Source organism: Cervus canadensis, chromosome 22 (assembly GCF_019320065.1).
Source record: "Cervus canadensis isolate Bull #8, Minnesota chromosome 22, ASM1932006v1, whole genome shotgun sequence".
NCBI classification, from domain to species: Eukaryota; Metazoa; Chordata; class Mammalia; order Artiodactyla; family Cervidae; genus Cervus; species Cervus canadensis.
In genome coordinates this window covers 9,727,609-10,010,428 of record NC_057407.1, presented here as the reverse complement: position 1 = coordinate 10,010,428, position 282,820 = coordinate 9,727,609, and the positions used below count along the sequence as shown (strand labels likewise).

The window sequence follows — 282,820 nt, the reverse complement described above, 5'->3', positions numbered from 1 at the left end:
CACTCTCAGAAGGGGACACACCCAGCTATGTGCAAGGCAGCAAAAGTGGGGTTCACATGGATGAACCAGGTGGGGCGGAGTGGGGTGAGGGGAGGAGCCGGGGCAGCCTCCCAGCCCAGGCTCACCCTGCGCTGCCAGGGTAGCTCCATGGGGCACCTTCAGAGCCTCCCAGGATGGGCTCCAAGCTTCACGAGAATACCAAGCCTCCTGCCCGCTTTCACCCTACTCTGCACAGAGCCAGCGCCCTCCAGTGGAGGAGGGACTGCAGAGAGATGGGCCCCAACCCCAGCACTTCCCTCAGACTTCCCTCTGGGTAAAAAGAGCATCTCTGAGCATCTCCACGAATAGCTCCATGGACAGCCAGACCCTGCCAAGAAGAATTTGTGGACCAAAGCCTATGGCATTAACAAGTAGACATTAACACCCATGACCTCAGAAGAGGGGATGAAGGGAGGACATTGCCTGGCTGGGCTGCCCTGCTGTGAGGAAGCCTTCTGCCCGGCCCTGGGCATGGGGCACAGCCCACTGCCTAACTGCCCTTCAACCCCTGTGAGGATCACAGAGGTGGGCAAGGTGGGACCTCAGGCCCTTCTTGCATGCACAGGGGTGATTGGAATCTTCCATCAGGGCCATGCCCATGATAGCTGGGAATGGGGAGGCCAGTGCAGAGCCTCCTAAGCCTGGTTACCTTTGGGACCAGCCTCAGGCACTAGTCAGCTGGTCAGAGGCAGTGGGCACCAGGACTCCATTCACTGCACCAGTTAACTCCCGGAGTGGAAGGAAAGGCTGGGGCCAGGACCAGATAAGGGAGCGGAGCCCTGCTGCTGCTATAGGGGCAGCCCCATGACTGCTCCAGACTCAGCTTTCTGCTGCCCTTTCTGACTGATGCCCTCCATCACCCTAGGCTCGGCCCCTCACCAAGGCCCAAGGGAACCTGCTTGGTCCAGCTCTTACCTCCACCAGGTGGGGCGTCGGGTTGAAGCCACACAGGTTGCACACCTGGAGTTTGCAGGTGGTGCAGGTGTTATAGTTGGCGGGGCCCTTGCTGCCCACGTTGAGCTCGGCTTGGCACAGTGGGCAGGTGGCCCTTTCCTTCGGCGTGGTCTTTGGCTTGGCAACAGCCTTCGATGCTGCCTGGTGTTCTGTTCTGCCATGCTTTGGGCTGGTGGTTCCCCCAGTTCTCGCCTGGGCTCTGGGCCCTGATCCAGGCTCAGTTTTGGCTCCAGTTGCGGGCCCGGGCCCAGGCCCTGAGCCTGGGGGTCTTGGGCCAGCCTCCTTGCTGGCATCACTGAAGACGATCTTGGGCGGCCCCTTGCTGGGAGCAGGCTGGCCCTGGGAGTCCGCTTCAGGCTGCGCAGACATGAGGGTGCTCGCCTGGGTCAGCAGCGATGCACCAAGGCCAAAGAGCTTCCCAGTGAGGCCCTCCTGGGTTGGCTCAGCAGCACCAGGCCCGGAGGGCACTGCAGTGGCACTCTTGGCCGGAGCCTCTCCTGCCAGGGGCCTGGGCTCGGCTGTGGAAGGCTTGATGGGGAGAGAGGGCTGGGGAGACACCCTCCCCACCTCTGGAGGAGCGGCAGCTGGGGCAGGCCCCGGCACTGAGGTGGCCCTGGCTGTCTCGGCCTGGCGGGGGCCAGGCTGTGGTCCCCCTGGGCCCCGAGCTCTCTCTTGCTCCGGCTTCCCCAGGGGCTGTTTGGCTGGGGAGTGGGCAGGAGACAGGCCCGGGGAGTGTAGCTGCTGCTGGCTCTTGGAGCGAGGCGCCGTGGTCATGTCCATCCCCAGAGCCCTCTGCATCTGGCAGTTCAGACACAGCCACTCCTTCACCTGAGGAGGAAGCAGCAGGGTCACCAGGACAGTCAGGACTGGGGCGCCCATGGTCCAGGTCATTGCAGCCCCCAGCAGCCCGGGCCAGCTCCTAGCACAGGCAGGAGCACAAGCCGGGTGCAGGTGTTTCTGGGCTGCCAGGAGGCGGGCTGAGGGGCAGATGACACCACCCTGCCCTCTAGGAGCTGCCAGGTGCACGGATATGAACGGAGGCAGTCACACACTCCCCAGCCCCAAACTGCCAATCCACTGCCTGCCAGGGTCCTCCCCACACCCACTGGCTGTACCTGGGTACATCATGCATCTCCACATCCCACCTCAACAACCCATGCTCCCATCCTCCTGGTTGGATGACCCCACGTTGTGCATGCTAAGTCGCTTCAGGCGTGTCTGACTCTTTGAGACCCCATGGACTGTAGCCTGCCAGGTTCCTCTATCCATGGGATTCTCCAGGCAAGAATACTGGAATGGGTTGCCATTTCCTTCTCCAAACGATCTTTCCGACCCAGGAATCGAGCCCGCGTCTCCTGTGTCTCCTGCATTGGCAGGCGGATTCTTTACCACTAGAGCCACCTAAGAATAGCCGCAAACTGCTCATTCTCTTTCCCCTGCTGCCCCCTTCAGGTCACTTCCATAGGGCAGCAGAGTGATCTTTTAAAGCATATATCAGGACAGACCGCATGGCCCTAGAACAAGTGCCTGGTATGCAACAGGCAGTCAATAAAAACTTGCAGGATGAATAAGGAAGTGAAGAGTAGTAGGTGGGAAAGGGAGGAAAAGAAAACAAAAAGAAACCATGAGCCCTGTCCTCGAGGAGCTCAGTGTCTTGCTGAGGAGAAAAGATATAAATGAAACATCTTGAGAGCGAAATAAATGAGGGCAAAGTGATGCGACGTGAGTGACGTAAGCCGAATGAAAAAATCTTTTGCTTTCTTAAGGAAGACAAATTTTCTTTTAAAGAAAATGGGATAATTTGTGCCTCCAGACTAAACAAGGCATGTGTCTGTCCACATGAAGGATGTGTCATTTCTCTCTGTCATTAACTCCTTCCTAAGGAGAGGGGCTCACATTTGGGTTGGGCCAATCACTGGTTTCAGCCAGGCTTGCAGGGATGGGCACATGACCTTGCAAACAGGGCCAATCAGAGCCCTTCCATGTTTCAGGGTGAATGAACAGTAGGAGATAGGGTCACTCATCAAAAGGATGTAGCGGTGGAGTGGGCAGGAGCCTTCCTGCCCAGCGTGCAGAGAGGCGCTAAGAATGAAGTTAAGAGACAGTCAGAAATGGAGCCAAGACAGGAGAAACAAGCAGACCCCATGGCTTCATTTAATTCCCTGGATACAGCTCTGCCTTAAATCTACCCTCAGACTCCCAGTTACACGAGCCAATATTATCTTCCTCTCAAAATCCAAATATAAATCAGAGCATGTCACTTACAGGCTCAAAGCCCTCTAGGGGACTCCCCCCTCACTTACCATGGGAACTCTTTACTGTGATCTGGGAGGCCCCCGATCTACTCCAGCCTACGCCTCTCTCTGTCCCCCTTTCCTGCCCTCTCACCTCAGGCACGTTGGCCTCCTCTTCTACCAAGTGATCCTTTGAGCCCTCTTCCATAACCAGGCCTTTCACTCACTCTTTCCTCAGCCCTGGAGCCAGCTATCTGCACATGTCTCAGCCAGGATCACTTCCCCATCAGGGCCCTTCCTGGCCATACCATTGAAAATCCCTCCGAAGCACTCTGTAGCTAACCACCCAGTTTGTCTTCATGGTACTTGTTCTTTCCCAAAGCTTATGCTACTTTATTCCTTTGGGTGTCTCCTTGCCCTGCCCACAAGCTCTTACTGAGGTGGTCCAGGGACAGTGCACAGTGCCTGGGCTTACTCCACAGAGTCTTGCTGGGGAATGAAGCCTGATAACCTATTAATAGGGGCATGGCTCTTACAAAGTTACAGCCATGAGACTGGAGATTCAGCATCCCATGGTGTAGAAGGAGTTCCTCCTTCTCAACCTGAGCCAAGGCAGAGGACAAGTCTGCTCATCCATCATTGCAACGAGAGTCTTTGAAAGCACCACAGTAGCCTAGTTGCCAGGGAAAGGTCCAGTCTGGTCCCTGGGGCAGAAAGCCCTTCTGCCCATCCTCAGTAGCTACCTCTAGCCCTGCTCTCTGTCTTGAGGTCACAGGGCTGTATGGCCACCACTGTGGCTGACTTGGGGTTTGGGAGCCTGGGCTTGGCTGTCTTGCCATGAAACCAAGAGTAGCATCTGAGACAGGGGAGAAGCATGCACTTTGGTGAGTGCATGGCGCCCTGCATCATGCAGGCAATGTTTGCAGGCATTCTTTCATTTTGTCTTCACAGTAGAGAAAAACCAAGGTCTAATATGATTTAGCCTCTGGCTCTTGCGGTCACCCAGCTAGGAAGTGGGGCTGCTGGGGAGACTGGCCCTGCCAGCCCTGCTCAGCTCCTGAGCTGCAGCCTGGAGCCCAGTGCCTTTCACATGTCTACCCCTTTTGCAGGCCACTGAGCCTCATGCAAGTCAAGTCAGAGGTCTAGAAGCTGCCCTCGAGAAACTCAAAGATCAAGCCCAGGTCTGGAAACCATAAGATCAGGGATGCTATAGCACTGGGCTGTGAACTGCCCCGCCCCAAGCTGGGAACTGTGAATGCACCTAGGCGCTTTGAAGACCCAAGGCAGCTCTGTACACTTTTGGACAGAGAAAGCCACAGAGAAGACAATGCGTGTCTTTGGGACTCAGCCCCAAGACTCCTTTAAAGAAGTCGTATGTCTCTGAGCCTGGGATCCGCTGCCCGCGCGGGCGCCGCCCAAGACCGTGGGGCCCCAGTTGCCGCCCCCTCAGGAGCCACCATGTTGGTGATACCCCCCCGGACTGAGTGAGGAGGAAAAAAAAAGAAGTCGTATGTGGCAGGGGTGACAGGGTTCACTTTTATCCAAAGTAGGAGCTTCCAGAGGCGAGCTGTTTGGGCTAACCCTCAAAGAGACCCCAGGAGATGATCACCCTCCTGAGCGGGGTGCCAAGGCCCTGGCCCAGTTCCTAAGGTGAGTACACTGCACACACCCAAGGTCCCGTCTCTGCAGCACACCCTGAGGTGGGACTTCCAGAGAAGAGGAATCTGGGAGGTGAGACCCTTTGATTCTGAGACTTCAGGGAGACCCTGTTTTGGGTCCTGGATCAACAAGGGGTCAACAAGGGCTTGTGCTAAAACTCCGCACTTACCACCAGAAGCTTCCCTTATCTAGCCCCCCGCACCCAGGCTGTCACAGGCGTCTCACCTAAAATAGAACCTCGCCAAGAAACGGCTAAAACGCCCCTCAGTGAGTCATCTCCCAGATGGGCGCAGCTATTTCTATCCAGCATCTTCCAGACAGCGAGGAGCTGGCACTGTGCCCTCCCCCAGCCCCTCCCAGGCCCAGCACACAGGCCTCCTGGGCAGGATGCTGGCTGGGGAAATCTCTGAATCCATAAGATTCCCCTCTCTGGCTCCCCCATGGACCCCCGGGAGCCTGTTGGGAGGGGGTCATCCCCAGCCTCTTCCTCCCTACTCCAAGGTCCTTATCCCACGTTAGAGACATGGGAGTGGCCCACTGGTTGGGCAGGGAGATGGCTGTGCATCACCAGCCCACCTAGGCTATGGATCCATGACCAGGCCTGGGGCAGGTCCCCAGACTCTGGGACCAACTACAGTGAGAGTCTTCCTTGGCTGGACCATGTCTATGGCTCCTGGGCACCCTCCTAGCTGACTGCCCACTAGAATCAGAAGGCAGGCCTTCCACCAATGTGACAGGAGGCCTCTTTTAGAGCCTTGTTATCAGAGATCTCCATAAGCCTAACTTGGCACTTGGCTGGGAGATGTGCCAGTCACAGACCTCCTGTCCCAAGACCCAGAGGTGGAGCTAAGGGGACCTCCCAGGGCTCCAGCTACCAGGTAGATAGCTCTACCAGGCAGTGGCTAATCCTTCTCGCCAGCGAGGGGCCCATCCTGCCATCTCAGAGGCGCAGAGGCCCCTGCACCCCACCCCGTGGGGGCCTGAGCAGCAGTGGGGGTGGGGAGGCTCAGGGTGGTGTGCTGGTCGGGAGGCGGGGAAGCAGAGGCTCCAGGAAAGTGGCTTCTGGTCCGGAGGCAGTGCCTGCGCTGCAGGAGCCGGCTTAGGGTGAGCACAGCAAGCCCCGTGGGCTCTGAAGTGACGCCTTCCCCTGGAGAGCCTGCGCAGCTGCCCCCTCGCGCTGTTCAGTGCCCAGCAGGGCAACGGAGGTGATGCCACCCTCCAGGAGCCGGAGGCTGGGGGCTCTGGGAACCGCACGTCTGCGTGGCCTCTCCCTCCGTGGGGCTCCGGGGCAGGGAGGGGAGTGGGGACACCTTTTGGGAGGGGTTTCTCTTTCCCACAGGGACGCTGGTGGCGCTGCACCTGCCACCCTGTGTCTTAGCCCCGGAGGGGAGAATCCAGCCTTGCATGTGGTTATTTGGCCCCAAAGAAGGCTGCCCAGGGCGGGGCCTGCCACGCTGTCACCTCCAGGGCTGCCGGGAAGCTCTGGGCCCCCAGCAGTAATGGGTGCTCCTGCAGCATCCCCTTCCACATCGCCACCAGCAGGGAGGAAGGAGGGTGGCACACGTCACGTGGACCGCCTTCCTGCGGAGAGCAGCGGCTTGCCTCGGAGCCCAGCCCTCCCAGGGAGAGCAGGCAGGCAGTGTGTCGGATCGCTGCACTGACATCATGCCTGATGCTGCATTCACGCTTTTTTCCATTTTGGTACAAGCTGAAACATCACAGAAGCAGGTTATAAACGAGCCCTCCCTGCTGGTGCCAAGTCCAGAGGTTTCTGGGAAGGCCCCGCTGGACAGTATGATGCCATGCTCTTCCGGGCTGTGAGTCACAGGCCAGGCCACGACTGGGGGCACGTAGCCCACTGTGGGCCAGGGACCGGGGGACCTGTGCCCTCACACTGCCCAGGGCATTGGATACGCCACCTGCCTCATCCAGCATCCAACTGTCCCAAGTCTGCCACTAACCTGCTTCACCTGCCAACTGGTTGATCTCAGGCCTAGTGGTGGGCACCACAGAGTCCCACAGGGCAGGGAACATTGATCCAGAGCCTGTTCAGCCAGGCCTGGCCCACAGAGGAGATCCGTGCCAATGTCATCGGGTCAGGACCCTGGGAAAGGCCCTCGGAACCTGCCTAGCATCTGAGGCCAGGATTTGGGTAGTGGAGGCTGAACCCAATTGCTGCTTGGGGTTGGAAGTCTTCACTGAAGCTCCATGAAAGGGAGAGAATTTATCCCTTGCTGGTCCTTCCCCACCTCCCAAGAGCCCTCAACTCCCCCCGTCCTACCCCAGATGGCCCCCTCCCCCTCAGGCCTATCTTCTCTGCACTATATATTCATTCTCAGATAATTTTACAGCCCCCTCTCATAGCTAAAGTCAGGTCTGCCATGCCTGATGGTTGCAGCAGTGAAAAACCCCCTCTCCCACACAGCAGCCTCATCCATCTTCCCCCAGTGACTCTGGCCTCTACCTCGCAGTGATCTAAGCAAGACGGCCAAGAGGCCTAGCTCCTGGGAGCAGGGGCTGGTAGGACTAGCTGCCCAGGGCTGGCTGAGGCTTCAGGGCCTTTCCCCACTGACTCAGAGATTGTTTGGGTCAAAGTGGCTACTGCCAAACAAACTGCCCAGAAGGGACAAAGGCCACCTAGAGGTCCTTTCACATCCCCTCTGTTTGGAGGTGGAAAGGGGAGGGCTGGGCCCAGGAAGAGAGGAAGACACCTTAGCTGCTCCTCAGCCCAGCGCTGATCCATATCCTTCTAACACCTGCTCCTCTTTCCTCATGGCCTGGGCGAGTAGTAAGGCGACCAGGAGGGAGCGGAGGGAAAGGGGCAAGGCTGGAGGCTGCGGCAGAGGGATCCGGGCTGCACTCACAGCACCACCCCCGGGCCATCTGGTGGCCCGGCCCTCGCTGCCGGAAAGAGTGGGATGCAGGCAGGAGAGGAAGAGGCTTGTGGCCACTGCATCTCTCCCCCCCTTTTCCACACCACCCACCCTAGGCACGTGCCTAAGCCCAAGGTTTGCCAGAGGTTGGGGGTGGGGTGATGGCACAGTAGCTTGGTCTCAACAAAGTCCAGACCTTGGAACAGGTGAAGAAAGACCGTGATCATGTTTCTGTAGTTCTCTTAGAGGGGGCTTCTGAGTGATTCTGACTAGAGCAAGGAAGGTGGAAGGCACACGGGCTCCTGGACCTGGAAGACTGGGGAGGAGGTGGCAACCCTGCTGTACCCACAGGGGCAGAGGGTGGGCACCCCTGGGTGCAGGCTGCTGCCTCATTTTGGGTGGTGCTCCAGGAGGATTCTGCTGATCTGAGTGAGAAGCACAGGCGTGCAGTCAACCCTGCCTCCACACAGCACTCATTCCCGTGGTGCTGTTCCTAGGGTGAGGACAGACTCCTCTGGAGGAGTTCCAAGCCAGGATGCGCTGCTGGGGCAGCTCCGAAGGGGCAAGGAGGCCCCGGATGGGGCTGACAGATAGGGCACGGCTCGCCCTCTCCAGGAGGGATTCCCACCTTGACCTCACCATTCTCCTCCACTTGCTGGCCCACGGCCACACCTGTCTGCTTCGCCCACTATCAGAACAGGTGTCTCTGTCCTGGAGGAGAAAGGGGTGGCAGGCCTGAATGCTGAGTCACTGAAGAGCAGAGAGGCAGGCTTGGGGTGTTGGCAAAGCCACTGAGGCTGGCACCCACACCCTGCTTCTCCCTGAGAGAAATGCGACGTTCGGGAGGTTAAGGAGCTTGTGTAAGAACCCACATCCAGGGAGAGAACAGCCTTCCTGTTTTGTCCCCGTCACTGGGCACTGGATATGCTTACACGTGAACACCTCTGGGCTCCTGGTCAGTGCATCCTCACTGAGAGGGCCTCCTGGGGCTGGTGAGACACGTTCGGACCCTATCAGGTGAGCATCTGGAGAATGGTCAGCATTTCCCAAACTGGATGCCATAACCGCAGCCCCTAACATTCCATGAAAGCAGGTCTGGGGGAGGCGGCCAGTGGCAGCCCCGTCTTGGAGCTCCTGCCTGTACGTGCCTTGAAGGACCTGGCCCAGAGGCCTGCTCTTCCTCTGCGGTAAGTTGAGGGCCCCTTTCCTCCTGGCCCTGAGCCGCGGCTCCTCCCAGCACAACGAGGCAGATGAGTGTAGCCAGGTCCTCCCACTCTGCTGTTTTTCCAGGAGCAGCCCAAGGCTGGCTTCCCTCCCTGCTCACCAAAGGTCCTCAGTGTGGGAAAGACTGGGAGGCCCACCGGGAAACTGGTGCTGCCATGTGTGGCTCTCGCTTGATCTCCACCCACCCCACCCAGTGTCATTCAGGTCCTGCTGCTCTATGAGCGGGAGGCTGGATCCCAGGGGGGCAGGGCCAGCATAAGGAGGCGGGAATTCCCACAGTGGCCTCTCATCCCTGCCTGCCAAACCCCCTTGCCCCTGTGAGGCTGGGTGCTTCTGGCTTCTCGGTGGCAGGAACACAGGTGAGTTTCCCTGGCCTTCATCATAGTGCTCTAGATACTATGGAGCAACACTTACCTAACTGATCAGCGCAGGGATGGGCAGTTTCTAATCACAGATGTAATAATCACGAGTGTGCACGCCTCCGCAGGAAGCCCCCACACTCCAGGAGCGACTCCAAACGCACTGAGTCATCTCCCCACACCGGCAGCTCCTTCCTCGGAATCTCACACTTACCTCTCGCAAACCACACGTCCCACACCCACAGCACCTCATGTCACAAATAGACCCCGACCTGTGAACGATTCTCACTCAGCCCTCCCCCACCCATGTGGTCCAAACAGCTCCTGCTGCTGCTAATCCCAGCTGCAGCCACGGCCGTGCAGTCACCACGCTCCAACCAGCCCAAGAGCAGAGCTCTGGGGGGACAACTGGAGACTTCCAGGGGTTACCGCAGAGGGGAGAGAGGGACTCACTCGTTTCAGAGGCATGGGCCCCAGCCCAGCCAGTGTACTGGAGCACCTGGCCTCCCAGGGCACCTAAGAGAGGCTCCTGGGCTTGGCTGAGCACTCCGCAGCAATTCAAAGCATCCTGACACAGCCAAGGTGGGGCCGGGGACCCTGGGTCCCCTAGGGCAGAAAGGGTGCCAATCTCATGGAAATGGCCTTCCAGTGGCCTCGTGCTGAGGGTAGGACACTGTCACCATGTGAATCCTGGCTCCTCCCCCAGGAAGGGGAGCTGCTCCTCCCCCTCAGGCCCCAGCTAGCTGGAATGGGAACATAGAAGCTCTTCCGAAGCCCAGTCTCCTGCCTCCCTTAACACCTGCTCCCCTCTCCAGGCCCCACTGTCAGGAGGGTCAGGGAGATTTGCCTTTCTTCAGGCCCTGAGGCTGTTCATGACCCTTTCCAAGTGTGCACCCATGGGAAAAGCTGTTCGTAAGTCTCTCTTTGGCCTCCCTAGGGCATTTTTCCAGGTCGGACTTGAAGCAGGTAGGACAGCACCTTCTACACAGGTCTGAGCCGAAGCTTTCAGAAGGCACAGTAATCAGCCCCTCTGGAGATCTGGGGCCAGGATTTGCTCTCTGCTTCCACACCTGGGAGCCAGAAACGCAGCCCTGGGAAGACGCAGAGGCTAGAAGCCAAGGGAAACGACCAGGAAGAGAGAGTGGGTGGGAAAGGGAACCAGGGGAGGCCTGGGAAGGCAGGTGGGGTGGGGGGAAGCCGGCGCAGAGGTGATTACCTGGGTGAGGTGAGGGTTGGGGTTGAACCCACACTGGTTGCAGACCTTGTTGTGACACTGGGTGCAGGTGTTGAAGTTTGGCTGGCTGGGGGTCGACGTGAGGTCCGAGGTCTTACATATGGGACACAGCGTGCTGCTGGGAAGGGGGGCGATCTGGGGGACGGAGTAGGGTGATGTGGGGGTGCTGCCTCTGTCTGGTGACACAGAGGGGGACCGCCCTGATCTCTGCGTCCTGCTGTCTACCTGCAGCGTCCTGCGGGGGCCGTCAGCCTCCTGGCCTGCAGGGCCCTGCGCCCTCGTCTCCCGGGGGCTCTCGCGGCTGGGAGTGGTAGCAGAAGGCTGCTTCGGGGTTGGGGAAGCTGCTCTCTGGCTACCCAGGGGCTCCTTGGGGTCCAGTCTCCGGGGAACACTGAAATGACATTGAAAATGACAAGGTTAGAGAAGTCGCCTGCAGAGGTCTCCACCAACCCAGGTGACAGCCAGGTGCCCTCACCACCCCCCTCTGCCAGCCGGTGCCATTAGCACAGCCCTCCATGAGCCCAGTGCTAACCGTGCCCCACGCTGAGCCCTGACAAGTGTCCCCACCTGAGCCATCAGCACCAGGCCATGTGGTCGGCTTGGGAATGTCCCCTTTTACATCCTCTGAAATGCAGAGTCTGATTCAGTAGGTCTGCGGTATAGTCTGCATTTTCACAATCTCTAAGGTGATGCCTTTACTACGGTCTGAAGACCACACTTTGAGAACCAAGGGTCTAAACTATATATGAGTAACACCTGGACTGATTTTAACATTTCTGACTCTTAGACTGCACACCAGACAAGTTACATCAGTATCTGTGAGGGCAGAACCCTGGCATTAGTACTTTTTTTCCTCCCTAGGTGATTTCCACATGCAGCTGCTGCTGCTGCTGCTAAGTCGCTTCAGTCGTGTCTGACTCTGTGTGACCCCATAGACAGCAGCCCACCAGGCTCCCCCGTCCCTGGGATTCTCCAGGCAAGAACACTGGAGTGGGTTGCCATTTCCTTCTCCAATGCATGAAAGTGAAAAGTGAAAGTGAAGTTGCTCAGTAGGGTCCGACTCCCAGTGACCCCATGGACTGCAGCCCACCAGGCTCCTCCATCCATGGGATTTTCCAGGCAAGAGTATTGGAGTGGGGTGCCATTGCCTTCTCCGCAACATGCAGCTAGTTTAGATCAGCTGCTCTGGCAGATCTGTTACGTTTTGGCTTGTCTGCTTCAGAGGCCAATATCGGGCAGCTGGAGGTAAGCAGGGGAGGCCCTTGAAGGCCCAGCTAATGCCACCTCCAGCAGCGACAATGGAGCCTTCCTTCTCTTCTGGTGGTCTTCCAGCAGGTCTAATGCCAGACCAAGTCCATCAAGATGAGTGATGTGTTTGTTACTTTTCTGCTACTGTAAGATAGGACAGGGCCGGAGCTCTAGGATCCAGGCCTTGAGGAACCATCGAGGGGAGTTCAATGTGCCTGACCCCCGCCTCCATCCGACATGGCCTGGCCGCAGCAGAGCCATCAGAGCTGAGTAGAAGGCAAACCATGACGCTGAACTCAACGCCCCACATTCCTTCTTGTTTGACCCCCCCCGCCCAGTTTTCCCGTTTGAAGAAAGCCACATACAAAAAGCCGAAGGCAAGGCTTCACACTGCTTCCATGACATTTTATACTTGCTTCAGTGTGTATTCATTTGGGTGGATGCTGGCACCCAGGCAACAGGGCAGCCTGGCTGAAAGTCACTGCGGAGGCCCGGCCACAGCCACTTGTGAGGCATCCTGGCCTGGCCCCTTCAGCCCCAGTGCTCCTGGTCCTTGTAGGGTCTGACTAACAGGAGGAGACTCTAAGTCTGCAGCCCTTATGTGAACGCCATCTGTTTGCCAAAAAGATTCAGGAGCCCACTGGTAGGCTGGCTCAGGAAAAGCCATTTTAGAGGGGAGACACAGAGCCCGCTGGGAGACCCACCCCAAGACACTCTGCGGTCCTTCCTCCCTTCCAAGGAACTGCCAGGGAGGAGACACACCCTCAGTCTAATAAAGACTCTTCCAGGAAAAAGAAAAAGGACACTGTTAACTGTCCGTCAGCCAACACAGCACACACCCATCCATCCAGCCTCACAGACTGGACACTCCACATGACCAGAGCCTGAGTCTAGCCCTCTGGAAGTCACCTTTGCCAGCAGCAGTGAGGCTCAGTGCAATGTGGTGGTTGGTGGTGGGTGCAGCCATCTCTAGGCCCAAAGGAGTTCAGGGCCTTTCAGTAGACTAATTTCTAGGTATCGTAAAGAAATAATCCCACTTGGTTAAATTCATCATTTCATTTCTTACTTAAATTACTTGGGGCTGGAATTTAAAGAGCAGCCCCTGAGAGCTCATCAGAAGCTATGGAGAGCCCTTTATAACACGCGAAGGGACCAGAACCCTGTTTCCAGGCTGGGCAAGGTCCGTGGTTTCTTCTGAGAAAGGAAGCAGTTTCTACCGTGTGTGTTTTACACGGTATGTGACACAGTGACTTTTTAACTCAATGCTGCGTCACAATGTAGTCTTTCTGGGGACACTGTATGTGACAATCAGGGATCCAAATTCAGGTTAACTTTCAACTCAGCTGTGGTGACGGTGAACAAACAAGCAGCGCCCTCTGCACCCAGCAGAGCCTGCGTGGCAAGGCCAGCGCCCCCAGCACACAGGCTTGGTGTGTATCCGCACACCACCCGGTAGCTGCAGCTGACACCCGGCGATCGCGATACACACCTGCGAACCCTTGACTCTCCGGTCTCCTGGACAACTCCTCACACCTCCTCCTTGATCTCCAGGCCGCCAGCCGCCTCCCTCTCCTCACTGACAGCCTGTATACCATCTTGCTGGGAAAGTGGGAGCAGCTGGAGGGGAACTTGTACAACTAAGGCCTCTCGACGACTGTCCCTGTGTTTGCCAGACTCCTGCTCCCAAGGCCCACTTCCCGCCTTCATAAATTCTCCCCTTTCCTTCATCGTCCTTGTTTACCTCTCTATTCAGATGATTTCAATGCCCATACAAAGATGCTTCTCCCATCTTGAAAAAGAAAAAAGAAATTTGGTCCACTTTCCCCTTCAGCGACTGCCTCATCTCTCTGCTGCACTTACAGCAAAACTCCTTGAAAGAGAGGCCTCCACTCACGGCCTCCAGCCCCACTCCTCCCTTCCTCTCAAACAGGCCACCTGGCTTCACCCATCCTTCCACAGAAGTCTCTCAGGTCATAGGCACCGATGACCTCCACAGCATCAAATCCAAAAGTCACTTCTAGGTTCCTCCTCTCACCTGATAATCCCCTGACCCGACAGCGCTGGGCCCTCCCTCTTTCCTGAAAGAAACCCTCAGCTTCCTCCGGGAACACCACCCTCTGCCAAGCGGCCTCCTCCCTCCTGGTCACACTATTCTGAGCTCTTCTGCGGGTGCTTCCTCATCTCCCAAACCCAGAATCCCACTTCCTACATCGCAAGGACTCAACCTTTGTGCACACGAGGCTTCCAAGCCCACAGCTCCCTGAAGATCAAGCCTTTATCTCCTACTCCCCACTGGCAGCTACAAATGTGTGTCTGGCCCAGACCCCTCCCCTGAACTCCCCCCTCCTCCCACTGTCACCCCATGTCTTCACCGAGATGTCTTAGAGACACCTCGAACGTGACGTGACCAAGCTGAGTCCCTGATCGTCCCACACATGTGCTCCTCCCTGTCTTCCCCTTGGAGACTCTGACCCTTCTCCTCTCAGGCCTTATCAGTCATCAGGAAATCTTGTGCTTCAGTGTCTGGAAGCCCCACTGCCTCCTCACTCCTCCTTGTTGAAGTCACGGTGCCCTCTGGTTTCCAGTTTTGCACAAGCTGGGCTGCCCTCTCTTGCCCATCTACAGTCTCCTCTGTGCAGCAGCTGGGATAATCCTTTATACACATGAATCAAACCGCTTCCCTTGTCTGCTTAAACCCTCCTTTCCCTCCCACAGGAAGAGCCAAAGGCTTTATAACGGCCCGTGAGATCCCGCAAGGTTCGGGCCCTTTCCCTCCAGCCTCCTGCTCTCTCTCTCGCCCTGGGTCTGCTCCCCTTCCGCCAGGCCCGCTCCTGTCTCTGGATGTTGGCACCTGCTGGCGCTTGCACGCAGACTCAAGAGAGCGCACGTAGATACAAACACCCAGAGACAGGAGTGGGACCGGCAGAAGGAGAGCTGATACAGGGAGAGTCTTGGCTCTGGTGGCATCGTTTGGGGATACTTTTGTGGACCAACCTATTAAGAATGCAGCTTCCGGATTTCCCTGGCCATCCAGGGGTTAAGACTCCACCTTCCAGTGCCAGGGGTGTGGGTTCAATCCCTGGTGGGGGAGGCCAAAAAACCAAAATATAAAACAGAAGCAATATTGTAACAAATTCAAGCCCATTCTTTACCTTCTGAGCCACCAGGGAAGCCCAAGAATACTGGATTGGGTAGCCTTTCCCTTCTCCAGGGGATCTTTTCGACCCAGGAATCAAACTGGGGTCTCCTGCATTGCAGGTGGATTCTTTACCAGCTGAGCTACCAGGGAGGCCCTAACAAATTCAATAAAGACTTTAAAACTGGTCCATATAAAAAAAATCTAAAAAAAATGCAGCTTCCGTCCCTCCAGCCTCTGTGTGCTCCACGCCACTGAGGCCTCCCGACTCATCCCTGCTGGACATGCTGCACCTGTGCACGCTCTGTGGTCCCAGCAGCAGCCTGCCGGCGCTGTGCCGGCACGACCTCTGGGCTTCCTCCACGGCTGTGCCCCAGAGCCCAGCACTCACTGGCTGCTCATACATGTCTCCTGGGTGGATGGACTAAACTCATATCACGACTCAGAACAGTAAAACGTGGCCCCTAAATGTGTCTGAGCTGAGGAAACATGGCACATGATGGATGTGCACTCGGCCCGCCCTGGATTTGGCCTCATGGAGGGTAGAATGGCAGCAGTGACACCTTGAGCCCTCTCCGGCCACTTGCTGTATACCCCCAGTCCCACCACACAGAACACTCCACTGACCACAGAAGTGCTCATGCCAACCGCGCCTTCACCCTGAACACCACCATGTGCCAGGCACCTGTCACATGTCAACTCCTCTAAGCCTCACAGCAAATCCATGCGTTAGGATGCAATTTGCCTATATTACAGATAAGAAAACTGCCACATGTAGAAGTTAAGGATTGCAAAGCCATAATGACCTGTAAGAGGTGGTGCTATGACTCCAATACCAAGGCCACCAGTTCAGACTTTTCTGGCAGCCCAGTTGTTAAGACTGTGATTCCACTGCAAGCAGCATGGGTTCGATCTCTGGTTGTGGAACTAAGATCCCACATGCCCATAGTGTGGTCAAAAAAAAAAAAGGCCACCAGTCCATGTCTTAAAACACATTTCGCATTGCCACACATTCCGTATTGCCTCTGGGTGAGCACAGTGAGGCTGTAGAGGGGTGGGAAGCACTGCAATGTGATTCACAGAGAAAACCACACTCAAGTCACTTGCTCATTCGAGCATTCAGTCATTCACAAACATTCACTGACCCCTGGAGTGATAGCTCCAGGCTGTGTGACCGGTGCTGATGGTATGACCGGATTGCAACTCACAAATGGAAGGTGGGTCCACGGGTGCTCATTGTATTGCTATTCTTTACATCTTATACATGTTTTATAAGTATTCTTAGATTCTGTATAAACACTTATTCAATATTTAATTAAAATAAAATTTTTTAAAGTGGATCAGACAGGGATCCAGTCTTCTGGGAGCCTCCAGTCCAGAGAGGAGACCAGATGTGCAAACAAATCACTGCAAGACACATCCACACAGTCTGGGGGCAGAGTTTGAGAAGGCTTTGAGAACTCAGAGGCGTCTAAACCAAGTCTTCATGGATGGGCTGCCTGCCACCCCCCTCCCAGGTAAAGGGCAATTGAGGCAGAACGGAAAACACGTGCAAAGACCCAGATGCATGTCAGGGTGTTGCTGTTGTTGAGTCGCTAAGTCAAGTCCAACTCCTTGCAACTGCATGAACTGTAGCCTGCCAGGCTCCTCTGTCCATTGGATTTCCCAGGCAAGAATACTGCAGTGGATTGCCATCTCCTCCTCCAGGGGATCTTTCTGACCCAGGGATCCAACCCGTATCTCCTGCATTGGCAGGTGGGTTCTTTATCACTAAGTCACCGGGGTAGCTCCATGACAGGGTTAAGCCAGTGCTATTCTCAGCACTTAGATCAGCTCCTGGAGACAGCGTGCAGCAAACAACCTGAATTCAGAGGCAAGATGGGAAGGGCCAGGAGAGCAGGGCCTTTAAGCTTTTCAAACAAGGAAGTATTCCACTCTGTGACAAAGAGATGGTAGAGGTAGGGAGACAGAGAGAATAAGTGAAAGTGAAAGTCACTCAGTTGTGTCCGACTCTTTGCGACCCCATGGACTATACAGTCCACGAAATTCTCTGGGCCAGAATACTGGAGAGGGTAGCCTTTCCCTTCTCTGGGGATCTTCCCAACCAAGGATTGAACCCAGGTCTGCCGCATTGCAGGAGGATTCTTTACCAGCTGAGCCACCAAGGAAGCCCAAGAATACTGGAGTGAGTAGCCAATCGCTTCTCCAGCAGATCTTCCTGACCCAGGAATCAAACTGGGGTCTCCTGCATTGCAGGCTGATTCTTTTCTAGCCGAGCTACCAGGGAAGTCCTACCAGGAAGATAGAATAACGTGACAGCACAGAGGACAGTCCAGGGGCTGAGAGAGAAGAAAGGCTCAGAAGGCTATCCCCTGGGGTCTGGGGAGGAGGGTCCTTTTGACTGAGCCAGAGGATTCAGGGGGAGAAGCCAATTGGTGGGTGGAGACTGGGGAGTGAAATGGCAAAATCATAAATAAGGTTGAACTGGTTTTGTCGAATTGTTGATCTCCGTGGGGGCATCCAAGAGACATCAGGAGATGGATTGGAGCTTGGATTCAATTCAGACAAGTCTAGATATTTTTACCTGGGAGAGCTAAGGCTTCAGTTCATAGGCAAATCTCAGGGGATAGAGATCTCATGGAGAGCAGTGGTCCAGAAAAGATTGCTGGGGAGTACCAACATTAATAAAAGCAGAGGGATGTCAGAAATGGAGGCATCAGAGAGGAGAATGGGAAGACACAACCCCCAGGGTTAGAAAAGTTCCCGCAAGGAGGAGTATTCAACAACTCGCTCCTGAGTCCGCGTTCTTGCGGGCTGAGACGCCTCAGGAGTGCTGAAGGAAAGGCTACACCCATGAGGGCCACGAGCTCTCTCCCACTCTGTCCGGTTGAGGGAGCCAGTTCCCTAGCTTGCTGGACACAAGGGCCCACCCAGGGCCGGAGATCCAGCTCTGTCTGTGACACATTCCCATACACAAGTCCCAAGGGGGCCAGGACTGGAGTGGCCTAGGGCCTCTTGGGGGTGAACATAGGTGCACCCTCCAGGAGACCCTCCTTAAGAAAGATCTCCACTGGGCGCAAGAGGAGGGAGGGAGGGAGGGAGGTGTCCACAGGCGGGGCCCAGCCCAGCCTCGGGAAGCCCTGGTTTCACGGATGTGGCTCATCAGCAGTGAGAGCCCTGGGGGCCAGTGCACCTCCCTCAGCCTCTGGGAGCCCTGCTCCCTAGGGAGGGCTGGGAGGAGGACAGGTGAGCAGGAGAGGGAGAGGAAACTGCCATAAAGTGGGAAAGACACAGGAGGACAGGCAGGCGGAGGAGGGAGAGGGCAGAAGCATGCAGGAGTGGCTGGAAGACAAGGAGGGGAAGACTAAAAATGCCTTATCCAGGCTAGATATTTTTAAAAGATGGCCACGAAAGGTGGAGGATGTAAAAATAGCTGTATTTCCACCAGCTCTCCTCCCTTTCAGCATTTAAGGCTACTGACTGATCAGAGACAAGTCTTAAAGCAAGGCAGGAAGGAGCCTCCTCCACAAGGCCCATCCCATCGGCCTCCCCCGCAACTCTCCTCAGTAACCTGAGGACTGCTCTCCCATTCCATGACCACTGCCAGGAGGAATAATCCAGATTGCGCTGGTCAGAAACTGGGCTCTGCTCTGTTAGAAACCTCCAAGAAAGGCAGGAGGCCAACAAGCTCCAGTGGCCAAAGATGCTCTGACCCCAGGTACGTCCGTAAGGGCAGAGCCGGGGCTACACCGGCAGGTGCACCCAGGGGGGCCTGCTCAGGCTGGGCAGACTGGCCGGAAAAGCGGGGAGAGACTGTGTGGGGTCCCCAGGGAAAACTAGGTTGGGTTCCACATGGCAGCCTTCTAGAGCATCATCTCCCCGCCGCCCCCTGCCGCCTCCAGTTGAGTATTTGAAAGAAAAATACTTCACACAAATAAATAGCTGTCTTTGCTCACCAGGAGGGGAGTGAACTTAAGGACACTGTTTTTTCTAAGTCAGAGCAGCCGGAAGAGCTCTGCAGGCTTCAAACAAGGTTTTGATAAATCCCTGGCTGACCTTTCTGTAACGGGCAATTACGGCCAAGGACATGCAGGGGGGAGGACTTCTTTCAGGCCCAGGCTAGGAAGGACCACTAGGACGGCCCAGTGGCCCCCGTGTGTCCAGGCAGAGAAGCAGGGGCTGCCCAATAGTGGGCACTAGGATCTAGTTCTGGGCCCCGGAGCAACTCTCTCAAGAAGGGATGGAAGAATTGAGAAAGTTTGAGTTAAAAAAAAAGGCCGGTATTCACACAAGAAAACATTTCTTGATTTGCCCACTTTCAGGCCAGTGGCCTCCTGCCTTTTTGATCACCAGTCCCTATCAATAAAACATGTTCACATATCCCCGACAGATGACTATTTATTTACCAATTAAGTGCATATATATTACTGCTAAAACACACCTCCCCAACTGGCAATGTTTGAAAGGAGGAGATAGGACACAAATGTAAATAGGAGTTTTCACGTTTTTCACCCATGCCTCACTTGACTGTCCTGTCTCCCTCCCCTCCCAGCGCGTGTGCCCCAGTTCAGAGGGAATTCTCACTCTCCCAGTCTTTAAAGGGGTCTCTGCTGGTGGCCAAGACCAGATTCTCTCCTGCTGTCAGCCCTGCTCCATCGCAGGTGTACTGAGGTCAGGGTCAGGGAGGCCTGAGTCTATCGGGGGGCCCTCCCAGCCTTTCTGACCACTGATGAACCAAAAAGGAATTGTCTTGCTAAGAGCAGCAGCACAGAGGTGAGGTCTCCGCAACACTCAGCCACAGGCCTCAGGAGCCTGTGACTGGACACAAAGCCAGCACCAGGGGCTCAGAGTGCATCTCTAGAAGTTTTTATTCGTTCATTCATGTTTTTAAAAGTTCATAGGAACCTTGTTCCCTAGTCTGGGTCTCAAGCCACAGGCCCCTACCTACCACACCATCCTGTCTCTCAAGCATTGCCCACACATCCCCTAATGCAAGCCCTGCCTGAGGCCTGGGGGCTCCCCAAGGGGCCAGAGGCTTTCTTGCATCCATGTCTACAGGCTCCCCAGAGGGCTGGCTGAACAGCACCATTCCAATGTGATTTCTGGTGTGGAGCCTCCCGGGGTCCCCCCTCCCACGTGTCCCCCACCAGTCCGGTCGCAGTGCTGCCCCACTGCAAGGCATTCTTCACTCTGTCTCTTTGGTCAGACTGGGCACCCCAGGAGGGCAGGGGCTCCCAGAATCTAATCTGGTTGCAATCCCTGTTTGCCAGTCGAAGGAAGCAGAACTTCACACAGGTAGTTACAATCAACTGATGAAAAATAACTTGCAATTAGGCAAGATTTGTAGGAAATGAGTCTGGTAGGGCTTGAAAGCAACTTCGTATTTTAGGTGAATTAAACAGTCATATTTACATCATTTACCTTTTACAAATGTCTGGTTCAGTCAATTACCACAAATTCCAAGGGGAAGGGATCCAAAGATTGGTTTTACTACAGCATATGAAGGAACTGGCTTCCTTAGGTAGAACTCAGTAGGAGGGGAGTGTTACTGCTTTTAGTGCTCTCATGTCTTATTCCCACTTATTCATCAGTCTTGGGTAACAGCTCACCAGTAGGAGATTCCTGAGGGAGCCAGGAGCAGGCGGGCCCCACACTGGAAGCAGAGGGCCAGAGGAGGGAAGAAGCAGCAGGTGGCCAGACCAGAGTCACCGCCCAGAGCTGAGACCCGGGTCAGCAGCTCCTCAAAGGCTCTCCCCAACCCCTCCCAAGTGTTCCAGGTGGCCTGACCTGGGACACCACAGGAAACAAGGGCCCCAAGGACCTTAGGGACCCTTCCCTTTGGGCACCATAAGGACTGGACCCAGGATGCTGACATTCGTGTGGACTAATCCCTGCGCATTCCTGTCCTAAGGCCTATGGCATCGACAGCATTTGAACTTTAAAGAACTCCCTGGCCTTTCTAGCCTGTGGTGACTGGGGTACCCTTCAACAGTGCATCCAGGCCAGTCACATGCCCCCGTGGACTCCCTCCCAGGCTCAGCTTTCTGAGGGCACACATGGCAGATAGGCAAATTCTTCACCCCTCCTACAGCCTTCTCAAGAGCTCTGGCCCCAGTCCAGCCCTTGGTTTTCATTTACCAACGCTGTCTCCCAGGAGTACCGTGGCTTTCAGGCGTGGCCCAGGAGCTCTAACCCAGCGCAAGCCCCTGAGGCACCTGCCCCCAGCCAGCTCTGGGTTTGCAGACATCTGCACCGGGACCCCACATGAGGACCACTTGGAGCTGCGAAGCGTCCCAGTTTTCTGGCTCAGGGGGAAGATTCCTGAGCTAGGAAGCTCTAATCAGGAGTCAGGCATCATTACATAAAGCTGAGCCAGCCCTTCCCTGCTTCTCGCTCCAGCAAATTCTACAACTGTAGCCTTTTACCAAGGGGACAGTGTTATGCTTGTCAGCTCGCCTCCAGATTCTGCTGAAACCAGGAGATAAGTTAAGAGGAGACACTAACTCTTTGTGACAATGGAGGCGGCAGGCCTCACCCCTTGCTCCAATCAGAAGCCAGGACTCTGGCTCACAAAGCTTGGCAAGCTTCGGCCCTGTCTTCAGACCCAGCGCGGCAGGCTGAGCCCTCAGCCTGCCCTAGGGGACAGGGACACATCCTGTGCCACAAATAAGGCTTCACGTCCGGCCCTGATCCAAGACAGGCCAGAACAATGCGGTAAGTAAGATAAGCCAGTGCCTGCATCATTAATACATGAACCAACTGAACACCTGCCGAGCGTGGGGTACCAGGTGGGACCTGAACACACCTCAAGTGTCTGAGGCTTCCCACTGCCTGCTCTTCCAAGACCAGCACGAAAACCCCACCGAGCCTGAGGAACCATTAGCTCCCTTCTCCTGGGAAGCCAGTGGGATCCAAAAACTACATCTATTGTGTATTTTGGGAGAGAAAGAAACACCAAAGTACTATCTCCATGTTAAAAACCTCTCTATCCAGAAATAAGGCCTGCTGTTTTCCATTTTTTTCCCCCTAGTTTAACATTTTTTAAACTAGTAAGAGCTTGCCTGCTCTTTATGTTTCTATACCATAAGGAAAAACTTACCTGTGACCCAAAAATGGCAAAAGAAAATTGTGACTGAGGATCATCTCTGGCCCTTAGTTTCAGCTCTAAATGAAACAACAGAAGGGAGGTCCCCGCCTGCTCATCTCCCAGAGCCACCCTGCCTGAACCTGCCCTTCTGTCACTTGCTCACACAGCCCAGGGCACAGAGCTAGTCTTTGGGCAGGGCTATTCCAACCACTAAAGAGCCCTGCCTTCCGACCTGTAGCACTGGAAACGGCAGGCCCTGAAAAGAGAAGAGAAGCCTCTGAACAATACCTTTGCCGGGCGATTTCAAATTTATTACCATCAAGGTTCTGAGAAGTGTTTAGCTAGTGAATGCAATTCTTTACAGGGCTTGTGAAAAAAATCAGAATGACAAAAAGCTGACATCTCAAGATGGGAAACGAGACTCAAGATTCCAGCAGTAAAAAGCATGCTGTCTTCATTAAACGACACTGCAAAAGCAAGGGGTACCCACCACCCTTCCAGCCTTCAGCATCACCGTGCCCATTGATCTACCTGCCCCATCAGCCTAGTTGCAGAAAAATGCACATGGCTGGGGGCTCAGTTTCTTTGTTTGCCAACCTCATGGTCTTCCCTCTGTGGCTCCCTTATCTTTCACTTCTGAGGGCTCTAACTCAGAGGGAGAAATCTAACATCTACTTGTGGCACTTGGGTTCCTGAACCTCCTTCTCCCTTAGACTGGGAGGGCCCAGAAGGTGCTGGGGGTTCCTTTCTAGATCCCTTGTGCTGGGGGTTTATCTACCAGCCCCTCAGGGAGCTTGCCTGCCACTGGGAAAGATTTCCCAGTAACATGAGAGGCCAGGGAGGCTTCCTGTAGGAGGCGCTCCCCTCGCCCCACCCTTCCTCACTCACCCCATTCTTCCTCCTGCTTCAAGGGGCTGATTCTCATGCTCCCACAGCTCAGCCTGCTGTAGGGCAGCTCTCTTGCAAGGCCCCTTGGGCCTGACCTAAGGCCAGAACTTCCTATCCAAGAAGCCTAAGTCCTTTTCAGGTGGGGGCCCTTGGCCAGGAAAAGCCCTCGACCAGGAGCTCCCTTCCCTACTCTCCTCCCTTTCCCAGGGCTCAGCCTCTAACCAGCATAGGCTTGGGGATGCCCGTGTTCCTACCTGACACGTGTTCACATGTCGAGAACATTAAACTCAGCCACTTGGGCTTAAAAAAATCCATTAGGACAGATGTACTCATAAGGAAAATGTGGGTCTGAGAGTGATGATTAAGACAGAGACGATGAGATGCTCTGTGAATGCACATGCACATGTGTGAGTGGGGGGTACGTGTGAGTGCTCACATGTGTGTGCAAGGTGTGTGTGCATGTGGGCACTAGTGTGGGCGCTGGTGTGTGCGTGGGCAGTTCACTGCACACACACGTGTGTGAGCACATGTGTGACCACGTTTTTCATGGTACATGGAGTTACAGCTCTGAGTAATAAGTAAAATCCAGGAAGTCTGCTCCCAAAGGGAAGGGCAAATGTCCTGAGGGACTAACCCAGCCCTGCATCCCCACACAGCGTGCCCGGCCAGCCTGAGCCAACAGAGAGAACAGGGCCACCCCAGCCTGAAGAAGAGCAACGCCAGGTGCGCAGTGGGCGCCGAGAAAAACATGCCCTCTTTCCTTCCTCCCTTCCTTCCTTCCCTGGCTTACAGCAAGGGGAGTGGGCAGGAAGCCTGGGATTCTGATGCCAAAGTCTTTAGGGAAGTGGCAGGTAATGAGAGGTGCAGGCAGCGATGCCGAGGGACAGAAAGGAGTAGAACCATATGGCCAGTGGCTGACGGGAGAGGAAGGATCAGGCTCTGAGGGCCGGGCTCATGCCGCCCCAAAGGCCCCCTGGCCAGGAAGGACAAGTGAGTGAGTGGGGGTCTGGATCGCCCTGCTGAGGGGGTGAGGGGAACGCTGCGTCCTCACGCAGAGCCAGGCGCTCAGCTGGCAGAAGTGGAGGGAATGTCTGGGGAAGGTGCTGGGGACTCAGGTGGTCAGGGGTTCCAGATAACGGGGTAATGCCTGGACAGAGGATGTGGCAGGTGCGATTCAAATGCATGATGGGGAGATAAAAGGGGCTAGGGCTCCGGCAGCAGCCACAGTGGCACAAGTATGAGGCATCACTGAACACCCATTTTCCCAAGAGTCCAGGCCTGGCACTGCGCTGCACTGCAGACCATGGTTACCTAGCAGTGAGCAAGCAAACAAGGCCTCTCTTCTCCTGGAACTTGCCATGTGGTGCAGAGACAGGCAAACCCCAAGAAGACAAATGGTAAGGCTGACTCGTTCAGAACAATCTAGACGAGAAAGGAGGGGGAGGGCCCTCGGAAGGGCCTTTGAGCAGAGCCACACAAAGGCCGTGGGACATGGGAGCAGACCCTGCTTCTGGACTCGTCCCCAAGCCTCAGGACCTCGTCCCGGGGCCGGGCTATGTGTCTGTGCTCTCCCTGTCCGCCAGGTTGCCGAGGTGCAAGATCCCTGCATTATTCACAATAGCCTAAAAGCGGGAACAACTCCAAAGCCCAGGGATGGCTAAATGGATACACAGAACGTGGCATATACACACTATGACATGTTGTTCAGACTTACAAAGGAATGGAGCGCTGAGACATGTCACAACATGGATGTTCATATTGAAGACATTATGTTAAATTAAGTCTGGGTAAATATTACATGATTCCACTTATATGAAGTACCTAGAACAGTTAAGTTCATAGAGGCCGAAAGTAGAGCAGTGGTTACCAGGGATTGGGGAGGGGGAATGGGGAGTTCTGTTGAATGGCCACAGTTTCAGTCTGGGATGATGAAAAAGTTCTGGAGATGGACAGAACTGTGGAGATGGCTCCACAACAATATGAATGTACCTAACGCTCACATACTATATGCTTAAAATTTATTAAAATGGTAAACTGTATGTCGTGTATAGTTTACCACAATAAAAAAAACAAAAGGAATGAAATACTGATTCATGCTATAGTGTAGATGAACCCTGAAAATATTACGCTCATTGAAAGAAGCCAGACACAAAAGGCTACGTATGTTACGGTTCCATTTACATGAAATATCTAGAATAAGTAAATCAATAGAGAGGGAAAGCAGACTATTGGGTGCCAGAGGCTGGGGGAAGAAACGGGGAGCAACGACTTCATGGGTATGGGGCTTTCTGTGGGGTGAAGAGAATGTCTTAGAACTAGATCGGTGTGGGGGCACTGCACTTGCTGGGAGCTGGCGAGGTCAGCTGGCCACTCCTTTGGGCTGAGCTGGGTCTGAAGCTTCAGCACAGAGTGACAACGAGGCTCACCAAAACCTGCCAGAAGAAAAGCCAACAGGAAAGCTATCTCCGTTGGCCTTCGGAGCTACCGGTATCACTGTAGGGAACAGCTTCTGGGCATCTCCAGCAATGGAGTGGGGTCCACTCAGGACTCCTCACACAAGGCTCACTCCTGAGAAAGGCTCTGGTCGTTTGCCAATTCTGTACTCATGATGCAACCTGATAGGCCTGTGTGGACTAGGGTGCCAACTGAGTGGTGCCAGTCAATCCTGTGACACACCCTGGGTAGCTGGGAAAGTGAAGAAGGAATCAGGTGAAGCTGATGGCATCTGCTTACAGTGGCCTCACAGTCACTCCAACCAGCCCCTAGGAGGAGGAGCCCACTGAGGTTATATGTTGGCCGGGCAGCACACCGCCAACCGGCAGAGGTGAGGGGCATGGGCACTTCCAGTGAAGAGCTCCACTTCGACCTCCCAGCTCGAGCAGAAGAGGAAAGCAGCAGTGTAGCACGTGTGCCCCTCAGGAGTCCCCAGGCTTCTGGTCCTGGAGGAGTTGGTAGAAGCCAGGTATGGCTCTATGGGCCCAGCCCCTCTGATGGGTGTGGAAGGCCAGGCCCCCAGCTGCCCAGTAAGAGGCAGGTCTGTGAGCAGCAGAGTGAGGCGGGCCAATCTGCTGATGGCGACAAGGCGGGATCTGAGAGCAACTTGCTCCACCCACAGAGAGTAACTTGCTCTGCCCACAGAGCAGCCCCCCTTGCAGGGTGAAAGGGGACATGACCACGTCACGTGCTGTGCCCCTGACTCCCAGCACGCCTCTTCTTTCACTCGGCATGTGAGAGAGACCCGTCACTGATTAAGGAGCTGGCAGAGGTCAGTGGACAAGGAGCCCTTGGCTCCTGCCCGCACCCGCCTCACCCAAGTTCAGTGGACAAATTGCATGGATTGCAGGTTGAGAAGTTCTCAAGAAACAGGATCCTCTTCCCCACATCTTTGCTTGTGAGGCTTGGGCCTGACAGACAGGGCCAGTCATGGTGAGCTCCCGGAACACCAAGTTCTCCTGCCTCCTTTATAGCTTAGTCACAGAGAACAGAACTGGAGACCACGCAAAGGCAACAGATGGAGTCCTATCTATTTCAGCCAACTGCTGTGACTCATTTAAACAAACCCCAGATTTCCCAGAAATCTAATAATTACCTCCTATGGAGAAATAAAAGTATAAATTCTTCAGAAGCAAACAATGCTAGTGATAACACACAAAAACTTGGGAAGCTGTCTGGTGTCTGAGACTAGATAGCCTTCACCCTGAAGCATCATGGAGTGAATTCAGTGAGGAAAACCATATCCAGGGGAATCTGCCCTGGGGACTAGCACTAGAGTCTTGGCCTCTGTTTACCAGCTCTGGACTTAGCTTTGCCCTCAAATTTTTTGGCCAAGACACAGGGCCATAAGGTAGCACTGGAAGAGGTGTTACAATCAGAAGACCAACCTCAAAGAAACCATGTTCTTACTAAGGTCTTTCCAGGTTTCTGGCTACTCATATAGCTCTCTAGGCCTCAGAAAGGAAAGCAGAGTTAAGCTCACTGGACACTGGAGTGCAGGTGAGGACCTCCTGAACTTCTGCAGAACCTTTGGGGGAAGGTCTCATGTACGATGTTCAGGTAGCTCTGAAGGTTGCCACCTGTACTGAAGGCCACCTCCTCAGTCCCTCCAATTTTTCTTCCAGCCTACCGCACCCGCCATGGCTTCCCTTTTTTCTGGAGCCTAGGAACCTCCCTACTTTCTCTCTTCTCTGCTCCCCCAGAGGAGTTCCTCTGATACAGCATTGGTACCTGCCACTGGTCACTGACCATGTTACGGGGGCAAGGAAAATAAATGGGGGCTTCTTGTCTTGCCTTGGTCTAGTCTTGAAGATGGTTCCTCATCTACTTCCTCCTCACTTCCTGTGGGTCATTCTTCTATCTCAGGCTCATGTTCAGCAACCTCTGACACTGGCTCCAAGATGAGGCTCTAGGCTGTGACTATAACCTCCACTCATCCCCAGGGCTCCAGGCTCCCCTCCTTGATGAATGTCACAGACAGTGTCCAGAAGAATTTCCTTAACAAACTCAAGTCCAAATCTTGCTGGCCACTCCAAGCCCTCTGGCCTCTGGCCTCATTGCCCCCTTAAACCTGATACCCAGACATCCCTTGGCCCAGCACTCCCTCACCACTCTTAGTCAATGTAGTATTGCAAATTTGAACTGCTGTAATAAGGCAAGTAAAAGGAATAAAAGACATCCATATTGGAAAGGAAGAAGTAAAACTGAATATATTGCAGATGACATGATTATCTACATTAAAAATCCCAGAGTCTACAAAAAAAAAAAATAGTTATTAAATAAGTTCAACAAGGTTGAAAGATACAAAATAAATATATAAACCCAATTCTATTTCTAGATACTAACAATAAACATGAAGAAATCACAAGTAAAAACACAATGTCACTTATAATCATTCCAAAGAAAATAAAACTTAGGTAAACACTTAGTTTTTTTATAGAATCTGTAGCTAAAAATTACAAAATGCTGATGAAAGAAATCAAAGAAGACCTAAATAAATGGAAGAGCATACTATGCTCATGAACTAGAAGATTCAGCATAGAAAAGATGTCAATTCTCCCCAAATTGATCTATTAGGTTTAAGGCAATTCATATCGAAATTCCAGTAAAGTTTTTATAGACATAGACAAACTTATTCTAGAAGTTATATGGAAAAGCATGGAACCTAAAACACTAAAATAATCTTGTTAAAGGAGAGTAAAGAGGGAGGAATAACTCTATCCAGTATTAAGGCTTACTATATAACTATATTAAGAAAACAGTATTGTTAGGAGGATAAACATATAAATTAATGGAAAATATAAAAGGATTCAGAAATATATGCACACAAATATGCTCAGCTGACTTTTTACAAAGGTGCAAAACCAACCGAGGAAGGACAGCATTTTCAACAAACTGTATTGAAGCAACTGGACATCCAAAGACAGAGGGGGAAAAAAAAGAAACACAACTCCTTGGCCTAAGCCTCAGACTTAATACAAAAATTAATTCAAAATAAATAATAAACTTAAATGTCAGGAAAATATTCAAGATCTAGCTAGGCAAAGAGTTCCTAAATTTGATAATGTAAGTATGATCCATTACAGAAAAATTGATTAATGGACTTCACCAAATTTCACAAGTTTTGCTTTGTAAAAGCCTATGTAAGGAGACTGAAAAGAAAAGCTACAAAGTAAGAGAAAGTATCTGAAATCACATATTCAATAAAGGACTAGTATTCAGAACACATGAAGAAGTCTCAAAACTCGACAGAAAAAATGTCAATTAGAAAATGGGCAAAAGACATGCACAGACCAAAGAGCATATATAAATGGCAAATAAGCATATGAAAAGATGTTCAACATCATTAGCCATTAGGGAAATGCAAACTGAAACCAAAATGCATATCAGAATAACTAAACTAAAAAAGTAATGAATATACCATAGGCTGGAAAGGATGCAAAGAAACTGGATTGCTCACATACTGCTGATGAAAATGTAAATGGTACAGCCACTTTGGAAAACATTTTGGCAACTCCTTTAAAAACTAAGCATGCAACTGTCAAAAGACCCAGCCGTTGCATTCCTGACATTTATCCCAGAGAAATGAAAACTTATGTTCACATAAAAACTTGTGCATGAGTCTTCCTAAGAGCTTTATTTGTAAGAGACCAAAACTGAAGTCAGCCCAGATGTCCTTCAACAGTGACTGGTTGAACAAACTATGGCATATACATACCATGAATACTATTCAGCAATAAAAAGGAATGAACAATTGACAGACACATCAACTTAGACAAATCTTGATAGAATTATAGGTGAAAAATGGGAAAAGAGCCAATCCCAAAAGGTTATGTACTGTAGTGATTGGATGTGTGCAACAGTCTTGAAAGGACAAAATTTAAAAATGGAGGACAGACTGGTGTAGCCAGGGATTAGGGGTGGAGAGGAGGGCAGAGGAAGGAGGGAGGCTGGACGCAATTATACAAGGACAACACAAGAGAAATGTGCATTTGGAACTATTCAGAATCTTGACTATGGTAGTGGGTACCCAAATCTATGCAGGTGATAAAACTGTATACCTTAGTAATTAATAAGCACACATACAAATGAGTACAAGTAAAACTAGGGAAACCTGAATAAGATGTATGAATGTCAGTATCTTGGCTATGATATTATACTGTAGTTTTACAAAATGTCACCACTGGGAGAAACTGGGCAAAATATAGAAGGAAAGTCTCTGCATTGTTTCTGAAACCACGTGAATCTACAATAATTTAAATTTAAAAATATGTCTCAAATTGTCCCTTTTTTAATAAAGCCAATTGTCCATTGGCTTGCCACTAAAATTTTTTTGAACATTTTTAATAGTTTTTAAAAACTGTGAATAAGAAATGTGTTGATATTTCATCATTTCATAACATTACTCTGTCCTTTTGGTTCTCAACCTTATCAGAGCCAACAATCTTTTTAATAACAAACATAAAGTGAGTTTAAAAATCTCTGGAAAAACTGATATTTTTAAATGAAGGCAAAATAAAGCATTCTCAGATAAACAAAAGCAGAAAAAAAACTGTTGATATCAAATTGCCTCATAAGAAACAATAAAAGTTGATAATACCTCAATAAAGCTAAGAAAATAAAGAAAGAAATAATAGAGGAAATTCTTTAGACAGATTACAAGTGATACCATATAGTAATTCAAATCCACACACACAAAGACAGACAGTGCTGGTGAAGATAATTATGAAACCAAGCACAAAAGAATGTATAATTGCATATTTTTCTCTTAACTGATAAGAAGGCAATTGCATAAAACCATGTGTGTTGTTGAGCTTATAATGTATAGAAACATAATATGTTTGACAAAAAGAGCACAAAAGAGGTGCGTGGGGACAAAGCTATATTGAGGTAGGGAAATGACATCAGCTAGTAACTTAGTCTCAGGAAAAAATGAGGAGACTCAGAAATAGTAAATAAGAAAGTCAGTATAACCAATTCTGCAAATATATACTTTCTCCCTTTTTTCTCTCAATTTCTGTAAAAGGTCTTATAAGATTGTATATAACATTACACAATATTATAAAAAGTGCTGGGGAAGATTAAGGGCAAGAGGAGAAGGGGGCGATGGAAGATGAGATGGCTGGATGGCATCACTGACTCAATGGACATGAGTTTGAACAAACTCTGGGAGATAACAAGGCATAGGGAAGGCTGGCATGCTGCAGCTCATGAGAGGCAGAGTCGGGCATGACTTAGCAACTGAGCAACAACAATAATTATAATGATGTACTCGTTCAGTCCAGTTCAGTCACTCATTCGTGTCCGACTCTTTGTGACCCCATGAACCGCAGCACGCCAGGCCTCCCTGTCCATCACTAACTCCCGGAGTTTACCCAAACTCATGTCCATTGAGTTGGTGATGCCATCCACCATCTCATCTTCTGTCATCCCCTTCTCCCTGGGCCCTTAATCTTTCCCAGCATCAGGGTCTTTCCATGAGTCAGCTCTTCGCATCAGGTGGCCAAAGTATTGGAGCTTCAGCTTCAACATCAGTCCTTCCAATGAATACCCAGGACTGATCTCCTTTAGGATGGACTGGTTGGATCTCCTTGCAGTCCAAAGGGTAAAAGATACAGTATGTGTAACAATAATCACATTAAAAAGGGGGGGGGGGAAAGTAATAGAATTGTAAAGGAGTGACATTTCTATATTTCAATGAAATTAAGTTAGCATAAATCTGAAGTAGATTCTGACAAACCAAGATGTGTACTGTGTAAGTCGTAAAGCAACCACCAGGCAGATAATCTAAACATATGTAATTTAAAAATCATCAGAGGAACTAAAATGTTATGCCAAAAAGTGTCCACTTTATACAGAACATGGCAGTAAACAGGAAAAAATGAATTAAGAGCAATGAGAACATAAAAAGCATATTGGCAAATTTAAATCCCACTACATCAATAACATCACTTAAATAAAAATCAAACAATCTAGTCAAAAGGCAGAAATTCGTAGGCTTGATTTTAAAAATTCAACTGTATAAGCTCTATAAGAGACATATTTTAGAGTCAAAGGTATGGTTTGAAATTTTTTAAGTGGGAAAAGATTACCACACAAACAGCAACCATAAGAGAGCTAGAGTGGCTATACTAATATCAGACAAAATAGACTGTAGAAGAAAAGTGTACTGAAGATAAAGACTGATTTCAAGAAATCAATTCATTATAAAGATTTAAATTATATATAATTATAACTATATACAATCAGTATACAATATCTAACTATATATAATTATAAACACATATATACCGAGAAACAGGGTGCCAAAATACATGAAGCAAACACTGACAGAATTAAAGGGAAAAACAGAAAATTCAACAACAATAATTGGAGACTTCAATACCTTTTTTTTTTAAATTGTTTGGTTGCACTGAGTGGCTTGCAGGATTTTAGTTCCTCAACCCGGGACTGAATATAGGCCCTTGGTAGTGAAAGTGCAAGTCCTAACCACTGGACAACCAGGATATTTCCTTCAATACCCTATTAACCATGGATAGAATAACCAGGCAGAAAACCAACAAGAAAACAGAAGACTTAAGCAACACTATAAACCAACTAGAACTAACAGGCATCTATGAAACACTCTGCCCAATAATGCAGAATGCACATTCTTCTCAAGTGCACATGGAACATACTACAGGTCAGATCATAGGCTAGGCCATAAAAAAAGCCTCAATAAATTTAAAAGACATGAAATCATAAAAAGGATGTTCTCTGAAAACAACATACAAATAATTAAATTAGCAATCAATAGCAGAAAGAAATATAGGGAATCCATAAGTAACTGTAACTTATACAACATACTCCTAAACAGCCAATGGGTCAAAGAAGAAATCACAAGGGAAATTAGAAAATCAATCAGAAAGAAAGACAATGACACACATGGGCAAGGATGCAGAAAAAAGGAACCATCATTTACTGCTTGTTGGAATGTAAAATGGTGCAGTTACTTTCGAAAAGAGTCCAGTAGTTCTCCAAATGTTACACGTAAAGCTATCAAATGACCCAGCAATTTTACTCCTAGGAATTCATCCAAAATAATTTAAAACATATGTCTACAGAAAAACTTGTACTCAGACATTCATAACAGAATTATTCATAATAGCCAAAGCCAAAAAGTGGAAACAACCCACATGTCCATGAGCCGATGAAGGAATAAAATTTGGTAGATCCGTACAATGGCATATTGTTGGGCAGCAAAATGGAATAAACCAATGACACAGGCAACATCATGGATGAACCCTGAGCACACGCTAAGTGAAAGAAGTCTGACACAGAAAACCACAACTGCATGATTCTATTTAATCATGACATGTCCAAAGTAGGCAAATCTATAGACACAAACAGTATGATAGATTATTGGCTGCCTGACCCTAGGGGTGGGAAAGAATAACAAGTGACTGTTAATGGATGTGAGATTTCTTTTGGGGGTGATGAAAATGTTTTAAACTTAGATTATAGCTTTTGTGATACAACTCTGTTCTAAAAACCATTGAATGGTACACTTAAAATTGGGTGAATTTTATGGTATGTGAATTATAACTCAAAAAAGGATTTCAAAATACTACCCTCAAATATGCAACATTCATTTCAAAATTATAAGCATGTGCTATTGTGCTAACGTATTAAGCATTCACAAAATCAGAAAATAAAAAGTAATATTTAAAGAAAAATCTTGGCTGATGGAATACATAATGGCTTCAATGCCTTTCGTTCACTGGGAGTCAGACCACAAACACCATCACCCCCAGCACCATCACGCTCTCAGCTCCCTCAGTGTGACAGACTGGCCCTTTACGTAATTGACCTCTTAACAACCACACAGGGTGGGTATTCTTATCATTTCCATTTTTTTCCAATGAGAAGACTGAAGATTAAAGAAACAAAGCAGTTGGGATCTCCCTGGTGGTCCAGTTGTTAAGACTCCATGCTTCCAATGCAGAGGGCACGGGTCCAATCCCTGGTTGGGGAACTAGGATCCCATAGTCTGCATGGCCAAGAAATAAAATAAACAATTAAAGAAACAAAGCAGCTTAAGGGCATCAGAAAAACAGTCAGCAAGGCTGGGTCCTAGCCTAAGAACTTCTGCCCCCTCAAGCCCCACTCTCAAACTCCCAATCCTTAAAACTAAGTGCCTGGGCTTCCCTGGTGGCTCAGTGGGAACAATCACCTGCCAATGCAGGAGACACAGATTCCAACCCTGATCCGGGAAGATCCCACATGCCGTGGAGCAACTAAGCCCATTCACCACAACTGCTGAGCTGGTGCTCTAGACCCGGGAGCCACAACGACTGAGCCCCATGTGCCGCAGCTACTGAAGCCTAAGCGCCCTAGAACCTGTGCTCTGCAACAAGAGAAGCTACTGCAATGAGAAGTCCGTACACTGCAACTAGAGAGTAGCTCCTGCTCATCACACTGGAGAAAGCCCACACAGCGACAAACACCTAGCACAGCCAAAAATAAAATAAATAAAATTAAAAAAAAAAACACAGAGCCGCATTAAAAAAATAAATGTCTCATCAGAAATATACCAAGGCTAGTTTCTAGGAAACATGCCTCCTGTTTGTTTGGCATTTCATAAGAGATTAAAATTTTAGTTCCTGGTAGGATAGAATTTGAGTAAAAACTTAGGGAAAAAATTCCTGTGATTTATTTAGCTGGACATTTAAGTTTCATGTTCCTGAGGCAAGAGCCTCTGCAAGCAGTGAGGAAACCAGCAAAGCAAAGAAGAAATTTGGGAGGAGGACATGATTAATAGGCAACAGTAAGGACTGCCTAGAACAGTACTTAGCATGTAGTATGTGCTCAATAAATATTTAGTGAATGAATAAATGACCTCAAGTACTATTCTGTCCTGGAGTGGAGGTCTGACCCAACATGGAGCTGGGCTGCACTAAAAATCCTTCAAATTTCAAACATCCAAACTCTTAGTGGGAAGAGGTTAGAGAGTTGGGGTCCACCCTCCATCAGATTCGGGGTTGGGTCTCTGCAGGGGCATAGGCAGTGTGTACTAAAACAGGCCACCAGGGGGACCAGGAAGAAACACAAGACGCTGGCACAGGTGATTCCTCATGCTGTAGGTGGCCCTGCCCTGCAAGCAGTCTTCTACTCAGATGACTAAACAGTGCAACCTGCAAAAGGTATGAAGAGAGAAAGGGAATTCACACCACATGTCAGGAAAGAAAAAGGAACTTTGCGGGGACCTCTGCACCTAGGAGACAGCCCTAGCTGGCAAAACAGACTAGAAGCCTGAAACTCTCTGAAGCTCAGAGGCAGAGCCTCAGGGTCAAGGCCACTGTTGTACGCCTGCAGGGTGCTGCTCTAGCTCATGCTATCCTCAAAGGCTAAGCAGTTAGGTGTCCAGTTAGACAAAGCTCTGGTAGCTTGCCTGGAGATACGCCTGGGACACAGGGGTGACCAACAGACTCCAAAAGGCACAAGGATTACTCCCATTCAGGAAGGGACAAGGTGACAAAAGCTTATCTAGGGCCCCAACTGCTGATTCTTTGAAAAGCGGGAGGGTAGGAAGAAATGTTAACTCACACTGTTCTGTGCGGGGGAGAAAAAGCTGGCTGCAATGCAACATATTCAATGTGATCCCATTTCTTTAAAAAAAAAAAAAAAAAAAGGTATGTGTGCTGATCTTTTAGTGGCCAGTGGAGAGGGTGGGCGGATTCAAGATGGCAGATGGTGAAGGAGCCACAGGCACAGTGGAGGAAGGTGCCGGAGCCATGGCCAGTGCAGTGGATGCAGTCGGTAGCGCCGACGGCCAAGGCAGGCCAGGTGGTCCTGGAAGCCCCAGCAGCTCAGGTCCTGGCACCCTAGGGACTCTGGTTAATCCTAAGGCCCTGGCATCACAGGAGAAGAAGATGCCATAGCCTGTGGCACCCCCCAGATTAGAACAGGTACCCTATACACCAGAGCCTGGTGGCTCGAGGTCTATGTAATCCATAGGTCTATGTGCTCTAATTCAGCTTCACTGTTCCTTTGCTAGCACCCGTGGAGGTGGAGATCACCCACCAGTTTCTGACTCCAAATGCTTACCTCTGAGGGACAGTTCAGATGTAGCTCCACATGAATGGCTGAAGACCCTGGTCAATTCTGAATTTCCATCCCTTCCAGTTTTGACCAACTTTCTCTGGTGGTGCAGAGCTTTGTGCCCTATTTTTTGTGAAGCCTTAGCAGGGAAAAAGGGAGCTGAGTCTAACTCCATGCCCTTCCCAGACAGCACATCCTTCCCCAGGGCACTGATTTCTGGATTAGCTGCCACTTTATTGTTGCAGCCAAACATTGTGCCTGTCCAGAGGGGCCACAAGGTTTGTTTGGTGACTAAATGTTTGTTACTAGAGAAAATAACACTGAGCTATTTTTAAAAAGTCTGTGTGTACACAACAGATTCAAGAATATAAATGCTTGGAGAAAGATCTTAGAAGTATAGACAGAAAAGCAATAATGCTAGAAAGCGAAACAGAAGTGAAGTGACAGTGAAGTCGCTCAGTCATGTCCGACTCTTTGCAACCCCATGGACTATAGCCTACCAGGCTCCTCCCTCCAAGGGATTCTCCAGGCAAGAATACTGGAATGGGTTGTCATTTCCTTCTCCAGGGGATCTTCTCGACTCAGGGATCAAACCAGGGTCTCCTGCACTGCAGCCGCTTTAACTTCTGAGCCACCCATTAGATGGCTTGAAGGTTTACATCAAAAATATATTCAAGTCTTACTTACATAATTTTTAATTAATTCCAGAAGAGTCCCATCAACAAAGTTAAAACTCAGAATTACCTGGATATATCAGGAGGAGGGAGAGTAACATAAAAAAGGGAAGCCAAGAAAAAGCCCAAGAACACAGACAGAAAACAAGCCTCACTGGCAACAGGAGTCCTGCTCAGGCAAGATCTCTGAGAAGCAAGGGGGCAGCAGGATCCAAAGAGGACCCTCCCTGCAAGATTCCTTCCCAAAGTCCCTGCTGAGGGTCCATCCCATTCCTGGGGCCCCCACTATGTCTGGGATGAAAACGTAGTAAACTTGCTCTCCATGTCCCAGTCATGCTAAGCAACCACACAGTCAACACCTTGGTCAGTGGTATCACAGTCACCCTTTGGAAGCCACCCTAGGCAGGCTTTCCTGGCCCCCCTGCCACACGCTCCCCTCCCTGCCTCTCCCTCCTTAGTGAATGTATCCAGACCAGTGGGACAAGGGCATCAATCCTGGGGAGGGGAAGGGGGCAAGGAGGTGGCAGGGTCTCTGTTCCATCTGTCTGGAGGCCTGGCTTTGGCTTTCCAAAGGTGTGACTTACGCTGTGGGGGTTTTAAGAGGCTCACCTTGAAGCCAAAGTTGCAAGAAGGCCTCCCTGTGAGCACGGTCACAAGTTGATAAGGCTGATGAGAGTTAGTGGGCTTGCTCCAGAGAGCCCTTGCTGCACACCTGCTTAAAAAAGGGAAATTGGCAGCATCCTTAGGGGAGATTCCAACAGGACAGAGGAAGCGTTCAACTCCAGGAGAAACACCTGGGCCCACCCAGAAGCTTCTCCACAGGGAGGCTGTGATTCACCACCGCCTGCCCTGAGCCCCATCCCTCTCGTGTTTCTCACTCCTTTCTCTGAACTGGGTGGCTCTGGCTGAGTCCCTCATGCTCACTCAGACTGTGGGGTCCAAGTAGGCTGACTACTGCATTTCCTCTGTGAACCCAGAGCCTGCACAGACCCAGATACACTGCGGGATTAATAAAGGCTTGTTGAATGAACACTGAACAAAAATAAATAATGAACAGACATGTGGGACAAAGAAACAGCATTCTCGGGATGGGAATCGTTTGAGAGCAAAGCCTTCCCTGGGGATAAAGCAGGGCCTCTGGAGAAATCAATTTGTTGGGGGAGAGTGTTGGTGCTGCATAGATCCCAGGTGTCTACACCTACCTCCCAAGGCAGGTCGTGGGATAATAACTAGCATGCTTTATCAGAATCGCTTATGTGGCTATGGGTCTTAATCTGAAGGCTGTGCATGCCACAAGATCCTGGAGCTTGTGGGCTTGTTCACAAGGGCCTCCCTGCATCCACGCCAGCACATGAGATGACAACCGTCTCTGCGCTTGCTCCCGACTGCACCCTGAGGTCTGGCACCCTGAGCGAGTGCACTACAAGACCGAGCTGTTCGGAGGAGTCTGCGGCAGAGGCCTTGCCCCTCAACTCCATCTAGTGGGGGCTGGACTATTCTCTCTGGCCCTGGAGCTTTATACCCCCAGGCCACCCTGAGATTGTCACCGGCTCCCCACCCCGAGCCCACTCTACCCAGGGGCAGAGGCGGTACCCAGCAGGCCAGTCCTGCACCCTGGGTGTCTGATCCCTCTGCTGGACACACAAAAGTCTCCTTATCTGGAGTGGCCACGGAGATTCCCTGACCCTGTCCCACACCACAGTCCAGCCTTCCGGGAGTTTATGAACACGAGGGAGGGTCAAGAGGGAAAAGTGATACTCTCCCTGCAGCGAGGGTGTTCTCTGTGGTTCTGGTGGTCTGGGCTTCAGACCCAACCAGCAATGAATTCTGAAAGCCTGTGGTACGGGCCAGGACTTTCAAGTAAACTGTCAGGTCTGAGGCTCAAATTCTGTATCTGCTTTGGTAGCTTTTTGTGAACATGAGCAGGATGGACCACAGTCCTCTCTGCATCCTCTGAGCATCTCCCAGAGGGCAGAGACCATACCTTCAATCAATTTTAATTCAAAGATGCTCTGTAGCAGGAAACAGGGATGCTAATCTACCTGTTCATCTTTATATCCTCAGCCCTGGGCAGGAACCGGGCACCAGCTGGTATTTAATGCCAGGCCTCTTGTGAGTGCTTTCATTTCTAGCATTTCATTTGATAAAGTAAATGCTTGTAGAGCTAAATATACTTGACTTGCCCTCTTGGAACTCCAGTACTGCCTCAATTTATTCCTCTTCCTTATCTCTTACTCCGAGTGCTTGTAGGAACCAGGTGGCATTAATATTAAAGCATTTACAGGTGAAATGCTGCTTTATTTTTTTAGCCCAGACCAGACTTAACGACCCCACTGCCTACTTAACATCTCTCCTGGATGCCCCTAAAACACAAGCTGTACCGGAACAAAATCCTGATCTTAGACCCATCCTTGTTGCCACCAGTGTACACAGACACTCAGGCCAAAACTCAGGGGTCCTCCTGACTCCTCTCTTTTTCTAACTCTTCACAGTCAACTCTCCAGTCACCCAGCTGACTCTACGTCCAGAATCTATTTAGCAGTTGAGCACTTTTCAGCACTCTCAGCCCCCTCCCCACTCCCCATCACGCCCTCCTCATCCTCATCCAGTAACCATTCTCTCACACCTGAATACTGTCCAAACCCCTCACTCGCTCCCAGCTTCCGCCTTTGCCCCTCAGACTTGGCAACACAGAGAAAAACATGCATTTACCATTTTGTTTCCACATCCAACAGGAAACTATCCCATAGGTACACTGGAAAAAACACAATGTATCCCATAGATACACTGGTAAAGTATCCCATAGACACACTGGTAAAAATACAAATGACATATACACCAGGTTTCTCACTGTGGTGCTCTTTGTAAGAGCAAAAGAGTGGACACAGGCTGATGTTCATGGATTAACCATGGCATGACCGAATGCTAGAGCAGCGTACACATGGAAAAAGCAATCAGGAGGACTTCTGTATTCTGCTAGGAAATGATCTTCAGGATACATTAAGCAAAAAAAAAAAGGCAAAGTATAGCATAGTGTTTAGGGTTTGTTGACGCATATATAGAAAAGAAAAGTAAAGAAATGTATTTTTTCCTTACATTTTCAAAGAGAAACAATCTAATAAAAATGGTTTCTTATCAGGGCAGGCAGAGAAAAAGGTGGAAGGGAACAAGATGGAACTAGCCCTCTCTCAGTACACCTTGTTTTATTTGGAATCACATGAAAGTTGTACATAATTTTAAGAAAATTAAGTGAAAAAGAAAAAATAGGGTAGATGGCATTGTTCTTCAATCTTTACCTTCCCTGGATCTCTGTTCTTTACCATGTGACTCTGCAATTTTTCCCACTAGAGGTGCAGTGTATTTTTCCAGCTGCAGCAGACTCTATTTTTGAAAATAATCTCAGCAAGATTTCCAGTCTCATATGCTCTTTTTTTTTTTTTTTTTTGGCCAAGCCACATGGTATGCAGGATCTTAGTTCCTTTACCAGGGATGGAATTCATGTCCCCTGCAGTGGAAGCGCAGAGTCCTAACCGCTAGACCACCAGGGAATTCCCTCATATGCTCTTATAGAACCTGGACAGTCTCAATCAAGAGATGGAGTCTGTCTCCCCCTCTCAAATCTGGGCAGGACTTTGTGACTGCACCAATGAATGGAATGTGGCAGAAGTAACAACGTGTCTGTTGAGATTAGGTAATAAAGGAGGTGGGCTTCCCTGGCGGCTTTCCACCAGGGAAAGGCAGGAGCCTGCCAAGGAGAAAACAAACGGTGATCCCTGGGTTGGGAAGATCTCCTGGAGAATGAAATGGCAACCCACTCCAGCATTCTTGCCTACACAATTCCATGGACAGAGGAGCCTGGCAGGCTACAGTCTATGGAGTCACAAAAGAGATGGACATGACTTAGCAACTAAACAACAACAATAAAGGCAGCGCAGCCTCTACCTGCTTCCTTTCTCTGGACACCCTTGGAACCCAGGAACCATGTTGTGAGGAAGCTCAATCTAGTCCGCATGGGGAAGTACTGAGGGCCCCAGCTAACAGCCAGCCTAAGCTGTAAGACACATTAATGATGAAGACATGTCACATGATTCCAGTCCTCAGCCTTCAAGTCTTCCAGCTGAAGATCCAGACATTGTAGAACGGAAATAACCATCCCTCTGTGCTCTGCCTCAATTTCTGACCTACAGAATCTATGAGCAAAGTAATGATGTTTTATCCCACTAACTTTTGGGGTAATTTGTTATATTGCCATTGTAACTACAGTACCACACCTTGATGTTGGGCTTAACTATAAATTGCTTTGACTTAAGAAATATTAGTAGATATGTCATTTCAAGCAGTGGCTCGGAATGTGTGTGTGTGGTTAGGCATGCCCTCCTGTGCATCTGTCATGGGAAAACCACGCACTGGCCAGCCTGCTATCTGAGGAGGATGGGAGATACACGGAGCAGACCTGGACTCACCTGCAGCCTGGAGTCCAGCCTAGATCAGTGAATTCTAGCCAGCAGGCAAATGCATGAGTGAGAATTAAAAAAAAAAACACACACAAAAAACTGTTTTTGAAGCCACTGAGTTTGGTTGATTTATTGTGCAGTATGACAGTGGCAACAGATAAGTGATCAAAAAGCAATCTCTACAAGCCGAACACAAACTGGAAAAACAAACTTAATTGCATATCCTCTTAATAGCATAACTAGACAGAGAAGAATCATTTATAATAACTCTAGAACACAAACTTTGACTACAAATTCCTGAAAAGATATAAGCTAAGGACAAAAGAAACCACAAGGGAATCTTAAACTACACTCATTAGTATTACTGCTAGTAAAAATAGCTATCTTATTATTTTGAAACAAGCATATATATATATGTATATATATATATACATATCAGTCTATATACATGCAAGATGTGTTTGCATTCTGATGTGAAAGAACAAACTCTAAAATGTCATTTTTGGAAATCACATTTTTCTCTGAACTCCCCCAGACATACATAAATAAAAATCTATCTTTTCTCTTGCTAAAAAAAAGTTTAATTTAAAAAATTAAAAATAAAAAGTCATTTTTGAGATAATCAAGGAAAACTGAACATGGACTAGGTATTAGGTTATATTAAGAATTTACTAACTTTGTTGTCTGTGATGTCACTGGATGAAAATAAAAATATCTTTTAACTATTAGAGGTACATCCTAAAGTATTTATGACTCAAATTATATGTTAAGATTTTGATTGAAAATACTCCAGCCAAAAAAAAAAAAGTGGGAGGAATATATATGAAACAAGCTGGTGAAACATTGATCATTGCTGATGCTGGGTGATGGGTTCATAGGAGGGAGTTCACCCTGTTATCTTTTCTCCTTTTAGGTGTGTCTGAAACTCATCTTCAGAGCATCTGCTGTCCCAGGGACATCTAACCTATAGAGCCAAAGGCCAAGGCACCCTAAAGAGCGGCCAGCACGACCTGGCCACCAGGGAAGGACAAGCCTGCACCGGGTCTGCCATGGCAAAGGTGCCGGCAGTGGCTGCCTCGCCATTCGAGCCCTGACTCTGCCACCGTCCTCAGCTTGCACCGCTCCAAACCCAAGCCGGCAAGGCTGTGGCCTCTAGAACCCAACACTGGCCACTCAAGAGCAGACAAAGGGGTTTGGAAAGTGGACTCGAGGGGCCATAGGAAGGGGAGAAGTTCTCATTACATAATTACCAAAACAATGACTGCCTTAGTTATTACCCCAATTCAGAGCTAAGAATCAGGATCCAAAAGGGGTCTCACTAGGTTGGAAGGGATCTCTAAGTGCAACCAGAGAAGTCATGTCAGGGACCCCTGCAGAACCCCCAAAGATTCACACTCAGGTCGCACAAGCCCAGAAAGGAGGGAACCCAGCCTTCACAATGAGATGCCCAGAATGAGGCTGGACAACCGTGGGGTGCAGTGCCACGGAGCGCTCGGGAAGGTGGAGGGTGGTGTTTGCAGGCTGCATGAGCCAAGGCGCCTCATCCTCAGAGTGCGTCACTCACAGTCCACGTGACCTGCTGAGCCCTGTTCTCCGAGCCTCCCTGGCCTCAGGATCTGACAGCCCTAGGCGGATAGCCAAGGTCAGCAAGGGTCCCAGAGCCACTTCCCAGCCACGGGAGCTGGAGAAGTCGTCTCGAGAGAGGACTGGGGTTGAGGAGGTGAGAGCACCGTGCGATCCTGCCAAATCTGTAGCGGGTAAGTCAGTGGGGCCTGAGGGCGCAGCCAGGACCAAGAGACGGGAGGTGCAATCAGACCCACAAAGGGAGAAGAGAACTTCCCAACACGGGGGTCATCTGCCTGGGCGGGAGCAAAGGCCCATACCACTGGGGAAGTCACACCAAGGTAGAGCTCCTACCTCTGGGGAGTATGGAAGCCACCGTCCTGGCATCCCTTAGGGGTTTGATTAGATGCTCAGGATAACAGGAGGACAGAGCAAACATATCACGTGCTGAAGTTCAAACATGCTCCTGAAGGAACTGGCCTCACAGGCCAGACCTTGACATTGGAGGAGACCTGGCCTGAGCCACAGAACCCACGCAGCTGCAGGAGAAACTGCAGAGAGGACCACATCCATCTCCTCGCTCTACAAGTGGAGGAAGCCTCACAGCTGCCTGACTGGAGAGGGCAGAACTAGGGTCTCCTTCAGGCCAGCCCCTCCCATGCCCCACCTCCCCTGCCCTGAAGGGTTTGCCAACCCCCGCTCCCCTGGATGTCATGAGCACACAGGCTGCCGCCAGAGCTCCTGTGGGATGTGGAGGGGACAACACTCAGGGGGTGAGCCGTCAAGCACAGCTGGGGACGGGGCGCCAGCAGCGGGCTCTGCCGGCCCAGCTGGGCGCCTTGCTGGCCAGCCAGCCAAGCCAGTAGGAGGCCGTCAGCTTTTCAAGAGCCCCTGCTTACCAGGAGCGACCAAGTGGCAAGGCGGCAGCCAGTCCCCCTCCTGGCTCCCGGCTTGATTGTGAAGTCATTTTGTCCACTCCGGAAGATCTCCGGGCCACAATGGGAGAGCAAACCTCTTCATTTAAAGCTCTTCTAATTAACCTAAAGGCGGCCGGTTGGACTTGTTTTCTCTACTCTGCGAAGCTGAACAGCGGGAAGCTTCCCCTTTCCTTTTCAATCATCTCACAGAAATAAGCTGTCAGAGGTGGAGGGGACTTCGGAGATTAGTTAAATTTCTCAGTTTACAGATGGAAAAAAACCAAGGACCGAGCCCACAGGTACAGTCCATTTCAGGACTCAATGTCAGGGCCTGAGTTTCTGACCCCCCTTTCCTGCCGCCCAGGAAGTCTCCACTGTTCTTCATCCCCCACCCCACCCTACCCTCTCCTTTGCTCCAATGTCCTACTTCCAGATCTCTTCCCTGTCCTCAAAGCCCTCGCCAGCCATCCTCTTGCTAAATTTTCCATCTTCTGAGAGCAGGAGGCAGGGAAGTGACGTGGTTCTCCAGCTGTGCTCAGTGTATGGCATTTGGGTTTGCTAAAGTCAGCGAAGCTGGCTGTTCTTCTGAATCTCTCATGTTAGACCTTTGGAGCTCCCAACAGAGTAAGCCAGTGCTGTGAATGTGTTTTGTAAGCTGTAAAACATCATACAAATATGTGCTCTACTATTTTAGAAGATGAAATGATACAACCCCTTTTCATGGTGCGCTCTTTCCCCTTACCTCTGTGAGACAAAGGCAGGAGCGAACTCTAATTTAAGGAAGGCGAGGGTAAAGATCTGAACTGAAGTGTCTCTTTCTCTCCCACTGCACTGTGAGCCCCTTGAGGGCAGAGCCCACCTCCCGAGCTCTTCTTTGTTCCTCTCATTTCACCCAGGGATAGGCATCTGGTAGCTGTTGAGCAAAGATTTCCAGAATACATGGATGAACTTCACTTTAAAGTCCTACGTCTAAGTAGAATTTAACCGTAGACATCCCTCACATATATGACTCCTCATATCCACTCCCATATATGAAAAGTGTAGATGACCCCGATTACCTACCAGCACACACAAATGTATCCAGTGTATGGATGTGCCTACCAGCAAATTTCCTTACCTCCCCTTTCTTTCAAAGCACCCAATGTCTTACTGGTTCTTCCAGCATCCTTGGGGGGACAGCCCCCCTCCCTGAGCCTGGGGCAGTGGAGAGGTTGGGCTCCTCTGGGTACAAGGGGCGGTGCCAGACGGGACCAGGCCCAGTGACCCCTGTGTGAGCTCCTGGACAATCTGTGGAGGCTCCGTGATCCCCTCAGTGGTTGAGACCAAGCCCTTCTACAACTCCTTAGGGAAAATCTCATCCTCACCTTTGGCCCTGACAGTAGTCTCACCACTTCAGAAGTAGCCAGGTCGCTCCAAAGAAATCTGGATTTAACCCCAGGGGTGACCTACAATGCCCTGGAGACTTGCAATATGCTTCCAGGTGAGCCTCTTGTTAGAAAGAAGTGGGGATACCAGGTAAGAGATGTCTGCTAGAGCAAAGTTCTCTTAAGAACCCCAGATGCCCCTAACAGCAAAGTACAGGAAGGAGAGATCAGAGCCGCCCTGAGAGCAGCCTGGGTGCCCAAGGCACAGCACAGGGGAATCGGAACATGCACCTTGGCTCCGTCCCACAGGCCCAGCTGTCCCACAGGCTCAAGGATAAGAGCATGGGCTCAGAGAATACCAGAAGAGGACAGGCCCCAATCCTCAGTGGGTGGGTCACCAGAATTCCATCTCCCTGAACACAGGCCAGGGTCTCAAGTCATCCCCCAGCTTCCACCAGCTCCCACCACCGCACTGGTGAGTGGAGACGGCAGATGGCCCTGTTAGAAAGGAGCCTGAGCAAGTCCTCCAGAGTCAGGACCAATACCCGCATGACACTCAGGCATCAACTGAGATGGGAGTCCCCACAGCTGGAGTGTCCACTGAGGCCCGGCTAACCAGGAGGGCTTCCAGTCCTAGTGTGACACTCAGCGCTTGCTGCAGGCATGCAGGTCTCCACTCACCATTTCACCATTTTTGAAAAAGTGAACCCCTGGGCAGGAAGGGCAGGTAAGGCCAGGACAGACAGCCTGGGAGAGCTGCATGGCCAGGTGGGTGGAGTGAGGAATGTGTGCTCAGTAGCTCAGTAGTGTCTGACTCTGATCCCAGGGACTGTAGCCTGCCAGGCTCCTCTGTCCATGGGGATTCTGTCAGCAAGAATACTAGGATGGGTAGCCATTTCCTACTCAAGGGGATCTTCCTGACCCAGGGATCGAACCCGTGTCTGCTGCATTGGCAGGCAGATTCTTTATTGCTGAGCCACCTGGGAAGCCCGGAGTGAGGAATAAGTGTGTGTAAAACACCTAGAGGAATGACTGTGATGGAGCAGGCACCCAGCAGTGGTAGTTATAACTGTTACGACCACTTTGCCAGTCTACCTCCAGAGTCAGCCCCAACTCACTGCACACAGGCCACAGGCTCCAGGAACAGATTCTCCCCAAGTAACCCACACATAGCAAGGTCTGTCCCTCCCCGCCTCCATCACAGACAAGGGGAAAGGGGCCCATTCAAATGAGCAAGACCTAGGAGAAGAGGGAGGATTTACTGGAGCCCCAAATCTTGTCTCCTGGCAGCTACTAATACATATACAGTATATAAAATACACATACAGGGAAGGCTCCGCCTATGACGCTGGAGTGAAAAGGCATGACCCAGGGGATCCGAAAGCTTTGACTTCTTAAACTCAGAACCAAACCAACTCGGTGGAAGGAGAACTTTAGAAAAAGAATGGAAAAATGACCCATGGAATCGTTCTTTGTTCTCAAGCTAGTCCAAAGTCTGGATCTTCTTTCAACAAACTCCTAGCCCCTTCCAATCAGAAGTGCTCAGCAAACTCTTTCTTAAAAAGCTAGGATTTCATGGCCAAAAAACCCCTGATCTGATTCTGAATGCCTTCTGGATGTAATTCCCTGTTTTGAGAAAAAATATGGGACAGGGGAGCATCTTAAATGACACCACAGGGATATAATCAGCATAATCCAGAATATGAGTGTGTGTGTGTGTGTGTGTGTCTGTGTGTGTGTGTGAGAAACCACAGGAAAAACCACACAGCCAATCATAAACCACAAGGACTTATGGATTTAAAGAAACTGAAGAGATGTAGCAAACAAATGCTATGTGCAGACCTTGTTCAGATTACATTCAAACAAACCATTATAAAAATAAATTAATAAAATAATCCCAAAAAATTGAACCCTGATGGAATATTCACTGAAGTTAAGAAGAGATTGTTACCCTCTTTAGATGTAATCATGGTGCTGTGGTAATGTTTATACAAAGCCCTTATTTCCTTTCTTTTTCACCTCACCATGCAGCATGCTGGAGCTTAGTTTCCCGTGAGCGTGTGCTAACGTCGCTGGACACAAAGAGTTGTGTCCAGCTCTTTGTAACCCTATGGACTGTAACCCACCAGGCTCCTCTGTCCAGGGGATTCTCCAGGCAAGAATACTGCAGTGGGTTGTCATGCCCTCCTCCAGGGGATCTTCCCAACCCAGGAATCAAATCTGCATCTCTTACGTCTCCTGCATTAGCAGGCAGGTTCTTTACCACTAATGCCACTTGGGAAGCCCCCTAGATCCCCCACCAGGGATCACACCTGTGTCCCCTGCATTGGGAGCATGAAGTCTTAACCACTGGACTGCCAGGCAAGACCCCAAAGCCCTTATTTCCTAGGAATATACACTGAAACACTGATGTTGAAATGTTGGGAATATCTGGAAGATGCTTCCATTGAAGATGCTTTAAGTAAAAGAACGGAGATAGATAAACTTGGTCAGCTGTGAGTTGATGATGGCTGTGGCTGGGCAATGGGAACATGGAAGTTCTTTAACTTATTTTCTCTACCTTAATGTGTGTGTGTTTGAAATTTTCCATAATAAAAAAAAACTTTAAATAAAATAGACTTTCTTTCCCTAACACATCCATAGCTTTTTTTTTTTTGGACCTATGGCATCTTATCAGTCTTACTAACGCTGCTGCTGCTGCTGCTAAGTCGCTTCAGTCGTGTCCGACTCTGTGCAACCCCATAGACGGCAACCCACCAGGCTCCCCCGTCCCTGGGATTCTCCAGGCAAGAATACTGGAGTGGGTTGCCATTTCCTTCTCCAATGCATGAAAGTGAAAGTGAAAGTGAAGTCACTCAGTCGTGTCCGACTCTTAGCGACCCCATGGACTGCAGCCTACCAGGCTCCTCTGTCCATAGCATTTTCCAGGCAAGAGTACTGGAGTGGGGTGCCATTGCGTTCTCCACTTACCAATGCTACAAACAGCTACAATATCAGAACTGCCCCTCTCTCCCAGTCAAGAAATGTAAAAATGGCTTCCCTCTTAGGGTGAGTTTTTGACATCATCACCATCCAGATATTAGGGTCACTTTAGCACAAACTCCATGCCATGTCCTGCATGAGAATCTAGTGGCCTAACATAATCTCTAAATGATAAAGGCCCATTATTTCTAAACCTAATAACTGTATCCTTTCTTTCTGGCCTTACAAATTAATCCCAGATTTTTCTAGAGCCTGACTGTTAGCTGATATAGTATAACAAGTCTGGCTAATCTCAGACCAGAGATACTTTGCCTGACAAACCTGGTTATTCATTCATTAATTTATCTTTGAGATATAATTATGGCAAACCTATCTTGAGAAAGGAACTCTGGGTGTGATTCTCAGGGCAGCCTCGACTACCTTCCAACAAATACCCAGGCTCTCTGTGCCCAGCTGCATTGGGCTCAAGATGTCTTCCTGGCATATGGTCTGGAAGTGAGTGACAGCTCAGCACTGATCACTGATTTTGATGGGGTAACAAGGAGGCGCCTTATCTGGCTTGCTGCAGTTTTTCACACCCCTGCACACAGCCCCAGTCTCTGCCTGTGTAGACCACATGCCTCATGTCATTTCTTCCTCTCTCTACCTCTCAGGACCACCCCCCTTACTTTCCCAAGGAGACTTGGGATTCTCCTTCTTTTGAAGCCTGGCTCTGCCTCTCTACTCTTCTCACTTGACAACCCTTCTATAAGCATTACCTACTTGAATACTCCTCAGACACTGAGCTGCCTACAGTGTCCCTCCTAGGATCCTTCCATATTCTCCAAGAGCTCTTCAAGAGCTTTCTGACCAACCAGACTGTGAGATGCTAGAGGCCAGGGGAGCAATGTATATCCTTCCAGATCCTCCACAAAGCCCAGCACAGGGCTTGCTCTTGATACTGGTAAATATACCTTGCTTGATTGACTAAAGATCAGTTTGCAAATGTCAAAGCTCTGCAAGTCCACAGAGCTGGTGTTGATTAAACATGTCGCTACTGGTCTACATGGCTTCTTTGAGAAATTTTTTTAAGGTGCTTTCTGGAGAACTGATAAAGTTTCTCTTGAACTGGTTTGTGTACAGGTAAAAATCCCATCAACTCAGGACCTTCACTGAACATCAGGCATTCAGCCATAAAGTGAACTGAATGAATGAATAACTGAAAGGTGCCCCTTCCTGCAGGAAGATGCAGCCCACACCAAGGCATAGAACTTGGAGCCTGAGGCAGAGTTCAGCCTTCCCTGATCTGGCACTCCTCAGGGAAGGCACAACCTATGTAACTGTGCATGTGACCCTGGGACCAGAAGCAGAGAGCCCTGCCTTGAGAGACTCTCTGATGCCCAAAGTGCCTTATCATCCAAACAGGTTAAGAGGCAGCACTATGGGTGTGGCGGCACTGCTACTCACAGAAGCCGGCACCTAGCCGAGCTCTTCAGCCTCAAATGGTGAAGCAGGCCCCTCGCAGGGCCCAAGTCAGTTCAGTATGAGAAGGAAAAGACTAATTCAGCCTGAGGTGACAAAGGGTAATACAGCAACAGGAAAGAGCCAGGAGTCCAGTCCCCCAGAGCCTCAGTTCCATTCCCCTCTGGGGTCAGTAAAATGATCTTCCCCTTATCTGACCCTCCACCTACCTCTATTCACCATGTAATTCCCCCAAATTCACAAGCAGGCTTGAAACTATGCCAATGCTCTTTCCCGAATGCCCAGAAGCACATGCCACAGGGCTTTTTCTCCATCAATGGGCCAATCTGTTCAGCAGCATCTCAGAACAGAACATGCTAAATTTGGCATTAGGTACCTGAGACACTGGGTGAGAGGAAGCGAAGCTATTCGGATGCTGAAGGAGAGACATATCATGGAGGTGCGGCTCGGCTGAGGTGCCCAGACAAGTGAATATCAGCTGGAAGAGTAAACCCCATCTCCTAAGGGCCTCCAATCCCCAGCTTTGGTGACAAATAGCCATCTCACCCTCTGAGCTTGATAGCTGTAGGACCATAGCTAAACATGCCCATGTGTATCCACTGCCTACAGCCAAGAGCAAAATTATGTGACTGCTAAATCCAGCAGGAGCCCATGATTCCCTACCCCACAGAGGTTCATGGGTCTGCCCTGTAGTAGAACACGTAGACAGGGTACAAAAGAAATACTGAAAAGGAATATGGATAGACACTAGCTTCTTCCTGTCTCTTTGAGCTGTCCAAGTCTTTCCAAATTTTCATATGCTTGGCTCTGCAACATCAGGTAAATGATAAGCAGAGTAGCCTGCTTGGTTACCAGAAGGGAAACGTCGAGTTTCCCACATAGAGAACTCCCAGTAACAAGGTGTTTTTCCACACAGCTGTAGAGGTTTTCCCTTGGAGGGAGTGCTCTAAAGCCTGAGTGAGCCTCCCTCGAGCTAAAACTCAAAGAGCAGCTCAACACGCAGCAAAATGGACAGTATTTGCAGTGCTAAGAACTGTGTGCTCTACAACTGCATTACCGAAAAAGCAAATGTAAAATGGGCAAATCCCCCCTCTAATAGGGATGGTCACACACTGGCTTGTCTGCGGCAGGTTTCAGGCTACTGAGCGCTTTTCATTACCGTTAATTGTCTAAGAAATGACTTCTGAGAAAATAAGCCCATGAGAGGCACAGTTGGGCAGCTCAAGAAGCAAAAATTATGCTCCCTTACAGTTTGTGGGACACACAGAAAAACCAAGGCAACATTTATCAGCAGACTCACATGGATCCGAGGCACACCCCAGCTTCGCTACTCCCCGGGTCTATCTGCTGTGAAGATAACGCCTTCCATTTTATCTTGTTGTCTCTTAGCTTTCCTGAGTTTTCAGTCGACTGATTTATTATATATTGGCATTTCCTTCCACTGCACTTACTGCCACTTAATTGTTTATAGGACCGTCATATGCATTTTAAACAGCTGGTTTCATAGTATTTGATCAGATATGTTCTGTTTAAAACATGTCACTGATTTGAGGCGGGACTCTAGATCATGAGGCAACAGAACATATTGGTTCTAGATGATTCAACAGCATTTTTGCTTCACCCCAAAGTGTTTCACTAAACCATGGTGAAAGCACATGACCCTGTTAGTACTGTTGAGCCTAAATAAGTACCTTTTGGTGTCCAGTTCCCCTCCTCCAAAGATTTTAGCTACTAAATGCCTGAGGAAAGCTCATGACCAAGTTCATGGTTCAACTACTTCCACATCTTTCTGCTCCTCACAGTGACACTTATCTTCCCTGACAGCCACTCCCATTGTGCTCTTTCCTCGGCCCAACACAATGGACACGGCAGATACCAGCAGACAGGGAGGACGTTTTCCATCCCATTGCTCCCCAGTGCGGAGGGACCAGGCTGAGGTTACATAAGCCCCTCCTTAGCCCAGCATTGGGGGTGAAGAGAATTTGGGGTTCATGACGAAGTCACGGTCTGCAGGCCCGAACTGACCCTGCGCTCAGCATCATGCTTTAGACTAAGGCAGGGCGTCTGTAAAGGGAGGGCCGCGTCCCGCGACCACCCTCCCTCATGCCACCCCCTCAGACCAGCTGGGTTTAAAGTGTGGCCGGACGTCCGACCTCGCTGTCCAGACTAGACCGCAGGGTCGTGGGCCCCGGCACTGGCCTCCGCCTCAGGCTGCACACTCCCGTGTTCTCCTCCCCCCGCCCCCGGGAACTGTGCCGCGCGCTTACCTGCCCGGGCTAGCCGCAGGCCCGGGGCCTGGACCCGCTGGTCCGGCGGTCGCCCGCGCCCCGCCTGTGGCCGGGAGCTGTCCTCCGCCTGCCGGTGCTGAAGGCGGCTTCCCTGCACCGGGGCCCGGGCCGGGGCCGGAGCCTCCGGGCGGCAGAGGCCCGTCGCCAGCGCCGCCCTCCAGGCTGGTCTCGTTGCCCATGGCGGGCAGGCGGGCGGGCGGGGTCGGGGTCGCACAGGGCCCGGGCCGGCGGCTCCCGGGCGGCTCTCACACGCTCCGCTCCGCCGCCGCCGCCGCCGCCATCTCCCAGCTCGGCTAGCGCCGCCGCCTGCCGCTGCGCATGCGCGGCTCGCGTGCCCCTCTCTGCACACGCCCCCCCCCCACCTCCACGCGTGCGCGCGCTCCCGCCGGCCTGTGAGGACTTTAGTCCACGAGCCTGAGGCTGGATCGCGGGGATACAGGCGCCGGCGCATGCGCCCTTCGAGGCCGACGCGGCCGGCGAGTGCTACCAGGCGTGTGCGCGAGAGTTGGTAGGAGCGTCCCACCTAACCAGGATTGGAAGGACACGGACAAGACGGGTCCGTGGGGGCGTCACTCCGTGCCCTGCCCTGGAGTCAGTGGCGCTTTCTGACTCGGGGAACTTGGGCGTGGGAGCTCTCATTTGGGTAACTTCAGTGTCCCAGCTTTTGGCAGACTTCGTGGGAACTAGCTTCAGAGAGGGGACGCCGAGTGTGGTGTTAAAGGATATTTGAGTTGGAAACGCTAATGAACGAAGAGTGTTCAGAGGCGCAATGTCATGGAAGGACGGAGATTTTAAAGGATGCTGAGATATGGAGCTGGTTATGAGGTTCTCAAAGGCTGGCTGGGGATTGAAGACTATCCAGGTGGCACGGTGGCAACCATCTGGGATTCAGGCCCAGGCTTGGTCCCGGGAGATGGGAACCTCAGAAAGTGCCCCTGGGAAAGGTGGACGGTGTGTCAGGGTTGGCCTGAAGCCAGATGGAAAGCTGCTTCAGTATGCCCTGGGACAGTGACCTTGGGGATGGGGAGAGGGGAGAGTTGATACTTCTTGGAGGTTTTGAACTGTGGTTCCCAGGGACTGTCAGATGAGGGGCTGCAGGCTGCCTCTGCATGGACCTGAGAGCTTACCAGTTACTTTTCCCATACCTCACTTTTACAGACTTCAGTGTTTGCATCCTACTCTGACTCCTTGCTTCTCACACAAACCTGTGCTTTCCTGAGAGAGCTTATTTCTTAGAAGATATTCCAAACTACATAAATCACAGCTGTGTAGAGGAACTTAAGTAAACTTGGACCTATTTTACAAACTCATCTAATTCTAATGATGGAAGTGAAAAGTGAAAGTGTTAGTCGCTCAGTCTTGTCCAACTCTTTGTGATCCATGGACTGTAGCGTGCCAGGCTTCTCTGTGCATGGGATTCTCCAGGCAAGAATACTGGAGTGGGTTGCCTTGCCTTTCTCCAGGGGGGTCTTCCTGACCCAGGGATTGAACCCAGGTCTCCTGCATTGCAGGCAGATTCTTTACTGTCTGAACCACCAGGGAAACCTAATGATGGAGAATATATCAAATGGGATGTCAGCAGTTCTATCCTGACCTGGAATAATCCAGGGATCCCTATGAACTGATAACCAGATGGACAGACCTTAGCTGGGCCTTCCCATGCACACTGATCTGCTCCCTGTGACCTCTAGGATGGAGTTTCCATGAAGCCTGATTGCTGACCTAACTACCTGACTCTGACTGCCTGGAACAACGAGAGCCTCTCTGCCCGTTATGATGGTCTTCACTGTGTTTCCTCCTGTGTTTCGATCATCTTTGTGTCTGGTGAGTATGTGTATCTAGGCTCCTCAAGGATCCACACCTCAGCCCTGCCTCTTCCCAGATGGGACCTTGGCAACTGACTTAAACTCACCAAGCCTCCATGTCCTAGCCTGCAAAGTTATAATACTAGCCCCCTCTAACGTGGGGGATTGTGAGAGTGGAGTGGCTGAAACAAATAAAACACAAGAACAAGGGCCTGGTGTACACATGACCAAATTTATTACTAGTTGTCTCTCTGGTGGATGGTCTGGGATTCGGGAATTTTGTGCCACACCTTTTCTCCTGGGGAAGAACATGTACGCTGGCACAATGAGCAGGCCAGTGACCTGACCTTGGCCTGACCCAGGCCCTTCTGGCTTCATAGACACCAGTCAGTGTGGGCTGGACTGCTTGAAAGTGGGGGAGAAAAGGATGTTTGTTTTTGTAAAAGCCATATGAGCTATGGCTTCCCACAGATTTAAATCTGCGTGCCCCTGGTTCCAGTGGGGATAATTAGCCCTACCTGGGCAGCGGGCCTAGGGAGTTGCCCTCCTCAGAGTGGATTGTTGGCTGTTAGCAGACCTCCAGAGTCTCTGCTGCCTTGGCAACAAAGGGTACAGTGCAGTGGAGACCTGGAAGTGTGGGTTAGTGGTTCCCCTGTCCTCCTTTCCAACTGTCAATTTCACTTCCTTTGAGAAACATCCGCAGGAACACGCCTGCCGTGTCCACATCCACCCCTCACATTTGGCCCAGGGACTCCTGCTGACCACGGTATGGCGCTGGCCTCTAGTGGTCTGGGGCTCTGACTTAGTCTCTGGTTTTTATTTACTGTTCCAGGAGTTGTTCCCTTCCTTCTGATTGAAGAGTGGGGGCTCTTCAAGAGCAGGACATTGTCTGACTTGTCCTGTTCCCCGGGCTGGCCTTCAGCAGGGCTTCAGGGTGGCTGGTTGGGCTGAGTTCTCTAGGAAGCTCTGGGCATTTCTCTCACTGGCACTTCCAAGGGCTTCACCAACCACCAGGCTAAAAGGACCCCAGAGGGACCTTTGAATTTAGCTCCTGCATCACTGTGTATGGGTTATTCACTTCATGAATAACAGGGAGGGTGCTGAGGTTGTGCCTAAAGTATCTCCTGGTAGAGGGGTCATAGATGAGCTACCTATACTAACTAGGAGTATTCACTAGGCTTGACTTCATGATAAGTGAATGCACAAATCTCTAAATTTATACAAACCAGCAGTTGGGATGTCTGGTACCATTTCCTCCTGGGTCTCCAGCTGCTGACCAGCCAGGGACAGGATGGACCTGGAGCCCCTACAGAAGTTTCCAAGCCCCCTAAACTTCACTTGCCGAAGTTATTTTCTTCCCACTTCGATGTGACATATGACCCACAGCAGTCATTTTGGAGAAAGCCCAGATGGGAGGAGAATCAGTCTACATGCCAAAATAGAACTGATGGATGGATACTCGTCCACTGACTTCTCCAGCCTGTGCTCTCAAACACTCAAAGAAGACCAGAAGGGAAATGTAACTGGGGGGAAAAAACATCTCTCCAGGTAGAAAAAGGCCTGTTCAGAGCCCGCTTGCTGCTGGAGTTTGTGGAAATGATTAGTCACTGGGAGGCAAATCTTGAAAGCCTGAAGAGATGCAGGGCCTTGGGACCTGCACCCGGATGCCAGCTGGGCCATGGGTGAGGCGCCATGCAGGCGAGCCCAGGCACAGGACGGGCAGCATGCAAACTCTGAGGCTTTCCTGCTTCCCTACAGAGCCCAGTTCATCCCAGGCCACTACTTTCAGCATGGTGACCTCTGCAGGGAGGCTCAGGAGCCAAAGATGAAGATGCCGACAAGGGTAACAAAGAATGCCAAACCTTGCCAGCAAGAAGGGGAGGCAGAGAGCATGGAGGTGGGAGGGAATGCGATGGATGGCTGAGGACAGTTCTGGATGGCATGGTGCCACGGGCTGTGGACTGTTCCAGAGAGAAAGACTGGGAGATCAGCTTCCGGGGTCTCCTGACCTCTCTGCTCTCCTGTTTTGTTGTAGTGCTGCTGAGGCCTGTCTCACCTCCCAGGGAGAAGCCACTCAGGAAACTGGATCCCTGTCTGCATTCTTCCACTGGGATGGAAAAACAGAACTGAAGAGGAAGGAAGGAAGGAAGCGCGACGAAACAGGTTTCCCTCCTGGCTGAGGTTTATCAGCACCACCCACTAACACGAGCAATAAGGCAGCTCCCCCAAGCAAGCCGCAGGCTGGTATGAGGCTGGCTACAAATAAGAAACCCAATCGATCTGTGTCCTGCTCAGCAGCCCATCCGGGCTGGCCAGGACACTTTTGCTTGTGTACTGGTTTCTTCAGATGAGCCATGCATTTGGTAGAGTAGGAAAAGGGAGCAAAACTGAAAGGTGTAGAACTTGCTAGAGGCTTCGTCTGCCTAATTCCTTTCCTGTTGCACTGTGCGAATCTTTACTTGCATTCTGTGAAAAGAACCAGGGGAAAAAAAAATCATCAGAAATGTTTATCACCAACCTAGCCCCACCGCCCATGCAGTGCTCCCAAGAAAGCTCATTAAGCCCCACTGCTATTAGAGTTATGTACTTCCAAAGGCTTGTTGTGACAAGAAAAAAATAATGAAGACATGCTTTCTCCAAGTTGTAAGTGCCCAAGTCAAAATACACTGCTTTTCCTTGTCCCTCTGCCTTCCCTCAGACAAGCCTCCAGGCTGGCTTTGTGGATCTCATTCATGCATACCCGCATACTCATCCTCCTTCAGCCAGTGCCAAGCCAGTATGTACTCAGTACCAGGCCCAGTGAAGACTAAGGGACCTTCCCTCAAGGAGTTCAGTTTGCAGAATGGGAGAGACAAGCATATAAACGGTTTCCTGTAAACTATAGAAAATACTATCTCAATCCCCATTGCAATCCTTCCCACTAGAATTCTAGTTTCCATGGAGTTGCCTCCACCTACCTCTGTCCCACAGATGCAGAGGTAAGGGGTGGGGAACAGACCCAGGTGGCAAGTCATGTCTGTATGCCCTCTCCTGACGAGCCCATGTGTCCTACTCCAGGCAACAGAGGTTCAGACATGACTTGGACAGGTCACGGGAAAGGGACAGTTAGCTCAGCCCCTTCATCAGACTCAGTTCCACAGTCTTCAGGGAAGTCTTTTAAAGGGAACCCTACCTTGTGAGACTCTGTGGCTCTCCTACTGCAAATCCAAGCCCATTACTGAGATATACCCTTTACCGCCAGGGATTTCATGGGGCATAGCTATGCTCTGCACTGAGCTTTGTCTTTTCCTGGTCAGAGTGGATTAACATAGGGTTGATTTGTCCAGGAAGCTTCCAGGAGTCACTGGAACAGTTCCTGCCTTCCAGGAAAAATAGACAGAATAGCACAGGTCAGTGAAACAAAACCCTTTTGACAAGTAGGAAGGTCCACAGTCCCTTAGGCCTCTTCCGGGATGGATGATTTCAATTTCACTCAATTCAATGTAGTTAAACTTAAATTTCAGTTCAATTTGGCACTTTCGAGCCCTAGGACAAAGACAGCATCATGCTAGGCCCCAGGGATGCAGCAGAAACTAAGACCGTTGAGCCCACACTACCCTCACTGAAGCTGCAGTCTCCAAGTCTGGCCTTTGCCTGATGCTCAAACCAGGTCCTGATTCTGGAGACCCTGACTGCTGGCCCTCTGTGAAGGGACTGCAGGCATCCCCTGTAGCCCTGCGTGTGGGCAAAGCAGACTCGACCAGGCGAGGGCTGAAGTTACACGCAGGTCTCCCCGGATTCTGGGGTGGGTAGCAGCAGGTGTCCGTTGTACAGAAGCATCTGGGTTACCACCGCTAGTTATGTACTGATAACTCCCCCAGTTGGCAGACCCGGCATGGGCATCAGCTCTCCCAGGTGGTAGCCTTTCTGACCAGAAGCTATTAGTGCAGACTGAGGAATCCTAGTAAGGCTGAACAGGGGACAGCCTCCACTTGCCACTGAGCCTTCCCTCCCCCAGTCTTTGCTCATTTCAACCAAGCCCTCCCCCTCATCCCCGGATCTGCTCCAGAGATCCTCCTGGGGCTCACGGGGTAGCTGTGTCCCTCTCCTAGCCCTCCCTGGCCCAGGGTCTCTGGGGAGAGGCCTGGGACCCAGGGCTGGCCTCGGGAGGCACAGTGGCTGCCGAGTCAGAGCCACTGGGGTCATAGCGGACGCTCCTCCAGCTCTCATTTGCACTCTAGTCGCTGTAGTGGACACGGGGATGCAGAGCTGGCCTCCCCACTACACACATGTACACCTTGTGCTCCTCAAACAAGAGGACTCCAGCCACTTCCGCATCCCCCAAGCCCAGGCACGTGTTCCCTGAGGGCGGTGCATTCAGGACTAAGCTGGTCCTCTCCCCCAGGCACACCCAGGGACAAGCTGCTGCCACCTCCCACAGGACCTCCCCACCCCTGCCATTGTGGGCTGGAGCCAGCCCCTTTCTTCACCTTTCTTTCCCCTGACCTTGTGCAACAGAGGTGTCGAGGGAAATAGGGTGTGATCCCTGGAAAAGGAGCTGACTGACCCAGCCTCAATTCCCAGCCATTTTGGCAAATCCCAAACCTGCCCTAGGCGGGGTTCCACCCTCCCACAGCCAGCCTCTCCCAGCTCCCAGACTCCCCCGCAACCAGCTGTGACCTAACCCCGCCCACGGTCTGACTTGCCCAGTGCTGTCAGGCTTACTCCGGCCTATGGCGCCACCTCCTGGGAGCCAGTGGACACTGTCCCTCCTCTTTGGCCCAGAGGGCCTGGCAGTTGGCTCTCTGCAGGGCTCACACGGGACACACCTAAATCACTACCAAGGTCGAGAGCTGCCCCTCCGACCGCCCAGAAACCACCCCAGGGGCACCTCCTGGACACACGGAGTCTTCACAGGGACACAAACAGACCAACTTCGCCCCATCTCAGCTGTGATCCTAGGGTCACCACCACCGAAACTGAGGGCAGAGGGGCTAGAAAGGGCCCCGGAGGCCAGGTCTCCATGGTGCCTGCAGGTGCAGGAGCACCCCACTCCCAACGGATGGGAACCCTCACTTTGAATCTCTTGCCCTAACTTCTCTGGGTCTGCTAGCATCCTCACAAAGAAAAGGGTGCCCCTCTCTCCGGGGGTGAGGGGAGGGGGCTTCAAATAATTTGTTGCAGCTCTACCATAGGAACAAAATTTTACAATCTGGGGGGGGAAAAAAAAAAACCTACTTAGAATTGAATCTCTTTTGCACTGGGCACGGTACCTGAACCCTTGCCCTCAAGATGGTGGATTGAGAAGGGAAACATAGCACGAAGTGTTAGCTTAAAAACTTTAGCTGAAAAAAAAAACAAAAACTTTAGCCGATCTGTATTTTTAAGATACAGTAATGGAGAGGAGTGAAACGCACCTTTGAAAGGTGAGTGGGGCCTGAGTGGGGCCTTCCGTGCTTTAGAGGAGCCAGAGAAGGGTCTCTTGTAGGAGACTTTTCTGCCTGCAGGGAACAAGGTGAGTCACGGGGAGCCTCCAGTCCTCACCGGAGTGGTGATGTTCTAGACGAGGCTGGCCAGGAACTCTTAGACACCCTAGTATTCTGCAGCCAACGCCAGGACCCAGGCCTGGCCTGAGGCAGTGCCTTTACACCAGGAGAGATGGAAGAGTCTTCTAGCCTTGCTTGGATTCCCTGCCCTTTCTAGAGACAGATGCACTGGGGTGACTTGTTATCCCGACTCCACCCCACGGTTCCCAGGATTTCTCAGAATCCCTTGGAGACCAGCACTGTCCTATCTCACAGATGGGGAAGCCAGGCCCAACGGATCCTGGGAACTTGCCCTGGGTCAGAGGCAGAGGGGAAGGCAGATTTCTGTAGGTCAGACAGCTCCTTCTCCCTTACTGTATCCTTTTTTCCCCCGCCTCTGCCCTATACCACCCACTCTAGCTTGAAAAAAATGTGAGTAGATGGTCCCTGTCCTCACCAAGGTGAAGCCACAGAGATCTGGCAAGAGTGCGGTGGGGTAGGGGCCCACCAGGCCAAGATCAGGGCAGAAGCGGGAGAAACTTGTGGCTTCTCTGGCGCCCACCCCCCTGATCTTACTGTTCTTGGCTGAAACCAGAAATCCCTTTCCTTGAGTTCAAGAGAGGGAGTCCACTAAACCCACTGGCTTTAGGTTAAACATTAAGCAGAACTTCCTGAGGCCAAGAGAGCAAAGGGCAGGGTCACTTCCTAGGCCCCTGCTGCTGGGTCCTGGGGTGAGGTGTATGTGTCTCTGAACTCTTTCCTGGGGACAGCTTTTCCTGGAATTTATCAGTGTGGTATTTAGTACGAGGCACTGGTGGCTCAGAAGGTAAAGAATCCGCCTGCAGTGCAAGAGACCCGAGTTCAGTCCCTGAGTTGGGAAGATCCTCTGGAGAAGGAAATGGCAACCCACTGCAGTATTCTTGCCTGGAGAGTTCCATGGACGGAGGAGCCTGGCGGGCTATATTCCGTAGGGTCACAAAGAATCGGACACGACTGAGCAACTAACACTTCCACTTTCCTCCTACAAGTAGTTGTCTGACCCTCAACTCCCTGCTCTGGGACTGAGTTCTAGCTGCAACATAGGACCAGTCTCAGCACTGGATCTTGAAGGTTGTAAGCAGAGCAGCAGCCTGGGGGCTGTAGGTGGTGAGGGCCCTGTGGCAGTGGGAGTGAGCCCAGAAGAGGCACCAGTTGTTCCGTGACCAATGGCCCCTGATCCTGCCTCTGAAGACACAGCTGCTGTATCCCCTGCCTCCCACACCCTGAGCAGTGTCCTCAGGCAACCTGGCCCTTCCTGGGCACTAAGTCATACTAAGCCTACCCAGCTGGCCTGTCTATCCCCGGCAGGGCACTTATAAGGCAGGCCCCCAGAAACTATAACCATAGGCCCAAAGAGGGCAGAACAGCCTGAAAACCACCCTTCCCCTCTCCCCACTCCAAGGCCAAGACCAAACTGCCTGAAGATTCCCTGGGAGGTTTGGCCAGCCTCAACCCCACAAGGTGGTAGGCAAGGGGTCCAGCCTGAAGGACCCCTGCCTGGGACCCACTCTGGGGCACACCTCCTCTAGTAAGACCTCTTGCACCATCCTCCCCTCCCACCCAGTCTCACTGGGTTTTCCTGCCTATTCTTCCCCCCACCCCCCAACTACAGATGAGGAAACTGACGCACAAGCTATGTCTCAGCTGGTTTAGGCAGAGGAGGTGCTAGGGACCTGGTTCACTGGTTGCCAGAACTTCCGGTGCCAACCACCACCCCTCTCAGAGGCACAGAAATGCTAAGGATGTGAAGGCTATCGGAACAGCTGCTCAAAGGCCACCTCTGAGTGGGCCTAGCCAGGCCCCCTCTTTCCCTCTGTCACATGGACTCCAGTCCCACCCTACACTCAAGTGGTGTAGGGGCCAGGGAAATAGATGCTTGGAGGCAATGGCATTGTAATAAAGACACTGCTTTTATTTAGTTCGATATGTTTCTATACAGAATGCAGAAAACACATCTTAAAATCATATAGAAGGAAATAAAAACACATCAGTGGTTGGTGAACACTTGAATGTGAGATTGGCTCTCTGTCTCACAGAGTCCAAAGACCATTGCCAGCCAGGCGCTCAGGGGAGGAGGCTGCCTGCAAGGGCATTGTTGCTGTTGTTATTCTGTTCACTGCCCCACTGCCTCCTGTTGCTATGGCAACAGGCCATTCTGGGCCAGCCACGGCTCTGCATGGCAATGCCCAATGGTGGGGTTGCTAGGGGCAACGGAGCTTATTTGGAAGGCCTTTCAAAGCCCTCACCTGGAACACTGGAAATTGTTTATCTTTTTGGCGAGGTCATCAAAAAAAAATCATCCCACCAGGTCAGACCCAGCTTGCACTCCTGACTCTGGGGCACTGGGGGAACTCCAGCTTGGATCAAGACATGGAGGCACAAGGGCCAGTCACCACAGGTCCACAGAGCCCTCACTACAGGCTCCGCCCACCGGGGGGCACCGCTCACCCCACCGGCGGGCCAGGCAGGAGGGAAAGGCTGGGCCCTGTGGGAGGAGGTGCACAGGGGAATGCCCTCCAGAGAAGGGCAGAGTGAAGACCCCTCCACTCTGACCATCCCTCCCGTCCTGAGGCAGCACACGCGAATCCTCTGCAAAACGGTCAATATGGCTTAGAAGTGGCTGCTTGACGTGCACTGGGAGCCTGGGTCCACCCACCCGCCCTTGATCATAGAAGGGACACATTATTGCAAAAGGCATTCCTCCCTAAAAGGTACCCAAAATAACTCAGACATCAAGAAGTCCTGCTCAAAACAGTTTCTTCCAAAGGAGGAGAATCAAAACTGAGTGGGTGCCCCTGAGTCACAGGACAGAGATGCGGATGGATGGACGGACGTTCTGCTAAAAAAGGCAAAAGGAGCCCCAGTGTAATTCTGGAATTTAAACCATTAGGAAAAGAAGGGGTGGGGAAAAAATCAAAATGAGCAAAGCCGTCAGTCCCATGGAATCAACACTAAGAGCTTGTACAAACTGCTGTAAGCATCACCGTTTTTAATCTTTTTTTTTTAATAAAACAATTTGAGGCTGTATAAAAACTTTAGTAAAAAATTAGCTTCGAGAGCCCACAGATTTTTTACTATGAACTATTGCTGGCACTCCTTCCCAGCCATCAGACCTTGCCCAGCTGTTCAGGCCCGAGGCCTGGACTGGAGCGCCAGAGAAGGGGGTGATGTGGGTCAGGGTGGGGCTGTGGACTGCTGGGACAAAGTGGCCAAGGTCAAGTGAGGAAAGAGCATCACATGACATAAAAATATTGCATCTTCACCAAAATGTCCCCCACTGAGTGTTTCAAAAACCATGATATACCTTGGGGCAGGGGGGGCGGGGGGAGGAAAAAAACCACACACAGAAGAAGGATAAAAGAAAACAGATTGATGTGGTCGAGTTCCTCGACCTCCCCAGCCATCCCCACGAGCAGCTGGCCCACCCTGGAGCACCTAGGTTGGGGGCCACGGCCACCACCGCCTCTCGGAGTCCCCTTTCCATGGAAATGAAGACCCCTTGGTGGTGGGCCGCTAGCGTGCATGGGGTGGGGGGTGTGGATGTCCTTGGCCTAAGAGGCCCCCTCCAGCTTCCAGCCCCTGGCAACAGTGGGACAGCAAGCCCAGCACCAGGGCCCTGGCCCCTGAGCCAGGGCCAGGAGGCCCCCAGGCAGGCTCTCTGGGGTATCAGAGCAACCAAGTTTACGTAGTGTGAAAAAATAGGATTCCTTTGATAAAAAATACTGTCCCTTGGTCTTCTCTAAGTTTGAAACACCCTGGGAGCTTATTTTTAGCAAAGCAATTTCCCATACCCACCCCCAAATGATACATACAAGTTTAGGTAAACAGCAGATTAAATGTAAAAACTTAACCTTAACGTCTTAAAGTCCTTTGAATTTAATCTTTAGCTACTGTTTTCCATGTTACATCCTGCAGCTAGACACACGTGAATAGAAAAAAACAGTACAGTTAGTGTTAAAGGCAAAACGCAGAGAGCCGCTGGGAGGCCGCCCAGCACTGCCTGCGGGCTCGTTCACGGTTCCTCGCTCCCTCCATCTACCTCTACCCCAAACGGTGCTTTCAGAGCCAGCCAGCCTTCGACAAACGCAGCGAAGGATTTTCTATGAACAAACAAGAAGCTGTTAGGCAAAAAGTAAAAGGAAAAAAAAATGTCCCCAAAGTCTCTCCAGCGGCTTTGGGGTTTAGGAGGACCGGAGAGGGCGGGCTTGTCCAGGCCCCGTGTGTGTGTCAGTGTGTGCTAGGTCAGGTGTCGGCTCCCAGTGGGCGATGGTCTGCAGGCCACCGGTCTCCACAGACAACACCGTGTTTTCTCCAGGGCCCTGCCCTACCCCTACCTCCACCCAGGCGCTTGTGGGTTAAGGGGGCACGTAGGGAGGGGGCGACCGGTAGGGGGTCATGTTCTTGGGCCGGGAGCCCTTGCCCTCCATGGGGGCTGTGAAGGGCGGCGGGGGCTGGTAGGGCGGCGCGCTGGGATCCTCATCCCGCAGGGGCGCGTACTCTCCCACGGTGTCCTGGTTCAGGGGAGTGGTCTCGGGCACGCTCTGGTTGGGGTACTCGGGAGGGGGGAGGGGGGCTTTCTCCTCCTGCAGGATCAGCGGCATGCTGGAGGAGGGCGGGGGCTTGGAGTCATCCAGCTCGTCCGCAAAGATGATGGGCACCCCCTTCTTGATGAAGGTGGCTTGGTCCTCCAGGGTGAGCTTGCCCTTCCGCTTCTTGCGGTAGCAGATCATGGCAATGATGCCTGCGATGAGCAGGATGGCCGCCACCACCACGGCTGGGATGACCGTGTGCAAGTACACGTCGTCCTCGCTGCTCTTCTCAGGGTCCCGGTCTGGCACCTCCGTGGCTGGTGCCTCTGAGGGCACCCTCCTGGGTGGCGCCACTGGGACAAACTGGAGATGCCGGCAGCTGCCGGAACCCGTCACTGCGATGCTCATGGCCTGAAAGTCGGGCTCCAGTGCGTTGGCGAAGGCAGCTCGAGGCTTCCCGTCATCCTCGGCGATCCTCCGGCTCAGCGCCGTGATCTGCTCCTTGGGGCAGGGCTCCAGGGGCAGGGTATTGTTGGTCCACTCCACCACGATGGAGCCCCGGGTGATGTTCTGCAGGGTAATGGTGCTGCAGTTGCGGTCCCCAAAGGCAAAGGCCAGCTTCTTCACCAGGGCAATCTTCTTGTGAATGTCGTTCGTCACGGCTGCGGGGTCACCTGTCAACTTGGCCTTGAAGCGTGCAGGAGCCTTGTCCCCTTGCGGGCGCTTGTGGACATGGATCTCAAAGGCGTCCACCGCCGACAGGCCCCCCTTGTCCGTGGCGTGCATGAAGTACTCGTGCTTGCCCACGTGGCTGCTGTCTGGCAGGCCATACATGAGCTGGCTGTTGCTGTTGAACTGCACCCACGACTTCTCGCCTACCAGCTGCTGCTCCCGAAGCTTCAGGGTCAGCTTCAGCTTATCAGTGGTGGTGTCCTCATTGTCGTAGAAGGTGTCCGATGGGATCTTCACCTCAAAGTAGGTGCCGACCCAGGCGTCCACCCTGTCGATGTGGTTCTTGAGCTCCGGGCGCTGGTTGGGCTCCCCTCCGTGGGGCACCCCGCTGGTGGTGGTGCGGATGCGCGTCGGCGGGGAGGCGGTTTCCAGTCTGGTGATGGGCGCCTTGGTGGTGCCCCGGGGCACCGGTCGGGGTGTCCGCGGCTTCTTGGTCGGCCTTCGAGTGGTGGTGGTGGAGGAGTCAGTAGAAGGTGTGGCCGGTCTGGGTGTAGACACTCGTGGCTTCTTGGTGGTTGTCGTGGGAGGGGTGATGACTGCCGTGGGCTCCACGTAGCCAGGAATGGTCATTGTTGGGCGGATCTGGCCAGGAACTGTGGTGCCAGCTTCTGACACCCGAGTAGGCTGTATGGGGCCAAGGGTTGGGGTCTGAATAATGGCACCTCGAGTCCGAATGGTGACTGTGGGCCTCCCAGGAACAGGGTCCCTGACCGGAGGAGCCATGGTCTCAGTTGGAGGAGCAATGGCTGGAGACGTGGGGGTGGGCACAATTCTGGACGGTGGCTCTTGGATGGCCGTGGTGGGGGGCCCAATGGCCGTGACAGGCGTGGGTGTGGCATGGATCTGCCTCCGGATGCGTTTGGGGAGAGGGGGTTTCTTGTTGGCGATGTGCCAGCCCACCACGGGGTACCCGAGCTGGGCAGACATGGCACCCTCCCTGGCAGGGACCTCCACGCCACGAATGTCAGGCACACTATTCTGGTTCAGGGCGCAGCCCAGCTTCCAGGAGAGCAGGGCCCCGTTCTCCACCACCTTCTTTGCATTGCCTGGGCCTGCCATGAAAGCTGACATGTCAAACAGCCTGTTGTTCACCACGGGCACCAGCTTCATGTTGTGCAGCTCCACTTCGGAGAAGCCCCGCATCCGGTGCAGCAGGTCGATCCTTTGCTTTGGGGTCATCTTGGTGAGGTCAGCATCCAGAATGACTGTCAGGACGGTCACGGGCTCATCGGCAGCACAGACCGAGGACACCACCTCGCCGGGGTCCGGTGAGGCCGCCCTCACCGACTGCGGCTCGCTGTGGTCTTCAGGGTAGACCTCGATAGAGAACACGCTGGAAGTCTGGGGGACGTGGCTCCCGTTGGCCTCCAGTCGTGCAGCGCTGACTGAAATGTAATGCACCCCCTTATCGGTGTCGAGGGGGAGACCCTCCAGGGTGTGGCTCTGCGGGTCCCAGTGCAGCCAGGACGGTAAGGCCTCCTTCCCCGCGGCTGATACCTACGAGAGACATCGGTGTGAGTTAGTCGCTACGCTCACTGCATCACGTGATGACAACAGTTAACCAGGGGCCTAGCCTGCGGAGCAGGCCTGAGGTACAATTCAGAATTCCTGACGGAGGAACCACCTCCGCTTCACCTGTCACAAAAGACTGGGGCCGCCCGGTGGGCTAGCGTGGAAGGCCAATGACTCGCCCAAGATAGTCACACAGTGGGGGGATGGCAGCGTGGCATAGGACTGATGCCGCAGAGCTCAAGCGTGTTGCAGGCTTTTACAACAGTGACATGCCTGCCACCTGCTCACCCACTCTGCCTGCAGGATCCAGCCCAAGGGTCTCCTTCCTCAGCACTCCTTTCCACCCTCACCCCAGACTCCTCCCCTGGCCCTCCACAGACACCACAACTTTGCTGATGTCCTACGCTTGGCCTGGAGTGCCTTTCCTGCCCAGAAGCAGAAACACAGTGGGGTGCAGGGACAGCTCAGTGCCCCCAAGTGACTCATTTTACAAATGCCACGCTACATTCCTGTGCGGTGGGGCACATCTGGTTAGCTGTAGCTGATGTCCCCGTTAACCCTGCTTTTCAATCTCAAGCAAAACTGCAATGCCCAGAGAGGGGGAAATGGAAACAATGGCTCTAAGAAGAGTTTATCAAAGGCATCCCAAGGACCTCTGGTCTCTCTCAGAGAGAGTTCTGTAGTAGGCTTCGTTTGGGAAATACACGGAGCTCACCTCTGCCCTCAGAAAGCCGGAGCACAGAAGCAGGCCTCGGGAACTCATCCCCTTTTCCACCCAGCAGCACCTCCCAGACTTATTTCAGGGCTGAAGTCCTCTTCCACTGCGACGTGACTGGTACTACATAAAGCCCCCCAAGGGAATGCCACCATAAAAACTTCCACCGTCAGCTGACGAGAGGGAAACGAGACTCACCTCTTGTCCAGGCCCCACCTATGACTCCTCTCACCTTTGGGAAATACCTGCTCCTGCCCTCCGTGCAAGAAACGGGGGACCCACTCTGTGGTCTGCCTCAAGGCACTCAGCTCTACTGTCCTGTCTATCCAGTGCAGAGACACGCTGGCCAACAGACTGTATGTCTCACTGCCAGCCTCAGCCAAGGGACTGCCCTTCATGGTCACTGCTTCTCAGGAGAGGGACACCTTAACAGGCTTCCCTCGCTGTGGCAGGAAGGCCAGAGCTATGCCTGCTGGGTTCCCCAGGGGCCCTGGTTCCTGAGGCTTCCTCCTCTTTTTGGCTTCCTCCTTCTAATTAGCCAGGTGGCTATACGACTGGGGAGGAGACCCTGAACTTGTACCTACTCTTCCCAGCCAGGCCCCAGGTGGACGTCCACGTGGCACGCCATTCCATCAGCCTCATCAGAGACCCGAAGTTTACCCCGCTTATAAACAGATTTCCCACCTCCAGCAAACAAACCATGAGGAGACATGTAACATTATTAGGAGCTGCCCTTTACTGATTGCTCTCTGAACCACTGAGTTCACTGAGGGTCTGTGAACACATTCCATCTAATTACTGTACCCATCAAGAATCACCCATCTCATCACTCACCATGCACTGCAAATGCAGTCAATATCAGAAACATATTTTACTGTATACAGTTATATACAGTAAAATATATACTGTATTAACTGTATAGTTATTTTACTGTAAACACAGGTGTCTTCAAATCCATGGAAAATACTAAATATATTCTTCCCTTACAATCTTTTTAGCTACAAAAAAGCTACTTATTACAACAAAAAAGCTAGTAATTATTTATTACTTTTAGCTACTTATTACAACTGCTTTGACTGAAAAACCCATGCTTTAAATTTTTTCAGTTCATGTATGCTAAATACAAAAACTGCCACATCCACATATAAACATGTAAAGCAAAGGCTGAATGATCCAGATTTGCGAAAAATGTGAAGCAAAGGTGTAAGGCCAAATGGAGTAGTCAGGGGACCATGAGATGCTTCCCAGGGGTGAGGGGAGGGACTGCGGTGCTGAGAGGAAGACAGTGGCTGAGCCAGGGTGTATACCCAGCTCTGCGACCACCCACGGCCATTTCTCCTAACCCCACTCCATCCCGATGACCACCACTGGGATGACAGCACACCTGCAAGACAGAAAAAGGAGAAAGGGAAGGCCAGATGGAGCTCTGCGTGAAGTCAGCCAAGCAGGAGCCACCTGTAGAGAAGATGGAACAGGGGCAAGAGAGACCAGGAGAGGCTCCAGGTGGCTGCCAGGCGGCCAGCCTCAGTGGTCGGGCAGGTAGGCCTGCGCCCAGCCCTGCGTGTCCCAGCAGCACAGATGAGTGAGCAGTCCCAGTGCTTTCTCAAGTCAGTCTCGGTTATGTAAGGGCAGTCTATGACAGAGAAGGGCACCCACCTCCTCAAGCCACCCTGCCTGCTTGCTTCTCGTTCTGCTGACCCCAAGAGCCACAGTTCTGCTGTCAGACATTTCCAAGGAATAAACCCAGGTTGGCCAAGACTCTCCACACGGCCAGTCTTCTTTAGACTATGCCAAGTAACATTTTAACATGTTAATAATGTGTTAACATAAATAACAAACATGAAAGAAAACCCCAGGTTTTACCAAAAAGCAAGTTATAATGCTCAATCTCAAACCAGGAGATGGAAGAGCAGACTGTGTAGCTTTATTTTGGTTATGGAAATGAATTCTTTCACTACGGTCTACCCTCAGCTTTATAGATACATGGCGTAAGCCAAGTCAGAAAAACAGAGAAAAGTCACTCCAACCTGCACCTGCCTTCCCTTCTGCAAATTCTCACTCCTCGGAGTCCCAGAGCCCTGGCCAGAGGGCAGGTGCTCCCCCCGGATCTAGAGCCCTAAGGCAAACAGTCCCCAGTGTCGTGGGTCCTTCTCAGACAGGAAGGAGAGATACTAACGTGCACAGACTGAAGTCCATGCATCTCTGAGCGTCTTGGTGCTGCAATCAGATCCAGGCCGCACTTTGGCTGGCACTGATTCATTTTAATAGAGGGCCACAGGAAGCAAAACAAATCCAAGTTCCACAAGAAACCTAGCCAAGACACAGGTAAGCTGGCACCTCTGCGTTTAAGGCCATTTTAGGGAAAGTCCCTGAACTGGGAAGTCTGAACATGCCTGAAGGCCTGGCAGTGTCCACGTCCCCAGGGATTCCACCAGCTGCCCCTCCCTCTCAAGGGCCCTCAGTCGAGGAAACGCTCTGAGATGTAACACCTGCTCTACCTTGACAAAGCAGGAGACCCCCTCCGAGTCCACGGGAACTCCAGACATCCTCCCCAGCTTTCAAAACTTCCCAGTTCCAGACCACTTTTCCTCTTAGGGCCTGAGGGTGAAGCAGGATATGAAAGTTCCTTCTCAGAGACACAGCGCCCGTGACAAGCCAGGACTCATCTCTATAATAACACCCTACCCAAGGGGAAGCCCCATCTTCAGGAGCTCTTGGCTGACTCCCAGCTCCAGGTGGTCTGAAGCTTCATCCAGCTTCAGTTTTCTCATATCTAAAAACAGGGGGAAGATGCCAACCTTGTATGATCACAGGGCCAGGCACACGCTGGACTCTGCCAGTGCCGGTTCCCTGCCCACCCCTCTGGGCTGAGGGAGGACACAGCACACATTGTGAGGCTCACAGCCACAGGAATGGGTCCAGGGCGTGTCCAGGCTCCACTCCCCTATCGTCCTGCCCAACTGGCCTCGGACCCAGCAGACACTGAGGCCTTGTCTCCCTGTTCATAGCCCAAAGCAGAAACTCAAAGCATCAAAGGAGAGCGGAGAGGCCATAGGAAGAGGAAGCCAGGGCCCTCTAAGGGAAGCAGGCCAAGGCTGGGGACCCTCAGGGACTTGCTTACCTGTTAAGACCTGTTTGCTAAGAGTGGATGAAAACATCGAGGGGGCATGGGGGCAGGGAGAACCCACTGTCAGTGACAGCCCACAGCCAGCACTCACCTCCTCCAAGTCTAAAACAGGTGCGACTGATCCCGACCCATTTGCACATGAGATTCTGACTATCCTCGGAATCCTTCGTTTACGGGCACAGAAATTTCTGTGCTCACTGTACTGTAGCCAGTCACGACTAACCCCTGAGAGCTGCTAGGCTCTGCCATTCCTAGGCAGGCAAGAAGCAGGAATCAGAGCTCTGTGTGAAGTGCTCACAGCAGCAGCACCTGCATTTAGGGTGACAGGCTGTCCTGGACATGGAACTCCCCCAGGGTTTTGAGTCACCCAGCCCTCTCCCTCCACCCTACTAAATACCAGCACAGCCTGAGAGTTGTGGAATGCAAGGCCTGCTGACTTTCTAAAGCAGCCACCTTGGAAAGGAGACCTCAGGCAATGGGAACAGGAGGCAGAAACTGCAGGAGGAAGCCTGACTTGACACCACAGGCTCCAGATCACAGGTCACCCAGAAAGAGCCAGAAACGTGTCAGTTTCAGCAACCCTCAGAGAGACCAAGCTTCTGAGATGTAAGGTAAGCCCGGCACGGAGGAAAACAAGATTTTGAACAGCGATACACCCAGTTTTACAGGTCTTGATCAAAAACATTGGAATCAAATCACTGAATCAAAATCACAAAACCTGAGCAGACCCACAAGGAGTTCTAAAGACTATGTGCCCTGTGATGCCCGCAGTTAATCACCATGACCAAGAACTGGGGAACGACCAAATGGGAAGGTTTTGGTCATGCCTCAGCCTATACTAGCAAATGACTAGTAACTGACTTCCTGTTCAGTTCTCAGACATTCTCTCCAATTGCTTATCTGGTGCTTTCTCTTGCACAGTAAGCCTGTCAAGCACGCAGTATGAAAAAAGACCTGTGTTAAACACCATGCAACATACGTAGAGTCTCTCACCCCAAATCGGTATCCTTCCACACCTAGAAGAACAAATGGGCAGAGGAGCTTCTATTACTTCGCCCTTCATCAAAGAGCAAGTATCTGCCCACAGTCTGGGATGCAGAGCTAGACAGAAATGAAAGACAAAACTGAGGAGTTGGACTCTCACTAGGGCCTAATTAATTCTTATGATCACTGCCTCCTAAAACCAAGAAAACCTAAGTTTTATCATTCAGAACCCACTAAGTGGTATCTTATCCATGCAGGTATTACGGGACTTATAAACGGCAAGCAGAGACTCCAGAAAGATGGATGAGCACTTCCATACTCATGTCACTTGGAGGGGCTGATGACAGCCAGCAAAGAGGGATCTTAAGAATTAAGTATAATCAAGAAACTTCTCCTCATTTGGTGAGAAGTCCCTGACACTACAAACATTTTGCAGGGTCCTCTGGCACCTTCCAACCAACACCTTGAGCCAGGACAGTCCCAGGGGATCGGCCTGGGCCCTTCCCTGAGTACCTAACCGATGTTCCAGCAGAGGGCGTTCTCAGGGGCCCGTTTCACAGAGGCACAAACTGCTGCCCTGTGACACCACACTGCCTGGGCCTCTGAGCAGCCTGCCCTGGCTAAGCCCCTGCCTTCCCTCAGACCTGCTCACTGGTTCCTGGACCCTTCAGCCCTTCTCCCCTCAGAAAAGCTATAGGCCACCTGCCTATGGCTGGGAACCACAGGCAACACCCTGAAGGTACTGGCACGCGAAGCGACTGTGCGGTGGGCTCCTGTGCTGCTCGGGGTGAAGGAAACAGTCCTTCTGATGGACTCAGCTTCCAGTTTCCGGGCCCCCGCCCCCGCCATGGCACTGACTCAGATTCAGGGTGAGCCTGTATCTGGCCGTGGACTATGACAAAAAGACAAATCTGCTCTGCGGCCAAGCTCAACTTCTGCAAATGATGCACATGGGCAGTCACGTGGCTAGGCTGTGGGGAGATGGCACATGCCAACAGGAAGAGCCTCTGACTGGAGGTCAAAGGGCCAAGGCTTTGCCCCCACATAGGGGGAGGAACCAGGGTGGACACACTTTGCTTTGCTGAAACATGATCATTGGTCCCGCTGCATGACATTCAAAGCTCACACCAGAACACGTCCAATGCCACAAAGGCCAAGGCCACGGGATCACATGTTGAACACAACTTGTCCAGCCTAATCGGTGACCCTCTGGTCTGAACTACGAAGCATTTTACCTGATATTAACTGTTCTCATCTGAAAAAAAAAAAAAAAATTCATCATTTTCCTCCCAAAGTAAGGGACAGCTGAGCATAACTATAGCCACTAGTAAAATTCTCAGAATCACCCGTCAATCCCAAGCCCTGAGATCAACCATTTCACTCTGTCGTGTTCTTTCAGTCATCGTCAGTAACTTTTTTTCCCCCTAAAACATAGAAGCCTATATATTCAGTAAGTATTTGAGCTGATGTGTCTGGGCAAATGCCATTCTGACAACCCACCCCCAAGGATGCCTTCCTTCGCCAACCCGCATTTCCCGGTGTGCCCTGTTCACAAGGGAGCCATTCAGAGCCAGGGAACACCCACTTGAGGCAGGAAGAAACTGCAGTTCATCTCACGCAGGCGGGGTGGCCGCAAAGCTCTCAAGCATCCAAAGAAATGCTCCTTTCATGAGCTCCCCTTCCTGGCCAAAAAGAGTGGCCATTGTTCTGCGGGGAACAATTGGGGGCCGATGCCAGCAGCTGAGAGCACAGTCCCAGGAAGGGCTGCTCCCAGTCTGCCGACATCTTGGGCTGGGAGAAATTCCACATTGTCTCCAGACAAGGAGGCTGAAGGGAAGCAGCGATGAAAAGCCATCCTCGAGGGCACTACCAAAATGAGACATCTGAGGGGGGCCGCGGAGGGGCAGCCCAATCGTTCTGTGAGACGCAAAGACTTCTGACCGCCAAGGTCTTGCCATATAATCACCTTCCTCAGCCAGTCCTGCTTGCGTGCATGCTCAGTCACTTCAGTCGTGTCCGACTCTCTGCAACCCCACGGACTCTAGCCTGCCAGGGTCCTCTATCCATGGAATTCTCCAGGCCAGAATACTGGAGTGGGTTGCCATGCCCTCCTCTGATGGATCTTCCCGACCCAGGGTCTGAACCCACGTCTCACGTCTCCTGCATTTGGCAGGCAGGTTCTTTACCACTAGCGCCACCTGGGAAGCCCTCAGCCATTCGTACACTCACTCAAGTCAGAGGACAGGCGCCCTTAGGGAGCGGGCGCCAATCCTGAGGGAAGTCAGGAGGGTCACTTACACTATGGCCTACTTGGAACAGCTTCGGATCTGCTCAGCGAAGGCAAAGCTGGCTTCTGTGGGACCTCTCCCCATAGGACCTGAGAAATCTGCCTGCGTCAGGGTGGAGGAAAAGGGCTCCAATGCTGAAACTGAGCCTGAAAGAGGCGGCTGTACCCGTGCTGACAGAACAGAAAAAGAGCGAGCGGCCTGCGGTGGGTCCTGAGCTTGGCGTATCTGTGGGGCAGAAAGGGGCCGCTGTGCTGAGACATGGCATGCACAAGGCAAGAGGAGAGGGGAGGCCAGAAGCCAGATCAAACAGGGCTTAACCCTAAGTGCAGGGGGGTGGGGAGGCCTGTTCTGAGCCGATTCTAGCTTTACAAAGATGTCTCTTGCCTCCGTATGGAGAACAGACTGAGGGGTTAAGAACGGAGGCAGGGCGCCTGGGAAGAGGTGAGCGAGCGCTACTTTGGCTGATAGCCATGTTGATGGACATGACTTGGAGGTCACCCCAACAAGGCTCCTTGGGACCAAGATCTGAAATGTTCCTCACATACCCAAGAATATTGGGCAGCCATTAAAAGTTACACTCCCAAAGAATACTTAAATGACAAAGGAGAAAAACTCAAAAGTACAGTGAATGAAAAAAAGGTTAAAAAGTATGATTTCAGGTCTGTCTAAAATGTCTGTGTGCCTATGTGACATGGATACTTGTTGATGAATGCAGAAAATGATGTACAAGTATGTTACTGGTAGGAACCACCAGAGGTTTTTTTTCCTCCCTTTCCTATAGATTTATACATTGTTATTTTAACGGCATGAAAAAAACTCCCTTACTGTAAAGACTTTTCAATCCTGTTTTACACATAGGGAAACCAAAACTCCAAGAATGAAGTCAAGCTTTCTGAGTTTTTTTAAGATTTTTTTTAGACCACTTTTAAAGTCTTCATTGAATTTGTTACAATATTGCTTCTGTTTTCTGTTTTGGTTTTCTGGCAGCAAGGCATGTGGGAACTTAGCTCCCCAACCAGGGATCGAATCCACACCCCCTGCATTGGAAGGTGAAGTCTTAACCAATGGACCACCAAGGAAGTCCCTGAAGTCAGGCTTTCTGATCTGATTACCACCTCCACACAACCCTGATGTTAAGACTGTTTGGGACGAAGAGTCACACACTTTCATGTTTTTCTACAGGTTAATCAGCTACTAAATGGTCTGCTTTCCACAAATAAATACGCTCAGATAAAATCCTGTTTTCCTAATAAAATCTCTTTGCTCCCCTGGTGAGTAAGCCTGTTAAACCTCTCTCTGCCAGCTACGGCAAATAGCCAGCTCACTGTATCAACTCAAGGCAACTCTGGTCAAGACTAATCCATGTACAACATTCCAGTGGCCAACAGAACAAGGGTAATCGATCACTACAGGGTTTGGATATTCCGAAGATGAAATGTGATGCTGGGTAAGAAATGTACTTCCAAAAATGCCATTCTTCATCTAATAGTGAGACTAGAATCTGGCTTACTGGGCTATTATGAAGATTACATGGAAATCTTTTGCAGAGACTCAACAAGCCAGAAGGAGCCCAATGGAAGTGAGCTAGGATCTTCAGAAGTATGTCGACCTCTGAGAACACGAGGCCACCCTAGGAGCAAGCTGTGACCTAAAGAGAGGGGGCCAAAAGGGAAAGGAAGAGAGCACAAGGAGGGCCAGGTGAGGAGTGAACCTGCCCAGATTCAAGGGGCAGAGACACACTTCTCAGTGGGAAGAGTGGTACGGAATTTGTGACCATTTCTAATCTAGATGCCCGGGGTTTGCGGGTCAGAGAGGGGCAAGCTGGTGAAGACTCATCAGAGCCCCGCTCTGCTTTGACCAATGGAGTACAAAGGAAGTTCCAAGCCCAGGCCTTAAAAGATGGGCAGCTTTCACTTCCTGTATCTTGGAATACTCCGTCTTCCAAGGAATACCTGTACACAGGTACAACCCAGCTACTGTCCCTGTGAGGAAATCCAAGCACCGTGGAAAGGTCTACACGGGGAGAAAACGGAGACTCTGATGGGCAGCCCCAGCGAAGCTCCTCGTCAACAGGCAGCACCACCTTGCCAGCCATGAGCAAGCCATGCTGGAAATGGGTCCTCCAGGCCCAGGAGAGCCACTCTAACTAGTGTGGCAGAGATGAGATCCCCAGATGAGATCTAAAGCCCTGAATTCTTGGCCACGAAATTGTGAACAAAACAAACTGGCTGTTTCAGACCACTGTTTTTGATGCTATAAATATACCAATAAATCTCCAGAACACTATGTGTAAGTAGAAGTCTAAGTACAAAACCGATATAAAAACTACCATAACGAAGTATAGATCTTGGAATATTTTTAATTCATATTCAAGTCATGTCTCTGAGGAAAGTATGCTATAGGGCAAGGGTCAGAAAACTATGGCCATGAGTCAAATCTGGGCTGCCATCTGTTTCTGTACAACCCATGAGCTAGACATATTTTTTGCCATTTTTAAACAATTGGTGGGGGGATCAAAAGAAGATACAGCGTTACTTGACATGTGAAAATTATATGAAAGCATAATTTCAGTTTCAGTAAAGTTTTTAAAAGTACAGTTTTACTGGAACAGAGTTACGCGCATTCATGTGCAGTGTCTGTGACTACTTTCATACTGCACTGGCCAAGTTCAGGAGTTGCAACAGAAACCGTACAGCCAGCAAAGCCAAAAAAATACTTACTATCTGACTTTTTAAAAAGTGTGCTGACCTCTGCTCTAGGAGATGCTCAGAGCCTGAGGGGTATACCCCACCCACTCACACAGCCACCTTGCAAACTCACTCAGGAGCTAGGGGAAATTCCATAACCCTAAAGGGATGGTCCTTCTTCACACAGAAGCTTCCCGTTGCACCAAATTTCCATCCTTCATTGGCCATCACTCTTCTGTTACATAGATCTCAGGTTCCCTTGTTCTCTGGGTTGCTTGAGAACAAAGGAGATGAGGCGAGGCTGAAATTTATGTACTAATTTAATTTTGGGTCTTAAGGAACCGAATATATTAGTAAACACAGAACACCCAAGCACAGCAAAACTCTTGATATTTACTTATACCTTATATTTTAAAAAATATTTTCAAAGCATTTAAAAGTTCCATATTTCTTGGGTTTAATTCCATGGTTAATGAAAGGAGACTGCTTCCTTATACACAAGCCCTTCCACCAAATCCCTAACTTGATGACCAAAAAAATCTTCCAGAGAACAGATGTAAAAGCTTTTTAATAGTGACACTCTCAAAACGGGAGTAAGAATAAAGGTTTTGGATGCTACTCTGAGGAACATGGGGACCCTCTAGTGAATGTCAGCAGCTGTCCCTCTCTTAAGGAAGGAACACTTGACAGGGCCTGAAAGAACTGAGCTCAGAATTGCCAGAAAATTGAAAAACTAAACTTCAACTAAAATAACCTAAAACTAACACTAAAATCAAAACTAAACTGCAAGATGAGAATTCTTCCTCAGTTACAGCTTCTATCCAGTCTCACCTTGATGACTTCTCCATTGGAGGCAATTAAATCTGTTGGAATGGTCACTCGAAATGAGCGTCCAACGACGGCCGTGCCATCAGGAATGCCAACCACCGTGGGAACAGCCTCGTGGAGGTCTGAGAGCACTGAGTGCATGGACGCTTCGAGCTGGTTCTCCCAGTCCCTGACGGCCTCCGAAGGTTCACTGGGCCAGTGGGACTGAGTCACAGCCACAGACAACAGAAGGAGAAAGGTCCTCCCCCAGAGGGGAAGCAACAGCGCCGGGCCCACAGACATCCTCATCCCCAGCTCAAGTCTGTTCAGGCAGGTAAGTCTCTCCAAGAAGGGAAACAAGCGACGTGGTCCCAGAACTGGGTCCTCACCCTCTGCACGCCTGCTCCATCCCAGAGCACCCAGAGCCTGAAAAAGAAGAGGAGGAGACTCAGACTGCAGCAACTTTCATGGTTTCCAAGTCGAGCACAGGCAGTTAATACCCTCTAAGTGTTCCTGCCCAAAATATCTACCCTGAGTTGGATTAAGTCTCCCCCCGCATGGCCCAGGGTGAGAGCCACCAGCTACACGTGGCTCCTGAACACTGGAAATGTGGCTGGTCCATTGAATATAAAACACACAGCAGATTCTGAAAACTAAGTATAAAAAAGGAATGTAAAACATCTCATTAATACCTTAAAAATATTGATTACACATTGAAATATTTTGGATATAAAAATATCTAATATAGTTAAGTAACTATTAATAAATAGTACATAATAAAAATATTAAATACATGATTAAAATTAACTCCACCTGCTTATTTTTATTTTTTTCCATATGGCTACCAGAAAATATTAAATGACACAGTGGATCACATCATCATATTTTTGTTGGGTAGTGCTGCTCTATACCTAACGTCCAATTTATAGGAAACACGGGGCCGTGAAGACACAATCAGACAAATCTGGAAGGTATGACAGGACCTTCTACAAGATAACTGATCTGGTCTTTCCAAATGCTGACACCTCTAAATATAAGGGGACTATTCTAGATTTAAAGACTGCAACCAGTTGCAGTGTGTACATCTTGACTGGATCCTGGACTGACTTTGCTTTTATTTTTTACTGAAGTACAGTTAACTTAGTGTTAATTACTGTTGCACAGCAAAGTGGCTCCGTTATACGTGTATATACATTCTCTTTCATATTCTTCTCCATTATGGTTTACCACGAGATACTGAATACCATTCCCTGTGTTATTCAGTAGGGCCTTGTTTATTCATTCTATACACACCAGTTTGCATGTGCTAATTCCAAACTCCCAATCCAACCCTCTGCCACCCGCCGCCAGCCTGGTAACCACCACATCTTCTGTGTCCCTGATTCTATTTCTGGTTCACAGATAGGTTCATTTGTGTTGGAGTTACCTTTTTTTTTTTTTTTTGGAGTTACTTTAAAAAAAAAAAAAAACACACACAAGACCAGCTCCCAAAGGGATAACTGACCAATTCTGTATGTGGGCTGGAGATTAAATTTATTGTTAATTTTCTTAGGTGAAATGATGGCAGTGTGGCTTGACAACGTCATCCTCAATTCTGAAGTATTTAGAGATGAAGTGTTAAAAATCTCTGCAACTCATTTTGAAATGGTCCACTGGGGAAAAAAACATGTGCAGGTATACAAAGAGATAAGACAATATGGCAAATACCACATATACTTTTGGAAAAACTGAAATACCAAGTGTTTGCACAGAGGAGTGTGGCCAACTGCCCACTTCTTACACCCCCAATACTGCCTATGTTTGCACTCAGTGCTACTGAACAAAATTGACTTGAACTCTCTTACCCCCCACCCCCAATAGTGCCTAAAACCCTACACACTGTCTCCTGTCTGCCATACCAGCTTCAAGCAGCTCATGACCTCACTGTGGGGCTTTCTGGGTGCCCACAGATGTCCACAACCATCACAAGCAATTTCCCATTCTGAAAAAGGAAGAAACCCTGCCCTGAGCCAAGCTGTCTCGGGGCCACGTGATACTTTCTGACGTGGGTAATGAAAAGTAAATAAAAATGCTGAGGAAAACAAGGTCACTGAAACAGCCAGCATACTCTAAAGTCAGTGTAAGTCCAAGCCAAAGCCAAAAGGATTTTTTCAATGTTGATTTTGCTATTCCTGTTCTTATTTTTTGAACTAAAATTCATGAGACAAAAGCCAAGAAAGTATAACAATCCTGAGGGTTGGAAGTCCTATCCTACCAAACTAAGACTTATCACAAAGCTACTGTATCAGGTGGGGCAGAGGAGACAGCGGACTGCGGAACCAGTGAAAGTGGAAGTTGTTCAGTTGTGTCCGACTCTTTGCAAACTCATTGACTATAGAATCCATGGAATTCTCCAGGCCAGAATACTGGAGTGGGTAGCCTTTCCTTTCTCCAGGGGATCTTCCCAACCCAGGGATCAAACCCAGGTCTCCTGCATTGCAGGCGGATTCTTTACCAGCTGAGCCACCAGGGAAGCAGAGGGAGAACCAAAACCAGCTCGCAAAGATGTTCAAAGGCGCCAGGACAAGTGGCAGTCTGTGTAGGAAAAAAGTTAGGTTCTTCTGTCATTTCTCCATCGAAAACAAAACAAATCCCAGGTGGATTAGATACACAGATGTAAAAAGAACTCTGAAATTTTTAGAATATAGTGGAATATCAGCATAAGGAAGGATTTCATTTTTAAAAGATATCCAAAAACACAAAACTTAAAAGAAAAAGACAAACTGGACTTTCACTTCTAAGAAGATGAAGGAGGTGTATTTCTCCTTAGTTTCCCACTAAACACAAGGTAAAATTCTAGACACTATACATATAAAAATAAATGAGACTTTTTTTAAGATGAGACTCTTAAAAAAAGTCAAGAGAAGGCAGAGCAGCTAGGGACCCCAGGATTCAAGGAATGATAAAAATAGTGAGCTCCCTGCGTCTTCTTTTTGACTCATATATCCCAGAATTGGGAGCTGAAGAAGCTGGCAACCCAGAAATGCCAACAGATGAGGCAAAAAACATCCTAACAAAAGTCTGTTCTCTTTAGCCAAAGGAGCAGGAAGGGGGTAGGCTAGCAAGACAGAAAACATTTAGACAATAACAGCTCTATTCGAGCCAAACACCACAGAAAGAAACTGTGGCCCTACTCCTACCCATGCTGGCAAAGGCCAAGTGGGGAGCCTAGACTTCCACCCTCAGGAGGCTGTAATAAGACGCCCTAACATCTCCACTGGGGGGGGCACTGGGACTTTCATGCCCACTGGCCAGGAACAATGCACCGCCCTCTTCCTCCAGCCTCATGGTATCAGTGGAGACTACTTGGGAACCTAGACTTCTATATATTCCCACCCAAGTAATAAGCAGCAGCCTCTCTTTCCCTGCTGGATGGTGTCACGGGAGGACTTTGTAAGTCAGAACTTTATAATCACTGCTCAGCAGTGGCGAGGCCTACACAACTAGAACTCGAGATCTTTGCTGCAGTGTTCAGGCTTTTCTCTAGTTGTGGCAAACGGGCCCCAGGGTGCGTGGGCTTAGCAACTGCATTTCAAGGGCTTAGGTGCCCCACGGCCTGAGGGATCTTATTTCCCAGACCAGGGATCAAACCCAAGTTCCCTGCATTGGATTCTTAACCACTGGATCACCAGGGAAGTCCCCATTTATGTAACGTTCTTGAAGTGACAAAATTTTTTAGAGAACAGATTAGTGGTTGCCAGGAGTTAAAGAGGGAGTTAGGACAGGAAGGAAGTAGATGTGGATCTGAATGGTGATGAAAAGGTTCTGCATTTTGACTGTATAAACATCAATATCCCACTTATAATACTGTAATATTATTTAAGATGTTATCATGGGGGGAAATATGTATGGGTAAAGGGCATAGAGGATCTCTCAGTATTATTTTTAACAACTGCATATGAATCTACAATTATTTCCAAAAAAAAAAATGTTTTAACCTGCCCCCTAAAAAAAGAAATCAGAATTCGAATTTTAAATTTCTGTACAATAAAAGGATACCATAAAGAAAGTAAAAAGGACCAACCACAGCCTGGCAGAGAGCTTTTTCAGGGCGTACAGTAGCTGAAGGAGTCCTATCAAAATATATCAGGTGAAAAAAAAAAATATATCAGGTGCCCTAAAACAATAAAAATGGATTGAGGAGATAACAAGTACTTTACAGAAAACCTGAATAGCAACAAACATACAAAAAAGATGCTCAACCTCACTAGTCATCAAGGAAAAGGAAGTTAAAGCAACATGAAAAACATGTCTGCCCACCAGACTAGCCAGCAGTATTAAATGCCTTACTTCTCAAGGGGGACACCAAATAACCACGGATTTAGAAGCTGGGGTCCTACAGGCATCAGTGCCAAGAACGACTTAAATCCCAGTGAGGTCCTCTACCAGGAAAGGCAAGGTAGGAAACACCCAAACTCTCCAACAGCTGGTGTTTACTGCACCCTGGGTGGAGGTCTTCTCCTGAGACCCTTATAAACTGCCCCAAATTAAAAGAATTTCTTGAAGCTCTTTTCTGTGTTTTTATTTTTAAATATCTCCCAGTTTCTTAACTGTCTGTGCTTCTGTACCCCTTTTACAGTTTATCACTTAATTTTTTTAATTTTCTGGGTCTTCTGTTTTATACTATCTTAAATTGTAACTTTAGAGTTTCTTTTACTGTCCCATAGTGCTTTCTCCAATGGCCTCTTCCTTTCTTATACACAGTAATTACTATTTAGTAAATGGTGCAGCTTAATCAACACCCCCACAAGACTGTAAGCTGTAAAAGTCAAGGGCAGGAATGCATCCGTTGCAATCACTGATGTATGCCAAGCACAAACCTAATACATGAATGGAGTGGATACAAGAGGTGTTTTTTTTTTTTTAAATCTTGTTCCCAGGTCTTCACTCTTCTGTGCACTTGCTTTTCTATTTATTAGATCCAGACGACCTTTTACTTTTCCAATCAGATTCTCCATTTAAACATTCTCAGCTTATGTGAAAACAAGCCGACAGTATAAGACACACCCTTTCCTAGCAGGAACATAAGCTCAGTCTGCTATCTGTGGACACATGACGACACAGGGTATCTGGTTCATGAGCATGACTAAGTGTTCTGCATTTAGCAAGCGGGCAGTGACCAGGGCACAGCTCCAACTGCTGCTATGTGTTGGTTTTCCATGTTCTGGGGAACATGTTCTGTTCAAGAAAAGGTCTTGAAAATCGGCCTTGTATCGTTCTGACACTGCTGCTGCTGCTGCTAAGTCACTTCAGTCGTGTCCGACTCTGTGCAACCCCATAGACGGCAGCCCACCAGGCTCCCCCGTCCCTGGGATTCTCCAGGCAAGAACACTGGAGTGGGTTGCCATTTCCTTCTCCAGTGTGTGAAAGTGAAAAGTGAAAGTGAAGTCGCTGAGTCACGTCCGACTCTTAGCGACCCCATGGACTGCAGCCTACCAGGCTCCTCCGTCCATGGGATTTTCCAGGCCAGAGTACTGGAGTGGGGTGCCATTGCCTTCTCCACTGGCTTCCTATAAACAAGGGTCAGTCTCCCTGTGCTAGGAACTTGTCAGGCTGGATCCAAACACCAGGATTAGGACATCCCTCTGGGATACACACAGTCATATAGTAGGTCGTCCAGAGGTTGAGGCACTACAGAGATCCTCCTCCCCATTCTTCGGAAGCAAGGCCTAAAGAGAGGTAAACACTCAACCATGGTCACACAGAGCCTGTGGCCAGAACATGGTGGGAGGAGAAGGTGCCCAGGAACCAGAGAAAGACTACGGTCAGAGTCACCCAGTCTCCCCGACACAGCTGCTCATTTCAACACTGCACATGCACACTCACAGGATACCCTCTGGAACCAGGAAATACTAACAGCAGCCCAAGAACACGTCTTGATTAAACTCACCACTGTTTGGCTGATAGAGGCTGCCGAAGCTCTCCTGCTGAGAAATGGGTAGTGGCTTTGCGTAACGTACTCCTCTGTGCCAGGCCCCAGTGCAATGTCCCCCACCGAGTCTGGGCTGAGCGCTGCTCCAGACCCCAGCAAAATCCAACTCTGTGAAGAGGGACCTTCCCAGAGCCTGGTTGAAGCCCGACACTCTCTAAACACCTGCTCGGCAAGCCACGGCATACAGTGTGGGAAATGGGCACACTTCCTTTCTCCAGCTGTGACGCTGGGGACTCTCCAGTGATGGGCAGAAATACAAAGCCAAGTTTTCAGCAGTTGTCTACAAAGTGGTATCCTTTGTGAAACAAAATACATCCAATCTGCCTTGGAAGCAGGTGCATTTCAAGTTGACCACATCAGGCAGCAGGGACACAACTAGAGAATCAAGAGCAATTACTCAATGACAGACGAGGATCCCAGACACCGGAGGCAGAGTTCACCAGAATGAGTATTTCTGGCCTCTCTCCTGTCACTAATCCCTAACTCTAGGCAAATGAAGCACGTGGAGGGGGCGGGCAGAGCATCCTGTGACCGTGTCCAGACACACCTGGATCCCTGGGAACCAGAGGACTCCCTCTGGAATCCCAGCCCCAGGAAAGCAGAAGTTCTGCCCCACTAAGGTTATCTCCCAGACCTGCAAGTACCACAGACACAGGGGCAGCTCAGGCAATAAAGACTTTCCACTCAAAAACTCAAGGAACAAATGCATTCATGGCACTAACACAATTCATAGTGAACTCAATGTTTCCTCACATGCAGAAAAGCCTACAGAGAATGAAACTTTAAAATATCTTAACAAACATCTCTGAGAGGATGGCTCCCTACTAGTTTTTACTTTCTAGGAATGAAGGAAAAGTTGTGGGATTCAACCCATTATTAACCACACAAAATGAGGCAGAGGCAGCCTACTCCACCACTGGCAGGAACCCCTGAATCTCCAACAGCTAAGTTAGTTATCTAAAAATAGTAGCTACACTGCCCAGTTGCTACCATTCACCATGGTAATTAAGACATGTAAGGAAAATGAGATTTGTCTTTTTAAAACCAAATGAAAGGAATAACATTCCATGACTTTATTTTAAATGATGAAAAGGAATAATCTTAACTGAAACAACCACCTTAGGTTCCATCCAGCAAGAAGGCTTTTGTCCAGACACTCAGAAGTTAAAAGTAAACGTTAAATGTCTATTATTAATCTAAAAATCCTGGAGAGTTAACCAGTTTAAAACTGCTCAATCTGACTGCCAACAGGATGTACTCAACACAATGGAAAACAATAGTGTGAAGTCATTGTTTACTTGGGTTTTAAATACCAAAAACATGGGCAGATTTCTCTGCTCTGAGTTTAAAACAGGCCTTTTTCACACCTTAGCGTCAGATAAGGAAGGCGCTGAGCCAAGTCACTGCTGAAGATGCAAGGTGTCACCTTCAAATCGTTCACAGCGCGCAGGAGGCAGGAGAAGTTCCCTGGACATGAGGCAGGTTCCTGTCTGGCCTGTGAGCCATAGGAGCATCACCAGAGGTGTGGGGGCGGCCTGGCAAAGACACCAGCAGGAGCTCGGGAATGCACCAAGGGTCCGGGGCCACATACACAGCAAGAGACTTAACAGTAAAAAAAATATGTGGGAGGAAAAAAATGACCATCTGTGAGAAGCAAGCACTACTCAACAGTCTTTATCAAACAGAAACACTATGTGAACGCCTTTCTCGCTCGGAGAACTCTTGCAGACGCTCAGTGATCACAGATACCAAAAGTGGAGGTCCAGGAAGGGCAGTGGTTTCTGCTGACGGTGGTGTGGTTTTCTCAACAAAGGCAGGAAGGAAATAAAGGTCTTCTACCTGGGCACAAACCCACTCAGGTGCAAACACATCCCAGAGGAAGGGAAGAAAGGCGAGGTTCAGAAGCCAGGGCCGAACGGCCATTTCTCCACTGGGCCGTGATTTCAAACCTGGGTAGATCTTTAACATCCTATGTGATAGAGCTCATGGAAAAACCAGCTCCTTCTACACGCCACTGAACTCCACGTGCTGCTGTTAAACATTACTCAGTACTCACTGCACACGGAAAACAATTAGGATGGTGAAGTTTTATGTTGTTTATCACAGTTTTTAAAAAACTTAATGGTTAAGGTGGAAAATTTTGTTATATATATTTTACTACAATTATAAATATTTTTTGAAACTCCACATCACTCAAGAGTTACACTTACACCAATTAGACTTTAGGAAAAACACTTATGAGACTTAGATCAACTTTTAATTATTGATTAAAAGTGCCTCAGGCAAATTCCCTGGCAGTCCAGTGGTTTGGGCTCTGCGCTCTCACTGTTGAGAGCCTGGGTCCGATCCCTAGTTGGGGAACTAAGATCCCATAAGCTGTATGGTGCAGCCAAAAAATAAATAAAAGTGCCTCGGGGAAGGCACCAAGGCTGGAAAAGGATAGACTGAGAGCCAAGCACAAGGACCAGGCCTAACTGTCTGTTTGGCTGCAGCAGCTGGACTCTTTGCAGGTGGGGTGGAAGCAGTGGAGGAAGTGTGAGAGGTGGGTGGCCAGACCCAACAGAAACAAGCAGAAATGAATTACTCCATTCATATACCCTTGTGGCATCCAAGGACCCAATTAAAGTAAATCACAATTATCCCAAGACAGCCCAACAATAATTAACACTTCAGTGCGTGTTTACCGACTACCTACTCTGTGCTATGTGTGAGGCTTCATTTGCTATGCATGTAGTCTTTCCAAGTTTCACACAAAAATAGTCAATTAAGATTTACATACATTACTAATAAGAGGTAATAAATGAAATACTTATATATTACACACAAGAGGCAATAAACTAAACACAAGTGTTTTTCAAGTAGGTGCTTACTAGAAAATACAAGTTGCAATGATACCCCAAACTTCCTCTGACTATCCAACCCATCTCAGGAAAAAGGTAGGGCTGGGTAACACTGTAAGGGCAGGATGGCTGGTACCTGACAGGTCAAGGCTGGACGCCAAGGGTTGCCCAGAGAGGAAAGGGAGAAGCAGAGGTCCCCCTCCTGGAGGGGCCTGGGGCCACAGACGCTCTGCTGCCCTCTCCCCCACTGGCGCCGAGCACCGAGCAGGCCTTCAGCAGATACCAGGGTATAGTGACAGGGTTTCCACTGCATCCCCAAAATGATTCACCAAGCGCAAAGCAAATAATCATCTGACTTCATGCTTTAAGGGCTTTCCTTGTGGCTCAGCTGGTAAAGAATCCCCCAGCAACGTGGGAGACCTGGGTTCAATCCCTGGGTTGGGAAGATCCCCTGGAGAAGGGAAAGGCTACCCACTCCAGTATTCTGGCCTGGAGAATTCCATGGACTATATAGTGCATGGGGTCACAAAGAGTGAGTTAGACACGACTAAACCACTTTCACTTCACTTCACACTTTGAAGTTAAAAGCTGAGCTTTCTGATATTTGTTTCCATTGTTCTGCTGCTGCTACTGCTAAGTCGCTTCAGTTGTGTCTGACTCTGTGCGACCTAATAGACGGCAGCCCACCAGGCTCCCCTGTCCGTGGGATTCTCCAGGCAAGAACACTGGAGTGGGTTGCTATTTCCTTCTCCAATGCATGAAAGTGAAAAGTGAAAATGAAGGTCACTCAGTCATGTCCGACTCTTAGCGACCCCATGGACTGCAGCCCACCAGGCTCCTCCGTCCATGGGATTTTCCAGGCCAGAGTACTGGAGTGGGGTGCCATTGCCTTCTCCGTCCATTGTTCTACAAAAGACTAAAAATAAGTACCCTCACTCAAAACTAACATGCTAATTAGGCTTCAGTGAATTAAGGTTAGAAAAAGATAGTTGACTGCTGGCCTTCCTGACCTAACTAGCTACTCAGATTTCAGAACAGAAGCGTGAGATTAAATATCCGGGAGGCCCCAGCCACTACCAGCTCCTCTTCAGGTCCCCCATTCCCGCAGCCCCCTTTGACCCCACCAGCAACCTCTGAATACAGGCGTCAGGAGCCAGACAGGGGAATCCCAGCCCAGCCCCTGGGACTGAGAGCTCTTGCACCCTCACAGGAAGATACCATTGTTCTAGGTGTTTATCTAGGCAAACACGCAACATTCAACATTAAAAGCTATGACCTGGGTGGGAGGTAGGAGAGAGGTTCAAGAGGGAAGGGACATATGTATACCAATGACTGAGTCATATCGATGCATGGCAGAAACCAATACAATATTGTAAACAAATTATCCTCCAATTAAAAATAAATAATTATAAAAAAATAAAGCTATGAGTTGCTTTTGACTATAATCTTTTTGGGGGCCTCCTTCTTAAGGCCCGACCATCAAGAACATTTCAATCACACCAGAAATGGCCAGATCAACAAACCCTGTTTACAAAATGACAAGACACAACTAGCACCCGCTCCGTTTGCTCAGACTTTCTCGCTAGCAGAATTCCTTCCCTCCCACATATGGCTCTGTCCAACTGGGCTTTCTACCTACCTCAGCCTTGCCACAGCTATAAAATCTTAAGAATCGCAAACTTCTCCGGTCAGTTTTAGGGGTATGCTGCCAAAGGCTGGAGCAAAAAAGCCCAAAGACGGCCTTGCAGACTCTGGGAACCCCCACGCTGGAAAGCCACAGTGCCTCTGTGACCAGGCACCGAAGCAGTGAACAAGACCAATGCTGAGAAGAAGGTCAAGCTATGCGTGACCTCAGAATCAGGCCTGGAGTAGAATGGACTTATATCCGGGTTGAACATAGCTGAAGAAACCCTTGAAGATGCCCTTGTCCTCACCTCCCACTGCTTCTACCTCCTCTTTCTGCAGGCTTTGATCCCTCCCTGAGCACAAAGGAAGAAGTGGGTGTCCACTCAGTAGTAATTATTTGGAAATTCCTTCCTGACTTTTAGAACCCAAGGATTCAAAATTAAAAGCAAAAACAGATAAGGGGAGGACAAATGCAGAGGACCGTCTGTCTTATCAAAAGGGCGCAGACACAATTTACCTCTTCCCAAGTACTGGGGGGACAGTAGCAGCTACCAAGTATTGTACTTCTCAGCAGTGGCCAGCCTTTTCTGATGCACGAAGGTGTTGTTTTCTTCTTCCCCAAAGAGCCGAGATCTTCTAAATTTCCAAGCAAGGCCACCATCAAGCAAGAGTAGACTCCCACCAGCCCAAAGCTTCATTCTTCAGACACTCTTCACATATTCTTTTCCCAAGGATCTTCAACTGGCTTCTAACTCGAGCACCAAGGCACCCTGCACCCTTCCCAGGCTCTAGGTAAATCATTTGTGCTGGGAGCTAACTGCCTCTTCTGTAAATGACAAGTTTATTTCATGTCTTTTCATTGTATACCAAATCCAGTGAACCTTAAAAGTTCTGTGGCCTTAAGAACGGAGCTAATCAAGAGTCAGGAACCTCTTTGCATTTATCTTACACAGGGATAAAGCAGACACTGTGAGGGATTCATGGCAACACAGTCCTTCTAACAGGCTGGCCCCTCAGAGAACCACAGAGATGGCTGCTGCCCACCCATCAGAACGTCCTTGGTCAGAAAAGGAGACAGGAAGGCAGAGAGGTCACTGGCAAAAGAGAAAGTGTGAGTAAACTAGATGGAGCTCTGTTTCTGTCTTCTCAGACCCAAGCTGCCCCCGCAGAGCCTGACTGATAAAAGAGGACTTGGTCTCTGCCTCTCCATGTGTCCTGTAACCTAGTCATCCCTTGATAAGATTTCTGTACAGTAGGCGAAGCCAAGACAAGACAGTCAAGCAACAACCAACAGGAACCAGAGAGAGTGCCCTCCACACCCTGCTCAAGCTGTTTATCCTAAGGCAGCAAGCTAGGCTGGAGACACTTTAGTACACGGAGAACGGCCACAAAGACCACAGTCCTCACTCTCTAGATGCCTCTTGTAGGGTCCTTTCTGGGATTTCACTGACTGTTACAACCCAAGTAGATGTCTCACCATCAACGTGACTCAGAACTGGACAGGGAGCAAAAGGAGCCTCCACCTCCTTGGAAATACTTCTCATCCAAAGGGAGAGAGCAGCCCTCCAGTCCTCTGCCAGGATCACTGCCTGGATCACTGGGATCACCGCCTGCTGTATTCAGCAAATGAGTAGAGGAAAATCCTAACTTCTTTGTGACAAAGAACTAACAAGAGTAAATTCACCGGTCATCAGGAGCATTTATCTAGAGAGCAGTTTTTCTGTTTTCAAGTCAAGGTCTCCTGATAAACTCACACTCCTCAGACACCTCAAGTCACTCAACCTCTCTCAGGCTAAGAAGCAGGAAGTCACCCAGCACGCTCTTGACACCAGAGTTGCCACCTCTCCGACCCCAAAGATTAGTGCAGCTGCAAACTTGAGCAGCAGTGTCTGAGAGGGTCCACCCTGTAAACAACCGCAGCTAGTTCAAAGAAGAGCAATTTAAAGCATGCATATGTTTTTTTTGGTTTACCTGCAATGCGACCAGGGACCTCAGCTATCTTTTGCTTTTACAGACGATTAAGTATTTGATTTTGACACTGACCATGGAGCCAGGAAAGCGATGAGGCCTGAACCTCAACAGGCATCTGAGACTCAGTGAGCACCTCACGCAGGACTGGGGTGCACCTGCCTGGCGCTGGTTATTCCTCTGTAGCTCACATCCTGCGGGATGACCCACAGCGACCAGCAGAGGGCCTGGGCACTGAAGCCTGTAAGTGGTTGGTGCACGGCAATTATTATGGGATGGGGCACAACAGGCTTGAAAGGAATCACGCCTGAAACATTCTCAAGGAGAATGAACATGTTCTAACTTCATCTACACCTCGACAGGGAAGCAGTGGTCCTGCCCAACAGAACCTCAGATGTGGCGGTCCTCTGGGGATGGGACAGGGAAGAGGTCAGTGTTTACCAAAGGTCGCAGCAGTGCAGAGGGCAGAGCTGCCAGCCTAATGCTGCTTACTCAGGAAACCACCCACCTCAGTCCTCCATTAACCAATTAACCCTTCACTATGCCTTCCCTTCTTTATTAAATCCTCAGAATAGTGACAGCCCAGGGGCCATATCTGATTTGTTCACATCGTCTTAACAATGGCACAGGGGGAACACAGGCCAGACCCAGGTCTTCCCACAACACCAGAACCCACCAGGGGGAAACTATGTCAAAGGCCACCTGAAACACTAGGGCATATGGGCTTCATTGCCTTGATGGATACTGCCATTACTCCAAAGCTCTGACAACAGGGTGAAGGACACAGCCTCGTGGAGCTGGGCTTCAGGCAGTCCACAGCCCGAAACAAGGGTCCCTGGCATTGATATTCAGGTATATCTTTCCTCTTCAGAAATTAGCTCAGTAGTTCTGCTAATTTCTGTAATAGTTAAGCAGAAATAATTTTGGAGCAAGTGAAACCTTCTTTTATTTTGTTGCTAAAGTCCATCTCACTCTGTTAATGTCATGTGTTCACTTGTTCCACTTATAGCAAAAATCAAGAACTGGAACCCCTTTATTCAGTTCGAGAAATGCCTTTATTGAACTACAACATGATTAAGTAACTGAATACAAAATTAGATTTATTTTAAAGACTTCAGTAAATAAACATATGTACCGTATGCATCCATATCCTGGCTTCTAATCGCTACTTTAACTAAAAGAAACCAAGGCTCCTTGTGGAAAGGGTTGACACCAGGCCGGGGAAAGGAACCTGAAACATCTTGTTGCACTGGAAATTCAGGAAGTGCTCAAACCATGATGGAGACATGTCAAAAGAACACAGGAGCCAACCTCTGTGTTCCTGCTAGCCAAACCTGGGACAATCTGGGCCTCAAAATGAATAATGTCAAGAATGGGTGATATCACACTAAGTTACCAATGTGAAATCACATACACAAAGCAATGAACAGAAAAGTGAAGGAGGCGGGAAGTCTCTTCTTTGAGTGAGATGACAATACAGAAGGAATGATGGTCTTAGAAGCATCACCGCATGCTGAAAGCAGAGGGTCCAAGTCTGATAAGGAACAGGATATTTACATAGTGTCCTCTCACGAATTACTTATTAATTGCAAAGGAAAAAACCGCAACTTTACAGAGGAAAAAACTGTTAGGTACCTTCCCAGCCAGGGCTGATCATCAGGACAAACTGGCATTGTGTACCTACTCACATGGGGCTGGTTATCAAAGACACTGTTGGAACAAGTGAGGAATCTAAACATGGAATGTAGTAACAGATTAGACATTGTACCAGTATGATATTTCCTCATACTGACAGACATATTGTGGTCATGTAAGAGAATATCCTTATTCTTAGGAAAGACATGATTAGGTAGTGAGGAGTAAAGGAGCATGGTGTTTGCCAATCACTCATTGATGGTTCAGGAGAAAAAAATGTAGATAGAGAGAAAAGAGAATGACAAAGCAAAAAGGCAAAACGGAAACAAAGAGTGACTCAAGGTAGCGTATTTAGGAGTTTCCTGTATCACTCTAGCACTTTTTGTGCAATTCTGAAGTTGTATCCAGATTTTGAGTTACAAAAGTCTGAGCTATGTGACATGAAAAGAAGCGCTAACAGAAAGGAAGGTGGGGCGCGGTCTGCCTCTCCTCTAGGACCTCGGTGCCTCCCGACAAAGCAGCAATGTTCATCAGCAGTTGTGAGGCAAAGTCAGTAGATGAGCTCTGTGAACACTGAGGGCCTGAGTAACCCTCATCCTACCACTCACCTCACACCCTTGCACTCTGTCCACCAGCGTTCCAGGCTGCAGGCTCCAAGCTCCGTGACGACGTGATTCAAAACACAGCCCACCAGGCCCTTAAGTCCTCCTCTATAAGGCAAAATGGGAGTATCTTAAAATCATTTCCCTCTAGAAACACTACAAAGTATACCAAAAAAGGACTTTGTTTATTTGTTTTAAAAGTGACTCGGATGATAATGGAAGAAAATGTCACACTGGGGCCTGAAATTACTACACTGGGCTATGTTTGCTCAAGATTAAAAATAGTTTCATCCTTCCTTCCCAGGAGCCTTCCCTCCTGGAGGGAAAAAACCCCTGACCAGACCTTCACCAAATTCAGAGGCCCCAGAGCTAAACACAAGCTCTGGGCAGGCTGAAACCAGAGTTTCCCAGTATCAGATTTCCCACTAACAATCCCCGGGCATGATACAGAAGACACACAGTAAGCCTTACAATGATGCCATCAGCTGTCAGGTCCTTTGGACTTACTGCAATAAAAGTATTCACATGGAGGTGAAACAGATTTCACCAATATTCTACGACATACGTACATGAGGCTGGATTTCTTCAGCAGCTTTCCACAAATGACACATTTAACCCATCTCTAAACATTTAAACTAGGACATCTCTTTTTATTTCATTCTTAAAAGTTCAAATGGAATCACATAGCTCGTAACTATTACTTTTTACACTTTGCTAGAACCGGAAGACCGCAGCCTGAGTGAGCAGATCCATCTCCTCACCCTCTACTGCTGCCTATGGCACTGCCGTCCACGTATTCTGCGTGTTCTGGTCTGAAGGGTGCGCTCTCCCTCTCAGACATGCATGCTTCTGGCAAGAAACTGGAGGATAAGATCCCAGACGTAGAACTGCTGGGTCAAAGGTTGTGTACCTTAGAACTGCTAGAGACTGGCAAAATACCCTTCAATGTACATTCCGACTGAAACACATGAGTGACTTTTCCCTTACTTTCACTAAAACTGAGTTACTGTTAAACTCCTTCATTAATAACGTGAGATGGAAGAGGAAGGAGGGAGGGACTGGTTGAAAGAATATGAGACAGCCTGCCCCTCTCACGCTGTTGGATTAATGGGCAGAGTGGGCAGCGGGTGTCATAAATTCAAGCTGGGAGTAATGGTGCTTCATAGTTAGCCAGTGTGAAAACAGGGGGGTGTGAGTGTCCAGATGACTAATGAATCAAAACATGGTGCTATGTTTTTCTAGTCAGACTTGACTACCTCAGAGGAAAATTGCTATGGAAAATTTACGAGCTAATTACTCCCAATAATAAGGTATCTGTGGTGTTCTCTGCTCCTATTGTGGGCCAGCCCTGGGCCAGGGTGCCTCCTGGGCCCACCCCAGAACAACTCTGGGCTCAGGGTAGCGGGGACGCAAATACAAGTGCTGAGCCCAGGGAGGACAGGAGAGGGATGCTAGAGGGTACTTGGGGGCTCCCAAGTCTAATCTTCATACTGTAGCTTCACTTTTCTGAAAAACATTAACCTTTTCTAAATCGTATCGCTGAATCTAAGTTTGAGGCCTGTTGTCTTTCAACTTAGGGGCAAGGTCTCAGAGGAATGCTGGAGCCCAGCTGTCCTGGGGGTCACACCCTGCAGACTCTAGCAGCACTGGGGGAAGAACCATCTGTCCCAGGCCAGTGCAGCCATCTGGGACAGGCAGTTGTGTGCCTGAGCACAAAAGAAGTACTCACCAGTCCATTCCCATCTTCCTCTCGGAATTAGCCTAACTTGCACACATGACAATTAACCCAACAGAAAGTGGTGCCCACCACAGTGACGGACATACCAAAGCCCTAAGATGACCTTCCCAGCTCTACACCATGCTGGCTCCCGGTTCAAAAACTGCCGGAAAAGCAGGTGACACAGGCAACTTGATCAAGATGAAGGGTAAAGAGGAACTGGGAACCACACTCTACCATGAGGACCATGATACAAACCCCTAGCAGAGGACACGAGGATAGAGAGGAACAGGAAGCCCTTCAGCAGCTGTTGTGGTTCCATTACCTTTTACAGGTACACATTAAACTACTGATGGATGAAGTGACAGGATGTCTGAGATGCGCTCCAAAACAACGGCGGGGGGGTGGAGGGGGACAACAGTCGGGAGTGTGAATGCGCAAGACTGGCCCATTGATGGATGGAAGTTGACGGATGTTGGGGCTGGTGACAGGCCATGGGATTCATATTACTCTGTCTTTGAGTGCACTTGAAATTCTCCACAAGACCAAAAGCAAAACACAACAAAGGCATACCAAGAAAATTCCCAGCAATTTAAATGTGAAGTATATCTAAATCACTCTTAGGTGTTAGAAGCCATGGAAAAGAATGGCTTTTTATCAGTATTATTCACGACAGTCAAAAGTTAAAGACTACTCACATGTCCACCAACAGAGAAAGCAGTAAACTGTGGTATATTCATATGTGAAATACTATACAACAAAAGAGAACAAACTGCTGTACAGACCCACAAAGATGTCAGATAACATTCAGCAAGAAAAGACAGGCACGTCAAAGTACATATATACATTCTATACCATTCCACTTACATAAAGGTCAAGAGCAGTGTGAGACTTCACTGATGGTCCAGTGGTTAATTAGAACTCACCTTACAATGCATGGGACTTGAGTTCGACCCCTGATGGGGGAACTAAAATCATGCCACAACTAAGACCCAACACAGCCAAAGAAATAAAGGTCAAGAGAAGCAAAACTAGGCTCAAGGCCAGAACAGTGGTTACCTCTGGGGAGATGCTGATTGGGTAAAGGCATGATAGAATCTACTGAAAATATTCTATATCTTAATCTCAGTGGTCTATATATATGTAAAACTGTCAGGCTGTACATTTATGATTTATGCATATTGCTACATGTAAATTTTGCCTCGGCTGTTTTTGATACTAACAATTGAAAAAAAAAAATCAAACACTACTTGTCAGCAGGCGATTCAGAGAAACAGCATCTATAACAGAATCGATTTTCAAGAATGAGATGACTCTACCCTGGCCCGGGATCATTTTGGTTGGGGTCTGCTACCTACCTGCCACTTGTTAACACTTGAGGTAAAAGCAAGGACTTCACTCCTAAGAGTGAAGGACACCAGAGCAGCCAACACCAGAAAACATGGCTTTAACTCCTGCTTCACCACCTAAGCAACTAGTCATAGCTGTGGTCTTGACCTCACCAAATTCTAAGGAATTCAATTCTTAAATGTAATGGTACAGATCTCGAATACAAGAAATTCAGCACTCCCCTCCCCGCTATGCCCGCTGCTGACATCAGCTCCTTTGGGAAGCTCCTGAGCAGTGCCCAGTAGCCTCTCCGGCCCTTCCACCAGCACAGCCCACGCCTCCCTGACTCTGGAATTCCTTACATTCTCCTCCCTAAAGGACAACCCTCAAAAAACTTGGATTCAAGGCAAGAAAACAAAGCCTGGTCGGTCTCCTTAGGCCTAAGCAACCTTGATGCATACAGAGGATGCAAAAATCTGAATGCACCTGGCTTCAAAACTATTGAAGTGTAAAAATAAATGAAATTTTTAATGTGTGACTTAACAGCACAATGAAACCACCACAGGCATGCGGTAAGTGTCATAGTACCGGGAGAAAGCCAGATCAATTCTGGTACATCAATCACAAGACACCTCTTCTCAGGGGCAGTTCCCATCTGAAGGACAATGGGCTTGCTATATATTGGGTTGACCAAAAAGCTCATATGGGATTTTCCATTACAGCGTATGGAAAAACCCGAACAAACTCTTTGGCCAACCCCACTCACAGGTATAGGCCAGCCGTGAGCAGAGCCCTGATCCTTCAGGGCCTCAGGGCAACAGCTGACCTGGCAGCAGCGCTCTGAGGTGACCACGTATTTGGCCCCACACCAGACCCTGGCTCAGCTGCTGCTGCTAAGTTGCATCAGTTGTGTCCGACTCTGTGCGACCCCATAGACAGGAGCCCACCAGGCTCCTCCATCCCTGGGATTCTCCAGGCAAGAACACTGGAGTGGGTCGCCATTTCCTTCTCCAATGCGTGAAAGTGTAAAGTGAAAGTGAAGTCGCTCAGTCGTGTCTGACTCTTAGTGATCCCCTGGACTGCAGCCCACCAGGCTCCTCCACGCATGGGATTTTCCAGGCAAGAGTACTGGAGGGGGGTGCCATTGCCTTCTCCAACCCTGGTTTAGGCTGCCCATCAAATTTTGAGGTAAGCTGGGGTGGGCTTCAGATAAGAAAGCCAGGACTAGTGGACAAGTCCCTGGGCCTGAACCCTGAGGCTACCCTCGCACGGAAGCAACACTCATCTTGGCCCTCCACGTGCCCCCCTCTCCAGCTGCCAGCCAACACCACTGGCAGCCGACACACCTCCCCATCCTGTCAGGCGAGTCTCTGCACCCAGGGCTTGAGACCAGCAGGTGAGGCCACAACCACAGCTCACAAAAGGATCCCACTATCCTCCCAACCTCCCTGGCCTGATGGCGCAGATATGGCGAAAGACTATGGAGTCTGGCTGCTCTCTAAGCTCTGACCACTGGGCCTGTGTGAGCCCTACATGGAGAAGGGAGAGGCGCTGCCCTGGGGAGAAGGGTCAGTGTGGAGGAAGGAGGGAGGGCCTGGGAGGGCCCTCTGTGAACCCACCTCGGTGAATTATGTTGTTTTTTAAAGTCACGACTCTTGTTTCGTGTTTATTTATTCATTCATTAATTTTTGGCTGTGCTGGGTCTTCGTCCCTGAGTGCAGGCTCTTCTCTAGTTGCAGTGCAAGGGCTTCTCGTTTTGGTGAGTTCTCTCATTGCGGCTTAGGGGTTCCAGGGCGTGGGGCTCAGCAGTTCTGTGGTGCACAGGCTTAGCTGACCCGTGGCATGTGACATCTTCCCAGACCAGGGATCGAACCCATGTCCCCTGCACTGGCAGGCGGATTCTTAACCACTGGACCACCAGGGAAGTCCCATCAACGAATTAGACCAGAGAACACATCCAGCCTTTTCCCCTTGCCACACCTGTTACACCCGTACTGGGGAAACTGGTTTGACAAGGATGGCGGAGCCACTGGGAGGCTGAGCTGGCCTGGCCTCTCCTCAGGCCCCACTGTCCTGCCACAGAAGTGGCGCTCCGGGTCCCTGCCTGTGAGCAAGATGTGGAACAAAAGGAAAGCAAAGGCCCAAACCGCCTCCACCTTGCCAGAAGGACCAGGGCTGAGATCCATCGAGCCTTTAGATCCAACTGCCGATTCACACTGAGCACAGATAAGGGCGTGCTGACCTGCACCCTGGGACACAATTGCTCAATCTGGACTGGGAGAGATCCCAGAGGTCTAAGGGCCCAGGTTCTACAGCAGGTAACTGCCAGGAAACAGGACGAGGGGGGGAGTGTATATAAAGAAACTTAAAACACATGTCAATTAACAAAAAATGAACAAATTAAACTGCAGTGCCTAAGGACAGACATTTGGGAGAATAAAACCATCAAAAAAAAAAAAAAAAGTAAGGAAATGGCTACAAAAGGACAGGAGGGGATCACCTTGGGAAGGAAGGGAAAAAGCAGGCTGTGGCAGGATTGGGGCTCACCGGAAGCCTCTGGGGAAACAAATAAAACTCTTTTCTTGACCTTATAATTTACTAAGCTCTACTTTTTTTGGAGGGGGGTGGTCTTGTTTTCTCCATTTTTATTTTTTACACTAGTGAAGTTTTTTCCAAGTCAAAAATATATTAAATAAATAAGATGAAGTAAACTAAAACTGGGCTTCCCTGGTGGCTCAGCTGGAAAAGAATCCACCTGCAATGTGGGAGACCTGAGTTTGATCCCTGGATTGGGAAGATCCCCTAAACAAGGGAATGGCTACCCACTACGGTTTTCTGGCCTGGAGAATTCCATGGACTGTATAGTCCTTGGGACCGCAAAGAGTCAGACACAACTGAGTGACTTTCACTTTCAAACATAAAACCAGTCCTGGAAGAGCTTGAGGGCTTTGTGAAGCAGCATTTGCAGAAAGAGAACTGCACCAGGAAGTCTGAAAAAGAGAGGGTGGCCTCACAGGCAACTGGGAGGGGACCTCCTCTAATTCAGGGGTTTGGCCTTGGGAACCACCACTGGCGGCTCACCCAAGACCCACACTCTCCAATAGCTCTGCAGCTTGTTAAGCTGGTATTGCAGCCATAACTGGTTCCGACGGGCAGAGTAAATAAAGGTACTATAGTTTTTTAAACTGGGTGCCCCCAAATCCTGACATGTCTAGTGATTAGTCCCTTCACAGCAGATCTTCCTGACTCCCAGGGCCTGAAGGTTTTAACTTGCTCCCTTGGCAAAGCACACGAACACTGCCTTTCAGGCCCCTCAACTCGGGGCGAGTCCAACGTCACAGCCTCTGTTTCTGTTCAGTTGGCTCTATCTATGTGGCCCGAACTCTGTCACCTCAGGGTTGGCCAAAGTCACTATACCCGTCTCCCACCCCTACCGCTAGCTGACCTGGCCCATGGTGGCCTCCAGTTCCCACCCCTCACCATCCCCAGACAGTAACCCCTTGCACACCTGCCTCCTCCGCTGACTTGGGGATTAACAACGCAAACAGAGCAAGGTTCCTCCACACACTGGGAGTGATTTTCTCCCTCCCGACCTCTCTTCTAAAGTCATGTTACCTAATTCCCCTCCCATCTCCTCTCGCAGCTTCCCCAATTATCCCCAAAGTCCCCCCGCAACACACACACTCTCATCCAAATCAGCACCAAACCAAAACGGTTCCCCACAGTTAACTCTGCCAACTCCCCAAAACTCCACCGTGAAGGCCCCACCAGAACCACGACTAAGGTACGCATCAGGGTCAGGAAAGAGTCCCAGAGGTCACAGACACCTCAGTGCGTACCTGGATGTCAGCCTGGCTTTGAAAATAATCTATCACTGCCTGCCAGCTCTCTAAGGGCCTCTCCCTGAGCTCTCACATCACTCACCTTAAAATATATATACAAAATACAAATGACCTTAATCCAGTCACCCACAATATCTGGCAGTTTTAATACTTCTGTGCTTCAGACAACCGAAACGAGCAACCTAGCGAAGGAACGTGGGACATCACTATGTACACCTCTGGGCGTCCTGCTTTCTCCACCCCAGATCCAAACCTGAAATCAAACTGCCAAGGTCAATGAACCCCCTCACAGTGATAAGGAGTCTGCAGTGCCTTCAATAAAAATGGACTGCTTCCACAGCAGGGTTTTCTTCTCTTGTCCTCGTCAGCTCCTCACAGTGGCCTCCTCTGTGCGGCCCTGCCCTGACCCAGAGCTACTCCCGGGCTGGGAGAAGCCCTGTAGGATCTGCTTCCTTTCAGAAGATTTAGTGACCATTTACAGATTTTCTGCTCCCCTCTGGGGGGTATCATGTCATTTTCTTTGATAACAGCCAGCAGCTTTATCCTCAATGCCTCTAAAAAAAAGGTCAGAGACCAAATGCCTTCACTATCTGGAAATCACCTGGAGCCTTCTCCAGTAGGAACCCACAGGCAGCTCCCTCTGGACAGAGAATCATACAGCCTGGTGCTTTCACTATCTGGAGGCTGGAACCCAGTTTTTGTCTTTAGGATAATTAGCCTCCACTCAGAAATCAGGCAACAGTGCATGTACCCTTATCTTCTTTATATTCAAGCTCTGTTTGTCCCTCAGGGAGTCAAGGAAGCCCCAAGCACTTCAGGTTTCCAGGGAGGATGCTGACTTTACAGAGTAAGGTTCTGACATTCCAGACTAAATTCATCCTACTAAACAAATTTTAGGTCTTAAAATTCCTGTTCTAAAGAGTTCCAGCCCTACAGCTCAGCTGGACTGTATGTTCCAGGTACAGAAACTGCTGCTGCCCAACATTCAACCAGGCACGCCCACTGGCTCCAGGTCTCTTAAAATACATCTGCTGGCTGAAAAATCAGTTTTATAAGTCAGGTAGTCGAGAAGTCATATGGTCACATGGGGAAAACATAAGTACATGTTAAAAAAAAAAAAAAAAGCATACGTGTAGCCCTTTGAAAACCAAGGACTTTTCAAACCAGGCGTGCAGTGCAGTTGAATATTCAGAGAGAGATAAATATTATACCAAAAAAATAAATAAATAAAAGGAAACCAAGCACTTATAGTCAATCAATTCATATGACAACCTTGCCAGGCTGAGCTCCTTCTACTGCACTAGTGAGGCTCGGGAAAACGCTGGGCACATCAAAGAATCACCAAAGGAGCTCCTTACAAATATAAACAACACTGTCTAGTTACCGAAATCCTTGATCCTCAAACTATTTTTGTCTTTTACTCATCTTGCTGGGGCCAGTCCCTCCTGGATCAGCCACCCTAAGAAAAACACCACAGCGCTCAAAGCTCCACAGCTGAGTGAGCAGTCAAGCCAGTGTTGCTTTTTGGGAAGCACAGATGGGAGAATCCCATGGACAATGGAGCCTGGACACAGAAGTCCACAGTTGCAAAGAGTTAGACATGACTGAAGTGACTTAGCACAATGGGCTCATAGTCTAAGGCTTTGAAAAAATATATATAAGATACTAACCTGGTACACATAAAATATAATCTATTACATATGTAAAATAAACACAATTTTTAAAAACCCTGAATCAATCACTTAGCCTAAGAAACACGTCCAGCCTTTATTAAATACTGGGCTTCCCTGGTGGCTCAAATGGTAACCAATCCGCCTGCCATGCAGGAGACCCAGGTTCGATCCCTGGGTTGGGGAGATCCCCTGGAGAAGGGAAGGGCAACTCACTTTAATATTCTGCCTGGAAAATTTCATAGACAGAGCAGCCTGTTGGGACAGAGTCCAAGGGGTTGCAAAGAGTCAAGATGCGACTGAGCGACTAATACTTTTTTTATTGTTATTAAATACTGGACTCTCAAGTTTACACCAGAAAAAGGACAAGTGTAAGAATAACAGGTAGCAATTATGGAGAGGTGTAGGACTCACTACCAGAAAGTTTTACTTTCTCTTCAGCAGCCTACGGGGACGAGATTATCTCCGGATTGTACTGAGGCAGGGGGGACAAGGAAGCTCCGGACCTCTGGCAGATTCCCTTCTCAGGCTCAGGTTTCCACTGCTGAGGGTACTCGGTGTTTTCACTGACCAGCCTCATCGAACTTGTACCACAGATCTTGCCTGTCTTGCTGAAAAGAAAGGGCCTTTAGTGGGTAGACCTCACTTCTTGGGAGGTCACGGCCCAAGAGACCATAGCATGACAAGGCACTATCTGAAAGAATAACTCTCCTTTAGAAAACTCAATATCATTTATAAAAAGAGCTGGCATCTACAATGTGATCTCAGCACAGCAAGTTTCATTCCTTTATTTGATAAAAAAGAGTGCCACTCCCAATCTTAAAATGGAGAAGGAAGCAGATCACTCTGCTCAGGTAGCAGGTTAAAATAGGCTAGAAATTTTTTTTTTCCTGTAATACAAGAAAAAAAAAAAGTAGGAGGAAGGTAAACATCCAGGGCAATGCAAGTACCAGCTGCTCCTTTCACAAGACACTTCCCAGAAAACAAAGAAACTGTGCATGTTGAAGCATCATAGGAAGAATGGATTTTTTTTTTTTTTAACTATGATCAAGAACAATTTCAAATCCAGGCATTTGTGGTACAGTGGGTAGCTTAGCTGCCTTCCAAGAACAATTTCCAGGACCGTTCCAAAGTCAACCTACCTGGGTTTTAGAGGAGCAAATTTCTCAGTAGTCTCCCAGGCAATCAATATAGACCTCATGTAGAAAAGGCCTTCGCCAACTCCAGGAAGGCCTGACTGGGCCTTCTCCATCTTCCATTCCACTCGCTCAAGTGCCCTTCACAGAACCTGTTAAACAACTGCTGATGACAAACCTGGCTCCTTATCTGAAGCCAACACCCTCGAAAGAGAAGCAGCCAGTGACCTCTATCTGTTCACTCTTTAAGTCATTAAGGTCTCCCTTAAATCATTACCTCTTTCATTTTTTTTCCATTTTCCAAGGACACACTGGCCTGGGGTCAGGAGAACCATCTGATGGTTAATGCAGTTTGGTATCAAGAGAAAGCTCCCGTATCCAGAACAAACCTGTTTTTTAAAAAGCTGAGTCTCAGGACTTCCCTGGTGGGCCAGTGGCTTAGACTGCATTCCCAATGCAGGGGGCCTGGGTTCGATCCCTGGCCAGGGAACTAGATCCCGCATGCCACAACTGAGAGTTCTGCATGTCACAGCTAAGACCCAGTGCAGCCAGATAAATTGAAAAAAAAAAAAACTTAAGTCTCTCTGGCTTCTCCATCCCATATTCTGGCATTCCACATCTTCAACAAGTTCTACAGTTGATTAAGGCCAAAATAAGTTTTTCCCCAGCTCCACTGAGATACAACTGAAGGCCAGAATAAATTTGAAAAGCAAGAATCTGAAGTCCAATTTCATTCACAAATAGATTAATCTGATGCTTCCCAGTGGATTCAGAACACAACAAAGGCCTGGGGCAACTCCCCAGCCTCCTGTGACCAAGCAGTCAGTCACCCTTGAGAGCAGCAGGCCTGCCTCTCCAAATATGGCCTGAGATCTGCCACAAGAGTGAGCTCAGCCCTGGAAAGGGGTCCACAAGAATGCTGACCAAGACATGACAAAATCCGAGGGCAGCCCCGAGGGCAGTCACAGCACAGACACCGTGGCTGAGAACACTCCTGAATGGCAGGGCAGCCTGTGAGGACACAACAGCTCATCGGGCTCGTGGCCCCCTCAGCATCCCGTCGCCACAGCAGACTGAAGAGAGGCCACGGCAGGCCGGACACTTAAGTGGAGGGCTGTGCACAGCCACAATGGGCCCCATTCTCCCTGGAAGCGCATGGCAGGAGGGGAGAGGGGAGGCCGGGACATTCCTTCACCCCCTCACATGGAGGGAAAGGCCACAGGCAGCCCAGGGCAGCAGAGGCCTGCCGGAGACAGCCTGAGCAGCCATCTTCCTTTCGAGCTGCACACGCCAGAAGGACCCCTCCTGAAAAGCCAGAAGGGAGTCCTGAGGTGCCACCGGATTAAGTCATGTGGATTAGGTGGCCTACACAGGTGTCCTCTCTCTGGTCAACAGCATCCAGCCAGAAGGGAAAAAAAAACACACACTCAGGCACCCCACGGTCCCCGTCAGCCCAGGGCTCATGCTGCAAGAACAATCAACTTTTCCTGCTAAAGATTTCTTCCCAGTGCCCAGGAACCCAGTGACTTTTTAGACTACTTTTAAAACTGGATAAAGCACATGTTCAGACTGGCAAACACAGTGTGTTAAGTCTATATTATTGACCCTTCTGACAAAATATTGTGATCTTTTCCAGGTAAGCAGAAGCAACAGCTGGGAATAACCAAGAGAAGGAAAGGAGACAGGAATTCTGTTATCTGCGCCTTTAATGAATTCTATTTTTAGATTTTTAATAAAGAGTTTCTAGTCTCCTCCTACCAAATTTCTCTACTCAGGCAAGTCAGTCTTCCCAACATTGCTCAAAAGTCTAAAAATAAAAGACACTTAGTCCAGGATGCTTAACGTAACAGGTAGAGCAAAGATCTCAACACTTCCTCATTTTTCACAAGACCCAGGATGCCCCCCTGTTCAAGGACTACTCATCAGGCTAGTCTCCACTATTCAAAACTCCAGTAAGTGAGGCTCCCTGAGGTCAGAGCAGATCCAATGCAAAGACAATCCACCAGCCCAAGCAGAAACAGGCACAGGATATTTACAGCGACAAGAGACGAATGCTTTATGAAAGCATTTCTTGTATAGTAAGGGCCCAGAAAATGGATGGTGTACCACGTGCTGATTAATAGCCAAATAAAAACAAAATAGTATTTGCAATTCTATCACTGACTTCATCATTTTCCTTGGCAAAAACTGGCTGAAGACTCAACCCAGCCCTGGAGAACAACTAGGCTAATTAAAAGAAGCATTTCCGAAAACCAAGGCAGAACTGGATCACTTCTGCCACAGACAGCCTTGGGAGCCTCCTTAAGTAATCCTTTATCAACCTCTGGAATCCCTGGGGGAAATGTTCCCAGTACAGTGAGAAGTAAAACAGAGACAACTCTAACATTTGCCAAAACAGGCATCCTCCAATTCCACGAATTTGTTTCAATGCATATACATTAACACCAGCTATTGGAAAGGACTCTGTAAGCAGCGTTTCTTATCTGTGGATTCCCATACTCCATACACAAAAACTCAACATCCACAGAAATGAAGAGCAAATGCCAAAACAGACGAAAATGGGCACTGGCCTCTTTCTCCCTGAGTATGATATATCCTTCCAAAGGCTTCACTCGTCCTTAAGCTTCCCTCAACTGGCACACTCCCCTACACTTAGGGTATCCGAGGGCTGTGACTACCTCAGGAAGAATGAATCTGTGGCTACACATACCCCCAGTGGCAGGGAATATTGAGTCTTGGCCTCGATGCAGCTCTAAAAATTACACACACATGCAAGTCACAGAAAAGGGACTAGGGAAAATGTACGCAGTGCTTAAAAAATGACATTCAATACAAACCTGCCTTACTTGATGTTATAAATGGGCTCCTTCAAAACTGTAAGTCACACTACATTTTTTCCAAAAGTTTTATATTTATAGTGTGGAGGTAAGAAAAAGATTCTTAAAAAAAATGTACAAAGGTGTCAACTGCAATATTATCTACTATAACTAAAGTAAGATTAACAACCGTGTAAGAACTGAAGACAGGTTAACCATCAGAAATGATATATTTGTAGAACAATGAATACTATAATGCTGGGAGGGCAAAAGCAAGATTAAAAATTAAATTTTAACTCAGTAAAAATGCTGCCCAAGGGCCATCTCTGGAGGACACCTAGGAATCAGGGGATGCCGGCTGCTTCTAGGGAGGGGAAGCAGGGACTGAGGGGATAGATTGAAGAGAGATTTCTTTCCCCTGTACAAAAATCCTTTAGAACTTTTTGAGATTAACCATGTGTTAGCAGTTGCTATTTAAAGAAGGAATAAAGTTGGGGAAGACAAGAGATTTTCCCCTTACTTTCAACTTTTATCTTCCATGTTTCTTTTTTTAAATACATGGATTATTTAATACAGCTTTTGCTCCACTACAGTGTTTTAAAATTCCATGATCATTTTGCCAAGTACGTGATTATCCCTCATCTTGCTTTAGCAGCAATCTCCCTTTCCAAGTATCTTTCTTCAGGCTCTAGTGCCAGGCTGCTTTAAAAGCCTTATCTTAAGGGGACTTCCCTGGTGGTCCAGTGCTTAAGAGTCCTCACTTTCACTGCAGGGGGACTAGGATCCCGCATCCCGTGCAGCAAGGCCAAAAAAAAAAAAAAAAGCCTTATCTTCCTGGAGAGCAGAAGCCCTACAGGAAAAGAAGGAACCAATATTGGTGAATGTCCACAACCAAGGCAGCATTACATACACCACAACCACCACCTCCAGAGGAAGTAGGGCGTGCCACTCAATCTGCCCACACCACCAGCCACCCTTTATTGCCAAAGGATGACAACGAAAATGAAATGTCTTCTGTAGAGTCAATCCAGGATCAAAAAATTATAAACAGTTTCAAAACGTACAAAATTAATTTCAATGTCTAAAATTCAGACAGGGGTATTTTCAAAAATAATTAGCTCAAGAAGGTATAACTGAGAAGCAAAACCTCAACACCATTAAATGCATCACAGGATGTGCAGGTTAAAGACACTGTCATAAAAATGATTTTTTATATTCAGCTGATTATTCCCATTAGGATTCTACTTGTAAAATATAAATTAAGTCAACATACTGCAAAAGTTCATTCAGATTTACTTCACTCCAGCAGAGAAGACAGGACAGTTTCATCAACTTAGACATGCTCAGTTCATGATACTGTACCATGGCATGCCATCCATCCTTCCACCCTAGACCCAGAGCAAAACTAAGAAAATGCTTAGCTCTCTCAAACCCAAGGAGTGGGAAAATAGGAAACCCTAGTCACTAGGGCTAAATTAAGCCCTCTGGCTGGTGTAATTTTGTAAACTACTCTAAAATCCTATTTATAGAAATTGCTATCTGAGCAGTATCACTGACTAAATGATCAGAGTGAAGAGTGGTCACAAAGGCGAAGCAGGTTATGAAACTCACAGGAAGACGACTTTAAATTAGTGCCCAAAGGCAAGGGCACACAAAGACCTACTGGGAAATGACCAGATTAACCACTTGCATATACAAAACCACCACCATCTTGTTCCAGGACTGGAGTGTCAACCCAGGAAAAGCAGAGAAAGATGGGGTTAAGCAACAACACAGTAACACTTGCAGAGGCACAGAAATACTTCTGAACATGGAGGAGGGAGAAATCCTTGACCAATACACAGAGCACCTAGAAGCCCACACTATCTGTATTCTCACTCTGAGTTCCCTTATGGTTCAATACTCTAGTCCCCCTCTGGGTCCCCTTCTATGTTCACATCAGCATTTCTTAATTCTCTGATACTCTGGAAGCCTCCAGCCTCCAAGCGGCTACCCTCTGCAGTGGCTCAAATCTAAACAACATATCCCGGAACCTGGAATATTGAATCAAACTTCTCATTGTTGACTTCCTACACTGGTTAGGGGAAAAAACTCTTAAGACAGGACTTCCCTAGTGGTCCAGTGGCCAAGACTCCGCTCTCCCAGTGCAGGGGCCCGGGTTTGATCCCTGGTCGGCGAACCAGATCTCACACGCCCCAACTAAGACCTGGCACAGCAAATAAAAATAATAAATAAATAAATCTTTAAAAAAAAAAAAAAAAACTCATAAGACCTCACTCTTATTCTTGCCCACCCGCAAAATGAGTCTACCACCACTTGCCATTCAGCTAGGCTAGTTATGTGCTTCTTATCAAGAAGGCTATTAAAAAAAAAAAAGAAAAAATGACCAACTTAAAAAGGAAGCATGGGGTAAAGGGGCTCTAATGTCACACCATGATGGGACACCTTTAGTTTGCCTTGCACAGGTCAAATGTGCAAGTCACTTGTCAATTCTTTACCTGAAATTCAGTCTAAAGCTACATTACACCCACCATGATTCTGAGTATCCAAGAGTATAGATGTTTCCCTCTACCTACCAAGTCGGTCAACAAGTTGTGCTCTCTTTCGTAAGTTCACCTCTTTTTTGCCCTGTTGCTTGCCTGCCACAGAAACTCAAGCCTTCCCCACTTCAGGCAGTCTAGGGGCCCTTCTTAATTTTTTTTGTTGTTGTTGTTGGCCATGCCACATACCTTGTGGGATCTTAATTCCCTGACCAAGGATTGAACCCAGTCCTCTGCAGTGACACGCAGGGTCCTAACCACTGGACCACTAGGGATTCCCTAGGGGCCCTTCTTTATTCTGAGTTTCTCAAGTCCTCATCAGTGCTTGGCTAATGCAGCCTTATATCCTCATCTTTTTACTATCTCCTACCTCTTTCACTCATTGGTAGATCCCTGCTGGTACCAGCAGGTCCCTAACATCTGCTGAACTGGGTCATCTTGAACTTTCTTCATCTCCACTGCCCTGCTGACCCCTGCTCTAGTTCAGAGCCACTATCTCCCCAGTGGACCACAGCAGTAACCAACCTGTCTCCAATCCAGCCCAACCTCAAGATTAACATTGGGGGCGCACTTCTGAAAACCCAGAGCTGACCCCAACACAGTTGTGTTTTAAGATCTCCAAGGTTTCCTGTTCTTCCATAACATCAAACTTCTCCATGTGGCCTTCTCTCTCCCACTCAACCTTCCAGAACATACAGAAAAAGAGCCCAGCCTTCTCCCCCTGGACCCTTTCCTCTGTTCATTTTTCTTCCACACAATTGTGACCTTCTTGCCACCACTCCTCCATCAATCAAACCATTAACCCTTCTTGAAGGTCTAGCTCAAATGTAGTTCTCCCCTAAGGTCTGTCCTCTCTGACCTAGGACCCAAGTTCATTGGCTTACTTCAGTACAGTGCCCAGAGCCACCAGCTCAGGGCTCAAGAAGGCTCTGACAAACCCTAGATTTCTGAAAATGGCCCCTCAGAGCATGTTCCTAGAGTTCCATGTGGGATCACTGATCACTTTCTCATTTCTCATCTCATTCTGCCCACCACCAAACACCCAGGCTTGGTCTTTGCCAGAGAAGGACCCACCTGAGACCACCATTATTAGTCTGCTACAACACAAACACAGATGGGTATAGCCAAACGTCCAACCAGGGTTCAAATCCTAATTCCACCACCGTGTGACCTTGGGAACATTCCTTCATCTGTGACTCAGTTTGCTAAGCCACTGGAAAGGACTCTCAGAAGCATTCACAATAACGCATGTAGAGCAGAAACTCAGAAGGCCCTTGACTGTGCTGGTGTAGATCCACCGCATCACTGATCCAGAGCTCAGGAAAGGCTGGAATGACTGTGAAGTGAAAGGAATGAACATGCTCTCATCTATCTCAATATGGATGAACACATATTTATTTACTTCAGGGGTTAATATACCAGCCCTGCCCAAGAAAAACTGCGATGCCCCCAGTTCAAATGAGAAATAAGGCTGTTTAAGGTTAACAAAAAAAATGCCATGCTTCTCCTTTCGTAAACAACAACCCCAGTCTAAGTAGCCCGAGTGTCCCTTCAAATTCCACCATATTCAATGTTCAAGAGATACTAGCAAATTTACAGAAGAGGTGATTTAAAGCCTTGGTCATGTTAAATATTCTAAATTGAGCCTCCTCCCCCATCACAGCTTGGAATTCCCTCTGCTCAAACTTTTCAGCCAGTCTCCTCAACTGGCTCCTTCACCCTCATCTGTCCTCTAAAGGTTTAACTCAGAGACAGAGGTCCTTTTCCCATCCTCTCCCACCCACTATGTGGCCACCAGCAAGACCTTTCTAAACGTAGGTCTGGGCCACACCACTCCACCGAGGAAAACCCTTCCCAGTCTCTGGCACCTTGAATATGAAGTCTGAACTCCTTGGCACAAGAGAAACGCCAGGGGCCCCCACCTCTCAAGCTGGAGGACTCACAGGTGCTATTTTAGGCCCTCAGGTACATATGGTTCCCTGGGTCAGGACCTTGCTGTCCCCCAGCTAATTTCTGCTGGCCCTGCAAGCCTTGGCTCAGGAATTCCCTCTCTCCTCAGGCTCCCAAGAACCATCTGAGCGGGCAGACACTATCAATCATAGGTTCCCCATCCCCCACTGTCCACCATACCGACTTCCCTAAGGGCAGAACCAGGCTCTTTTATAGGGCTGGCCAAAAAGATTGTTAGGGCTTTTCTGGAAAAGTGTATGGACAAATCTCAATGAACTTTTTGGCCAACCCAATACATGGGTCCCCTGGATCTACCACAGAATCTGGTAAGTAGTGAAGCCAAGTATTTGTTAAATGAATGAATGTATTTTGCCAAATCAATTTTTCAGAACAGTGAAGACTGGCTCTCTGCCTCTTTCAACAGAGGTACACAGAAACACAAGCTTTCATGTTCCAACCAGATGTTTGTTGCTCAAATTGCATTGCTTACATCTCCTTTCAAACAGTATCCTGCAGGCCTTCAACAGGCTCATCGAACTCCCTCCCCAAATCTCACTGCTCCAAGAAATGGCTCCTCAATCTCCTTTAAGCATGCAGGCCAGGAGCTCTGATTACTTGGCTCCAAGGCCAGCAAAGTTCAATTCAACTTCTCCATATTCAAACTATGCCTCCCATGTTGAACTCTTCTTTTTATTTATTTATTTATTTTTGAGCTCTTTTTTTTTTAAAAAAAAAAAAGGACATTCCAAAATTACCTCTCAACAGCTAAGCATAGAACAACCTGATAAAGTTACAACAACCCATCTACACCAAACTCCCAAACACCTGGTAGCACATTCAACTCTTTATCTGAACTGATGTCCTGTAAATACCACCTCCCTGCACAGAAGTCTGGCTTCCAAGCCAGGAATCATGTCTACTCGCTTATTTAGGGAAACAGCAGGCTGGGCTCTTAAGTTAGAACTCTAAGCTATAACCGTGTTGCCCCAGGCTGTAGCTCTCACCAAGGCCAAACTTCACGGTCACCATTAAAACTCATTCTGAGGTTCACAAGTCGAAGAGCTTCTCAAGTCATAGAGATTAAAATACGCATTTTAAATCAGTAGCTGAGTTGTTATGAAATTAACTTGAAATTTACGGCAGAAGACTTCTAAACACAGAGAGCCATTTCTCCGGAGACATTTTCCCAAATATTCCCGCAGGTGAAGATGGTTTTCCAAACACTAAGTGGAAAGGTGAAAAGGTAGCAGCAGGCTTCCAAAGAAGCCCCAAGTGTGTCCGTGTGTGAAGGGGTGACCCCACGCCTCTGAGCTCAGGCTCCGGCAGTTGCGGCGCCCTTCCCCGCCTCCTGAGCGGGCTCAACGCCCCATCCTCGGGATCTGGCCAAGCTGGGAGGCGCGACCCTCGGTGGAAGCCTGGGAGGCAGTCCGCAGGCCGGCCGCACACGCCCGCTGCCGACGCGCAGGCCCCGCGTTCCCGGGAGCGCGGGCCGGGCTGAGGCCTGGCCCATCGCCGCGGCGCGCAGCCCGGGCCCGGACTATGGACGCCCCCAGCCTGCGCCTGAGGGGCCGAGAGCAAGGGACGGCTCTACCCGGGCCCCGCCGCCGCCTCACCCGCAAGGACGTCCGCGACCGTGTCCCCGCCCCGGGCCAAACAGCGAGCAGCAGCAGGTGTTCCTCGGGAGGCTCCGCCGGAGACAGAGATGGGGGGCCCGAGCTGGCAGGCTCGGCGGCAGTGCACGGGCGGCGCAATCACCGAGCGCCGCCGGGCGGGCCGCGGCAGGTGCTCGCTCTTTCCGGCCGAGACACGCTGCCGCCGCCGCTGCTCCCCGGGGACTCGGCGCGAAGCTCCCGCTGCCGCCGCCACCGCCGAGCCCCAGGAGCGCGAGCGCCGCACCGCAGCCTCCGCGCGAGCACGTACCGGGCGGCGAGAGGGCGCGGAGCGCGAGGGCGGGGCGCGCGACCGAAGCCTAGCAACCCCCTGACACGCGAGTGCCGCAGCCAATCCCGCGGCCAGCTCCGCGCGGCGCCGACCGGCAGTCCCCGCGACGCCCGCTTCTGCCTGCGTCGGCCGCCCCGCAGCGCGCCGCACCCGCGCACAGGCCCCGCCCCCGTCAGCGCCGCTCCGCTCATTGGCCCGCCACGCCCCCACTCGAAAGGACACGCCCCCATCCTGGAAATCCCGCCCGCGGCCAGCCGGGTCGGTCCCCGGGACACGCCTCGGCCCGTTCGGGTCGCCCGGAGAGCGCAGGACTGGGGGTGGGGGAGGGGCTCCCCACCCAACCTCAGGCATTTGAGCGTCTGAGAGACATCCAGCCTACCCGGGTGGTCAGGCTGGATAACTTGGCCCGGCCGCAACTGGCCACCCATAGACTGCCTTCCGCCTTCCTGATTTCCCTCAAACTCAGATCAGGTTATTTGTAAGCCAAGAAAACAATCAGGAAGCGTCCTCCAGATTGGAACGATGATGGCCCCATTGCCCGACTCTTATATTGATGAGGAAACTGAGGCGAGGGCCGGAAGAACAGGAAGCCGACCCCTCTCCGGGGGGCCTAGCCCCCAGCAGGCGGGCGCGTCCGGGAAGCTCCTCAGGCCTGACCCTCCTCCATCCTCCTCCTCCTGCCCTGAACACCCGGAATCCGATGCCTCCTCAGGAGCCAGAAATAGCTCTGACCCGCTGGCACTGGTCACTCACTCGAGGCCCCACATTCTTTCAGGGAGTTGGGTGAATAAAGGGCTGGGAGTTACTGCTGAGGTCTGTCTCCCTTCAAGGAGAGGGTCCTAAACACTCTCTCACTCTCACCAGGGCTTACCTAGACCCACTATCTCAAAGGCCCCAGACTCAACAGATAAGGGATGACTCTGGGGATGCGACCTGAGGTGGGCTCTCTTCCCCAAACCCTGTTCAGGATGGTTCCATCCCCTTCTGGGCCTGGGGCCAGCCTGGAATTCCAGGCCCGCACTCTTGTCAGCAAGTACATTCTGAACACAGAACTGGCTGCTGCCTGCCACGGATTCCTCCCAGAGAATCCCAACAGCTCTTGGTCTCCCCTGCTTTCTCCCCCTCGATAGGGAGAACAGGAAGAAGCAAATTTCAGAGCGCAAAAGAACGCCTTGTCTCCAACACACATACCTGTTTGTGATTCTTTATACTTAAATGCAGAGGCTCCAAACTTCATTCACTGGAAATGAACTGGAAAAAGAACTAAAAACCAGGAAAAAGTCCCAAATTCCCTAATCATCCCTTGAAGGTTAAGCCTAAAAAATGGATGGCCTCTCAAATCCAGATTTAAAACTCTGCTGCTTCATAAAGGCTAAAAATGCAGGAATTTATTCAGGTTTATAAACAAATTACGTTCTTTCATTCACTCCTTCAGCTTACAGAGTTTCCCTCCCACCCACAAAGACACACCAGACACTGCTTTGCAGCCTGAGATTCTGCTGGGTATTTTAGTGTCTGACTATATAATTACATATGTGTGTGTGTGTGTGTGTGTGTTTTCCCAAAACAAAAGACAGCAGTGAGTACAGGCCTCATCTCTCATAGCATCTACACAAGCTGCTGTGTGTATGTGTGTTTGTTAGTCACTCAGTCATGTCCAACTCTTAGTGACCCCATGGACTGTAGCCCGCCAGGCTCCTCTGTCCATGGGATTTCCCAGGCAAGAATACTGGAGTGGGTTGCCATGCCCTTCTCCAGGGAATCTTCCTGACCCAGGGATCGAACCTGGGTCTCCTGTGTTATAGGCAGATCCTTTACCATCTGAGCCACCAGAGGAGCCCAAAGACTACTAGTTGCTCTTTGGTCCTCACTGACCAGCAATGGACGCTAGAGTGACACTCCTTCTTCATTTTTGGCACTGGTCTTGCTAGATGAGGCACCAGGCTTCAATCTGGCCTCCAAAGTCCCAGCACCCCATCCATGCCCAAGCTCCCCCAGAGCTCCAACCAAGAGAAGGTTACTGCCTTGACTAACTGATGCCAAAAGGTGGGTTAGGCCCTTCCTAGTCCTAGGAGGAAAGGAGCAACAGCCAGAGTTTGCCTGAAACCCTTACAGCCAAACCCTTCCAGTCCTTGCTTCTCCAGGTTTGGGGCTCACTTGGTGATGCTGTGGTCCCAGGCTGGCTCTGATGCTCTTCCCTTCCCCCAGTCCTCCAGCCTTGGCAGATCCTCCCACAAGGCCAGAACAGCTGCGAGCCCTGGGCCTCATTGCTGGCTTTCTTCTCTTTTCCCTGGAGGTGGGGTTCCCCCAACCCCCTATTCCTTCAGGCCCCAAAGGTAGGAGGCCTGGACAGCCAGCCTCTTGGGGCCTAGCCAGCCCCCACTGGAGCCCAACCAGCCCACATGGAGCCCACCCCAGAGTAAAGAGGGAGGCCGACAGTCTTCATGGCCCTTTAGGTTGAGCAGGGGCTGTAAAGTCAAGGCCCTGTTCCTTCCTGTAGTCCTGACAGTTGAAGCCTTCCCCCTCCTGGGGCTCTCACAGCTCCCCATAGGGCTCAGCACCCCAGTGACTCACCCTTGGGAGATTATACTGGAACCCCAGCGGTGCCTAGGCCATCGTAGGTCCGGCCTGGTGTTCACAGCCAGTTGGAGAGCACAGCCAAGAGTGAGGCCCAGGGCACACCCAGGAACAGCTGCCCAAAAACCCCACGTGGTATGTGCCCAGAGAGAACTGATCAAGAGGCGGAGAATGAGGTCCTTCAAGTGTGACAGTCGGCCCTCAACTTGCCTGGCCATGTAGCCTCCTGTGCATCCTCCACCCTCCACTTAGACCCCCAGTCAGAGGCTTCAGGAAGATTATCAGATTAAGTAAGGTTTGTCTTCTGCACTAGATTATGAACCCTTGAGGCCAGTTACGTGCACCTGCCTGATCCCAAGTCGCAATGATCGCCTAACATCACGCACATAATAGGGACTCAACTTCTGTTTGGGAAGGTAGGAATCAGGGAGTGCTGCCTGCCTCTTAGTTGGCAATTATTCCCCAAAAGTCTAAGCCTTGTACAAGGCCCACAGCAAATGACCCAGTACTTACTTGGGGCTGATATGACTGAAGCGAGGGCTTTGGTTCTAGCTCAAGGGAAATCCAGCAGACACCTACCTGGACCAAACTTTCTTCTGGTCTTAGGCTTCCAGAGCTTTATTATTCTAGCATATTCCCTAGGAACCAAGGGCCAAGAGCGAGTGCCCGGCCTCAGACTTTTCCAGAGAGGGGGAGGCTGGTATTCCTGATACTCCCCCAAGGCCCCCGTGGAGAAGGGAAGGGGCCAGTGCTGGCTGAGATGAGGGTGGAGGCCTGATGATACAAATGCTGGGCCTGCAGGTCTGCCAGAGGCCTAGCAGGAACAGCCAAATCAGAGCAAGGGAGGGGTCCCTTTTGTCTGGCTTTAACAGAAGGCAGATTGTCCAGCAGCTCTGGCAAAAAGAAAGGGCTGATAAGTTTATCCGGGAGAAACTGCCAGTAGGCGTGTTTGCTGGTCACCACCAGCCTTCCCAGAATGCAGTTCTTCCCCTTGTAGGACCCTCTACCACAGCACTTCCACCCGACCCCTTCATACATGTCTGGCCAGGGCCTTCCTCTAGCCAGCCAGGTAGCTGGCCTTCCAAGAACATGCAGTCCTGTGGGGACAGGAACTCCATGGAAAGGATGAGGGTTGGTCGAATGAATAAAAGTCACCTCTCGGGACTTCCCTGGCCGTCCAGTGGTTAAGACTTTGCCTTCCAATGCAGGGAATACCACATGCCTCCTGGCCCAAAAAATGAAAGCATAAAACAGAAGCAATATTGTAACAAATTCAATAAATTACTTAAAAAAAAAAAGTCACCTCTCCCCTGGATGGACACATGTCTGCTGCCCTTTCCCTTAGCCACATTCCATTCCTTTCTGACTCAGGGATAAGATAGTCCCCCAAGGCCAACTCTGGGTGATTATTCTCAAAACGCTGGGCTTATGGCCTTGAGCACTGGACTAAACACCAGATTAGGTCTTGTCTGGCCGAGGGGCCAGTGGAGGCAAGCAAAGCTGAGGGACCTATTTGTTAATTCTTTTCGGTCACTGACCCGCTAGCCCCTAAACCCAGAGCCTTAGGGGAAGTCGCTCACATTCTTTCTTTTTTTTTGTTCTTTGGTTTTGCCACACTGAGTGTCTTCTGGGCTGTCAGTTCCCTCCCCAGGGATCGAACCTGTGCCACCTGCAGTGGAAGCTCAGAGTCCAAACCACTGAACCACCAAGGGATTTCCACCATCCACACTGTTCTTGTTCAGCCAGATTGAAAGTCCCTTCCCCACGCTTAGTCATCTGTCCATGTCTCGCTCTGAGCTCAGCCAGAGTTTCTCCAGGACAGAAAGACCTCTTATTCTCAGAGGGGGCCTGTGATCTGGGCTTGTGCCTGTCATCAGTCTGGGCTCCTCTCTGTGGCCTCTTAGTCAAGAGACATTAATAGGCTACCCCACAACCATGAGTTCTGACTCTGCACTCATGGCTGATGGGTGTGTCCTTAGAACAGTGGAAAGCATTGACCTTCTAGTGGACAGATAGCCTTTGCTCTAGGCTGTGTTGATACACACAAGCAGAGCCCCTGGGAACCCCAACTGCGGTCTGGGAAATCCCCAGCATTGCGGGGAAGAATAAGAGGGATTCATCCAAACATCTTGAGGGGCACTAATAAACAGTGGGACTTCCCTGGTGGTACAGTGGATAGGATTCTGCCTGTCAATTCTGGGGACACAGTTTCGATCTCTGCTTTGGCAAGATTCTACATGCCACGGAGCAACAAAGCCTGTAAGCCACAACTACCGAGTCAGGGCTCTAGAGCCCACAACTACTGAAGCCCTTATGCTCCACAACAAGAGAAGCTGGAGGAGAAGCTTCTCAACAATGAGAAGCCCGCACACTGTGCCAGAGTGGCCCCTGCTCGCCTCAACTAGAGAAAAGCCCACTCACAGCAACAAAGACCCAGCACAACCAAAAAATATATAAGGGTAAAGAGCGATGGGATTTTCCTGGTGGTTCAGTGGCTAAGATTCCATGTTCCCAAAGCAAAGGGACCTGGGTTCGATCCCTGGTCAGGGAACTAGATCCCACATGGGGCAACTGAAGATCCTGCCTGCCAAAGCTGAAACCTGGCACAGTCAAATAAACTCAATAAATATTTTTTTTAAAGAGAGAGAGAATGTTAGCATATCGGCCAAATCTCCAGATGTGTCCATATGAGGAATGAGCCCCCGCTGGGACCCAGAGCTAAGTGCGTTGTTTGACCTGAGAGGAGCTACTTGCCTTCTCTGAGCCTGACCCTCATCACCAGGTGCCTCCCTATATGGACTTCAGACCTGCCTGCTCACCGAGCGTGATAAAAGAGCACGTTTTGGGACTGAGTCAGAACCAGTGTGAAACATCCATCAGTGTATTGCTGATCCGCAGATATCTGCTGAGTCTTTTGTGTGCTGGAAACCCAGCAAAGGATTTTTTGCTCCAGCAAAGAAGGAGCAGACTGCTCTTGTGGAGCCCAGATTCTAGTGTAACAAGCTCTACAGTAAACACAAATGTAGTCATCAGGGGATGAGAGACCCGGGAGGGGCCAGGATCTGCTGCGCAGTACAGCTCATCAGGGACGCCCTTTCTTCGAAGGCAGAGGCCACAGGCGGTGAAGGAGGGAGTCCTGGGGATTTCTAAGGAAAGGCCACCGAGGTGAAGGCAGAGGAGAAAGTGGCCAGACTGGTCTGGGGAAACCAGGCGGTCACCATGGCCTGACCAGCGAATGGAACACAAAACAAGGGAGAATGAGTGACCGGGGGTTGGGGGAGGGGGCAGGGCAGGCGCTGGGGCTGGATTGAACCAGGCTAGGCTTTGAAACAAGTATAGGATCCCAGGAGCCAGGGGCAGGGAAGCCGGAGGTGGGAGTGAGGAGGAGGGGAGTGGGGACCGTGCCCTCAGGCCTCCTGGAAGGAATGCAGTGGGGCCAGGAATGAGGGGGCAGCAGCTTGGCCCCAGCCCTGGAGCACGTCCTTCCCCTACGTGGGGAAGGAGGTGGGTGAGCCGGCAGGGATGGGGCAGAGATGGGGGTCCCTCGGGGGAGGGGCGCCAGGCGCCAGGGAAGTCAAGTCAGAACAAGTGTTTAGAAAACAAATTTCTCTCCCTGCCTCCACCTTCCACCGGAATGCGGGGAGGCCAGAGAGGCAGCAGCATCCTCTCCTTCCAGCCCCAGAGAAGGAAGGATGGGGGGTGTGCGTGCCGGTGGGGAGCGGAATGGCCTGGGCAGCTCCTGTTTTGCCCTGCAGGCTTTAGGAGACATCCTGCAGAGCCCACCAAAGGGCCTAGAACCTTCTCCCTGAGGAAGGGAAGCCGCTGAACTGGGCCCAGGTGAAGGCGGGGAGAGTAAGGAGTGGGAGAGGATGTTCCGCCCCAAGACAGGGGGGCGATCCCCGTCCCCCAACACACACACACCCGCCCACCCAACTCCCCTGGGACTGCTGCCAGACACAGCTTGCGGGAGGCCCTCAGGACACACGGGGCATCACCTGGAAAACGCATGAGGCTTCAGCCAGCTGTCCCATCCATCTCTCTTCCGCTCGCCGCTCAGGGCCCATAACCTTCAAAGGTCCCGCCTTGCAGCTGCCACTTGGCCAGAATGGACGGAGGTCCTGGCTGGGGTCACCCGGGAATGGGCAGGAGAGGATCTGTATTCATCGGATGGGTTCAGTCGACTGAACCTGAAAGGAACCCCAGGAACCAGGAAGGCCTGGAAGGGGATGGACTGGGGACTGGACACAGGATGGGCCCTTGAGGTAAGAGAGTCCCCAGCTTGAAGCCAGGGCGCTGGACCTCTGGCTGTGGGCACGGCTGGCTGTAAGCATGGTGGCGACTCTCTGCAGAGGCCCTGACAGGCCCTAAGAGCCCTACGGAGACCCATTCGTGATCCCTGGAGAATTTTTACAAAAAAGGTAAAAAGAAACATTTCCTCCCCATCCCATCTCTGTGCCCCTAAGCGTCTGAGGGAATGTGGCAGCTGGAAAAACGCAAGAGCGGGACCTCAGGTGGAGACATGGCTGCTCCCAAAGGGGAGAGTCTGGACCTCACAGCAGCGCCAAGCAGCTGCTCCTCTCAGGCTGCTGGGCCCCAGGACGGAACACTGGCCTCAACTGACCCCCTACCTGCCTGCTGCCTGAAACTCCCATGTACCCAACCCCGCTACCAGGACCCTCAGCAATTGGTTCAGTGGCACCGGTGGTCCTGAGACCCCAGGGTTGAGGTGGGCAGACAGGTGGGAACGCACAGGCCTTTTTCCTACACCTACAACTGCTCACTCCCCGTGAGTCCCCTCCATTTCCAATCCACAGGAGGCAGTTCCTGGCCTGGGGGTGGATACCAGGCCTACTTGCTCAACCTCCTTAGAGCTGAGGCCCCGAGGGCTGGGTACACACAGCCAGGGGGCCCTGGCACCTGCCTCTGACTGACTGGGCCCTTGGGCAAACCCCTTTCGCTCCATGACCCAGTGGGCCAGAGCTTTCTGAAAGGCGCTGGTTGTGGTTGTTTGCTTTCCTTTCTAGAAGAAGGGCCAAGGCACAGGTGCAGATAAGGAGCTGAGGAGACAGGGAGAAGGGGGAAAAAAACAAGGCGTAGGGAGGGGGAGGGCTCTAGCAGGTTCCTGAGGGAGCCAGTGCAGCCCAAGGGAATGGCTTGGGCGGTGGGTGGTGGGGAACCCCTGGAACGCCGAGGAGATCCCCTACCCCCAAGCTCACCCTAGCTTTTCCTTCTCAGAGGAATTCCAGTTGCCTCTGCAAGCCTGGAGCCAGGCTGGCCCTGTGGGCAGCAGACGCTGTGCCCCCCTCCCCAGGCCCTCCCACCCCTCACTGGCTCTCAACCTCCATTCCCACAGCCCAGCAGCCAGGAGGCTTCTTCACCTGCTGCTGCCCGGCTTCCCTCCCCCTTCCGGGCCAGCAGCTGTTCCCTGACAGCTGGATCAGAGAAGGACACTGCCTCCCTCTGAACCGCCACGACTTCCTTCTCCCCTGCCCGGTGGCCCTGCCGGCCCACCCACCGCCCTGTGGTTCAGATGTCCTTGACCTCAAATTCTGAGGACCCGTCACAGCTGTGGGCTGCCTGCTGCTGCTCCCAGGCTCCTCCAGGGACAAGGTCCCCTTGCCTTGTCCGATGGTGAGGTGCCAGCTTCTACCCTTCACATCCCCCTAGTCTTCCTGGGCCTCAGTCTCCCGAGCACCTTCTCCCATAAAACCACTGGGGGGACTTCCCTGGTGGTCCAGTGGCTAAGACTTCGCTCTCCCAATGCAGGGGGCCCGGGTTTGATCCTTGGTCAGGGAACTGAATCCCACATGCCACAGCTAAGAGTTCACATGGCGCAAATGCAATCAACGTGCTGCAACTAAGACCTGGAGCAGCCAAATTAAAAATAAAAATAGACAAATAATTTTTAAAATCCACTGTGGCCTGTCAGGAGGGGGCGCTGTGGGGCCGGGTCCACTGCTAACTCAGCCTTTGAGCAGCTGCTGCTGCTGCTAAGTTGCTTCAGTCGTGTCCGACTCTATGCGACCCCATAGACGGCAGCCCACCAGGCTCCCCCGTCCCTGGGATTCTCCAGGCAAGAACACTGGAGTGGGTTGCCATGTCCTTCTCTGATGCATGAAAGTGAAAAGTGAAAGTGAAGTCACTGAGTCGTGTCTGACTCTAAGGGACCCCATGAACTGCAGCCTACCAGGCTCCTCCGTCCATGGGGTTTTCCAGGCAAGGGTACTGGAGTGGGGTGCCATTGCCTTCTCTGCTTTGAGCTGCAGCAGCCAAAGTTAACAGGCATCTACCTGTGATCCTGCCCTGCTCAATCTTCTGTCCCTGACTTCCCACTGCTGCTGGGAACAGGGCAGGCCGACAAGGGTCTCTCATTCACCCTGGCCTGCCCAGCTCGGCCCCAAGCGTCCACTTCTCTCAACAACCACCCTCCCATCTTTACTCCAGCTTTTCTTTGCACCAGACCCCAGAAACATGGAACCTCTTTAAGTTCCTACGAACACCACCAAGCATCTGCCAGCTCCCTCAAGCCTTTCAAGCCTTCCCATGTGTGACACTTCTGCCTGAAGCATTCTTTGGCCACTTGGCCAACCTTGTTCCTGTTTATCCCCTGTCTCAGTTTCTGGTCTGGGCAGGGTCTCCCCGCTCTGGAACCTCATCTACCCACCATATTATTAGGTCTCCTTTAGAGTTCATCCCTGGGACAGACAGAGGGCCTGTGTCCAGCTGTGTGCTTCATCCTGGGAACCTATAGGACTGGAGACAGGGCCTGGCACTTAGAAGGTACCCAGTAAAATTGGAATGAGTGAATGAACATTTGATTGAAAGTGAGGCCTCTTAGAGCCTTAAAACTGTGCTGGAGACCCGGAGCCTTCTGGAGAGACCTCCCAGGGAATCCAATTGGCATTTTGGAGCCCAAATCTTACAAACCAACGTATCTTCAGAGACTTCTAGCCTCCTACAGAGTAAATTTGCACTCCATTCTACACCACCCTGGGTTATAGGGACCTGCCCCAGAGTGGTCAAGATGCCCCAGTCTTGCGACTTCCCTGGTGGTCCAGTGGCTAAGATTCTACATTCCCAGTGCAGGGGGCTCAGGTTCAATGCCTGATCAGGGAACTAGATCTCACATGTGGCAACTAAAGATCCTGTACACCACAGCTAAGACCCAGCACAGGCCAAAAAAAAGAAAGATTCGCCAGTCTTACCACTTCCCCTCAACTCACTGCAGAATGCCACCTGCCTGGGCCCCTCTTCCTCCACCTACCCAAGTCCTGCCTACTCCAGAGAAGAGCAGCATCCACAAGCCTTCTCGGCACCCGACTCCCTATGTTTCCCGGAGACCTCAGGCTTCTGGAGGACAAACATATCCCTTGATAATAACAGCTGCCATCGCTGATCTCTGTCCTGTCCTCTTGTCTGGACAGGCAAAATCTCTCTTGGCCTCCCAACAACACTCTGCAGCAGCTGTTATTATTGGCCCCATGTTACAGATGAGGAAACTGAGGCCCAAGGGTAAAGTCACCAGAGGTCACATAGCCAGTAAATAGCCAAGCTGTGGATCTGTGTTTACTGTCATAGCCTTCACTGTGCCTAGTCCAGAATAAGGAACTCCACTGACGCTTGCTGAATGAGTTGTTATTGTTGTTCAGTCGCTCAGTCGTTTCCAGCTCTTTGCGACCCCACGGACTGCAGCATGCCAGGCTCCCCTTATGAGTGAACAGATGGATCCAGCTGCGTCAAAACTTCAACTCCCAAGACCTAGCCACCTCTGGAGCCCCAGACACAGAGGCCTTGAACCATGAGAGGGCTTTCCAGACTTGGAAGAACAGGGCCAGGTCTTTTTCTCCTTCCCCCATTGTTTGCACGGCGACGCCTTGGTGGGGTCTTGACCCTGTTGAGTTGTGGGAGTGATCAGGGACCAGGGAGGGCAGGGAGAAATCAGTAAGGAAAAGGTAAAGGACTCTAGGTTCAGCCAGCCCCTTTCCAAGGGCGAAAAGAGGGACTTCCCTGGCAGTCCAGTGATTAAGACTGCCTTCCAAGGCAGGGGTGCAGGTTCGATCCCTGATTGGGGAATTAAGATCCCACATACTTCTTGCATGGCCAAAAAAAAAGGAAAAAAAAATCCTCAAGTCCTTTACTGTGTTCCTAGACAATGCAAGAAGGTCAAAGGCAGAGAACTACAAGTCACAGCCGGGACAACAGAGAAGCGCGTGTTGCAACTCCCCTGGGAAAGCTGCAAGGAGGCGGGCAGCAGGCAGCCTAGCCCAGGCTAGGAGCGCACCTGGAGGAGAGGTCACTGAAGCTGGGTCTTTCCCGCTGGATTGGGGAATTCCCAGGAGGTCTTCTGCCGCAGCAGAGTCGGTCCAGGCCTGGCCACGTGGACAAGAATGGGATAGAGGTGACCACCTGAGCAGGCCCTGACTAGGCATCCTAGACTCTGCTGAAACTTGCCAGACTCCAAACAGAAGGGTCTGGGATGGGATGGAGGGTGGGGGCTGAGACGGAGGAGCTCAGGGAAGGAGGGCGGGAAACTGACCGGACAAACCATCTGGGCAGCCTCCTGCCGGCCCCGCGTTACCCAGCAGTAGAGTCATCTCGTTCCAGATTCCTTTCCTAATGGGATAAAATGTACCACCGGTGAGGCCAGAGTGGGGGCCTGGTGGGGCCCATTGACTTCAGTGTCAGGAGAGCGGGTCCCAGGAAAGCCAGGGAAACATGGGCAAGCATTCCCTGGCTCCCTGTCCCCAGCAGCTGCAGGAAGCTGCTCCAAGCGCCCAGCTGTACCCAGCAGCCCCCAAGGACCAGAGAAAGTCTTATTTCCTGCCACCCCCTCCTACCATTGGACACAGGCTCCCTGGATGAGAGCAGCTGTGTCCTCCACAGGCCCCAAGGGAGCTGGCGCTGGGGCTGCCAACCTTTAGGAAGAAGCGTAGAACCTGTGTGCACACCAACTCTACATGGAGACCATGGATTTCATTCCCTGTGGCAGAGTCCCCCGCCTGCCTTACCTCCATAATAGGAAAAAGCTATTGACATTTTTCCCCAAATACTCCCTAAACACACAATCTTGCCTCTCACTTAAAAAGATCCAGACTTCCCTGGTGGTCCAGCGAATAAGAACCTGCCTGCCAGTGCAGGGGACACGGGTTGGACCCGGTCCAGGAAGACCCCCAAGTACCGCAGGACACCTGAGCCTGTGTGCAACAACTACTGAGCCCCTGTCCTGGAGCCCATGCTTTGCAATAGGAGAAGCCACTGCAGTGAGAAGCCCGCGCATCGCAATGAAGAGTCGCCCTGCAACTAGAGAAAGCCCTGGCAGCGGCTACCAAGACCCGGTACGGCCGAAAATAAATAAAATAATTTAAGAAAATACAGAAGGCCCTGAACATCCTGCAGTGCTTGCAGGCCCTCCAGGCTAGAAAGCCCTGCAGTGTGCTTAAGGTCAGGGAAATGCCAGCCTGGTTCCGCCCCAAGTGGCTGAGCCGTGGGCCAGGTCCTCGCCATCTTGACTTGCACTGCCCTCTAGAGCCTGAGAGGTTGGACCAGGGAGACTCAAGGGGCCGGTCTGCCATGCCACCTCTTTGAAGCAACTTCAAATTAACTTATTGGAGATACAGTAAAGCAGCAGTCCCCAAAGTTTTGGGCACCAGGGACTGATTTCATGGAAGACAATTTTTCCACGGACTGGGGGTGGTGGGGATGGTTTGGGGATGATTCAGGCACATTACATTTATTGTGCACTTTCTTTTTGATTTCTTTTGCACTTTGTTTCTTATCTAATGTTGCCACTGGTCTGACAGAAGGTACCAGTCCTCAGCCCACAGGTTGGGGGCACCTGGTGTAAAAGAAAGGGCGGCTTCAAACTCAGCTGAGAAGCTTGTGCTGCATTCACCAAGGCTGGACTGTTACACTTACACCCCAATAGGATCTACTGCCCGCCCGCCTTCCAGATGGGTCTGGCCACCAACCTGTGGGCCTCTGAGAATTCCGGAAGCTCTAAATGCTCATTTACACACACACACACTCATCAACACACCTCATGGGTTTTTGTTTTATTCCTTTCATTTATCAGCTCTATCCGTCATTCACTACCTTACCTGAGCACCTACTATGTACCACGCTTTGAGCTAAGGGTAAGTAAGTAAAGTCACTCAGTCGTGTCCAAATCTTTGCGACCCCATGGACTGTAGCCTACCAGGCTCCTCTGTCCATGGGATTTTCCAGGCAAGAGTACTGGAGTGGTTGCCATTTCCTTCTCCAGGGGATCTTCCCGACCTAGGGATTGAACCCGGGTCTCCAGCATTGCAGACAGACGCTTTACCATCTGAGCCGCCCGGAAGCCCTGAGCTAAGGGTAGCTCAGTTTAAATCATGCCCTATTTCTGGATCTTGCCTGAGTCTCAGACCCTGCCAACCTTCACTGCCCACTCAGCACAGCCCTCCCAAATGGTTCATCTTGAAACAGAGTCCCTCGTCTACTCATTTAGGGCTTTGGGTGTGGTCATCTTTAAGCAGGGGCTTCCCTGGTGGCTCAGAGGTTAAAGCGTTAAAGTGGTTTCTACCTTGAAGGGGAGTGGAATGAAGAAAGAACACAAGTGTAAAGAGACCAGTGCCCTTATTTAGTAAATGCTAAATGTTAGTGGTTGTTATTACTGTTCTTACTATTCTGCTTTGTTTACTCAACATTGCTAGATGGTTTCCCCACCCGGATCAGAAACTTGATTGTTATTGGAGGCTATGCCATTAGACAAAGGTGCCATTCATTCAGCACCATTTTATACACATGGACTCTTTCTGGAACCCCAAACATTACAAGCAAGAGCAGCTTGTGTGTGTGTGTATGTGACTGGGCAGGGTATTCCCTGGCAGTTCAGTGGTTGGAATTCTTGGCTTTTACTGCTGAGGACAGGGGTTCGATCCCTGATCAGGGAACTAAGATTCTACAACCTGCCAGGGGCGACCAAAAAAAAAAAAAAAAAGAAAAGAAAAGAATGATAATAAGGATTTGGCAGAGGGCTGGCCTTTAGGAGACTCTTTCAGGCAGTCATTTCCAGAGTTCAGGTGTAGACCAGGCAAAAGGGAGCCTGGCATAGTCTCCTTGTTTTTGATTATTCATAGAATTCTTAATATGATAGTTACTTTGGTAATACTAAGAGATAAGGTCTGAGAAAGATTTTTGGAAAATTGAGGGTCAAAAACACAGGTAAGGAGTAATGCTCCAGGCACCCAGAGCCCACCTCCACCTTGTATCCCCTCCACCAGCCTTGAGTCCTGGAGCCTGATTCTCATGGGTGCATTACCCCGCATTCCCCACCAGATGGTGGTGTTGTCCTTATCATGTCAGAGGGTTGCCCGCAAGGCGCTAGGTGCCTAGAGAGCCCGGACCTGATTCCCATCGGTGTGTTACCCTCCATTCCCCACCAGATGGTGCTGTTCTCCCTATTATGGCAGAGGCTTGCCAGCCTGGTCCATCTAGTCAGAGCTACGGTTTTTCCCGCAGTCATGTATGAATGTGAGAATTGGATTATAAAGAAAGCTGAGCGCTGAAGAATTGATGCTTTTGAACTGTGGTGTTGGAGAAGACTCTTCAGAGTCCCTTGGACAGCAAGGAGATCCAACTAGTCCATCCTAAAGGAAATCAGTCCTGAATATTCATTGGAAGAACTGATGCTGAAGCTGAAACTCCAATAATTTGGCCACCTGATGCGAAGAACTGATTCTTTGGAAAAGACCCTGATGCTGGGAAAGATTGAAGGCGAGAGGAGAAGGGGACAACAGAGGATGAGACGGTTGGATGGCATCACTGACTTGATGGACATGAGTTTAAGCAAGCTCCAGGAGTTGGTGCTGAACTGCCAGCCAGGAGATGTGTTCACAGAAAGCTGGGACATTTTTTCATGAGTGCATTACCCCTCATTCCTGTCCAGATGGTGGTGTTGTCCTTATTATGTCAGAGGGTTACCAGCCAGGAGATGTTTTCTCACATTCCTGGGACCTGTTCTAGGGAAGGATGCCAACTGCAGGCCATTCCATTAATTCACAAATTCAAGAAACACTAATTAAATATACATTATGTATATTTGTTATATACATAACACGTATTCACTGGGTGCTGGAGATTTAGCCAGGAACAAGAAAGACCAAGCTCTGCTTTTAAAAAAAAATTTATTTCCCTGTGCTGGGTCTTAATTGTAGCATGTGGGATCTAGTGCCCTGACCAGGGATCAAACCTGGGACCTCTGCATTGACAGTGTGGAATCTTAGCCACTGGACCACCAAGGTAGTTCCCAACTCTGCTTTCACTTTACATTCTAGAGGTATGCTGTCAAATATGGTAACCCCTAGCCATAGGCTACTATTGAGCTCTTGAAATGTGGCTAGTTTAAATTGAGAGGTGCTGTAAGTGTAAAAAGACTTCCCCCCATGGCTCTAGTGGTAAAGAACCTGCTTGCCAATGCAGGGCCGTAGAGATGCGGGTTCCATCCCTGGGTGGGGAAGATCCCTGGAGGAGGGCAACCCATTCCAATATTCTGGCCTGGAGAATCCCACGGGCAAAGGAGCCTGGCAGGCTACAGTCCATACGGTCACAAGGAGTTGGAGACAACCGAAGTTACTTAGCACACATGCACACATGTAAGTATAAAATACATACCTAAAATCAAAGATTTAGTAAAAGAAAAAATCAACTGTCTAATATTTCATTTATTGATTTTATATTGAAATGATCAGGGAAGCCCATATTCAGAGTATCTGAGGTTAAATAAAATATTAAGAATAGCTTGTTTGGTTGTTTTTTTTTTTTTACTGTTTTAACATAACTACTGAGAATTTTTAAATTACACATGGGGCTCACATTTGTGGCTTGCATTTTATTTCTGTTGGACAGTGCAGTTCCAAAGGGTGGTCAGACATATAAATGAATGTGCAATATGATGTCAGGTAAGAGATATTAAGGCTGAGAAGGAGAAAGGAGAGAGAGTGGGCAAACAGGTGGAAGTAAACCTGTAAGCCCGGGACGATGTGGAGGCTAACGTGGCCAGAGCAGGGAATAGAATAGTGTAAGAGATAGATTAGGAAGTGAGGGCCAGATTAAAAAGATTATTGCTAATTGTTATTTTGGGAAGCAAAATTTGGGACCATTTTGGGAAGAAGTTTGACGTTATTGATTAAATGTAAGAATATTCATTCTCTCACAGCCATGATCTAACAATTTATAAACCCTAGAACACAGATCTCAAAGTTTTTAGTCTCAGGAACACGGACACTCTTTTTATTTTTTGCCTTTCATATTTTTTTGTATTCTTCCTCAAAAGTTGCTTAACCCCCCAAAAAAAGTTGCTTGACCTAACATCTTTCTGTCTGCGCTATACAATGAAAATACAAACTAAATGAAAATAGAAAAACAAATAAAGTATTAAATTGTACAAATAACAAATCTGTCCCAAGATATATTAAATAAAATATGCATTTTATTAAGGGATCTACTGTGCATTCTGGGAAGCTTCATAACATCTAGGCAGGACCAACATTCGTGGAAGGAGCTAAGAGAATTATTGCAACTGTGCATGCAATCACAGTTTGGAGCGTGTTTCTGATTGCCAACCTGCAAGCTACAATGAACACATCATTAGCATCACCTGAGCAGGGAACTGACTTTGAAAAAGTGCACAAAGGCAGCTCTAGCCTCAATGTTGTATTCATTACAACTTCTCGAGAACCTCGTCAACAGCCTGTACAGTGCAGTTTCCAAAAAGTAAACATGTTAAGGTGAGCAGACAACTCTGTAGAACCCCAAACACATTTTCTTCCTCTATTTATGTGTAATTCTCTGTCTGCAATGGGCAGGTGTGGAGCAGTTTTTACTCGACTGGGGAGGAAGCAACCTTCTGGTTTGAGTTGAAGGCAAACTTCTTTTTTTTTAATATATAATTTTATTTATTTATTTATTTTTGGCTGTGCTGGGCCTTCACTGTTGGCACAGGCTTTTCCCTAGTTGCAGTGTGCAGACCTCTCATTGCAGTAGCTTCTCTTGTTGCAGAGCAGGGGCTCTGGGGCGAGTGGGCTTAGTAGTTATGGTTCCCGGGCTCCAGAGCACGGGCTCAATAGTTTTGGTGCACAGGCTTACTTAGTTCTTGACATGTGGGATCTTCCCGGACCAGGGATTGAAAACTATATCTTCTGCATTGGCAGGTGGATTATTTACCAGTGAGCCACCTGGGAAGCCTGGAGATAAACTTCTTAGTGCACAATCCATGGCCTTGCAATCTTCTACTCCTATCATCTGGCCTGATGCTTCATGTAGGCTTCAACTTTATTCTGGAAGTCCTCCTTGTCCCACAAATGATGTTCTGCAGCTTCAATACTTAGTGGGTCATCGAAACTCAAAAGATTAGTAAACAGTTTAATCCCCAAACAACATCCTTCCGTGTCCTCCTGGGTGTCCAGCCAATGTCCCAAACAATCGAGAACATTGAGTTTTCTCTCAGTAAACTTAGGGGTATTTCACCTGTCTCTGTGATGTTGGGGGTACCAGATCCTGGACAAGCATTTCACTTTGGGAGGCAGCATGTCACATGCATCAGAAACTTCAGTTTCAAACTGAAAGTTGCCACCCTGCTAGTAACCCTTATCCGGAGTGACATCTGAAAGCAATGGAACTTGTTTACACTACGAAAACGCACTTTGCAGGTACAAAGTAAATTAGCTTCAGGTTCTGCCACCTCTTTAACAAGCAGCCTGTCTCACGGACACCCATTGAGTGGAGTCAGAGGCTGTAAGTGGCACCCAGGACTCTGAGACCACGACTCTGCTTCAATTTGCTTGGCAGTGTCAATATTGTTGGTGTTTTTGCAAAGTTGAGCCCAACTCTTTGTGACCCCGTGGAGTGTAGCATGACAGGCTCCTCTGTCCTACACTCTTAAAATAACTGAGGACAACTCAAGAGAGATTTTATGTGAGTTATATCTCTCTTGAGTGGGTGTTTATGTGTTTGAAATTAAAACAGGAAACTTTAAACTTTTTTTTGCTGCACTGCCAGGCACATGGGAATCTTAGCTCCCTGGGCAATTCAGGTCATTCAGTGCTTCCAGCTCTTTGTGACCCCATGAACTGTAGCCCCCCAGGCTCCTCTGTCCATGGACTTTTCCAGGCAAAAATACTGGAGTGGGTTGCCATTTCCTCTTCCATGGGATCTTCCTGACCCAGGGACCAAACCTGTGTCTCCTGCTTTGGCAGGCAGATTCTTTACCACTAGGCCACCTTAGCTCCCTGAGAAGGGATCCAGCTTGTCCCCCCTGCAGGGGAAGGATGGAGTCTCAACCACAAGAGGACTAGGAAAGTCCCTATTTACTTATTTCAAATAAGCAACAATATAGCAGTAGACCTGCCCTACAAGAAATGCTAAAGGGAGTCTTTCAGGTTTAATTGAAAGGACACGATGTAACTTGAAACCATCATTTAAAATAAAGAACACTAGTAAAGGTAACTTCATAGGTAAACATAAAAGCCAAGCTCAAGATACTTTTGGTGTGATTTGTGATTTCTTTTTTCTACATGATTTAAAAGGCAAACGTATAAAATAACTATTATAAATTCTTGCTGCTCTGTTGTGTCCAACCCTTTGCAACTCTATGGACTGTAGCCCTCCAGGCTCCTCCGTCCCTGGGATTTCCCAGGCAAGAATACTGGAGTGGGTTGCCATGCTCTCCTCCAAGGGATCTTTCCAACCCAAGAGTCTAACCCAGGTCTCCCACATTGCAGGTGGATTCTATACTGTCTGAGCCACCAGGGAAACCCCAAGTAAACCACTAAGAAAACAGTTAAAAAATATACCAAAGAAGTTACAAAGAAAGGAAAGAATGGAATCAAAGTGATATAATACAAAAGATCAACAGAAATTTTTTTTTTTTTCAATTTTTTGGTCTCACCACATAGCACGTGGGACCCAGGTTCCCCAACCATGGACTGAACCCAGGCCTCCTTCAGTGGAAGCAAGGTATCTCAGCCACTGGCCTGCCAGGGGCGTCCCTACACTTAATGGAGTAAATAAGGCTTCCCTGAACCGTGTTTCAGGGAATAAGGTTTCCCCACAAGGTGTTTGAGAGTGTCACCCAATTCTGATACTATCTATCTGGAGATAGAATCAAATTCCATGGGTCAAGGGCTCAGTCCCACAAGACTGCCCTCTGCTGCAGACAGAGGTCACAAGTCCAGGTTGTTACCTGTGCTTCTAACCGACTGGCTACATATAGAGTTTACAATAACCCTCTCCAATTTATGATGCCAATCTCAACTCTTATCACCTGTACTTCTGGCTATACATCAGAGCTTCCAAAGACCTGCTTCTCAATTTCCATTAATTTGCTAGAACAATTCATAGAACTCAGTGAAACATCTTAGTTACTAGATTACTGGTTTATCCTAAGAGGATTATTAAAGGATACCCATCAATAGCCAGAAGAAGAGATATAAAGAGCCAGGCATGGGAAGAGGTGCGGAGCCTCCATTCCCTCTCCAGGCACCACTCTCCATATAGTCAGCAACCTGGAAGGTCTCTGAACCCTGTCCTTTTGGGGTTTTTATGGCAGCTTCTTACATGATTGATTAAATCATTGGCCGCTGTTGATTGACTTAACCTCCAGCCATTCTCTCCTCCCTTGAGGTCTGGGGAGTGGGACTAAATGTTCTCCTGCAATCAGCCCCCACCCTTGGGTGGGATCCAAAAGTCACTTTCCCTGAAGGGTTTTCAGGATTTGAGGACCAGAAGCCAAGTATTATCCCATTGCTCTTATCTCTCAGGAAATTCCAAGAGTTTATGTATTGGCCATGCTGCACAGTTTGTGGAATCTTAGTTCTCTGACCAGGGATCGAACCCAAGCCCTTGGCAGTGACAACAGATGCATGCTCAGTTGCTCTGCTGTGTCTGACTCTTTGCAACCCCATGGCCCACCAGGCTCCTCTGTCCATGGGATTCTCCAGGCAAGAATACTGAAGTGGGCTGCCATTTCCTTCTCCAGGGGATCTTCGCAACCCAGGGATCAAACCTACGTCTCCTGCATCTCCTGCGTTGACAGGCAGATTCTTTACCACTGAGCCACCTGGGAAGCCCAAAGAGTGTCAGTCCAGTCTTAACCACTGGACTGCCAGGGAATTCCCCAGATTGAATTTTTTTTTTTTTAATGGTCTATCTATATGTATCTATAAGAGACTCACTTTATTATTTTTTTTCATTGTTACTGATTTATTTATTTTTCTACTTTTTTTTCATTTATTTTTATTAGTTGGAGGCTAATTACTTTACAATATTGTAGAGGTTTTTGCCATACATTGACCTGAATCAGCCATGGATTTACATGTGTTCCCCACCCTGAATGCCCCACCCACCTCCCTCCCCAAGGAGACTCACTTTAGGTATAAGGGCACAAAGAAGTTGAAAGTCAGGGGTGGGAAAAAAAAAAAAAGAAAGCAAGGGGTGGAAAAATATATTCCATTTGAAAAGTAACCAAAAGAGAGCTGGGTGGCTATATGATTGTAAGGCAAATTAGACCTAAGTCAAAACAGGTTACAAGAGACAAAGAAGGAAAATATTGATAAAAGGTACAATAGAGCAAGAAGATGTAACAGTTATGAATGTACATACATCTTACAACAGAGCCCCAAAATATAAATATATGAAGCAAAAATAGAATTGAAAGGAGAAATACATAGTGCTCCAATAACAGTTCAGTATTCCACTATCAATGATGGATAGAACAACCAGACATGATCAATGAGGAAATGGAGGACTTGAGCAATACTGTAAATCAATGAGACCTACCAGAGATGTTCAGAACATTTTATTCAGCAATACCAGAATCTACATTCTTCTCAAGTGGTCACGGAACATTCTCCAGAGTAAGTCATATGTTAGGCCACAAACAAGTCTCAATAAATTTAAAAAGACTGAAATCACACAGAATATTTTTTCCTTTCTGGTCATAATGGAATGAAACTAGATATCAACAAGACAAGGAAAACTGAAAAAAAAAAATCTTATATATGTGGAAATTTAAAAACATACTGAAAAAAGAAGAAAAAAATACTGAAAAAAAACATACTGTGTGATGATTAATTTTATACATCAATTTAAAACCATGGAGTATCTAGATATTTAGCCAAGCATTATTGGGTGTGTGGGTGTGTGTCTGAGGGTGTTTCTGTGACAGATTAACATTGGTTTATTTCTTTTCACTTTTTTTTTTGGTTTTTGAGATTAATATTTGAATAGATTGAGTAAAGCAGATTACCCTCCCTAATAAGGGCAGGCCTCATCCAGTGAATTGAATTTCTGAATAGAACAAGAAGGCTGAGTATAAAAGGAAACCCCTCACATCTGATTGCTTGAAATTGAATATTGTTTTTTTTTTTTCCCCAGCCTTTGGACTATGACCAAAACATCAGCTCTTTTAGGGTCCCCAAGCCTGCCAGCTATTGGACTGGAATTTATACCATCAGCTCTCCTGGTTCTTATGCCTTCAGACTTGAACTAGAACTGCTCATTGGTGGGACTTCCCAAAGCCTGGGATTCGATCCCTAGTCAGAGAACTAGATCCCACATGCTGTGTTAACTAAAAAAATAAATAAAGACTCCACATGCCACAAGAAGATCAAAGGCCCTGCCTGCCACAACTTAGACCTGGCATAAGCAAATAAATAAAAGTAAATTATTTTTTAAAAAAAGAACCACACACTGGCTCTCCTGGGTTTCAGATTTCCCAGCTGCAGATCTTGGGAGTTCTCAGCCTCTGCAGTCACAGGAACCAACAGTTTGTAAGTTCATAAACTTAATCTTTCAGTTGAGCTCTCTCTCTCCATACATATATGGTGTGGAGGCAGCTGTCTACCAGAGAGATATGACGTGAGACTCATCTGTGATGAGGGCCCTCATGGGCCTGTGTCTGCTGTCAGAGCTGAGTCCTGAAGACCACAGCCTGTCTGTGTCCTCCTGATTCTCAGGAGGCCTATAGTCCTCTGGGATGTAGGGAAGCCACTGCTCCAGTATGGGGCAGGGAGTGCTGCTCCCTAAAGGGGAAACCCTCAGGAACCTGGAAGGACCCAGGCAGGAAGTCCTTAGTCTGAGTCAAAACAGAGATAGCAGTGAGCAGTCTGGAAGGCCCAATGAAGGAGGGAGGGTTTTCTGTCACTGGAGGCCTCTAGGTCTGGGCTGGGAAGGCTCAACTCCTCCAGACTGCTCCTTGGACCGGCCTGGAATTGTGGTTTTATGTCTGTTTGATGCCCCACTATAAGAATTCCATGGGCTACACTGGTCCTATTTCTCTTGGAGACCTCATACAGAGAAGGCATGGGTCACCAAAGGTGGAGGGTTTGCCTGGAGGGTTCTGACTTATGAGGAAGGAATGCAAAGAGGCTCTGGTTCCAGCTCTATTCCATACTACTTCCTTGGCTTGGGAAATCATTGAACTGTGTCTGGCCTCAGCTTTGTTATGGCCTCCATAAAGCAGACTTAACTGACCATTTCTGGGGCATTGTTTCCACAGGTATCTGGAAGGATAGTGGTGATGATAAATATGATGGTGAATTTTTTTCTTGTCGAATTATGTTCCTTGGGGCATAACTTATTTTTGTTTGTTTTTAAATTTGTTTGTTTTTAATTGAAGGATAATTGCTTTACAATATTGTATTGGTTTCTGTCATACATCAACATGAGTCAGCCATAGGCATACATATGTCCCCACCTTCTTGAACCTCCCTCCCACCCCTTTTTTCTTCTTATTATCTTTATTTTTTATTTCTTTATTGAGGCATACTTTTTTTTTTCAAATCAATATTTATTTACTGTGGCCCTGCTGTGTGGTCTGCAGGATTCTAGTTTCCTGACAAGGGATTGAACCCACGCCCTAAGCACTGGAAGCCAGGGAAGTCCCAAATGCAGTATAATTTATATATAATAAAACACACATATATTGAGACTTCCCGGGGAGTCCAGTGGTTAAGGTTCCAAGGTTCCATGCTTCCAATGCAGGGGTACCAGGTTTGATCCCTGATCAGGGAACTAAGGTCCCACATGCCCCGTGGGGCAGCCAAAAAATTTAAAAAAAAAAAATTTTTAATGCACATAAGGATTGTTTAATGAATTTTGACAAAAGTCTAAAGAAATACAACCACAGCCAATCAAGTCATAGAACCTTCTCATCATCCCCAAATATTCACCTGTACTTCTTCATAGTCAATCTCCTCCCTTCACCCTTAGCCCCAGGGAAAACTGTTCTGATTTATATTATTCTAGATTAATTTTCACTTTTCTAGAATTTCACATAAATGGGACCATCCCATATGAACTCACTTGAGTCTGACTTCTTTTGCTGAATATAGTACATTTGAAATCTGGTGGTGGTACTGTGTGTATCAGTTGTTCATTCATTTGTTTTTTATTGTGATAAAACATACATGACATAAAATTTACCATTTATTCATTTAGCTGTATACATACTTCTTTGGCCTTATGTACATTCACGGTGCTGTGTACTTCTCACCACTATTTCCAGATTTTTTTTTCATTCATCTTGAACTAAACCTCTGTACTTGTTAAGCAACAACTCTATATTTCTCCCTCCCCAGCCCCTACAACCTCTATTCAACTTTCCGTCTCTATGAGTTTGCCTCTTCTAGGTACCTCACATCAGCGGAATTATACAATATCTGTTCTTCTATATCTCGCTTATTTACTTAGTGTAATATTTTCAATGTTTATCCATGTTGAAGCCTGTGCCAGAATTTCATTTCAAGGCTGAATAATTCCATTTTGTGTAATTACACTGTTTACCCATTCATCTGTTGATAGACAAGTGGATATGTTCATTTCTTTTTATTGTTGAGTAGTATTTCATTGTATGGCTATACAACAATTAGCTAATCTGTTCATTTGCTCATCTGTTGGACATCTGGATTATTTCCAAACTTTGGCTATTATGAATAAAGCCCTTGAATGGACGCATAATTCATTTCTCTTGGGTAAATACTTAAGAGTGCAACGGCTGAGTCATATTTTAGGTATAAATTTAGTCCATAAAGAATGGCCAAACTGCTTCAAAGTGGCAGGAAATGATCAGTGGATAAGGGTTCCACATTCTCCTCCGTTTTTAATTGTAGCCTGTCTAGTGGGTGCAGGGAAGTTCTAATTTGTATTTCCCTGATGAAAACTCATGTTAGGCATCTTTTCATGGGCATATTGGCTATTTATCTCCTTTTGTGAATTATCTCTTCAAATCCTTTGCCATTTAAAAAAAGGGGGGGTGGCTTAATATCTACTTCTGCAATCAATGTCTTCCAGACATTACGCTCACCCATGCTTGCAACTTTACGCGCTAAGTCCGCCCTACACAGCGGCAGAAACTTGAGTAAGACTTGGGGTGCCTAGAGAGCTCAGCACAGATTGTAACCCGACGGCTAGGCCGTTCCTGGGCGTGGTCTGAGACGGACCTCTACGGCTCGCTCGCTCAGTGATTGGCTGAAGGAGCACTTCCGCAAGCACTTCCGAATTCCGGCCCACCCCGAGCATCGGTGACTGGCCGGGCTGGCCGAGCGCGAGTCCTCTCGGGAGTTGTAGTTCCTGAGGCCCCGCTGAGGACTCCGGGAAGAACCATTGGGCAGAGGCCAGCAGCGGCGGTTGTGAGTGGTCGCGGCCGCTGCCACCATGTCCCGCGTGTCGGTCCCCTGCCATGTGAAAGGCACCGTGGCCCTGCAGGTGGGCGACGTGCGGACCTCCCAAGGCCGGCCTGGTGTGCTGGTCATCGATGTCACCTTCCCCAGCGTCGCGCCCTTCGAGGTGAGCAAGCCCTGTGGGCGCGACCGGGGCTCCTGGGCGGGGCTTATCTGGGAACTCGGGCGTGTCCCAGGCAACGAATCGTTTGCTGAAAGCCTCTGCGGTACCTCGCCCATAGTAATCAGTTAACCATTTCTTTATTCCTTTGTTAACACATTAATTAGAATGCAGTTTCCTCTTGTGTTCACTTCAACATCTCTCCCCCATGTCCAGAACGGTGTTAACACGGAAGTGCCAGAATAGTAGGCTAGGTGCTCGAAATAACAGTTTTGAACCAAACAGAGGTGTGACGTGATTTTGTCCTTGGCCACTGGCTAGGTATCATTTGACAGTGAATTACCCTCATACCTGCTGCCTGCCCATTCCAACAGACCCTGCTGTTCAACTCAAACCTCGTCAGGATCTTCCCAATGGCTGCAGTTTCCAGACTCGTTACCATGAGTAACTGGACACCGCAGGACCTCAGCACAGGACAAAGTCCACTTTCTAATGGCCTGATGTTCACAGCCACTTTGTGTCTTTGCCCTCCTTGCCTCTCGGCCCCACCCACTTTGTCCTGTAGTGTACGGTTCTTACTCTAGCTGTTCCTTTCTGTAGGCAGGAGACTTCATTAAAGTGCCCAACCCTGGAAATCCTGATTCAGTAGGTCTGGGGTGGAGCCTGTACACCTATACTTTAAAAAATTTTTCCTTCAGTATTTTTTTTTTTTTTTTTGGCTGCGTCATGTGGCATGTGAAATCCTAGTTCCCTAACCAGGGATTGAATCCCAGCCCTAGCAGTGAGAATACCAAGTTCTAACCACTGGACCACCAGGGAATCCCCTCCTTGATTAATTCTGATGAATATCCAGTGATGAGAACTACTGTAACTAGGCTGAACCACTCTCTGTCACAGGCCTGTGCCACGTTCGCTTCTTGGTGCTCCTTTGTATATGCTACTTGTATGTTTTCTACCCTTTGACCATCCACTTGAGGAACTCATCTCTACATTTTCTGACTCCTCTAGAGTTAGGTAGGGCTCTGACCTCTGGCAGCATCATGGACATGCGGCGAGAACTGAGATCATGGTTTGTTTGCACGATGTGCTTATTTAGACTGTGAGTTCTTCTAGGAAAGCAAAGCCCCCATGGGTGCTTATTGAAATTGTTAGATTGGTAGAAGAATCCATTCCTCAGTGGAGGAAGAGGTGGTGCTTTTGAAACCCCTCCAGCCCTGGACCTTGGTCTGATTTGTTTTGGTGGGTTGTGTGTGCCCTAGTTGCAGGAGATCATGTTTAAGAATTACTACACAGCCTTTTTGACCATCCGTGTTCGCCAGCACACCTCAACACACACTCCAGCCAAGTGGGTGACCTGCCTGCGGGACTACTGCCTGATGCCTGACCCGCACAGTGAGGAGGGAGCCCAGGAGTACGTATCGCTGTTCAAGCACCAGGTCAGCTGGGACTCGGCATGGTTAGGGCAGCCCAGATGAAGGCTCCCAAGTGGCCTGGGGACTGGGCCAGGATACATGCGCGAAGAGGGGTGGGCAAGGCTCATCTGAGTTGTGGTTCTTTGCTAAGTGCCTTGGAGGAACTACTTTTCCTTCTCCAAGGCCTGGGGAGAAGGCCCCTCGGCTCATTGCTAGTTGGCTCCTGGGCAGTGAGCTGGGGCCTCTCTGGGTCCTTGTGTGTGTGTGTGTCTGTGTGTTTATGTGTCAGATGCTGTGTGACATGGCCCAAGTACTGGAACTGCGCCTGATTCTGCGGCAGCCATCACCACTGTGGTTGTCTTTCACGGTGGAGGAGCTTCAGATCTACCAGCAGGGACCAAAGGTGAGTGACCAGCTCAGAGCTGTTGGCTGGCTCTTTCCCCATGGGGCTCCTAGCTATGGCTGGAAGGCCTGGGGGTGTGGGTGGCAGTGGATGGGTAAGGATGGGGAGACTCCGAGGGAAATTAGCCAGGTGGGAATTCTGGAAGCTCATGATGAGAGGTGAGGGCATGTCCTCATATTTCTTGATTTTGGGGGCTACTTGCCTCTTTCACATCTGGAACTTTCATGGACCAGAATCTGCTTCTGACCCTTGTCTTCATGGGGCTTCCTTCTGCACAGCAGAAGAACTTAGGTAGTTTATGTGCCCGTGGGTCCTGAAAAGGATTTTCTCAGTGTCTGGGGCTCAGGGGCCCTTCTCTCTGTCGTCAGGACCTTGGGCTCTGGTTCCAGGGCTCTCCTACTGTGCCCTACTCAGGGCAGTACCTTTTGCTTTGCAGAGCTCTTCCATGACCTTCCCCAAGTGGCTGTCCCACCCAGTGCCTTGTGAACAGCCCACTCCCCTTCTTGAGGTAAGCCCTCGCCCTGGGTGAGAACCATGTGTGAACAGCTCTGGTGTCCAGCACAAGCCCAAGGGGACACCTTTCTGCAAGAATCTGGGGCTGGACCCAGGGCCCTTGGCTCACCCTGTGGGACCTCCCTTCTGGGATCTGAGGCATCTCTGTGTGGGGCTGGGCTGCCTACTGCACATCAGGCCCCATTGTCCTGTTTCACAAGTCATCTGGGAATGTCAGCTGGAGGGCCCCACAGCCCCGCTTGGCCTCTCTGGAGTTCTAAGGGCACTGCTGGGGAGAGACCCATGGCCACTGACCCCTCCTTCTGGAGCAGGGTCTCCCAGACCCCAGCAGGGTATCCTCCGAGGTCCAGCAGATGTGGGCGCTGACAGAGATGATCCGGGCCAGCCACACCTCCACAAGGATCGGCCGCTTTGACGTGAGTGATCGCTTCCCTCTGCGTGGCTCCCGTTGGCCTGAGCGGGTCAGGTCTGATGGGCTTTTGTGTTGCAGGTGGATGGCTGTTACGACCTGAACTTGCTCTCCTACACTTGAGCTGTGGCTCGTCAAGACGTTGGCCGTCCATACACACCTAGGCCCAGTTTGGACCCCCATCAGAGGCTGAAGTGCTGTCCCCATGCATTCCAAGTGTTGCCTGCATGCGCCTTCTGTCAGGACCACGTTCACAGAGTCAAGATTCCTGGGGGCTCACTGTATTGCTTTAGCATGAGCTCCTAGAGGGGATGCACTCTGTCCTCAGCTGACTGCAACCTAAAACTCCTCCTTCTCCCTAAAAACACTCCAGTTCTGTTACTAAGAATCCCTCTGTGCCCTCTGTTTCCCTGCCAAGCTGCACATTCCTGTCTTCTGCCTGTTCTCGCACCCCAGAGTGCAGCGGGCTAGGGTCACCTCCCAGAACCTTGGAAGTTGGCTATATTAATAGCTTGGAAGCTTGCGGGAGAAACAAGAATCCCGTTTCTTCCTTCTGCACCTCCTAATGGTCTCTCTCCCTTTGTGTTATGCCCACAAAAAGAAAAAATTCCTGTCTAAACCCTTCTGCTGCTTGCCTCAGGAGCCACACAGGGCTGGGAAGTGGGGCAGCCCGAGTCCCTTGGTCCCTGAGCTGGCTCCTGGACGTGTGTTCAAATGGGTTTGTCCACCTATTGGGTCTGGGCGGGTGCCTCCGGCAAGGGTGGGGCCTGAGAAGGAGTCCTGGGGCTTGTCTGCCATCTGAGCCCAAAGCACATCCTTGCCCCGCCTCAATTCACCCCCTTCTACAAACCATGCTCAGTGTGATGAGGGATCAACCTTGGTGGGGAGGTGGGTCTGGGTGAGGGTTCTCAGTGGTGTTTTTTGAGAAGCTGAGGTTTCCTATAACCCCCAGGCCAGCAGCTGAATAAGACAGGCTGTTTTCTTATGAGAAAATCCTGCTTCTCTCTGGTTTTTCGTGGCTTTCTTCTGGGGGCTATCAGGGGACAGTTTGGCAATGTGTGTTGGACCTGGGCAACTGGATGTCTGTGTGGCTCAACAGCTTTCTGGGGGAAGGTCAGCCACCTTTTGTGGTCACCTGCTCTCCACCATCAGAGTTCTTGCAGGTGGAATCTGCCTGCAGGGCCATTGACTTAGCTGCATTCAGCTTTTGCTAAGAGGGTAATGATCACAGTCTTGTGCTCAGTGTGTGTGGGTGGGAGGGGGGAGGTCCCTGGGATGGCAGACCTCCTGCAGAGCTGTGTCCCCAGCACAGGGCCTAGTGTGCCTCAAGATCAATAAATACCTGTGGAATGCATCCCCGCGCTGGCTATCTGTGTTCACCCAGGGAGAGAGCAGGAGACCCTCCCAGGGGGCCGGGTTACAGTGGTATTCTGCCTGCCAGGCTGGCTCCACCCTCCTGTGCCCTCTCCACCCCTTCCCCTCCCCCCAGGTGACCTTACAGGCCTGCTGTCCCAAACTGGTGATTCAGGCCTTTCAGCCCTTTGCAGAACTTCGGCCCTTTGGAGGCAGGGCAGTCAGCCCGGGGAGGTCTAGCCCCCAGCTCTATTTCTGAGTGGCTTCACTGGCTCCCTATCTGCCCTGATCAGATGGAAGAAGTGCCTGGGGCTATTTCCCTGCAAGAGGAGTCAAGGCACTGTGTGCGCTAAAGCCCCGCCTGCCCTTGGGGCTGCCCACTCTCTCCTGTGATTCCCCCAGGGCGGGGGGAGAGAGACCTATTTAAGCAGGGCCCGGACTACATCTCCCAGCGTGCCTGGCAGAGTGGTGGCCTCTGTGCGTCGGCTGTACCAGTTGTGGGCAACCATGCAGCGGGCTGGGAGCGTGGTGTCCCGTCTGGGCTTGCGGCTGCAAGCTCTCCCCTCGGCCCCATGCCGTTCGCTCAGTTGTGCGCAGGTGGGTCGGAGACTGCTGGGTTGTGTTGCCCATCATGGAGGGTGGGGGAGGGGAGAGGGCTGGGGTCTGGGGCCTTGGTGGCACTGAGCCTGGCCGCCTGCAGGACGTGCTCCACAGGACACCGCTCTATGACTTCCACCTGGCCCACGGCGGGAAGATGGTGGCATTCGCGGGCTGGAGCCTGCCCGTCCAGTACCGGGATAGCCATGTGAATTCACACCTGCATACACGGCAACACTGCTCGCTCTTTGATGTGTCCCACATGCTGCAGGTGAGCTGGGGGAGGGCGCCGACTGCCAAGCCTAGGGTCTTTGCCGTCCATAGCAGTGCAACCCTTGGCTTTCTTTGCTGGGAGCTGGATGCCCAGGGCAGCCCTCTTAGAAGAGTTGGAGGTCTCAAGGGTGTAATAATGGACTACGGCCAGACCAACTTAGAGGGTCTCCCGCTCATCTGTCCATCTCATCTCTCCAGCCTGCTCCCACTCAGGGGTACCTCAATGTCCCAGGGGTTTCTGGGGCTACCACTCATTGTCATCCACCGTTCTGGGTGTTGGTTTGGAAGAGGGGGTATTTTAGGAGGGTGCCAGGCCGTTTCAAGTTCCCTAACCTCTCAGTGCATCTCTTGAATTGGCGGATGTAGGGGAGTTAAAGGGGGGCTTCTGCCTCTTGCAGAACAAAGACTAGTCAGGCACTTTGGCTGAGTTGGACTGGGCTGTGGGGGGAGGGAAGGTGCTTCCTTGTCCATTGCCTTCCAGACTGTAGCTCCTGCAGTGACCTGACGCTTTTTGATCTCTTTCCCAGACCAAGATATTTGGCTGTGACCGGGTAAAGCTGATGGAGAGTCTAGTGGTTGGAGACATTGCAGAGCTGAAGCCAAACCAGGTGGGGCCCCTCTTTTATTTCTGCTCAGTGAGCATCCTTAGGAGCCAGCAAACCCATCTGAGTCCTGGCTTCGGGCCTGGGGGCACAGAGCTGGAGCAGACATAGTTTCTCAGGACCTGTATTCTTGGGGGATGGAGTCCCTATGGGGCCTGGCTGACCCAGCTTGCTCCTTGTACCGCCATCCCTCAGCCTTGCACATGAGGGTTTATGAGTCTGTGGTGGTGGGGTGGGGCCAGGGGTGGTCTGCCTCACACTTGACCTTGGCTTCTTGGAGCTGGAGGCAATGATGCTCCACTTTGGTGTTAGGGAACACTGTCGCTGTTTACCAACGAGGCTGGAGGCATCTTAGATGACTTGATTGTGACCAATGCCTCCGAGGGACACCTGTATGTGGTGTCCAATGCTGGCTGCAGGGAGAAGGACCTGACCCTCATGCAGGTACAGTCCCTCTATGTTGTGTTCTAGGTACCCTGTCCTCCTTATTCACAGAGTTGCATCCTTGTCCAGGACAGACCTGGAATGGATAAGGGGTTCAGACAGTGACTGTATGAAAGAAAGCAGGCCAGAGTGGGCCCTCCAGTGTTGAAGGAGTTGGGGGGCAAGTAGGGAGGTGAAGCTGATCCTGGCCCCTAAGTGAGCATCCTCTGGTGAAGGTGGAGGGCTGGGACCTGGTGTTAGAGCTTGCGAACCTGGGCTAGAGTCACCCCTACCATTTAGTAGTTATATGACCTTGGAAGATGAGAGCCCACTGTGCTGAGCTCAGGGAAAGGGATCCCGGAGCTAATGGGATATTTCTTTCTTTTCAGGACAAGGTTAGGGAGCTTCAGAACAAGGGCAGTGATGTGGCCCTGGAGGTGATGGATAATGCTCTGCTAGCCCTGCAAGGTAAGTGGGCCAGGCTGGACTTGCAGCTGACCTTCGCCTTCCAGGTCTCCTCTACTGCTTGGCACGAAGGCCGTGCCGAGGGCAGGTGAGGGTGTTGCAACCTAATTCTATGTTTGGTTTCATGCCCTCCTTATACCTGCCACTAGGCTCTGTGGGCAGGAGCATCTCCTTCCATCTACAGGGTGGGGCTTGCTCAGGGCTTGTTCTTGTCCCTGAGGGCTGTGATCCAGCTCCCTGGGGCACTAAGACCTGGACACTTGGTTACTGGCTCCCTGGACCCAGGTCCCACTGCGGCCCAGGTGCTACAGGCTGGCGTGGCTGACGATCTGCGGAAACTGCCCTTCATGACCAGCGCTGTGATGGAGGTGTTTGGAGTGTCTGGCTGCCGCGTGACCCGCTGCGGCTACACAGGAGAGGACGGTGTGGAGGTTTGTCGAGAAGCGGGCATCGGGCGGTGCCGGGCACAGGACTCGGGCTGGCTGCCCACCTGCTCTGTCTGGTGTCCCTGGCAGATCTCGGTGCCGGCAGCAGAGGCCGTCCACCTGGCAGCAGCTCTGTTGAAAAACCCCGAGGTAAAGCTGGCAGGACTGGCAGCCCGGGACAGCCTGCGCCTGGAGGCGGGCCTCTGCTTGTATGGGAACGACATTGATGAGCACACCACACCGGTGGAAGGCAGCCTGAGCTGGACGCTCGGTGAGCTGGGCTAGCACTCAGGGAGGGGATCCTGAAGGCTGGAGGGACCCTCAGTGAGACCAGCCAGCCCAGGACTGCTTCCAAGGCTGTGTAGCCTGGAGCAAGGGACATAGCCTCCCTGAGCCTTCATTCGATGAAGGTACCACAGTGGCTTTGTCCAGTAGATGCCGAGGACTCTCAACAGAGGTGAGGTGGGCAGCACAGCCTTCAAGACCAGGGGGCAGGAGGTGGGTGACTAACTGCACTTCAGGGGAAGGAATCAGGTCCACGGGGAGCCTGAACAAAGGGGCCTTGATGCTGGATGGATGTTGTACATGCGGGCATGCTCCGTTGTGTCTCTTTTGAGACCCTAAGGACTGTAGCCTGCCAGGCTCCTCTGTCCATGGAATTTTCCAGGCAAGAATACTGGAGTGGGTTGCCATTTCCTACTTCAGGGCATCTTCCCGACCCTGGGATCAAACCCGCGTCTCCTGTGTCTCCTGCACTGGCAAATAGATTCTTTACCACTGTGCCACCTGGGAAGCCCTGAGGGATGTTACTTGGGGTCCTTGTTGCTGGGACCTTCTGTGGTCAGAGGTCTGATGGACAGTCGCTTAAATCTGTTGTGTTACGCTCCAGGGAAGCGCCGCCGAGCTACTATGGACTTCCCAGGAGCCTCAGTCATTGTTCCCCAGCTGAAGAGCAAGGCACAGCGGAGGCGTGTGGGGTTAACGTGTGACGGGGCTCCTGTGCGGGCACAGAGTCCCATCCTGAGTCCAGAGGGTACCGTGATTGGTAGGTGGACCAGGGAGGCTGGAGAGCCTTGTCCCTCCCGGGGGAGGGTGGGGGCCCTGGGCAAGCAGGGGGTGGTGTTGACACATGGCCTCCGCCTGGACAGGTGCTGTGACCAGTGGCTGCCCCTCACCCTGCCTGAAGAAGAATGTGGCGATGGGTTATGTGCCCTATGAGTACAGTCGGCCAGGCACCCCGCTGCTGGTAGAGGTGCGGCGAAAGCAGCAGCCGGCCGTGGTCAGCAAGATGCCCTTTGTGCCCACAAACTACTACATCCTTAAGTGAGGACTGGGGGACGGGACCCTTCCTTCCAGGAGCCTCACACTGGAGGGCATTCTACCAGGGGTTAGTCAGGAAGCTAAGGCAGAAACAGACCCGAGGTGTGTGGCTAGGTGGATGCTGGTTCTTGTCTGGGTGAGCGGGGACACACCACCCATTGTTGCCTCATCCCGTTGCCAATATATCTTCAAGAGCGCATTTCTGAGCGATGGACCAGCCTATATGCCATTGACCCCTCTCTTGCCTGCTGGAGAAGATCGATTCTGGTATCTCGTCCTTCGAAAAGGCTCACTTCAAGGGGGGAGAAAGCCTGCCCAACCTACCTCACCACGGTTTCTCACACTGAAGTGCCGGCTACCTCCTCTAGTTCACTGGCCATGAAGGCAAGCCGTTGCCTCTCCCCAGGCAGAGATGTGATTCCTGACTCATAGAGGGTTGGCCCAGTAGAGCTGCGGGGCCCATGTGTAAACTCGGGGATGGCTGAGGCGGGCATAGATCCATTCTTTCACATTCTCCAGTTGGCACAGTCTGCTGCCCAGTAGCCAGCCACACCAGGCCAGGCTCACCAGCTGTTCTGAGCCCCAGGGCTGCTGTAGACAGGCTGGGCCTCATCCCCAGCTTGCCTTATCCTGGGCTGACCTTCACCCCTGGGACTTATTATTGGACTCCACAGACTACTAAAAAAAAAAAATTAAATGAGCTTCCTTCCTTGTTGTTCGCTAGAGTCTCTAGCTTCATTGTTCTCTGGCCACAGGCTTCCTGGGGTGTCAGTCTAATGCCGGCCTTCCTGGCTGAAGCTTGGAGTGGGTTCCCCTTGAGGCGGGCAGCTCTGTAAGAACTAAAGGGATTCCCCTATTGGGCACCATCACTGCTGGCAGGAAGCTGCCATCCCCTCTCCACCTCTGCAAGTCTGGGTGCTCAGGGGCAGCAGCTCCCCGGGTGTTCCCTCCCCAGTTTCCGCCATGCATGCGCACTCCGTGCTGCCTGAATAACCACACAGTTGATGCACTTCCAGGTTTAATAAGCCACATCCTCAGTTGAGCCTGGGGTGAAACGTGAGACCGACTGTGAGTGTGGTGGTGGTTGTCAGTGGGCGGGCCATCGTCCCACCACCAGTCCTCAGGCACAAGCGCAGCACAGCCCTACTCCACTGCACACTGCAAAGATGGCCTAGGCTGCCAGATGGCAACGTGACATTTACCAGAGAGGAAGCAGGCAGTGGGACACTGAGGTAGCTGCTGGCCCAGCAGAAGCAGGCAGAAGTACGACCGGCGGGGAAGGAGGCAGGCCTGGGCCCACACTGCTCACCTGGAGCTCCTGTGGCCCACTGTGGAAGTGGCAGGGCTGCCTAGCGTACAGGCAAGACGAAGCTCTTCTGGTTCTGGGTAAACATGGGAACTGGGGAGGCTGCAGGGCACAATGGGGCTGCTCTGCACTAGCTGCTTAGTCTGTCCCTCTGACTGGTGGGGCACAGATCCACAACCCCACGGGCACTTAGGCAGTGGAGGTGGGAGGTCACCCCTGAGACTCACCCTCTTTTAGGTACCCAGCTTCCTTCCGGGAGGGATTAAGAGGAGTATGAGTATGATGCTTGGGAAAAGAACTTACACAGCCCGACTCCCACCTGGAGAGGTCAGAGGAGGGTGTTTGGTGCCTCTACGTCTGGAGAGTGCCAGCTGCCCCGTCTTAGACTAGAATGGCCAGCTAAGTAGCCACAGAATATAAGGCCATGTCCAGACTAGGATTCCCTGGCTCCCTTCCAGCAATGCAAAACCAAAGAAATACAGCAAACTCAAGGTTCAGGGGAAAACAGACCTGCCTGAAAGATCTCAGAGGTGGTCAACCTCAGGTTTCCTCTCAGGGACAAATCTCTACAGGATCACATCCCGGGGGGATGGGAGGAGGAACAGGAAGAAGCCAAGACAGAAAATGGACTGTTGGCCTCCCCAACCGCAGAGCCTTCTGAGCTGACCCCTGAAAGGAGGAGGAGGTCTTCTCTCCTTAAGGCACCCAGATCAGGGTAGAAGCAAATTCTTTACTGGCCCAATGCCTGGGGCTGCTGAAGGCAAGGCCAAGGGCAGTGGAGGCCCAGCCCTGTGAACACAGGTACACCCTGCCCCCAACCCCATCCCTTCTGCCATCGTCCCTGGGGTCTGGGCAGCAACAGGACTCAGTATGGGAGCCAGCAGACCCGGTGATATCCCTGGAGACCCCTCTGCTGGCTTCCCTTATTCTCTGTGGGTTTTGAGAGGTTCATTTGCTGCTGTTTCCCTGAAAGTGACAGAAGAGAAGAGGAGTTATTCCATGGACAATACAAGTCTACTTACGGGGGCTGAGCTGGGCTCAGTAAGGCCACACTATAACCTAGACCTCTCTGCTGAGCTTTCACAACCCTCTGCGGTGGGAAAGGGTCCACCACCTTTCACCTGCAGGCTTATTCTTCCTCCTGCTTCTCCACTTAGCGCATGGTGCGCCCATCCTTCACCAGTTGCCAGGGACAGAAACCTGTGCGGTGGCAGGCCTCCTAATTGGCCTTGTGCCCTCTCTATTGGATAGGGTGTTCCAGGTCCCTCCATGCCTTCATGTTTGACCTCAGACGTCACAGCCTTGTCTATCCTTCCAATATGTCACCGTTGTTCTTCCCTCCGGGCGTTGTTCTGTCCTTTCTCTTTGGTACACCACCTCGCCTTTGCCCTCCATTTAAAAGGTGTCTGACTTGGACGACAGCTGCTCTGACAGCCTCACCTCTGCACTGTGGCCCGCCCTCCCTTTAAATCTCTAACTCCCCCTCTGAGCAGGGCCTGGGTTGTTGTTCTTCTCTGGACCCAGTGAGGACCCTGCTATGTGGTAGGAGCTCAGAGATCACATGAATGAATGCTCTGATTAGTGACTTCATGTTTTACATATGAGGAGCTGATCCTGAAGAGGCCAGTCAGGGCACTAAGGACAGAGGGTCCTGCCTTTCCAACTGAGGGACTTACGGTGGAGTGGAATCCTCCGGACTTGCCACTTCATCTCTGAAATTGTGACAATAACGCCATCTGCCCCACAGGTTACTGAACAGGTTATGGATGGGCTATTCAGACATCAGTGTCACAAAGCCTGAGGTCTGTTGCAGGACCTGGAATGTGCTGCGAACGCCACTAAGCTGGTGGACTCCTACCCTGAGAACTCCCTTCCCCTGTCCTCAGCTCAGGAGTGGCTTCTGCCCACTAAGTGCCTGAGGTAGAAATCAGAATAGATTTACTCACCAGGAAGGGAAATGCGTGGAGCCATCAGGTGTGGACCCGTTCTGGCCGCCCAGACCTGGGGGCAGGAACACATCCAGAAATGCAACAGGCTGGGGGTGGGTATCTGAGCAGGCATCAGCCCAGGTGAGTGGTATTGTTTGATGGACAGAGTAGTGGAAGCCCTAAGGGACTAGTGATATTGTCTGATGGGGGGTCCAAAGGAATTTATACGTGATGGGTGGACTGGTGGGGTTTCCGGTGTGAAATGATATGTTGACATGGGTCAGGGGTACAGCGTTAAGTTGTGATAAGGTTCTCAAGGGATCAGTGGTAGTCTGGGGGGATTCGGGGGAGCCCAAAGGTACAGTCTATGGCGGAGGGGGTGTGGCCGGCCCACGGGAAGTTGGTGGGGAGTCTCACCTGGGCGGTGATACAGCCCGGTCACCGTACTCCCGTAGAACCCCCACGCCAGCTGGATGCTCAGGAGACTTAACACCAACCAAAGCAGCAGCAGCTTGAAGAGAGTCACGCGCATGTCTTGCGCCTCCCACTCCTGAAGGAACTCGCTGCCGAGGGCGCCCAGCGCGCCCAGCACCGTGGCCGGCAGAGCCTGCAAGGACTGCCCAGACCAAGGCTCCGCCATGACTGGCCGGCGCCTCACCCGGGGGACTGTCACCGTTGTCCCCACTGCGCAAGCGTCTGGTCTTCCGGGCCCAGGTCCGCTAGTGCGCACGCGTAAACCTAGGCAAGGCGCGTCTACCTCGCTTGCGCGAAGAGTTGGCAGTTTGGGGCGGAGTATCAAAACTGCGCACGCGCACCTAGCCCCACCCTGCTAACTTAAAGGATGAGTGACTCGAGGAGTATAAAATAGCAACCAGGTCTTTTATAGCCCCGGAGTTCCCGTGATGCCCCACGCGGCTGCAATGATTGGTTAAGCTCCTTGCCTTTAGGGTGTGGACGCGCTCCTGAGCAATCGTGGCTGAGCAGGGAGTGCGCGCGCGTGCGCGGGGCCGCGACTGGGGCCGGCTCGAGCCCGCTGGGCACGCGGGGACGCGCACGTCGCTCCCCGCCCTCCCGCCGCCGTCGCCGCCCGCTCTTGGTTTCTCGCGCTCCCCGCCCGTCGCTCTCCGTCGGTTGTCTCGTTAGTCACCCGCCGCCTTCTCAGCCACCCGCCGTAGTCTTCGAGCTTGCGACTCGCGGACAGGCGTCCTCGGCGCGGAGAGGTCGGACTCGGAGTCGTCGCCTGAGGTGAGTGAGAGGGTTCCCTCCTGGCGCCGCGGTGCCCCGGGCCCGCCCGCCCGGCACTCTTCCGGCCGCCCGCCGGCCGCCGCCCCGCCGCGGCCGCGCCCCACCTGCTGCTCTCGGCCGGCAGCACCAGGACCCTGGTCCCTGACCCCGACTCCAGGCCAGGGACTCAGGCAAGGCTTCCCAAAGCGGCGGCCCCGCCCGCGCAGTCCCCGGAAGCGCGCCCCGCGGCCTCCCGCGCCCCTTCCCCCGCCCGGCCAGGCCTGCTAGAGCCCAAGCCGCCCGCCCGCGGTCCTCGTCGCTTCCTCTCTTAGGGCCGCGCCGGGCAGGGCGGGGGCTCTGAGTCGGGCCCCACGACCCGCCGGGCAGCCGGCCCCTGTGAAGCGCGCGAGGCTGTCGGAGTTGAAATGGGAAAGAAACTCTCTACAACTCCATTTTGGCTTTTGCATTTAATATGAAATATGAATCACCGTTTTATACTGCGAGAAGTCCAGTTATGTTTGGGGTATTTTCTTTTTTAATGCAGTATTCTTTGAGATTTTGTAAGTAAAGCATAGTGTTGAAATCTTAGAGGTTAGGATTCTTCGGTATTGAAGGGAATTTTCCGGCTGAAAGGAACATTTTTTTTTTTCATGATTTAAACTCTGTAGGATCACAATAAAGTAATAATTTGCTTAGTCTAAGTTGCTACCTTGATTAGGAATCAGCTAAACATCTGTGCTTAGTTACCTGTTAGATCCAGTTACAAGTTCATTAAATGGCACTATTTGCAGTCAGTTTGGTCAAAACCATGTTTAGTAGTTTATAATGGAAAATTGGCATTCTTTTTACCTGGAGTTGATTTCACTCGTGTTTCTTAATAGTCCTGATTTAACATTTTTACCTCTGTTGGTAACTTGTTTGACTCTTTGTGTTTCGAGTCTTTTTAAACAAATCTTTCTTGCAGGTGTGTAATGGGATTATATTCCTGCCAGATCTGAAGGGTGAAAAATACTTTTAAAAAATTCTTTTAAATGTTGTTTGTGGTGAGAATTTTTCTGCCACTTAGTGTCGCACACCCAGATGTGTAATGCTTATGTACCAGTGCTTGATTGTCACTTTAGACATGGCTCAATTGCGAGAGATGTTGTTCTGAGCATTTGGCACAAGTGACATTGTTTGGACTTAAATACAAGATTAGTTCTTAATTGTAAAGGATAATTAAGAAAGATCTCTTTTGATAAATTGCCTTAAGTAGTTCTTTTTTTTTTTTTTTAGAGCACTGGTGGGTGGCTCTTGGAGACATAAAATGTGTAAGATTAAAACAAAAATATATATAACATGGAATTTGGTTTTAGTCAAAGTCTAGCCCTTGATTTATAGCCTCTGTTCTCATAAAAATCCATACCAGAGGCAAGAAGAGATTAGGAATCCACTAATTTTTTTCATTGATCAAGAATTTTAGACCTCAAAGGAATCTTCAGGACTTGTACTCCCAACCTCATTTGCAGATGGGTAGCTGAGTCCCAGAGACTTCAGTAAATTTCCTGCGGTTGCATGCCTAGTCAGGTGCCAGCCAGAACTATTTTCTCTGTAAGATCTTCTCCATGTCCTCCCAAACAGCTTGCTTAGAGTCAGCTAAAATTCAGGACTTTGAGCTTATTCCAGTGTTTCTCCTTTTATGTATTGCTGTGTTTTGTTTTGTTTTTAATGTATTGAGAGAATCTAAAAATTTTTCCAAGCAAAGTTCAATTCTTTAGCTTTTCCTCTCCTTTCTGTAATTTGGATGATCCTATAGCAGTTGATTGAAATAGGTAAATGAATATACAGGGTCTCTGCCTGGTGTTGTTTCTGGTTTTAGATGTTACGGCCTTTTCGAAGGACCCAGCTTCTTCCAGAGGCAGGACCAGGCTCCCCTGCTCCAAATCCAATGTAATTAAGCCCTGATAAGTTGTAATAGGCAACTGTGGGCTCTTTTGACTATTGATTTGAGGTGGGATGGGGAGAAACAATGTGTAACAAGAATATAGTTTCATATATATGTGATAGTGGTTCTGCTGGAGTGTTTTCGTTCCTTGTCAGTTAACTCCTTTTTAAAAGTTTAACCTGGGAGACTTCCCTGGTGGTTCTGGGTTAAGACTCTGCAGATCCAGTGCAGAGGGCACAGGTTCAATTCCTGGTCAGGGAATTAAGATCCCATATGCTTCATGGTGTGGCAGAAAAAAAAGTTTAACCTGGCTATGTGGGGATGTGAGTTATTAGAGTAAAAACGTAGATCTTCAGGTGTTTCTTGTTCATAGGGTGGAGTCCAGGCAGTGACTTGAGGAGGTGGGTTGCTACTTTGTCTTGGAGCTGAGAGATTTATGTTAACTTTGCCAGAAGAAAGACTGATATTCAACTTATAAGAGCACTAATTTGGATTTGCTGGGCTTCTACAGATAGCACCTCAGGTTTAATTGCATTGTGACTGGTAGTGATAATTCTAAACGGGATTGAACATAATCACTGGATTTTAATCATATATTTGTAGTTTAAAAAGGAATTAAAAGAAAAAAGGAATTAAGGAAATTTCTTCTTCCCTTACCGCTTAGTTTATACCTTTATGCACCTGGGCTGTAGAACTGTTTGCTTGCACTTTCACATTAATGTAACCAAATTTTAAACCTGTGTTAATGTGTTTTCCTATAGTCTGCTCTTTGGGGACATGCTCACATACTTGTGAGATTAATAAATTAAAATTTTCAAGACAGTTTGAAGTTAGTAATTACTGTAAAATTCCTATTTCAAGTGACTCATTTTTAATCTGTGGTGCTGTAGTATTAAATAAGGGCCTTGTATACTTATAATTATGGTAGTCATGTGACCAAAAATCAGATAGACATTGAAGCTGCTCATTCTGGGTGTTGGTCTGAGTTTATTGGTGCTTCCTCCACGTGATTCGGAATACATTTTTATAGCAAATATTCATCAAAAACATGAGATACTCTTAAATCTGAGCCAGTGTGTAGTTGATAACAGAATGAGTTTTTTTTTTTTAAGAGGATGAGTAAAGTAAATGTGCTTAAGCATATTTATAATAGCATCTTAATATTCCAGTAAAGGGAAGGAGAACGTAAGCAGCCAGTGAAATAAGTTTGCAGTGTAGTGAAGGGAAAAGTAGGAGGTAAAATGAAATTTAGAGAGGTGGGCAGGGACCACACCATGTAGGATCTTTTAGAACATGGGAAGTTTTTGGATTTTTTTTTTAATTAAAAAAAAATTTTTTTTAAAAACAATTTTATTTACTTATTTTTGGCGGTGTTGAGTCTTAGCTGTGGTACGTGGGCTTCTTCTGGTTGTGGAATGCCATCTCAGTAGCTGTGGCGTGCAGGCTTAGTTGCCTGGTTGCCTGTGGGATCTTAGTTCCCTGACCAGGAATCGAACCTTCGTCCCTTGCATTGAAAGGCAGAGTCTTAACCACTGGACTACCAGGGAAGCCCTGGATTTTTTTTTTAATCATCAGATTTTTTTTTTTTTTAATGAGGATGATGATACGATCCTACATTATACAGCTAGAATCATTCACCAAGAGTAGGGGATATGTCTGAATCCACTCTGACTTCAAACAGTAAACTAATACTGATCATTTCTGACAAAAGTATCAGAAGGATTTCATATTATTAATGTCATTACTCTGATAACTTCAGCCTGTGTCTTTGAAGCCACTGGCTTTTAGACAGTTGTCTTTTAGCCTGCAATTTCTCTGTAATGCCTGTATTAAAAGGGAAATGTAATTTGATAAAGCAGGTCATTCAGATGTTCATGGTAGGCTGGTTGGTGGGTATACAGGTGTTCACTGTAAAATTCTTTTACCTGTGCTGTGTATTTATAATGCTGTGTGTTGCATGTTGATAATTTTGGAAAATTTACATAAAATTCATCTGCTTTTGATTTTAGCTTTTAAGAGGGCAACATTAAATTATAACATTCAGAAAATAAGGTTGATGCTGTGCATTTTGTTGAGTGAAGGAGGCCAAAACATTTGAAAGTGGTAACTTTCATGGTATGTCAATTAAAATTAAATTCTGCGTTTATTTCTCCTCTGGATTCTGAATTACTTACCAGATCTTTGGGCAAACCCGTTTTACATCTTGTGCTTTTGTTTTTTTTCCCCCATGAAATGAATAGACATAATCCCTGATTTTGTTTTATTTTGTGTGTGTTTTTATAGTGCCTTTCATCTGAGAAGTTCAGGGCACTTTGTAGAACTTCTGCCATACAGGCCGTGGGTCTTGCAGCACATTTGTAAGGTATGTAAATAACTTTCATTCCTCTTTCTCCATGGAAGAGAAATTATTATGTATTACATATTAACAGTAAGTTCTAGGGAAATATAGGTGCAGTACTGTTAATGATTTTCTTTTCCACCAACCTTGAGATCTTTATCTTACTCCATAACTTTCCCCTCCGGTCTCATTTCCCTATGTCTCTCCATACAATACTCCTGTAACTTCCTTTTTCTCTTCTTCTATTCTACCAGTATTTCTTCCTTAGTTGACAATGTATTTTCTAACCTCTTAATCTTTAAGAAGATGTGTTTATCGCATTTTACACATACTTCTCTCACTTCTGTATCACTCTCATCTTAATTCTTCTTTTTTTAATGTCTTTACGTTTTCATTTTCTCTATAGTTTGGTCACCTTACACACACCTTACCACAGCCTGTGCTGTGGGTATGTCTGATTGTCAATAAAAAATAATTCAACCAGAGAATGAAGATTGGAGGATAATCTTCCTCTTGCCAGAGAAGTCAGCAGTAGTACTGGTTTGAATGGGAGCAGTGTTAATAGCAGGTGTAACAGCCCATCCCGGGGCTATTCAGATATTTTAAACTGATTACAAATAAAGGAAATAGAATCATCTAATTTAATTGATACAAAGTATTCTGATTTGGTACCATTTTGACTACCTTTTCTTGTTCTCCTTGGGTCAGAGGGAACTCCATATATAAAGAGAGAGCTGTTAAGAGAATGAATATTCTCTTTTGGTGAGATGGGCTACCTGGCAGGGAAGTCACATGATGGTAGTGGTTTTGGTTGGCTTTGAACTTCTCAGCATGGTAAGAGGAATGGCCAAGCTAGCTTGTCATTTTTCTTTCATTGAAGAAATAGTTCCTCAATAGCTACTATGTGCCAAGTGCTGTTTTGGGACACATTTGAAGAAAACAAAGGTGGTCCCTGCCCTCAGATAGCTTTTCCTTTCTTTTACACTGTCTTTATTCCTAAAAACATTAACATTTTGAATCATTTCTTCTGCTTTTCTCAGTATCACTGATGTGAAAGTAGAAAGCAGATTGAGGGTTAATGGTCACAAAAACATTAATAACACTGCTCATTTTTATTCTAGTAGGGAATACTGATGATCTATGGCAAGAGATTAGCCAGTGCAACTGCTGAACAAAGGATGACAGCTAGACAAGCACTGCTGGGCATGATACTCTGTTGCAGTCCCATGAGGCTTGAAATTTCTCCTTTCAGCATGTTCAAGTGATGCTTAAAAGTGGTTTGATTGATGGCCTCTTTTAAAAAAGGACAGACTATGTTTCAGGGTTTTCTCAGTTTTGTTTTTACATTATTGAGTTAAAAACAAAAGTAAGGTTATGCTTTGCTCTGTCAGTTCAGTCAGTCAGTTCAGTCGCTCAGTCGTGTCCGACTCTTTGTGACCCCATGAATTGCAGCACGCCAGCTCTCCTTGTCCATCACCAACTCCCAGAGTTTACTCAAACTCATGTCCATCGAGTCGGAGATGCCATCCAGCCATCTCATCCTCTGTCGTCCCCTTCTCCTCCTGCCCCCAATCCCTCCCAGCATCAGGGTTTTTTCCAGTGAGTCAACTCTTCGCATGAGGTAACCAAAGTATTGGAGTTTCAGCTTCAGCATCAGTCCTTCCAGTGAACACCCAGGACTGATCTCCTTTAGGATGGACTGGTTGGATCGATCTCCTTGCAGTCCAGGGGACTCTCAAGAGTCTTCTCCAACACCACAGTTCAAAAGCATCAGTTCTTTGGCGCTCAGCTTTCTTCACAGTCCAACTCTCACATCCATACATGACCACTGGAAAAACCATAGCCTTGACTAGACGGACCTTTGTTGGCAAAGTAATGTCTCTGCTTTTGAATATGCTGTCTAGGTTGGTCATAACTTTCCTTCCAAAGACTAAGCGTCTTTTAATTTCATGGCTGCAATCACCATCTGCAGTGATTTTGGAGCCCAAAAAAATAAAGTCTGACATTGTTTCCACTGTTTCCCCATCTATTTCCCATGAAGTGATGGGACCAGACGCTCTGTAGGTTTGCTTAAATAAAAAAAATTTTTTTAAACTGGAAAGGCTGATGGCCCTATAATTACAAAAGAATTCTGCCAAAATGACCTGCCTGCCTGCCTACCTAGCTGTTGATCTGTCTTTAAGCAGATTATTTAATTTCTTTGAAACTCAGGACCTACATCTGTGTAATGAAGATTCTATTTCATAGAAATGTTAGATGAAATAATATGTGAAGAGCATAGTGCTCAGTGCATGTTAATTTTCTCCCTTGGTGGAAGTACTTGTTCTAACTCTGGTAGATTCTTCAGGTGTATTTTTCTTTTGGGATATCAGTGCATTGAATTTACATAGTGACTGTTTGCTTTCAGAATGATGAGGATTTTGATAGGAAGCTCAGTTGTATGAATTTCTTTACTGCCACCTGACCATATAGGAGAAGCACACCTTTGTTGTTGTCTTTTGTTTAACTGTAGCAGTTAGTATGTTGGACTAAGGTTTTACCATCATTTTTATACATATTAACTGACATCATGAATAATAGTTTGGTAAAATGAGACCATCTTAATCACAAGTTGTCTAGATTCATTGTTGGATTGTAGTAGTGATTCTACCTTTATCTGACGACGGAATCATTTAGTTTTACTCTTAAACATCAGTAAATAGTAGCAGCAGAGATGGCACTCTCCAAGAAGTGGACAGAAAAGTAGATCCATGGGGTGGAGATTTTTTTCTATTGTTACTTGCTTCCACTGCCTTTTATAACTGAAGGGGTTTTGAGCAATATCTAATCCATGCCAACTCATACACATTGATGTGTCTAATTGTAGGTGAAGAATCTTCGATCACAAAGCATTTATTTATTCTGTATGAACTATATGCAAACTTCATTTATCTTTCAGACTTACTCTTTAGAAGTATTATTTTCCATTAATTAAGTTTTCCAACCTTACTCACCTTGCATCCTTACCATAGTCCCTAAGGCAGAAGTCCCTAAAACTTACAGGAAAGTGTTTTGAACCATTGTGTCAGTTTAATAGTAGGCCCCCCAAAGCAGTTCCCACATTAAAAACAGATCTGTTTTTGCAAGGAGAGGGACGAATGAAGATACATTTTTATTTTCTGAAGCTCCTAGCTGGTCTAATACAGAGATCCGGTTCCACTACTTGAAAAATTGTTTGCTTTGAATTTAAGCATATGGTTGACAGTTCTGCTTTTGTTATATGTACTCTGTTACTTTTAGCTTATTCCCATGGCAGTTGTGTCTAAGTTGGTATAGTGCAGATGAGTTGTCCTCTGGTGCCTCTTCTGTGGGCCCAGAGGGCAAATGTTGGGCCAATCTTCTGGTGTACTTTTACATAACCCTGTTGTTATCAGGTTTTGAGGCCTAAGGAAGTATATTTAAGGTGGATATTTAATGTTGTAACAATACAGTTTTTTGGCTATGAGATAATTTTATTACACGATTTGGCAGTTTTGCTGGAAATACTACAGTGTTTTTTGTGGAAAAATTCTTTTTTGGATGAAGTCTTTTGTTTAACTTTTAAAGTAATTCAGAAGAAACTCTGTTTATCTTTTGATGGTCTTAAGCTCAGAAAAGGAAAGTAACAAAATATCCTAGGTAAGAGCATGGGCTCTTTGGAGAGAACTTGACAGTTAAGTACTAGCTTTTACACTCAACATTTTATGACTGGATAGAAATTATGACCCCTTTATAACTCAGTCCCTTCTCTGTAGAATGGGGTTAACAGAGGGCTGTGAGGGTGCAGTGAGAGAGATCCACTTAGCCTCAGTGCCATAAAAGCAGATGCAGCTCATTAACTTTCACTATTCAAGTTATAATTTGTGGTACCTAGTAATCACACTTTAATTTGAAAGATAATTTTTTTGGATAGGGGACTAGCACCCTAAGAATTAATTTTGGGAGAGATAAACAGGTCTCTGTACTGAATCCCTGTTGCTTTGGAACAGGGTTCCCAAACCTGTCTGGTCCCAAACATGGCAACCGGTTCTTAAAGCTGGAATTACTTTGGAAGGCTTTTTAAAAATCACTTTTATTGAGGTATAATTTGCATGAAATAAAATGGACTTATTTAAATAACAGCTTAATAAGTTTTTGGTAACTATATGACAACCCACTCCAGTATTCTTGCCTGGAAAGTTCCATGGACAGAGGAGCCTGGCTGGCTCAGTCCATGGAGTTCCAAAGAGTCAGCCATGACTGAGTGACTGGGCACGCATACACCTGTGTAGTTGCCACCCAATCAAGACACAGAACATTGGTTTGGGAGGCTTTGAGAATTTCTATTTTTAACTAGTTTTTTATTTAAAAACAGTATGTACGCTTGGTAGGACTGTGAAATACAAGTGAGAACTACAGTGAGGTAAGACCTCACACCCATTCAGATGGCTGTGTATTTTAAAAAAAAAAAAGTGTTCTCAGGAATGTAAAATGGTACTGCCACTATGGAAGACAGTATAGAGGGCCTCAAAAAATTAAAAATAGAATTATCATATGACCCAGAAATGTCACTTCTGGGTTAATACCCCCAAAGAATTAAAAGCAGAGTCTTGAGATATTTGTACAGCTGTGTTCACAGTAGCATTATTCATAGGAGCTGAAACAGGGAAGCAGCACAAGTGTCTACTAGCCAATGAACGGATAAGCAAACTATGGTATATACATACAATGGAATATTATTTAGCCTTAAAATGAAATTCTGTAGTGTGCTACAACATAGATGAACCTTGAGAACATGCTAACTGAAGTAAGCCAGTCACAAAAAGACAAATACTATATGATTCCACTTATATGAGGTACTTAGAGTAGTCAAAACCATAGAGACAAAGTGGAATGGTGGTTGCCAAGGGTTGGAGGGGAGGAAGAATAGTCGAGTGGGGGAGGGCAGTTAATGTGCAGTGGGTATAGTTTTAGACTACAAGATGGAGAGTTACTGGATGCACTGTGGTGATGGTTGTGCAACATTATGACAGTATTTACTACCACTTAACTGTACACTGAAAAATGGTTAGGATAGTAAACTTTGTGCAGTCCTTCTCTCAGATTTTTGGCTTCTGTTGGAGCTTTAAAGGTATTTTAGGGCAAGCGGGTTGGTAAAGTTTGGATGTTCAGTGCAGAGCAGAAGGGGTTGAGCTTGAAAACAACAGGTCTTTCTCACATCTCAGCCTCCCAAGGTTCTCACCTCAGAGAAAACCTTTGTACCTGTTTCCTGTATATAAACTAAGTAACTGTTTCATATGTATCCTTCTAATGTTACTCTGTCCCTTTTTTATATACAGACTAATGCATACCCCACTGTTATACATCTGTTCTTTCCCCTTAACAATGGGTCTTGGTAATTATTTGACAAGATAGTTGAAAGTATACACTGTGGAAAATAGTTTGGCAATTCCTTAAATAGCTAAATATAAAATTACCCAGCAATTCCATTCCTAGGTATATACCTAAAAGAATTGAAAACAGGTACACAAATGCTTATACATAAATGTTCATAGCAATACTATTCAAATAGCCAAAGAGTGGAAATAATCCAAATGTCCATCAACAAGTGAATAGGTAAACAGTGTATATACGTACGATGGAATATTAGCTATTTTAAAAAAAGGAAGCACTGGTACATGCTGTAGTATAGATAAACCTTGAAAGCATTATGCTAAGTAAAAGAAACCAGACACAAAAAGGGCACATGTTGTATGGTTTCATTTATGTGAAGTGTCTAGAATAGGTAAATCCATAGAGACAGAAAGCAGATTGGTGGCTGCAAGGTGTTGAGGGTAGGGGAAACTGAGGAGTGACTGCTTAATGAGTATGGGATTTTCTTTGGTGGTGATGAAAATGAACATGTTTTGGAATTTGATAGAATTGGTGGTTGCACAACATTGCAAATATACTAAACATTACTGAGTTATGCACTTTTAGAAAGTAACTTTATACTATGTGAATTTCACCTCAACTAAAAAAATTGTTTTTTAAAATATATGTTGAGGCCTGACCCTGAAGAGTTTTCAGTTTGTTAGTTGTGGAAACTTGAGAAGAGTAGTGATTTTTGTGCCAAAATGCAGTGTGCCTGGCTATGCACTGTCATTGCTGAAACATCTGAACAGGCCATGAGCAGCTTGGGGCTCTTGCTTCATTTTCCTCTGTATGTCATTTCTCAAGTCAAGCACTGTCTTGGGGACAATGTCAGTGGAGAATTAGGTTGCACAAAGTCCAATTCTGATTCTGTGCATCTATTTAAAGTTCATCCTGAAATATTTACATTTTGAAGTCAGTGATACAGTGCTCCTGTTAGGAAGCCAGGAGGTGTGTTCTCTCCCAGTGTTTCTTGGCCCCCTACCCTGCAAAGAATTTAAATCTGGGGTGATTCCTTGTTGGCAGTGTTATGGAGGCTTTGTCATTCGCCTCTGCTTATGTACCTTCGGCCTGCTGCTCTTGGTCTCCAAGGTCCCTTGAACTGATATTGACCCTTGGCAACTGCTTGATCAGGATGGCCGAATAATATTGATAGTACTAGGCTCAAGCTCATTCTGAGCAAATGGACAGATGGTAGTTTGGGTCTCCTTGCCACCAGGTTTCCAGTGTAGTTCATAAATGGCTTTGTTTTCAGTTTACTTTCCCAAGTAGTTACTGGTGTTTCCAGTGTGCTCAGCACAGTCCTAGATATGGGCGAACCTGGTTGTTGATAAGACAGATTTCTGTCCATTACATTGAAACATAGTTTCTTCCTCTGACTTAAGGAAGAAGTATGTATTCTATTCATTTGTATGTGTATTTTAACAAAAGGACCCAAACAGCAGTATGGAGGAGGGTACTGGAGAAGGGAGTGCTTATTATGAAAATCTGCACTTGTTTTTCAGCCAGGTTTATTCTTTGAAGAAAAATCTGATTCTATTTGGTTGTTACTTTTAGGACTATCTGAGGGAAAGCCTGTATTTTGACTTTTATTTTCAGTTTTATAGTTCTGATAGCTTTGCTTCAGGAGGGTGCATGGTAGGGCATCCTGTAAACGTTCATTTGTGTGTGTTTAAGGACAGGAAGTACGACTGGTGTAGAAAAATTGAGATCCTAAACCACCAAGATGGTATTGTTGTGTTCTGGATAACTGAAGCTTGCATCTTTAAGCTTTACAACTTGTTTTATTCCTATAGTGAATATCTTTTTCTCTCATTGTGTCTGGGCCTTAAGATTCCCTGTGTAATGAGGTCTTTTCCTCCTAAAGGATTTCTAAGGTCTGTCCTTAGAGTATGTTGAATTGCTTTAGGACTCTGGCCTGGCCTGAGTGGCACTTCCCTGCCTCCCCGTTTTACATTTCTGAGCCTGATTTACAGGGTTTTTCACTTCCTTGTCATAGGCTACACCTCTTTCTCACTCACACATGCATTTTCCTGAACTACTGTGCACTTAGCTGCTGCCCAGCTAGATTTACAGAGTTGGCTAAAATAAGAACAAGTAAGTTCATAGGGAGGATTTGAGTTTTAACACTCCTATAGATAATTGTAGTTCCTGATTATATGAGGGGTTTCTGTATTCTTAAATTACAACAGCTGTGTCTTAGAAGGTAGCTCACCACTGGTGTACACAGCTGATCTTTTTGTAACCATTTTCTTAAAAATTTGCATGCAGCAAATTGGTTATATAAAGTTTCTTTGTGAAATGTATTTTTTCAGATTTGTTATTTGAACACTTAATTATTACATGCTTGGGCCTGTGCTTGTCCAACAGTGATGAATAAGAGATGTGATTCTTGAACTAATTGGAGTTTGGCAGGAAGAAACTTTGGAGGGTGTGATGAGTGAGGTAGAGAGAAACGTTATGGGTTCAGAGTACTTAAGGGGCCTGATCTAAATTGGGTCAGGGAAGGCCTGAGAGAAAGTGACTTAGCCTTAAGTATGAGGTTATCTAAGTGGGGGAAGGGTGGATGGTGTACATCCAGGGGAGAGGAATGAAGGAAGCATGGCTTAATATCCTGAATTATAGGATATTGTTTTGGCTGAGGGTGGTTGTATGCTTTGGGTTTTATAATTTTATGTTAGTGGCTTGGGAATTGAAGTTTTTCCTTACCTGCAATATGACATTTTGTACCCATATTTCATCCAAAATAGTTTTTACACCTCTTGAATTGACACTATTCCCTTCCACAGAAACTAACATTGACAAAAGTTAGATAAGGTTGGGGATAAGTTATTATGTACACTAGGATCATTGTTTTTCATAATGAAATTCACAGGATTTTTATGAGTCTTAAATTTTCCTTGTAAAATTTCAAGTTTAGTTTCCAAAAGACTAGACAGTTTTTGGTTTTATAATAGTCATATGTACAGTACTGGTTTGTAACTTCATTAGAGAAGTAATATAAAATTTCAACTGGATTACATAATTGAGGCATATGGATGCTAACAAGGTAAGTCTGATGAACTCAACTTCTAATCTTGTGTCCTCTGTGTTTAAAATAATGTATGCAGTACAAAAGTAAAAATCAAGTCATGTCCAAAGCTGTGCTGGTGTTAAATGCTTTTATTTCTTGGGTGATTGAGAGATGGTAGAAAGCTTGCTGTAGTCATCACTGTTTCTTTTGTACAACTAATCCCTTTGAAGAATTACGAGGTAAAATAATTTTCTCAAGTATGCTGAGTTAGTGATTTTTTTTCAAGCTGTGATTATTTTCTCTGCATGGAAATTTATTCATTATCTTTCCAAAATATTATAAAGATCTTGATCCAGCAGAAGCAGTACAGTTATCCAGTTGAATTATTTCTACTTCTCTTTCTTGGCTGGAGAACTATTTTGTGCCTGCTTATAATGAATGTTTGGCTAATAAATGTCTGTGTATATAATGCATTCATTATAATCTGGTAGCATCATCTTAAAAGTCTTTGGTGGCTCCTTATCTGCTAAAAATTGTGCACAGAGGCAGATTTACTGTGAGTCTAAGAAAAAAAATTGTAAAAATATGTGGTCCCTAACCAAGTTATCAAAATTATTTAGCAAATTTACAATGTAGAATTCAAATTGCTGTGTGCCCCTACAGTTTAGCTTGAAGTCATAACTCAGCCAATCCCCTCCTCACCTAATTTAAAGCCTGTTTTGTTTTAGTGTCAGGAGGGGCTCAATCTATTTCTCTGAGATAACAGCATGGTTATTGGTCATGGAAAAATCATGGAATGCATTACAAAAGGTGCTTAGAAAGTATTAAGAGGAATGTGATTGTGTGTTTATAGCAGATTGATATTGGGTTAAGGATTTCATAATTGCCATTCAGAAAGTTATAAAAATCACAGACTCATTTGATGGCAAAACCTAAACTGAACTGATGAGAAGTTGTGTAGTCGTCATCCTACTTGGTGTGATTGTTGATTTATTTTATTGAAGAACTGTTAACCCAGTTTGTGTGTTACAGAATATTTGGCATTTGTACCATGTTACCTTTCTAAATATGAAAAATTCTGAATTTAGAAATGTCTAACCCCAAGACTTTTTGGTTGAAGAATTGTGGGTCTGTGGTTCTTGGCAGTGAGGGAAAAGCTAAGTCTTTAATGGGAAAGGAGAGTGCAGGATGAAGTATGGATGGGATATGCACTTTGGAAAAATAATTACTTGCTGGGCTGGTAAAAGTTTCATTTTAGGAAAAATATTTCTTTCAGATCAGGCCATGTTATAAACTGTTCTTCAAATTCTGGACAGATAGTATTTGAAGGGACAGAGTTGCCGTTTGTATAAACTAAGACCTAAATAATAATGACACACATTTATTGAACATTGACCTATTTTCCATATGGGGAAGCTCTTTTTGTATAAACATTATTTAATCTTTATGATAGTCCTGTTTGGAAGGTTCCATTCTTCGCTTGACAGATAAGGAAATTGTAAAGGGGCACAAAGCTAGTAAGGTAACTTCCAGGTAATGTAGCTCCTTTACCACTACTGTAAACCGCCTTCTTTCTACTCAGTTGCTTCCTATAATTGGAAATTAATTTCTCAAAGAACCTTTCTTTGGCTAGTCTGTGTAGGACCTATCCATGTAATGAATATTTCTCATTTTAGGTAGTAGTCCATATAGTAGATGCTGTATGCTTGTGAGACACACCCAGGATGGGACTCTGGTTTTGAACCCCAAAAGTAATGTTTGGTCAGATAACATTGGTGAGAGTGTTTTGGGTTGGGAGGGGTGGTGGGTCAGAATCACTGGAATTCTGAGAGCTTGTGCCAGCTGTCCCCTTCCTGGATCTGTGGATGGTGGGACAGTTAGAGCGCTTGTGATCACACCTTCCTCCAACTACAGTGAATAATCAGGATTATTCATAAGGTAACATAACAGTGGAGATGCACAGTTTCCAGGCCTTTTCTCCTTCTGCTTGGAAGGACTCAATAGACTGCCAGGAAGGAATGCTTATGGGCCTTAAAACATTTACTGGATTAGGGAAATTTTCATTTTAGGAAAAAAAACACCAGTATATTCAGGTAACCTTGACTCTGCTTTAATTTATGGAAAAAATAAATAAATTTCTTGTATTTTCAATATTTTAGTTCTTATTAACAAATTATTTCTGATCCCCTATAATGAATCTCTTCATCCTGGTTTTACACTGATGCCCCCTAAAATATTACCAGAGCACTGGTCTTTTGCTAAAGGCTTTTTGCTATACCTCATGTGGTAGGATAGACATTTAACCCTCTTTTCTCCTTTTACGGTGTTGTTCCATACACGAATGTAGGGGCTAGCTACAGAGTTTTTATATACAGTGGTTTAATTGTAAGTCTTGTTTGAAAAGAAATAACTTCCTACTTGAAGAATGAGACTTAAGACTAATTCAGGAAAGCAGGCAAGTAACTAAGAGGAAGTAAATTTGAAGGGTAATGTCTATTTTTAGTAACTTGGGCTTTTGAAAGTTTCCTTTCAAAAAGTTAGAAAATTAACCCTTTCTTATACCAACACATTTCTATCTGTCAACTTAGGAAGGCTACATTTCTTATTAATTCATTTGGTGAACACACTTCTGTTCAATGATATTTTTGACCTTGCTAGGCATTGTAGGAATATAGAAATGAAGATGATTATCCCTCATGGATTTGACTCCAGGCTCCTCACAGATACCAAAACCTGTAGATGTTTATATCCCTTACATAAAGTGGTATAGCATTTGTATATAACCTGTGCACATCTAAATCATCTCTAGATTATTATTAATACCTAATACAGTGTAAATACTTGTTGTCCCTTAGTTTACATGGGGATTGGTTTCAGAACCTGACCTGAATACCAAAATCTGGATACTTAAGTCCCACAGTTAGTTGCATTCAGCCAACCATAGATTGTGTGGTGGTATACTATTTATTGAAGAGCCAAGTATAGATGGACTTGGGGAGTTCAAACCTGTGTTGTTCAAGGGTCAGCTGTAGACATAAATAAGTGTAGGCATATGGCAAATTCAAGTTTGCATTTTGGAAGTTTCTGGATTTTTTTTCCCTGAATATTTTTGATCCATAGATGATGAACATATAGATAGAGGGGGGCTGACTGTGTAGTCTGTTTTTGTTTTTTTTTTTTTCTTTTAAACTGGAGCTTACAAATAATAGTATCCAGTAGTAAAGCAGTGGCTGTTGTGCCCCAGGTGTTTGTTCTAAGTAGTTTGTTGTGTTAACTGAATAATTAGCACCATCTTATGAGGGTAAGAGCCATTATTTTCCCCATTGCCAGATGAGGAAGTAGAAGCTCAGAGGAGTTGAGTAACTTACTCAAAGATTGACAGTTGCTTCGTACTCTAGGCACCTGATTTCGGAAGCCTTCTCTACCAGTGCAGCACATCAGGTGATGCAAGCGTACACAGTTGTTGGGGAAACAGCTGTTAGAGTTCAGTTAAAGAAGAAGTTGTGCCGGAGTAGCCAGGCTGTCATCTCTGGGGAGGGCGTGTCTCTTGGCCTAAAAGGAGATAAAGGGGAGTGTTACGAGTAGTGTGAATCAGCCCTTGGCAGTGTTCAACTGCTTGAACACAGATAATCTTGTTTTACCTCCTTGTAGGGAAGAGAGGGTGGACAGTGTTGGTTCGCCTGGGGAAGTTAAGTGAGAGGGCAGCTGTATGCTTCTGTTAGATTCAGTGTACCGGAAGTCAGATTCCAAGATGGAGTCTTGCACGTGTGCTGCTTTGCCACCCTCCCTTTTTGCCTGATGTACTACTACCTAGACCTTTCCAAGTCACTCAGTACTAAAATTCATTAATCATTTTCAAAAACATAGTGCATACATTTCATGTTGTTCAGTTGCTAAGCTGTGTCCGACTCTTTGCAAACCCATGGACTGCAGCATGCCAGACTACTCTAGGCAATCTTCCCAACCCAGGGGTTGAACCCACGTTTCCTTTTGTCTCCTGCATTGGCAGGCGGATTCTTCACCACTGCACCACCTGGGAGGCCCCTTATTTAAATAAGAATGATAAATAGGTATGAGGATATTTATAAAGGAGATTGTGTGGAGAAGGAAAAGGAAATGGAGGAGGAGATCAGGAAAGAAGTAAGTTTGTCATCTTGAAAGGTAAATATTTGATAGAGAAGAGGTGGGGAGGCTTCTTGGGCAGAAGGAAAGTGTATACAGGACCAGAATAGGCTTTTACCGTTTACAGAATTTTATCATGGTGCAAATGTTAATGGAATAGACCTAGAGTGAATTGGACCCTTTACACCTTTAATGTCAGAAGGTTGTTGGAGAACATTGCTTCTGCAGTGCAGTCCTTAAAACCCAAGTGTGTGTCTGTGGGTAACCTTGTGATCCAGGATTAAATTTCTGAACTTTGATCCATAAACTGATTTTTCTGTCCTGTGACCCTTCTTACCTAATTCTAGATGAAGTCCTTGTTCCATTAAATTTATTGCTTAGTAAAGCCAACTTTTCAGGAAGTTATGTGTTATTAACTGTTGGTATATAAACATACATAGGTGCTTACTATGTTGTCGTTGAAATGTCTCATGAATCCTGAAGGTACCTTAGTTCAAGCATCTTTCTACTTGCCTTAGTTCTAGATAAAGTGTAAATAAGAACCTGGCAGACTACTGTCCATGGGTCACAAAAGAGTCTGACACAACTTAGTGACTTAACAGCATTGTTCCAGATAAACTGTAAATAAGCTATGTTTCTTAAAATCCCAGATCCGTGATATTTGCAACAGTTTGCTGCTAGCTGCACTCACTTGTCACTCTGGGCTCTTTTGAAGAACTGCTTGGTAACTTTTTCACCGTTCTTCATTAAGTAAATTTTTCACTGATTCTCCATTTTTCCCTTTGATTATCTCTTTCATATTAATAACCTTGACTTGTTTTTATTTATTCCTGAAAGAGTTTTATTTAGTTTCTCTAAGGCCGCCATTATAACTCTTCCTTGAAATCCTGAGCCTAGGATAGGCCATATGTTTTTCCAGTCTAACTTTTGTTTGATCTATATTTTTTTGTTACATGTTGCCTGTTCCAAAGTGAAACAGATTAGATTTCCTAAATCCTGACAGGAGCTGTCAGCCTGATTGCCTCTGATAGCCAGCCTATAGTCACTATAGATAGAATACAGACACCAGCCCACAAAGAAAGGGAAGCCTCCTTTTCTTTTGCAGAACTTCTTTGCTTCTGTCTTCTAAATCAGTGTGAAGACTGGGGCCTACTGATCACCTTTTTTTTTTTTTTTTTAAATTACACAGAACATAAAATTTACCTTCTTAGCCTTTTTTTTTTAAAAATATTTATTTACTGGTATTGGTTAACTCAATAACAGGAAAACAAACAACCCAATCAGAAAGTGAGGAAAAGATCTAAACAGACATTTCTCCAAAGAGGACATACAGATGGCTAACAAACACATGAAAAGATGTTCAACATTGCTCATTGTTAGAGAAATGCAAATCAAAACCACAATGAGATATCACCTCACACCAGTCAGAATGCTGCTGCTAAGTTGCTTCAGTTGTGTCCAACTCTGCGACCCCATAGATGGCAGCCCAACAGGCTCCCATGTCCCTGGGATTCTCCAGGCAGGAACACTGGAGTGGGTTGCCATTTCCTTCTCCAGTGCATGAAAGTGAAAAGTGAAAGTGAAGTCACTGAGTCGTGTCTGACTCTTAGGGACCCCATGGACTGCTGCCTACCAGGCTCCTCCTTCCTTGGGATTTCCCAGGCAAGAGTACTGGAGTGGGGTGCCATTGCCTTCTCTGCCGGTCAGAATGGCCATCATCAAAAAGTCAGCAAACAATAAATGCTGGAGAGGGTGTGGAGAAAAGGGAATACTCTTGCACTGTTGGTGGGACAGCCACTATGGAAGACAGTATGGAGATTCCTTAAAAAACTAGAAATAAAACCACCATGTGACCCAGCAATCCCACTCCTAGGCATATACCGTAGGTTGAAGACGACACGTGTATACCATTGCTCACTGCAGCACTATTTACAGTAGCTAGAACATGGAAGCAACGTAGATGCCCATTGACAGATGAATGGATAAAGAAGTTGTGGTACATATACACAATGGAATATTACTCAGCCATAAAAGGAGCACATTTGAGTCAGTTCTGATGAGGTGGATGAACCTAGAACCTATTATACGGACTGAAATGAGTCAGAAAAAGAAAGATAAACGTATTGTATTCTAATGCTCATATATGGAATTTAGAAAAATGGTTCTGAAGAATTTATTTACAGCGCAGCAATGAAGAAACAGACATAAAGAATAAACTTATGGACATGGGGAAAGGGGAGGAGAGGGTGAGATGTATGGAAAGAGTATTGTGGAAACTTAAGCATAAAAATATTTATTTATTTACTTGGCAACTCTGGGTCTTAGTTGCAGCTTGTGGGATCTGGTTCCCTGACCAGGGATGAAACCCAGGCCCCCTGCATTGGGAGCTCGGTGTCTTAGCTCCTGGACCACTAGGGAAGTCCCTGTCTTAGCCATTTTTAAGTGTACAGTTCAGGGGTATTAAATATTAATACATTCATGTCAAGAGTTCCAAGGTGGCTTCATGGTTAGGATTCCAGACTTTCATTGCCCTGCCCCAGGTTCAATCCCTGGGTGGGAAATAAAGATCCTGCAAGCCAAGTAAAATTCACATTGTTGTGCACCCGTCACTACCATTTATTCCCATAACTCTTTTCATCTTGTAAATCTGAAACTCTATACCCATTTAATATTAATCCTCCATTCTCTTGTCCCCATGGACCTAGGCAAACACCACTCCTTCCCGTTTGTATCTTTATGATTTTGACTAAAACATAAGTGGAATCATATATTTATTTTTTTATGACTTGCTTATTTCAGTTGGCATAATGTCCTCCATGTTGTAGCACATTACAGAATTTCCTTCCTTACTTGAAGCTGAATAATTTGTTGTATGTATATACCACATTTTGCATGTCTGCACTCAGGTTGCTTTCATGTTTTAGCTATTGTGAATAATATTGCTTTGAACATGATTGTGCAAATATCTCTTCAAGGTCCTGCTGCTCAGTTATTTGATGTATATACCCAGAAGTAGAATACTGGGTCATAGTAATTCTGTTTTTAATTTTTTGAGAGACCTCTATACTGTTTTTCGTAGTGGCTGTAACATTTTTACATCCCTGTTTAACAGTTGTTTTCTTTGTCTTTTTTTTAATATTGGCCATCCAAATAGATGTAAGTTGGTATTGTAGTTTTGATTTGTATTTCCTTAATAATTTGTGATGTTGACCATCTTTTTCATGAGCTTATTGGCCATTTGTGTATATTCTGTTGCCCAGTTTTGAATTGGGTTGTTTCTTTTTTTGCTATTTAATTTTAGGAGTTCTGTATATATTCTGGATATTAATCCCATATCAGATACGTGGTTTGCAAATATTTTCTCCTCAAAAGTGGGTCATCTTTTTACTTTCTGATGGTGCTCTTTGAGATACAAAAGTTTTTAATTATGATGAAGTTCAATTTAATTTTTTTTTTTTTACTGACTTTGTTTGTGGTGTCATATCCAAGTGTTGTTAAATCCAGTGACAAGATTTTTCCCCAGTATTTTAAGGTTTTTATATTTTTCCTCTTACCTATTTGAGTTAACTTTGTTTATTGTGTAAACTCGGAGTCTGGACTTTTGCATGTGAATATCCAGTCCCCCCAGCACTGTTTTTGGAATGACTCTCCTTTCCTCTTAGAATGATCTTGGCCCCTTGTTAGAAATCAACTGACCATTTAAGTGAAGGTTTACTTCTGATCTCTCTTCTATTTATCTGTATGTCTGTCTGTGTACTAGTATCGCATTGCCTTTTGGTTTACGACCATAACTTTGTGGTGAGTTTTGATAGTAAGAAGTCCTCCAACTTAATTTTTCTTTTTCAGTATTGTTTTGGCTATTCTGAGTACCTTATCTCCATATGAATTTTAGGAGCAGCTTCTTAATTTCTGGCAAAGAACCCTGCTGAGATTTCGATAAGGAATGCATTGAATGTATAGATCAATTTGAGGATCAGTTTGAGGAAGATCAATTTGAGGAGTATTGCCACCTACCTTCCATGACCACAGATGTCTTTCCATTTATCTAAAGGAAGTGTTAGTTGCTCAGTCGTACCCTACTCTTTGCAACCCCATGGACTGCAGCCCACCAGGTTCCTCTGTCCATGAGATTTTCCAGGCAGGGATACTGGGTTGCCATTTTCTTCTCCAGGGGATCTTCCCAACCCAGGGATCGAACCCGGGTGTCCTGCAGTGCAGGTAGATTCTTTACCGACTGAGCTACAAGGGAACCTTTCTTTTTTGCAGCCCACTGTCCCAACTTTCTTTTTCTCCATACTTGGACCCAGAACCATAGGCATTGAGTTAAAGAAGCCTTGTCTTCCACCACTTTGTAGAAAATAAAAGGAAAATTGCCAGAAATAGGAAGCACTTAAGTAATGCTTTTATAGACTGTTTCCTTTATATGAACACATCCAACTCTCATAACTGCCCCACGGGATAGAGCCTATATTCTTATTTTACAGAAAAAGAAATTGAAGCACAGAAAGGCTGACTTGTCCAGAGTCACACAGCTAACCAGTAAGGGGCAGAACAAGGCACTGAACTAATAAACAAATTTGTTCCACAGACTGTATTCCTAAACACGCTGTTCTCACCCTCTCTCCCCCAACAAGCATCAAGAAGCAATCCTGCGGGTTTTAGTATCCTTTTCTCTTTTGCCTCTTCAAGCAAATCTTGGTGATATTGTGAAAGAGTCAGTTAATCTGTAACTCAGAGTGATTGTTTACTCTGAATCATTTCTCCTTAACTGAGTTTTTGATATATTTGATCAAAAGTCTTGTGGTTGTAAACACATAGTTCACATTTTCTCCATCTTTCTATCCTTTATTATTTTTTTGTACACATTCTTTTTAGACTGTCATTTACACACAAGAGGAAGAGAGCTACCAAATGTCAAGTACATTTGAGTTGCTGTAAAGTCATCGATTTAGTTCTGGTGTGTCTTAGTCTGTTTACGCTCATTGGAAGAGAGATGATGTCAAGCAACGGTAGCAGCTTTCTGACTTTCAGGAAGCTATGCTACAACTAGACTGATAAGTGGTGGCCAGCTCTTTTCACACATCTTTTTACAAGTCTCATGATTCCTTCTGCTTACTACAGCCTGTTTGCACTCCTGCCGTCTTGCTTACCTTGTTGCAGTGTGGGAGTGGTCCTTGAGACATTTCTCAGCTGCTTTCTGCACTTGGGTAGGTAAACTGCAGTGATGCATTAACATTCAGTTCTCTCCATTTCACACAGCAGTCTTCCGTGATTTCCTCATGTTTGTGTAACCATGATGTTGACTCACTTTTGTCTGAATAGCTTCCTGAAGGCTTTCTGGAGCTGTTTTAGTGCCTAGAGTTTAGTATGCAACATTCTGGAGTCTTCTAGATTAAATTGAACTGGAAATTAAAAGTAACTGCTAACTGAAGATTAGCAGGCAGATATTGTAAGGCACTCATGATTGACTTAGTTCTCCCTTTTTTATTTTTTTATTCTTTAGTCTTCAGTTAATGAAATCGTCCTCTCAAGGTGACTGTCTCGGCCTTCAGTGGTTCTCAAAGTGGTCCCTAGATTAGTGGTGTTAGCATCACATGGAATTTGATAGAAATGCAGTCTCAGCCCCTACCACAGAACTACTGAATCTGAACCTCTGGGAGTTGGGTCCATTAATCTGGGCTTAAACAAGCCCTCTCTCCAGGTGATGCTGATGCAAAGTACATTTTGAGAACCTCTTAATGAGTGTATGTACTATAGGAGTAAAATGAAGCGCCATTTACCAGGTACCCCAGAGTAATTTTTACTGAATCTTACAATTTTTAGTAAGTCTGAAGTAGTTTTATCTGCTTCTCAGTGATTGATAGTCTGACCTACTCCGTTACTCTTGGCTTCTGTTACAAAAAATTCAGTCTACATCTTAGTGTGTTTCATAGGTATCTCATTTCCCTAGTAAAATTAAATCTCTTAGTTCAGAGTAATCATTTTTCACAAAAGCAGCTTTCTATAATGGCCAGTAAATTCAGGAAAATGTGTTCAACACCATTAATCATCAGAGACGTGCATTAAAGCACAATGAGATATCACTACACATCCACCAAGTTGGCTAAAATTTGAAGAAAACTGTTGAAAACACTGCTTGTGGGTGTGTACAACTACTTTGCAAAGCTGTTTAGTAGTATGTACTAAAGCAAAACCTTCTCTTAGGTATAAACCCACAAAATCAGTAAATAAGTATACTAAGCCATGTGCAAGATTTGCCGTAACAGTATTTATTCCTAAAAGGCAGAAATCATCAGTCAAGAGCAGAATGCTGCACAGCAATGAAAGTAAACCAAAGGCTATTTGAAGCAACCTGGAGGAAGTCTCTGAAAGTTGTTAAAGTAACCCCAAAGAAAGTTCAAAATCCAGCAAAGAAATTTAAACCCAGGGAAAACCAATCCACAAGGAAAGAAACCAGGCTAGTCCAGGAATGACTTAGGAGGGTGGGGACCCAGGGGCCTTGTGGGATGCTGGCTGTGCTGTTTCTTGATGGTAGTGGTGGTTACATGGATGTACTCACTTTGTGACACTCCTTACAAAATTTTGTTTTTTACCCCCCATCCCCAAATTAACAACTTTCCCTGTACTTTGTTTCACAGTTTTCCTTATTGCTTCCCACTGACATCTCAAGACCTTTTGAGATTTGGTCTTTGTTCTTTTTTTTTGTAAACACACCCTCCACCCCCCAGCCTTTTTTTTTCCGGCATGTACAATTCAAGAGTTACTGAGGAATAGTCAAGGAAGGTTCATCACTCATGAAGTAACCATCTACTAGGTATTTATTTATTTGTGTTTTCACTTTATATATTATTACTACACTCTTGGTTTTCCTCACACCTAGCTAACAGCATGGCCCAGGGAATCAAAATTTTGTATTAAAAGAATTGATTTGGGGGAAGGGGACAGAAGTTTTTTTAGAACTCTGAGAAAATGATCTTCCCTTTCTGTAAATGGGTTCTCAACGTCATTGTTAAAAATTTTTTAAAGTGAAAGTGACGTCGCTCAGTCATGTCCGACTTTTTGACCCTATGGACTGTAGCCTACCATGCTCCTCCGTCCATGGGATTTTCCAGGCAAGAGTACTGGAGTGAGGTGCCATTTCCTTCTCCAGAGGGATCTTCCTGACCCAGGGTTGAACCTGGTTCTCCCGCGTTGTAGGCAGACACTTTACCATCTGAGCTACTGGGGAAGTCCTTAAGGCTGTGGTATATATTCAAGGGTTCTGCTTGACTCCATTTGTGTCATAAGGAAAGGTCCTTACGTAGACAAGCTGGTAAAGCCAAAGAACTCTGGAATAGTCTAAATTGTCTGAGTAAACCTAGGTTGTAAGGTTTAAAACTAAAATAAGATTTAAAACTCTTATATATAATGCCTTGAACAGAATGCATCTCCCAGAGATATTACTGGGCATCACTTCATGTCTTCTGCTGCTGAATCTGGGCTCTCACCGTGAGCTTGAAAAATTCTAGCTTGTGGCTTGAGTAAGCCGATTATCTTGCTGGTACTTTGATGATTGCCTATGGAATTTTCAGAAAAAATGTTGGAATGCTAGACCCTGGCCTGGATGTCCTATGCAGTAAGATCTCAGGCTACTTTATTTGGGGAGAACTCCTATAGATGGTGCCCTGAAATGAATTTCAAGAAAGGTTTTTTTCTCTGTTAAAGGCTACTAGTAATATTAAATGGCTGTTGCCAAATTAGTCTTCCATTACCCTTCAATAGTTCTTGTCCTGTGTACATAGATGATTTAAGTTGCAGGTTTTCTAAGTAGATTCTTCCAGAGACCTTAGCCTGGGCCAAATATAGATCTCATCTCTTTGGAGAAATGTAAATCACTCTGTAAGACATATGGAGGTGAAGCTGGTTAGTTAGATTTGGGTTCCTAGTGTTTTGAGGTTAAAGGTAACAGTAACAGAATTTTGTTGCATGAGTAATTTAATTTGAAAGAAACTTGACTTAGTTACCAAAGCAAGCAGAGTTTGGGTAAAGTTTCAGATTTTGTATCTGAATCAAGTCAACTTTTAATTTTGAGAATCTGTCATTAAGACCCAAAGAGCTCTGCTTTTATTGCTTTATAAACCCCAGGTTCCCATAGCCCCCTCTTGGAGTTCAGTTAATTTGCTAGAGTGACTCACAGAGCTCAGGAAAATATTTAACTTACTGGTTACCAGTTTCTTACGGAAGGAGCAGCCAGAGGCGTAGGGCAGGACATGAGAGAAGGGGCCCAGCTTCCCTACCCTCTCTGGGTGTGTCACTCTCAGCCCCAGTCCGGATGTTCTCTGAGCCCGTTGGGTTTGGAGGGGCGCTTCATTATGCTGGTATGATGGATTAAATCAACAGCCAGCATTGATTGATTCAACCTCCAGTGCTCTCTCCTGCTTGGGGTGGGGGGTGGACTGAAAGTTACAACACTAATCCCCTGGGGTTTATAAAGCAATCTAATTCTCCTGGCAACCAGCCCCCATCCTTAGGGATTTTCCAAAAGTCACTTCATTAACTTAAACTCAGGTATGATTGAAAAGAGCTTGTTATGAATAACAAGACATTCTTCACCCTGATCATTCTGGACCTGTTTCAGGAACTGAAGCTATTTGAGGACCTAAGACCAAATATTATAACAAATAACTCTCCATTGCTCATGTCACTTAGAAAGTTACTAAGGTTTTAGTAGCTATGTGCCAGGAGCTAGGACAAAGACCATATATGTATTTCTTATTATAAGTCATAATATCATAGTTATGCATTTAAAATAAAATAGTTAAAATGGCAAATTTTGCTATATATTATCACAACTTCTAAAAGTACTGTAAACTGCCAAAAACAATTGAATCTTGTACTTTTTTCCCAGCTTAATTGAGATATAACTGACATTGTATAAACTTAAGGTGCATGATATTAATTTGATACACTTAAATTGCGAAATGACTACCACCAAAGCATTAGCTAATACCTTCATCATGTCACATAATAACCATTTTTTGTGTGTGAGGTGCTAGCATTTAAGATTTATTTCTGTAGTAACTTTGAAGTATATGATAGAGTATCATAATCTATAATCATTATGCTGTACCTTAGATACTCAGAATTATTGAATTCTTCAAGTGGATAAATTGTATGTGAATTTTATTTCAATTTAGATTTTTTTTTTCAATTGAGATATTTTTAAGAAAGATTTTATATGTGTGTTGCACACACACATATCCACTATATTTTGCACATATATAACACATACTGTAGAATAGCTTCTTTTCACATGTGTCGTGTTCTCCCTCTCCCCTTGTCCCCTGATAGTTGGACACCACATGCCTTTCACTGGGTATCAGTACAGGGTTTCTATGACATGTTTGCTTAGTATACCTGGCCTGATTTATATGCTTACTGGCAGAAATTTAGGCTAATGGAGTTTGATTTGTAGGGCTCTTCAGCAGTGAGTAAAGCCTTTGTTGTCGATCCCAGTTGCACAAGTTACATTTCAGTAACCTCTCCAAAAACTGGGTATCTCGTGCTAGAACAGTGTTCGGGTTTGAAAATGTATTTTAATAACATAGTGACTTTATACTCAGTAAAATATAGTAACTCTAAGCTTCTTTTCTCCTTAGTAAAATGAATGATAATTACATCTGTCTCTGGAGAAGTTCAGAATCACATCAGTTCCTATCAAATGTGTAGCAAGTAATTTGTGATAGGCCGGTGAAAAGGGTCATGGTGGCGGATCAAACAGTGTAAGATCTGTTGTAGTATAGTGTATTTTGAAACTTATAACACCATCTGTATCATTAAAGGGAGAACCAGAAGAATGATTAGCATAGTGTGTTTTTTTAAGAAGTTATGTGTCAGGTAATGGGGAGAGGCAGAAATGGAGTCGAGAGCCACAAGTAGCTTGTGATAAGCGGTAGTTAGCACTGTCACATGTGGCAGTGAAGTGTTTTTCAGTGGTTGTCCTCCAAAAGCCCAAGCCTCTGATGGGGCCAGTGAAGTCTGTGCTGTGGAAAGTGCTTCATCATCTGTGCCAGCAGAAGAGTCACCCTTGAATGGGGCATTGGTCCAAGTACTTAAGACTGTGCCAGCCAGGATTTGCACATTGCAAAAGAGATGTTCTTGCCCTGTGTCCTCCCCTCTGTCCTCAGTGCTGTTCAAGGAGGATGTTTATGTGCAGACAGCCCTTATTTCCTCTTGTGGAAGGAAGGTGGTGGTTTCCAGAAGGGTGACCTCTTGCCATTCACTCCCAGCCCTGCTGCTCAGCAGCACAGCCATTCCTTTACTGAGTTCCAGTCTTTGATAAGTTTTGAGTCTTTGAACAAATAGAACAAAAGTTTCCTAATAGAAACCTTACAATAGCAATTAATACTTTTTTAGTTGTATTTTATGCTTTAACCACTAAATCATTGAATGCCAGGCCCAGACAACCCCCCATGTGGCCTTGTTGAATTCACCTTGTTGCTATAACTTAAAGCATCAAGCCTTCTGGACACAGTCAGAAGGCCTAATTGGCTTTTTTGATGTGGTTATCAGTAACTTTGTGAATGAGACTATACCTGGAAGACTGTGGGTCTTTCATGTTGCCTATAGAATAGTAACTGTTAATAGTAACTGTTATCACAGCAAAGCAACAGGGAGATTCCTGGGAGGTCCAGTGGGTAATACTTGGTGCTCTCACTGCCAAGGCCCTGAATGTAATTCCTGGTCGAGGAACAAAGATCGCTCAAGTTGCCTGGCATGGCCAGAAAAGCAAACAGAAAACTCCCCAAACAAAAGCAATGCAACAGAGGCAAGGTAGACTCCACATCTAAGTCAGTTCAGTTCAGTCGCTCAGTCGTGGCCGACTCTTTGCGACCCTGTGGGCTTCAGCACGCCAGGATTCCCTGTCCGTCACCAACTCCAGGAGCCTTGTCAAACTCGTGTCCCTCATGTCGGTGATGCTATTCGACCTTTTCATCCTCTGTCGTCCCCTTCTCCTCCCGCCTTCAATCATTCCCAGCATCAGGATCTTTTCAAATGAGTTAGTTCTTCGCATCAGGTGGCCAAAGTATTGGAGTTTCAGCTTCAGCATCAGTCCTCCCGGTGAATATTCAGGACTGATTTCCTTTAGGATGGACTGGTTGGATCTCCTTGCAGTCCAAGGGACTCTCAAGAGTCTTCTCCAACACCACAGTTCAAAAACATCAATTCTTTGGCCCTCAGCTTTCTTTATAGTCCAACTCTCACATCCATACATGACTACTGGAAAAACCATAGCCTTGACTAGACAGACCTTTGTTGGTTTTTAATATTCTGTCTAGGTTGGTCATAGCTTTTAATTTCATGGCTGCAGTCACCATCTGCAGTGATTTTGGAGCCCCCCCAAAATAAAGTCTCTTTGCTGTTTCCATTGCTTTCCCATCTATTTGCCGTGAAGTGATGGGACCGGATGCCATGATCTTAGTTTTCTGAATGTTGAGCTTTAAGCCAACTTTTTCACTCTCTTTCACTTTCATGAAGAGGCTCTTTAGTTCTTCACTTTCTGCCATAAGGGTAGTGTCATCTGCATATCTGATATTTCTCCTGGCAATCTTGATTCTAGGTTGTGCTTCATCCAGCCCAGCATTTCTCATGATATACTCTGCATGTAAGTTAAATAAGCAGGGTGACAATATACAGCCTTGACATACTCCTTTCCCAATTTGGAAACAGTCTGTTGTTCCATGTCCAGTTTGAACTGTTGCTTCCTGACCTGCATACAGATTTCTCAGGAGGCAGGTCAGGTGGTCTGGTATTCCCATCTCTTTAAAAATTTTCCATAGTTTATTGTGATCCACACAGTCAAAGGCTTTGGCATAGTCAATAAAGCAGAAGTATGTGTTTTTCTGGAACTCTCTTGCTTTTTCTGTGATCCAGTGGATGTTGGCAATTTGATCTCTGGTTCCTCTTCCTTTTCTAAATCGAGTTTGAACGTCTGAAAGTTCACGGTTCACGTACGGTTGAAGCCTGGCTTGGAGAATTTTGAGCGTTACTTTGATAGTGTGTGAGATGAGTGCAGTTGGGCAGTAGTTTGAGCATTCTTTGGCATTGCCTTTCTTTGGGATTAGAAAGAAAACACCTTTTCCAGTCCTGTGGCCACTGCTGAGTTTTCCAGATTTGCTGGCATATTGAGTGCAGCACTTTCACAGCATCATCTTTCAGAATTTGGAAGAGCTTTACTGGAATTCCATCACCTCCACTAGCTTTGTTCATAGTGATGCTTCCTAAGGCCCACTTGACTTTGCATTCCAGGATGTCTGGCTCTAGGTGAGTGATCATACCATCGTGGTTATCTGGGTCAATGAAGATCTTTTTTGTACAGTTCTTCTATGTATTCTTGCCACCTCTTCTTAATATCTTCATCTAAGTCAAGGTTACCTTAATTTGTCATTGTTGTGGTTGATGTCGAGAGGTTGCTGCAGCCACTGATACTGTCATAGTTCCCATCCTGGGAATCTTCGAGCCCTTGAAAATCACAGGGCAGAGCTGGGCCCAATATACTTGGTACACTGTCCCTGTGAATAGTAATCACTAACAGCAGGTATCTTTGCTGTGGTGCTACTTGCCTTTCTGATGGCATTTTACAGGGCTGTTTTCAGATGTGAAGGATCCAACTGCAATACAATGGTGGTGGGAAGTATGTACTTAAAATTGGGGGCTTTTGTTTTTGTTTTTCCAGACTTTTATAACCTTTTTATTTTGTTCTGGGGTATGGCCTATTAACAAAGTTGTGGTACTTTCAGGTGAACAGTGAGGGGACTCGGCTATACACATACCTGTATTCATTCTCCCCCAAGCCCCCTCCCATCCAGGCTGGCACATAACGTTGAGCATAGTTCTCTCTGCCATGCGATAGGTCCCTGTTGGTTTTTCATTCTAAATATAGCAGTGTGTACATGACCTTCCCCAAATCCCTAACTATTCCTCCCCACTCCCCCCCCCCCCCCCCCCCCGCCGCCAGCAACCATAATGTTCCTTTTCTAAGTCTGTGAGTCTCTTTCTGTTTTTTAAGCAAGTTCATTTGTATCATTTCTTTTTGGATTCTGCATATAAGGGATGTCATGTGATATTTCTCTTTCTAGGTCTCACTTACTTCACTCAGTATGATATACCCTAGGTCCATCCATGGTGTGGCAAATGGCATTATTCTTTTTAATGGCTGAGTAATAGTCCATTGTATATATGTACCACATCTTTATCCATTCCTCTGTTGATGGACATTAAAGTTGCTTCCACGTCTTGGCTATTTTTAATATAAACAGCGCTGCAATGAACATTGAGGTGCATGTATCCTTTCGGATCATATTTTTTTCCAGATAGATGCCCAGGAGTGGAATTGCAGGGTCATATGTAGCTCTGTTTTTAGTTTTTTAAGAAATCTCCATACTGTTCTCCATAGTGGCTGTATCAGTTTACATTCCCACCAGTAGTATAGGAGGGTAAAATAGGGGGCTTTTGAAAGGCAGATAGCAAACATTATACACGGTATATCAGACCTAGAGGGGAAGCTGAAATGTTGAGACTCTGAAAACATCCCTAGTAAGACAGGCAGAAATAGCTTCAGGTGACATACTTTGGTGTAGTCCATTTTTCAAAGGAATGACATTGAAATACTGTGAGTATGTAGCACATGTCCAGGTCCAGTTAGTACTCCACACTGAAGTCTTTTCCAGTATTTTAGTGCTTGACCTTTGGTAGTTGGATTGGAATTTCAGTTTTTTGAGCCTTTCCAGGTTTTTCATCAGTATTTAGGAGAAACATGCCCCTTTTTTAGACTTTTATTCCACTGTACATGGACTCCATTCAGCATGTCCTTGCCACTTTAATGTAGCTGAGAATACAGCTTCAAGGGATAGGCCAGTCAGTCCCATAGCCCCTGTCCTGAAGGAACTTTTCTCAGGAATGGATGAGTCATCCACAGAGGGAAAAAAAAAACTTGCCACAACCCTCACATAGGGTAGGATGCCTGGTAAATTGGTTGAACTGATATGTATAAAAACCAGGAGTGAAAAAAAAAAAAAAAACCAGGAGTGGTCCAAAGCCCCAGGCGTTAGGATTATCGCACAGAGGTCCGGTGTGTCAGGAGTTTGAGAACAAGGACTGGATCAGGAATAGAGATTTGAGAAACATGTGCATAAAGGTAATGTTTGAAGAACTGAAACCCCGAGAGATAGGTAGAGTATTAGGAAGGTAAGGGGAAAAACAATCTTGAAGGGAATCGTTAGATATGGAGGCTGTAGCTGGGGAAACGGAAGACTTAAGAGATGAGCACATTAGCATATTTTGTCAGGGAGGTCCAAGGGTAGGAACGTAAGGTGGTAAAAAAATATCGAGGAGAATGAGGACTGGATTTTGTGAAGGTAGGTCACTGGTGACTTTTGAGAAAGTTTCAGTAGAAGTTTGGGCAGAATGCACATTGGTAGAATTTAAGCATAAGCAAGTGAAGATGTATACCTTTTCTTTGAAACAGACCAGAGAGAGGAAGATTAGTAGAGGAAAGCACAGATGTGGGGAGGAGATTCCTTGTTTTAAAATAGGCACCCTGCACTTTATGGTAGACTGAAAGAAGGAGCCAGTAGACAGGAGAGATGAAGGGGGTGTGGGATACCCCAGGTGGCAACACTATATAAATTGACAGGTGCTGGAGGCTGTAAGGTTAGGCCTGGGCAGGAGAGACTTAGTAGGAGTAACTTGCACACTGCTTTCCTCTGTCTTTTGCCAGACCCTGTAAGAGATGCAGAGATCCCCATAACTCCTCTAAAGAAATATACACTCACTTGCATGCTATTACAGGTGACTTAAATAGATATCTTACAGCTGACTGTTACTGGAAAAACAAACCTCTACTCAAAACTTGTAAGAATTATATCTGAAACAATTCAGAGTCTAGAAAAGAATACATCTGGCAGAGAGACTGCAGAGAGAGCTCAGTGTGATTTTCTTTCTCAAGCTGGCAAGCCATGTACTTGAAAAGATGCTGGATTATAACAACGTGGAAAGGAAAGATACTAGAGTAAAAAAAAAATTTCTGGGTCATTTCAGGAAAAAAAGTAGTTTCATTTTCTGATGTTTGTACTTTTCACATCTTGTCAACAACTCTGGTTGTGTTGCCAGACTCCCAGCATCCCAGAAATCACCTTGTAATTATAGGCTTTCATTTTCATTTTGTCCCATAATCACTTGTAATTTCTTTTCTTTATCATCAATAGAAACTAAATGGTTTTATATTTTTCCTGGGCAGAATATTCCCTAAGGGAAATATTCAAGAGCCTTTTTGGTTGCTCCCTGGCATTTTCATTTTGTGTGTCCTTAACTGTATTTGATTTAGAGGAATTACTTCTTAAAAATTGAGTACTTTCTAGGAGGGATGGTATTCAAAGATGGAAGTCTTTTTTAATAATTCAGGGAATAACAGATACATTTTGTTTGCATCCTATAAGGTCCTCATTGCTGGACTTTGGGCATACACCAAATACCAAGATCGGCCTGGGAGGTAAAATTGTGACATGAATTTGAGAGCATAAGAAAAAATAGAAAGTGATTTGTGAATCCTAGCAAGATGTTAGCAGTCAGACTGAATATAGAGGAAAGACTTTTAAAAAAAGGCAAATTAGTGTCTGTGCCCTGGATTATTTCATAGGAGGCTGAAAATGAAATAGTCTATCTCTCTCATTAAAAAAATGTTTTGTTTTTTGATTTTACTTAATATGTATCCCACACCCCTTTCATCTCTCCTGTCTACTGGCTCCTTCTTTCAGTCTACCATAAGTGCAGGGTGCCTATTTTAAAACAAGGAATCTCCTCCCCACGTCTGTGCTTTCCTCTACTAACCTTCCTCTCTCTGATCTGTTTCAAAGAAAAGGTATACATTTCCACTTGCTTCATACCCATTCACTTGCTTAAATTCTACTACATGTCCACTAAAGTATGGAGCCACATAGGGCTGTGAAGAAATATAAGATATTTCCTTTGCTCTGAAGTGATTTGCAGTCTGGTTGGAAGACAAAACCCAAGTGAATCAAGTACAGGACCTTGAAGTGGGTCCCATATTTATTAGGAATCAAAAACAAAAATGGAGGGAGGGATATAGGAGCTGAATAGGTGTCAGAAGTGCTGAGTTCAAAGGGCTAGTCTATCTACAGTACTGTTTTCCTTGTGTGGTCCTATGATTTAAAGAATTGTATTGAGCACATTTCCCTTTTATGTATATGCTGGTTATTGTGCTTTCTTTAGTAGTATTATCCTTAATCCTCCTTTTGCTTTTTCACAGAAAATAAGTCTTTAACTATTACTAGATATATATATATATATATTCTTAGCCAGCCACATACTCACTGCACTACACCACGAATGTTCTCAGAACTCACAAATGAGTGACAGTAGCGTCTGCCCTTCCCATTACAGAACCTTATGAGTTTATGTGCATTAAATTTTAAAGCTAAATTTCTTACATTTTCCAGACTAAAAAAAATAGTTTCTAATGTTTACTTCATGTACCCCAATGGATTGTGTCACCAGTTTGAGAAACGTTCCCTTGAGACAGTATGATTTTGTCAGTGAATGTATTGTTGAGGATTAGTTTGACTGTAGATAATGGGGACCTGAAAAATACTACCTTAAACAAGACAGTTATTTTTCATTCACATAAAAGAAGTATGGAAGTAGGCAGTCTTGGGCTGAGATGGTGGCTTCCAAAATACCTGGGATCTGGGTGCCTTCCACCCTTTACTCCTTCAGCTCCAGGGTGTGGCACTCATGTTCTAGGATGATTGTTAGAAAGCAGCCATGACTCCAGGTTTAAGCAGCAGGGAGGAGGAAGGAGATGAAGAAGGGGCAGGGACTTCCAACTTTAAGGAAGATTTTCTGGAAGTCCCACAGAATACTGCTGATTACATCTCAGGGGCTAAAGCTATATCTAGTGTAAGGGAAACTAAGAAATGTCTTATAGCTGGGCAGCAAAGTGCACAATTAAAAATTGGAGTGCTGTTCCAAGAGGTAATGGTGAGAGTTCAGATTGACCTCTAGGCTGTGGCAAGTGGAGGTAGGGAGTCCTCATGCTTTTTCTTTTTTTTTTGGTAACAGCTTTCGTAAATATCCACACACATTACAATTCACCCATTAAAAAGTTTACAATTCAGTTGTATATAGAATATTCATCGAGTTATGCAACCATCTGAGAATCATTTTGGAAAAATTTCATCACCCTATAAAAAACCTCACTATTCTTTTGGTAGTCATTCCCTATTCCTCCCTCCTCCAGCTCCCTTCCCCTGGTAGTCACCAGTCTACTATCTCTGCATTTGCCCATTCTGGACATTTCATATAAATGGAATGACACAACATGTGTTTCTTTGTAACTAGCTTCTTTCACAAATTGTAATGTTTTCAGGGTTCATCCATGTTGTAGCATGTATTAGTATCCCCCCACTTTATTGTTGAATAATATTCCATTGTGTAGATAAATCACTTTGTCCATTCATCAGTTGTTAGATATTTGGTTTGTTTCTACTTTTTGATGATGATGAATAATGCTGCTGTGAACATTCATTTAAATTTTTTGTGTGAACACATTTTTATTTCTCTTGGAGTTATGAGTAGAATTGCTGGGGTCATAGATATAGTCAGATCCTTTGCCCGGTTTTAAATCAGATTGTCTATCTAGTTATTATTGAGTTGTACGAGTTCTTTACATATTGTGGGTCCGCATCAACCTTGATTGCAGTGAGAGATCCTGAGTCAGACCACCAACCTAAGCTGCTTTTTTGTTACTCAGTTTTAGGAGTTCTTTATATATTCTGGATATAGGTCCCATATCATTTTCTCATATTCTGTGGATTATCTTCTTATTTTCTTGATGCTATCTCTGGAACCACAAAAGCTTTAAAATTTTTTATGAAGTCCAATTTATCTTTCTTCTTTGGTTCTTGGTAATAGATATATTTGTGAATACACTATTCACAATACATTATGAGAAATGTATTTTTTAGCCAAAAGGTGGAAGCAACCCAGGTGTCTGTCTGCAGATAGATGGATAGATAAGATGTGGTATATATCAGTACATACAATGGAATAGTATTCAATCTAAAAAGAAAGGAAGTTCTGATACATGCTACAAAGAGAGGAAACCTCTAAGACATGCTGAGCACAATAAACCAGTCACAAAATGACAAATACTGTATGATTCCACTCACATGAGGTAGTTAGAGCAGTAAAATTCATAAAGGTAGAAAGTGGAATGATGGTTGCCAACAGTGGAAGTAGGGGAGATGGGGCATTAATTGTTTAATGAATATAGAATTTCAGTTTTAGAAGGTGAAAAAAGTTCTGGAAATGGATGATGGTGATAATCGTACAACAGTGTTGAATATATGTAATGCCACTAAAGTATTTACTTACAAATTATTTAAATGGCAAGTTTTCTGTATATTTTACTGCATTTTAAAAAATATCTTGTAGTTTTAGCTCTTACATTTGGGTCTGTAATCCATTGTGAGTTAATTTTGTATGTGATGTGAGGTAGCGTTCTAACTTTCTTCTTTTGCATATTATCTGTTCAGTTGTCTCAGCGCCATTTGTTGAAAAGGCTGTTTTTTTCTCCATTGGATTGTCTTGGCATCCTCTTTGAAAATTTACTTGACCCTAAATGGGAGGACTTATTTCTGGATTCTCAGATCTACTCTATTGATCTGTGAAAGTGTTAGTCGCTCAGTCATGTCTCTTTGGGATCCCATGGACTCTAGCCTGCCAGGCTCCTCCATCCATGAATTCTCTAGGCAAGAATACTGGAGTGGGTAATCATTCCCTTCTCCAGAGGATCTTCCGTCCCAGGGATCAAACCTGGGTCTCCTGCATTGCAGGTGCTCTTTACTGTCTGAGCCACCAGGGAATTATTTATATCTTTATAACAGTGCAACACTGCCTTGATTAGTGTACCTTTATAGTAAGTTTTGACATCAGGAAATGTGAGTCCTTTAACTTTGCTGAGACCTTTAACTTTGCTCTTCATTTTCAAGATTGCTTTGGCTGTTCTGAGTCCATTGAATTTCCATGTGCATTTTCTGATCAGTTGTCAGTTTCTGCAAAGAAGCTGGCTGAGATTTTGATAGGGATTGAGTTGAGTCTGTAGATTAATTTGGAGGATATTGCCATTTAACAGTATTGGCCTTTAGTCCTTAAACATGAATGTCTTCCCATTTATTTAGATCTTTTATTTCTCTATATTTTTTTTAACGTTTTCAGAGTATGTTTCTTGCTTTTTTGTTAAATTTATTCATGTTTTATTCTTTTTGATGCTGTTGTAAGTGAAATTGCTTTCTTAATTTCAGTTTCAGTTTGTTCATTACTAGGGTATAGAAATACAATTGATTTTATATGTTAATCTTGTATCCTGTAACCTTGCTGAATTTGTTAGTTCTAATAGCTTTTTACTGGATTTCATTTGGGTTTTTAAGTGAGTTTCCCACAAAAAAGTTTATGTCATCTGCAAATTAAAATAATTTTACTTCTTCTTTTTCAGTCTGGATGTCTTTTATGTTGTCTTCTGCCTAATTGCCAGAACCTCCTTAGAAGTGGCAAGAGTGGACTTTCTTGTTTTGTTCCTGTTCTTAAGGGAAAACTTTAAATATTTTCACCGTCAAGTATAATAGTTATGGGGTTTTGGTATGACTTTTTGATGCCACATGGAAAGGTGTTACTAGCGTTTTATCTTATATTTTTAGTGTGCTAATAGAGGCTTGTGCCCCATGGGCAGAAAATGTGTGCTATAGATTAAAGCTATTATGGATTCTTGTGCATTTAGACAACATTTTTGTCTTGTTTCAGCAATGGCTGCCATCCGGAAGAAACTGGTGATTGTTGGAGATGGAGCCTGTGGCAAGACTTGCTTGCTCATTGTCTTTAGCAAGGACCAGTTCCCAGAGGTGTATGTCCCTACGGTGTTTGAGAACTATGTGGCAGATATTGAAGTGGATGGAAAGCAGGTGAGTATACTTTTCAGAACAACTGCTACTGTTTTTTATGTTAGGCTATTCATAGAGCCTTGAATTAGGCCTTTTTGTCTCTTCAGTGCATAATATAACAATAACAAAAAGTTAAAATGAGAAATCTGTTCTCTTCTCGCCTTTTCAGTTCAGTTCAGTCGCTCTGTCGTGTCCAACTATTTGCAACCCTGTGGACTGCAGCACACCAGACTTCCCTGTCCATCACCAACTCCTGGAGTTTACTCAAACTCATTTCTGTTGTGTTGGTGATGCCATTCAACCATTTCATCCTCTGTCATCCCCTTCTGCCACCTTCAGTCTTTCCCAGCATCAGGGTGTTTTCAAATTAGTCAGTTCTTCACATCAGGTGGCCAAAGTATTGGAATTTCAGCTTCAGCATCAGTCTTCCCAATGAATATTCAGGACTGATTTCCTTCAGGATGGACAGTTTGGATCTCCTTGCAGTCCAAAGGAATCTGAAGAGTCTTCTGCAACACCACAGTTCAAAAGCATCAATTCTTTGGTGCTCAGCTTTCTTTATAGTCCAACTCTCACATCCATACATGACTACTGGAAAACCATAGCTTTGACTAGACAGACCTTTGTTGGTTTTTAATATTCTGTCTAGGTTGGTCGTAGCTTTTCTTCCAAGGAGCAGGCGTCTTTTAATTTCGTGGCTGTAGTTGCCATCTGCAGTGATTTTGGAGCCCCAAAAAGAAAGTCTCCCGTTCTTTCCATTGCTTCCTCATCTATTTGCCGTGAAGTGATGGGACCGGATGCCATGATCTTAGTTTTCTGAATGTTCAGCCTTAAGCCTACTTTTTCACTCTCCTCTTTCACTTCATCAAGAGGCTCTTTAGTTCTTTACTTTTCTGCCATAAGGTGGTGTCATCTGCATATCTGAGGTTATTGATATTTTCCCCGGCAATCTTGATTCCAGCTTGTGCTTCTTCCAGCACAGCGTTTCTCATGATGTACTCTGCATATAAGTTAAATAAGCAGGGTAACAATATACAGCCTTGGTGTACTCCTTTCCCTATTTGGAACCAGTCTGTTGTTCCATGTCCAGTTCGAACTGTTGCTTCCTGACCTGCATGCGGATTTCTCAGCAGGCAGCTCGGGTGGTCTAGTGGTCCCATCTCTTTAAGAATTTTCCACAGTTTCTTCTGATCCACACAGTCAAAGGCTTTGGCACAGTCAATAAAGCAGAAGTAGATGTTTTCCTGGAAGTCTCTTGCTTAGTTCAATTTTATTCATTTTAAATTATTATGATCTAGATTATGTCCACATTCATGCGTATGTCACATGGGGAAGCCTTAAAATACTTGTTCTTTCCAGCTTTATTTATATTTGAAATTTAGTTTGTTGCCAAATGGTTAATACTGAAATGAACCTTTGTATGGATATGCTTTTTTTATCTGTCATAGTATTTCATTAAGTGCTGAAGTTTGAGATTACTAGGTCAATGTGTTCTTATTGATGATGCTTCTCAAAGGTTGTACGGCTCTGTGCCACCAACAATGTGACATTTAAGCCTGCTCACATTTAGGTTTTTGGGTTTTTTTTTTTTTTTTTAATGTCTTTTGACTTTAACATAAACAGGCTGTTGTGTTTGCTTCAGTTACTTCTCACTGGTGGTGAGGACAGTGTTTCCTCCTGTCTGCCCTGAAAGCCCACCAGCAAGACTGGGGAAAAACCGCTGAAATTAGAATTGTCTCTCCCCCTTTTGCTGTCAAAATAATATCCAGATTCCTGTCCATCTTTTGAAGAGAAATGAAATTCTCATTGCAAATGGGTTAGCTGAAAAGAAAAGTAGAACAACGGGCTGTTTTCCAACACACTGCGTCCTCTTAGGCATTCAGTCACATGTCTCATGCTGCTAGCACCTAATTTATTGGCTTCCACAATTCTGTCTCCTTTCTTCCTTCTCCTATTCTTGCTTTCCTGCTGTCCCTTTCTGTCCCAGTACTACCTAACCTCATTTTGTGGGACTGTGTGTGGAAAGCACATTAGGCCAGCTGCTTCGAATTCTAGGATTCATTACAGGGTGCTTTGATACTTCTCTGACCATGAGTAAGCTGTCTAATCTTTGAGCCACTTTGATTTGTAAAGTGGTTTAAGCCATTTTACAGTTGACAGCAAGGGTCTATGAAGTGACTGAAGGCATTTGGAAGCACCAAAGCACTTGACAAATTGGACTGAACAAGAGCATACTCAGCACCCCCTCTTATGGTTTACCCAGTAGCCATGTGGGCCACAGGGGATGCTCAGGCCATCAGGAATCCCACGGCACCCTTCTGGTCACGAATGGGTGAAGAAAACCACAATGAATTCCTGCCCAAGAGAACTTTGGGTCTTATACCCTGCAGGTGGCCCATCAGTATAGTGTTGCCAATTCAACTTTCAGTCAGTCCTCTGAGTGGGTGCTTGGGTACAGGTTTCTGTGGGCTTCATAGGAAGATTGGTTTTATCTGACAAGCTGGGGAAAATTTGGGCCTGCTGTCACATACCAGACCTCTCACCCAATTTAGATAGATAGACACAAACACAGACACACACACACAGAAAGACCCAGTGGCTTGAAGGAAACAGGTTTAGGTTGGTGTTTTCATAGCACATTTCTCAAAGGCGTACTGAATGTATATTGCTGGGTTTATCTTCTCATTTAGAGAATGACAGCTGTTGGTTGCTACGTGTCTGCAGTCATCAGTTGGAAAAGTCTTTTCCACCTGTGGCAGTGTATGTTTGGGGGGTACTGTTGGCTGTTCTGTCCTCTTGGAAGCATCATCTTTGCCTTGGGGTCTTGAAATGACCAGGATCTTCTTAACCTTAAGAAACATGGGGATTTTGACTTACAAACCTTGAGGAATGATGAGTGAGTATCTTTCTTGCTCTGCCTGACCCTGGTAAAATGAAAGCCCTTCAACCAGGGAGAGAAACCCTGAGAAAAGGGTACTTGATCTGGAAGAGGGTATCACATCCTAGCTACCTACCTCAGAGCAAGTCAGTACCCCAGGGTGAGAGAGGGCGCCTCCTGCAAATGTTCTCTTAAGAGTAGGCACCCACAGAGCCCAAGGAACCATCCAGGATTCTAGGTGGTTATGGGCCAGGGAATAGGTCTGCCAAAAATGGAAAGGCCCTGACGTGAGACAGGCCTGGCACCCTGGAATCATTTATCAGGAGACAGAGTTAGCTCTTCTGTCTGACTGAATGCTCATGAGGTGTGGGGGTGCCAGGGGAGTGGCGTTTGTGAGAGAATGAGCTGTAGCATCCTGAGGTCAGACCAGTTGTGAGGGTTGGGCATCAATATGTTATGGATTCCTGTACCAGGCTGATGGTAATGTGCGTGACAGAGGCACAGTGGGACTTGTGGAAGTTGTGAGTGACACATCCTGGGGCAGAGGTTGAAGGTGGAATAAATAATTAGCCATCAACTTTAAGGTAGGAATAATATTTAGATACTGAAATATGGGCTCTGAAGGTGTTAGGAGGAGAAGGCTACTCAAGGCATTGGAGGGAGAACTCCTTGGGCCACAAGGGCTAAAAACCACTGTGATTGTAAGAAGTGACTGGGCTGACTACAGTGCCTGACAGGCATGGGGGTGGTGGAGTCCTATCTAAGTCCAGGTGTCTGTTTGCCCTCCTCCCACTGGAAAGTGAACAGATTCCCAAGGTGAAAGGAGTACCCCCCTACCTGAATGATGCTTTCATTCAGCCATTCAGACATTTTTTTGAGCAGTAAAAGCAGAGCCATAGGCCTTCCTGTCAGCTCAGACCTTGCCCAACACCCAGGATGGTATCTTTTCTCATCCATCAATTCAAATACAACCTTGTTTCCTCACTGGAGCAGAGTGATGAGATAAGGTAAGGAAATGGTTGAGTGAGACTGTATTAAGAAAAGTTACTTATTGTGGTTTTTCCCTGTCTTGCCTTGTATATCTGGTGGGATGTTGTCTATGGTTCATTCACTTTCTTTCTTCTGTAGAATGTTATTTGTGATTAAGTACTTACAAGCTACAAAATTACTTTTGACTAATAAAACTGACCATTTTTGTATTTTACTATGTGGACAGTCTATCATTTGAAGGTACAGTGGTTTCACGTCTTCTGAAAGTAAGTAGTGGGATTAACCTGCACTCTTATGTTCATTTTTCCTGTCATAGGTAGAGTTGGCTTTGTGGGACACAGCTGGGCAGGAAGATTATGATCGCTTGAGGCCTCTCTCCTACCCGGATACCGACGTTATACTGATGTGTTTCTCCATTGACAGCCCTGACAGTTTAGGTGAGTAGCGCTGTGGCCGCACATTTGTCACTGCCTGTGTGGTGGTCAGTTTTTGGTTTCTCAGATCCTTTCTGGACATCAAGTGGCTGAAAAGCAGACATGAGTTTCAGAGAAGGAGATCATAAGTGGCCAAAGTCCTAGAGTCTCAGGACTGTAGACCCTGAGCCCTGAATCCCTTTTCAGCTGCCATGTTCACCTTGTAAAGTAGGTGGGTTCCAAACAGAAAGCTATTTTTTGCCCCCCTTTCTTTTTTTAAGGGGGACAGGGGTGGGAGGTGGGCTTGCAGCATGCTCTGACCAGGGCATTGAACCTGTGCCCTCAGCAGTGAAAGCACAGAGTCCTAACCACTGGATCTCCAGGGCATTCCCCAAAGCTGTTTTCTGGACTGAGATTTGGGGAAGGCTTTTTTGGGTGTCCACATCTTTTTTCAGTACTTGATATTGAGCCTGCTGCCTCCCAACATCTAGACTGATGATTTGCTGATTCCTAGTGGTGTTTTTAAAGCCCTGTTTTAGCCCTTTTATAAAGCCCCTTATCTAGTGGAGAGAGTTGAACCTGACCATTACACTAGCTAAGTTGGTCACATGTTACAGAAGCTGCTTTTTCCTTCAAAGAAAAAAAAAAAAATGTGTGAATGATGCTGACCTCTTATTCTGCAAAACAGAGCACCAGGGCCTGAAACAGAACTTGCTTTCGGTTTGTACTAAAGATGATAAAACTTCTTGCTTGGTTCTGTGGTGCTCTGTTTTAACAGGGCAGTGGATGGGGCAAAGATACTGTCATTATTAACACAAATGACAGTTGAGACCTGGCTGCTGGCCTGGGCTGTAGTCCTGGGGAGTTAGGGTTGGAGTGACCCTTGTGTGTCCTGCTTGTACTCAGGTAAATGACAATACTGAGGGGTGCTCTGAGACTTAGAACCGTTTGCTCAGTGTCATGCAGCCCAAGGAACCAAGTTGAGATGGAGCCACATGTGTGATACTTCCCAGGACTGAGACTGTGGGTGCTGCCTGCCATTGTCTCACTTTGGTTCAACGGTTGTGTTTTAGTTTCAGTTTTCAAATTAATCTGGCTTCCTTTGGTGGGACTCTCTGAAGGCCTTTGAGGCTGAGCTTTAGAGAGAAAATGGACACCTTCCCTTCAAACACACACATGATGAACTTTGCCTAAATCCTGTAGGAATGAGGACTGCATCCTTTGCCACCTCATCCAGGGTGTAATCCTTTAGGGACAAGAATACCTTCAGAGCGAAATATTACTCTTACTCTGTCTTACTTTTTCTTTGAACACTGTATCTCCTGGTCTCAAGGAAATCTTCAGTTTTTGACCTCTTGTCTATTTACTGTGACTTGTTTTTTGCTATCCCCTCACTCAGAGGGCAGGTTCTAGGCAGGAACGCAGAGGTAGAAAAAGCAAGGAGAGGTTGAGCTCCCTCTCTGGAGTACAGCTACACCGGAGGGCGGGGTGGGCTGATGCTGTGCCGTCACTCGTGGTCTTGGCAGGAGTATCACAGGTAGGTAGGGCCCCTTTGCTGACCTGAGTTACCTTAATTTTGCCAAGGGCCTTTTAAAAGTTCTCTTATTTTGGCTAGGGAGTAGCAGAGAATTCCACTGGTAGTTTGCACCAGTAAAATGTGTCTTGGGAACTCAGAAGTTTATATCAAGAAAATGAAAAGTTATAGGGGCTTCCCTGGTAGCTCAGAGATTAAAGCATCTGCCTGCAGTGCAGGAGACCTGGGGTCGAGTCGGGAAGATCCCCTGGAGAAGGAAATGGCAACCCACTCCAGTTTGCTTGCCTGGAGAATCCCATGGAGGGAGGAGCCTGATAGGCTACAGTCCATGGGGTCGCAAAGAGTCGGACACGACTGAGCGACATCACTTCACTTCACAATGTCAACCAAATGTTGGAATTTGCTTTTTATGTATGGTTGGATATTAGACCATGGCCCAGAGTCTGGGTGTAGAATAACAAGTTTGATCAGCAATCAGAATGTTGGTGTGAAAAAAAAAGAATGTTGGTGTGCAGGTTTCAGCCCTGTTGCTGGCCAATCCTGTGTAAAAGGCCAAATAGTAAATAGTTTAGGCTTGTTAGCCATGTGTTCTCTGTTGCATTTCCTGAATTTGCCATAACTACTCAGCTATACTGTTGTGGCACAAAAGCAGTCATAAAAAATAAATCCATGAATGAGCTTGGCTCTGTTCCAGTAAAACTTGACTTACAAAAGTAGGCTCTGGGTCTAGATAAGAATTCCTTTTCTCAAAAAAAAAAAAAAAAAAAGAATTCCTTTTCTCTAGCTTAATGGAATTCACAAGGACATCCAAAGCACTCCATTGTAAATCTATATAAAGTGATGTGTCCTGATATGATCAGATTACTTTGAGGGTAGGAGCAATTATAGGTGATTGCCATCACTGAATTAAAAGGTAAAAAAATTAAAATTTAAAATTATTCATGAAAAGTGAACATAAGAGAGGCAATTCATTTTATTTTACATGTCCTGGATTCTGAAGGTGGGGAGACTATTAGAGTAATAATTTTGTATGTTTAGCAAATAATTATTGAGCACCTACTTATAGAACCTATATTCTAGATGGAGACAGAAGAGCAAAAACCTAACTCTGATAGCAGGAAAGGTTACAAATAGCATTCATGGTGATGGATATGGAATAGGCTATGGCAGAATGGAGTGTTTGAAGATGACCACATGCTGCTGGTCAGGAGCCTCAGTGAAAAGGAGACCTCTGAGCAGAGGTGAGGGAGGCCAACAAAAGACTCCCAGGCAGAAGGAAGGAGTCCAGTGTGCCGTGTGGAGAGCGGGGGTTGCAGAGCCATGTGGCTAGTGGTGCGGGCCCCTCCTTTGATCATGAGAGAGATGGGAACTCTCGGATGGTTTGAACACAGGAGAGATGTGATCTCACCTACTCTTTAAAGTGCTCACTGTTGCAGCTTCACTGAAAACTGACCGCAGGGTGCAGAGCCAAGAGCAAGATTGAGTGCTGAGGCTGCTGGGCTTCAGTGTCAGATATGCTGGGCCTTGTGTCTTTATTGCTCTGCAGTTCTTAAGGAACCCCTTTGTTCTAGAATAAGGCTTTGAGTTTTAAGTTGTCACATTAGTGATTGGCTGTAGCTGCTATAGCAAAGGAGGAAAGTATCTGTCTTGTGGGCTGAGGAGTGGAGCATTGAATTGAGTTTTCGGACCTTATTCATGTAATTTCTCTACCTTCTAGCCAGAGGCAGGGCATCTTTCCATATTTTAACTCCTGCCTTTTGGTCTTGAAGTCAGAGAGTGAACAGTTTACGCCTAAAACATAGTGTCAGATTATGATTGGTACCATTTAAATGATCATCATACTAAGTATGGTGTACGCATTGAATCAGAATAACCTCATGTGAGGTCTTACAGTTATCTCCACTGTATAACGTCATCCCTGACTCTGAGATGCTCAAGGTGGTGGGTGTGGGAGGTTGAACCCAGGACACCTTATCTAAATTACTACAGTATTGGCAAGAAGCTACAACTGGTTATGATTCATTTTCAGAAGCCACTGAAGCCCTTTGAAATTCCAGTAACCCAAGGGTAGGTCATCCTGAGGGCCCATGAGTAAGGTGTAGATAAAGTGTGTGAACCCTGGGCTAGCTGTAGCCACAGAATGGGGACTCCTGTAAGCTGTGGTCAGAATCACCCAACAGTGACGTGGATGGCCGGCTGGTGGGGCAGGGGGTACCATTGTGGAGCCACCCCTTCTGAATCCTTCGCTCCTCTGTATCCTTCACCTGGCGCCACCTCCAGGGGAGCTGAGCTCCTTGGTATGACTGAGAAAAGCTGGTGATTCTGTGCTTCAGAGAAGGGGGGTTAGATTTTGCCTTTTTCGTGGTTTTGAAACTAGTGAAATTCCATTATATGTCCAGCATGATTCTGAAGTTTCTTTGCAATTTAACTAGAGCTTCTGGAGATTCTTCAAGGTAGAATTATATGTATCCCCAAATTATGTGCATTTTGCTTCTTTCAGAAAACATCCCAGAAAAATGGACTCCGGAAGTCAAGCATTTCTGTCCCAACGTGCCCATCATCCTGGTTGGGAACAAGAAGGATCTTCGAAACGATGAGCACACAAGGCGGGAGCTAGCCAAGATGAAGCAGGTATGGTCTGGGGCAGAGCTCTGTCTTCTGTAGCATTCGGGAACCCAGGACCCACGATTGGAGATTGAGGGAGCGAGGCAGAAACCCTCGTAGGCCAGGCTGTTTCAGAGAGACTCCCAGAAGCCTCTCTCTGTCCCTCTGGCCCTCATTGACTGGGGCCTGCACAGAGGGTCCCTAAGGCTCCCTAGCCTGTAAGGTGGGACCTCTCTCGTGCAGATTGCCTTCCTGAGAAGGGACCGGCACAGCAGTAGTCAGTGTCAGATGCAGGAGCTTTGTCAGGCTCTCGGTCTCCCTGTCCAGTTATTACCTTTGTATGTGTGAGGCTAGAGATAAATTGGTGGCAACTGAAGGATCAGGAAGCCTTGGGAGTCCAAACAGAGAGCCCTAATTAATGCCTTTTAAAAGTGCTGGGGGTGACACCTTGGCTTCTGAAGTCTTTTAGCAGAGTTTAAATACTCTATACCTACTTATTATATGTATGTAACACTGTTAACTAAAAGTACTCTCTTCTCTTTGCTAGGAGCCAGTAAAACCCGAAGAAGGCAGAGATATGGCAAACAGGATTGGTGCTTTTGGGTACATGGAGTGTTCAGCAAAGACCAAAGATGGAGTGAGGGAGGTTTTTGAAATGGCCACGAGAGCTGCTCTGCAAGCCAGACGTGGGAAGAAAAAATCTGGGTGCCTTGTCTTGTGAAACCCCTGCTGCAAGCACAGCCCTCATGCGGTTAATTTTGAAGTGCTGTTTATTAATCTTAGTGTATGATTACTGGCCTTTTTCATTTATCTATAATTTACCTAAGATTACAAATCAGAAGTCATCTTGCTACCAGTATTTAGAAGGCAACCATGATTATTAATGATGTCCAACCCACCTGACCCACCAGGGTCCTTCTGACACTGCTCTAACAGCCCTCCTCTGCACTCCCACCTGACACACCAGGCGCTAATTCAAGGAATTTCTTAACTTCTTGCTTCTTTCTAGAAAGAGAAACCGTTGGTAACTTTTGTGAATTAGGCTGTAACTACTTTATAACTAACATGTCCTGTCTGTCATCTTATCAGCTGCAAGGTACTCTGGTGAGTCACCACTTCAGAGCTTTACTCCTTTTAACAGATTTCATTGGCATAGCTCTGGGTGGCTATCCAGTTTTTTGAATATGTGCTCAGCCAGAAAGGCCCAAGTCCACGCAGCTGTGGTAAAGTTACAGTTCTGTGGTTTCATGTTAGTTACCTTATAGTTACTGTGTAATTAGTGCCGCTTAATGTATGTTACCAAAAATAAATATATCTACCCCAGACTAGATGTAGTATTTTTTGTATAATTGGATTTCCTAATACTGATATTTGTCATCTTCACAGAAAGTGTATTGGTTTTTTTTTTTTTTTTTTAAAGAAAGTGTATTTGAAAATAAAGTCAGATGGAAAATTGATTTTTTAAATTCCCGTTTTGTCAGTTTCTCGGATAAAAGATGGCCATGTCCCCCCATTTCAGCCCCACATACTCCAGTACCCCCTTCCCCAGAGCTGGGCTAAGTAAATAGGAATTCAGTCTTCTGCCTGAGGCACTTGGACACTCGGAAGGTGGCATAACCTGTCTCACCCGGACTGCAGGGTCTGGCTCTAGTTCACAGTGCTGTTTCTTCTCACTGTACCCAGGTTCCCTCCCAGAGGAGCTGCCAGTTCTCTTGGGCGGCCCTCAGTTTCTCTCTCCTCTCCAGCTGACTAAACTTTTTTTCTGTACCAGTTAATTTTTCCAACTAATAGAATAAAGGCAGTTTTCTAAACTTCCTGTATCCTGGTGTTTGTGTTGCTCTCTCCAGGGCTGGGAATGGGGGAATGAATTCTGCCTAGCTCACCTTTCCTTCAGGGGGCAAAGTACCAGCTTGCCCACCCACTCCCCAAAACCGGCACTAACCTGACTTCTGCCAAGGAGGTGGAAATGAGTATTTTGTCACATTCAAGTTCAGAGTGGGGTGGAGTAGGGAATACAGCCTACCGAGGAGTAGGTATTCCAAGCATTCATTCTCCCAGACAAATCTCGGGAGTGTGATATTTTCCTCTTCTTACTACCTGTCCATTCTCCGTGTCTTTTACTGGCAAGCCTGAGCTCCAGATGAAGTTGACTAGGTATGAGGATGGTCTGAAACCCACTTGAGTCCCCTTGGCCCTGCATGCTTTTGGGCTCCTCCCCTCCAGGAGTCTGGAGCAGGGCCTGAACAGTGACCCCAGAAACCCTGTGTAAAGGCAGTGCTGTGCTGGGGGTGTCAGTAGGTGGGAAACCGGAGGCTAGGATGAGAGCAGTCTAGGGCAGCGCCAGAGTGCAGAGATATGAGAAAGCTGGCTTTTGCAGTCCATCCCTGACTGACTGCCTGCCTCCTCGGCAGCATTGCCCACCCTCCTCCAGTTTAACCTTCAAAGCTCCCTGACTGCGTTGGCAGCTGCCGCCAACTGCACCGTCCCCGCGCCTGCCAATAGGGTTCGTTCTCCAGGAGTAGTGATACGGCCCAGGCGGGGCGGGCTGTGCAGCCACAGACAACGCACGCTCCTGTTGCTGGTCACCCTCCCGGGGCCAGGTCCAATCCCTGAAGAACCATTGAGAAAGAATCCGGAGCCCGTCTGGGCCCTGGGCGGGAATCATTCGCTCAACTACCGCAGTGCGGGCGCTGCACTCCCAGGGCCGGACCCAACGCGCCGGCGCCTCCGCACGGTCTGGGCGGTGTCCGCATCCGGCCCGGCCGCACCCTCCCGCCCCGCGGGCCCGCAGCTGGAGGCCGGAGGCCGGATGAGGCGGGACCCAGGCGGGGAGGAGCCGCGGCCGGAAAAGTGCCTGCACCACGTGACCCCCGGTCGCCCGCCTTTTAAAAGCAGGCGCTCCGACCCCCTTGTCCTTAAAGTCCGCGGCTCTCTATTCTCCACTCGGATACCCACACCATGTGCGCTGCTCAGCTCTCGGCCGCCCTTGCGGCGGCGGCCCCGCGCACGGTGTACGCCTTCTCCGCGCGCCCTCTGGCCGGCGGGGAGCCCTTCCACCTGGCCTCCCTGCGGGGCAAGGTGCTGCTCATTGAGAACGTAGCATCGCTCTGAGGCACAACGGTGCGGGACTACACCCAGATGAATGACCTGCAGCGGCGCCTCGGACCCCGGGGCCTGGTCGTGCTCGGCTTCCCGTGCAACCAGTTTGGGCATCAGGTGCGCCTAACCGCGCGGAGCGGGGGTGGGCGTGCGACCCGGGTTAGGAGCGCCCGCTAGTGCTCCGCCAGGCCCCAGGGCGCGGAGAGGCGGGCCTTCGGCTCGCAGCCCTCCGACGCTTTTCCCGGCTGAGATTCAAATCCACCCTGGAGTTAGGCAAGAAAGGTCACAGTCCAGTGACACATGGAAAACTCCAGGTTTGCGGTTAGAAGGCTTCCCTTCCCTCTCGCAGCCCTGGTTCCCAGCTGCTCTCCCCTCTCGCAGGAAAACGCCAAGAACGAGGAGATCCTGAATTGCCTGAAGTATGTCCGACCAGGCGGCGGGTTCGAGCCCAATTTCATGCTCTTCGAGAAGTGCGAGGTGAATGGCGAGAAGGCGCATCCGCTCTTCGCCTTCCTTCGGGAAGCTCTGCCTACGCCCAGTGACGACGCCACTGCTCTCATGAACGACCCTAAGTTCATCACCTGGTCCCCGGTGTGCCGCAACGACGTCTCCTGGAACTTCGAGAAGTTCCTGGTGGGCCCAGACGGTGTGCCCGTGCGCAGGTACAGCCGCCGCTTTCTGACGATCGACATCGAGCCTGACATCGAAACCCTGCTGTCCCAGGGGGCCTCTGCCTAGGGTGCCCCTCCTACCCTTGCTGCTTGGCGGTCAGCGCTGCTCTCCGGGGATTTTACCCATGAAGGTGTTCCTTCTAAACCTACGTGAAGGAATGCCTGATGTCCAGGAAAATCCCCTGAGGTGGGCACTGGTCCTGTCTCCCAGCCTCCCCTTTCCCAGACCACAGCTCCTTATGAATAAAGTGCCAAATGTGAGCAGAACTCCGTGTGTGTCCTGTGTAATTGTCAGCGTGGGACACCTTTCCTACTAACCTCATTGCCTTAGGGCTGGGAGCTTAAGCCCCCATTTCTTGGCTGGCCTTACCTAGCCAAGCATGAATACTCTAGCACTTTGTCTGCAGTGGAATTCACTCTTTCCTTTGTGGGAACCCAGGCTCCTCTCCCAGGGTTTCTCCCTCTGCCAGGACATGCAGCAGGGCCATCCCGAGGCCCTGTTACAAAAGAAAGTCTTTATTTAAAAAAGAGGAAGATGAATCAAGGGCTGAAACTGCCTGACCCTCTCCCGGTAGTTATGCCTCTTTCTGAGTATCTGTTCAGCTCAAAATGACCTAAACATATAACACCCTGAGCTCCCATTCACATTTGTTTAGTTTGTGGCCTTGTAACTGCAGAGCCAGCCCAAACTGGCCCTCATCTGTTGATACCAAGATAGTGAGTTGTTCTTCAGAGACAACAGAACAAAACCACAAATGCAGCCAGAGCATGTGCACAGGAGAAAAATTCTGACCTCTAATAATAATGCCTGGAATCAAGTTTCTCCACCTCCACCCCACCCCCCTGACATAGAATCAAAAGAATCTGTACATAACCACAACCTGAATGCTGGAACACTTTGAAAAGTGAAAGTTCCATTGTCCAGGAAGACCATACCTTAAATGGCCAAGTTCTAATGCCCTCCAATCAAAACCTGCCACACTACCGCTTCCACATACTAACCCATCCTCCCCTAACTCAATAAAGGTTGATCAAACTCCAGATTCAGTTCAGTTCAGTCATGTCTGACTCTGCGACCCCATGGACTGCAGTATGCTAGGCTTCCCTGTTCATCACCAACTCCTGGAGTTTACTCAAACTCATGTCCATCTAGTCGGTGATGGCATCCAACCATCTCATCTTCTGTTGTCCCCTTCTCCCGCCTTCAATCTTTCCAGCATCAGGGTCTTTTCAAATGAGTCAGTTCTTCACATCAGGTGGTCAAAGTATTGGAGTTTCAGCTTCAGCATCAGTCCTTCCAATGAATATTCAGGACTGATTTCCTTTAGGATGGACAGGTTGGATCTCCTTTCCAAGGGACTCTCAAGAGTCTTCTCCAACATCACAGTTCAAAAGCATCAATTCTTCAGCGCTCAGCCTTCTGTATAGTCCAACTCTCACATCCATACATAACTTGGAAAAACCATAGCCTTGATTAGACAGACCTTTGTTGGCAAAGTAATGTCTCTGCTTTTTAATATGCTATGTTGGTCATAACTTTTCTTCCAAGGAGCAAGCATCTTTTAATTTCATGGCTGCAGTCACCATTTGCAGTGATTTTGGATTAGGGACACGGATTTGACAGTCTTGCTTCCTGAGTCCTTATCCATCGACCTCCAGTTAAGGTCACCTCCCAGTAAAACTCTTCTCAACCTGGAGAAGGAAATGGCAACCCACTCCAGTATTCTTGCCTGGAAAAGTCCATGGACAGAGGAGCCTGGCGGGCTGCAGTCCATGGGGTTACATGACTGAGCATGTGTGCATGAAGGTGGAGGGAGATGGGTTGGTAGTAATAAACTGGTAGAACTAAAAAAATTAAAAAAACTCTTCTTAAAAGTGGGTACCAGGGACTTTCCTAGTGTTTCAGTGGCTAAGACTCCAAGCTCCCAACTTGGGGGCTGGTGTTCGATCTCTGGTCAGGGAACTAGAACCCACGTGCTACAACTAAGGATCCCAAGTGCCACAACTAAGATCCCAGTGCAGACAAAAATGTAGGTGCCGTAGTATTGGCTTCTATGCCCATCAGGCAGTGAGTCCTGTTTTTGGTAACAGCTTTTCCAGGTGTTAGGACCATATAAGTCTACTTTACACAGTTGGCAGCTCATGAGACATAACTTTCTTTCCTCAGGACACTGCTAGATCTTTGCATAGGTCCATCCAGCGCTTCTGTCTGCTCTGAAGCTGTGCTTACTGGTTGCTGCCGCTCAGGTAGTCAGCAGAGTACACAGTTGGTTGCTCTGACCCTGCCCAGCAGTTGCAATTTCGGGGCCAGGCTCAGGGCGGGGCATATCTTGGAGGCCAGCTGCCACTTCCCAGGTGTGGTTCAGTTCCAGCCCCTCCATCTGTGGTCCCTGCTGTCAGTAATCTCTTGAGACAGACAGATATGGAGCCACTTCCTATCACTGTACAAGGGACTCTGCAGGGCTGTATGCAATGAAGCTGCTTCTGTATTTTTTTCAAATTTTTTTTTTTTTAAATATGGACCGCTTCTCAAATTTGTATGTCATCCTTGTGCAGAGGTCATGCTAATCTCTTATCATTGCAACTGGAGTATATGTGCTTCCGAAGTAAGCACTGCAGTGAAGCTTCTGTTTGGACAGACAAGCACCCAGATACTTCGTTATCAGTCCAGAATGTGGTCCAGAGATTCTGGGGTCCCAGTGTTCATGGTCACATCAGTGACTCAAGTCCCTGCTGCGTTGGAATCAACTCTGAAGAACTTCTCTTCCAACCCTAAGCAGAAATCTTTGCTGTTGTTCTCCCCCTCCGTCTGGCTTTAGGTCATTAAGGGCAGTATCTGTTCCGGCTCCCTCTCCCTCCATCATCAACAGGCCTACCACCTCCCTCTGGCTGCAAGGCCTCTCCACCTCAGCTTTTTTTTAACTTTTTGGCTGCTCCACACAGCACATGGGATCTTAGTTGCCCGACCTGAGGTGCAACCTGTGTTCCCGGCATTGGAAACACAGAGTCTTCACCACTAGACTGCTAGGGAAACCCCCTCCATCTCAGATTTTGAGTCCCCTCTGAGGTGACCAAAGGCCGAGTTCTGTTGCCCATTTAAACCCCACCCTATCTGTACCCCTCTTAGAACCAAGACTCATGACATCTGTGAGTGACTCGTCTCACCCCAGAGGGTGAGAGTCTGGGTGCCCAGTGACTCACCCCTCATCACCCACGTTTTTCTCTTCTTCTTCAGTTTATGCCTTGAGCGCTAAGAGAAAGGAGCTTCCGAGATCCCCATGTGGCTGACGCTGGCTGGTGACTGCTCCTGCTCAGACTTGAAGTTGCCTGCCTCCTTTAACTGTCTTTTCCAACTCTCTTTTTCAGGAAGACTCAGTCTAAAGCCCCGTTAAGGGTTCATCTTCCTCCGCATAAACTAGAACTCTTCCCCCAAAACACACACACATTCTTTCTCGTTCAACCACCCTACTGCTACTGGCTGGGACCTGCACCCACTCCACCCTATTGTGAATCAGCAGCTCAAATTAACAAGTAAAAGTGAAGGAATCCCAGCGAGTCTGCCTGAGGTCCTGGCCTTTGGTGGTACTGCCTCCGGGACACTGCCTGATCTGGGAGCAGGCAGCAGAACTGAGTCCACAGGTCTTCCGAGAAGGGCTGGGCCCTGCTGTTACGCAACAGGTTCAGAAACCTCCATTTCAGAAGCTCTTCCAGAAAGGCTGGTTTAAACTTTTTCTAAACATTAAATCCGGTAGATCACATAGGTGTATATTACATCATTATGTACACACTAAATAGTTTACAGGTTTATTTGTCAACTATACCTCAACAAAGCTGAAAAAACAAAATCTGATACAACCCATTTGGTCAGGCCCTTCTTGCACAATTAGCCCTTTATCAAATGACTTCCTTCTTCTGTCTCCACGGAGTTCCACGAACAACACTTAAGTTTATTTTCAGAGAGGCATTCCTGGCCCAATCAATCTTTTCTCTTTTTTTTTTTTTTCCTTAGGGGGGCCGGGCGCACCCTGCAGCATGCAGGATCTTAGTTCCCAGATTAGGGATCCAACCTGTGTCCCCTGCATTGGAAGCACAGAGTTTTAACCACTGGACCACCAGGGAAATCCCTCTCGTAAGTTTTAACTTTAGTGTAATACTGAGTGAAAAATACTGGCTAACGATTTCCCCAGGAGAAATAAATTCATCCATGGCATGGATTTACAAAGAATGGACAGGGATCCAGGTCAGAGCACTCTGAATTTGGCAGGTTTTTGTTACTATGGTCACCAAATAGGATGGAAGAACGTGCTTTCATAGAGGTGTGACAGGTGTGACACACCTGTGCTGGCACTAAAATAAAACCCAGCTGGAGCTGGTCAACAAGTTACTGGGCATCCGGAACTGCTGGACTGGGAAGTGGGAGCTCAGATGAGAGAGGTTCTTGCCTGAGGAGTGAGGGCTCATGGGCCCTGGCCCTGAGGGTAACAGGGAAGCCGACTTGAGATCAGACATCCTTAGCTTTGACCTACCCAAGAGCTCAACTCCAGACCTGTCGCGAGAAAAAGCAAAAACAAAATCACCAGCTAGGTGGGTCACTTGCTGGTGGGTATTCTGTAAGTTGCATCCAGAAGCATTGAAACTGACAGGACATGACAGTGATGTACTGGTCAGAGGTCCAGCAGCCTTGCCATCATTCATCCTGCAGACAGAAATCCTATTCCCAGCACCCCTCCCAGGCCTAGGGTAGCCGTGGCCAGCAAGGGCAAGACAGGAGACCCAAGAACAGGCTCACTTAATCCAATTGCCTAGGGTCGGGCAGTATCCAGGACACAGGCAGCCCACCTTGGATGCTGTCCTGCAGTCCTGCGTATCTGTTACCCCAGTCTCTGTCCCCAGCTTGTGCCTGTGCCTGTGTAGCTGTGCATGAATCTAAAGAAGCCCTGGTCTGTGACTTCCCCAGAGGTCTCTAGTGGTTAAGACTTGTTCCAATGCAGGCGGTGCAGGTTCGATCCATCACTGATCAGGGAATTAAGATCCCACAGGCCCCAAGGTGTGGTTCAAAAGATAAATAAAATAAAACAGCCCATTCCTAAGCTCTCTAAAAAATTTTTTTTAAATGAAAAATAAAGACGCCCTGGCCCCTGAGGATTCCTTGGCAGACTCACTATGCATCCTCAGAGGCCAGGAGGGATGTTAAGCATAACTTTGTTTCCTACAACAGGTGCTTATATTACAATATTTTCTTCCTAGGCAAGTGTCTACAGCATCACCCTTCATGTTCCCCTAGCATTTTTTCCCCCCTAGCACTTTTTTTTTTATTTCCTAATTAGATTTTATTTCCATCTGGACAGCTTACGTTTTATTGGTGCGTGACGATATGATTTGGTTTTTGTTTTTCCTTCTGAACCCTGGATGAAAAGAAAACTCAGTTCTGGGAGGGACTGTCAGATAAGGGTACAGAATATGGTGAAATGGTGCTCGGTATCCTCAAAAAAATTAGCAAAATCAATCCTAGAAGATCCCTTATTTGCCCTCTTGCTAGTTAATAAATAGACTGCTGGGGAAAGGGAGGAATAGATTCAAGGGCAAAGAAGGGTCCAGATGGGATGAGGAAAGCAGGGACAGGCGTGTCCACCCCACTCCTGCTCTCACTTACACCTACCCTCTAAGTAAAGTAGTAGTAGACTTTACTGCTACTGCTAAGTCACTTCAGTCGTGTCTGACTCTGTGCGACCCCATCCCTGGGATTCTCCAGGCAAAAACACTGGAGTCGGTTGCCATTTCCTTCTCCAATGCATAAAAGTGAAAAGTGAAAGTGAAGTTGCTCAGTCATGTCTGACTCTTCGAGACCCCATGGACTGCAGCCTACCAGGCTCCTCCGTCCATGGGATTTTCCAGGCAAGAGTACTGGAGTGGGGTGCCATTGCCTTCTCCGCCCCCTAGCACTTTTATCACACAACGCACTATAATTACACGTGAAAACATCTTCCCCAGCCACGCTGGCTGTGAACCCCTGGAGAGTAGGGGCTATGAGTATATAATAGATTATTACTCAAAGGAAAAAATGACTACTATCTGGATAATTTTTTCATTCACCCAAGAAATGCTGAGAATTTGCTCTGTGCAAAGGGCAAACAACACACACAATTAATACCTAAATACTTTTTTAAGGTTCAGATGTTGACAGTAGCAGAATTTGAGCAGGAAGAGAAGGCACTGCCACACCCAGGCTCAGGGTGCAACACCTTCCTCGCCCAATCAGGACTGCCTACTGACAGGGGCATAACCAGAATGGAATCTGCAACAGCATGAATCTCCAACATGGGAAAGAATGACCCCACATCCTCTCTGTGAGATTCCTTCAGTTTTTTGCTTCTGTCACCTTCCTCGGTGTGTGTGTTCAGTTGCTCAGTTGTGTCCAACAATTTATGACCCCCATGGACTGTAGCTCACCAAGCTCCTCTGGCCATGGAATTTTCCAGGTAAGAATACTGGAGTGGGTTGCCATTTCCTCTTCTGGGGGATCCTCCCAACCCAGGGATGGAACCCAAGTCTCTCACATCTCCTGTACTGGCAGGCATATCCTTTACCACTGAGCCACCCTGGAAACGTCACCCTTCCCCAATAAACTTACCCCTTTTACCACAGAGATGATAGTGTCACTGATAAGACATTTAATTTTTCTAAAATGTATCTCTAGAGCCTTTCTCTTTTTCACTGTCCCCAGGCAAGCTAAAAAAGCACAGGCAAGGAGGAAACAAAAAATATTTCTCTCCTGATGGAACCTCTAATCAAAAGGTGCTCAATATTTATGAATATAGCCAGACATGCTCTGGGACTGCCAAGCAGGTGTTGACCAAGGTTGACTGGGGAGTAGGTTTAGAGTAAGCCATAGCACCAGCCAAGGAAAGAACTTTATGATTTGAAACCAAATAAAGCTTAAAGTTTACACACCCAGACATTACAAACCCTCAATTAGATCATCCCCATCCAAGATCGCGGGCATGTGACCAGTCAGTCAGGCCTGTTTCCCCTAGTTCCCTTTCCTGCTTTCCTTCCCATTGTTGTGCTCCAAGGTCCCAAGGCAATGGGTGAGTTGTTCAGTTCTGAGGTTTGGTTACCGGGCCAACAGAGGGGCCTACCAGGCCTATACCCCTCCCCTAGGGGAAACAGCCCAACAGAGAATCCAGCCCTGTGCCCAGGGTGTGTCCTGAGTTGAATTACTCAACTCCTTTCCTCCCAAATCCGTGGGTCACAATAGCAGGAACATGCAGGCAGAAGTTCACGGTTTCGAGTTCTGTTTTTAATGTGTAATAATCAAACTCACTATGAAAGTTTGAACACTTTAGAAATAATGATGATCTGATTATGAAGTGTCACTTTACCCCCTGCATTTTAACTTCCAGCACTTGATTATTTGAATATAAATTTTTAGGAATTACTCATAATTAGTGTACTTTTTTTTTTTCGTTTGTTTACAGCTGTTGAATAGCAGAGAAGAGATCCAGGCTCAAAAAAGATTTTCCAAAGTTTTCATTTTTATAATTAGGTTTTGTCCCCCTTTCTAGTGGTGCTGACTTGTCCTACTTCCTTAAGAATCTGACCCATGCCATAAATGGTATAGGAGGAACTGCTAAAAAAAGAAGAGGGGAAAAAAAATAAAAAAAAAAAAAAAGAAGAGGGAAGCAGACACTGTAATGTAGGTTCAGTCATGCCCATTAACCCAGCTTTCATTTTCCATAAATAGGACTAAAAGCAGTGGTTTTGGTTCAGTAACAATTTTAACAATTTAAAAGAACTTTCACAGAAGGGCACTTGGGGTGTCAGGATCAAGATGTAGAATTATCATTTGATGGTAACTCTTATGTGCATGGGATTAACTGCTATGTAGTTATTCAAGATGTTTTTAAAAATTATTATTTATTTGGCTGCTATGGGTCTTAGTTGTGGCATGTAGCATGTAGTTTCCTGATTAGGGATTGAACCTGGTCCCCCTGCATTGGGAGTTCAAAGTCTTAATCATGGGACCACAAAGGATGTCCCTAAAGGCAGTTTTAATTCCAAATTACCTTGCCCCACTATCCACCCAGCTGCCAAGAGGCCTCTGTTAGCAGACAGTGCTTAATGTATTAATATCAATTAGCCAAAATTCAACCTAAAAAAAGTAATAAATCTGTTCAAATGACCAACCTCAACTTCACCAGGCCAGTTTTCTCTTCTGCACCTGTTTTTTCTCTCTTCCCTCACAGACATCTTTCCAAAGGGTTCTTAGTAGGTCTGTGGGCTGTACCTCTGTATAAAGTACCTTCAGCTATTTCTCTCTGCTCTCAAACTTCCTACAATATCTATATGCAGGATATATGGGGCCAGCCTCCCTTCTAGCCTTAGATCTCAGGTCCTTTCAGTAGTCTGTGTCCAGCTAAACTGACCTAATCTTCACTCTATGACTTTACCTGCTTGTTCCAGAAATTTCCTTTAACCCCTTTAGTCTCCTCTCCTTTAACATGCACCCTCATTTCTATGCTTTCAAGATCACACTCAAAAGGTACTCAAGTGAAACGCTCCGTTTCACAGCTTGGGGTCTACAGTCTTTGATTCATACCCTTTAATGGTGCTTATCACACACTGCTTGACTTGGTGCTGGGGTTATTTGTGGAATAGCGCCTCTCCTCTATTAGACTGGGTAAAGCAGGGGTCTTCATCCTCTGCGATCTAATGTCTGACGGTCTGAGGTGGTAAAAACAATAAAGGGCAAAGAAATATAATGCTCTTGAATCTTCCCCAAAACCCCCCCCCCCCCCAATAAAAAAGTTATTCCACGAAATAGGTCCCTGGTGCATAAAAAAATGGGGATCATTGGATTAAGGGCAGGTACTGAGTCATGTTTGTTTATTTTTTCTGAGGGCAGGAGCTGCTAGACACATATAGTTTAGCCCTCCAGAAGGAGGGCTGTGTTTCTTGTACGCACGGTCGATTGGGAGCCAAAGGTGTTCAGGCTATTGTACTTTGTTGCAGCAACAAAGCAGCAGCCTGGGTACCTGACGTGGAGAATATACCTGGACCGCTCCTCCCACCCACGTTGCTATCGCCCCCCTGTGGCTGCTTGCTTGCCCGATAAAGGAAGTAATGGAGGGCTTGTGGAATTCGGCCTGGGCCAGGTGATTCTGGGGTTCAGACAGAGATGATTGGGAATATTTCCGCAGGGCCTGCCGGACAGGCATCCGGAGTTCATGTTTGGGCAGCTAAGGGCTCGCCTGAGGTCTCCGCTGAAAGCGGCATGGCTGGAGTGAAAACAAGAAAATCTAGTTTCAGGACTCCTCGCACCTGGCGCTGCGTTGATTTAAGACCAGGATAACCCCGCAGGCCAGAAGAGGTACCCGAAGGGTCGTGGGGCCTGTGGTCTGACTCCTCGAGATCGCCGGGCTGGACACAGAAACGTGTGCCGGACGGCGCCGGGTGCGCGACGCCTGACTGAGAACACTGAAGCTCTTTCCCGACGTCAGCCTCCTCTTCCGGCCCCGCTCCCGGCTCCACCGCGCAAGCGCGGGAGGTGGGGGGGCGGGGTGCGTCGTTGGGGTGGGGGAAAGCAAGGGGCGGGCCGGCGCCCCCGGCCGCTGCACGAGGAGGGGCTTGCGTGCGCGCACGTGAGTGCGTACGTGCGCGCGTGGGCGCGGTCCACAGCACGCTGTGCGCGAGGCGGATGTCCGGGCCGGCTGGGCTGGGGCCGCGGACGAGATGGCGGAAGGCGGAGGGTACCGTGAGCGACCGGATGCGGAGACCCAGAAATCCGAGCTCGGGGCCTTGATGAGGACCACGCTCCAGCGAGGGGCGCAGTGGTGAGCGCCGGGCTCTCCTTTCTGCCCCACTGGACCAGGGGCTGGCGCTCGGGTGCTCAGGCCCGGCCCCTCTTTTCCGGCTTGACTAGAGGCTGGGCAGGAGAGATGTTGGTGACTCTGAGAGAGTGCCTGGACTCCCGCCCCTTAGGGAAGGGAGCACTGGATGAAAGCGTGGGTGGAGCTGAGGGTCGTCCAGGTCTTCGTGGAGCCCGAGGGGGCGTATCCAGCGGAGGCTAGGGCTAAGAGATGGAAAGAAGGGGAGTACTCCCGGGGACCTTGTGGTTGAGGAGAGTCCTTTACCTTTGAGGATTCACTTTGTGATTTTGGGCGAAGGCGTCCACACCTCACAGACCCTGGCTTCTTCTTAAGACCAAGATCGCGATATTTGGTGACCCCGCCCTCAGTTGCTTGAGGTGTAGATGAGAAGTAGATACTCTGTAGCTTGTAAACTGCTGGACAGACGTCAAGGTCAGTAGCTGAATAATTGTCTGAGAGTCCCAGGTTATTTTGGTAGCAAATGTTAAAAATAATTGGTGGCAGCAGCGTTTCGGAGTGAAAGAGGCGGGTAGCTTAGAGCCTAACAAACGAAGATTTAGTCGAGCAAGTCAATAAATTATCTAGTAGCAGGGACAGTACTTCCACTAGTGAAGAGATTTCTGGGTGGTATTATTGTGTGGAAACAGAAACTGGGGCTTGGCGTTGCACTGAATGTGGTTGAGCAACCCTTTTTTAAGAAACGATGATGGTGGTGATAACGGCTGTATTACAGAGAAATTGAGCAGGGAAGAGAAGCTAGGAGGAATTCAGTCGTTACAGTGTCCTTGAGCTGGCCAAGCTGTGACAGGCAGAGCAGGCAGAAGTACTTGATATCCCGAAAAGTGGTGACACGTGAAGAATAGTCAGCAGAAGCAGAGGAGGTTTCAGATAGACTAAAATCACACAGTGAAAGTGTTCGGAGAGAAAAGAGCATTTTAGAGATGTGGATATATTTATAGATCCTTATGGCTTCTAGGAAGCTGACTGGTCTCTGAAGTTTGTTGGTTATAAAATTTGAAGGACTCACCAATGTAATTGTTATGTTTTGTTCCCCTACAGAGGTTTTTCCCTCCTTCTGTCTTAATTGTATTAATAAAACAGCATGATGATACTTTTAAACTATAACCAGCTCAACGTAATGCTCTTTGATAAGATAAACACACCACGACATTGTATGTATATATGCGTGTGTATATCTATATAAGTGTATGTATATATCTACACACGTTTGGTCCTCAAAGGAAAACTGAAGTGTGTTATGTTATTATCTTATTTTTAGAAAGAAAACTGGTTTAATGCTCTTCACGTGAAACAAAGCAGTGTAACCAAACTGTCTGCCTGGACAAGGATCTCTGTAAAGATCATTATGAAATTAATGCTATGGTCATTAGCAAATAAGGTTTTCCCCAAGAAAGAATTTCTTTAAACAAGCATTTTTGAAGCTAGCCATTTCCTTCCTTTTACTTATTTTTTAACAGCTGTTTCACTTAGTCAGTGCATCCCCTGGGCCAGGCTTTCTGTTCCAGGCCCAAGAGGGCCTGGCCCTGCTCCTACTCTTGAGAGTTTTTTTTTTTTAAATATATATTTATTTATTTATTTGACTGCATGAGGTCTTAGTTACAGCACATGGGATCTTGTTCCCTGACCAGGGTTTGAACCCGGGCCCCCTGCATTGGAAGCACAGAGTCTTAGCCACTGAACCACCAGGGAAGTCCCCTCTTGAGAGTTTTTTAGCAGGGATTGCTTGTTCTCTAAGTGGAACAACCCTAAAAAATTTAGGGAGCAGCTGCAGAAACATACAACCTCAGGTTTTCTGGTACAGTGCATTTTTGTCTGTCTGTAGGTATCTTATTGACAGCCGGTGGTTCAAGCAGTGGAAGAAGTATGTGGGCTTCGACAGCTGGGATATGTACAATGTGGGTGAACATAATCTGTATCCTGGCCCAATAGATAACTCTGGACTCTTTTCAGGTACAGTATCCCATTGCTTTTCTAACTGAAATGTCCACTTGGGTAAACTGAGGTCATGGTGGCCTGAGGTTGTGTTTCTCTTTGCCACGGGTATCATGAACCTGACTTTCCTACTGTGAGAGGATAGAAACAAAGGGCCTTCACTTGGGTCTGTAGCAGAAGTCTTTGCAGGCCCTCACAGAGCAGTGAAGCTGTTTTTTCCCTGAATTAACACCTTTTAGTAAAAGCAGAAATGTCTTAGTGAGGAATGTCTGAAGAAATGTCTGCCTGTCTCTCTTTTATCGTTTTTTTTTTTTTTTTTTCAAGTTCTGCCAGAGATTTGAGATTACTACATTGAAAGAAATAGGATATTACTTTGAAACTACATCTGGAATCTGAAATTTAGGAACCAGAATTTTCTGTGTAACCTTTGCAGTGGGGCAAATCGTAGACCTGACAACATTGATCAGGGATTGCTGTGGTGGCCACGTTTGTCATAGGAGTTGTGTGAGGGGAGGTGGAAGGTCAGTAGAGTTACGAATACAGACCAGCTCCTCATGGAAGAAGTGACTGAAAAAGTGAAGTATGACATGGCTGAGCTTGACTTGCACCTTTGGGTGCATAGAAACGGCAGTTGGCCTTTCCTCGGCTTTTTTCTGCCTTGCTTTTAGACTCCTGTGCAAGCAGGACAGAGATGATCTGTTGCCTGGGCCCACAGTCAAGGCAGCAGGAAGGCAGACAATGCATGAGGCTTGATTCAGATACCTAACACTATCCTGGGTGTTTTAAAAAGCGAGCAGTGCTTCAGTGTATACCTTGTTTTCTGGGAGATATGAATGACATAATAATGTTATAGGCTTTTCTTCCTGTTGTAGGTGGAAGTATACCATGAAGTTGCCCTAAAGGATCCTTGTATTGTATTTACACTTTGTCCATTTCCATCTTTTATTTGAGAAGGAGAATTCTTAAGGCTTTTTTAAAAAATCATTTTTAATTGAAAGATACTGCTTTATAATATTGTATTGGTTTCTGCCATACATCAGCATGAATCAGCCATAAGTATACATATGTCCCCTCCCCTTTAAACCTCCCTCCTACCTCCCACCCCACTTAAGGCTTTTTATTTTTTGTTTTTTTATTTTTTTTTCACTTAAGGCTTTTAATAGTATTGGTGTTGAGAATCCTAGAGCTGGAGGGACCTCAAGTCATTTGGTATGACCTTCAGCTGAGGGCAAGCATTTCTTCTGTTGTCTTTAAAACAATTTGATGTCACTGGATTAGGCTGGAAACATTTGTTGTGTGCTTAGGAGGCTAGAAGTACATTCCGTTCAGACCCTGGAACATTGACAGAGCAGGAATGGCCTATCTCTAGCCAGTGAGAGCCACCCTCTTAGCTCTTGGACTGTCAGTCACCTGCCAGTCCCAGTCTGGCTGCCTACGGTCATGGGAGTTGCCTAGAAGAGGCTCTTGAATGAGTGGGAAGGAGTGGGTAGGGCATATCCTCACTAATGTAGTCTGCTCGCAATTTCCTCTCTCATTTTCCACCTCTGCCCCTTCTGTATATCCGATGGAATCCTTATGCTAAGACCAAGTTGTGCTCTCATTTTTCCCCTTTATTTGCTCTGTTGAAGAAATTTGCAAAGGCTTAGTCCTTATTGCAAAACTCCTGTGTGCTTTTTACTATGATGCCCTTTGACTGATGCAGTTTTAAGGGAAAATGGTGAACTGTATTGAAAATTCCAGTTAAGTTCCTGTGTTTGCTCTTGAGTGTCATAAGAATGACATGTTTGAGGAGATCGTCACTGAGCCTCAGAGGAGAAAGCCCTGTAGAACTGATGTATTTGGGGTTAATGACGCTAAAAGCTCTTGGCTCCTTTCCCACCTTTAAAGGTCTGTGGGTGCTGTTGGGCACAGCATGGGTAGCCAGACCTGCATAATGTTAGAAATGAAGAAGGTCTATTTCTCCAAGTAAGATTGGTGAAGAACCTTTGTGAGTTTTAATTTGCAAATAAGAGAAGACCTTGGAGTTGAGGTGTGAAGCTTTTGTTTCAAGTACTCCTCCTGGATCATCCTTCTGTTGCCGAGTAGAAAACGTATGATCTGTCAGTGTGAATAATTGTGCCAGAGCTGCTGTGGAAAACAGTTGGCTCATCAGTGAGGAGCCACTTGTTTTTTTTTTCCTTTTAAATTATGGTAAAATACACATAAAATTTACCATCTAAATTTATTTTATTACTATTATTTTGGCTTTGCCTTGTGGCATGTGGGAACTTAGTTCCCTGACCAGGAGTTGAATCTGTGCCTCCTGCAGTGTAAGTGCAGAGTCTCAATCACCAGACCACCAGGAAAGTTATACTATCTAAATATTTTTAACTGTTGAGTAGTATAGAGTATATTTACATTCGTGCGAAGCCAATCTCCAGAACTTTTTTTTTTTTTTTTTTGGTAAAACTGAATCTCACGACTTCCTGGTGGTTCAGTGGCTAAGACATTGCACTCCCAAAGCAAGGGGTCTCAGTTCAATCCCTGGCCAGGGAACTAGATCCCAGATGCCACAATTAAGCACGCATGGAATAGCTAGAGAGCCCACACACTGCAACTACAGAAACCCACACACCACAATGAAGACCCAGCATGTCCTAAAGAAATAAATATAAATGTTAAAATAACAACAACTGAATCTCCATACCCGTTAAACAGTAGTTCCCAATCTCCTTTCTCCCAGATCCTGGCAACCATCATTGTATTTTCTGTCTCTGATTACTCTTGATTCGTAGTATAAGTGGAATCATACAGTATTTGTCTGTCTCTGACCAGCTTTTTGCATTCAGCATAAGGTCCTCAAGGTTTATCCATATTACGGCATGTCAGAATTTCCTTCTTTTTAAAGGTTAAATGATATACCACTGTGCTTATGCTTATGTTCATTTTGTTTATCCATGCATCCTTCTCACTTTGGGATTCCTGTTCTCCAAGGCTATTTAGTGTCTTTCCTTTTTCCTTGGAGATGAAAATGGCAAAGGTGAATCAGATGGGAAGCCCTGGTCATCTTGTGAGTGCTGCTTTTGGCTTTTATTTTTAACGTTGTCTACCTTGTACAGATGAGTTACACCATTGTGGGTACTTCCTGCTTCCCTGGCTTTGTGGCTTCACTTGTTGGAAGAGAATAGTGGCACTGTTGCGGGAGTGGGTGTTGGTGGGCATACTCCCTGGGTGGGAGGTGGTCAGTCTTCCCTTGATCCAGTCCCGTGGGCTTCCATTAGCAGAGTATATTTCAGACCATGAATGTCCTTTTCTTTCTTTTTTGGTTGTGCTGGGTCTTCTTTGCTGCACATGGGCTTTCTCTCATTGCAGAGAGCAGAGACTACTCTTTGTTGCAGTGCATGGGCTTTTCATTGCAGTGGCTTCTCTTGTTGCAGAGCACAGGCTCTAGGCACACGGGCTTCAGTTGTAGCACGCGGGCTCAGTAACTGTGGCTCGAGGGTTTTAGTCGCTCGGTGGCATGTGGAATCTTCCAGGACCAGGGATCGAACCCGTGTCCCCTGCATTGGCAGGCGGATTCCTATGCAGTGTACCACCAAGGAAGTCCATGAATGTCCTTTTCTGAATCCCAGTTGTGTTGCCTCCATGTGGGGGTGTAAGATGGATGCTTCACATGTTAAAAAAATTCTCCCTCTGTATGGCTGGTGTCCAGCTGAGTTTTTGTCTTGGAGTTTTGGACACTAAGAATGGTAAATGATTCTTGGTAAAAATAAATTTAACTTCATGGATGTGTTCATTTGCTTGCTTAGTAAATCTTTCAAAGAAAGGTGATATCTGATTTCAATGCAGTTTCATTCAGCAGAATATTGTTAAATATTCATAATAAAACAGTTTTAATTGTGGAGCTGGAAGCACTTTGAAAATGTAAATCGGAGTTTTTCTCTTTTCTCTTTCTTTCTCCCTCCAATTTTGTAAGAAATACAAGTTCCTCACAAACTGTTCAGAAATTACAGCTAAAGACAATCATCCAGGTGTGCTCTGTGTTATAGCCAGTGACAGAATTTTGGAGTTTTGTACTTGTTCCATAAATACTTTTATTGTTTCTGAAAAGTAGATGAGAATCATGTAAAACAGACATTTCTGGGGAGAAGAGCAGTGAGCTATCTGCTGTTTTCCTTTTTCAGATCCTGAGAGTCAGACCTTAAAGGAACATTTAATTGATGAATTGGACTATGTTTTGGTCCCAGCAGAGGCCTGGAATAAGTTACTAAACTGGTATGGCTGCGTAGAAGGCCAGCAGCCCATTGTCAGAAAAGTGAGTACCCGAATGGTCCCACCTGCTGGTCAGAGTCTGTGAGTGCTCCCTGACACTGACTGCTTTTGCTTTCCTGGGGTACAGACGTTCCTAAGCTGTTGAATGGAGGCCTCCAAACATTACAGCTGCCCAGTGGCTTGGGATGTGTCCAGCAGTACAGTGAGATCGCATTCTGGAAGCTTCTGTGAGGGAAAGTTCACTTGGGGGCATATGGACACACAGTAGTGTGCTGCTTCTTGTTAACTTTTCTGATACTGCTCTTCCCCCATAGTTAGGAATCTCTGATCACATTGTTGAGTACCTCGGAAAACAGGTGTTAATAGCCGAGAGAAGAACAATCTCTAAGGGAAGGCAGGCCCTGGGAGAGAAACCCAGCTTGTTGACCCCTCTGGTGGCCAGAACTCACAAGAATACCACCACTCTTGACTCCCAGAGTTGTTTGCTTGTCCCGTCAGAGGGGGACATCTCATCTGGTGGAGGAGTAGGCACTGGGGACGTTTCTCACTCTGCATGGTGTGCAGTTTCCCTTCTTAGCAGAGCAGGGAAGGGCTGCAGTGCTGAGGTCAAGCTTCTAAGCGTCACTCTTCAGGGCCGGAATACCTTCTTTCTCCAACCTGAAACCTGGGACTCCAAGAGGGGTTAGGAATCAAGTGGTGAGGGGCAGGCCAGTTTTCGCAGGTGTCCCCTAATGCCTGCAGTCCTGCTGTGTGGTGAGCATGCTGCTGAAGGATTTAACTGTGTTCTCCAGGCTTCTTGATTCCACAGACCCTGCAAGGGGAGGTATCACGATCTCCACTTAGAGATGAACAGTGACTTTCCTGTTGTGCCCTCCGGTTCATCATGATGCTCTTGGTTGGTCCTAATGAGTGGAAATAAGATTTTTTTTTTCCTTTGAGAGTTACATTTTATTTGGTGGAAATTTTTAGGACTTCAAGCCCCCAGGAGACAGTATCTCAAGTGATCCTGAGAGGCTTGCTCTGAGAAGGCGAGGCTGGGGGAGCCAGGTTATGGAGAAGTTTTGCAACAAAGAGCAGATAGTCTGAACATCGAAAGATTATTGTTAAGGAAAACCACATAACTCAAGTGAAGGAATTTAGTGCTTTTCTGTATGGGAATATGCAAGAGTCTGAGCTCCCTGAAAATATTCCTCTTATGCACTGCATCTCTCTGGGGCCAGTGGAAATAAGATTTTTAAACTCTTGAGACATATGCCGATGACTTTAAAGCTCACACTCCTTGTCACATAGATTCTGCCTTTTGTCAGTGATGAGGCATGTTGCTTCCCAGACTGTCCTGCTGTGGGACCAGTGCTCCTTCACCCGTGCGCTCGTTCACAGGTGGTGGAACATGGCCTCTTTGTCAAGCACTGCAAGGTGGAGGTGTATTTGCTGGAACTGAAGCTTTGTGAGAACAGTGACCCCACCAACGTGCTGAGCTGCCATTTCAGCAAGGCAGACACCATCGGTGAGTCCCCTGGCTGGCATTCCAGGAAGCTAGTGAGAGTGCAGGGCATGGTGGCTAATGAGAGGGGAGGCGGGGCACCCTCTTTAGACTTGTTACCCAGATAGTCTCGGATTGTGGTTACCTGTCCTGACCTGGGCGCCTGCTTTGCAGGGCAGTCTTGTGGACAGCAAAGCCTGGCAATCATTTTGTATGAAGCATTGCATGTGTTCTCTGCTTACTTAACGTATGGTAATAAAGGTGAAGAAATCTCAGAAAATGGCTGACCTAGTATTTGAAACCAAATCTGCCTTAGTTCCAGCGGTCCGTTTTTTAACTATGCCCTGTTGCCTTTGTGTTGTAAAAGGGGACCCACATCATCATAGAATGAGACACCTAGGGGCAGTCTTTGGGTATTTGAGTATAAAAGGATGCCCCATGCAAGATGTTTGGCCTTAAGAGTCACCAAGGGGCTGAGGTCAGTCAGAGCTTTTGATCCTGAGCATCCCATGACCGTCTGAAAAGGATGGAAGAGGTGCCTCAGTTTGCCATGGCTGTTGTTGTCCTTTCACCGGGAAAAAGCCCAGAGTGATGTGTCTGCCTGTCCCCAGCAACCATCGAGAAGGAGATGAGGAAGCTCTTCAACATCCCTGCGGAGCGTGAGACGCGGCTGTGGAACAAGTACATGAGCAACACCTACGAGCAGCTGAGCAAGCTGGACAACACCGTGCAGGACGCCGGGCTGTACCAGGGCCAGGTAGGAGGGCCCGGGCCGCCCCGCAGACAGCTCCAGGGCCAGGTAGGAGGGCCCGGGCCGCCCCGCAGACAGCTCCAGGGCCAGGTAGGAGGGCCCGGGCCGCCCCGCAGACAGCTCCAGGGCCAGGTAGGAGGGCCCGGGCCGCCCCGCAGACAGCTCCAGGGCCAGGTAGGAGGGCCCGGGCCGCCCCGCAGACAGCGCCAGGGTCAGGTAGGAGGGCCCGGGCCGCCCCGCAGACAGCGCCAGGGTCAGGTAGGAGGGCCTGGGCCGCCCCACAGACAGCTCCAGCTGTGTGTGGACAGAACCCTTCTGGTTCTGAGCATGTCGGCAAGTGAGATGGTGTGCATGTTCCCAATGTGGTTTCCTCTTTCACTCAGGTGCTAGTCATTGAGCCCCAAAATGAAGATGGCACATGGCCAAGGCAGACCCAGCAATCAAAGTAAGTGAACTTGTTCTCTCTTGTGGCCGGGCAAATGGGTATAAGACGGATTCCAAAGAAAAACATTCTTTAAACCAGATGGAAAACATTTGCTTTTGTATCCAGAGTCTTTAATCCTGGCCTTTGGTAAGCAGCATGCTGGGCAGCCATCCCAGGGAAAGCTGTCAGACGTGTCAACCAGGCAGTGAACCTCTGCTTTTGAGGACAAGATGGGGAAGAGGAGGGGCCAGGATCTGGGGATCCTGCCCTGCCAAGATGTGGCTTTGTTTCTGTCAAGGACATTTATTTTCTCCACCTATAGGCAGGGACTTTGATGGAGGAAGAGAGGGCTCAGACATTTAGTCTTACCTACTTAATAGTTCCATTCAATCCCACTCTTCACCCCGGGAAGTGTTTCTGATTGCTGCCCTTGTCACTTCCTGGGGGAATTACTCTAGTACTAAACTGGGACTCCAGGCACCCCTGTCTTCAGGAGAGGTTCGTGTGTGGTGTGGGGTTAATGTATGTTCTGAGAAGGGGACAGAAAGGAGTGGTGGGTTTTTCATACAGTATACGATAGGGGAATCGTGTCTGTGTTCCAATAGTTATTGGGAGAATGTTGGTCTTTGCTCTCTTCCCTCAGTCAGATCTTGGACAGTGAGTGTTTTGTGGTAATGGGCTCATAGCTCTTCTATGAAATTTACAAAAGCTACAAGCTCTCTCTTGAGAAACACAGGAAGATGCAGCATTTTGCTGACAATCTCAAGTGTTTTATAGACCGCCCCCCCCACCCAAAGCTTAGCCATGGACTTCAGTGTAAGAAACTCTGATTACCAATTCCTGACAAGATGACAGAATAGCTGTGTTACGCAGAATAGTGATTGTATTCCTCCCCCCCACCCACAAAGTCCACGTCCTAATCCCCAGAACCTATGAATGTGTTAGGTTCCTGGCAGGAGGGACTTTGCAGATGTGATTAAGGATCTTGAGATGGGAGATGATCCTGGATTATCTGGGTAGGCCCAGCATAATCACAAGGTCCTTATAAACAAAAGAGGGAGATAGAAGAGTCAGATGTGAGGGTGGAAGCAGAGTCAGAGCAATGAAATGTGAGACGAGTCGACTGGCCATGAGCCAGGGAAGCTGGGCAGCCTCTGGAAGTCCCTACAGCCTTCACCAGGGAACATAGCTCTGCCCACACCTTGAGTTAGCTCAGTGACAATCATTTTGACCTTCGGACCTCCAAAACCATGAGATAATAAACTTGTGTTGTTTAAGCTACTATGATTGTGGTAATTTGTGACAGCAGCCTAAAAAACAGATAACAGAAGCACAGCAGCCTTCTCGCTCCCTCCTTGGAACTGGAAATGCCACAGAACTAAGAGAAAATAACATAAAAACTGAGACAACCTCCTTAGGAGACAGAAGGTGCTTGGATTCTAGTCTCTGAGGTAGGGCTGAGAGCTTGGAGTGAAAGAGCCCAGGTGTACGGGCCAAGGCAGACTGTTGGCAGTTGTGCCTTTTTCTCTTCCTCCTGTTGCTTCTCCCTACTCCTTCCAGAGCCTCAGACCTAAGAGATTCCAGTGAAGGGAAACCACTTTTGGAAAAGAGCACTGCCTTACTGAGACGCCTCAAACATTAGAGTCTCCTGGTAGGGGGCGTCCAGTGCTGAATGAGCTCAGAGCAGAATTCCTAAGGCACAGCTCACCTTACTACTCCCCCAGTAGTGCCAGACACTGTTCAGGGTGCCAGGGATGGAGCAATGAACAGAACAAAATTTCTGTCCTCAAGGAGCAGAAAGTAAGTTTAAGAACGACACATGTCTGTAGATGTACAAGTACTTTGGGAAAAAATCAAGGAAGAAAAAGCAGCAAGTGCTAAGGCTTTGGGCATAAACGGGATGATAGGGAGGCCCCGCTGAGGTGCCGTTTGAACAGGGTCATGAAGGAGGCAAGGGAATCAGCAGGGAGTGGGGTGCTTCGTGAGCAGGACAGTTTTGTGAGGCGGAGGTGACAGCAGCTGCAGAAGACCTGGGGCCGAGCAGGCCTGGTTGAAGAGCAGCAGGAGTTGTTTGTGGCTGGGCTCAGAGGAGTGACAGGAGGACTGAGGTGAGCCGTGTGGGACTCTGGATTCCTTCTCTGCCTCCGGGAGCTCCTTGGAGGGGAGTGGTGAGTGAGAAGGGGTGTGGTGAGTGAGAAGGGGTGTGATCTCACCTGGCGAAAGGCTCACAGGGAGCCACAGCGAGAAGCTGACAACCAGAGTCAGAATAGAAGGAAAGTGACAGATTGACAGGCGGTGCTAGTTGGAGCAGAATTCATATCCCCAGCTGCTTAGGAGGACGCAGTCAACACAGTGAAAATCCTCAGGAAAAAGAGGAAATGGGTATATGAAACAGAAACAAGGAGAGAAATAACATGGGAACAAAGAATTCAGGGCGGGGTTGAGTTGCAGAAGGAGTGTAGCTAAAGACTGAAGGTAGAAGTTGAAAGCTCAGGTTGAAGAATTCTAGGGGATAAGGAGGCGGAAGATAATAGAAAAGTGCTGGCACTACACTGTAAATCAATTAAACTTCAATTAAAAAAAAAAAATGTACTATGTTAGAAGTGACCAGGAGTTTTCAGTCATCATGAAAGAGGAAACATCTTCAATGTAAAAAGTGCTAAACAACAACAGATAAAAGAAAGCCCACACCAAGACAGATTTGATTGAAATTTAACAACAAAGATGTAGCAAAAATGTCAAATCTGTTTGAAAGAGAAAGTCGTGAATGAGAAGCAGATTAATATCAAACTTCCCAGTGGCAACTGTGGACCTAAGGAATACTTTTTCAGTATCAAAGTTGTCACTCAGTCGCTTAGTCATGTCCGACTCTGTGACCCCATGGACTGCAGCATGCCAGGCTTCCCTGTCCTTCACCATCTCCTGGAGCTTGCTCAAACTCTTGTTTAAGTAGGATAACTTTAAAACTAGAATTTTACAAGCTACTACACTATTATCTAAATGTGAAGATAAAGTAAATTTTTTTCTCTGGCTGAAGATGACCTTAGAAGGCTTTCTACAGAGAGGTCCTCTTGAAAACCTCTTGGGAGAAGTAGTGTTAGGGAGCAGGCAGTAAAATCCAGCATACAGCTCTACTAGCATACAGCTAGTAAAATGTTCTCTTGACCGGAAAAGCCAAGACTTTGGGAGAAACAAAGATTTGTTAAACAAGACACCGCACTACAAACTGTAAGACACCCCTTTTAGGAAGAGGGACAAGAAAACCTATAACAGTGACTTGAAGATGGAAGTTATTCCTGTGGCTAGCGAGCATACGGAGAGACGTTCACCCTTGGCAAGCATCCAGAAATGGTGAGTTCAAACCATAATGCAGTGCCTCTGCACATCCCCAGCATGGTTAAATGAAAATCTTGGGTAATAGCAAGGGTGGATGAGGTGTTGGACCCTGCTTATGGGGTGTATAAAGTGGTATAGGAAGTTTAGAAGATTAAGCAACAAGCACTAAATGAAGAATTGTGTGCATCTTGTACAGCCAGCAAGCCTCTCCTAGGCTTGCACCCAACAGAAACACATCTCACATTCACTTAAAGATACGTTCAAAGATGTTCATGAGAGCACAGCTTGTCATAGTCACAAACTGGAGCTAACCCAAAGGCCACCCGAAATAGAATGAATCGAGGTGTGTGCATACGACAGAATTCTCTCCAGCCATGACAGCCTTGAGGCTCATCAGCAATGTTGAATGAGAGAGGCCAGACCCAAAACATGGCCTATAGTATGAGTCCCTGATATAAAGCTTGAGAACAGGCAAAACGGATCTGTGCGTCTCAAGAGCACCGTGGAGGTTAGCTTTGGGAAGAATTGTGCCTGCAGGGAGCATGAGGAGGACGCTTGGGAGCTGGTGCTGTCCTGCTGCTTGGTCTGGGGCATAGTACAGTAGTGATCAGATAGGTGCATGGCTTCCCTGGTGGCTCAGTCAGTAAAAGACTCTGCCTGCACTGCAGGAGACCTGGGTTCGTTCCCTGGGTCAGGAAGGTCCCCTGGAGGAGGGCATGGCTACCCACTCCAGTATGCTTGCCTGGAGAATTCCATTGACAGAGGAGCCTGGCAGGCTGTACAGTCCATGGGGTTGCAAAGAGTTGGACATGACTGAGTAATTAACATTTTCACCATCACTTGATAAGAATGTCTTTTGAATTTTTTTTTTTGGCCATACTACATGGCTTGTGGGATTTTCATTCCCCAGCCAGGGATCAGACCCGGGCCTCAGCAGTGAAAGCACCAAGTCCTCACCACTGGACCACCAGGGAATTCCCAAGAAAGTTTTCACTTTTGTACTCATGATTTATATATTTCTGTATGTAATACCTCAGTAAAAAGTTTAGTAATAGTTAAGAAGAAAGCAGCCTGCATCAATAACAATCCAGAAGTAAATACTGAGTAATCCTGACATGGAAGACAGGTGAGGAGAGGAGGCAATAGAGAGAGATGAAAATGTCCTGAACTACTTCTCTTGCAGGGAAATGTAGTTAGTAAGTTGAAGTAATTGATGGGGAAAGAGAAGAATAGTTAATAGATCCTAATAAGTTAATGGAGTAACTACCAGAAGTACAAAAGTAGAATTTATGTCTTTTATTTAACATGTTGTATTGATTAGGAAAGGTTTGCTAGCAGTGAAGAAAGACCTGAAAATTAGTCTTGTTAAGTAGGGTAGACATTTACATCTTTCCAAGAAGAATTTCTAAGGAGGACAGTGCAGTACGGCTGCTGTTAGAAACCCAGCTGCTCTATCATGTGACTGCTGTATTTGGGTTCAGCTTCCAAGGTGGTCGCCTCAGTGTCCACGGTGACCGCTTTAGTTGAACAGATCATATGTGCATTCAGGTAGCTGAGGAGGAATCAGGAGAAAGGGCATGCCCCTTCCTTGTAAGGAAATTTCCCAGAAATCACATAGAAGATGGCCCTTTATATCTCTCTGGCCAATTCTGTGACCACACCTGGCTTCAAAGGAGGCTGGGAAATGCCTTTCAGCATTTGCAAGGGGTCTAGCTAAAACTCAGGATTTGGAAACTAAAGAAGAACGGAAGAATAGCTATTGGGAGGTGAAGAAAAAAAATTTATTCTACTAGTACCACCCAATATGTGAGGGTTTTCCCTCATGCTAATCAATTCTTTGAAACCAGCTGGGTGTCCTGCAGTTTAACTCAGCTCTGCCACTGTTCATCTGGAGATAGCATCAGATCCCACAGGTTCAGGGCTCAGTCCCACAAGGTTGCCTCCCCTACAGATGCCGCTCCCAAAACCAGGGTGTTAACTGCTTCTGATGACCCTCTGGCTGTATGTAAATCAGAAGTTCCCACAACCCTCTTCTTGGGCTTGATACTTTGCTGTAACAGTTTACAGAACTCAGTTAGCTTGCTGTTTGACCACTTTATTATGGAAGGGTATAACTCTGGAACAGTGCAATGATAGAGAGGGATAGCCAGGGTATAGGAGAAAAGTGAGGTGCTTCTGTGCCTTCTCCATGCAGTCACCCGTTTAGCACCTCCATGCTAAAGCATGTCTGGAAGCACCAGTCTGGAAGCTCAGCAAAACTCATACTTCAGGGGTTTTGTGGAGGCTTCAGTAAGCAGGCAGAATTGATTAAACTGTTTGGCCATTGGTGACAGAACTCAATGTCCAGCCCCTCTCCCCTCCAGAGGTGGGTGTGTGGGGGTAAGGGCAGAAGATCCAACCTTCTCATCACAAGGTTGATTCCCCTGGCCAGCAGCAAGCCACCCCCACCCCCACCAATCCTTTGGAACTTTGCAAAAGTCATATGCATAAATTGAGATGTGGTTGAAAGATCTGTGTTGGGAGGAACAACAGACACTTTTCACTTTTATCACTTTGGAGCTATTTCAGGAACCAAAGATAGAAGACCAGAATATAACCAAAGATGTTCCCATTACTCTTATCACTTAAGACATTGCAACAGTTTTAGAAGCTGTGTGCCAAGAACCTTGCACCAAACCAAAGCATGTATTTCTTGTTATAAATCACAGTGCCATAGGATGCAGCTAGGAAACTGTCATACCTAAAAAGGGGAATTGAGATGGAAGGCAAGAATGAGGAGAAAAAACAACTGAAAAGTATGGTAATTAAAAAACATAGGAGACTGAATTAAGTCCAGCTATAACAGTAATTAGAATAACTATTGATGCGTTCAACTTACTCAAAAGACAAACTCAATTCGGATTTTTTCTTTTTTCTTTTTCTTTTTTTTTGGGGGGGTCCACCTTGCTTCCCACTCAGGCCAGGCCCGTATCCCAAATCTGCTGGTTCTACTGAGTCTCTTATTTCTGGATGTACTTTCAAATCCACCATCGGGCAATCAAGGCTTTCTGCCCTAAGTACGTCTATACAGGGAGGAATGAATGCGCGGTTCCATCCTTCCTTCTCAACAATTGCTATTAAGTTACTATTTACAAATGGCCAATCCTCCTGACGTCCTTACCACAAAGATACTATTACTTTCTCCCACTTTAGCATCATTGCAGTACAAGAGGAAACCGATATTCACAGAAAATGTCACAGAATTTAGGCAGGAGTTTGCTCCCAGGCTACATGATTTCCTGTAGCTGAAGGAGTAGCAACTTAAGTCTCCAGCCTGAGTTCTGCAGAAACATCCCAGAAAACACCCTCCTGGAGATCCTCTGAAACTCCACGGCTGGGCCCCTTCCCCCTTTCCCCTTCCCCTTCCCCCGCCACTCCCCGGATTTTTTTTTAAAACCGGCCATGTTCAGTAACATGTTGTCTGTCAAAGAAGATGCAGGATGAAATTGAGGGAATGTGAAAAGTATGTCAAGTGAATATGTCATCCAGGGAAAGTCAATGATTGGCTTAATCCTTTTTTTAAAAGAAAAACAACCCGCTGGTATGACAAAACCCACTGAAATGTTGTGAAGTAATTAGCCTCCAACTAATAAAAAAATAAAAAAATAAATAAAAAATAAAAACAACCCGCTCATAAAATCAGTTTTCCATGTATGCTGGCAAGAGGAAAGCATAATGAAATTGTTTCCATTCAGCTTTTCTTTCACCAGTGAGAGCCACCTGGTTAATTGTGAGCATCTGCAATGATTTTTTTTCCATTTTCTGTGGATTACTCCAACCTCTCTGTTAGTTCTGCCAAGGTTTTCTGTAGATTCGGTCCCAATTTTTTTGTCTCTCTAACTCTTAGTTCTAACTTTACTTGGGTGATATCTGTAAGGCCTGGTTAGCGCTATACCACCGTCCCCTTTATTTATTTATTTATTTTCCATCATCCCTTTAAAGGCTGCTTGCCCAGAGCTAGAATAGGCCAGTGTTCCTCAAATGGAGATTTGAGTTGTGCTCAAATGAGGGTTAACAGTGTTGGTGTGTGTGGGGAAGATCACAGCCTAGCATGTGAAGGCAGTGAGGATTGTGGCTACTAGTTGATTGTTGTCTTAAGGATAATGCCAGATGCTGGGCTCTGAGGTCAGAGGGTGAATTTAAAGAGTGGACGACTCCACAGCGTAGCATCCAGCCTGGAGAACATCTGAGAGGCAGGCAGAGAGCAGTGCAGCAAGGAGGGCAGGCATGAGTGTGTTGCAGAGCCATTGGTCTGTGCTTGTTTTTGTTGTGATGGTAATGACCTGGCACGCCTGGGATCAGGAGATCCCTGGGATCAGGAGATCCGTCAGGAGGAAGGTACCAGGAGACCAGAGGCTTGACCAGAGTATCTTTTGGGAGCAGAGGGAGCATTACTTGGAGACGTAGCCTCTGTTTTCATAATGTTTGTGGCAGGCAACCTCAGTCACGGTTGATAGTGAGGTCTTGCCCCATGTCAGTTCCTTCCTACCGTTGCCTACTTCCCAGCTCTCAGAGCCCTCGGGTGTGCTCTCAAGTTGCCTGAGACAACATCAAGTGACAAGCGCCCAGGTGTCTCCCAGGTACAAGTCAAGTCATTCTGTACAGAGGTCTTACTTTTTGATTTGTCTGTCAAAGGTAGAATTTAAAAGACAACAAAAAGCACTTTGTATTATGTAAGTTTTCAAGCATATAAAATATATCCTTAGATAGTCATCGTTAGGTTTCTTTTTTTAATTTACCAATGGCTGTGTTGGATCTCAGCTGGGTTATCGTTCATTGCAGCGTGTGAGCGCAAGGTATGTGGGATTTTAGTTCCCTGATCAGGGATTGAACCTGTATCCCCTGAATTGGAAGGCAGATTCTTAACCACCAGACCACCAGGAAAGTCCCTGGATTTCTTTTTGACTGAATTTACTCTGAAAACTACTGGCACTATTTTCTGAAACATTGTATATGAGTGTCAAATAAAAATTTTCTCATTTTCTTTCATTTCAACCAGAAGGGTTGTCTGTTTAAGAAGTTGACAGATCTTGGATACATGTAACGGCCTTATATGGATTTTTGCCCTTTTAACTTCAGAGAATAAAATAAGTTACCAGTGAATGATGACTTAAAAAGGGAGTGTTAAGCCATGTGCCTTGAGGTTTGTATATCAGAAATTGATTTTTACCGTCTTGTAGTATCTGCAGACCTGAGGTAACAGAGTCTGCTCTGTGAGCCCAGCCTTGGGTAGCAACTTGTTTGCATAGGAGGCTGGGCATTCTGGCAGCACCCGGAACAGGCCTTAGATGTTTGTTGAAGTCCCCTGTGTGCCAGAAGAGTGTGTCCCTTGGCTCTGCCAAGCCTCATTTAAGGAGCTGCCGTAGTTCTTGGACTTCTCTGCACTTGAAGATGAGGCTCAGTGAGGCAAATGCTCTTCAGGATTAGAGAAGGTGCATTTCTGTGGGTGGTTGAGAGCCTGAGGAGCCCTCTTTCCCTTTCCCTTGCTGTGACTTCAGAGTGTGAAGCAGAACTCAGTTCCTGACACCCATTGAGGCCCCTGGATAGTCCCTGACATCTGCCTACAGTGTGGGTACAGGATCGCTCATCTTTATTGCCACACCCCACTGTCTTCTCACAGGGAGCCCTGGTTGACATCAGATTCCATGAGGCTAGGCATTCTGCAGGGACACCACAGCTTAATTATTTTCTCTATTCTAAAAATAACTCCCAATCTGGAAGGAAAATCACCATTGTATGTATTTGAAACATTGCAGACAACTCATTTCCTCCTATCTGTCTTATGTGGATTTTGGTAGAAAACTTGATAAAATTGTTGTCAATTTAAGATTTGGGGCAATTAGCCCTTGGGTTAATTAATCTGAAATTAGGAATAAATCTAAAATAAGACACTGTGAAAAATACTGAAACAAAAGTTTGAAACAGGTTTTTCACTTTGGTAAATTTCAGGAAACAAAAGCAGTTGCCTGGAATAGCACTGTGACACTAAATTGCCATTTTCATGTTCTGGTGTACTTACAACCATCTGTTTAATTTGGGTCTAGTGTTTTGAGATAATTCATCTCTTACCACCATTTTTCTTTGTCTTTCACTGGTAACTCTTAAAATTCAGGGCAGCTGATGATTTATCAATCAAACCAGGATGCCCTGAAAGTCAGCCTTGTGGTTTATCTCACTGAAAGATTCAGTGTATGACCATGTGGATGAATGAGACAGGAAGACCAATTAATTTCTTTACTCTCACTTCAATAAAAATTTACCTTGAAGTAGCGTGAAAACGGGCTATTTGCAATTAATTTTAAATAACTGAATTTGGGGAACATGTGTTTCTTGAGAAGACACTTTCTTCTCAAGCAAGTCTTAAAGAGGGCTTGCTTCTGTGCACAGTCAGTAGCATTGTTTCTGCTTCTCTCTCCCAGATCAAGCACTGCGCCTAGCAGAAATTTTACTACCTCTCCAAAACCATCAGCAAGTCCCTATTCCTCAGTGTCTGCCTCTCCCATTGCAAATGGTGATGGCACTAATGCCTCGGGGATGCACAGCTCCGGTGTCAGCAGGGGGTAAGAGCAGGTCCTTTCACTTTCCTTCCTTTCCCGGGCCCTCCCTGACAGCTCCCCTGCTGCTGCCCTGAGCATATGCAGGACTCGGCTCCGCAAGAGAACCCGCCTCTTGTGGCTTCTCTGTCCATTTCATCCCCCCCCCCCCCCCCGTAAAGCGTGCTTCCTAGCTCTGGTGTACGTTGCTTTTCTTCCTACCAGCTGGTGTTTTCCCATCACTGCATTTGTCTGTGAAGGGATGGGCTGGCCTTCTGGCAGAATGGCTATCAGGGGGTGACTGTCAGCTGCAGGGGGTGTGGGGCATGGACTGCCTGCTTCTCCTCTGTGTGGCTGTGATCCTTCTTCCAGCTGTGTCAGAGCACCTGCCATAGAGCGCAGATAGAGTGGTAGAGGAAGGTGAGGCGAGAGAGAGTGCATGTGCACTCAGGCACAGCCAAGACCACGCGTGACCGGGTGGGTGGTGGCAGGTGCAAGCTTCCGTCTTGGTAACCACAGTGCTCTTTCCCGAAGTCACCTGGCATTTAGCCCTCTGGAGGGATATAGAGTTAGCATTTGCCGAAGCCTTTGCGACCCCATGGACTATAGCCCACTAGGCTCCCCTGTCCATGGGATTTCCAAAGCAAGAATACTGGAGTGGGCTGCCATTTCTTTCTCCATATTAAAGCTAGAGAGCAGAAGATTCAAACAGCATCTCTTCCCCTTAAGGATGTGCTTACCACCTATTATCATGTCACGTCAAGGCGGGGGTTGGGGGAGCTGGAGGGCTGGGGAGGGGAGTAAAGAGAACTTACATCATGGGATCATTATCAAGTGAGAATTCTAGAGGCCCAGGTGAAGCCCCAAGAGGCATCTTGAGGGCATGTGAGCAGCACTCACTTGATTGCTGGTGTGGGTTGTGTTTTCCAGTGGATCTGGCTTCTCTGCTTCGTATAATTGTCAGGAGTCCCCATTGACTCACGTCCAACCTGGGCTCTGCGGACTAGGAAACCTGGGGAACACCTGCTTCATGAACTCCGCTTTGCAGGTAGGGGGCAGAGCTGCCATCTCAGTTAACACCGTGTCTCCACAGTACTTGAGGCTGGGGTTGCTAGTGGCCTCTGCAATGTTGGGAGGATACTCTCCAGGGTCCCTAACGACCCGTGGTTAGTACTTCAGGAATCTCTGCCAGTGCATAGCCACTGGGTGGTACAGAATGGCCTCATCAGTGTTCCTGGCTTCAAAATGTTTTCTCAGTTTGGTTTGGTTTTATAGTGAAAATATTTTGAGTTTTGTTGACCCTTAGAGAATGATCTCAAAAAGTGCTGGAATACATGCCTGGTTGGTCTCTAATGGGATGAAATCTCAGAGCAGCTGGTACCATGCCACTATATTCTCGCCTGAGGCTGACCATCTTCACCAGTGAGCTGTCTCAGCTTACGCCCATTGAAACCTCATTTATTCATCCACCAAATATTTATTGGGCACATACTGTGTAATGGGACTGTTGGGGTCATGGGCTGGAGTTAAGAGTCCAGCTACAAAGTTAAGAGGGCACAGTCCCTAATAACTGTCTTCATTTCTGACACCACTGCAGGTTTGGGGGTCCCTAAAGATGACCCTCAGTTTGTTAATTTGCTCAGACTCAAAGACTTCACTTGAAAGTAATTCTCCTTACAGTTACAGTATATTATAGGGAAAGGATACAGATTACCATATCTCACAACTATAGATGCAAGTAATGTAGATAAAATTTTAGCAGATCAAAATCAGTGAGGTCTAAGTGAAAGTAACACATAACAAGAGGGTGGGGTTTGTGCTAGGAAAACCAGACTGGTTTAAACACCTGAAAAATTAAGCAATGTCTTTAAATATAGTGACAGAATGAAGGAGTAAACTGTGTGATCCGGCACTTGGGCTCAATGGCCTCTGCCCTCAGCTTGTCTCAGAGACGGTTCTTAGTCTGTGAGCTTGTCTCAAGACAGTGTTCCTGGAAGGTTTATCACTATGGGGCCACCAGCCTTGGCCTTTGAGAGACTGTGCCTTCCTGTTGTGAGCCCTCCAGAGAATCAGAAGGGAGTGACCTTCATTTTGTTGGAGTGATCTTCACTGTTCATTTAGAACTGGGTTTTTCCTGTGTTTGAGTGCTTTTCAGAAGGCGTGTGAGCTGTGATCATTTCTCTTTTCAGTGCTTAAGCAACACAGCACCATTGACCGACTACTTTCTCAAAGATGAATACGAAGCCGAAATCAACAGGGACAACCCCTTGGGAATGAAAGGGGAAATTGCAGAGGCCTATGCAGAGCTCATTAAGCAGATGTGGTCTGGCAGGGATGCTCACGTAGCACCTCGCATGTTCAAAGTAGGTTGATATGTGTCTTTCCTTTTTCCTATTTTGTGGAGGGTGATTTAATGTTGTAATGAAGTATTCCCTTACTTGCACTTTGGCATTAAGATGGGCTCTGAGACTGCATGGTCAGATCCTTCTTTTCTGTTCAGTCGTTTAGCACATACTTAAGTGACTTAACCCTCACCTCTGGGATGAGGGTTCTTCAGATATCATTTGTATTGTAAGCTGCTTGCTCAGAATGCCATATTCTACAGTGAAGAAAGTGAAAGTCACTCAGTAATGTCCAACTCTTTGCGACCCCATGGTCTATACAGTCCATGGAATTCTCCAGGCCAGAATACTGTGAGTGGGTAACTGTTCCCTTCTCTAGGGGATCTTCCCAACCCAGAGATTGAACCCAGGTCTCCCACATTGCAGGCGGATTCTTTACAAGCTGAGCCACTCTAAATGGCTGGTACCGTAAGCCAGACCATAAAAATTCAACCTAATATCCAGTATTATCTGAGGGGTTCTTCCAGGTTCTCTCCCATCCAAGTACTAACCAGACCCGACCCTGCTTAGCTTCCGAGATCAGACGAGATCGGGCGCGTTCAGGGTGGTATGGCCGTAGACTCTTCCAGGTTCTCTGAGCCTGGAACTTACACCAACTGTGGTTTCAGTTGAGCCCCTTAAGTCAGGAATTGGGTTGACAGTCTTGGAAGGTGGTGTGAGGGGCAGTTCTCACTTGGATCCGTCAGTTAGGAAGATGGGGAGGTGGGTGAACTGCAGTGGGCACTTGGAACAGTTCTTCCTTTTGCTCTGAATGTTTGTTCCCGCCGAGGGAGAAGTGACTTGCCTCCACGTGGTGAAATCTGGGAATCCTATTTGGTTCAAGGAGACTTAATGAAGCATCTGATTCACAGAGGGAAAAAAATAGCACCTAAGCTCAAGGAGAAAATTAAAACCTTATATTGTTTATTAAAATTGAAAACAAATTCTTTCCATCCTCTTGGTCACATTAATCCCTGGGCAATACATGTAATGACTGTTCCCAGAGTTTCTGTTTCCATAGGTCTGGGCTGCATTTCTGTCAAGCTCTCAGATATTGCTGATGCCACTGGTTGGGCACTGCATTCTGAGAATCAGTGACGTAGAGCAATACAAGGCAGACATTTATGGCTAGGAGGGCTCGCGCGCTCTCTCTTTTTTAAATTAAACTTTTTATTTTGTATTGGAGTATAGCTGATTAACAAAATATGGTGATAGTTTCAGGTGGACAGCAAAGGGACTTAGCCATACCTGTATACGTATCCCTTCTCCCCCAGACTCCCTTCCCGTCCAGGCTGCCACAGGACGTGGAACCTGGTACCTGTGCTCACAGTACATCCTGGTCTGTTTTCCATTGTAAATACAGCGGTGTGTACATGTCCATTCCAAGCTCCCGATCCCTTAGGAGGGCTCTTATGTGCAGGAGGGGTCTTCTGGCTGATGCAGGTGCCATTTGTGAAGTCCTTAGGGAGACTGAACCAAAGGAGGTGGTTGGAGAGGGATTTGTGTCTGTACTTAGGAGATGTAGTTAGGGAGTCACTGTTCACTCTGCTTGTAGGGTGGTGGCGCAGGTTCTTAATCTGTAGTTATCCTGAATTTCGGATCTCAGCCCTGTTGTCTCTGGTGAGAACTACCTGCCTTTAGGCCCTTGCGAAGTTAATGGGACTACTGGACCAAGGGTCTTCTCCCATCTGGTCCTAGGTGACTGTGCAAAGCTGTTTCTGATGACAGTTTCCCATCTGACTTCACTGGTTCTTTATAACTGAAAACCTTCTAATGTGGTTGCTTTTATTGTAGACTCAGGTGGGACGCTTTGCCCCTCAGTTTTCTGGCTACCAACAACAAGACTCTCAGGAGCTCTTAGCCTTTCTTCTAGATGGATTGCATGAAGATCTGAACCGTGTGAAGAAAAAACCCTACCTAGAGCTGAAGGATGCCAATGGGCGGCCAGATGCGGTATGATACTGGAGACTTTTGGACAAAAGTATTCCACAGAAGCCACCTCCAGGGGCCTTCTTCTGGTCTCGGAGTATTGGTGGCAGGGCCCTGGTTTTCTCTCACTGTTGTTGGTGATGTGGACATGCAGTCTCATAGAGAAATGTGTTGCAGTTACAGAGGGGCTAACTCTGGTTACCTCTGATGCTCCTTATTAGTATACCAGACCATCTGAGCCACCAGGGAAGCGCCTGCAAACTGTCAAGTGCCTGCAGTGTGGACGTTTGGGATTATTATTCCTCTGATGAAAATCCATCTATGATTGTTAAAATAGTTTGTTATTAATATTGTTTAGGGCACTTTTTTTTTTTTTTGCCTTGATTTTCAGCTCTCTAAAGAAGGAATTTAGTATTTAAGTTATCCTATCACGTTGGGATGATCAATATGAATGCTTTCAGTTTTTATTTAATGTATTTATTTGTTTAAATTTTGGCTGCACTGTGCAGCCTGTGGGATCTTAGTTCCGCAACCGGGGCTTAAGGCTGTACCCCCCTGAAATGGAAATGTGCAGTCTTAACCACTGGGCCACAAGGGAAGTCCCCTCAATGTGAATATTTTAAAGTAGCATTCAGATCTTAAAGGAAAAACCATGAGCTAGCTCATGAAGCAGCTTTTTTTTTTTTTTTTTTTTTAATTCAAGTGGTGTTTTTTTTTTTTAATGTGAATGATTTTTTAAAAGTTCTTATTGAATTTGTTGCCTCTGTTTTGGGTTTTTCTTTTTTGTCCAAGAGCCATGTGGCATCTTAGCCCCCTGACCAGGGATTGAACCCACAACTCACCTGCTTTGGAAGGCTAAGTCTTAACTCCAGGACCACCAGGGAAGTCCCTGAAGGGACTTTGAATTGTTGGAAGCGCTACAGGCTACAGTCCCGCCCCCCCCCCGCCCCCCGCCCCCGGTCAGGTCCATGCATCATCTGTGTCCCACAGATCCTGAGTTCGCACTTTGTTACATGTGGGACTGGGCTGGCATGTGGAGTGAGTCTGGTGTGCCAAGAGCAGTCCTGGCCCTCGCTGGCCTGGACCCAGGACTTGGCCACACAGACTGCCTTACAGCCATCTCAGATCTTGCCGTGAATCATTCTGGATGCAGAGGTTAAGAACTGGGAGATGCTGAGAATGTTTTATTTATCCCTTTTCCTTTTTTCCAGGTGGTGGCAAAGGAAGCCTGGGAGAATCATAGGTTGAGGAATGACTCTGTGATCGTGGACACGTTCCATGGCCTCTTTAAATCTACATTGGTTTGCCCAGAATGTGCTAAAGTTTCTGTGACCTTTGACCCATTTTGCTATCTAACTCTCCCACTGCCCTTGAAGAAAGACCGAGTTATGGAGATCTTCCTAGTTCCTGCTGACCCTCGCTGCAGGCCTACCCAGGTAAGAGAGTCAGCACCCTCACGTATCCCTTGTTGTGAGAGGCCTGCAGACCCAGAGTGGGGCTGCTTCCATCTGTTAGGACAGGAGCTCCATCAGCTGCCTCTCATACCCCTTGGTGCTTGCCTTGAGCGTGTGCCCGTGTCCTCCGTCAGACCTCTGTGTAATCCCATGGCATTCCAGCACATCATGGGGACTTCTGGGTGGTAATCCAGTGGTTAAGAGTCCGCCTTCCAGTGTGGTTCCCAGGTTCAATCCCTGGTTGGGGAACTGGGACCTCAGATACCACAGGGCCACTAAGCTCAAGCACCACAACTAGAGAGTCTGTGTGCTGCAACTAAGGCCTGAGACAGCCAAATGAATGAAGATTTTTTTTTTTTAATGTGTATTGGGGAGGTCCTCTGGGCTCTGCCATCACCTTTTCCCCCATTCTCCATTCATTTGTCTAAAGGAACCTGGCTGATCTGCTACAAGATATTTAAATCTGAACGTTAGGGAACTAGAAACAGTACTTTCCTTGGTCATGTTCACCCCTAAATCAACTGGGAGAGCCTGGCCAGAGCAAAAGTCTAGATGGAAAGGTGTTCAGCCCAGCTGAGAGCTCACTGCATGCTGCTTCTAGTCTTATTTTCTTTTGTCTCTAAAGAAAGATGACAAGGACTGGTTGGCAATTTGTAGAATTTTAACATTTTTTAAAAGGAAGTAGTAGTGAACATCTCCAAAAAGTTAAGAAAAAAAATGAAGCTCATGTGTAGGAGAGAAAGACATGGCCCAGCTTCTATGTGGTGCTGCCTGAAGAGAGAGACAGACATTGAGGCCAAAGACTTGCCCGTTCGCTCTGCTGGCAGCTCATCTGGCCCTGTCCTCACCACGGGCACCTCCACCCTCCGTGGTGCCTGCTCCTCCCAGCTCATCTCCCTGCCCCTCTCCAGCTCATCTCCCCGCCCCTCTCCAGAGCACCCTCGTCACCCCTCCTCTCTCTCCTCTGCAGTACCGCGTGGTTGTGCCACTGATGGGGGCCGTGTCCGACCTGTGCGAGGCCCTCTCCAGACTGTCTGGCATTGCTGCAGAAAACGTAAGGCAGGGTGTTTTGTGGCTCTCTGCCTGTTGGGGACACTTCATAGTCCTTTGGAGTTACTTTTCAACCTTTTAGTCACTTTTAGAGGGTGGTTCTTATGGGCCAGCACATGTGATTATATCTGGAAGCCTCTGACATCCTGGTCCCCATTCACTATGCTCAGTGTGGCTGAGACTGTCCCTTCTGGCCCCTGGAACAGCCTTTCCATCGTGGAGGACACCTGGCTGTGGTCAGAGGGCCAGGAGTGGGGCTCTGCTGTCACCTCGCCTCCCCGACCTTGACCTCGTCTGTAACGTGAGAAACGTCATGTTCTTTCCTGTCCCAAACTCTGCAAGTCTGTGAAGCGACTTGCTAGATATCTTTATTTTAAAACAGTTGCTCATGCTGGCCCTTCTGCTGAGCCTGGCCCCTTGTGGAGGTGGGGAGAGTGAAGACCTGTCCATGCATGAGGACCCCTCCTCCTGGAGACCCCCGACCCCTCCCCTGTCCCAGCCCTGGTCAGTGCTCTTCTCCCCACTCCCCTTGCACCTCCTGCTGGTGTCAGGTTGTAGGTCTTGGTGGTTGGGGTTGCTCTTTTTCATTATGTGTGAGGATGGCTTGGGGACCTCCAGCCCCAGGGAACTCCTCACAGCGCTCTGGATGACAGCTGGTGTCTGGTCCGCACCCACTTCCCACCATTCCCACCACTGGAGGGCAGATCCCGTCATAAACCTTGGGACAGATGTTACTGGCATCTTTTCTGCTGGCGACAGCTTGCTGCTCTCCATTAGACCTTGACCCCTGAGCTCTGGGCCTGGTCGTATTGTAATCTCTCTGGAAGCAGCACCCCAGCAGCACATTGTTTTTCATTTGTACCTGAGTATTAAGTACCCTATTCCTGTTGATTCTTTTTTTTTTTTTTTTCCTATTCCTGTTGATTCTTAGATGGTGGTCACAGATGTGTATAATCACCGGTTCCACAAGATTTTCCAAATGGATGAAGGTTTAAACCACATCATGCCTCGGGATGACATTTTTGTGTGAGTACTCAGGGGTTTCTGCTATGAGGTCAGCGGAAACATTCCAGAGGCTTTGCCTAGTTGGTGAAGATCTGGCAGCTTGTGGATTTGCCTTGACCCCTGGGCACATGAGATGGACATTCAGGGAATTGTGGGCAGCCACCAGTGCTAAGTGCCTATGGGCACTTCAGAGCTAGGCATTCCAGATACCTCTTCTCGGTGTGGGCAAGGCTCTCGCCAACAGTTGCTCCTTGTTAAGAAGGCCTGTTCAGTGGTCCTGCAGATGATCCTGCTATCAGAAATGCTTTTCTCAAGAAGAGTTACAGCTTTGTGAGGGGTCATGGGAAGACAGGAGAAGGGACACAATACAGGAAGGGGGTTTCCTTTCTCCAAGCCGTGGGCAGTGGTTCCTCACATTGGTTCCATCTCAGAATATCAGGGAAAGTCGATTAAGTGGCCTTTTTCAGCTCTAACATTTGCAAGCTCCCAGATGGGATTTTCTCATCCTGTTGGGGACAGTGCACTCCAACTGCAGCCCGTCTCCTCAGCCCCTCCCAAGTCCTCTTGCCTCTGCTCAGTGTGACTGTGTGTGTGTGTCCCTCTTCCAGGTGGGGCGGGCTGGAGTGTAAGCTTGCCTGCGCCCCCCAGCAGCCGCTTGTCAGAGCAGTTTGCATGTGGACCACACCCACGCTCCATATTCCTCAGTCCCTCTCACTCAGAAATTTCTCTCTGCTGAGAGTGGTTTTCAGGGTTTGGGTTTGGTTTTGGTTTTTGGTTTTGGCTGAGGAATGCAGTCCACAAGGGAGGCATTTCCTTCCCTTTATGTTTTTGGGGCCTGTAACTTCTGGTCACTCTAAAAGGAAGCATTCTTAACCACACCCAAGATTCTAATTCCGTTCACACAGGAGCACAGGCTGCTGCCCTACTCCCAGCCACCTTCCCTTACTTTACAGATAGAGGGTGCCAGCGCTTGCACTGGGCCACAGAGCTGGGACTGTCCACTTGTGACCCCAAGTCCTCAACACAGTCCCCTCAACTCCAGAGACTAATGTTTGAACATAGCTAGACTTGAAAACTGGGGCATCACCTTGTAGAAAGATTGGCGAACCACCCACAGAGGATTTTTCCGAGGGCTTGAGGGCCAGTCATTATGAAAGCAAATTGTTATGATAAGTTGATAATGGTCTTAGGAAAACACAGTTCGAGCACTTAATACTTCATGAGCATGTGAGGTACTGTGAGACTAAGTTACTTAGTTACTACCTCCACACTGTACGGTAGGTGATAGATCCCATCGTCCCTGGATAAACAGACTTAGAGGTTTAGGTGCTTGGCCTGGTCCCATCAGCCAGCGAGTGGCAAGGTGGACTGGATCCCGAGCCAGCCTCCCAGTTCAAGGCTTCATTCTTGACTTTTATGCTGGACCCCAGGGTTCTTACCTTAGAGCACATCTTAGCCGTTTTTGTGAGTTTTTCTTTGAACTCCTGCACATTCTGCAGTCAGGACTGTTTGTCAGGCATCTGGGGAGGGTTGTATGTGTGTGTGTTTAGTTTTCGAGAATTGAATCAGTAAGTTTGTGTCTCCCCCTATAGGAAGAGGGAAAGACTACAGTCGGTTGCCAGCAATTTTGGTAACATCTGTTCCAGGATAAAACATCTATAAATCTCCCATGTATTCGCTAAGTAAGACACATTTTTCAAAATCATTGGTTTGTCTTTAGCAGTTTCGTTGGTTATCTTGATTTTTGAAAAAATTAAATCTGAGTCTTTTACTTGAGTGTTTTTGAACAAAGATGGCAAACAGATTTATAAATTTGCTTTCTCATTTGAAATGAAGAGTCTCTGGCTTTATATTCTAGATATATGTACATCCTTGTACAGTATTTGGTTTGACCAAAGGGCAGGGTGCTAAGAGTGCCTTTTTCTAAAAATTGAGCTCCTTGGTGGGTGACAGAAGATGAACTTGGTGGCTGGGCCCCCCATGTGCCTTTGTGTCTGAAGTGATGGTCTGGATGCCAGCTGCAGTCTGTGTTGAGTCCCATTTGAAGGAGCACAGACTTTAAGGCCATGGTTGGGGGAAGGAGGATCATGTTAGCCCCAGGGCCTCGGTGGTATAGGTTCACATTGTGTTGACAGACAGTGACCCTCTTTTGAAATTCCTGACCCAGCCTCTAGCATCCTCTTGGAAATGCCTTATTCACCTTTTGTATTGGAGAACGCTCTGTCCTAATAACCCTAGTCCTGGCCACCAGGTAGCTGCAGCTCAGATCTCCATCGCTCTCCAGGACTTGCCACTAAAGGTGCTCTCTTGTGTGATTGACACAGGTACGAAGTCTGCAGCACCTCCCCAGACGGCTCCGAGTGTGTCACGCTCCCCGTGTACTTCAGGGAGAGGAAATCTAGGCCATCGAGCACTTCTACCGGGGCAGTGCTGTACGGGCAACCACTGCTGGTTTCTGTCCCCAAGCACAAGCTCACCCTCGAGTCTTTGTACCAGGCGGTTTGTGAGCGTATCAGGTTGGTGGGGGGAATGCCATTTGCTGGTTATCTAAAATAAGAGAGGTCCAGTAGTAGCAGTGACTGCCCCTTGCAGAGTGCCAGTGTGGCCCCACTGTGCTCCCTTCTCTCAGAAACACAGTCGTGCTGGCCCTTGGGAGGGCTGGGTCAGGTGCTGCTGGGACAGGCCATGGGCACACCTGAAGCACCGTGACCCCGAGCACCTCATCCTCCTCTGGTCCCTGGAATCATGTCTTCACACTTGTCAGTCACCTGCTTGAGAAAGTCTGGTGTTTTGATGGTATTTTGTATTTGAGTACAATTTCTGAAGTACTCCACTATCATTCTGAAGTTGCTCATTAACATTACTGGGAAATGTTTTTTTTATATGAGGGTGCCATGCAACAGTCATCAAAGATCAGGAACAGACTTTCTGAGAGTCTTCAGTGACCTGGTAGTTAGACATCTTATCTCTTGGGTTCCTCTCAATTTCTTGAAGTGTTAAGCCATCCCATGATTTTTAAGGCCCTTTTATTTACATAAATTGCTTTGTGAATAGTTGAATATATAATATATAGGAATATATAATTCCCAAATATACAGGCACAACTTCTAGCTGAGGAGAGGAGAAAAATAGTAAACGGTTGCAACTAATAAACGATTTCTTTCTTCTTTTCAAGCCGCTATATAAAACAGCCTTTGCCTGATGAGTCAGGCAGCTCGCCCTTGGAGCTGGGGCCCTGCAATGGCTCCAGGAGCGGCTGTGAAGGTGAGCGCTCGCCTCGGTGTGGGGCTGTGACTGACCCCTTCTGACTTCCCTCTTCTGAAGGTGTTGTACACTTGGGAGAGGGAGGCTCTGGGCAGGCGGGGGGAGGGGGTGTTGGGGGCTGAGTCTAGAGAGCAGACCTGAAGCTGTGTCTGCACCGTTTTGCTCTGCCAGAGCCCATCGTCTACCTTTGACACCTCGTGGAATTTAGACATGGAAGCTGGGTCTCACCTCAGAGAGACAATAAGCATTAATAGGACCGAGTGACTTGCCCGTGGTCACGAAGCAGAGCCGGGATCTGCTTCTGCTCTGTTGGGATTGCTGAGTACACACTTGGCTGCCTTTGCAGCCCGGCTCTGTCTGCGGAGCTGTTATCTGGCCCTTCCGCCCATCACCGTGCTGCGGCCGCTGCCCCAGGTGTCCTGCCCAGCCTGTCAGAAGGCAGAGACAGGCCCTCTTGGGTGTTTCTTTCTACCCAGGAAGCCATGCGTGGTGGCCAGCTCTGGACAGCTCCTGCTGTGAGAGTGAAGAGCCATAGCTGGATTAGCGGTAGGGTAACCATACTGTAGGAAACCCAGAGCCCTCGCTGCCATCCTCCTGTGGCCTTGTGCTCACAAGCTCGTCTGAACAGTAAGCTGTGTCTGACCTGCATTGTGGCTGTCATCCTGCTTTTGGGGACTTAGTTGACTGATTCCGTGGCTTTATTCCTATAAAACTGGAAATGTCCTCCAATTCCTATGCTTTGCGAAGAGCTGAATATATAAATTCTCAGTTGCAAATGCCCACATTTCTGCACGACATGCACGGTCCGGGAAAGTGAGAAATTGACATTAAAAAAGTAACAACCATAGACTCAGTCCTGGCAGGATGTTCCAAATTGTCCTGGTGGTTTATGTGTTTATTATAATCGTACTCCTATTCTTGCCCAGAATATTATGTTCTCATCCCACAAGGGACGAACAGGAGCGTATTTTTTGCAGAGGTCCCACAAGCAGAGATGTTGGAGGGTAGTGGTATTCTCTTAGCAGACCTGCAGTGACTTGTAGGTTCTTGGTGCTCTGGAAGTTGCGACACTGTGACTCCCAGCTTGAGGTGTGGGGTAGACTTGGAAAAGTCACTTTATTCCTTTGAATCTTGGTTTATCCATCTGCAAAATGGGATGATGACAACAGCTTCACAGAGTTGAAGTTACAATTTAATGAGGTAGTATGGTTAGAGTATCTGGCACATACTAGATGCTCAGTTAATAATAGCACCATGTAAGTATTTGCTGTTGTTACACACTTAGCCTAGTTTCTTAGACATTCCATCTGTCAACTCTCCTAATTAGGAAGAATTACTGCCTTCTTTCAAATCCCAGCAGTGAGTCTTGGTGCGTAGGCTTCAAACTCTGTTTAATGTTGAAATAATTCTGACTTCTTTACTGTCATGGCTGCTTGTTAGGTCCATGGTGGCTGTCCCCTGCTGAGTTTCTGAGTGTCCCTGGCAGGGCTGAGTGTAAATGGCACAGTGCCACTGCTCCAGGAGTGAAGTGAGCTGGTTAGGGAAGGAATCTCTGTGAGAGCTGTGACTGGCAGTCTCGTGCACACTGGCTATTTCAGAGCGCTGTTCATGGGGACCCATGTCACACCCTCATCCATGGCTCTGCTGTTCCTGGGGCCTGGCAGGGAACTGTGCTGCATTATCCTGGGCCCGACTTTTCCTTCCTCATGAACACTCCCAAGACACACTGTCCTTGAAAGTGAATTTTTATGGACAATATACATCTGACCTCCTCTTGTCAGTTTCCATTTTTACCACTATTTCCTTGAGTATATAAACTTCTTATTTTGAATCTTTTCTTCCCCTGTTACTTGTACATCACCTTTTGGAGTTGTCCCCATCTTTGTTGAAATGATCTACCTGATACCTTAGCTTTCCCCTTTGGCTGCCCAACAGCAAAAAATATGATCATGAATCTTCTTATTGCAGCCATATGTACCAACCAGTTCTCTGGGAAATGTACTCATCAGTATATGTCTGTACAATGCCTCTTAAAGCTCTGTCTCTCTCTCTTTTCTTTTAATTCTCTCTCTCTCTCTCGTTTTTGGTGGGGGAGAGCTGTGCAGTGCCACTTGGCTTACAGGATCTTACTTCCCTGATGAGGAATTCAACCCCGATCCACAGCAGTGAAAATACTGTGTCCTAACCACTGAAGTGCCAGGGAATTCCCCCTTTTAAAACTCCTGAAACTTGGCAATTCCAAAGGAATAAAGAGGAAAAAGGAGGGAGGATCCTGTATGCCCTGTGACTGGGACCTGTCATGGCACCTACACCTGAAAGACATTCAGGAAATGCTTGTTGAGGAGAGAGTCATCAGGTTCCTTGTGGAGGAACTGAAGATTTTCACTTAATGTTTGTGTTCTTTATCATGTTTAAAAATTTGCATTTAAATTGTTTCTTACCAGCCTGTCTTCCTGAATATTGAATATGTGTTTAATTTTGGTCTTTTGGGGACTTCTTTGGTGGTCCAGTGGTTAGACTCTGTGCTTCCACTCCACAGGGCAAAGATTCGATCCCTGATCAGGGAACTAAGATCCCACATGCTGTGTGGCCAAAAAAATAAATGAATATTTGGTCCTTTTCTCTCCGTCAGCCTAGTGATCAGGTTGAAGAGTCAGACTATGTCAGATGAAGCCCAGTAAAGTAACCAAGTGGTAAGGGGCCCAAATTTAGGACTGGCAGGATTGCGGACTCAATTTTGTATCTTCACCTGATCCCTTGAACCTCTCTGGGCCCCTGCGACCTCCTCGTGGAATAGCAGTGCCCTCTTGCCTGCTGACCAGGTTGTGAAGAGGGTCACATGTGAATTTAAGTGCCTTGTAAATGCAGAGAAGTGTGAACAGGACAGAACCTGGAAGGAAGCACCACAGTTAGGCATGAAGTAAAAATTTCAGCTCTTTGACTATTTCAGTTAAAAATAGTGGCAAATTCCGTACACATTTTTTCCCCCCTCCTTTGTGTGCTAGTTGAAGATGAAGAAGAAATGGAGCATCAGGAAGAAGGCAGAGAGCAGCTCTCAGAAACGGAGGGCAGTGGGGACGATGAGCCAGGAAGTGACCACAGCGAGGCCACCCAAAAGAAGAGCAAAGGCCGGCCTCGCCCCAGAAGGCTTTTCACCTTCAGCCTTGTGAACTCCTATGGCACAGCCGACATAAATTCCCTTGCCACTGATGGGAAACTACTGAAACTCAACTGTAAGCACCTTCTCTGACTTTGCAAACTTGGCTTTGGGGGACTTAGGGTCTCTTGGAAAATCCTTTGTACTCAGCACTTACCACATTGGGCTTCTATAGTGTCATCATGTGACCCCAGGGACAGACTTGAGTGATCCTTGGCTGGCAGCTCCCCAAAGACTGTTTCAGAGAAAGGACCTGGCTCTAACCCTTCCTGCCACCCCTTCCTTGGCCTTCTTGTCAGGCTTTTCTTTTCAGTCCTTGATGACTTCAGAATGAAGCACGCTGTCCCTTCAGTCCCACCACCCTTCAGGACCTTTGCTTCCAGTGGTAACACTTCTCATGACCCTCCTTAGGTGGCAGCATTTCCCCGGACATAGGAGAATAAATGCAGATTTCTTTTGTTCCATGAGAATACTCCTGAAATGTGGCCCATCTGGAGGATGCTCATGGATTTCACAGGCTGTTACCTGGAGCCTATGATTGGGATCTATAGGCAAGAAGGGACATCCACATGGAGTGTGTGTTGTGTGTTGAAAGTGCATGTGGATGATGAAGGTGCCTACCCAGGGTCAGGAAGGGAGCTGCAAAGGCATCTCGTGTCTTTAACTTCCTTCCTTACAGAAGAGATTTGCTACATGTCCTCCAGCTAGCTACCTTGCTTTCTTCCCTTAAAAAAAAAAAAAAAAATTTAAAATACTGACTTTTTGAAACAGCTTTATTGAGATCTCTTTGGATCTCTATATCTGTCAGTCTTTCTGTAGCTCCATGGTGTCTGGGCAGCTTCTTCTCTTTAGTGTGAAATGAAAGTCACTCAGTCATTCCACACAGTCCATGGAATTTTCCAGGCCAGAATACTGGAGTGGGTAGCTGTTCCCTTCTCTAGGGAATCTTCCCAATCCAAGGATCGAACCCAGGTCTCCCACAATGCAGGCCGATTCTTTACCAGCTGAGCCACTAGGGAAGGCCAAGAATACTGGAGTGGGTAGTCTATCCCTTCTCCAGTGGATCTTCCCAACCCAGGAATCAAATCTCCCTCCTCCCCTGCTATGCTATGGCCTGGAAAATGCCTCCAGGCAGTAAGCTAGGGCCATGTGGGCATCACCTTATTTTCTGCCTTCTCTCAGGGATCTCACTCCTGCTCTGGCTGATATTCACTGTCTGGAAACAAAACAGTTGTGTCATTTGTCTTGTTAGGTTTTCTTGTGGTTTAAGAAGAGAGGAGAAACCTAGTCACTGTTGTTCCATCTCAACCTGCATCCTTTCAGAATTCTGTTGTTCCATGAGTCTAGAGCGTATCCTCAGCCTTTAGAGTGTATGTGGAGGAAGTCTTTGCCAGAGGATCTAGGGCCCAGGGGTTCCGAGTTGGCTGGCTCCAGGCAGAGCGCTGCTCTCCGTGGTGGCTGCTGATGGGTGGGCAGGTGTTAGAACACAGTCTGAGCGTGCTCCTCCTCCCTCCTGTCGCCTGTGGAGCCTCTCCTGTTGCTGACCGGTCAGTAGTGAGTGACACTTTGGTCCTCCTCCACAGCTCGGTCCACGCTAGCCATCGACTGGGACAGTGAGACCCGGAGCCGTTACTACAACGAGCAGGAATCTGAGGTAGGTCACTCGGGACTCTTGGTCAGGGGATGTGCTGGTTTCTGCTCTGGGGAGGTCTCTCACCAGTTCCACAGCTGGCCTCACAGCTAATCTTTTAGACTGAGAATGAAAAGCACCGAAAGAGTTTATTATTAAATGCTCAGAAGCTCCAGAAAGTACATTCTATTCCAGGCACGAGAGCTCATGAGGTCATGAGGTGGTGGCTCGCTCAGTCTGGTGAGGTTTTGTTTCCTCAGCCAACTCAGCACTTTGTTCCTCACAGACGTACGAGAAGCATGTCAGCATGTTGCAACCTCAGAAGAAAAAGAAGACGGCGGTGGCCCTGAGGGACTGCATCGAGCTCTTCACTACCATGGAGACCCTTGGGGAGCATGACCCCTGGTAGGCAGCTCCCCACTCTGGGCAGGGGCACCCAGGCACCCTGGGGCTCTGAGATTGCTGTGGCCATCTACGTGACACAAACCTTTTGTATTTGGATCTGTCACTTTTCTACATGGCTGACAGAAAAACACGGATGTTTTTGTGTGAATTGTGCTTTCCAGCCTCAGAAGGCCATCACCGTCTGTGGGAAGGTGGGTTAGAGACCTCGCTGCCCTGAAGCAGTCTGCTGGTTGCAAGAAAGGATGTTGACGGGGTTGCCTCCATGCTTGCCTGCCCAGGTGGCCCTGGCTCCTTGCCTCCCCACTTCAGCAGAGGTTTTTCTTTTCAGGTACTGTCCCAACTGTAAGAAGCACCAACAGGCCACAAAGAAGTTTGACCTGTGGTCCTTGCCGAAGATCCTGGTGGTCCATCTCAAACGTTTCTCCTACAATAGATACTGGAGGGATAAGCTTGATACAGTCGTGGAGTTCCCAGTCAGGTGGGTCCCTAGGCTGCAATGGTGTTTTGGGGAAAATTAAAAACCAAGCAGACCATCTGGGCACTGATAGGCAGAGTGTTTTGCCACCAAAGACTTTTCTGCATTAAGATGTGTGTGTTACTGGGCCCCAGGCAGTTAGGATTTTAGGCTCACTTCTCCTCCCTGTGTGGGGAAAAGTCTCTCCGATAGAACCACGTCCCCTCCTGAGTCCCTGTGCAGCTTGACTAACCTGGTCTTTTTACCTGCAGGCCTCAAGTTGCAGGCTGCCCCTCATTTGTTTTGGCAGGGTGGTGGTTCATATCCTTTGATCCAGTAATCCACTTCCAGTAAATCTATCCTACTGAAATTACTTGACTTTGGGGAAAAGCTTCATGTACAAAGATATTTACCTATTTATACTGGTCCCCGGGAGCCCAGACTCAGTAGGACAGCACACGAACATGCTGCACCGCAGTAATGCAGGGGCACAAGGAACCAGAGGGTAATCTGCTGGGGAGAATTGGGTTGTTGGGGGCCGCCCTTGGTGGTGCAGATCCACTGCAGTCCTGTCCTTGGGGCAGGGGCTGGGACTGGCTGTCTACTTGGGGCTTCTCAGGTCCCAGGGTACAGAATGTAAGTGACACAGTCACTCAACAAGGTGGGAGTTCCCCATAACATGCAGATTTAAAAATGCTCTTTTCAGGGGCTGGTGTACAGGTAGATAGGTGCAGTGTAGACATATCAGTGGGAGGACATAGATGGTAGTAGGTCAAGTAGAGGTGTTGTCAAATTCTTTTTTTTCTGTATATTTAAAATTTTAGAAATAAAACATTAGGGGAAAAAATGCTTTGAGGGGCCTGTTTGGGTATTTAGCTTACATTTTTATGGCTCTGTGATTCTGACAGTAATAGCCATTTCTACAAAGTTGCAACAGCCCTCATGTCTGTGCCCAGAGCCCGCCCTTGCCATCTTGTCAGAGGCTGGAGTTCCCCAGGAGGCTTCCCTTCTCCAGCCTAACATGTCAGTGGTCAGAGCAAGACCCCAGGGCGCCTTCTGTCTGGACTCTTGATCCGTTCCTTCTGCAGTTAGTCTCTGAGGGCTTCCTGTGTTCTAGCCTGTTGCATGAAAGGGGTGGCTAGATCGCTCCGACCTCTTTCTCTCAGTTTAAGGTATTGAAGGGTTCTTTTTGTTTTCTGTGCTTAGAGGTCTGAACATGTCGGAGTTTGTCTGTGACCCGTCAGCGAGGCCGTATGTGTACGACCTCATCGCCGTGTCCAATCACTATGGAGCCATGGGGGTTGGCCACTGTGAGTACTGGCATCTGCTTCCCTCTGAGATGTTGAAATGCCCTTGGCCACTCATCTGTCACCAGCTTTTCCCTGTGTGCCAGCCACTGCCCTAAGGACTTAACAGCTCTGCAGGCCTCAAGTTGCAGGCTGCCCCTCATTTGTTTTGGCAGGGTGGTGGTTCATATCCTTTGATCCAGTAATCCACTTCCAGTAAATCTATCCTACTGAAATTACTTGACTTTGGGGAAAAGCTTCATGTACAAAGATATTTACCTATTTATACTGGTGGCTCAGACGGTAAAGCTTCTGCCCACAATGTGGGAGACCTAGGTTTGCTCCCTGGGTCGAGAAGAGCCCCTGGAGAAGGAAATGGCAACCCACTCCAGTACTCTTGCCTAGAAAATTCCATGGATAGAGGCTCCTGGTAGGCTACAGTCCATGGGGTCGCAAAGAGTCGGACACAACTGAGTCACTTCACTTCACTAGTGGAAAATTAGTGACAGCATTGGTGATTCGCAGCTGGTACTACTGTCCATCTGCTTGATGGAAGAGCACACAGCCATTGCGAAATAAAATTATTAATACCATGGGGAAATGCCCATGATGTGCTCAGGGAAAACAGCTACACAAAATTGCATCATTATAGAAAGTAGTATCACAACTATGTACATTGAAACAAAAGACAAATTGTGATAGGAGAGGGGACAGCCTAGAAAGAGACCAAAATGTTCGTTTTATTATTATTTTTTTTTTACTTTGTTCTACTTTATTTTCCAAAATTTCTGTAATGTGTAGGTTTACTTTTGCATTTATACTTTTACTTGTCTATTTTGTTACTTGTTTATGGAAAGGTTAGTGATGTTGAAGTGAGGAGCTGGGTCTCCTCGTGTCTCCTCTGTTGCGTCCGCACCATGACACCTGCCACTACCCCCAGTGTCAGGACCCCAAGAGGTGACACCATGGGAGGTGTCAGTTCCATTTACCCTCATAGTGGATTATGACCTGCCCCAAACCCCAGCCTTCTCTTCTGTACTGGTACGCTTTTCCCAAGTCTGTTCTCCTGCCTCTCTATTCTTACCATATCGCCTCCTGCCTTTGGACGGCTGCTCATTCTCCAGCCCTCAGGTCTACATTCCAGGCCATCGGAAGAAGGGGGAAAAAGGGCATGACCTTTCCTTTTAAGCAGACTGCCCAGAAATCCCCCTCAACTCCTCTACATACGTCTCATTGGCTGTAACTTGGTCACCTACCAACTAGCTGTAGGACGGGTGGGAAAGAAAAATTGTGCCTGTCTAAAAATTGGGACTCTTCTAGAGCGGCTATTTGCAATACCTGTGATCATACCACATCCTATAGCACTTATTCGTCTCTAACTTTTTTTTCTCTGCAAATTAATTTTGATATCTGTATTCATGCATATTGGACACATGTATTCATTTTTAACTCTTTTAGCGTACAAATGTACTGCTTGGGCAGGTTACTTCGATTCCATATGCTTCAGTTTCCTTATCCAGGTTAGGCTGGTTGTGTGCAGACCCACATTGGGTCCACAGTTGGAACACCATGATTGAGAGCCCTCATTGTTACTGTTCTGCCAAGCATGGACAGCAGGGACAGGCCCTTGGCACCTTCTCTGTCACTTTTTCCTGTGCCCTTCACCACCGCTTGGTGCAGTAAGCACTGCAGTGAAGAATGGTTAAACAGCTTGCCAGAGCCACACAGCAGGTCGAGACCAGAAACCAGATCTCCGTCAGAGTCAGTCGTTTCTGAGAGTCTGAGTGGAGCGAATCGGGTATCACTGCCGGGACTGCTGTTGTAAACATATCTTGCTCGGAAAGTGTAAAATCAAAACTGGAAGTGCTCACTCTGGAAAATACTTGGACTGGTGTGAGGAATTGTTACTGAGCCACAGATTCTTGACTCAGAGTTTCAAAGACAGATAAATTTAAGTTTTCTTGTTCATATCCCAACTCTGCCAACCCAAGCCCCCAGTGTGTGTCTCACTGGGATTACCCCACAGGCTCCAGAGGCAGTGAGAAACAATAGTAGACAGCCATTCCTGGACATAGTGGGGGTGTTTGACTTGGCATGTTTTTGACAACTATTGTTTTGCTTAAATCTTAAAATGTATCAGCTCCTTTTATGGGTCCCCCAACTCTGAATTAGTGCTCATAGCTGTTTTCCCCAAGATTACAGTTTAAAGTCTGAGTCCCCAGCAGCTCCATTTTTACCCTTTTAGAGCCTTTTTGAGAAGAGAAGAGCTTATTTTTTTTTAAGGATGAGTTCTCTTTCGGTTGTTAGGACACAAGCTGTAAATTACCTTTAATTTCAGACTCTTGCTATGTGTCATGTTTCGGAGTTGTTGAGTGCCAGCCTACTGAGCTAGCCAGATTACCTCTCTTGATGACCAACTAGCATATTCTGTTGCTTTGGCAGACACTGCGTACGCGAAGAACAAACTGAATGGGAAGTGGTATTACTTTGATGATAGCAATGTGTCCCTAGCCTGTGAGGATCAGATAGTGGTGAGTAGGCCCCAATACCTGGTTCCCACTCTTACCTTTAGGGATTAGAGCTGGGAAGAGTCTCCCAGGCTAGTTGGTTATTGAGTCATCCTGCTGGGACAGTGGGAGCTAAGTGCGGTAGAGAAAGAATGGACTACCATTCCTTCCGGGACCCTTCCTAAATGAGACGCTTGACTCTCCTGAGCCTGTCACAGGGCTGCTACCTTTCGCCACTCCCTGGGCACGGTCAGCATGAGCCAGCCTCAGGTGGTACGGTTTTCACCATCACTTCAGTGTGTGGATGCACACAGGGCAAGACGGCGGATCCCTGAGGGTGGTGTGTTTTGAACAGAGAGCAAAGCTTGGGGGGGGAATGGGTGATTGTTCCAACCTGTGAACGGACGTCGTGCCTCTTGTGTTTTAGACAAAAGCAGCTTACGTGCTGTTTTATCAGCGTCGAGACGATGAGTTTCATAAGACACCTTCACTCAGTTTTCCTGGATCTTCTGATGGAGGTGCAAGACCAAGCAGCTCACAGCAGGGCACGGGGGATGACGAGACTTACAGCATGGACACCAACTGATCTGCCCCAGTGACCCTGCACCGCAGCACCAGTGCCATCCCCCAGGAGAACACCTTTGACACTGAAGACTGCTAGTGTTCCGTCTAAAAACCAGATGAGGAAATTTCCTGCTTTTATGAGCAGAAGAAAAAAAAAAAAAGACCCTGTTTGCTCAGAAGGGTTATGTCAAGAGGCTGAATTATTTTTTTTTTATACAGGTGGTAAAAATTTTCTGTAAAACGGGTAGAGCTGCAGAGTTGGGGTTGGCGGTGGGGAGCACACAGTGGAGAATGTCTGACCAATTGAGTGGAGAGGAACACACTGTCATTGCGTTTGGGGCTGCCGTGAAGACCTGCCACAGGCTGCCCTGCCCTCCTGGATTTCGGATTCTGGTGCTGGTTACTGGTCCTCCCAGTAGTCTACCCACAGTAAATCAACCTCAAGTAAACTTGATGTCGTCCCCTTTTCCCTTGCTGTGCACTGAGATGGGTTTATAATACCCTAAAAAAGTAGCCACTGATGCCCCTTTCTGTTTCCCTAGTCACCTTGGAATTTCCAGCTTCCTTCTCCCTAATGATATTTGGCGTTGGAGTTTCCCTACCTTCAGTCTCCTGTGGAACCTAGCAGTTCTGTTATGTTCCCCGGCATCCTTGATGAATTGAGACAGTTGGATATCGTGTGACACTTCTATTAGATCCCACTTAAATATCAGGACAGGACACTGCTGGGTCTCCTGCAGCCGTTTCTCTCCGTGTTGGCGTCAGAATAGAAACTTTCCTGGGCTTGGAAAGGGCTCCTGTTCTGCTGGGGACTTTGGTTAGAAGTGAGATCCCTGCCCCTGGTCTGATTGCCCCACCCTTTCCCCCCGGGCCATTGTCGCTGTCCCCTGCGTGCGTGCGTGGGCCCTCTGCTTCCCCGTCACGCTGCGTGGGTTCAAAAACACGAGGCCATCCATGCGTCCCTTGTCTGACCTTTAACCCGAGCCGTGGGGGTTGGGCTTGTCCGGCGCCTACACGCGCGATCAGCTGATGAGAGCGCAAGACGACCCAACGGTTCTGGCTGATGGGTGAGGACGCAGCCATGGGTCTCCGCCCTGGGCGGCCGCGGGGTGGGGCCTGAGAGCGGAGTGGGGGTGGCCAGGAGGCGGGGAGGAGGGCCGGGCTCGATCGATCACTGGTTCCTCCCTCCCCGGTGGAGAAGTGCAGACGCAGCTGTTCGCACGAGGAGAAAATCTCCCCGAGAGTGGGTTTCTCGGCCCTCTGACCTGTGGCGTGGCTCAAACTTAAGGAAATTGTGACAAATACCCCATCGTGGGCGGTTTACAACCTTATCTGTACCGCTTTTCTCACATTGTTCTGTGCATTTCCAGTGTATTACATAATAAAGGTCGCTTGTAGGGAAGATGTCTGAGAAACTGAGGAGATGCAGAAAGGAGCTGACTGCAGCCATCGACCGGGCCTTTGAAGGAGTCAGCCATTCCCAGGAGTGCTCGGGCCGCCCGCGGGTGGAGCTGGACGCCGCCCCACTCGCCTTCCCCCTCCCCGTGCACCGGCTCCTCTGCCGGAGGCACCCGCTGGTAGCCTGCTCCTCTGCGGCTCCATTCTCTCCCGTCCGTGGCGCTCCGGAGAACGAGAATGTGGCCTTTGCACCAAACCATGCCCCCGTGAATGCAAAGCCCCAGGCGCTCTGCCCCAAAAGAAAACCTCTGAGCAGCAAGGAAAACATCCTGATGCGTTCCTCCATTTTGGCACCCGAAAGACAGTTTTGGCGAGCAACAGGAGATGGGGAGAACTGGAGAAAAGACAGTCTAAGGTGATTCCAATCTCATGGGTTTAACAGCTACAATTAGGGGGATTTCCTATGGGGGGGTGGAATTGTTGAAAATTCTAAGCTGGGTCCATAACACTCGTTTTCCCTCCCCTTGGGGGCTCTACTGAAGAAGGAAATGGCAACCCGTATTCTTGCCTGGAAAATCCCATGGACAGAGGATCCTGGTAAGCTACTGTCCATGGGGTCGCAGAGTTGGGCACCACTGAGCGACTTCACTTCACTCACTGGGGGCGCTATGTCTTCCCTAGACCTTGTCTTCTCCCAGGTGGTTGCAAACTGCCTGGTCTTAGGTACCTTTTAAAGGCTTAATTAAAATTTATTTTTGCATCATCTCTTAGCAAGGAGGACCATGTGGGCTGAAATTTCCAGGTCCTACCATCTTGGCTGCCCTGTAAGGAGAGATTGAAGAAGCCATTTAATTGTTTCAGTATTACTTTTATCTGTGCTCTTATTTACAGACATTAATGGGCATTAGAATGCTTTTAGTCAACTTCACTGACTTAGTGGTTCCCAGTTTTCGAATCACAACATAAATGACAATTTAAAGGACTAGTGTTTGTCTTTAAGATTATCTAACACTGAGTTCACCTCCGATACTTTCTTGAAAGAGGATCTATCTAATCCTCTGCCTTTTTCTTTTCTCCCCGGGGGCTGCAGGAATGATACAGAGAAGGATTTGAAAGTTGACCCAAGCATCCCACTCGGTTCCAGCCAAGAGGTCACAAAGGATCTGCTTGATATGATTGGTGAGTTCAGAGGGCTGCCCCATCCTCTCTCTGAAAGGATAGATCCTTCACCCAGGCCCCCGAGTCAGCAAGTGTCTTATAAAAAATACATCTCTTCCATTGGCTTGGTAGATTTGTTTGGTTCACAGCAGGCTCCATGCAGAGTGTCTTCATGGAACTGATAGCCTGGAGGAGTCACATCCATCAAGTCATTTCATAAACGTACAGTTAGAGTGAATCCTCGGAAGCCAAGGACCGCAGCCGCTGTTGGATGAGTTTATTTGTGAAGGAAACAGGACATAGGCAGAGATGAAGAGAGGGGGAGTAGTCTAGCTCGGGTGGGTGGTGGTAACACAAGATTAAAAGAAAAGTTAGAAGCCCAAAGCTCCCCTTTAATTCTGCCATCCACCACAAAGGCAACCACTGTTAACGCAGGGTGGTATATCCTGGCGTAGACACTTTTGCTACACACACATCTGTATGTTCTATGTGTGAACTTCATGCGCCCTATTTTTACACAATGCACAGTGACCAGACAGCTCCTAATTAAGAGATACATAGCCTTGGGAGCAGCCCAAAGCTGTTGGCCCTGAAGGGTCACGGGGTTATGGGGCAGCAAAGGAGGAGGTCTGGTGAGGGGTGGTATGTGCCCTGGGTCACAAAGCAAGATCCGTGCCTTTGCTTTAGTGACCTGAATCTCCTCCCATGGTCCCAGTAGGTGAACGGAAGTTATCACTGCCTCTGCTTACCTCCTTCCATGGCCCCTGCCATCTACAGGAAGCATTTTCCTGCTTTTTTGGCTGTGGTGCATGGCACTCTGTGCTATGTACTGTGCTCAGTCTCTGCCCATGTCCAACTCTTTGCCACCCCACATACTATAGCCTGCCAGGCCCCTCTCTCCATGGGTTTCTCCAGACAAGGATACTGGAGTGGATTGCCATGCTCTCCTCCAGGGGATATTCCTGACCCAGGGATCCAATCCACATGTCTTATCTCTCCCACATTAGCAGGGGGGTTCTTTATCACCAGTGCCACCTGACCAGGTTAGATCTTAGTTCTCCGACCAGGGATCGAACCCACACCCCGTGCAGTGGAGGTTATGAAGTTTTAACCACTGGACCGTCAGGGAAATCCCAATAGGCAGCATTTTACTTATTCAAAAGACCCCACACAGTGTCTTGTGTCCTCAGGTCAGGGAATAGTTCCCCAAGAGCCAGAATAAGCACAGGCATCTCTGTATCCTCCCACTTATAGCCTGCTTGGAGACCAGTAGGTATCTGGGACTCAGTAAATACCTGCACTGGAAAGGGGGTGCCAAGCCCACATTACAGTGTGACAGCCTGCCAGCCCCGGGTCCGGAACACCGGCTTTGCCCGCTCCCAGGAGATGGCCGCCCACTTGTAGTTTTTAACTTCTGCCCACAACATCTTCAGAATTCTCCCACTGGACTTCTAATGCTGAATGTTTTTATTTTTAAGACCATACAAGCATCCGAACTATTGAAGAATTGGCTGGTAAGCTAGAATTTGAAAACGAGTTGAACCGTGTGTGTGGCCACTGTGAAGATTCGCCTTTCAAGGAGGAAGCCTGGGCCCTGCTGGTGGACGAGAGCCCTCAGAAGGCCCCGGACGCAGACTCTGGCAGCCTCAAGCAGGCTTTCGATGACCACAATATCGTGGAGACTGTTCTGGACTTGGAAGAGGACTACAATTTGATGACCTCTTTTAAATACCAAATTGAGTAAGGACAGTTGACTTCAGCTTTGATTCTTTATGGTAGGAGACTGATGTTAGGATGTCTGTGCAGGTTAGTCACAATCATCAGGGGCCACTTCAAAGGCTTAGCAGAATCTGAATTACCATGACTTTTTAATTTCTAGTGGTGTACCTTTTTCAGCTGACAGCCCAGTTTTTTGGTGGTTGTTCTTTTGTTTTTTAACTCTGTTGCTTTAAAATGTTTCTTTTTTCACTTTTTTTTTTCTAACATCTTGACTGTTTTTTGGATTGCTGTTCAATATACACAGTACCCAAGGCAGGTCGTGGGCCTCTGCTGTGTCTCTTGATGTTTTTTTCTATGGGCCCCTGAAAACGTACAGGTTCCACAAGCAGTGTGGGCTTTGTGATCCCCTGGGACCAGCCCATCCCAGGCCCGCTCAGTGGAGGAACTGGCCTCAAGAGGGACCTTGGCCCCAGGCCCTCTGCCACATTTGCACACGCCACACACACGGCTGCCTGTCCCCTGCACGGGCATCATGCCCTCCTCATGGCCAGACCCTCAGTCCCTCCATCCTTGCCCCTGCCCAGATCAGAGGCCTCCTACTTGTGTCCAGGGAGCTGGCAGCATCCCTGGTACCCTCTGGCAGGATATTCCTGTGAGGACAGCCCACCATACACCCACATCAGACATCTGGGCCCTCAGCTGAAGGGGGAAAGGAAGGGGTGAGCACAGGTCCTGCTCATTCACTTCATACCTGAACCTCATCCATCCCATTCCAGGACTGGACCCCCGGGAGGCCACAGGTGGTTCCCATGACAATGACTGTGCTGGGATAAGATGGCCAGGGGCAGGGAGGGGCTGAGCCACTGCCCTCTGAGGTCAGCATGGCAGCAGAAGCTCAGCAGGGCTGGCTCCAGCCCCACCGCTTGAAAGAAAGGACACCATCAGGGATTATTTGGACCCATCTCTCAAAACCATGATGTTTTCAGGAAACCTAATAAACTGTTGAGCAAGGTATGATATCTCCCAGAAACTGAGTATCAGGGAACTGCCTACCTCCTTGGCTCATAGGGGAGAATGGGGGTGACAAGGCTGGTATAGAACTGTTTGTTAAGACATAAAACTCAAAGAGCTGGGGAGGAAGGCCTGGGGGCTGATGACCCCCACGAGGCCGTATTTTAGGCTAGTGACCCAGCATGAGGCAGGCTGCAGGGCTGGCAACACCCCATCACCACCACAGGTCCAGAGATTCATCTGGGTCCCAGAGGTGGAGACTTTGCACCTAGTTCTTAGTGGTGCACCTGCCTGACCCTGAGAACTAGCCTCCGGCCACTTAAAGTAACAGGTCTCCACTGCCAGGTGAAGGGCAGAGTGACTAACCAGAGGCTCCTGACAGCCCCCTGACAGTCCCTGCAGTGGATAATAAACACTCGCAGATGGTGGAGTTGGGATTCACTTTTTAGCCCCTGAGCTGGAGGGACAGGAGCATGTGAGAAGAAATGCCTACAGCCTCTTGGCTGCCACACTCGGGAGAAGGGGCTGTCTGGATGGAGACATGTCAGGCGACTTGCTATTCAGAACACCAGGTCTCCCAACAGTGAGTTCCAAATAATATGTATTGATGTGGATCCTCTCCCACAGAGGAGGTGAGGCGTAATCCCCATCCTCCCCGGTCTCTGCCCATCACTACCCCCGGAGAGTGAGCTGGACTTAGTAACTCACTTTTCAAGGGAGAGAGCTGGGGAAGAGAGTAGAGACATGGACAAGCCTGGCAGACACCACTTAACCAAGTGATGAAGGTCCATCCCACCCATGCTGTCCTGTGCCCATTACCCACACCTGACAGGATGCAACGAGATGGGAGCTTCATTTTCAACCCAGATTGGGGGGTATTCTCCAGGATGCCTGGCCAGTACCCTAGATTGTCAGTGTCAGGAAAACAAGGAAAAAACTCAAAATCTGTCACACAGTATTAGACACTAAGGAGACACAACTAAATGCAGTGAAGTGTCCTAGATTGCATCCTGGAATGGAAAGGGGACATTCATGGAAAAATGGATCAAATACAAGCTCAAGTTTAGTTCTTAATATGTTTATGTTAGTTTCTTAGTTTTGACACGTACACCACGTTATGCAAGATGTTAACTTTAAGAGAAGCTAAGTGAAGGATATATTTGAACTTACTATCTTTGTACCTTTCCTGTAAATCTGAATTTATTCCAAAATTTACAAAAAAATTTTTTTAATGAAGTTGATCCCAAGTTTGTGACATTGTTACCGAGGAGGACAAGAAGGGTTTTAGTCTTTTTTGTCTGTTTTTCAGTTTATCTGCAGTGGACCTGAATCACTTCTGCAGAAAGAAGAAATTAGAGTTGTTTTTTAAAACCTTCACCTCCAACCAGCCGTGGGCATCCCTCACCAGATACCTGCCCAGAGGTGACCTTCACAGTTTCTGGGAACTGCAGCAGGTCCAGGACCGGCACGGGAGGCTTGGCAGGACCCTCACGAGTGGCTCACGCTTCCCTGATAGTGCTGAACCCTCAGGGCTAAAAGCTCTAGTTCTCACAGAGCTGTTTCTCAGCACTTAGTTCTCCCTGGAGAGGCTTTGCAGAGGGGGTGGCTGCTGGGAGCAGAGCGCCGGTGCTAACCCTATAAGACTGAAATGAGAGGACTTTTTTCCTGCCTGCAGCATAGACTGTGGCACTTGTGAATGAGGGCTGAGCCTGGCTTAGGGGTGGGGCAGAAGGGAGGCTTTAGATTCTCCTGGCTGGATAGACAAGTATACCTCTAGTTTAGCAAAGCCTTTGTGTGGAAATTCAGATTTACCAAAGAACTAATCCAGCCTGGACTCCTTAAAAGAGGAGCTTTTCCTCTCTGGAGAAATAGCTGTTGGGTAAAGCAGGTGAGCCCTGAGCCTCTGGCATGCCACTCCCAGAGTAGCTGGGATGGCCACATGGTCATTTCCCCGGTGACACCTTCTCTTGTCTCTGCCCCCCTGGCTCCCCAAGGTGCCCAAGGGACACCTCCCTGCCTCTGTCATGTGCCTCAGGGCGGCAGGCAGAAGCGTGCTCATCTGCGCAGAGCAGAGGTTTGGGGAGCCAGTCTCTAGGGATTGAGCTGGAGGAATAACAGGAGCCTAGATTTTTTTTTATTCGCCTAGAACATTTATTTTAATAAAACTTGGGACCAAAGACATCTTGGGGAGACATTGATATTTGAGAAACTAAAAATGTTTTACGTCATTTGGTTCTCTCCCCCGCAGTTCATCTTGGCAAGCCAAACAATCACTGGATTGTTTCCGTGGAAACACCAAACTGCAGTTTGGATTAGCAGAATCAAAATAGAAACAAGGCAGCTTCAAGAATAAATAGGAGCTTTGGAACCGGCTAGTTGCCAACTGCAAGTTCAACTTACAGCACAAGGCATGTGAGAAGCTGGGCCCATGCAGTTCTGTAAGGAGGGGTTTCCAGGTCCTCTGGCTGCATGCTGCCTGCCGGGTTGAGGCCAAAATCACTAGAAACCAGCTCTGTCAGTGTATTGGTAAACTTTGTAACAACACTTAGGGCAGGAGGTGGTTTGCAGAAGCAAGCAAAGGCTGGGGACTGGAGGAAAAGAAGGGAGAAGGGACAGGAAAGAGGAGAGATGAGTAAACGCCAAGTGAAGGTCCAGCAAGGAGCAGAGGCCACGCTGAGGCTCGAGAGTAGAGCAGCAGTTCTTTCGAGAGGACGATTCAAGGGTGGCCAAGGGCTGGAAGCAGTGACCCCGCCCTCAGCCCCTTCCAGATTTCAGTGTTTCCCTGCATTCCTGGGCCTGGCCGGCTAGCCACAGAGATCGAGACTAGAGCCTGAATTCTTGCCAGGTAAGCTCTGGGGGCACTGATGGTCAGTAAGCGTCTGCCTCAGTGTGGCTCCAGCCAGCATAATCAGGCACACAAGCCTACCTTCTCATCTCTGAGTCTCAAGGCTGCCTGCCTCCTGCTCCCCTCACCAGGGGAGTGGGGGAGCCACCTCTTGGCCCACCAGCCCTGCCTCCTTAGCATTCTGCTGGACCCTGCATTTCCAAGCCCAGGGAAGACTCCAAGGGGGTCAGGAGACCAGGAGGATAGAGACAGACCACCTGGGGTACCTGTGCCCCTCACCTTGGCCTCCAGGAATGTGCTGGTAAGGCAGCACCATCCTGCCGCAGGAGAAGCCGTGAGCTATTAATGATCAAAGAAATTGATGAAAAGGATTCCCTCCTCTTGAATGACGGGCCAGGGGCTCATCCGCTACCGGAGGGAGCCTCCTCTTAACAGAGGCACAAGATGTTTGATACGGCAGAGAAGGCCAGTGAACCAGAAAGGGGAACCGGGGGGGCCACTGAACCTGCTTGTGGGTCGTTATTGAGAAGACTGTCATCCGGAGACAATCTGAGGCTCTGGTAATTTGCTTTCTCCCTGGAGTACGTGGGAGAACATTAATATTTTAGGTTCCTGCTAAATATTTATAGAGGGAGCAAGGTTTTACTCAGGAAATCTACTGACAATGGATTGCAGCCCTAGGGGGGAAGGACTTTCTGTGCTAGGCCAGCTGGAAAATGCCTGATTTGATGAAGAGTTTTGGCCTAAGGCCTGGCATGAAAAATAATTTTAAAACCTGCTCAGCTCTTGTAGGAAGGAGCTATCTTTTTTGAGGGCAAAAAGGCTGTGGTTTTCTGGGTACTTTGGGCAGGAGCTGGCCTGGGAGAGAGGAATGCGCATCTTATAGGAGACCTGTCGTCAGGAGCCCTGTCGTCAGGAGCCCTTTGGAACATCTAAGACAAAAAAGGGAAGTTGCAGAGGGCTACTGGAGAGACCCAACTTTTAGGACAGGCTGCCAGAAGCTGTTTGATAAGCAAGCTATCCCTGCCCTCAGTAAATGTTTGTCAGGTGTCTCCTAGTGACACACCACTCCTGGATGCTAAGAATACAGTAGGGATGAGGTGGAGGCTGTTCTTTTATTTTTTTACAGCTGCTGTTCTTGCTTCTGGAGTTTATATTCCACTATGCAAGGTGTGCAAAAATACAGAATTAAAATATCATTTCAGATGGAACTATCTGAGAGAAATGAAAACAGGGTAAGGGAATGGGCAATGAGGAGGGCAAGCCCCTTAAGAGACCTGTCTGTAGGTGATGTTTAAATTGATACTTGACTGTCAAGACAATTAGGTGCTACAAGTGGCTTTTCCATCCTCAGATGGTAGCTGGGGTTGTATAGTGGGAGGAGCCCCTAGGTGGGCCCTGGACCAGTAGACCTCCCACCACATCCGCCCCTGTGTAGCTACGTAGATCTCTATCCAAAAATGTGTGCTTCAGGGATGTGCTGGGCTGTGTCATGCTCACCAAATTTGGCAGGAACACAATAGTTAAAATAAAAAAAAAAAAACCCTTAGGAATAAAATAAGAAATATAATATCCTTTCCTGATGATTACTAGAGACAGGCAGTGTAATTTTAATTAGCCCAGCCTTGTTAGGTGTTAAATGTACTGCTTATTCTACAAAAACACCCAGTTCATGTAACACTGAGTCACTCTGGCCTTTTGACTTTAAACAAAATAAAATACTTCTGAAGAAATACAGGATTTCATAACACAGCAGAATTAAGGAATAGAGGGTCCTGCTTTGGCATTCTAAAGTTGGAAGGAAACTTCAATGAGAAGGCCACAGTCATCAATGTTGGTGGAGTTTTCTCAACAGGGTCTCAGCTTTGAAGTAAAATGATTAAACTTTTCAACTTAGAGCAATAAAACATTTCCAAATGCAGACTGCTCTGCCCTACAAGCCTCAGAGTAGCTGCTGCACACCGCCTGTAGCCTGTTTGGGAAGGGCTGGGTTCCCTTTTCCCTTGCCACCTTGGCATAAGCAAAGAAAACCAGCGGGGAAGGCAGTGGAGGCTAGCAGAGGGGTGAGCAGATAACCCTGAGACCCACAGAGGGCGCAGGGTCCAGGGCCGCCTGAGGCAGAGCCCAAGTCTCACTGTCTTGCCCTTACAGAGGGCTGCTGCCATTGCCTGTGGCCGCAGGACACAGGAGGCCGTCGGTCTGGAAATGAGAGTGAAAGCAGCTTCGGTTGTTACTGCCAAAGGTATCACAGGCAAATTAAACTCTACCAAATTTTTGTGGGATACACACCCCTGAAAATAAAAAATATAAAAGAAATCAGGAGCTATTATGGTCTACCTAGAAGCCCCATTTTCAGGCATTCCCTGGCAGTCCAGTGGTTAGGACTTAGTGCGTTCACTGCAGTGGCCCAGATTCAATCCCTGGTTGGGGAACCAAGATCCCCAAAAGCCACCTTGCACAGCACCCCCCACCCCCCACAAAAAAAGCCCTATTTCAATGCTGTCCTGGCTTAAAGATGGGAAAATTCTGGAAGGTGTCCATCCATGAGGATTTTTACTTTCATAACAATCAGTTTGAGTAGGGTGTGGTTTATTAAAACATATGAGAAGGAATAAAAAGATGGTATGCATCTTAATCTCATTGATCTCCTTGAGTAAACTGGAGATCAATAAACTTAATGAAAGAAACATGCTTTAAAAAAAAAAAAAAAAACATGCTTTTTAAAGTTTGATCTTTATTTGATCATTTTGAATTACAAAAGAAACATATATGTTGCAAAAATTCAAAAACTTTAACAAGATACAAATGGAAAGCCAAAGTCTCATATAAGCCCACTGCTCTCCAGAAATGATGCAGGGCCTGCAGCCACTCTCGTTAGCTTTAAAAGAAGGGTGGAAAACAGGGCATGGGAAAACAGCTGGGAAGAAGAGTGGGACTTCATGGCTGTGAAAAGTGCGGCTCCCAGCATGTAGTGTGAGTCACCTGTCTTTTCTTCAAGGCTTTAACACTCTCATTTCTCTATTCACAAGAAGTCTGAGCTAGTGTGTGTCCCGGAATACATCCACTCACCCCAAAAATGCACGTTCTCACAGCAAAAATGGATACAAATTTTTAAAAAAAATCCTGAGGCCCAGAAAGATATTGGTCATGTGAAGGAGATGTTTTGAAGACCAAAAGGATGTGTTTGGGAGTCCTGCTGCCATAGCAACAGTTTTGTGAGAGCCCTTCTCCTACTGGATGTTCCGTACGGAGGGCAGTTCTCCTTGTACCAGACCCAATACCCTCCTGCTGATGCCCCACTCCCGGGCCGCTGCCCCAGCTCTCCTCACACCCTCCTCACACATTTCACTCCCATGAATAAGGATGCACTTATCCCTTATGCTCTGTCATGGGGAGTGCCCAGTACCCAGAATGCCAGATCTGCCCCCCAGCCCTCCACTGACCCCCACCACCACCCCATCCAAGCCCAGCCTCTGACCCTGAAGGTTTCAGACAGGCTTTGAGAACTCTGCCATCAGCCACCCCAAATGTTCTGTGATTTGTCTTTCCAACAAGACCAAAAACCATCAGCCAAAGTCATCATGGGCTGGTCAGAAGCCATCATCGCTGCTATCAAAACCCAGGTCATAGAGTATATTCTTCCCTGACTCCTGGGACTGAGGGGACTCTGTCCTGGGGTTGAGGTCATTGAGGTCACTGAACCAGCTCATCCGGTGGTCCCCCTGGGAACTGGGAGGCAGCAGGCTGTTGTCTTGGGTGGAATGCCCACTGCGCTGCATGAGGTTCCCTTGCTCTGCCCTCGTGGTCTTACTGGGCATGACTGTTCCTCCCTGAGCAGAGCAAACTAGATCTGTGGGGCTCCCAGGGCCCCCAGATTGCAGGGGCTGAGCAAGAGTTTCCTGCTGCCCCCGGGGGGACCTTTGTGAACTGGAAACTGGAGGCCTAGGATATTTAGAATTAGAAACACAGGTTTTGCTAGGCATTTGTTCTTGCTTCCTGCGTAGGGACCTTCTTCTGGGGGCTTTCCTGGGCTGCTGCTGCTTGCCTTTTTTCCCTCTTTCTACAGTTATGCCTTTCTGTTCGGTCACCAACCTTTGTTCACAAGGGTCACATGAAAATACGCCTTTAGCTTGCCGTTTTTGGCTGGTGTTCTTAATGCTGGTTGCAGAGTTGTTTAAGTCCTTATATCCTCGAGATATAAGCTGTGAGTCTCCTTGGGAAACTGGGTCCCTAGCTTCAGGAACTTTGTGACCCAGGAAGGGAGAGCCACAGTTCTCAGAACCTGTTTTAGTAACAGAGTTCTGGCAACTAGTCTGCACTGCCCTGTCCGTGATTTGCCTGTTTCTTTTGCCAGTTCCAACTGCCGGCTGCACAGCCTCTTCTTGGAGAGCATCCCTCTTTGATCCCTCACCCCAGACAACAAACTCCCTGGGCCTTGGGGAGCCCACACTAAGACTGCATGCAGCAGGGAGGGCCTGGGCCTGCCACATAACTGGCTTCTCAGAGGTATGTTTGTCCTGCCTGGTGAAACTGAGGCTCTGCGCCAGAGGTGGTGATGTCTGAGAGGCACTGTCTTTTACGTGTTTGGGTGTCAGAGCGATGGAGGTCAGTTGCTTTAACTGTGCTAGAACACTGGGCATATTCAGCTGGCCCAGATGCTCACACAGCTGCTGAAAGTCCTTACTCTGCTGGGTAACCAAAACTTCAAGGTGCTTCAGGTTGGACTTCATTTCTATAAACTCTGCTTGTCTCTAAAGAAAGGCAGTGGAAAAGTAAGGAGTTATGGACAATGCAACTCAGAGGGCACAACAAAATGTGTGGACAAAACAAAGAATGGACCAGCAGAACCAAACCTTGTGCCCTGCTGGGTACTATAAGCAGAAGCATGGCAACACTCTGGAGCAGGGTCCCTAGGGTCCACATGCCAGAGAACCTTGAGAAAGGAAGTTGGGCTCTCCCCTGACCTGTTACCAAGGGGCCTGTGGTGGCCTCTGTTCTTGGCTGAAATTTTGCAATTTTAAAGATATCTCTATAGGTCTTAGTAACAGCGCCAGAAACACACACTTGAGGACAGGGGTCAAGGTCTAACACTTACAGCTTCGAATCTCTTTTGCAAGTCGAGGATGGCCTGCTCCACATTGCCTTTGTCCTGCACTCTTTCCAACATCAGACCACTCTGAGCTTTTGCAGTCTCCTGCCCTAAATACAGAACAATGACAGTTCACCACATGAAGACTATGGTATGCTCCACCCTGCCTAGGCTGCCTTCGGGGAGAAGGAGGAACTGGAAGCTGGCATGGGCCACCTGAGCCTGTTCTGCCAGCACCTATCTGGATCAACCTTGCTGAAGAAAGAAAGCAAGAGCAAGGTGGTTCCCCCACTGTCTCTTCTTCCCTCTCTCCCTGAGGACATCCTGGCCAAAGCAGACTCAACCTCAGCACCTGCTGGGACTCTGAAACCTACTCCCCCAGTGACGGCACCAACTCATCTTTGGCCTGCCTTCTTGGCCCTGTCACCAGAGTGATCTTTCTAGAATGTAGTTATGATCATGGTAAATTCCATGTGTTGACCAACTAGAAAAAGACTGTTTACTTGTATTTTAAGCACTGGATCCCTGCTCCTAAACTCAGTTAATGAAATATTTTTCCAGACATCTATGTTGATATTTGTAGTAGAAAGCAAATGTAATTATCCTACCCTAGATGAGTTCACGAATAGCAATGTTTCTTAGGAACAGTGAACATTACCAGCTGAACATTACCAGCCACAAAAGCAGAGAATGAAGAAGGCAAGCAAAGTGTTCAATTCTAGATTCAGTAATCAGTAAGCATCAGTCTGTGATCCCACGTATTTTTTCTTTGTCCCAAGGAAACACATTCAGGGTCTTCTCTTTTAAAGAGCTTTTGTATTGAGCACATTACTTCCAAAATCTATCCATTTTTTTTTGTTTTAATAACTATCACAGCATAGGGACTTCCCTGATGGTCCAGTGGTTAAGAATCTGCCCCACAATGCAGGGGACATGGGTTCAATCCCTACTTGGGGAACTAAAATCCCACATCCCTCGGAGCAACTAACCTCAGGCACCACAACTAGAGAGCCCATTCCGTGGCAAGGAAAGATCCCAAGTGCTGGCAACTAAGACCTGACACAGCCAATAAACACATATTAAAAACTGTAACAGTATACAAATGCTTCCAATGAAAAATGATCAAATCTCTCCTGTGTAGACCTTGTTCTCGCTTCCTGGATTTAGCATTATGAGCATTTTCTGGAGTTTTGTATTAATACATGTGCATACCCACGTATAGGTTATAGATCCTGTGTGTGTGTGTGTCTTCCAGAGAAGAGGACTCATTTCATTTCTGCTTTGGTTATAAACAGATATTTTTAGCTTTTTAGAAAAATATGCCATTTAAAGTCCATTTCCATACTCTGGACAATCTTTTTTTCTTCAAAAAGTTTTCCTGTTTACACTTGGTCTAAGGCTTGGGAGAAGGCTCCGGGGTGGTTAAAAAGCTGCCTTGTGGCTGCAGAGAGGGGCTTCAGGTAGAAGTCCGGAAACCAGAGGGGCTCCTCAAAGTCCCCTGTGCTTGGGAGACTTGAGGGTGAGCCTTCCAAAACAATACTTGCCCAGCCCTGCCTGGGGACCAGCCGGCCCGCAGAGGTTAATCAGGTGGTCGCCATCTTGATGAGCTTCACCTGCCTCTCCAGGAAGCCGCTTTCCCGGAAGTCACATGCGGGTTCTGCCCAGGCAGAACCCGGGGCACGCAGGTCGACACAGGCCTCGTTTTGGTTCTTCTCTATGAACACAGCCGCGTCCATAAGCGTCACGGGCCTTACCCACTTCTCTTGAGATGGCTTCGGCAAGTCCTGGAAGAGGGAGTGGCCACCACACTGGCTTTGCATTTCCCAGAGACGCTCACACCCTGGTGCTTCTGCTCAGCCAATATGTGGGAAAAAGTGGCCCACACCCTCTAGAGAGAGGTAGGAGAAGAGGCCTGCAGACGCCTGTTGACCAGGCGGTTGACAGCGGCCTCCACCTTAATGGAATAATTGTGACAAATCTGGGAGCTCACATGGTTGATGGGTAATAAGGAGTTAATCTCAAAAAATGGCCTTGGCTGGGCCTGGTGGCCAAGGATAGCTGAGTGGCTGATTCAAAATCTGTGAGTGGAAAAAAGGTTGGAGGGTGGTCAGAGGTGAGAGCAAAGGGCATCCCTGGGTCTGTTCCATCCAAGCACTGTTGATGGAAGAGACAGATCTTCAGGACCCCTGAGTGCGCTGCCAGTATATTGCCAATATTTCTATTTTCTTTTTTTTTTTTAATTTTTTTACAAATTATGTCGAGGGCTGACTTTCAATAGATCGCAGCAAGGGAGCTGCTCTGCTACGTACTCTATTTTCTTTTAAAATAATTTTATTTATTATTTAATTATTTTGGGGCTGTACTAGTCTTCCTTGCCTCGAAGGCTTTCTCTAGTTACGATGAGCTGGGGCAACTCTCTAGCTGTGGTGCACAGCTTCTCACGGTGGTGGCTTTTCTTGGTGCAGAGCACAGGCTCTCAGTGCATGGTGCACTGGCTTTAGTAGTTGTGGTGCACAGGTTTAGTTCCCCCTTGGCATGTGGATTCTTACCAGACCAGGGATTGAACCTGTGTCCTTTGCATTGGCAGGTGGATGGTTAACCACTGGACCACCAGGGAAGCCCTCTGTTTTCTTGTAAAGATGATTCTGTGGGGTCTGAGGCGTCCTAGCACTGGAGTTTTCAGGCTGTTGGTCGGGCCGGGTCTTGGTGCCAGGGACCCAGAATGTCTGCCTCCAGCCAGAGTTTCATGCAGGACCCTGCTAAGTCCCCCACCACCACCCTCGCCCTCACCTCTCCAGGAAACCTTCCAAGACCAGCAGGCAGTCGCTGCTATGGAGTCACTGCTTTTGCCCTCCAAGCATAGAGTCTCTGTTCCCCCAGTCCTGAGGGGCTCCTGCAGTCAAGCCCCACTGCCCTACAAAGCCAATTGCTCTGGGGACTCTTCCTCCCCATGCCGGACTCCCGGGCTGGGGAGCCTGGCACAGGGCTCAGAGCTCTCACTCCTATGGGAGAACTTCTGCAATATAATTATTCTCCAGTCTGTGGGTCGCCCACCTGGGTGGGATGGGATTTGATTATATTGTGAGTGTGCCACTCCTACCATCTCATGGTTTCTTCTTTATGTCTTTGAATTTGACCCCCCCCCCTTCTTGGTAGATTCCAATCTTTTTTATTGATGGTTATTCAGCAGTTAGTTGTGATTTTGGCATGCTTGTACAAGGAGGTGAACTCAAGGTCCTTCTACTCCCCATCACCTTGTTGCTGTCCTCAAAAAAGATTTCATTTCTATTTTAGAGATTCAGCAAGGGCTCCATTGAGATGAGGTTGTACGCTGATGTTTTTCCACTGATGGCCAATGATTTCCCTTGATAGTTTTGCTCTCCCTGCTGTGCTAATGAAAGCCACCTGAGTAAAGGTCTGGAAGGCTCCATGTACAAAAGGAGTTTGCTCAGTCCTCCCTTTTTTTAGGATACCCTTCCCAATTTTCGCTGACTGATCTCTCTCTGCCATAAGATGTGTCCTGGAGCAAGCCATGCAAACAAAAGCACCGTGCTATCTTCATTTATCAATTAATAAGTATTTCCATTCCAACATGGTTCATATAGATGACTTTCATTCTTCTTAATTATATGTGCCTTGCTCAGAAAGACACTTCTCACTCTAAAATTATAAAAATGTTGCTCATGCTTCTTATAGTTCTATTTATGATTTAATCACCACACAGTATGTTAATTCCTTTGGAATGAATTTTGATGTATGGAGTTACCTGTTTTCCAAAAAGAGGTATTTTCTGATTTTGATAGTGGCCTCTCCTTTTTATTCTAATGACCATACTTTTCAATAGAATTTATATATCTTAGGTGAAAGTACTGCTGTGTACTAATTACCCCACCTAAACCCAAGGTCAAGTGGATTGTAAATGGCCTTGGCAATTCATTCTATTTGTCTGGTTCATGGTGTCCTCAACTGAAGAAGAAGGGGAGTTAGATTAGATGGCTTTGAGTGATCCTTCTGGTTGTATAGGCAGAGTGTGACTGGGGAAAGATTTTATGACCTCATTCTGTGAAGGCATGAATGACATAATAAACCAAGAGAGTGCTTTCACATAGTATCTTCCCCCTTCCACGCACAGTGAGTGCCTACTGAAAGCCTGCAGAATACACTGACTGGCAGGTTCAGTGCTCTAGGCTAGCTGGACTGGGCCTAGCCATTTGACAGCAGATTTGCCTGGTTCCTCTCAGTGACTGCCTACCAAGAAAGGGAATGATTCTGGACAGGCTACTTGCGTGCCTATTTTTAAGAATGACCTGGCTTTTAATTAATGTAATGCCACAGTGTTTTACTGTTTGCCTGGTCAGTCTTAAGCTCTCAAAGTTAAGGAACTGTCAGGAGTGAAGAATCAGGATCCCTATGCCTACCAAGGCATCCCTATGTCTCCCTTTGCAGACTCGGTTCTCCTCTCTCTGCCTTGACCCTGTGCTGTGGCCTTGAGCACGTCCATTCCCTGTTCTGGGCCTTAAATGCCACACCTCTGCTGCAGTCCTCCTTTTTGTATCAATATTTCACCCAGTTTTAAATCTGAGGAGTAAAAGGAGTGCTTTCCTTTCAGGACTTACAATGAGCTATTTTATCATGTTAAACACCGGAAGCCTCCTTTTTCCTTCTGCTCTTTGTCTTGCATCTTCTTGTGAGGGTGACAGTCCTGGGCTTCCAGAACTGGTTTCTAAGCAAATGCACAGTGGCCTTGTGTGTGGGATACTCAGGTTGGAAGCCAGCAGACAGTACAGTGCTTCTTTGCAGACAGATGGGGATTAATTTGAAAGTTACACAAAGGCATTAATTTTTATAAATCATGAGCAATCCATCTCTTGACATTTGAATAAATTGACTTCAATTTGTTTAAAGTAAAAAAAATAAATACAGAGACAAATGCAAACAAGTGCAGATGCAGTCATCAGCTTGCTTTTGAGCTGAAAAGCTGTTGGTTCCAGGGGAAGTGTTCATTTACGGAGACCTGTGTCATGGCTCCCTTCTGATGAATAAGGGCCTGAACCATGGTTTCACCTAAACGTAAATCACTAATTGACTGAACAGAGGACTTTACAGACCACAGACTGTAACTGAAATTGAGAAAGATGCTGTGATTCACTACAAAACAGCTGTCATTGAAATGAAGGCAGCAAGCAGAACAGTAGGTGACTGGAATATTTCTGACTCCTGAAGGAGTGGTGTATTTATTTCTAAGTCCTAAGGGAGCAAGGGAGCCTTTATAGACAACACAGCCAGCAGTTCATTTTAGACTCAAGGATTCCATTGATTCACTTCAGGTGGTGAGATTAGAAATCTGGCAGAACCATCTGCCTTGAAGCAGCTGGGTTACTGGGTGGGGGACTGATGCTTCAAAAAAGGCATGGAGGGACCAGGCATTCCCATGCAGGGGTGGGGCCTGCTACCCAGTTCAGCTCCACATCTCTTCAGGTCTAATCTTATGTACCCATTCTCTCATCTGAAACACTCTATGGAACCTCACCACTGGCAGAAACCTGACTAGGGTCAGCAAGTTCACATTCACTGCTCGCCAGTGCCCCCTGCCGATAATCTCAAACACGAGACACTCACATGTCTTGGCCACAGTTTCCAAAGAATCCAAAATAGACTGACTTCTGGAACTGAGATGTTCCTCAGACTCTTCCACTGATGTCTGTAACTAAGAAACCCCAAATTAGGAAATAATTCACAGACTGTTCCCTCAATTTACTAACTTGGCAAACTGTCACTTAATGATAAAAAAGGGTAGTTAAAATACTGCTATTTTACACGAACAAAAACCAATACAATATAATTATTAAACTTCTTAAAATGTAAGATGTTTTAACACCTTGAAATGTGGCATACTTACCTTGTGAATGCTTTCTCTGATATGGGAAATGAAGTTGTATAAAGTCTCACTAAAATAGGAGAGAAAAAAGAAAGTGAACCTTTGTGAAATTCTTAAACAGTATGTAACAAAATTGATTCCATGAACATAGCAGGATTCTACCAGTGCAGCATCAAAACAGTGGTTGATCAGTGGTTGAGCTGAAGACTCAACCCTGAGAAATCTTAGTGCCCAGATTAGAAAAGGAGAACACTGACTTTTTGTGATCATTTCCAAAGTGAAACAAAACTTTATTTTTTTTTAAAAATATACTCTATATGAATCTTAAATGAGGTTGAATTTTAGCAATTCAAGTGGTTGCTATAGTAGAACCAGCTTTCATTTTTATGGCAACATGGTTCGGAGGATAGTGACTTCCTATGGATAGTCAAAAATTCCTGGACACATATTAGTCTAATGACTATTATTTTGTCTGTAATAATGGGGATAATTCTGGGAATGATATTAATTTTTAATGAAAAATAAATTATCATAATTATTCCTCAAATATCCCACTTTTGAAAAAAATCAGACAAGGCTCATCATTAAAAATTTTTACAGATTTTTGTTTCTTTATACAATAATATATCAATTTTTGAACCCCAATAGGACAGCTCTTCATGCCACAGTCTTATATATGCTCCACAAGACTGACTTTAAAAGAAGAATTTGATAGAACCATTTCAGAGTCTTACAAACCACATAGTTTTATGAACAAGATTAAGACATGACCTGAAAACAATAAAAATATTAAAATGAAAAATTTAGTGAACTAAGGATAAGAACAGAATGCTATTAAATTATAAAAGCAGATAATAAGAATAAGAAAAGGTACTTATAAATTAAAATAGCAGAAATTAAACAAATAGAATTAACCAGAAGATACAGTATGGAAATGTGATAGAAAACAGAAAAAAGACAGATGAGAAACAAGCAAATAGTAAAAAAAAAAAAAAAAATTAACAATAATTAGAGAATCAATGCAGGAGATTCAATGCTTGACCAAAACTGGAGATCCAGACAGTAAGAAGAGTGAAAACAGGAGGTTTTCCAAGGTATAATAAAAGAAAAATTCCCAGAACCAAAAGACACAAGTTTATAGGGCAAAAGGAATTCCTCCATGCCAAGGGCTTATGACAAGCCACATCAAACCATAGTGCTATAAAAGTTCAGAACTCTAAGGATAATGAGAAGGTCCTAAAATTTTGCAGAAATAAAAAAGCAAGTGACATATACAGGCTCAGGAATCTGCATGGCAGCAGACCTCTTAAAAGCACCCAGAAATCTATAAGGTGAGTGGAGCAATGCTTTAGAAATTTTGAACAAAAAGAACTCCTAGTCTTGCATAATGACATAGCTATGCCAGTTGCTTGTAGTCATCATCTCTTCTGAGTTGATGAACTCAGAAACTAATTTTTAAAATTAGTTCATTGAGGTATGATTAACACACAAAAAGCTGTACATATTTAACATATACAAGTTTGGAGACAAGTATACAACCATGAAACCATCTCTCCACAATCTATGCCATAAATACACCTACCACCTCAGAAAGTTTCCTTCTACCCTCTTTCTTTATTATTATTAGTGATAAGAACACTTAACAAAGATCCACCCTCTAAACAAATTTTAAAGTATAGAGTATTGTTAACTATAGACACTATGCTGTATAGTAGCTCTCTAGAATTTATTCATCTTGTATAAACTGAAGCTTTGTACCCTTTGAGTAATACTTCCTGTTTCCCCCACACCTCCCCCACCAACAACCACCATTCGACTCTCTGCTTCTATGAGTTTGACTATTTCACATTCCTCATATAAGTGGTAGCATATAATTAGTATTTTCCCTTCTATGTCTGGCTTATTTCATTTATACAAAATGTCTTCCAGGTTCATTCATGTTACAAGTGACAGGATTTCCTTTTTTTAAGGCTAAAGAATATTTCACTGTATGTACATACCATATCTTCTTTCCCATTCATCCATTGATAGATACTTAGGTTAGTTCCATTCTTGGCTATTTTAAATAATGCTGTGATGAACATGAGAGTGCAGTTATCTCTTCAAGATCCTGATTTCATTTCCTTTGGGTATATACTTAGAAGTGGAATTGCTGGATCATGTGGTAGTTCTGTTTTTAATGTTTTGTGAAACCTCTGTACTGTTTTCTAAAGTGGCTGCACTAGGGAATTCTCTGGAGGTCCAGTGGTTAAGACTCTGAGCTTTCACTGCCGAGGGTGCAGGTTTGACCCTGAGATCCCCCAAGCCTTACAGTGTGACAAAAAAATTAAATAAAGTGACTGAACCAGTTTTTACACTCATCAACAGTGTACAAGGGTTCCCTTTTCTCCATATACTTGCCAACAGTTGTTATTAGTTTTTTAAATGATAACCATTCTGATAGGTGTGAGATAATATCTCATTGTGGTTTTGATTAGCATTCCCCTGATAATTAGTGAAGCTGAGCATCTTTTCATATAACTGATGGCCGTTTGAATGTCTTCTTTGGAGAACTGTCCATTCAATTCCTTTGCTCGTCTTTTAATCAGGATATTTCGGGGCTATTTTGTTTGTTTTTGTGACTGGGTTGTAGGTATTCATTTAATGTTTTATATTAACCCTTTATCAGATATATGGTTTGCAAGTATTTTCTGTGCCATAGGTTGCCTTTTCACTGTGTTGATGATTTCATTTGCTGTGCAGAAACTTTTTGTAGTTGACCCTTATACCACATAGGTTTGAAATGCATGGGTCCACTTATATGCTGATTTTTTATTCAATAAATAGAGTTGGCCCTTTACGTTCCAGGGTTTTGCATCTGCAGATTCAGCCAAACATGGACAGAAATTTCCATCTTCAATTGGTTGAATCTGTGCATTCAAAATTGAAGATATAAAAAAAAAATTGAAGATATAAAAAAAATTGAAGATATAGAGGGCCGACTATGAGATTTGAGCATCATTGGATTTTGGCATATGCAGGGACTCCTGAAACCAGTCTTCTGTGGATACTGAGGGATGCCTGTACTTGGATGTCATTTCATTTGTCTGTTCTTGCTTTTGTTACCTGTGTAATATCCAAGACATCATTGCCAAGGCCAATGTCAAGAATGTTTTTCCCTATGTTTTCTTCTAGGTGTTCTATGGTTTCAAGTCTCACATTTACGTCTTTAATCCATTTTGAGTTGATGTTTGTTAATGGTATAAGATAAAGATCCTTTTCCATTGTTTTGCATAGGGATTCAGTTTTCCCAACATCATTTGTTGAAAGATTATCATTACCTCACTGTATATTCTTGGCATTTCTCATATGTATTAAACATTTAAAACCTAACCCTCTAAATGATCCATATAAAAGAGCACAATGCAGCCACCAAAATGATTTTATAGATGAAACAGAAATATAACCATTCAATATTATTAAATTAAAAAACAGATTGAAAATAATCCATAGGAAACAATTCCATTTTTATTTTTGAAAGTATACAAAAATAGAGCAGAGTTATATAAAACAGTGTTAATGGTGGTTCACAGAGTAAGCTGATTCAGAGGCAGACTTGAGAATCTGACAGACCCAAGATCTCTGCCCAAAACTCCCACTCAGTTTAGATGTGCTCCCTTGGATGGAGTTTTTCCTCACGCCCCCAGTCAGAGCTGGAAGCCTGTCCTCAGGGCTCCCAAAGCATTTGGATGAAACCTCTACTACAGCATTTACAAATTTGTACTTAGAGTGAAAAGTCTAGATTCTTTATTTTAGGTTGTTCTTCATCTGATCCTCTTTACTGTTTGAGGAGTTCCTCAGATTAGGGATATTGGGAAGAAGCAGAGTCCCTTTCCTCCTCTTGAGGTTGAGAATGCCAGGAGCTTGCTTTCTGAGCTTTTCCTGAACTTGAGCTCTCCCTTCACATATACCTTGTCAGATTGGGAATCAGGGTAAAAACACTGTGACCTCTTTCTCTGGTGGCTGTGGCTATCATAGTAGAAAGATGGAGCTCCATGGGACTAATGAAAGTGGACTACACCGACAACAACGGATGGAAGGGTCCACTGCACTCTGGGCAGAGTCTAGTGGGCCGCAGAATCTGCACGGGACTGATTTTGAGACTTTGTTTGGAAAGTTGTTCATGGTAGGTAGTTGTTGGCAATTGTATGACTTTGGCAGAAACTTAAATTGGCCTCATTTTTTCCCTTGCAAACTGGATTCCTAATCTCTACCAGCAACGCCCTGCCACCTAGGTAGATGACATTCCATCCTGGGGAATTCCTTGGCAATCCAGTGGTTATGACTCCATGCCTTCATTGCTGTTGGCCCAAGTTCAATCCCTGGTTGAGGAACTAAGATCTTGCAAGCCACATGGCATGACCAAGAAAAACAAAATCCTAAAGGCAACGGAAAATACCCTTCTTCCTTCCTTCATCCATCAACTGTCTGGAAATCTGATATAAAATCTCCAAGCACTGTGAGGACTGAGAGGGATCATACTTTAGGGATCTGCTAGATCTGCACTGCTAGAAGGAGCCATGAGGTCTATGGAGCTACCATTCTAGCCCTGAACCACACACTTCAGGATGATTTTTTGCATTAAAGAAAAATAAGCATCTTTTAAATACTTCTATTATTATTACGAGAATGAGAGTACATGTGTCAGTGCAGTTGAACGTAATCCTAACTAATAAAATGAACCACTTAATATCTTTCAATAATGTTTAACACTTTAAAAAATTTAAACTAACATAGGAAGTTTGTATATATATGTGTACACAGTCCTGTGAGTTTTGTCACAAATTTCGGATTCATGTAACCACCACCACAACCAGGATATAAGACAGTATCCCCCAAACAAATCCTTCAGGCTGTCTTGTTGTGGTAAAGACCAGCCCACACCCCTAATCCCTGGTAACCACTGACCTAATACCCATCCCTATTGTTTTGCTTTTCTCATAATGTCATATAAATTGAATCATATAGCATATAGTCTTTGGACTGGTTTCTTTCAGCATAGTGCCTTTGAAACACTCTTGAGAGCACCTTGGACTTCTAGGAGATCAAAGCAGTCAATCCTAAAGGAAATCAGTCCTGAATATTCATTGGAAGGACTGATGCTGAAGCTGAAGCTCCAACACTTTGGCCATGTGATACGAAGAACTGACTCCTTAGAAAAGACCTTGATGCTGGGAAAGATTGAAGGCGGGAGGAGAAGGGGATGACAAAGGATGAAATGGTTGGATGGCATCACCGACTCAATGGACATGAGTTTGAGCAAGCTCTGGGAGTTGGCGATGGACAGGAAAGCCTGGCGTGCTGCAGTCCATGGGGTCACAAAGAGTTGGACACTACTGAGCAACTGAGCTGAACTGAACTGAGCGCCTTTAAGGCTCATCTATGTTGTTGCGTAGCAATAGTTTATTCCTTTTCATTGTTGAGTAGTGTTCCATTGTATGGACATACCATGGTTTATCCATTCATACATGGAAGGACATTTGGGTTGTGCCCAGTTCTTGATGATTATGAACAAGGCTACAATAAACTTTATTGTATAGACTTTTATGAAAACATAAGTTTTCATTTATCTAAGATATATACCTAGGAGTAGAACTGCAGAGGCAGATAGTAAATCATTTAATTTTGTAAGAAACTGACAAACTTTTCCAAAGAGGCTGTATCATTTTGCATATCCACCAGCAAGATTTCCATTTGGTCTATATTTGTGCCCAGCATTGTCAATTTTTGTCTGTTTTATTTTTAGTCACACTAATAGATGAGTAGTACTATCATCTACTCATATTAGTAATGTCATTGTGACTTTAATTTGTATTTCCAAAATAGCTAATGGTGTTGAGAAACTTTTCATGTATTTATTTGCCATCCATATATTTTCTTTGGTGAAGTGTCTGCTAAAATTTTTTCCCATTTTTTTATTCAGTTGCTTGTTTTTTTACTGTTGAGTTTTAAGAGTTCTTGATATATTCTGGATACAAGTCCTTTGTTGAAAATGTGGTTTGCAAATATTTTTTTCCAGTCTGTAGCTTGTCTTTTCATTTTCTTAACAGTGTCTGCCACAGAGCAAACATCCTACATTTTAGTTAAAAACAAAACCCCAGAAATCTCAACGCTAGGCTATCATACTTCAAATTCAAGTTCCCTTCCTCAACCTACCTGCTACTATTTATTTTTCAGAGCCCTCAGATGCTACATGCACACCATCAGGGCTTGGTTGCATTCAGTGGGAGCAATAGGATGTTGTATGCTTATTCTGTCTTACTCAGAACCAGAAGCCATTCCAATACCCTCTTAATAAATTCCTTTTTCATTTAAATAGTTATTTCTGTTGCTCACAGCTATTAACTCTGGCTCACTTGTTAATTTATCCATCATATACCTGTTTCTGAAACAAGACTGAGAACTTCAAAGACAGGCACCATTATTCCTCCCCTTGGGATCCCCAGTGTGCCCTATTGAGCCTAGCACAGCATTTATTGAGTGAGTGAATGAACAGATTTCACTGTGGTGATCCCCAATCTTGAAAGAATATGGCTCGTTTTATAATCTCCTTGTGGTCCTTAGGTTATTCATTAGTTATGAGACTAATCTGTTTTCTCAAACATAACTGATTAAAAAAAAATAATCTGGGTAATGAACATCCATTGTCTGGGATGCCCAGCATCCACCTCTAATGGAGAATTGTTTCTTGTTGCATCCAATAAGTGATTATGATGAGAACTTCAAGTCACATCCCCCTCTTCACTCACCCCTCAATAACCAAATAAATAAATCCATTAGAAGCTTTCACTAGGATTTTCAAATTGTAACTAAGGGGTAAGAGTCTCTTTTTCTGTGTTAGTAGGAAGGTGGTCTCTAGGAGGAGAGAATGAAGCACAGATGGGAAGAGAAGCACAGAAAAGAGACAGATTTTGATTTTGTTTCATTCCCTGTCCTTCCCAGATTGGTTCAGAGAGCTAATATAGCCTCCTTTTTATCCAGGCTAGTTTATTTGCTATCAAAAGAGTTATAACAAATGCAATGTGAATGAGTAAGGCTTCTTTTGAGATTTTTTTAACCTCATACGCTCTTTCTACTCATTTGGGAAAAAATGTACTTTCAAAACACAATATGTAAATACATGTTTTATTGATTAGTAGCATCTCTTATGTCAACTCTGTACCATGCCTTATCACTTTCCTGCTTCCAAATTTACAATGGTATACTTTCTGTCTCTCATTTAAACATTTCTCACTCTTCATCACATTTCTGACAAGCACTTATGGACAGAAAACAGCAATCTAAAATGGGGTTTGTTTTTGCCAGAATTTATGAAAATTATGATTTTCTGCTTAGCGTTTAAATCAATATCATAAACTTGAAATTTTTTTAATGGAAAAGATAATCTTCAGTGTCCTTATCATCTTTTCTTTCTGTATAAATACTATAATTTTTTGCCATCTTGTAAATAATTGTTAACAGAAACTCATTTCTGGAAATTCCTTGGTGGTCCAGTGGTTACGTCTCCACACTCAATGCCGAGGGCCTTGATTCAACCCCTGGTTTGGGAATTAACATCCCACAAGCAATGCAACCAAAAAAAAGGAAAAGAAAATAAATAAACTCATTTCACTACAAAAAAAGCAAAGGAAATGAAAAATGAAATAAAGAAATGAAGGAAGGGAGGGAAAGAGAGAGGGAAGAAGGAAATATCAAGAACTTAATGTTTCCAAAAGTTTTTTAAGCTACAGAAATTGTGATCAAACAAAGTAATATAATCCAAAAGCCCAGAGAACAAAAAACTTAAGACTAATTTATTTGAAGCAGTAAGATGAGAGGAGCCTGCTCATCAGTAGTACTGTACCATTGTTATGAATCCTAGAGCCTACATTCCTACAGGAAAGAAATCTGTCAACATCTGGGAAGTGTTTACTTACCAACAGAATCAAACACTTCAAATAGAGTATTTTGCTTTTCTCACTAAAGGAATATAGGTATATAGTGGAGAATATACCTAATCTTTTAAAGAATTCCTAATCTAGAATTCTTTAAGAAATTCTGGCTCCTAATGCAGGAGACACAGAGATATGAGTTTGATCCCTGGATTGGGAAGATCCCCTGGAGAAGGAAATGGCAACCCACTCCAGTAATCTTGCCTGGAAAATCCCATGGACAGAGGAACCTGGTGGGCTACATACAGTCTGTGGGAACACAAAGAGTCAGACACGACTGAGCAACTGAACAACAACAAAAACAACATGGAAGTATTAGTGATGATGCTAAATGACACATCTTTACTGTTACAGAAATAATAAAGTATATTTCTGCTTGGGCATTACAATTTCTGTGATAACTAAGGATGTCCTGATAATAACTTACTATGGAGAAATGAACAAGTTAATTTCCTCAGTGACTGCAACTTATTTATTTACAAATTAATGTAGTAGTCCTAAATTTGCTTATATATATTATATATATATAAAACAAATAAGAATATGTATAAAATTTAGGCTATATATTTAAAAATACCAACATTTCAAAGTGAGAAAGTCAGCCTGAGCTATGATTTAAGAATTCATGTGCTATATTCTTGACCCTGAAACAAATGTTAGCTAACTTCCTAATTCTGATCTGAAAAAAAAGGACAGAATTTTAGGCAGAATAAACCTAACATTACTTGAATATTGCATTTCTCTAAGAAGTCCTTTAGCTTAATATTCAGAGACACCAAAACTATGGCAGCCTAAGAAAGCAAATGAAGAGTAATTACTAGATAAGCGGTAAAAGTAAGAATGTTATCATGCTGAAACTGAATTATTTAACTACTGACATTCCATTTGCTCTTTCACTCAGAAAAGAGAAGCTGTCTCATCCACTTGAAAGGTTTTTGTGTACCTGTCACATCTGTCTTTTGCACTTTTCTTTTTCTCCTCAAACTGTTCCAAGAGGCCTTTTGGTTTTCCGAGAGACAAAGGAAGAGGAAACGAGCCTCCATCTTTTGTTTCTCCTCCAAGCAGCTGGGGTTTTGTTTGGTACTTTGTGAAAATACTAGGTTCACTCTGTTCAGTGGAAAAGAAAAACATCATAGCATTATACACATAAAAATATTTATAGCATTCACTATTCTCTACACAAAGCAGAGTTACACTTAAGTGCAAACTATAATACTGAAATCCAATGCAGCATGTAGTATTTCCTTTTTATTTCATATGCACCAGAAAATTATATTAAAGAAAAGCAACTCTTTTTACTAATATAATTTCTGCCTTACCAGCCCAGAGATTTTTAAAATGTCAGCTAAAATGGCTTAAAACCAATTGTATAAGTTTAAAGGGAACAACAGAAAATTATGCTGTTGAGATAATGTGTTAAAGTTTTTTTTTTGTTTTTTTTAAAGTTTTTATATTAATAAGTTTAACTCAAGTTGTTGCTCAGTTGCTGATGAACTAGACTTACTGATAAGTTTGACATGTAATGTAAATGGTACATGGTAAGCCACTTCCTGCATTCTGAAGCAAAACTTATTCTGAAACGTTCAGGTAGTACATTTACTCCTTCATATCACTGGGTACCAATTTTTGTACTAAAATGCTTATCTCAGAGCATACCTTACTAAGTTACAATAGTGACCTAATTGTATTAAGTCTATCTGATGCAGTTAAGTCTGTGTGTAAAGTTAAATCTGGTTCTAGACCAAAATAAATAAATAAATAAATATATATATTTCTGACTCACAAAAGAAAACAAGCTGATCTCCAAAAAATCAAGAGATTCTGGCCCTCGGGCTTCCCTTGTGGCTCAGCTGATAAGGAGTCCACCTGCAATGCAGGAGACCTGGGTTCGATCCCTGGGTTTGGAAGATCCCCTGGAGAAGGGGATGGCTACCCACTCCAGTATTCTGGCCTGGAGAATTCCATGTACTGTATAGTCCATGGGGTTGCAAAGAGTCAGGCATGACTGAGTGACTTTCACTTTCACACTTTCTGGCCCTTATTCATCAACTTAGGCCTCAGTATCCTCATCTCCTTATTCAAGGAGTTAATGGGTATAATGGACTAAAATCCACAAAGCGTCTGATGTTTCTTAGGGAAAAAAATGTCCATATAGAATATATTTATATTACTTTGCCCCTATTTTTCTAAAGTTCTCTTTTCTTATTGAATATTCACAAACAATAATATGACAAGCCTTAGAAAATGTCATGTAATATTTGGCACACCTTAGGAGTGCTCAAAGTACTGGAAATGTTCTGTGTTGCTTTAGTAATAGAAGAAAATGCAAATATAAATGTTTTCCATTTCAGACTACCAAGTCAAATGAATCACCAGTCAAACACAAATCTATTTAGGGCAGTGATCCTTAGAGGTGTACAATTCTAAAATATAATCCAGCAAAATAAGTCATCTTTACAGTTTATCTCCGTAATGACTGTGAAACATGTACAGAGAAATTCTGGAATTCAAACTCACATCCAGAAAATTCTGTTGTGACTGTTTTGGATGTCTCAAGTGGACTTCAGAGTCCAAGGGTGTTGACAGGGTCTGTGAACTTTCTGGACAGAACTGGGATCCAAAAAGAAACTGGGAATCACTGAGACTGGAGTAATCAGTCTGATTGTTATTCCAGTTAGACGACTTATTGGCCCTGAAATTAAGCAAGAAGATAAAAGTATATCAAGTAGACAAACATCCTGAACAAATGAAAACCATAATTTGAAATTATTTCAGGATATTCTGGGCAGAATGCTAGCTTTTTTTGACCTCCCAGTCCCCTGCACACTGCCAGTACTACCTGTAAAGAAAGAAGGAAATTATGAATGCCAGACATTTTGATTACAACAACCTGGGAACAATCAGATGGAAATTCAGACATTAAGGACTAACACGATTATTTCTTGTACAACAAGATTATGGGCTTTAACACCATTTTGGAGATCAAAGTTCATAAAATCTTTAGGGATTAAGAGAACATTTTAAAAGGTTGAATTTATTCATCAGTAAGGGAACAGATTAAAAATAGAATACAGCTTATGCATATAACTGATTCAGTAGTCAGAAGCAATAAACTAGATTTACATATAACCACATGGATAAGTCTCAAAAACATAATTTTGAGTGAAGAAAAATAAAAATGTAATGAACTCTCTCATGTATTAACGTAATTTGTAAGCCTACATCATACATATCAAACAAGTATGTAATTGAGTATGTAGAAGATTAATGGGAAGGATACACATTAACTCCCCTAGAATGTGTGTCTGTAGGGAAGGAAAGGAGCACGACTAGAGGGAGAGAAGACACTGTAATACAACAATCAGAATATAGACCTAAAAAAAAAAAAAAAGAATATAGACCTAGATATGGACTGAATGTATGTGTCCTCCCAAAATTTGTATGTTGAAACCCTAATCTCTATTTTGATGAATTTTGGAAATAGGGCCTTTAGGAAGTAATTAGGGTTAGATGAAGTAAGGAGGATGGGACCCTCTGATGAGATTAGTGTCCTGATAAGAACAGACACCAAAGAGCTTACCCTCATTCTTTCTCCATCATGTGAAGACACAGAAAAAGGCAATTGTCTGCAAGCCAAGAAGGGAGTCTTCACCAAAAACCAGTCATGCTGGCATAGGACTTTCAATTCTAAGACTTTTCAATCTCCAGAACTGTGAGAAAATAACTTTCTGTTGTTTAAGCCATCCAGTTTACTGTACTTCGTTGTGGCAACCCAAGCAGACTAATATAGGTCTCATACAGACTGAAGAATATGATCAACTCAGATTTGCACACAGAAAGATCCGTTAAGCACTGTATTATTCCCTTTCACACCTTAGTGTCTTATCCTTGCTTGTTGTAAATACTTCCAGCTGTGGACCCTCAATTTGCTTCCCACGGATACCTATGCCAGTCTAAATCTCACATTTGAAGGGGGTAATGATATTAATAATGATGCAATCACACTTGAATACAGTGTACTGAGTCTACACAGAGATAGCACATAAGTGGATAGACAAAACATAGTCTTCAAGTTTTTACTTGAAAGACATCTCAATAACAGTTTATGTTACTTAATGCTGTTGTATAACCCAAGAAAACATCCTTTTCATTAAAACACACAGGCAGATCATTCCTTTTCCAAATGTTAAATTTAAAATAGATAGCACATAAATTACATATTCTAAGCCAAAGGAATCATTATATATTAATACAAGAAAAAAAGAAACCCTACTTGTTCAGAACAGAGAAGATAAATTATTTTGACTCATAGAATCATTTTCTAAGATTAGCTAAGGTAATGGGCTACACACATATATTATAATATGGTTTGCATAATCATTGCTCAAAATAGCTAAATAGCTCTCTGTGACTCCCTTCTTAGGTCAAAGAGAATAATTAGCTGGGCTGGAAAAGAAACAGCTCTATGAGCCTACAGAAGTCATGTAGGATTTGTATCTTCAAGCTATGATCTGAAATTAAACATATATTTTTTCCCCTACTCTGTATCAACTGTAAGCCTTTTTTTTATTTTCAAGGAAAAAAAAAGAACAATGTTTAAGGTTTTTTGCTGTCTTTAGGAAGGTGTTAGGAGGAAAAGAAACTATTCAAAGATTAAAGCATGCCAGAAACAATTGGAAATCCCTCCATATATACCACTTCTGGGGCACACCCACCAAGCTAGCAATAGCAGGCCCTTCTGCATGGCTAGAGGACACCAATCTAAGTACCTCAGCGGAGTGGTAGAGGGAGCAATATTTCAATGAGCCCTGTTAGCAGTTGGAGTGGTTCTTAATTTCATGGTACCTACAAATTGTAGGACACAACTGAATACATTGTCTTGAGTTTGCTCCTTGCTGTTTCAATAGCAATCACTCCAAATGAGGTAAGAGTTTCTAGATGCTGGACCATGTCTAATTCTCACAGGCCTCATAGTCCCTAGGTCTGGTGCTGGACAGTCATTGTTCAACTAACACACATAGCTGAATTGATATTAATTTTATAATTAGAAAATAGGCAAAGGGAGAAGACAGTATGAGGGGGTTTCAGTGGTGACCAGCGAGGGGAAGAGAAGGGGGAGAAGCTATACGGGGTAACTCTGTTACTATAAACTGATACAAAGGGGAGCCTGTTTCCATGAAATCAATCCTCTCAAGTAGAAGAATACATAACCAAAAAAAAAATAATGATAATACATAACCAGAAAACTTACCCAGAGCCTGAGGGAATACTGAGCATATCTTTGATATTCCAGACATTAAAATTCATGTCTTATGATTATTCCTTTTAAAAAGAGAGGAACATTCATTTAAAAGGTTAATACAGTACTTTTCCAAAGATTACTTTACAGTGACTGTTATATGTAGATGAGGGCATTTCAGCAGTTATATTCTCATCCAGTTGATGAAAATTCCCATTACATATCCGCCAGAAATAGGTTTTATGTTTTTTTTTTTTTTTTGCAGTTAAATTGCATGTAAATTCCCCTCAGTATCAGAGCCCGAACCTAGCCACCTGTAAAAAAGTAAATTTGCCTTCCATCCTTTGCTCTCTCATTTCTTGTTCTGCCACCTCTAGTAATAATCTGCTTTTAGAAAAAGACCAATAAACCCCTCTTTCATTGCCTGATACAATGAATGACTTAATCTATAACCTTTCTCGAGAAGACTAGTTCTTCTTAGTCCATAGGGTATTGGAATGCCAAGAAAGCTGTGGAATTTGGGCAGTAAGAAGCTGGTTGAAGAGTAAGTGCTTTGGGCAAAAGTGTCTTCCCACACCTCTTACAGCAGTTTCCTACTCTGCTCACTGACAGTCTTAATATACTACATAATAGAGTTCATATGATGATCATAGAACCTGAATTTTATGAAACAAGCCCAATTTCCAAATTTTGTCTCCTTGATCCCACAGAACATTCATATGTATCAGATTGTACATTATCACTGAGAGCATAGAAAATGATACCCACACATATGAGATCCCCAATATAGATCTAGATAAGACGAAGCGTAAGTTCTGAACAAATACAGGTAGTTTGGTATACACTTAATATAGTTTAACCTTGTTTAGAGAAATTTATCACACTGAAGTTTTCTAACTTTCTAAAAAATTACATGTATTTGTGTGCTTATAAGCATTTGTTTTGCAAGAAAGTTAAGTCAATAGACCACAGAATCAAGGGGTTAGAGGTAGTACTACTTTCACAGTATCTACTATGTGCTAGGCCCAGTGCTAGACACATTGCAGAATATAAGCTTAATGATTTTGTGAAGCAGATTTTGTTATCCCCATTTAAAAGCTTGTGAAGATTCAGATAGGCTAAATAATTAGCTCAAATTCTCTTTAATAATTCTTGATAAATAGGTTCTATGCTAGATCATTGAGATGAAAACGGAAGAAAATTCATTTTAAAAACTGGCAATATTGTCCAGATGGGTTCACAGGTAAATTCTACCAATTCATTTAAAGAAGAAACCATACTAATTCTGTATAACCTCACCTCACCCAAGAGGTAGCAGAAGGGACACTTTCTAGCTCATTCTATGAGGCCAGCATTACACTAATAATATAACCAGACGAAGACATTACAAAAAAAGAAAACTATAGACCAGTGTCTCTCGTGAACATAGATGCAAAGTCCTCATCAAATTATTAGCAAATTGAATCCAACAATGTATAGAAAGAATTATACACAACAGGAGATGCAAGCAAGGCTAGTTCAGAATTTGAAAATCAATTAATATAATCCATTAGGATTATAGGACTGATGCTGAAGCTGAAACTCTAATACTTTGGCCACCTGATTCAAAGAACTGACTCACTTGAAAAGACCCTGATGCTGGGAAAGATTGAAGGCAGGAGGAGAAGGGGACGACAGAGGATGGTTGGATGCCATCACCAGCTCAATGGACATGAGTGTGAATAAACTCCAGGAGTTGGTGATGGACAGGGAGGCCTGGCGTGCTGCAGTCCATGGGGTCGCAGAGTCAGACACAACTGAGCGACTGAACTGATATACAACCATATTAATAGATACAAAAAAGCGTTTGATAAAATCCAACACCCATTCATGATAAAAACTCTCAACAAAGTAAAAAAACAGAAACTTCCTCAACTTGATAGAAAACATCTACCCCCAAATCCAAAGTTAACATCATACTTTTTAAAAAAATTTCCATTGGGGCATAGTTGATTTACAATATTGTGCTAACATTACACTTAATGGTCAGAAACTAAAAAATGTTCCCACTAAAATCAGGAACAAGGCAAGATGTTTCCTCACATCTCATCACATAAATTGGCACAGGATTAGATAGACAAACCAGTAGAACAGAACAGAGCAATAAATCTTTCTGAAAATAGAAATGTATGTTTATGATAAAGGTATTATCTCAAATTTGTTGGGGAGAGATAAACATTTTAAAGTAGGGTTGGGATAACTGAATAGATGTATGAAAAAAAATCAGATCTAGTCCTTTCACCATATGTTACAAAATATTACAAATGAATCAGAGATAAAATAAATATGAAACCATAAAAGCACTGGGGTGGAGGAAATTGGTAAATTTCTCTATAGCCTGGAAGTGGGGAAAACTTTGACTCAAAAAGTCCAGAAGAAAAAAACTGACAAATCTGATTACATAACATTTTTTAAAAGAAAATTTTGTATCACACTACAAATCTTACAGAAAATGGTCAGGACATCTGAGCCAATGGTTCACAGTAAAAGAAACACAAAAGCCCTTATATGGGAATTCCCTGGCGGTCCAATAGTTAGGACTCTGAGCTTCCACTGCAGGGAGCACAAGTTCAATCCCTGGTCAGGGAACTAGGATCCTGCATGCCAAGTGGTGAGGCCAAAACCATCATCATCATCATCATCACTATGTCTTTTCCCTGCTTTTTCTCTACCCTATCATCCTAATACATTATATATTTTATTAATTTATCATATTTCGTCTCTCAGCATGCACACCCATGCCTACCAGAATGTAGTTTTAAGCTCTTTGAAGATAGGAATTTTTGTCTGTTTTGTTCACTGCTATACCGTCAGAATCTACAAATTGTGCCTAGCAAATAATAAGTGCTGGCAAATAATACAAAATATTATTAGATGTGTAAATGGGAACTAAATTAGGACAATGGAGCAAAACTTTCCAAATATCCATAAATTTAAAACACATTGTTTTCAATTGTTACATTTAAGTCCCTATATCATCACAGACTTTATTATATATTTTAATAAAAGAGATAAAATGGGATTCCTGATCCTCATGTTTGGGGCTTCCCTGGTGGCTCAGATGGTAAAGAATCTGCCTGCAATGCAGGAGAGACCTGGGTTGGATCCCTGGGTCAGGAAGATCTCCTGGAGCAGGAAATGGCAACCCACTCCAGTATTTTTGCATGGAGAATTCCATGGACAGAGCAGCCTTGTGGGCTACAGTCTATGGCGTCTGTATGTCCGAGTTTTTCTGATAGTCCGAGTTTTTTTTCTTCCATCCACACTAGCAGAATTTCCTCCATCTAGAGTATAGGTTTAGAATCTAGACACTTTTATACATATCACTACAAGGTCATTATTTAAGGTCATTGTAACTACATATAGATGATAAATCCTCTATTGTTTTTCACTTCTGTTTATGCTGATAGAGTAATTTATATAACCTGTTGTTTGGGGTTTAGAATAACTACTCCCCAGGTTCCAGACCTAACTTACTCTTAAGAGGTTTCTTAAATATGGTTGAAGAAATTCCATGGTTATACCAACTGTGCTTAATGGCCACCTGGTGCTTGATGTGCCAAGAGTCTCAGCTTACCTGTCCTCTGTGCATTCACCTGTCACCATGCTATCTGTATACATGCTTTTATATTCTCAGAGGCTAGAAATCCCATCTACAAAAATCCCTCTCCTCACAGATACTAGTATAACACTAGTAATGAAGAGGTAGTCATTCTTAGTTGGACCTTAGCTATTTTAAGGTAAATGAAAATTGAAATGCACATATTAACAACTCACAAGGGCTGAGTTCCCTCCCTCTCTCCTCCTCCAATCCCATTAAAGGAAGCAGAAAAGGAAGGAAAAGGTTTCAGTGCGAGTGACTATTTCCACAACAAGGGCCTTTAAGTGCAGGGAGGAATATATGGGGCTGAAGAGGGTGTGTCCTGAGGGGCTCCAAGCCCTCCCATCTGACACCATCTTCAACTAAGAGAATCCTGAGATCGCAGTGCAGGGTCCTCCAAGTGCCCCTACTTGGCCACAGGGAAAACTAGTCTCTTTTTCTGGCCTCCACCAGGCCTGCCTCAACCTCGGTACAGTCGCTTTCTCATTTTCAGTCTCTTCTACCAGGAGACAAACTCTGGGATCGTAGGCTAAATAAGTTATTCCTTGTCCTTTCCCTACCCCTCCAAGGGATTTCCCGTCATAATAATCAATGACCAAAATTCCAGTGGGTTTCCCTGGCTTCCGGTTCACCCTGACTTCGGGGGCGGACTCTCTTCCTGGTCTCTGAGGCAGGCCGGGAGGCCTTCGTCCCTAAAGAATCTGACGAAAACAGCTCCCCAAGGAAGCTGAAGAGCCAGGGTGGTCTTTCGTCACAGAGAAAGAAAGGGCTAACCCTAATCCTAACACCCCCACCCCCACCTCCCATCCCCCGACCGCCCCATCCCCTGACCCCCCCATCTCCCACCCCCCCCCCCGACCCCCCCGACCCCTCCCATCCTCCATCCCCCGACTCCCCATCCCCCACCCACCACGCTCCTGCCTCCACCTCTGAGGGCCTGCACGCGCCTGATCTAGAGGCAGCTTGGTTCCGAGGAGGCTGCCAAAGCTATGTGGCCACGCCCCCAGGATGCGCTCTGACCAATGAGAGTTAACCCCCTCCCTCTGGGCCTGCCCCTGCCGCAGCAAGCTGTTAACGGTTTTAACGGTCCTAATAGTTTGAACTGTGAAGCCTTTAATCGTGGGCCAGGTCTGCTGACCTACATTTCACCACATACTGCTGTGCAACACCCAGCCCACGCGCACCTGACTAGAGGGACCCTCATACCTGCATACTCATAGCCTGCTGTCTACCCACACCTTGCCCTGAATCCCCTCGCTGATGCAGACGCTCTCAGATGCTCTCAATTTAATGCACAATAGTTAGAGACAGCTGTCTAAGCCGTGAAGTGGCTTGAGATCACCCATGAAGGAGTATGGATGGAAAACATTGTATTGAGTCCCAAGACACGCAAAGTTTAGAGGCTTCAATGAGGAAAAAGCAGCAAAGGAGTCAGAGTAGGAGTGGTCAGGGACAGGGGAGGAACACCAATAGTGACTGAGGCGTTGTGGAAGCCTCCAGGACCATCTGTCAAAGAGGAAGTTAGTGTCAGATGCTGCTAATGAATCAAGGAAAATGAGAATTAATTATTGGTGACCTTGACAAGAGCAG

The 282,820-nt window shown here is 47.1% G+C and overlaps 10 protein-coding genes, 2 non-coding genes and 1 pseudogene across 27 annotated transcripts in view; 6 read left to right on the top strand and 7 right to left on the bottom strand.

The window, feature by feature from the left end:
• Positions 1 to 51,582, bottom strand: part of BSN (bassoon presynaptic cytomatrix protein) — a 79,062-nt gene extending 27,480 nt beyond the window's left edge. For 2 of the 3 annotated variants that reach the window (XR_006264611.1, XM_043443174.1), the window contains exons 1-3: positions 51,191 to 51,582; positions 10,559 to 10,967; positions 955 to 1,821 (exon numbers count right to left, since the gene is read on the bottom strand). Coding sequence is in view for 1 of the 3 variants with exons in the window: in XM_043443174.1 (XP_043299109.1) it covers positions 955 to 1,821; positions 10,559 to 10,967; positions 51,191 to 51,390 (1,476 nt within the window). In the remaining 2 variants the exon portion in view is untranslated. The remainder of the gene's footprint in view (positions 1 to 954; positions 1,822 to 10,558; positions 10,968 to 51,190) is intronic. The other variant, XR_006264612.1, reaches the window with a different exon arrangement.
• An 8,868-nt stretch (positions 51,583 to 60,450) lies between these two features.
• Positions 60,451 to 109,676, bottom strand: DAG1 (dystroglycan 1). Of its 4 annotated transcripts, none has more exons than XM_043442043.1 (4): positions 109,503 to 109,676; positions 90,589 to 90,690; positions 75,965 to 76,366; positions 60,451 to 65,317 (listed from the first exon to the last, which is right to left on the bottom strand). In XM_043442043.1, exons 3-4 carry the CDS (start codon positions 76,247 to 76,249, stop codon positions 62,915 to 62,917), a joined length of 2,688 nt encoding a protein of 895 aa, XP_043297978.1. In that variant the 5' UTR covers positions 76,250 to 76,366; positions 90,589 to 90,690; positions 109,503 to 109,676; the 3' UTR covers positions 60,451 to 62,914. The 4 variants fall into 4 exon arrangements, with proteins under 4 accessions (XP_043297978.1, XP_043297980.1, XP_043297977.1 ...); XM_043442045.1 differs by lacking the exon at positions 109,503 to 109,676 and adding an exon at positions 109,196 to 109,496; XM_043442042.1 differs by lacking the exon at positions 90,589 to 90,690 and having other exon boundaries at positions 109,196 to 109,676.
• Positions 109,677 to 126,376: 16,700 nt separating this feature from the next.
• On the bottom strand, positions 126,377 to 133,792 carry LOC122424369 (annotated as a pseudogene).
• Positions 133,690 to 138,007, top strand: NICN1 (nicolin 1). 2 transcript variants are annotated; one of them, XM_043443237.1, is made up of 6 exons: positions 133,690 to 133,922; positions 135,236 to 135,352; positions 135,618 to 135,731; positions 136,168 to 136,239; positions 136,556 to 136,660; positions 136,735 to 138,007. In XM_043443237.1, the coding sequence occupies exons 1-6, from the start codon at positions 133,791 to 133,793 to the stop codon at positions 136,774 to 136,776; spliced, it is 582 nt and encodes a 193-aa protein (XP_043299172.1). In that variant the 5' UTR covers positions 133,690 to 133,790; the 3' UTR covers positions 136,777 to 138,007. The 2 variants fall into 2 exon arrangements, with proteins under 2 accessions (XP_043299172.1, XP_043299171.1); XM_043443236.1 differs by having other exon boundaries at positions 133,695 to 133,922; positions 135,176 to 135,352.
• Positions 138,008 to 138,144: 137 nt separating this feature from the next.
• Positions 138,145 to 142,836, top strand: AMT (aminomethyltransferase). Its single transcript, XM_043443235.1, has 9 exons — positions 138,145 to 138,603; positions 138,707 to 138,874; positions 139,404 to 139,484; positions 139,791 to 139,922; positions 140,291 to 140,369; positions 140,652 to 140,797; positions 140,882 to 141,062; positions 141,681 to 141,836; positions 141,940 to 142,836. Exons 1-9 carry the CDS (start codon positions 138,514 to 138,516, stop codon positions 142,116 to 142,118), a joined length of 1,212 nt encoding a protein of 403 aa, XP_043299170.1. The 5' UTR covers positions 138,145 to 138,513; the 3' UTR covers positions 142,119 to 142,836.
• A 280-nt stretch (positions 142,837 to 143,116) lies between these two features.
• TCTA (T cell leukemia translocation altered) lies at positions 143,117 to 146,206 on the bottom strand. The gene is made up of 3 exons (XM_043443241.1): positions 145,763 to 146,206; positions 145,364 to 145,418; positions 143,117 to 144,383 (listed from the first exon to the last, which is right to left on the bottom strand). Exons 1-3 carry the CDS (start codon positions 145,983 to 145,985, stop codon positions 144,341 to 144,343), a joined length of 321 nt encoding a protein of 106 aa, XP_043299176.1. The 5' UTR covers positions 145,986 to 146,206; the 3' UTR covers positions 143,117 to 144,340.
• Positions 146,207 to 146,365: 159 nt separating this feature from the next.
• On the top strand, positions 146,366 to 193,608 carry RHOA (ras homolog family member A). 2 transcript variants are annotated; one of them, XM_043443239.1, is made up of 6 exons: positions 146,366 to 146,590; positions 150,777 to 150,855; positions 183,233 to 183,390; positions 187,554 to 187,674; positions 191,685 to 191,815; positions 192,336 to 193,608. In XM_043443239.1, the coding sequence occupies exons 3-6, from the start codon at positions 183,235 to 183,237 to the stop codon at positions 192,507 to 192,509; spliced, it is 582 nt and encodes a 193-aa protein (XP_043299174.1). In that variant the 5' UTR covers positions 146,366 to 146,590; positions 150,777 to 150,855; positions 183,233 to 183,234; the 3' UTR covers positions 192,510 to 193,608. The 2 variants fall into 2 exon arrangements, with proteins under 2 accessions (XP_043299174.1, XP_043299175.1); XM_043443240.1 differs by lacking the exons at positions 146,366 to 146,590; positions 150,777 to 150,855 and having other exon boundaries at positions 183,231 to 183,390.
• A 1,046-nt stretch (positions 193,609 to 194,654) lies between these two features.
• On the top strand, positions 194,655 to 195,825 carry GPX1 (glutathione peroxidase 1). The gene is made up of 2 exons (XM_043443238.1): positions 194,655 to 195,004; positions 195,269 to 195,825. The coding sequence occupies exons 1-2, from the start codon at positions 194,747 to 194,749 to the stop codon at positions 195,623 to 195,625; spliced, it is 615 nt and encodes a 204-aa protein (XP_043299173.1). The 5' UTR covers positions 194,655 to 194,746; the 3' UTR covers positions 195,626 to 195,825.
• Positions 195,826 to 198,069: 2,244 nt separating this feature from the next.
• Positions 198,070 to 198,172, bottom strand: LOC122425205. The gene has a single exon (XR_006264754.1). It is a non-coding gene; the product is annotated as a U6 spliceosomal RNA (small nuclear RNA).
• A 7,034-nt stretch (positions 198,173 to 205,206) lies between these two features.
• Positions 205,207 to 245,732, top strand: USP4 (ubiquitin specific peptidase 4). Of its 5 annotated transcripts, XM_043441916.1 has the most exons (22): positions 205,217 to 205,391; positions 207,271 to 207,398; positions 211,544 to 211,674; positions 213,012 to 213,138; positions 213,726 to 213,871; positions 214,249 to 214,310; positions 224,084 to 224,224; positions 225,128 to 225,245; positions 226,387 to 226,560; positions 228,373 to 228,531; positions 229,719 to 229,943; positions 230,932 to 231,015; positions 231,943 to 232,037; positions 234,341 to 234,532; positions 235,192 to 235,280; positions 238,286 to 238,513; positions 240,021 to 240,091; positions 240,354 to 240,472; positions 240,801 to 240,950; positions 242,133 to 242,236; positions 244,655 to 244,743; positions 245,147 to 245,732. In XM_043441916.1, the coding sequence occupies exons 1-22, from the start codon at positions 205,291 to 205,293 to the stop codon at positions 245,303 to 245,305; spliced, it is 2,892 nt and encodes a 963-aa protein (XP_043297851.1). In that variant the 5' UTR covers positions 205,217 to 205,290; the 3' UTR covers positions 245,306 to 245,732. The 5 variants fall into 5 exon arrangements, with proteins under 5 accessions (XP_043297855.1, XP_043297854.1, XP_043297853.1 ...); XM_043441918.1 differs by lacking the exon at positions 244,655 to 244,743 and having other exon boundaries at positions 205,214 to 205,391; XM_043441917.1 differs by lacking the exon at positions 224,084 to 224,224 and having other exon boundaries at positions 205,216 to 205,391.
• TRNAG-UCC lies at positions 207,065 to 207,137 on the bottom strand. The gene has a single exon. It is a non-coding gene; the product is annotated as a tRNA-Gly (tRNA).
• A 304-nt stretch (positions 245,733 to 246,036) lies between the features above and the next one.
• On the top strand, positions 246,037 to 256,033 carry C22H3orf62 (chromosome 22 C3orf62 homolog). 4 transcript variants are annotated; one of them, XM_043441925.1, is made up of 5 exons: positions 246,037 to 247,096; positions 247,772 to 247,860; positions 249,318 to 249,579; positions 251,879 to 251,991; positions 252,818 to 256,033. In XM_043441925.1, exons 1-5 carry the CDS (start codon positions 246,687 to 246,689, stop codon positions 252,883 to 252,885), a joined length of 942 nt encoding a protein of 313 aa, XP_043297860.1. In that variant the 5' UTR covers positions 246,037 to 246,686; the 3' UTR covers positions 252,886 to 256,033. The 4 variants fall into 4 exon arrangements, with proteins under 4 accessions (XP_043297860.1, XP_043297861.1, XP_043297859.1 ...); XM_043441926.1 differs by lacking the exon at positions 251,879 to 251,991 and having other exon boundaries at positions 252,818 to 256,032; XM_043441924.1 differs by lacking the exon at positions 252,818 to 256,033 and having other exon boundaries at positions 251,879 to 252,743.
• An 851-nt stretch (positions 256,034 to 256,884) lies between these two features.
• On the bottom strand, positions 256,885 to 282,211 carry IHO1 (interactor of HORMAD1 1). Of its 2 annotated transcripts, none has more exons than XM_043441922.1 (8): positions 282,141 to 282,211; positions 277,603 to 277,673; positions 274,869 to 275,043; positions 273,295 to 273,458; positions 264,403 to 264,451; positions 264,123 to 264,210; positions 258,510 to 258,613; positions 256,885 to 258,165 (listed from the first exon to the last, which is right to left on the bottom strand). In XM_043441922.1, the coding sequence occupies exons 2-8, from the start codon at positions 277,656 to 277,658 to the stop codon at positions 257,005 to 257,007; spliced, it is 1,797 nt and encodes a 598-aa protein (XP_043297857.1). In that variant the 5' UTR covers positions 277,659 to 277,673; positions 282,141 to 282,211; the 3' UTR covers positions 256,885 to 257,004. The 2 variants fall into 2 exon arrangements, with proteins under 2 accessions (XP_043297857.1, XP_043297858.1); XM_043441923.1 differs by lacking the exon at positions 282,141 to 282,211 and adding an exon at positions 279,212 to 279,265.
• Positions 282,212 to 282,820: the final 609 nt, after the last annotated feature.

What these genes read in the sequence shown, in the direction of transcription:
- DAG1 (XM_043442042.1), bottom strand. Translation starts at nt 76,249, where the DNA reads ATGAGGATGTCTGTGGGCCCGGCGCTGTTGCTTCCCCTCTGGGGGAGG. An exon ending in CCAATGGAGAAGTCATCAAG is followed by an intron (nt 65,318 to 75,964) that starts GTGAGACTGGAT and finishes TGTCTCTCGTAG; the next exon opens with GTATCAGCCGCGGGGAAGGA.
- NICN1 (XM_043443236.1), top strand. Translation starts at nt 133,791, where the DNA reads ATGTCCCGCGTGTCGGTCCCCTGCCATGTGAAAGGCACCGTGGCCCTG. An exon ending in TCTACCAGCAGGGACCAAAG is followed by an intron (nt 135,732 to 136,167) that starts GTGAGTGACCAG and finishes TTTGCTTTGCAG; the next exon opens with AGCTCTTCCATGACCTTCCC. An exon ending in CAAGGATCGGCCGCTTTGAC is followed by an intron (nt 136,661 to 136,734) that starts GTGAGTGATCGC and finishes TTTGTGTTGCAG; the next exon opens with GTGGATGGCTGTTACGACCT.
- AMT (XM_043443235.1), top strand. Translation starts at nt 138,514, where the DNA reads ATGCAGCGGGCTGGGAGCGTGGTGTCCCGTCTGGGCTTGCGGCTGCAA. An exon ending in GTTCGCTCAGTTGTGCGCAG is followed by an intron (nt 138,604 to 138,706) that starts GTGGGTCGGAGA and finishes GGCCGCCTGCAG; the next exon opens with GACGTGCTCCACAGGACACC. An exon ending in ATGTGTCCCACATGCTGCAG is followed by an intron (nt 138,875 to 139,403) that starts GTGAGCTGGGGG and finishes TCTCTTTCCCAG; the next exon opens with ACCAAGATATTTGGCTGTGA.
- TCTA (XM_043443241.1), bottom strand. Translation starts at nt 145,985, where the DNA reads ATGGCGGAGCCTTGGTCTGGGCAGTCCTTGCAGGCTCTGCCGGCCACG. An exon ending in CGGGCTGTATCACCGCCCAG is followed by an intron (nt 145,419 to 145,762) that starts GTGAGACTCCCC and finishes TCCTGCCCCCAG; the next exon opens with GTCTGGGCGGCCAGAACGGG. An exon ending in TCCACGCATTTCCCTTCCTG is followed by an intron (nt 144,384 to 145,363) that starts GTGAGTAAATCT and finishes TGTCACTTTCAG; the next exon opens with GGAAACAGCAGCAAATGAAC.
- RHOA (XM_043443239.1), top strand. Translation starts at nt 183,235, where the DNA reads ATGGCTGCCATCCGGAAGAAACTGGTGATTGTTGGAGATGGAGCCTGT. An exon ending in TTGAAGTGGATGGAAAGCAG is followed by an intron (nt 183,391 to 187,553) that starts GTGAGTATACTT and finishes TTCCTGTCATAG; the next exon opens with GTAGAGTTGGCTTTGTGGGA. An exon ending in TGACAGCCCTGACAGTTTAG is followed by an intron (nt 187,675 to 191,684) that starts GTGAGTAGCGCT and finishes TGCTTCTTTCAG; the next exon opens with AAAACATCCCAGAAAAATGG.
- USP4 (XM_043441916.1), top strand. Translation starts at nt 205,291, where the DNA reads ATGGCGGAAGGCGGAGGGTACCGTGAGCGACCGGATGCGGAGACCCAG. An exon ending in AGCTCCGGTGTCAGCAGGGG is followed by an intron (nt 224,225 to 225,127) that starts GTAAGAGCAGGT and finishes TGTGTTTTCCAG; the next exon opens with TGGATCTGGCTTCTCTGCTT. An exon ending in CCTCGGGATGACATTTTTGT is followed by an intron (nt 232,038 to 234,340) that starts GTGAGTACTCAG and finishes TGATTGACACAG; the next exon opens with GTACGAAGTCTGCAGCACCT.
- C22H3orf62 (XM_043441924.1), top strand. Translation starts at nt 246,687, where the DNA reads ATGTCTGAGAAACTGAGGAGATGCAGAAAGGAGCTGACTGCAGCCATC. An exon ending in GGATCTGCTTGATATGATTG is followed by an intron (nt 247,861 to 249,317) that starts GTGAGTTCAGAG and finishes TTTATTTTTAAG; the next exon opens with ACCATACAAGCATCCGAACT. An exon ending in TCTTTTAAATACCAAATTGA is followed by an intron (nt 249,580 to 251,878) that starts GTAAGGACAGTT and finishes TCTGTTTTTCAG; the next exon opens with TTTATCTGCAGTGGACCTGA.
- IHO1 (XM_043441922.1), bottom strand. Translation starts at nt 277,658, where the DNA reads ATGAATTTTAATGTCTGGAATATCAAAGATATGCTCAGTATTCCCTCA. An exon ending in TCAGAGAAAGCATTCACAAG is followed by an intron (nt 264,211 to 264,402) that starts GTAAGTATGCCA and finishes GGGGTTTCTTAG; the next exon opens with TTACAGACATCAGTGGAAGA. An exon ending in GGAAACTGTGGCCAAGACAT is followed by an intron (nt 258,614 to 264,122) that starts GTGAGTGTCTCG and finishes TTCTGTATTTAG; the next exon opens with GGCAGGAGACTGCAAAAGCT.